The 288,358-nt window shown below is 40.9% G+C and overlaps 2 protein-coding genes and 1 pseudogene across 4 annotated transcripts in view; 2 read left to right on the top strand and 1 right to left on the bottom strand.

Annotated features, from left to right (window-relative positions):
• map3k20 (mitogen-activated protein kinase kinase kinase 20) overlaps positions 1-29,934 on the top strand; it is a 124,838-nt gene extending 94,904 nt beyond the window's left edge. For all 3 annotated transcript variants that reach the window (XM_033023937.1, XM_033023939.1, XM_033023938.1), the window contains 5 exons: positions 1,492-1,587; positions 17,509-17,625; positions 18,873-18,947; positions 21,542-21,686; positions 28,429-29,934. In XM_033023937.1, coding sequence (XP_032879828.1) covers positions 1,492-1,587; positions 17,509-17,625; positions 18,873-18,947; positions 21,542-21,686; positions 28,429-29,243 — 1,248 coding nt within the window. In that variant the 3' untranslated portion in view covers positions 29,244-29,934. The remainder of the gene's footprint in view (positions 1-1,491; positions 1,588-17,508; positions 17,626-18,872; positions 18,948-21,541; positions 21,687-28,428) is intronic.
• Positions 29,935-57,417: 27,483 nt separating this feature from the next.
• On the top strand, positions 57,418-79,014 carry cdca7 (cell division cycle associated 7). The gene is made up of 10 exons (XM_033023936.1): positions 57,418-57,574; positions 66,500-66,622; positions 66,722-66,847; positions 67,415-67,672; positions 70,614-70,691; positions 71,060-71,242; positions 74,613-74,753; positions 77,094-77,243; positions 77,683-77,819; positions 77,906-79,014. The coding sequence occupies exons 1-10, from the start codon at positions 57,554-57,556 to the stop codon at positions 77,934-77,936; spliced, it is 1,248 nt and encodes a 415-aa protein (XP_032879827.1). The 5' UTR covers positions 57,418-57,553; the 3' UTR covers positions 77,937-79,014.
• Positions 79,015-81,655: 2,641 nt separating this feature from the next.
• Positions 81,656-275,262, bottom strand: LOC116974878 (annotated as a pseudogene).
• Positions 275,263-288,358: the final 13,096 nt, after the last annotated feature.

The following is a 288,358-nucleotide window of genomic DNA, read 5'->3' as shown; positions in this document are numbered from 1 at the left end:
AACATGCCTAAGGGCCTGTCCCACGAGCATGCGACTCCATGTGGCAAGCGCGATCTAAAGGGCCAGTCCCACCAGCATGCGCCTGCATGTGGCAAGAGCGACCTAACGTGGTCGCTTGTGCCGTACGGCCTCGCGGGGCTGGTCCCACTTCGATCGCCGGAGCTGTATGGAGTTGTGCGGAGCTTGTCCCGACATCGCGCGGGGCTCCGAAAAACTGACCGTGTTTACAAATTCCGCCTGCCTGCCCGCAACCGCCTCGACGGGCATACACAGCTGCCTCGACGCTGTGTCACTCACTCAACCTCCGCGCGGCTCCCGCTTCTGGTTTGGTCGCGCATGCTGGTGGGACAGGCCCTTTAGGTCGCGCTTGCCGCATGCAGGTCGCATGCTCGTGGGACAGGCCCTTTAGTATCTGTGATGCACTGATGTTGGACAGTACTTGCAGCATGCTGCAAATTCTGACCCCTGAACAGGAGGGTTCAATGACTCCATTCAGTTCAGTCGTGAAGAAATCTCACTGAGGGGGAAAGACAAGTTTCAGCTAATTTATCCTGTTCTGGATTAGTTGAGTTAACATATACGTAATATTGATTTAAAAGCTATCAGCTTTGTATTTTTGGTGCTTAAATGATGTTTAATGGTGTTTAACATTTTATATGTTTTAATTGGTGTATTTTAGTTAAGACTGCCCATGAACATCAGAGATAATCAAAATATTTTGATAATATGGAATCTGGGTGGAAATGTCCAACACTAGAGGGCATTGCAATGAAGTGAGATGGAGCAAGTTGAATGGAGATGCGCAGGGCAAGTTTTTTACATAAAGAATCGTGGGGGCCTGGAACGCGTTGCCAGGGGTAATGGTGGAGGCAGATAAGATAGTGGTTAAGAGGCATCTAGATAGGCACATGATAGGCAGAGAATAGAGGTCTATGGATCATGTACAGGCAGATTAAATCAGATTAGCCTGGCATCATGTTCAGCATAAACATTGAGCCGAAGAGCCCATACCTGTGTTGTACTGTTCTATGTTCTAACCGCGCACATTACTCCAATTGTGGTCTCGTCAAGGACGTGTACAGCTGCATTATGATGTGCCAATGTTTGTACTACCTACCCTTCCCAATGAAGACAAGCATGCCAAACGCCTTCTTCAACACCCTGTCCACTTGGCTTGCCACTTTTAAGGAACCATGTACCTATACGCCCAGATCACTCTATTATGCAACATTCTCCAGGGCTCTATCATTTACTGTGTAAATCCTGCCCCGGTTTGGCATAACACAGAATTGTTATTGTTAAAACACCTCATAAATGGCAGGGTTAAATTCCATTTGCCATTCCTTGCCTCATCTTCCCAACTGTCCCAGACCTTGAAGTAAACATAGATAACCTTCTTTACTAATAACTATATCACTTATTTTTGTGTTATCTGCAAATGTACTTACAATATAAAAGCCAAATAGAAATCACTGAATGTTTTCTTTGAAGGGAGATGATTCCAAAGAAGAAGAGGAATTTGGAGAAAAGATACTGAATCTTGATCTGATTTTTGGTTATCATTTAAAGCCAGGGAAAGAATGTCAGGTAAATGGCCTCTGAATGCCTTTCCTTATCTGGGTGTTTTGGTATGTATAGTAGGACTGCACAATGCTGCTAGAAACATCTGCTAGAATTCCAATTTTACAAAATTTCCAGAGTGGGTTTAATCCCAACAAAAGGTTGGCAGTTGCTGGGATCACCAATACACTGAAGCCCACCAACATTTTATTCAGTGGCACTATTCCAGTTGAGAGATCTGTGCTGTTTTGCTGTGGGATATCCGACAGCAATGTAATAAGATGGCAAGGCTAATTCTCCACTCTCAGTTGAAAGGTGTGGTTATTTATGGTAATTTTGCACTATCAGCCTTTAAGAAAGAGTGAAAAATCTAGCAACCTCTAGAACAGTGATTCTTAACCTGGGGGTCGGGACCCCCATGGGGGGGGGGGGGTCACTTGGGGCTTTACCGGGGGACATGAAGGGGTCATAAATAACATTAATTTGTTGAGCCCATTTTTAGGAACCTAACAAAGGTACATACCACATACAGTATTTTGTTCCCGTATGCGCATACGTATGCCAAAAAGGTTAAGAACCACTGCTCTAGAAACTAATGAAATCTACACTCAAACATTGTCCCAATCGCAACCACGCCACATATGGCCCCTCTGATGTGCAGCTTGCAGCTCTTCAAGACCTTGAATTTCTGTATTAGAATATTAAATTATATTATGCTAGACTATACTAGAGTAATTATATTACACTTCTTACTATCTATCTATATACTTTAAAAACTGTGTGTGGGTGTGTGTGTGTCATTTTGCATGTGAAACGTATCTCCTCGAAAACCAGATGCCGAAACGGGAATATTTTTACATATTTCAGTCGAGATTTTCCTCGTGAATTTAGAAATCCACTCCTCTGTACATTTGGTACATTATTTTCCTGACTTTTTAATTAAAATTGTTGACCAATCTGATCTTTTTTTTTAATCTGACCGCTGCCCAGCTGCTGACGTTACAATAACATTAGTGTGTGTGTGGAGGTGGTTAGTGTGTGTGACGCCGCATGGCGCCCCGCCCCCCCTCCCCCCCCCCTGCAAACGCGCGTTGGGGGAACAGACCCAATGGGTCTGCACTTGGTCTAGTACATAACAAAAACTCTGATCTTGTGCTTTTCCGGTTTGTGTGTTTTTTCTATATGCGCCAAAAGGGTACACGATAGTGCTACCATTCTTCACCACCTTACTCACCATGTTCTTGTGCTCAAGTGCACCAAGTTTTTTTCCGATCCGTGGTATACTGTAAAAATTATTAATGTTTAAAAATCTTAAAAAACGCACATGCGCAGATTGCTCTCCTCTCCTGTCAGTGCCACGCAGATTGGTCTCCTCTCCTGTCAGTCACCCGGGACGGCTTCACCCAGGCCGGGATCACAATGTCCCTTCCGGCGCACCATCACCGCACTGATTGGCACTGAGAATAAATCTGAAGGAGCGGAGGAGCTGAGTTTGTGCCTCACCGCCAGGTGGAGTGCAGAGCAGCTGGAGTGTGGAGCGGCGCATAGCCTAGCCGACTGCTGCAACCTCGAGATCCTGGGGTGGTGAGGAGGGACAGTGGGGGGATTGAGGGGGCCGGACGCTGGTGAGGCCGAGGGACAGTGGGGGAGGAGGGGGAATAGAGGGATAGGAGGGGGGGAGTGGGGGAGGTAGGGAGGGGGGAATAGAGGAGAGCAGTGGGGGAGGTGAGGAGGGATAGTGGGGGGGAGGTGGGGGATGGAGGGATAGGAGGGGGTAGGGAGAGGAGAGAAGTTATGAAGGGAGGGAGGAAGTGACTGAGGGTAGGGAAAAGGAGAGGGAAGGAGAAGTGAGGGAGTTATTGGGGGTGGGGAGGAGGAGAGGGGAAATATGAGGGAGGGTGAAGAAGGGGGGGGGGGTGCTGGAGAAAGAGAAATGAGACACGCCTGCACTGTTGGGGCCTTTCGAGAATTTTCGTCATCTTTTTTTACCCCATCACAACGGCTCCATAGATAAGTTTACGTCTATTTTAATTTTTGCCCCGCCCCCCTCCAACAGCCCCCACTTCAAGCCTCCCCCCGACTCCAGGATGCTCGCCCCCCCCCCCCCCCCCCCCCCCCCACCAGCTGCAGCACGCTCGCCCCCCCCCCCCCCCCCCCCCGACAGCCCCCGTAGGAAGTGCTGGGGGATGAGGGGAAATGAGGTAATAAGTTAGCTAAATTTAGTTTTTATTGCATTTGAAAAAGTATTTCATGAACATTTGTCAGTTCTGCAGAATGCTGGAGGGCTGTCTAAATGGGGAAATGGTTTGAAGTTGTAACTTTTGTGATTTAGTGGCGAAAAGAGCGCATTCAACAGCTCAGTGGAGATTCCGTGGTCAGTAATTGTGGAGCTTGCTGGGTGTGGTGTGGTGGAGGAAGTATTCAGTGCTTCAGATGGGTAGAATTTTTGTTGTTTTAATTCACATTTATGCATTCACTATGATTAAGACGAGCTGTAACTACAAAATGTAGTGCTCTAACTTTACCATAGATCAACATTTCTATATATAAAACAAAACTGGAAATTTTTGAACACAAGAAAATAAGAGCAGAGTAAGCCACCAGGCCCCTCAAGCGTACCCTGCCATTTAATATGATCATGGCTGATCTGTGCAGGCCTCACTTCTTCTGTTCCACCTCCCCATAACCCTCTGATCTTTCTAATATCTATCTGTCTCCACCTTAAAAATATCTAATGATCTGACCACCAGACAATTCCAGAGATTCACTACCCTCGGAGAGAAGAAATTTATTTGCGCCTCAGTTTAAGTGACAAGCCCTTTATTTTGTATATTTGTTCCCTTGTTTGTGACTCTCCCACTCGTGAAAAACTTCCAGCCATGTTTGAATAAGGTCACTACTCATTATTTTAAACTCCAAGAATGTATAGACTGAAACTGCTTCTCTTGATGGGACAATTCTCTATATCTCAGGAATTAACATAGTAACTCTACTTTGGACTGCCTCCAATGCTGCAATATCCTTTTTAGGTAAGGGAACCAAACCTGTGCTCAGTATTCCAAGTGTGGCCTCACCAACATCGGTAACAAAACCTTCCGATTCTTAAACTCCAACCCTTCACAATAAAGGCCAAAGATTGCTTGCCATCTTAATTACACGTTGGATTTGCCTGCAAACATTTTGTGATTCATGCACTGGAACACCTAGATCTCTCTGGACTTCATTAATTGACTGTTTCTCTTCCTTTAAATTGTATTCACCTTTTAATAATCCATCACCACATTTCCTCACATTAAACTCGAAGGTGTTCAGGAGAATCTTCTACAGCAATATGCAGATGGGCCCACGCATAAAAGCGCTACACTTGATCTAGTCTTGAGAAATTGGGAAGAGCAAGTGAATGAAGCGTTCGAGGAGGAACCTTTTGCGACCAGTGATCAATGTTTGATTAGGTTTAAGATAGTTATGGATAGGGGCAAAGAGGGCCCACGTATTAAAATGCCAACTTTGTGGGTATGAGAGAAAGTCGCTCAAGTCTATTGCGGCAGTTTGTTTCAGGGGAAAGGAACATCAGCCAAGTGGGATGTTTTTAAAAGTGTGCCGACAAAAGCTCAGGAAATACACGTCCGTATTAGGCAAATGTAAGGAAGCTTGGCTGACGAGAGAAATTGAGGTCAAGAATAAGAAAGATGCAAGGTATAAGCAGCTGGGAACAAGTGTATCCCTGGAGGAGTTTTAGAACTAAGGAGCAAAGTAAAAAAGGAAATTAGAAGGCCAAAAAGGGGCCAGGAGATAGCTCTGGCAGATAACATTCATGGCATTGCCAAAAGATTTTATAAATACACTAGCCCCATTGGGTCTGCTCCCCCAACGCACCCGTCCCCTACCCATAGCCCCCACAGGAGGCATGGGGGGCAGAGAGGGAGCGGGAGGGGGGCAGAGAGGGAGCGGGGGGGCAGAGAGGGAGGGGGTAGAGTTTGAGGGGTGGGGGGGGGGGGGAGTCGTCACAGGGGAGGACTGGTTCCCGAATGCAATACTCCCTCGCTCCAGGCAGAGCCCGAGTACCGGGGGGCGTGGACGGGGGGGGGGGGGGGGGGGGGGGATGACGTCACTTGCTGCGCAAGGAAGAAGGCAGCCAGTTTATTTTCAAAGTTCAATGAGAGAGGGGGGGAGAGAGACTGAGAGAGGGGAGAGGAGGGGGGGGCAAGAGAAAAAAAGGGAGGGGGGGAAAGGCCGGGGGAGAGGAGGAGGAGGGGGAGAGGGATCCGACCGGAGACGGTTCCGACCTGAGACGGACGCGACCAGAGACGGACCCGAGAGCTCTAGTCGGGGCCCGACTTGCTTGTTCTTCAAAGCCCGGGGAGGAGAGAGAGGCCAGGAGGAGAGAGAGCCCGGGGTGGGGAAGAGAGCCCGGGGAGAGAGTGAGCCCAGGGTGGAGAGAACCGGGGGGGGAGAGAGCCCGGGGGGGAGAGAGCCCGGGGGGGAGAGAGCCCGGGGGGGAGAGAGCCCGGGGGCGAGAGGGAGGAGGCGACCGGGGAGCCGAGAGAAAGCCCCGAGAAAAAAAAATGCCCAAGCGTCTTTTGAATAACGGGGAGAGGGGGGGAGGAGACGTCACTCGCAGCGTGAGTAAGACACTCGCAGCGTGAGTAAGACACTCGCAGCGTGAGTAAGACACTCGCAGCGTGAGTAAAACGGCAGCAAGCAGATCCATTGTGATGTCATCAGCGAAGGAGTGGGTTTATTTTCAAAGTTATTCATGCATTCGTCTAGTGTGTCTGGAGCCATATATTGACAGTCTTGGGTATGTGATTTCAGATAGTCTCGTATTTGAAGATATCTAAAGTATTGGCTACCTTTCAGATGATATTTCGACTAATTTTTGAAATGAGAGGAGAGTCCCCATCTCATAAAGACCTCCCAGTTTTATAAAATTCCCAAGCTTTCCCATTGAATATAACGGCTTGTCTAATGTAGACGGCTTAAACGAGGGATTGTTGGTGATTAGTGGGAGAAGAGATACATTTCTCAATTTAAGGGTTGATTTCACTTGTTTCCAGATTCGTAAGGTGCTATGGATTATCGGATTTTTCTCATATAATGATTTCTTCAGATTTATTGGAGAGAGAAGGATCGCGCCTATATTAAAAGGCAAACAACCTTCTCTCTCCATTATTAACCATTATCGCACCTTTATAATACCTTCTTAAATATACAAACCCCATCGTCGGAAATAATTAGGCGAGCTTGGGAAGATGAATTGGGCCTAACAATTTAAAAAGATAGATGGGAGGAAAGCCTTCTATATATACACAACTGTTCTCTTATCGTTAGGCACTCGTTAATACAATTTAAAATACTGCATAGACTTTATTATTCAAAGTCTAAACTGAAGAAGATCTTCCCAAATGTTTCCCCTATTTGTGATAAATGTCTCCTTCAGGAAGCAACCATAACCCACTCTTTTGCCTCCTGTATAAAGTTACATAATTTCTGGAGGGGAATTTTGGAAAAAAAATTCTAAAATACTTAAAATAAAATTGGCCCCCGACACAGAATTGATGACTCTAGGTACTCTAGTCAGAAGCCTGTCTGAGCTAACATTAGTTCAAAGACGTTTCCTTAACTATGGCCTGATAACGGCGAAAAAACTAATACTTAAATTTTGGAAACACACATCAGTCCCTACTGTGAAGATGTGGATCACAAACATGTCCGAGACACTACATTTGGAAAATATTAGGCTTGTCTTTGCAGAAAAACCAGATCAATTTTTCAAAACATGGACACCCTTTACCGAATTCTTACAAGGATAGTATGGCGCAACACAAATTTGGATTTAAATCTGATTCTGGGTTGGGTGAGGTGGGCGGGGGACACACGAGGGGCAGGTATATCTCCACTTTTTTCTTTTTTCTTTTTCCTTTTCCTTTTTTAAAAAAAAACTTTTCTTCTCTCTTATATCTTTATTCACTCTTTGGCCACACTACTTTGGTAGTTTAGGGGTCTTATCTTTTCACTTTTCACTTTTTCCCCTCTCTTGTTCTTTCTCTCTTTTTTTCCCCTCATTTTCAGGTTAAAAAGTTAAAATTGAAGCTGTACAATAATTGTATAATTTTACATGCCGAATGTTTTATTCTTGTACAATTGCTTCTAATAAAAAATAATAGAAAAAAAGAAAAGAAATAAAAATTTTCAAAGTTATTTCAGATTTGTGAACATTTTCATAAATAACTCGAGAAATACTTTTTAACTCGAGAAATAACTCGAGAAATAAAGCATGAATCTTTCAGATGACGATTTTGGACTCAACGGGATAAAACTCTACAGGGATATGCGTTGTTTTTTCGAGCAGATGTGATTATATACACACGCACGTGCACACACACACAAACTTCCAGCTATTCCTGCTGGTCGCCGCAGAATCAGCCCGCAGGCTGCACACTCTCCATGAGCTGCTGACTCTCTGCGAGCTGCTAAACACACTGCGCCCCTTCAGCTTTTTATTCTCCTCGCCGCGTTATTGACAGCCGATTCCGGAAGGGGCAGTTTTTACGATTTTTAAACCTTCAGAACTTTTGTACTATTTCACCCATGGGACCAAAACTTATTTGACTTGCAGCAGAGGAGAATGGTGAGTAAGGTGGCGAGAAAACGTAGCGCTATGAGGGGTCACTTTTGCGCAAACATAAATACAACGCAGACCGGAAATGGTCAAGATGAGAGTTTTAGTAATAGTATAGATAAGATATATATATGGATATGTTAAGGGGGAAAAGGGTAACTAGAGAGAGAGTGGTACCCCTCAGGAATCAAAGCAGTCAACTCTGTGGAGCCACAGGAGATGGGTAAGATTCTCACAGAGGAATTTGGGGCAGTCAATGGAAGTGTCTTGAGAGCAGTCAGTGTTACGGTCGAAGAGGTGCTGAAGGTACTATCGTGTATGAAGAATAAATGAATTAATAAGTTTATTGGCCAAGTATGTACACATACAAGGAATTTGCCTTGGTGCCTGCTCGCAAGTAACACATGACATACACTAGACAATTAAGAATAGAACAGAAAACATTAAAACATTAAGAATAAGTCATTATAGTTTAAACATGTGAATGAAATAAAATACCAGAGCAAAATGAGGCTACAGACATTTGGTTATTGAGTGGAGCTACTGCTCGTGGGGAAAAAGCTGTTTTTATATTTGGCCATGGCAGCTTTGACAGTCCGGAGTCGCCTTCCAGAGGGAAGTACTTCAAAGAGTTTGTGGCCAGGGTCAGAGATGATCTTACCCGCTCGCTTCCTGACCCTTGCAGTGTACAGTTCATCATTGGGGGGAAGGTTGCAGCCAACAACCTTCTCAGCTGATCGAACGATTCGCTGTAGCCTCCGGATGTCGTGCTTGGTGGCTGAGCCAAACCAGACCATGATGGAGAAGGTGAGGACAGACTACGATGGCAGTTTAGAATTGGACCATCATTGCCTGTGGCAGATTGTGCTTCCTCAGCTGCCGCATGAAGTACATCCTCTGTTGGGCCTTTTTGACTGTGGAGTCGATGGTGCCCCCCCCTCCCCCCATTTGGAGATGATGGTAGACAAATCTCCAGGGCCTGATCAGATATCCTTCCACCAGATATATCCCAGGACATTGTGGGAAACCAGAGAGGAAATTGCGGGAGCCCAGGTTGAAATTTACGAATCGCCTTTAAATACAGGAGAGGTGCCGGAGGACCGAAGGGTGACAAATGTGCCTCTATTCAAGAAGGGCTGCAGGGAAAATGCTGGGAACTGGAGGCCAGTGAGCATAACATCTGTGGTTGGAAAGTTACTGGAGAGTATTCTGAGGGATAGGATATATAGGGATTCAGACGGACAAGGGCTGATTAGGGATAGTCAGCATGGGTTTGTATGTGGGAGGTCGTGTCTCACAAATCTGAGTTTTTTGAAGACGTGACCAAAAAGGTTGATGTTGTATACATGGACTTCAGCAAAGCATTTGACAAGGTTCCGCGTGGTAGGCTGCCCTAGAAGGTTAGATCGCATGATATCCAAGGAGAGATAGAAGAATGGATAGAAAATGGGCATCATGGAAGAAAGCTGATGGTGATGGTGGAAGGTTGCTTGTCAGACTGGAGGCCTGTGACTGGTAGTGTGCCTCAGGGTTCGGTGCTGGGTCCATACCTGTTTGTCATCTACATCAATGATTTGGATGAGAACGTACACGGCAAGATTAGCAAGTTCACAGATGATACAAAAGTGGATGTTTTGTAGATAGTGAAGATGGTTTCAAAAAATTGCAGCAGGATCATGATTGATTAGCCAGGTGGGCTGAGGAATGGTTGATGGTTACTGCATGACTTACATTTCTCCGGCCTGAAAAAGGACAAATTTATTCAATTTCTTAGATTTCTATGTGACAACTAGATTTCAATCCATGCTAACACAGTTCCTCCAATACATTGGGCAACTAATATATACATATATATCCTATGCGGCACCCTGTCGAATGTCTATCAAAAATCTAAATGCACTATATACTGGTACCACTCTATTAACTTTCCCTAGCGCATCCTCACAGAATTCTAGTAAATTTGTCAAACCATGTCTTTCATAAAACCATGTTGCCTAGAATTGTTTATGTTCAGCTTTCCTAAATGGCGCATTATTAGCTCTTTGATTACTGACTCCTAGCATCCTGCCAACAATAAATGTTAAATGCTAAATATATTACAGATACTGAAATTGCTAGTTCGACTGAGGAAGTAAATATTTTTCACATTTTCTCTTGCTTTTAAGCACCCATGACAATGTTGATTTCAAGTAAAAATGGTACAAATCCAGAGAAGAAATAATCATTACCAATTGAGTACTTAATGTTCTGAAACAACTATTTCTTGCAGCATGTTTGACTGATGTTCTAGATCTAGTTTTGAGAAATATTTTGTTTTTTATTCTTTGTTTGAATTCAACTCTGAGTAACTGCTCTGAAATTATTACGCAGTTTCCATTTCTGAACCCAACACTGACAATGACTACTTTCAATTAATTCACTGCCACAGCAAGACCTTGCAAACTAACATCCCTATTCTCCCTTAACTTCTCTAAATTGTTTCAAAATGTTTTAGCCTTCAAATTTCAGGCTGTTTTCAGCAAATCTGTGTTTGAATTCCTTCGTCCATGCATCCAATCCTGCCACTGTACTGAAGTGGCTCTGATCAAAGTCACCAGTTGAATCCAACTAGACTATGGTGCACTTCACCAAACCATCTATTACCTTCATCTTTTACCTACATCCAGCTGGTGGTTCAATTTTTAATCTAACCATTGAATTGCCAGACCCCTTTTCCTAGTTTACACTATTAACTCCAGCATTTCTCAACTCTCCCTGTGAGTGACTCACAGTTGCTTCAGTTTCTTTTGTATCCAAAAGATGTATTGGTAGGTAAATTAGTAACTGTAAATTGTTCCCAATGTGTAGATAACTGGTAGGGTATTATTATGGGATGAAGATTGCTGGATGATTTGATTGCTGGTTCAAAATTGACTTGTTTTATGTTGTAAGGAAATATGGAAACGCCTTAATATCACCTCTCTTGACTCCCCACTCTCCCAGTTTAATTTAGTTTAGTCATACAGCGTGGAAACAGGCCCTTCGGCCTACTGAGTCTGCGCTGACCAGTGATCACCCACATTTTAGTTCTATCCTTAATGAACTTAATAAGCCTACCTCCTTGGTAAGCTGCCTAAATACCTCCTTATGTGTTGCTCAGAATCAACTTTTGTTCAATAAATTTCCATGAAGTGCTTAGGGATATTTTTCATGCATTGAACACGACTTAAGTGAAAACTGCAGTTGTATTGAAATTGATACAAATTATTAGGCAAATGAATTACAGTATAGATTTTTGGTTTAGCTGCTGCTTATTTGTAAATTTTGCAAAACAGTGACTATTGAATAGAAGCCACTATTTAAGGTTTATGCGTAATTTGATTTCTGAGATAATAAACATTGTTCATGATTCGTGAAACATGAATCTTATTTTTCTGCCTCTACCTACATAAAGCTTGCTTTTTTTTAATGTGGTAGAATCTTGGTTAACAATTAATTGTCAATGCTGTTTTATTGATGTTTCTGGAAAGAACCTTGATTTTTTTAATATCATTGCAACCTAAGAATTTACAATATTACATTTCTTCATTAGCTTTATAAATGCCCATTTCATTTTTTAAAGTGTTCTCTATATTTGTATATTATAATATTCAATGCAATACCAAATTGCTTGCGCAAGTTACATTTATTTTCATGCTCTTTTTCTGTAAATGACTCATTTTGTGTTCTCTAAGGATCCTATATCACATAGGCAGGCTCCATTTAAAACTGCTCTTCTGAGGCTGGTTGAATATAATCAAAAATGCCCCATTTAGTCAGAAGTCATTTTCTTTTCAAAAGACAAATGTTATTTAATCTTTCAGCTGTTCATTGTGCCATCATAAATACTTTCTTCTTGCTGCAGTTGTGGGGCTGAAATGAGCCTACTAATTGCCTCCTATTTCCAATGACATGTGGTGGTTTAGTGGGAAGAAAACGCAGCAGGGAGGAGGAAATAGGAGGCTGAGAAAATGAGAGCTAATTATTTTCACTTGCTCATGTCAGGTTGGTGTCAGGCTTGTTTTTACAAACTAGAAGGTTTAGCACTAAATAAAACAAACTGGCATCATGTTTTTATATACTGGCAATGTCATGAAAGCAGCTGCACTGCAAATAATGCCTACAATTGCATGGACACCATCTGACTTCCACTGTGTGTCTGTGCTAATGAGTATATCACAGTGGTGCCAAGTGAAAGGTGCTGAATTATGTATGATTCTTCATTAGCGCAGTAATAGTTCTGTACATCATTATGGGACATTGTTTCTCATGAGGCGATTAAAAAAAATCCTCTGTTCAAGACCTAGTTGTAACCCCTACATGCTAGTGAGGTCTACTTGTGTAGTTCTATCTGAGCAGTTTCCTGTTGATTCATTTTTTATTTACAAATGTCCCATGGGATATTAGAACAGTCGGCAATGACATTGTAAACAGAATGGAGTAACACAGACTAACAGATACTTATCTGATCTCATGCCTCATTTCCACTTAAAACCCACAGCAATGACATTTGCTGATCCACAGACCAGGATAATGATGCAAACTAGCAATGCAACTACAACTTGAATGTCACTTAACACTGGTAATTCCCAAAGTTTACTGAACTTTCATCAGTCTATTATGATAAATAAAGCCCTTCCTGAACATCATTGTTAAAAAGTTTAGTTGGTAATTATGACCTCTTACAAGAATGCCTTGACTTTGATATCTACACAAAGATGTATTATATCTCAGTATATTTCTCAAAATATCAACTTTTTTGGGCAATCGTTTTGGATATGGATGTTATAGGTAACATCTGATATCTAGCATTTGATTTACAATGTGTATACATCTGAACTTTGATACACGTCTCTTTCTTCTTCATCCTGCATTGTCACCTACAGTAATTATGAAGCTGGGGATGAGACTTGTTTACATATCTATCTGTCTCCACCTTAAAATGATTATTGTTAGGAAGTAAAAAAGACAGCTGTGTGTGTGTGAAATAATTATATTGATTTTTAAATACCACATAAATTTACCAGAATGAAATTGGGATTTAAAGGAATAAATTCTTAAGATAGTTTTTACAAACTTGGGTTATATTCCATTGAGTTTAGATTGCTCAGCGATCTAATGAAAGAACTTTCGACAATTAAAGTATTCAATACAGTGGACAAAATGAAGTTTTTTCTTGCAGGGAAAATCCAGATCAAGAGGGAAATTCTTAAAACTTTAGCTGAACTAATTAGAATTGAAATCAGAAAGCTATTCTTCATCGGTTCCCATGAAAAAAAACTTGATTGGAGGAATTTAAAAAAATTAAAGACTGATAATTGGTAGATTTTTTTTATAGTAAGTGTATCAACAGAGTGGAATAAGTATGGTTAAATGAACTCGAGGAACATGTCAGCCGTAGTTTAATTCAGTATTGAAATATTCTCAAGGGATTGAATAGTGTACTCCTGTTTCTATGTTTCCCATTTATTTGGAAGTATTTGACTCTGAGCACAGTGACAAAAGAGGTCACTAGTGTTTGGATGATTGTTGAGGTGGGGGCAGAGAACTTAACTGCATGATGGGTTTTAAATCGTAGGTTATAAATCCACTGGTGCCAAATGTGATTTCTCCCACTTTTTGTTTTTCTCGTAACAGCTGAATTAACATCAGGAATTTACTTTGTAAGGAGTCCTGCAACTAAATATTATCCTCTGCAAACCTGATTTTTTTCATACAGTTTCTTGAATTCAATGTAAAGTCCACAGCATTTCAGCTAGCGCTTATGTAGAATGGCTGTCCCCATCAAGAATTAAAGTTGTCAGACAGATTGAAATAACTTTTCAGATGAGGGTCAAGGAGATCAAGAGTTCTACTTGCATAAGTGCACGCTCTGTTGCCAGTAGTGAACTAACAGAAATCATCGGGGACTAACAAAGGATATGTCACCTTGTCCCGCCTTTCCTTCAGCTTTGCATTTCAATGTCCATTGTGAATAAGAATTGAAAGTGCTCTTACTGAAAGCAAATGTATTTGTTACTACAGCAAGCAAAGACTGAACGTACTTCCATATACAGTGCCCTCCATAATGTTTGGGAGAAAGACCCATCATTTATTTATTTGCCTCTGTACTCCACAATTTGAGATCTGTAATAGGAAAAAAAATCACATATGGTTAAAGTACACATTGTCAGATTTTAATAAAGGCCATTTTTATACATTTTGGTTTCACCACGTAGAAATTCCAGCAGTGTTTATACATTTCAGGGCACAATAATGTCTGTGACACAGCAATGTCATGTAAATGAAAGTAGTCATGTTTAGTATTTTATTGCATATCCTTTACATGCAATGACTGCTTGAAGTCTGCGATTCATAGACATCACCAGTTGTTGGGTGTCTTCTCTGGTGATGCACTGCCCGGCCTGTATTGCAGCCATCTTTAGCTTATGCTTGTTTTGGGGGCTAGTCCCCTTCAGTTTTCCCTTCAGCATATAAAAGGCATGCTGAATTGGGTTCAGATCAGGTGATTGACTTGGCCACTCAAAATTGACAATTTTTTCGCTATGAAAACCTCCTTTGTTGCTTTAGCAGTATGTTTGGGATCATTGTCTTGCTGTAGAATGGACTGCCGGCCAATGAATTTTGAGGCATTTGTTTGCATTTGTGCAGATAGGATGTGTCTATACACTTCAGAATTCATTATGCTACTACCATCAGCAGTTGTATCATCAATGATGATAAGTGAGCCAGTATCTTCAGCAGCCATACATGCCCAGGCCATAACATCCCCCCCACTGTGTTTCACAGATGAGGTGGTATGCTTTGGATCTTGGGCAGTTCCTTCTCTCCTACATACTTTGCTCTTCCCATCACTCTGATATGTTAATCTTTGTCTCATCTGTCCACAAGACCTTTTTTTCAGAACTGTGGTTGCTCTTTTAAGTACTTCTTGGTAAACTGTAACCTGGCCATTTTTTGCGGCTAACCAGTGGTTTGCATCTTGCAGTGTAGCCTCAGTATTTCTGTTCATAAAGACGTCTGCGGACAGTGGTCATTGACAAATCCATACCTGACTCCTGAAGAGTGTTTCTGATCTGTCGGACAGGTGTTTGGCGGTTTTTCTTTATTATAGAGAGAATTCTACTGTCATCTGCTGTGGAGGTCTTCCTTGGCCTGACAGTCCCTTTGCGATTAGTAAGCTCACCAGTGCTCTCTTTCTTAATGATGTTCCAAACAGTTGATTTTGGTAAGCCTAAGGTTTGGCTGATGTCTCCAACAGTTTTATTCTTGTTTCTCAGTCTTATAATGGATTCTTCGACTTTCATTGGCACAACTTTGGTCCTCATGTTGATAAATAGTAATAAAAGTTTCCAAGGTGATGGAAAGACTGCAGGAAAGACGGTGCTGAGAGCTCTCTTATACCTGCATTAAGGAGGCATTTAAACACACCTGAGCAATTACAAACGCCTGTGAAGCCATGTGCCCCAAACATTATGGAGCCCTGAAATGGGGGACTATGTATAAACACAGTGGTAATTTCTATATGGTGAAACGAAAATGTATAAAAATGGCTTTTATTAAAATCTGACAATGTGCACTTTAACCACATGTGATTTTTTTCTATTACAAATCTCAAATTGTACAGTACAGAGGCAAATATATAATTGATGGGTCTTTGTCCCATACATTATGGAGGTCATTGTATGTTAAATTGTGACCATGTCAGGTCATGTAGATGATGTACAACTCTAATATTTAACAAAAAATGCAAACCTTCTATGATTTGGAAGAAGATAAAATTGATTAATATGCAAGTAAAACGAATTCGCAAGGTATATAAACTGATGTAAATTAAAGATGGGAACTTGTCAAGTTACTGTTTATTGTAGTTCTTAGAATTTATACATCATAAATTATTACATTCTTAATCCCGTCATACCTTATGGTTATTCTTTTATGGATATATTTGCCTTGCAAGGAATATCAAGACTGTATTGAAATCTGTTAATAATGTGTCTCATTTTAGCATTTTTAATGCCAAATAATATTGTATTGAATCTTACGAAATCAGTCATGATCCTTGTTCGGTACAGATTAGCTGATGCTAGGGTAGCATCCAGGTTTTATAGTTGACCTTGACATGCTCTGATTTCAGGAGGAAAATAATCAGCATTAGCTTTCCTCCCTAATTTGTGCTAGAAGGTCTGCAATGTGCTTGCCATGTGAAGGTTGGCCTGTGCTAGGTTGCACGACTTTACAGCCAAATAACTGCAAGTCGTGGATTCTGTACCTTTTAAGAGACCTTTGAAGTAACACTCATCGCAGCCCTCAAGGGCACATAAATTGTCCAAATAAATCTTGTAGGTTGCCACAAGTTTAGATTTTGGATATAATGTTGACTGAGCATTAAATATTTCTTCTGTTTCAGTTTGCTGATATATGATTCGTCATCATAGTGGAAAACCATTTTTTTTATTTAGTCTTTTAGGGTGAATACTCTATTCTTAGGAAACTCAGGAATAATTTACTGCATTACTTGCCCAATGGACTTCAGTAAGGTTGTTCGGTTTAGAAACTTTTAAATGGAATCTTATATTGCAAACAAATCTTTTGTTCATTTTTCAGCCTAATGAGGAATAATAATGTTTATTAATGGAAAATGTTTCGCAAGTATGGTGTATTGCTTTGTATCAAAGTGATCCCTGAAGCCTTATCTAATTTTTGAAGGTCCATACTTAAATGTGTGGCCTCTAGAGTGTGCTGTTGAATCAACTTTACCATGGTGAATAATGTTTTGTGGCTTTTGACTGATGCAAAATGTATTGCCATAGAGTATTTTTTAATAATTTCAAATAAGTATTGCTTCCAGATTTTAAAATAAGATTTAATTGAAAACATCAATTTTGTTAAATCACGCTTGTCATGCAGTAGTCTCACAGGTAAAAGATTTTTAATCATGTTTTCATAGTAAAGATTTCTAATCATCAACCTATTTGACCATATTTTTGGTAAATAATGTAATATGAATTCAGTTAACCACATTTCTGTTTGTAAATTATCTCAATATTAATTTGAATCACTCAAAAATATTTTTTTAAACTATGACAATTGGGAAGATTAAATGAATTGTTACAGTTTGAAAGTGAACGTTATGAGTGATGATCCTGATTAGTGTAACATCCTATTATCTGTTATCTGCTTTCAACTCTGTGCTTACTATTATGCTTTGTGAAAATAAAGACAGAATTGTAAATGTTAGTGAAATATTCTCTGATGGATTGCATACCCATGCAAACCCTATAACAATCTCTTCCTTTTTCAATCAGGATTCCAAATGGAAAATGTATGTAGAAGTGGATGGTGATGATGTTGCATTGACTTATATCAAGGATATAACCTTTAACACTAACAGGCAAGACACAGATGTAATTAAAATAACCAAGGTAAATTTGTTACTGCAGCAGATTCATATAATTTAGCGAGCCGTTGAATATTAAATTGAATTTGTTTTTGCATTGTTGTGTATTAAGACAAGTAACATTTGGTTATCATTTCGGGTTGCAAGCATTAGATTTTCTTCCAGATGTTTTGCCCGAAGTTCTTAATATTTCTATGTGCACAGCATTTTAGTGAATTCATAAATTATTACCAGAATAAAACTGTACGTAATTTCCTTTTGTGTTAAATAACTTCGCTTGTGGTAGTGTTTTGGAAGCCTGATTCATGTGCCTAACATTAGTCCACAAAATATTATTTTATACTATAACCTGGTGGATTAATTCAACTATTATATGTGATTCTAGGTCAGATGATAGTAGCACCAGACCCATTTCAGCACATCTATTATTCTCATCCACCCTGTTTGGATGAACTTAGACAATTTCATCCACTGTTTGATAAAGAACAGAGACGTTCTCCTGGCCTATATTTAGTCCTCTATAAGCACAAAAAAAATCAAAAGTCTTTTCATTGATGTCTATGAAATTTTAGACATCATATCTGCCTGTAAGTGGCAACAGCACCTTTTAGATAATTCATTGGTTGTGATGTAGTGACAGGTTCTTACAATATAATGTGGTGCAATTTGACTTCCGCATGGCAGAAATTGAGTAGTATTTGACAGCCAATATTGGTAATTTATCTCCGTGCAATCACAAGCCTTAATTCCATAACTCCACATCTCCCTTTCCGTAAACCACCTACCCTAACCTCTCCTTAAAAATTGACACGGTTTCTGTTTCAATCACTAACTGTAACCATTTAGACTTTGTGCAAGAAAAATGTTTCTTCTGCTCTCTTACATTTAATTTAAACCTACTTACATGACCTGTCAGCAACAGAAACTGGTCTATTTCTGAATTTTCTCTGTTTCATCCCATAATTTTAAATACGTATCAAATCAGGGTCACTGAGATATGCACGTATTGCAATTTGAAAAATGAAACCATTATTGAAAGATATTCACAGCACTCTTTAGTAGGAGATCACTCAAAGCTACTTGCCTTCTTGATGATTTAACTCCATATTATCCACATTATGACAATCAAGCTACCGTGATCAGACTAACACATGCAGCCTTTGTTTTAATGGAATGAGTGATCGAGTACTTCTCACTTCTTACATTCGGACAGAACATTAAATATGATTGTATTTTTAAATAACAGACTTTAATTTAATTGTATTTTTACAGCCTCCCTATCTAATGGAGAAGTGGATTGTGGGCATAAATGAGAACCAGACTGTGGAATGTATTGTTACCTATGAGGTTAGCCCTGAACACATTTTGAATATAATAATCATTCTATTTATTGGTATTTGGGAGGCTAAGACCCAGTCGTGGACAAATCGTTTGAGAAGCCCAACATGATCAATTCTACATGGCAAAAATCACATCCTTCCTCCCACCATCTTTTAAAAGGCTCTTAGATTTCTGGAACCCTACCCACTAATTCCATGCTATCTGTTTTCATTGGGGTAATGAACTGATATCAAGCATTTACAAATGCAGATGAGTTGAGTTGAGCTTTCCAATTACCTGTTTCTCCCAGATGTGAGCTCTATCTTGCATCAAGTAGCACACAAACTTGAGATTTAGATTAGAACTATATTGGAATGAAAGTACAGTAGCTAAATTATACAAAAACAATGAATTTATCTTTGTCTGAATTATGCATATCATTCTAAGCCCTAGACAATCATGTGCAGTTATTCGTACAGATTCAGTAAGAATCAGCAATGATATGTTGGTCTTTATCACAAGTGAACTTGATTGAATTTGATTCAACGTTATTGTCATTGTGCAAAGTACAAGTACAGAGACAACAAAATGCAGTTAGCATCTAATCAGGTGCAAAAACAGTGCATGTGGTGGAATAATAGCTAAGGAAGTGCAGTAGAGCAGCATAGATAAGGGTACACTATAGATGGGGAAATATATGTACAGTGGGACATTGTAGTTTGGACATTGCAGTATGGACAGAAGTATTAGTGCAGTAAGCATTAAGTACATTGTGCATGGATATATACAGTATAAACAGACTTGAGTATACAAATAAACAGTCCCACCAATCTGTGGGGCAACTTTTTCCACACAGAGAGTGGTGGGTATTGAACACACTGCCAGAGGAGGTAGTTGAGGCAGGTGCTATTACAACATTTAAAAACCATTTGGACAGGTACATGGATAGGAAAGGTTTAGAGAGATATGGGCCAAACTTGGGCAGGTAGGACTAGTGTGGATGGAGCATCTTGGTCAGCATGGGCAAGTTGAGCTGAAGGACTTGTTTCTATGCTGTACGACTAAAATTGCAGAACCTTAATAAAAATAATATTTACAAGCCTAGCCACCCTATCTAAGGAAAGATACACTTGTGATAAAGGGAGTGCTGCAAATGTTCACCAGTTAGATGCTAGGAGGGGGGGATTGTCCCATGAGAAAAGAATAGCAGACTGGGTTGATTCTCTCTTTGTTTTAGAAGCATCTAAAAGGTGATTTTAGTAAAATGTACAATTTGGTTGAGAGAGTAGATACAGAAGTCATCTTTCCCTTGACAGGTATAATTGGAAGCAGGAACCATAGTATAAAAATAAGGTGTCAGCCATTCAGGAAAGTGATGAGCATCATCACCCAGAAGATATTGAATCTGTGGAAGAGGGTTTGGAGGGATGGTCACTGAATATGTTCAAAAGAGGGTGGATATTAAATGAATCAAGGGAACTGAAGTTAATGCGGGAAGACGATGATAAGATGGTATATCAGCCATGGTCTTCTTGTAGCAGATGTAAGGGACTGTGCTTCTGTTTTTTTATGTTCCTGGTTTCAGCTCTTCTTTATTGTTGTGGGCAGATTCCAGCCATGTCCTAGTTTAAGTTATGAAGGGTAGATAAACAGTGATATTGTTATAGAATACTTGCAATTAATTGTGCTTCTCCACCTATAATTGCTACAATTGACATCTCTACCATTAAGCTACCTTGAACCTAAGCTATATGATCCCTCTGCCTCTCTTTCCTTTTAATACTTAAAATGGTCCTTAAAACCTACGAATTTGATAAAGTCTTGTCCTGATATGCTTTAAAAAAAATAGCAAGTACAGTACTCAGCTGTTTAGGCCGATGCTATCTTGGCATTTGAGCTTCCAAGATGTATTCCTTTAACATCAGCCAAGTTTTCTATCCCTTCAAACTGGCCCACTGTGTTTCTCATACTAATCACTACATTCCTCTTCTCCCCCACAGTTGTGATTGTCCTTGCCTTGTACTCAACCAGTCTCTGCTCTTTGTGGATACACTTTCACCATCCATGGCACATTCCACAATTTTCCCTGGCCTCAATGCCCCGGATTTCCTCGATTCCCTTATAATAAATAATTTTTGGTCCTTTCTGTTAGAAATGCAAATGTATGTCAAGATTGATAAAATCTAAAGGAAGTATACAATTGCTTAACCAAAAATATTAATGTTTCTTGACTGTACAGAGGGCCAGGGCACCATGTACATAACCCACAATAAAATCATAGAGATCAAGAAAATCCCAAACCATACCCTCAGCATATGGTTTAATAGATTACCTCAGACGACAAATGTACATAGTACAAGAATGGCATTATATTTTACCTCATTCCTTCCCTTTCTTGCCCTCCCACCTTCCCAAATGTCAGCAACTAATTTAAATTCAATTTCTTGCCTGTGTAGGTAGAATCTCCCCTAGACCACCAATATAACTAATTCAATATGAGGCACTATTGTTACAGGAAAAAATTAGTACTGGAAAGAAATCGCTTTGTGAAATTATCAGCGAATAAGTTTTTAAAATCATGCTTGTGATATCTAAAATATCTTTCGGAAATTATTCAACAGGCTGATGTCAAACTTCCCAAAACATCCAAGCACAACCACAGTATTGCACAGGATACTTTGAATACTGAAGTGAAGGAGGTGGTGCTAGTTATCCAGACTGTCTCAGCAAATACAGAAAGCAAGTTTCAGAGCAAGTGTCAGTTAAGTAAGTCATTTATTGAAACCATCGAACCATACTTTCTCAAAGTGGAAGACGTACAACTATATTGTAATGATTCATGGCTTGGACTATACAACACTGGAGTTTGGACCTTATTCAAATTCAGTCAATATGCCCTTCTCTTGATGTTGGCATTCACACCAACAATCACCTCATGGATTCTTCTTTTGGACCATTTGGCTGAAGTTAAGGCAAAAAGTTAAAAAATCCCCAGGAACTTCTCATAACTTGATGAAAGGAATGGCTATTTATATTAGTAGGAAATAAGTTGAAATATGAAAAACAGATTAATTTTGTATAGGTGTAAAATGTGCTTCCCTTATACCATGAAGTCCATAAAAAAATATGCATTTGCATTTTAAATGGTGACACTGCTGTTTGAACTTAAGAAATAATTAAATCTGACCAAAGGCTGATTGGCTTTTACTTTGATTTCAATTTGCTGTTTTTAATCACGTGTATTTTGTTGTTATTTAAATTTGCTGCTATAATTAATATGCATAAAATAACAAGAATGAACATAATTTATATAACACCTGGAACACATTGGTTTTTAACCAAGGTGTTTAACTGGTTCTTTAGCTAACAAAAATCTGACAAACTTGGAGAATGTTGGGAACAGCAAGCCAAATGCCTAATCAAAAAGGTAGGTTTTAAAGAGGTAAGGAGAGGCAGAAGGATTTCCATACCTTAGGGTTGGAATAGCTGAACGTAAGGCCATTATTAAGATCAACTAAAACTGAAGATGCACAAGAAACGAGAAATAAAGATTTAGAAAGCTCGGAGGACTGGAAAAAGGATGAGCATTTTTCATTTGAGTAAGAGTGAGAGCAGCAACTATATAGATCTGCATTCACAACCATGATGTGTGAATGAAACTGAGATGCAGGAAGCAAAATTTTGTCCAAGCACAAGATTGTATAGGAAATATGATGGTAATTATTCATGGAGTGGTTCTATCTGGAAACAGCAGTGCCATAAATGAAGATTTCACCAGCAAATGACCCGAGGTATAAGATAATCAACTCTGAAACAATGTGTGACAGATTGGCTCAATTCTCTCTCTTAATTCATGGTGCAGAATCAGCAATAGAAAAGTTGTACACACACAAAAATTACTCCATTTATCTCATTCCAGAAGATTGTATATTGTAGACTGAGATCATTTTAAGTAAAGACAGTTTGTGTTTTTGCCAACTATTCATTCTGTTGGTATTATTAGAAGGGACAATAGCATTATCAATGTAACAATTGTCTTAAATGCAATGCTGCATCTGAATAGGTTTGGGCAGGTTTAGGTTTATGATTGTCACATGTGTAGGTGCAGTGAAAAGCTTTGTTTTGCATGCTATCCTAACAGATCAGATATATCGTAGCTACTGGACTCAATCTTACTGGCTAATGCTGAATGAATTTAAACAGTGCAAGTACAATACAAACTTGTTGAGGGATACAGATCTCTCCAACCTACTTTACAGTTTCCCACCTGCTTCAAAATGGCACCAATAATATCAGTGCCCAAGAAGAGTAAGGTGATATGCCTCAATGACTACCAACCAGTAGCACTAACATGAGTGCTTTGAGCGGTTGGTTATCGCACATATCAACTTGTACCTCAGCAAGAACCTGGACCCACTACAATTTGCCTACCGCCACAACAAGAGGATGTGATCTCGCTTCCTCTCCACTGCACTGGACCACTTGGACAATAAAAGCACAAACGTCAGGCTGTTGTTCATACACTACAGATCGGCATTCAACGCCATGATCCGCTCCAAACTTGTTACCAAGCTTAGGGAACAGTTGCGATCTCTCTGCAACTGGATCCTCGACTTCCTTATCAACAGAACACAATCAGTACGAATTGGCAAATAAACTTCCTCCTTAATAACCACCTCAAGGCTGTGTGCTCAGTCCCCTGCTCTACTCACTCTATACCCTTGACTGTGTAGCCATACACAGTTCCAACTACTTCTTCAAATCCACTGACGACACCACCATTATTGAACAAATTATGGATCATGATTTGTCAAAGTTTAGGAGGGAGAAGGATTGTCTGATTGAATGATGCTGGAACAACAACCTTGGTCTCAAAGTCAGTAAAACCAAGGAACTGATTGTTGACATTAGAAGAGGAAGGCCGAGGGTTCACAAAGCTGCCTTCATCAACGCGTCGGTGATGAAGAAAGTCAACAACTTCAAATTCCTGGGTGTGCTTATTTCTGAAGATCTGACCCGGATCCAACACATTGAAGCAATCATAAGAAAAGCCTATCGATGCCTCGACTTCCTTAGAAGATTGAGGACCTTTGGTATGTTGATGAATATTCTCTTAAACTTCAACAAGTGAATGAATTAATTAATTAATAAGTTTATTGGCTTTGCCTTGGTGCTCCGCCCGCAAGTGACAACATTGCATACAGTGACAGTTAGGAATGATACATAAAACATTAAACATTAATAATAAAACATTATCGATTAAACATGTGAATTAAATAAAATACCAGAGCAAAAGGAGGCTACAGATTTTTGTTATTGAGTAGAGCTACTACTCGTGGAAAAAAGCTGTTTTTATGTCTGGCTGTGGCAGCTTTGACAGTCCGGAATCTCCTTCCAGAGGGAAGTGATTCAAAGCGTTTGTGGCCAGGGTGAGAGGGGTCAGAGATGATCTTACCCGCTCGCTTCCTGGCCCTTGCAGTGTGCAGTTTGTCAATGGAGGGAAGGTTGCAGCCAATAATGTTCTCAGCTGATCAGACGATTCGCTGCAGCCTCCGGATGTCATGCTTGGTGGCTGAGCCAAACCAGACCATGATGGAGAAGGTGAGGACAGACTCGACGATGGCTGTATAGAAATGGACCATCGTTGCCTGTTGCAGATTGTGCTTCCTCAGCTGCTGCAGGAAGTATATCCTCTGTTGTGCCTTTTTGACTGGAGTCGATGGTGCCCCCCCATTTAAGGTCCTTGGAGATGATGGTTCTCAGGAACTTAAAAGACTCCACAGATGTGACTGTGGTATTGTTGATGGTGAGACGGGGGAGCTCTCCTAAAATCTACAATCAATTCCACTGTCTTAAGAGCATTGAGCTCCAGGTTGTTACGAAGGCACCAGGACGCCAGCTGTGTCACTTCCTGTCTGTAGGCAGATTCCTCCCCATCCTGGATCAGACCAATTAGGGTTGTGTCGTCCGCGAACTTGAGAAGCTTGACAGAGGAGTCTGTGGAGGTGCAGTCATTGGTATAGAGAGAGTAGAGGAGAGGGGAGAGTGCGCAGCCTTGCGGTGCTCCTATGCTGAGGGTCTGTGGGTCTGAGATGTGCTTTCTCAGCCTCACATGCTGCTTCCTGTCTGTCAGCAAGCTGATGATCCACCGACAGAGGGTTTCAGGCACAGTCAACTTGGAAAGTTTGGAGTGTAGTTGTTCTGGCACAATGGTGTTGAATGCAGAGCTAAAATCAACAAACAAAATCCTCGCATATGGCGGTCTAGGTGCTGGAGGATGAAGTGCAGGCCCAGGTTGACTGCGCCATCCACAGATCTATCGGGCTGTGTACAGAAGAAAGCATATTGATTGATATCATGGCCTGGTTCGGCAACATGAATATTCAGGAAAGAAGAAGATCACAAAAAGATGTGAACTCTGCTTGTTCCATCACGGATATTGACATCCCCACCATCGAAGGGAACTACAGGAGGTGCTGAAAAGGCAGTCAGCATCATCAAGAAGCCACATCACTCCGGGTATGATCTCATTTCACTCCTGCCCGTGGAGAAGGTATAGGAGGCTGAAAACTGTAACGTACAGGCTCAGCATACTACCATCACCCCGAACACTCCCTCTTCTCCCCACTCCCATCAGGCAAGAGGTACAGACATTTGAAAACGCATACCTCCAGATTCAGGGAGTTTCTTCCCAGCTGTTAACAGGCAACTGAATGGTCCTCTCATTAGCTCGAGTGCAGTCCTGACCTTCCATCTACCTCATTGGAGACATTTAAACTATCTTTAATTGAACTTTATTTTGCACCAAAGGTGCACCCTTTTCTGTGTTCTGTGGTCAGCTTCATTGTATTCATATACGGTCTTTTCTTTGACTGGATAGCACACAAACAAAAGCTATTCTCTACCTCCGCACACGTGACAATAATAAACTAAACTAAACCAGACCATCAGGTTTTCAAACCATATAAACTCCAACTAAACTCCAAACTGGTCGCTTCAGGCTTTGTTTTTTTTCCGCACTATATTTGGTTTTTATTTTTTTAACTTTGTTTGTTTATTTTATTATCTATTGAGTACTGTATTTATAAACCTGTTAAGCTGATGCTGCATGTAAGAATTTCATTGTTTTGTTTCAGTACATATGACAATAAAATGGTGGCGCTGCCTTAGCAGCTGCGGCTCGCCTGCAGTCCATCTGGTTTTTTTTCTTTTTTGTGTTGTTCTTTTGTTATGTTTTAGTTCATTTTTGGTTTATTGTGTATGTGTGTAGGTGGAGGGGAGAAAACATGTTTTTGGTCTCTTATTTCGGGGGGATGCGACTTCTCTTGTCGTATCCTCCGTCTCCGCCTGCGCCGAGGCCTAATAGAGGAGCTGGCGGTCTCGGAGCTGGGGCAGCGGCGACCCGACCCCGGAGCGGGCAGCGGCAGTGGGGACCCGACCCCGGAGCGGGCAGCGGCAGCGGCGACCCGACCCCAGAGCGGGCAGCGGCAGTGGCGACCCGACCTCAGAGCGGGCAGCGGCAGTGGCGACCCGACCCCGGAGTGGGCAGCGGCAGCAGCAGCAGCCACCAGACCTCGGAGCGGGCAGAGGCAGCAGCAGCAGTGATCCGACCTCGTAGGATCGGCTGCAGGCCCGGTGGACGACATCATCGGGAGCTCGCAGGTCCCAGGTTGGTGACCTGTTCTCCAGAGCTCCCACGACAACAGCTGCGTCCTCTGGACTGGAGGGCCGCAGCTTCGGCGGCTTCGACCACCCCGGGCCGCGAGGTTGAACCGGCCCGTTCGCGGAGCTTGGATTCAGCCACGGGACTGACATTACTTACCATCACCCGGCGGGGTCACAACATCCGAAGCCTGGATCGCCTCGGCGCAGAGGGAGAATAAGAAGGGAAGAGACAAAGACTTAAGACTTTTGCCTTCCATCACAGTGAGGAGTATTCAACTCACTGTGGTGGATGTTAATTTGTGTTTTTTGTGTGTTTTTGTCATTTTTTTACTATATGTAGGACTGCAAGGCAACAAACTTTTCTTCAGACCGCAAGGTCTGACTGACAATAAAGGCTACTTTGACTTTGACTTTGACTAAAACACTCTTGACGCTTGAGATGGCTAAGTCCATTCAGGAGCAGACCCCACTCTTGTTGCAGTTCCTCAGCACTTACACTACGAATGTCTCCACACAGATCCTGTATCAGTTTAAAGCATGTTCATACTCCATCCTCATTGATTTCGATAGGAATTGTAAGCATGTAGATCAGAAATCAGAGAGAAGGCTGTTTTTTAGTTACTTTGAATTAGTTTAATGTTTATTTACAAGGTCTAACAACTTTTTTCAAAATATGCTTTTTTATATTTAATTTTAATTATTCAATACTTATCTATGGCATTTATAGATATAGAAAAACAATTTAAAAATTGCTTACAGCATTTTTTTACAGAAAATCCAGGAGAGCGCTTTGCCAGACTAAAACATTTTCAGGCAGTTTTAAGTGTGAGGCTTATATAAGAAGGAACTGCAGATGCTGGTTTAAACTGAAGATAGATACAAAAAGCTGGAGTAACTCAGTGGGACAGGTAGCATCTCTGGAGGGAAGGAATGAGTGACGTTTTGGGTCGAGACCCTAATTCAGACTGAGCGTGAGACTTTCTCACTACTGATCGGGCTGTGTTGCTGGGTTTCAGAATCCTCCAGGCCTATAAAATTGGCCTTTCAAATTTAGACTAATTAAATACAGGTTAAATACAGGTCAGGAAGATCGTGTTTGGGGTGTTGGTGAGTTATGGCAGTGACTGGGTGGTTTAGGTTACTTGGTCAGCTAGATCTGGCTCATAAATGTTGTTAGATCTAGACAATTGAAGCTTTCAGGAGAGTAAATTATTTTTATTTTTATGTTTATTGATTGTAAGTCTTTGGTGCAGAAAGCTTTGTATAGTTGTTCAAACTGCAATTTTCCTAAATCCAGAACACAGTTTACTAAAAATGTTGCTTAAAATTGATTTTTTTTTTTTCAGGTACAACCTTCGTTTAATCCTGTACTAGCAAACTATGTTTGTTGCAATTTATATATTATATATATTTATTTACTTTCTATGAAGTAGAAGTTGCAGATTCTTCACTGCAGTTCATAACTTATCTTCAGCCCATCCATTGATCAATTGATCGGGTGCATTTGATCACGTTGATGTTGACCATAGACCAAGTGAAAACAAAAACACAATTGTTTCTTGATCATCTCACCATCATTCTTAAAGACGAGTCTGATTTTATGCACAGGACTGCAAGATAAGACAGGTTTAGAGCGATCTAGACCAAGGGCAGGCAAGTGGGACTAGTGTAGATGGGACATGTTGGTCGGTGTGGACAAATTGGGCTGAAGGACCTGTTTCCATCTTTTATGATAATGATAAAATAAATTCTGAATAATGTATTTTTTTTCCTTTCCAACAACACAATTTAAAAAAATAGTTGAAATAAGCAATAACTGTTTAAACATTTTTATGTGTTCCAGATATTCGTCAACAATGGTTCAATGATTTAAAGTTGCGGAAAATATCTACAAGTGACTCTCCACAATATTCTGCCGCTTTACCTTCTAGCCACAGCAATTCCAGCTCTGTTGCATTACCTCAGTATTTCCTATTTGCAAACCAGGATTCCTATGCTGCAGCTGTAAGAAGAGTACAGAGCCCCAGCAGATATCACATGGCTGCTCCTTTGGCTCAATCCAGTCGAAGCTCCAGCCCATTATACAGTCGCCTTTCCACTGTACATCTGAGCTCTGTGGGAAGCAGTGTATCCAGTACAACGTCGAGCATCAATTTGGAAAGAGACCAGATTAGTGACAGACAGACCAGTGGCTATCATAGTAATGATTCGAATGGTAGCTTATTTAATAAAACAACCAGTTCTGAAGGATTAAATAACAATAATAGAAAAGAGGTTAGTCCAGTGTTTGTACTTGGTAGTGGAATCTGGAACAAGGAAAAGGGACCTGGAAGGGAAAGAACCAAAAGCGCACCTCCCAAATATAACACTGGGCATATGTCGTCAGAAAAGACTGTTCGTTCTCACCACGCTATGTCATGGGGGCCTGACAGATATTTGCAAATGCAAATCCAACAACGGATAGCTATGGACAAGGGTCCAATCCCTGAAGTATCAGCTGCTAACACCCCAAAAGAGTTGTGTCAGAATAGGCAATGCAAACCTAATGAAGGTGAGTGGATTAAAGTTGAACGCCACAAAAAACCCATAAGAAATGACAATTTAAAAGCACCTAAAGGTAAAGGAAGAGGAAGAGGAAGAGGAACACCTCGCAACTGATTGAGATGAAGAACTACCAAGTGTCTCTAAATGTCAACAAAAAATGCATTTCTATTCGGAACTTCAGCTAATAGATATATCTACTAATGGAGGGTACAAAAGATTTGAATCACGGACAAACCTTTCACTATATTAATTCGTATGATGTCTGAATTCAATGGTAACTCAATTATCTCAGTAAATTTATCAGATGCTATATACATATAGCTTCGTATCTATCCCACCTAAGGTTTCAGAGGAATATAAATCCACTGGTAATTTTAAAAGAAGCATAACTGAGATGGTGAGTGCAGAGACAGTCTGTGTTTTTAATTCATCAGACACTGCAAAAGTAATGACGATAATTCACAGATTAAACGATTTTTCGTTTCATCTGTGTATGTAAGTACTCAGTTAAAATGACATTAAAGTAAATACTGAATACTGAATGCTGCTTGACCCACTAAGTTCTCCAGCAGCGGATGATGTATTTGTGTGGATTCAATATCATGTCAAAGGGTATAAGGTTGTGTACATGGGATACTCTCATACATGTGAATACAAACTGCCCATACTCCATGAATCAGAATCTGTATATATTAGCCTTGAAATGATACAAGAAAATTTTCCTGTGAATAGAAAACCTGCATATGTTTTATATAATTACAATTACAGTGCCCTCCATAATGTTTGGGACAAAAGACCCATCATTTATTTATTTGCCTCTGTAATTGTAATAGAAAAAAAATCACATGTGGTTCAAGTGCACATTGTCAAATTTTAATAGCCATTTTTATACTTTTTGGTTTCACCATGTAGAAATTACAGCAGTGTTTATACATATCCCCCCCCCCCCCCCCCGGCCGCCATTTCAGGGCACAATAATATTTTTTGGGACACAGCAATGTCATGTAAATTAAAGTAGTCATGTTTAGTATTATATTGCCTATCCTTTGCATGCAATGACTGCTTGATGTCTGCGATTCATGGACATCACCAGCTGTTGGGTGTCTTCTCTGGTGATGCTCTGCCCGGCCTGTATTGCAGCCATCTTTAGCTTATGCTTGTTTTGGGGGCTAGTCCCCCTCAGTTTTCTCTTCAGCATATAAAAGGCATGCTGAATTGGGTTCAGATCGGGTGCTTGACTTGGCCACTTGTAGAAAGAACCGCCGGCCAATGAGTTTTGAGGCATTTGTTTGAACTTGAGCAGATAGGATGTGTCTATACACTACAGAATTCATTATGCTCCTTCCATCAGCAGTTGTATCATCAATGAAGATGTGAGCCAGTACCTTCAGCAGCTATACATGCACAGGCCACAACACCCCCACCACCGTGTTTCACAGATGAGGTGGTATGCTTTGGATCTTGGGCAATTTCTTCTCTCCCCCATACTTTGCTCTTGCCATCACTCTGATATAAGTTAATCTTTGTGTCATCTGTCCACAAGACCTTTTTTCCAGAACCATGGTTGCTCTTTTAAGTACTTCTTGGCAAACTGTAACCTGACCATCCTATTTTTATGGCTGACCAGTGGTTTGCATCTTGCAGTGTAGCCTCTGTATTTCTGTTCATTAACTCTTCTGCGGACAATGGTCATTGACAAGTCCACACCTGACTCCTGAAGAGTGTTTCTGATCTGTCAGACAGGTGTTTGGGGATTTTTCTTTATTATAGTGAGAATTCTTATGTCATCAGCTGTGGAGGTCTTCCTTGGCCTGACAGTCTCTTTGCGATTAGTAATAATAATAATACATTTTATTTTCGGGCGCCTTTCAAATCTCAAGGACACCTTACAAAGATTAACAGAAGAGAAAAAAATATATAGTCGGAGAAAAATAAATAATAAGGACATCATCAATACACAAATTAAAGATAGAAATCGCTCCAAAACACAAAATCAAAAAATCAAAAAACACAATGTGAAGAGAGAGCAGCGGCAGCTAAAGCGCGCCAGCGTCCACTCTCCCTTCCGACAGCCATCTTGGACACAGACTAACATAGTAGCTTACACACAGAAAAATCATCCCCCCACAGTGGATACCACTGTGGGGGAAGGCACAAAGTCCAGTCCCCATCCCCAGTTCTCCCAAAAGTCAGGCCTATTGAGGCCACCGCTATTGCCTCTACGGAGGCCCGATGTTCCTGGCCGTTCTGGCCGGGTGGTGTTGCCCCGGCGTCGGGAGAGTCCATTCAGCGGCTGGGCCACCTGGAACGGCCGCTTCCGAGCAGGGGATTGTCGGCTTCCGAAGCCGACAGGGCCGCACCGGGTTGGAGCTCCCAGGCTCCCGATGTTAAAGTCGGCGCCGCCCGCTCCGCAGACCCGCAGCCCTGAGGTGTTGATCTCGGCGGTCACAGTTCACCGGAGCTCCAACGCGTCGATCCAGCGCGGCGACCCAGGCAAGGCATCGCCCACTCCGCTCCACGATAGTGCTCCAGCGCTGTGCCGCCACCAAAGCCGAGGTGCTGGGCGGTCCCCGCCAGGAAACGGCGCTCCGCGCCCGCTGGTAGGCCACGAGGATAGGTTGACGGGCAGCCCGGAGAAAAAGCTGCCTCACCGACCAGATAGGGACCTAGAAGTATGATTACCTCCTTCCCACCACATTCAGAAGTCCATATCTCCAACAAACGAAGAACAAGGCTTACGAAAAACTGGAATAAAAATGAATTAAACGGACGGCTGCTAGTTTGCAGCCGTTCCCCAAGATGGCTCCTCCTCCTCCTCTAGTAAGATCACCAGTGCTCTCTTTCTTCTTAATGATGTTCCAAACAGTTGATTTTGGTAAGCCGAAAGTTTGGCTAATGTCTCTAACAGTTTTATTCTTGTTTCTCAGTCTCATAATGGCTTCTTTGACTTTCATTGGCACAACTTTGGTCCTCATGTTGATAAATAGTAAATAGCTCTCTTATACCTGCATTAAGGAGGCATTTCAACACACCTGAGCAATTACAAACACCTGTGAAGCCATGTGCCCCAAACATGGTGCCCTGAAATGGGGGGACTATGTATAAACACAACTAATTTCTACATGGTGAAAACAAAATGTATAAAAATGGCCTTTAATAAAATCTGACAAAATGCACTTTAACCACATGTGATTTTTTTCTATTACAAATCTCAAATCGTGGAGTACAGAGGCAAATACATAAATGATGGGTCTTTGTGCCAAACTGTAAGCTAAAATAATGGGTTTTATTTGTAAATTGATTATGATATTAGATCTTGGGCAGTGCTTTATTGTGACAGTACGGCAGATTGATACCTGTAAAATATTTGAACATCATTATTTCAATTTGTGACAACATGACATGTATGTTTATTAATCATGTGTTCCTACACCTCGGTCTATAAACATCACACTGCTCTTGGAGAATCTTCAAAGCATATATTACGGGTTAGATCTCTTGGAAGATGTAATGTAAGAATATTGCCTTGGCACTAAATCAAGTACTTTAGACTGCAGGAAATGATTGAAGCAAAAGCCATTTATACTCCAAAACAGCATTATACTTGCAATGTACTTCATGAGCAAAGATGATAAGAAGTTGTTTACAAACCAGCAGAATCTACACAAATCTGAAATGATTTTTTAATATAACACATCACACAGAAATAATTCGAAGTTCACCCATAGGGTCGTTTTTATTGATAAAAGTTTTCTAAATTGTTGCTTGGTTAGTTTAATTTGTTATGAAACAGATTCACCCTCAAAGTTGCAGACAATTTTGCTTTTAACATTTAGCAGATAACTCAGTAAACTGAGATACTGATCGAAGGTTCTTAATTTAAAATGTTAACTTTTATTCTTTCCACATATATTACCTAACATGCTAAGTATCTCCAACATTTTCTGTTTTTATTACATGAATTATTACATGAAACTGTGATCATGTCTGCTTCAGATGGTTTTAAATTATTCAAAGGCATTATTTAGAGAAAATTAGGAAGTTTCTATAGTGGTGTGACTGACATTCATCTAACAACCTTCCGAGATATAATCTGACATAATCTGATGATCACAGTACTGGACTAGCAAAAGATTGGATTAATGTTTTGACAATATGAGTTTCAAATCACACCATGGGAGATAGGGAATTTAAATCCAGTTCAGTCTTAAATCAATCTTGTAATTAATTGTAAAGCTGCCAATAGCAGCAAGAGCTTCAAACGGCCAGATTGTTGCAAATCACCTTTGACTCACCAGTTTCCTTCAAGGAAGGAAACCTCTAGCACTTACCTTCACCAGCCATTATATGACCTCAGACGGAACAATGCGGTTGACTGTTAACTCTCCTCCAAAATGTATTAGCAAGCCATTCAGTGCAGCTGGGAAAAGGCAAATGTCATCAATGAATTAGAAAAAATATTAATGCCACCAAAATGATTAATTGGTTATTTACCTCAGTCAACTCCATTTGTCCCCGAGGCATTGCTGCCATGTTTCCCTACACAACAGCAATGAAGGCACAGTGAAAATAATTCACTGACTATGAAACACTTTGGGCATGAAAAGTATCATATAAATGTATTCATTAAAAAAAAATCCTGATTCATTAACTAGTCTCTGGATAGGAAGCTGCAACATTTTCACCATGCCATCCAGACTGTATCCCTGAATCTACCAACATTACAGATGAACCGTAAGTTCTGATTGGCCTGCTGTTTGTCAAGTGTTCTATCTCAGTGTGAAGGGGAGGAAGAACTGACATTATGTAATTTACATCTCTTGGATCGTGCGACTACAATTCAAATGGATTGGCAATTATGTCAATTGTGTATTTAGGCCTAGCCTAGCTCGAGCTTTCCAACAAAGAATACATGTCTCAGTTGCAGTAATTAGCAGTCATTTCCTGTGCTGCCGAGTGTATGTTTTGAATAAATCCTCAATGCCAATACTTTTGGCATAATGTATAGAAATGTATGTGAGAGATATCTATTGAAAATATATTTATGAGGACCAATAAATAGCATTTAATTTAAAGGATAGTTAATTGATTAAGTAATTGTACATATATAGCTTGAAATTTTTTTGTAATTTCCATTTGTATTGAAAATGGCTTTTGCAGGCTTCAGTTAATTCTTTAAGGAATATAATTATTGTGGTGTGTGGGCCAAGAAACTAATAGGGCACAGGCTAATGGAAGAGGCACATTTGTGGTAGACATAATTCATTGCAGCAAAGTGTGAGTTCTATATTTTTTTATGAGTTTATACGTTTTGTAAGGAAGAAAGAGGCTGATAGTTTAATTCTAAAATATGTAGAAGAATAAGATAAATTTTTGAATGCATCAGAATAGATTAATAAAATTAATTTGAGAGTGTGGACTTTATATAGTAGTATCATAGAACTAGAATTGTAAAAGCTACACAAATGCACTGTGCCAGTTATTCTGGGGCTAGAGCTGAGGGTCTTTCTGACTCCCAGTGTGAAATACGTCATGTCTGTATGCAACATCTTAACTGTACCTTCAGTGTGGTTTTGCACTTTCGTAGCATGTTACTTCAAGAGTTGCCAAGAGAAAGCAACGTATCTGTCAAATCTCCTTGAAGACCTATAACTCGAACTTCTTCTGGAAGTAATGGAGCAGAATGTGATGAGCCATCACTAGAAGTGATTGAACAAACTTGGAAGCAAGCATCCCCATTTATTTAACCCAAAATCACATATAATTCTGAGGGCAAGGTAGACATCTGAGGCAAGGATTAAACTGGCCAGATGTCCAGGACCCTTCCTTCCAAGTACAGCAGCCCCCAAGCAGAAACGCATAACACAGAAAAAGTCAGCAATTCAGCACCACGTGTATTATGTAAACAGATATGCCAATCATATATGGGGACATTCAGTTGCATAGCACAAAAATAATGTACTATGTGACTGAATTTCTTTGTCACAGAGTACAAAATCTGGGAATGTAGAAACAAAGAACTGCAGATTCTAGTTTATACCAAAGATAGTCACAAAGTGCTGGAGTAACTCAGCGGGTCAGGTAGCATATGGAGAAAAAGGATGGATGACGTTTTGGGTCAGGACCTACTTCAGACTGGAATCTAGGAAGTATGCTAAACTACTTCAGCCCCAGCTGGGTTATTGTTTCCAACTCTGGCCACCACATTTTCAGAAGAGTTTTGAGAGGCTACGGAAAAGATTTAGTGGTATGTTTCCCTAGGTAAAAGAATCACCATTGCATGTAGGAGCTGGGATATTTCCCTTTGAGAGAGATAGTGGTGCGTGCCACAGATGTGACCCACAATCCACTCCTGCCTGAGGCAGAAGACATTGTCCATTTCATTTGTGGATCCAAAATTAATTGTTTATGCAGGAACTTAATGTACCTTTGCTTGTAAATGCATCAAGCTGTCCATAAATTCTGAATACGCAGATGTTCTACCTGATCCCATTATTACAAATCATTATCGGCGTTCACTCGAAACGAGTATGACTGTCGTCTCCATAGGATCATCTACTTGTGTGTCTGTAGAGGCCGATCCGCGGTCCACACACCTTGGTGCAACGTGGGCAGTAGAGACTGGCGGTGGTTGGTAGTCGTCGAGCCCCCTTCTCTCTCTCCTTACTGTGCTGTCGCTTTGTCTCTGCGACGCGGCGTAGTTCCATTTCATGACGTGCAGCTCCTTCCTGCATGGATTTCCTCCAGGAGCGCCTGTCCAGTGCAATGTGCCCCCAGTTGCTCGATGTGATGTGGAATTTCTTCAGACTGTTCTTGATGTTGTCCTTGAAGAGTTTCTTTGGCCCGCCGACCTTCCTTCAATTGAGAGTACAGGATTTGTTTAGGGAGACGTGTGTTGGACATGCGGATGACATGGCCAGTCCATCGAAGTTGGTGCTACATTATTGTGGTGGTGATGCTGGTCATGACTTCCTCCAAAACGCTGATGATGGTGCGTTTGTCCTCCCAGCTGATCCTCAGAAACTTTCGTAAGGATCTTTGATGGTATTGTTCCAGGACTCTCAGTTGCCTGCTGTAGGTGGTCCAAGACTCAGCTCCATATAACAGGGTGGAGAGGACAACGGCTCTGTAGACCAGCAGTTTTATTTGAGCCTTTAGGTCTCGGTCTTCAAAGACTCTTTTCCTGAGTCTGGTGTAGGCTCCGCTGGCACAACTTATGCGATGATTTTGAGGAAAGAATGCTGCCAAGGTAAGGGAAGTGGTCAACGTTTTCAAGAGTGGTGTCGTCCACTTTTATAGTGGGCTGGGTAGATGGCTGGTTGGGTGAAGATTGATGTAGGACCAGGGTCTTCTTGATATTTAAGGCTAAGCCCGTGGCTCTGTATGCCTTGGCAAAGGCATTCAGGATGCCGTGGAGGTCTTGGCCGTTCAGGATGCCGTGGATGACAATAAAGGGATTCAATTCTGCAGAATGTGCTGCAATGGTGCAATCGTCCGCATACTGAAGCTCCATGATGGCGGTGTTACTGACTTTGCTCTTGGCCTTCAACCTATTAAGGTTGAAGAGCCCACTGTCAGTTCTGTAGAGGATTGGGATCCCCTGTGGCAGCTCTTCACCAATGAGGTGAAGTATGGCAGCAATGAAAACGACAAAAGAATAGGCCGGGACTTAGGTTTGCAAAATGTTCCATTTATTTGTACTATCTGTCCTTTGTAGGAAAGTTTATGCAGTAAAGTCAATTAGGTAGTGATCTTCATGAAATACCCTTTAAAGCCTTGCAGAAGAAGGTGATCGTGGATTCTGCTGGATAATTACCTGAGCATATTAGCAAAGTAATTTCTCAGACAGCCTCATTGTCAGAACTCTTAAATAAGAACAACAATCTTGCCTGGTTGTAGAGGAAGAAAGCTGTCCCAATCCGATCTTTCAAGCGAAGGTGGAATTTCAATCCTGCTGCATGCTGCCTTCAGCTGTGTAGATGAGACTGACATCCATCTCCTTCTGGACAGTGCATTTGCCAAGTACTGTACCTCCAAAAAGGGATGCTGTGGTCTTTGTTGAGGTTCCTCCCCAGCAGCTGCGAAACACAAGACTGTACTCTATTCTCAGAGCTGCAAATCAACCACTGCTGGAAGACAGGTGGTGATTAGTGACAGGTGGATAACACCTTGGTGAATTACACTTTGGTCCATGCAAATCTTGTTTGGTTTCCAGTGCAAGGAATAGTGTAAACTGACACAATCAAAGATGCAGATTTTTGAGGGAAAGACTGATGTGTCACCGCAGTGGCTCTATGGGGAAAGGATACAATATAGAGTCCTCCCAGCACTGGACTGCTGTGGCTGGGTCTGCAGTAACCACTTAAGCAGACCTCTGATGGAATATCTGAGACTGAAAAAATGTATCATGTTAATGTAGTGTACAAAATAATGAGTGTAATTATATTTTTGATACAAAGAGGGAAAGACAATGCCATGTCCTGTATGTGAAACTATACTTCATGAATAAAGTATATTTTTGGAAAGAAAATATCCTGGAGTAGAGATGCTTAAAGTCATGAACAATATTAAAATAGAGAGAATAAAGAGAAACATTGTCCAGAGGCCCAAGAGTTTATATTGAGATGTAAGGTGATTGGCAGCAATGGCCATTTGTGTTATACAGCAAATAGCTATGATATGGTATACACTGCTGGTAGTTTGGTGGATACAGACATTAATAAACCTCTAGTGCAATTTGTTGACATACTTGGAAGTGAAAATATTGCCAGGATAGACAGAGTTGACGTGGATAAGCTTTTCCCACTGAGAGTAGGGAAGATTCAAACAAGAGGACATGACTTGAGAATTAAGGGACAGAAGTTTAGGGGTAACATGAGGGGGAACTTCTTTACTCAGAGAGTGGTGGCTGTGTGGAATGAGCTTCCAGTGAAGGTGGTGGAGGCAGGTTCGTTTTTATCATTTAAAAATAAATTGGATAGTTATATGGACGGGAAAGGAATGGAGGGTTATGGTCTGAGCGCAGGTATATGGGACTAGGGGAGAATACGTGTTCGGCACGGACTAGAAGGGTCGAGATGGCCTGTTTCTGTGCTGTAATTGTTATATGGTTATATTATATGGTTATTTGATGAAAGGTCAGAGAGTAGGGAGGATGGTTGCCTGGGTACTGGACTAAGTGGATTATATTTTGGAAAATAAATGTATACTTGATGAACCTGCAAAAGCTGGAAATCCAAATAAAATGTCTCCTGTTGTTTACAATTTAATGTCTATGAATTCCTTTTCAAATTGTGTTACGGGATTATCACTTTGTTGCAAACTCTTGCATCACTACGGCAGTAATGTTTACTTTTGTGGAAATTCTGTCTCACATTTCCGAATGTTACCTTTTAAACTGGTGAGTCTTGACACCATATATAAAAGCCTTTTTAATTTCTTATGAAAATTTTACTTTCTCAAACATTATTTGCTCCCACCATTTGCTCCCACCTTAGTCAGTAAATATAAATGGTTCAGTAAATATAATGGTTCTTTTATTTCTCACAGGTTCACATTTCTTCAAAACTTTGAAGTTTTAAGTCTTGATTTTGTTTTTCTTTATTTTACTCACCTTCCTGACTTATATTTCGATAGAATTAGTCCTTGCCTTTCGTGGTCTTTGGGGTTATTTGTGCTCTTTGTGTATCTGATTACAAAAAGCATGCAAAATGATGCCTTTCAACGAAAATTCATGGTAAGTGAAGGAACCACAAATGTCAGTAGTTATCATGGTAACTGTCTTATTCTTAGACCTATATATTGATAATATTAACAATTACAGATTTAGCTAGTTTACAGTGTAATACAATTTCAGGTACCAGCATTAAAATAGCAAGAAAATAGTGCAACTATTTTAATATTTATTTTATTCATTTAATATTTTTAAGACTCAACATTACAACATATTGAAAATGAACATGATTACATATCTGTAATCCCTCATCTGAGAAGCCTACATCTGGGGTAACCTCATTGAATCCAATTCATTGGAAAATGCTTCCTGGCAAATCCATGCTATATCCATTACATCTAATTAGGAAGATCCCTATCTAGAGACTTTAAGTTATTTTTTATTCCTAAGGCATAATCATATGATAAGAATACAGAGTGATGGTGAGAAGCAGAGACATGAATCATTACAGTTAGCCCAATGGTGCATGTTACAATCTCCATTGAAAAGTCTTGAAAATCTCACAATGTTATCCACATAAATCCATGGGATTTATAATCAAAAACCTACAAAAGCTGCAAATATCAAGTCAAGTCAAGTGAGTTTATTGTTATGTGTCCCTGATAGGACAATGAAATTCTTGCTTTGCTTCAGCACAACAGAACATAATAGGCATTGACTACAAAACAGATCAGTGTGTCCATACACCATTATATAAATACATACACACATGAATAAATAAACTGATAAAGTGCAAATAACAGATAATGGGTTATTTATGTTCAGAGTTTTGTCCGATCCAGGCTTAATAGCCTGATGGCTGTGGGGAAGTAGCTATTCCTGAACCTGGTCGTTGCAGTCTTCAGGCTCCTGTACCTTCTACCTGAAGGTAGCAGGGAGATGAGTGTGTGGCCAGGATGGTGTGGGTCTTTGATGATACTGCCAGCCTTTTTGATATGATATAAAGACAGCAAATGCTGGAAATGCTCACCACCTGCTTTTGCAATTCATGGGCAATTGATGCAGGTCGTGCCAGTAGCATTTACAAACAAATTTTTAAAACTACAGATTTGCCCAATTAATACGAGACTCTGCTTCATCAACGGAAAATTAATTCTATCCACATTTTCTCTATCCACAGATGCTGCCTGACCAGCAGCTTCTGGTTTATTTCAGTAGATTTTAAATATTGACAGTTCACATAGACATCGACTGGCAATGACTGAGATGATGCAACAGGAATAATGTTCTGGGTGGCAAAAGAGATGTGCAAGAATGATGGTATAGAGGTTGATAATATTAAATACCCCAAAATCATTTAGAATAATGTCAGAGTAAAGATTAATTTTTTATTTTTTTTACTGAGTTCAGGAAAGCTTTGGCCAATTGATTCTCATCCCAGCAGAAATGACATATTGCTGGATCTGGGGATTGAAGTATGCTAGGTTGAATCAGTATCTCAGAGAGAATGCTTACCCAAGAGTTATCACCATTCATTATCATCAATGTTTAGATTAATAATGGAGAAGGATAGGGAACAATCTAAAGTCAAACATCTAAATTGGAAAAGGACCAACTCCAATGGGATGAGAAGATGAAACCAAAATTTGCCAGAAGTAAGTACTATAGAACAATGAAAGAGCATTAAGCAGAAAATGGTTCAGTTACAGGTTAGGTACAATCCCACAAGAAGGAAAGATAGGGGAACCTCAATTAAGAATCCTTAAAGCAGGAGATAGAGAATATGATGAAATAGTAAAAGCAGTTCTTGATGTGTAAGAACTGGTTTGAATACAATAAATTAGAGGGTAAGTCAAAAGGAAAATAAGAGAGATGAGAAGAAAAAAGATTGGATTTAAAAACACATAATGATAAATAAATCTGCAGGCCCTACTCGCGTGTATTCTAGGACATAGTGGCAAGCTGCTGAAGAAATAAATTGTGGGTTCTGATAGATATATTTGTAGGTACACAAAAATGCTGGAGAAACTCAGCGGGTGCAGCAGCATCTATGGAGCGAAGGAAATAGGCGACGTTTCGGGCCGAAAAAGAAGGGTTTCGGCCCAAAACGTCGCCTATTTCCTTCGCTCCATAGATGCTGCTGCACCCGCTGCGTTTCTCCAGCATTTTTGTGTACCTTCGATCTTCCAGCATCTGCAGTTCCTTCTTGAACACAGATATATTTGTAGTATTGATAGCCACAGGTGAGGACCCAAAACATTGGGGATTGGCAATTGTGATGTCTCTATTTAAGAAAGGCTGCAAGGGAAAAACAGACGTGAAATATCACTTGTGGATGGTGAATCTGTGGAATTAATTGCCACAGAATGTTATGGAGGCCATGTCTTTGGGCATTTTTTAAAACTGAGATTGACAGGTTCTTGATTAATGATTAGTAATGGGCCTGTCCCACTTACGCAACTTTTTAGGTGACTACAGGAGACCATGAAGTCACCACATGTTCGCCGGAGGTTGCCGGAGTGTCGCCTGCATGGTGGTGAGTAGTTCCCACACTCTTGTAACTAGTCGTGGCTTCATTCTGGTCGCCGCTAATTTTTCAACATATTGACATAGGTGCAGTGGTAGTGGGTCGCCAGGAGGTTGTATGTTCTCATAGGTTGTCACCGGTGCTGACCAGTGAATTTCATTGGCTCATTGGGGAAAAAAAACGTAAACAGCAGTTTTCAGAACCAAGGATAACCGACCGGTAATGTTAATGTTGCCGAGCTTCACAGCCGTGTATCTCTGGCTTCTTAAAAGTTGTCTCCACTCCTTCTCCCCACCCAGTCACCCCCTGAAAAATCGCCTAAGTGGGACAGGCCCATTAGGGTGTCAATGATTACGGGGAGTAGGCAGGAGAATGCGGTTGAGAGGAAAAGATAGATCAGCCAGGATTGAATGGTGGAGTAGACTCAATATGCAGAATGACCTAATTCTGCTCGTATGACATGAACTTAGAGGATGCTATTCTTAGATTCAGAATCCAAATGCATTTGGCAAAGCAAGCAGTTATTAGAGATAGCATGGGTTTGTGTGTGGAAAATCTTGTCTTGTGAATTTGAAGATATAATACATTAACATATTGGGCTCCCTCTGCCATTCAATAATATTGTGGCTGATCCAATCATAGCCACAACTCCAGTTACCTGTGCATTCCCATACTCTTTGACATTCCTGTAGATCAAATATTCTTAAATCTTTCCCTTCAATAAATTCACAACATCTGAGAGAAAATCGCTCCTCAAATCTTCATGCTAAATAGATGATCTTGTATTCTGAGACTATGACCTTTGGTCTTAGACACCCCAGAAGGGGAAACACCCCTCAGAATCTTATAAGCTTAACTAAGATCTGCTCTCATTCTTCTAAATCTTAATAAAGGTATGCCAATTCCAGCATATGCAGTTCCTTGTGTCGATAAAACTGCAAGTTCTCTCTTTGACATTATCATGTCTGCACAAGCACAAACTTGGATCACATGCAAATGTTGTATTATTCTCAATATTCTTTTCATTCCTAGGACTGGTTATGTTCAACTACACTGCATTTTCTATCACTGTCTATACCTTTTCGCACCATTTCGGAACTAATCCATGCTGTTGCTGCTTCCAAATTCTTCATTAACATTTTTTATGTCACACAAGTTCCGTTGCCCAGAAACTGTCCTTACATTAAGATTCATTCTCCCGTCACACTGATACTTGCTGATCCCCATTGGTCTCTATCTTTGTGTTCAAGTCAATTTCCTGCTCTTTTTTTGCAAATCTTTAAACTCATTCCCCCCCTTCTTTGGCACAATTTTTATCTCTACTATCCTTTATTCGTTCCAATATCCTTTATTCCATCTTCTATTTTTCAAATTCTCCATTATTATCCCACAATGGGTGGCAAAATCTTTCTGTATATGCTTTTGAATTTGTCAAGTATTGTCGAATCTTTAGACTGAAAGTGTGTTAATAAAATCTAAGTATGCTCTACTGTCTAATAACATAATTCACCATTTTAAAAACTGAATCGGAAAAAAATATGCATAAAGGCCCATTTTCGCAGATTTGTAGCCTGGGTCTTTGCACTTGTGTTTTCTAACACTACTGAACATAATGGAAGTGCTAGCATGCCAGCATAAAAATAGGGATCCTGCAGGATGCATTTTTACTGCCTTCTCACGCTGTCATTTATCAATGGGAGCACGTGCAGTAACATATTTTAATTAGCATTTCTGAATGCACACCTGCTGATGCTAATTTCAAGCTTCTTGTAATGAGAAGACTGGTGATTTCTCATCTAAAGTCCAGAATTACACAAATTACTTATTGAAGCATTATCAGGTAATCTGCATGAAAAGTACAACATGTCCTTCCAGAATATCATCAAAATCCATAGGAAAATCAAATTGACTGGCTTTAATATTTGCAAAAGAAATATGCCGATGGGACTTTTTAAACAAAAATATGTCGCAGGGAATCTGTTCCAAAAATATACAATGAAAATGGAGAACGGTATTTTGACAAAAGTGTATTGGACTTTCAGTGTATTCAGTGACAGCATTGTAAAGAGCGACTAAATTAAATTGTTTCAGTGGCATCAGCATCAGACAACGACAAAAAACCTGGCAGACAAAGTATTACCTCAGAATACCCCAGTATTCTCTGCAAGTCCCGTTAACACTGGAAAAGGTCTAATGGGCCTGTCCCACAGGCGACTTTTTAGGCGACGGCAGGAGTCTATGCAGTCGCCAGATGGTCGCCACATGTTCATGGGTGGTTGCCGGGGAGTCGCCTTCATGGTTGTGAGGAGTTCTGGCATTCTGGGAACTAGCCGTGGCCTCATTATGGTCGCCGTGAATTTTTAAACATGTTGAAAAATTAGCGGCGACTAGAATGAAGCCGCCATGGAGTGTAGCGAGAATTCTCGTGCTGCAGGTGGGTCGCCAGGAGGTCCTAATGGGTTGCCAGGAGGTCAAAGTTTCTCGGAGGTTCTCGTAGGTTGTAGCCGGTGCTGACCGGTGAATTTCATTGGCTCATTGGGAAAAAAAGGTAAACAGTAGTTTTCAGAACCAAGGATAACCGACCGGTAATGTTAAATGTCTGCCGAGGTTCACAGCCGTGTATCTCTGGCTTCTTAAAAGTTGTCTCCACTCCTTCTCCCCCCTCTCCCCCCCATCTCCCCCCTTCTTTTAAAGGACTTACCATACACTGTGCTTAAGCCGTCTTTTTACAGCGCCAACCTTCCTGTTTATCATGGTGTGTGTCTGTTTCACCTTGGCTTTGCACCGTGAATTTTTTAGACAGTACTCCCCCCGCTTGCCCTGTCCCCCGCCTGCATTACGGGCTGGTGAAGGAAGCGATGTATGTGTGTGTGTTCCACTCTGACAGTCGCCGCTCCAGTTGCCAGTGTTTCAGGCGACTGCCGGCAACTTGACAGTCGCCGGCAGTCCGCTGAAAAATCGCCTAAGTGGGACAGGCCCATTAGACAGATCATGCATTGTTGCCTTGAGTAGTAATGATATGTCACACATGGGTTCCTTGAGGAAGAATTATGATTTATGAATTTATGAGACTTATGAAAAAAACATTTTGGAAAATCTCCAAAATCTTATTGTGTAACTAGATCATGTATTGTGATATGAGACTGGCTTAAATTAATTTGTTGCTATGAATCTTGCCGGTACCATGTTACAGAAAATTCAAATAAGAATTACTGAAATTACTCCAATGTGATTCAACCCAAAAATCGCTTAATCTCATGTTCTGGTATCTTCTCTGATTCCTTGCAAAAGCCTTACAAATTCAAGACTAAATAATATAACCTACAGAATAACGGTAGACAAAAATGCTGGAGAAACTCAGTGGGTGAGGCAGCATCTATGGAGTGAAGGAATAGGTGACATTTCGGGTCGAGACCCTTCTTCAGACTACAGAATAAAGAAGTGACATTGTAACATTTGTGGGCAGGCCTTGAAATTAACCCACTGAGTAGGAACTGGAAATAATAGAAATGCTGGAATGTTTGAGAAGCATTTTTACTAATTTCTTGATTATTTGTTATGTTATCTGTGTATTGCGTTTACAGGCCTGTTATGCTGCTGCAAATAAGAATTTTATTGTTCTGTTGTCAGCCCACATGACAATTAAACACTTTTGACTTTCACATGCAGGGCCGGCCTTAAGCCAATTGGACCAATTGCTCCCAATTGGGACCCCGCGCTAGAGTAATCTACTCTCGGCTCGGTAGATCTACCCCGGGTGGAGGTTGGAGAGAGGGGTGGAGAGAGAAGAGGGGTGGAAGTAGAAGAAAGGGGTAGACGGGGAGGGGTGTGTGAGGGGGAATGGAGAAATGGGAGAGGGGGAGGTGGGTCGTTCCCTCACGGTCCCGAGGCAGCGCGACCGCCCCTCCAGTCGCCGTGCTTCACGCACACAGCACCGACTCCACCCTTCTCTTTCCCCGGGGAGACGCAGTGAACAATACAGGGAGGGCCGGGCCGGGGGTTGGAGCAACGTTTACAAACATCGACCATGGCTCACACCCGTCCGCCCGGACCCCGGCTTCCGCTCCTGCCACCGGCCCTCTCCCTCCCTTCTCTCCTTTCTTCCCTCCCTCCTTCCTCTCTCTCTTTTCCCTTCCCTCCTTCCTCTCCTTCCCTCCCTCCCTTCTTTCTCTACTTCTCTCACTCCCCTCTCTTCTTCCTCCTGTCCCTCCCCACACACACACACACACCTCCCCCCTCCCCCAAATTATCATGACATGGCCATAGTATGGGTCGTTATTGCTATTGGTACAGAAACACTCTCGCTTCCCACTTAATTTATCCACTACAAAATATACAGGTTGCAAGGAATTTTCTAGAGGCATTTTATAATAATAGCTGACAAAACTGACTATACCCATCTGACAGGTTAAACATTACACTAACTAACAAGAGATGGCCAAAGGACATAAATGCAGCAAATGTTTGGTAATATATTTAAAGGTGTCAAGATGCCACATTACCAGACATTCAGATTAGATGTATGTGGCAATGAAGATACCCAGTTTGTAAGCACCATTTAAAAAAGAAATTGTTGATAAACGCTTTTTCCATCATTCCCACTTCAGAATTAACGTTAAAATTTCAATTGAAATATCTCCTGACCAAATTTGTGATGTATATGACCGACTGTAGAAGTAAAACCTGGATAAATCCAACGTATAGTTGTGAATGTTGCTCATTAAATAACTACAGTACTGATACTCCATATTAACATAATTGATTTGCCATTAAAATTAATTCTGTAATAACGTGTCAGTGACAATTGAACATTGCGGTTTTAATGTTTCACGTGTTCCAAATTTAATTAATCCATCTTTATGGATTAAAACAAATAATAACATTGGGAATTAAAACATATTTGATTGCATTCCATTATCAAACATAGTCAATGTTAGCTCTGAAGACATTTACAGCACAGTCGGGTCGGGGGGGGGGGGCTGTATGAATCAGTGCAGGATAGATAGATGGTGGGGGTGGGGGGGGGGGGGCTTGAGAAGGCAATCGGTGTGGATTAGATGAATTGAGGCAGGGGAATTGGTGAGTGTTGGTTGGAGTAGGTAAAATTATGAGGGGAGAGCGCGGGGGATGTCTGGGGTTGAATGGGGGGGGGGGGGATCTGTGCAGGATGGATGGGAGGAGCAGTGCAGGATGAAGGGGTGACAGTACAGAATGAATTGGGGGACCAGTGTAGGATTGATGGGGAGTGGCAGGAGAATCAATGCGAGGTGGCTAGGAAGATCAGTGCAGGATGAATAGATGGGGGGTGGGGGGGGGGGGGGGGTGTCAGTGAGGACTGAATAGAGACAGGAATGGGGATCAGTGCGTACAGTTTTGGTCTCCAAATCTGAGGAAGGACATTATTGCCATAGAGGGAGTGCAGAGAAGGTTCACCAGACTGATTGCTGGGATGTCAGGACTGTCTTATGAAGAAAGACTGGATAGACTTGGTTTATACTCTCTAGAATTTAGGAGATTGAGAGGGGATCTTATAGAAACTTACAAAATTCTTAAGGGGTTGGACAGGCTAGATGCAGGAAGATTGCTCCCGATGTTGGGGAAGTCCAGGACAAGGGGTCACAGCTTAAGGATAAGGGGGAAATCCTTTAAAACCGAGATGAGAAGAACTTTTTTCACACAGAGAGTGGTGAATCTCTGGAATTCTCTGCCACAGAGGGTAGTTGAGGCCAGTTCATTGGCTATATTTAAGAGGGAGTTAGATGTGGCCCTTGTGGCTAAAGGGATCAGGGGGTATGGAGAGAAGGCAGATACGGGATACTGAGTTGGATGATCAGCCATGATCATATTGAATGGCGGTACAGGCTCGAAGGGCCGAATGGCCTACTCTTGCACCTATTTTCTATGTTTCTATGAAGAGGAGGGCTTTCAGGATAAGGGGAGTGGAGGGGGGCGTATGAGAGAGAGAGAGAGAGAGAGAGAGGGGAAGGGGCAGAGGAGGTGGGAAGGAAGGCCAGCGCTCCTCGTACAACACCTGTCAGGCACAGAAATCGCAACCAAAATATAGAGGGGACCGCGGACAGAATATCTTGGCGGCCGCGCGCGCATGCGCACACTCACTCACTCACTCACACGCGCGCATGCGCACACGCACACACGCGCGCGCGCGCGAGGATTCGGAGGCTTCTGTCAACCAAACGGTAATTCCAGCTCAACTGCCTGTCCCGCCCACAGCCCCGGCTCAATCCACACTGCTGGTTCACCTGGCGGGACAGGCAGAGTGAGCTGGGTTTAGCGCTGGCCCACAGCCCCGGCTCAATCCACACAGGGGTTGGCTGCTGGTTCACCTGGCGGGACAGGCAGAGTGAGCTGGGTTTAGCGCTGGCTGGGGGCGCCTCTGGCCACCCCCGGGCGTGTGGGTGGGGGCTCTCGGGCGGGGACGGGGATGGTCCAGTGGCGGTTCGGCAGCGATTGCAGCGCCGGAGACCGGGATCGATCCTGGCTGCGGTGCAGGTCTGCCGAGAGTGTTTTGGCTCGTCTCCCTCAAAGATATTCCTCTAGTATTGGTCTCCCTCCTCCAATCACCCCCCTCCCCCCCCCCTAACTCTACTTCCGCCTCTGACCGACACCTCCCTCCTCGAAGGGTCTGTTTTGAAAGCGCCGTTGGCGGCATGGTTGGTTGGCAGAGTGGCAGCAGCTGCCGCTAACAGGCCGGGCCGGGCGGGGCGCGGCGGGAGGAGGAGATAGATCCGTCGGCGCCGCCGCTGCTGCTGCTGTTGTGCTGGGCCCGACATTCGCTCCGACCCTCCGTCACGCCACACTTAGCATCTTTCCCACAACCGTCGCCGACACAAAACGTCTGCCGGACCCGCGGAGTTACTCCAGTTTTTTGTGTCCATCTTCAGTATAACCAAGTTGCCAAGCGGCACTTTGAGTGATCATTGGCACCCGGGCAACCGTGAATTTCGAGCCCTGATTGTGTATTCCTATATGCTATATGTAGCAATGTTACAAAATTTTGAGATTTAAAAAATCAAGTCTGTAATTTATCCCATCAGATAAAGCATAAAAATAAGTTTAATTTGACACCTAATTCACTTTCATATCTCAAGTATTTAAAAAGTTATGGCCATTTTCATACTCGGAAATGAGCATCTTGTTCCCTATTGATTTTCTATGGACATAACAAAAAAGCTGTGATCGTGAACAGTCAAAAGCCCATAACTTTCTTAAAAATTAAGAGATCTGAATGAAATTTTCAGTTATCATAGATTAAAGCATTCTGAAACAAATATAAAATAATCTTACTTGGATGACCTGAAATTAAAGCATATAATTAGTTAGTTACCTAATTGTAGCTAATTTCAGACTTCAATTACTAGATCTAAACATCTATCCATTTCTTAATAAATGATTAACATTTTTAAATAGCCTAAATGTCCAAATAATATTCACAAATAATTCACAATAAAACATGATTTTTAAATCTCATTTACATTAATTTATAGATCAAATGGAAGGAATTTAGTGTTCAATTGCTGTAAATAAATGCCCATTTAAATCAGCTTTCCAGTGGGTCCCTGTGGAACGCGCTGGTTTAGAACGTTCACATTGCGGTAGATTTGTGCCCCAAATGCCGAGAAAAATACTGCGGGATATAATGGGCCCAAAATGAGCTACTCGCAATATTAAACTTTGTATAAAGGGATCTTTAGAAGCCCTTTTTAATGTAAAAATATGCAGCCTACCTTCTGCGGTTTGCTTTATGGGACCCTGCGGTTGCTGGCGGTCGCGGGTTTAGAGATTGGTTTTTAAACTACTATAACTATTATACGAGGCCTTTAAAACTAATAATAGCTTTTGCGACGGGGTCTTTCAGCGATTTTTCGTTAATAATTAACTAGGCTGAACAGCTTCGATTTGAACAGCCTAGAGAAAATCGCGTTTTAAACCCGCCCCCTCTAAACGGCGCCAAAATCGCGCACACCCACAGCGGCAGATTTTCAACGACGCTTCAGGTAGGCTTTGCAACATACCTATGGAACATGAGTTATTGAATATACAGTAATGATCAGATATTACATTAACACTATGGTGGGTTCACCAACAGTTTTAGAACTTGCTGATTAATAGCAGCAAACAATAGGTATAACGCCAAAAATCATCATAATTAGTCGCTGAAGATGCTGACAGCAGTCACAAGGTTAACAGATAAAATATGAAGACTTGTTTGTCAGGAAAGGTTGAAAACGCTGTGTGTATTTTCTCTTAAACTGAGAGGCGAGGCAACCAGATTTTCAGATTAAATGGGTGGCTGGATTAGAAAGCAGAAATATTGTTGTTAAAAAATATATATCATAAGATACATATTTTATATTCAGGAAGAAGTTCTTTACACAAAATGTGAAAAGAATGAGGATAAGTAATTGAAGTAAAAGCATAGGTGCATTTAAGGAAAAGCCTAAATGGATTCAGCATATCAGTAAGGACTGACTAGAAATAAAATAGACAGAGCTCTACATGCCAAGGTAAGAAGCAAAAAAAAGTTGATTCAGATATATAGTCATATACTAGACTGTGGGACCCGTTGGGTCCCAGCATCACAAGGTGATATTCCACCTCTCCACCAATTCCAATATTGCTCACCAGTGGGGTGGGGGCTTTCTGTTGTGCTAGTATGGGTGTTGTGGGCTGAAGGTACTGGTTTTCAGAGGGCTAGTATAGACATTGTGGGCCGAATGGATTTTTGGGCTGGCAGCCAACACAGCGAGGAAAACAATTGGGCTGCAGCCAACTGACAACCAAAATTAATTTTGTGTACACAAACTAAAAAAAAGGCGAGGCAAACAATTGGGCTGCAGCCACCTGACAACCAAAATTCATTTTGTGAACACAAACTTTTTTTAAAAAGGCGAGGCAAACAATTGGGCTGCAGCCACCTGACAACCAAAATTCATTTTGTGAACACAAACTTTTTAAAAAAGGCGAGGCAAACAATTGGGCTGCAGCCACTTTACAGCCGCATCGAGGGGATTCACCGTGGAGTAGACGTGCTTTCAGTGTTATTTGCAGCTCAGAGAGCCGTGACCCTCTCGCTTCCTGGGTCTGGCAGAGACTGAGTGAGGCACTACACTTCCGGTTTGTATAATCCCTCCCTCCTGCCGCCAGCAGAGAGAATTACCAAATTTGTTAAAAACATTAATATCTCTATGATTTTTCATCGATGGGAAAAATCCTCCGGTCACGGAAGGGGGAGGGGGGCTCTGAGCTAGGTGGCAAAAAATGACGGCCGTAGGTGGCGGCGTTCTCTCGGAAATCGCAGCACAGTGGGCCAAAAGCGGTCAAGATCTGACTTTTAGTAATATACTAGACCAAGTGCAGACCCGTTGGGTCTGTTCCCCCAACGTGCGGTTGTAGGAGAGGGGGGGGAGGAGAGGAGAGGGGGGGAGAGGAGAGGGGGAGAGGAGGGGGGGTGATGGGGAGAGGGGGGGGAGAGAGAGGAGGGGGGAGAGAAAGAGAGAGGGATAGGGAGAGAGAGAGGAGGGGAGAGATTGTGCCTTTTTACTTCAACCCAAACCCCCCAAACAACCATTTGCAGGCGGTGCTTTTTTCCCCTCAAACTAACCATATTTTCATTTTCAGGCCACATTATGGGTACTCACAGCTGTGGAGACATTTGTTCAGTGTCATTCAGAGCGCTGATTGAGGCACACCACTTGCAGAGACTGATTGAGGCACACCACTTGCAGAGACTGATTGAGGCACACCACTTCCTGGTTTTATAGTCCCTCCCCCTCCCTCCAGCAGGGGCAGCAGAGAGAATGGGGAATTTTGTAAAAACATTAATATCTCTGTCATTTTTCATCGACGGGAAAAATCCTCGACACACATGCGGCGGAGGGGGGCTCTGAGCGAGGTGGCCAAAAATTACGGCCGTAGGTGGCGGCGTTCTCTCGGATATCGCAGCAAAGATGTCCAAATCCGGTCAAGAACAGACTTTTAGTAATATAGAAGATAGATAGATAGATAAGATGAGCTTTCCAAAGAGAAAGCATGTATGAGGATGTCTCTCAAATGGATGTCAAAATGCTTACATTTTCAGAAAGAATTTTACAAAGTTCCATGCCAATGGGCATTCTAAATCCAGTTTGGAAGCAACTGGGAATTGATTGAAACAAGATGGATAGACAGGCTGGACAGGATGTAGTCAGGCAGAGGAAATATACTGAGTGTGGTTAGCAAAGAATTGTTTCAGGAGCCTCTATTGCTTCTGATACTTTAGATCTATATGTTTTAGGAAATGTAGTTAAATATGCAGAAAATCAAATAGAAGGAGGAAGAAATAAGTACAAAGGTTTACATAATCTGTTGAAGAATTGCAGAAAATCTAATCTAATTAATATTATTAATCTTCAGCGAGGTGCAGTTTATGCCCGACAGGTTAAGCAATGACAGTCCCCTGTTACTTTGTCAGCTATTACTATGATTATGTCGTTTTTAAGTGATGATCAGCCAAATATAACAATCAGATGGGTGGGGGGGGGGGGGGGGAACGACTTTATTTATCTTTATTTTACCACGTATTTTAACAATTTTATATTAAAACTAGTAGATGAAAGTTGATGTAGAATATGATAAAAGGAGTCCTGATTATATTATTTTACATTGAAGATTTATTTGGTCAGGCAGCATCTTTGGGGGGGAATGGACCAATGATGTTTCGGGTTTTGGGACCCTTCTTCAGACTGTAGGAGTGGGGGGGGGGGGAATCTGGAAGAGAGGTGGGGCCAGGGCAGAGCCAGATAATGACAGGTCGAAACAGGTGAATGGGGTTGATTGTCAGATGTTGGACTATTGATAAAGACGAGGTGAAAAGGAGATTACACGGTATCAGATAAGGAGAGCAGATGTGAAATGTAAAGCCAGAGGAAATGATATTGGCTGAAGGGGACTAAAAGAGAACTGTGAGACTCAGAGATAGGAAATGAGCCTATTTCCTATCTCTGAAATAGAGGAAAGGGGCAGGGTGACTGCAGTGATGGGAGATGCTCGGAGAAACAGATGAGGTTATTACTTGAAATCTGGAGATTCAATGTACATACCGTTCATTTGTAAACCACAGAAGAAGAATATGAGGTGCTGATCTTCCAGTTTGCAAGTGGCCTCACTCTGGCCATGGAGGAGGCGAAGCATAGAAAGGTTGGTATAGGAAAGGGAGTTAAATACGTTAGCAACCTGAAGTTCCAGCAGGCCATGGTATGCAGAGCACAAGTATTTGGCAAAAGGGTCACCAAGTGCACGCCTGGGCTTACCAATGTAAAGGGTTGCTGCAAACTCCAGCATCTGCTGTTCCTTGCGTCTTCACTTTATTTGATTAGTTAGTTTCCTGGTGATTATGGCATTTTGTCATACAACCTTTATTTCTTCCAAGTAAAAATTATCTTATATTCAAATAGCTCCAGCATCTATCTCTCAGCTCTTTCAGCCGTACCATGTCCCAAGATCTCTGAGTTCTTCCACTTCTTGCCAGGTCTCATCTCGGAATTTTGCAGTTAGTAAACGTTAATACATTATCAGTCTGAAGAAGGGTCCCGACCCAAAACGCTGTCTGTCTATTTCCTCCAGGGATGCTGCCTGACCTGCTGAGCTCCTCCAGCAATTTGTGTTTTGCTCAAGATTTTTCCAACCACAGGTTACAATAATATATCGTAGGCGAAACCACAAAATTGACCCTGATGTGTAATTTAGATTGGGAAGTGGACTTTCTTAGTCAATGACCTAGAAGTCATTTAGACGTGCAGGACTGATTAGGGATAGTTAGCATGGTTTTGTCTGTGGGAGGTCGTGTCTCACAAATCTGATTGAGTTTTTCGAAGACGTGACCAAAGAGGTCGATGAGGGCAGAGCTGTAGATGTTGTATACATGGATTTCAGTAAGGCATTTGACAATGTTCCGCATGGTAGGCTGCTCTGGAAAATTAGATCACATGGGATCCAAGGAGAAATAGCTGAATGGATAGAAAATTAATTCCATGGAAGGAAGCAAAGGGTAATGGTGGAAGGATGCTTCCCGGACTGGAGGCCTGTGACTAGTGGTGTGCCTCAGGGTTCGGTGCTGGGCCCGTTACTGTTACTACATCAATGATTTGGATGGGAACATACAGGGCAAGATTAGCAAGTTTGTTGATGATACAAAAGTGGGTGGTTTTGCAGATAGTGAAGATGGTTGTGAAAGATTGCAGCAGGATCTGGATCGATTGGCCAGGTGGGTGGAGGAATGGTTGATGGAATTTAATACAGAGAAGTGTGAGGTGTTGCATTTTGGGACGTCTAACAAGGGCAGGTCCTACATTGAATGGTAGGCCTCCAAGTGTAAGAACTCAGCCCCAGGGAAGGATGATATTTGTTACATAATGATAAAGCATCTAAGTGAGGAGGGACTCCAAAAGATACTTGCACTATATAACAAGGTGTGGGAAGAAGGGCGAGAGGTGGAAGGAAGCAATCATTGTGCCTATTAGAAAACCAGGGAAAGATGCAAGTAATCCAGTAAATTATAGACCTATAGCTTTAACAGCACACATGTGTAAACTGATGGAAAGAATGGTAAATGAAAGATTAATGCATCTAATGGAAGAAAAAGGTATAGTGGCTAATTATCAGAGTGGCTTTAGAAAAGGGAGAGGCACTAATGATCCAGTTCTGTGCTTGGAAGATGATATAAGGAAAGCACAAGTCAAAAAAGAATCTGTAGTTACCATATTTTATGATGTAGAGAAGGCTTACGATATGTTGTGGAGAGAAGGTCTTCTAATAAAGCTGCATTTAATGGGAGCAGGAGGAAATATTTTTAACTGGATAATGGATTTTCTCAACGGTAGAAGTATCCAAGTTAAAATAGGGTCAGACATCTCTAGTAAATGTGTAGTCGAGAATGGAACTCCCCAGGGAAGTGCGATAAGCCCGATCCTATTCTCAATCATGATCAATGATATATTTGCAAACATTCAACCAGAGATGGGGCGATCGCTCTTTGCAGATGATGGCAGCCTATGGAGAAGGGGGAGGAATATAGATTTTATCGTGGAAAAAGTACAGCAAGGGATAGCCCAGGTGGAAGAGTGGGGAGGGAAATGGGGTTTTAAATTCTCTATAGAGAAGACAAAGACAATGGTTTTCACAAGGAAAAAAATTAAAGAGGATGTCCAGTTAAAACTATACGGCAACAATTTTGAAAGAGTAAAAGATTTCCGTTTCCTGGGGGTTCATTTTGACTCCAGATTAACATGGAGGGTCCACATTACAAAAATAATTGAAAAATGCAAAAAAGCCATCAATGTAATGAGATGCTTGGCAGGTTTAGAGTGGGGAGCAGATGTATTATCTCTTAAACGTATTTATGTATCACTGATCAGATCCAGACTAGAGTATGGCAGTATAGCTTATGGGTCAGCATCTAAGTCAGTGTTGTCCGAGTTAGACAAAGTCCAAGCGGAAGCTCTAAGAGTCTGTATAGGAGGTGTGCGGACGTCACCTGTATGTGCACTACAGGTGGAAACTGGGGAGATGCCATTGAGACTGCGCCGCAGACAACTAATGGCTAATTACTGGCTAAGCCTTAAGGGTCATGGAGAGAATCACCCAACAAAAGAGGTAGTACAGGAATGCTGGGAGAGAGGGGTGGCTCAGTCTGGAAGCTTCGGCTGGGTTGGAGGAGTTGTGGCAAGGGACATGGGAGTAGAGGACAAAGCGTTCTGCCCTGCAGTATTGTGGCCATCTGTGCCAATATGGTTACTGAACATCCCAAAAGTTGATCTGGAGATATGGGAGGCAAAAAGGAGGAACAAAAATTCAGACCTAAAGACAGAATATTATAGCCATATAGATAATAGATACAGGGAACACCTCTTAATTTTCACAGATGGATCAAAGGACCCAGTAGCTGAAACAACAGGGGCGGCTGTGGTAGTCCAGGGGATGAATGTTGAGCTTTACAAAAGAACAAATAACTATTTGACAGTATATACAGTGGAACTGTACGCTATTTTGATGGCAGTTCGGTGGATGGAACAGGTGCAACCATGCAAAGTATTAATATGTAGCGACTCATTATCTGCAATCCAGAGTATTGGGTCTGGTGCATCCCATAGGCGGCCTGACTTAGTTTATGAAATCCTGCTACTATTAAGCCAAGTGACAAGGAGGGGCAGTGACGTGACTTTGTTGTGGGTCCCAGCACACATTGGTGTTCTAGGGAATGAAAATGTGGATAAATTAGCAAAGGAGGCTGTAAAAAAAAGAAACATAGAGGTAAACTTACAACTATCCAAATCTGAAGGAAAACACATAGTGTGGAAGAAAATAAATCAGGAATGGCAACAATACTGGGAACAGGAGACAAAGAGGAGACACCTCTATTCGCTACAAAACAGAGTGGGCATTACAGCAAGAAGAGGGAGGAACAGGTAGTATTAACAAGATTGAGGATAGGACACACTCACCTGAACAGCACATTAAAAATATTGGGAAAACACCCTACTGGGATGTGAGGAATGCCATCAGCCAGAAACAGTTCAGCATGCCCTAGTTGCATGTAGGAGATATGAGACAGAAAGAGGAGTTATGATCATTGAAATGAGGAAAATTGGATTGTCAGAAATATCAGTAAAGAACATTCTAGAGTGTGGAGGGAAAGGAAAAGGAATAAAGTTGTTGTTTGATTTCTTGAGGGCCTCTGGCCTTATAAAAAGGATATAATGTAAAGACATGAGTACTGTGGAATGAAGCCAGAAGGTGGCAGCAATGCAACATTGCGGATGGTGGCTGCCGTAAAACTCCAAAGAAGAAGAAGAAGTAGAAGAAGAAGAATGGTAGGCCTCTGGGGAGTGTTGTAGAGCAGAGGGATCGAGGAGTGTAGGTGCATGGTTCCTTGAAGGTCGAGTCGCAGGTAAAGTGGTCAAAAAGGCTTTTAGCACATTGGCCTTCGTCTGTCAGAGTATAGAGTATTAAAGTTGTGAGGTCATGTTGCAGTTGTATAAGACGTTGATGAGACTGCATTTATAATATTGTGTTCAGTTATGGGTACCATGCTATAGGAAAGATATTGTCAAGCTTGAAAGTGTTCAGAGAAGATTTACGAGGATGTTGCTAGGACTAGAGGGTCTGAGCTATAGGGAGAGGTTGAGTAGGCTGGGTCTCTATACCTTGGAGTGCAGGAGGATGAAGGGTGATCTTATAGAGATGTGCAAAATCATGAGAGGAATAGATCGGGTAGATGTACAGAGTCTCTTGCCCAGAGTAGGGGAATCGAGGACCAGAGGATATGGGTTCAAGGTGAAGGGAAAAAGACAATAGGAATCTGAGGGGTAACTTTTTAACACAAAGGGTGGTGGGTGTATGTAACAAGCTGCCAGAGAACAATAAACTCACTTGAACTTGAGGAGGTGGGACTAGTGTAGCTGGGACATTTTGGCCAGTGTAGGCAAGTTGGGTCGAAGGGCCTGTTTCAAAGCCTCTGCAACCAGGGGTGCTTATTCACTTTGAATCCAGAATTATATCTTTAGGCCTTAATCTCTGATATTCCCGCTGAGTATCTCGACATGTTTCCTTCGCTGATCCTGCTCAAAGCCTACTTTTGTGACCTAAGTTTCAGTTACTGTCATGACAAGCTCTTGGGTGACTTGATATGAAACTCCTGACGTGAAACCCCTTTGGATGTTGCACTGCAATGCTATTTAAATGCAAATTGTCATCAATTTCAGTGGTCATGCAAAGGGAAAAGGACACAATGGCGCTGAAGGAAATAACCATGTGGGTGACTAACTAAAAAACATGGAAAAGTAATGTATTTATTCGGTTGGTTGAGTTTTTGAATCGTATCCAAATGTGACAAGGTTGGTGGAATGCGTTTTAAAAACGTAAAATAAAAACTAAACTGCCGTGCTCTTTCAATGTAAAATAATTATTACAAAAAATAATTAATAAATGCGAAAGCTTCTGTCAGTTTGGTGCCTGGGGGTTGCAGGTTTTCTATGTTCATTGTTGCAGGACGTCCCACTTGCAGGAGCTGGGGGGTGGATCCGGTAGCGCGCGAAACTCTGCCCGGGCTCCGCCTCCTCAGCGGGAGATTCGCAGCCGGCGCGCCACTCACTTGCATCGCCCGCTCACTGACTGCATACTTTTTATCACTGCTTTTTTAATAACTTTTTGAACACTTCTACAAATAAAATGAAGAAACTTCGGGCGAAGGTAAGTGTACAAGTTTCGCACTTGCATATGAGCAAGTGGGTCGACTCGGAGAACTTTCACTGCACAGCGGATTCATTGGAAAGCTCAAATGCTCGTTTTGACAACATGAATTAAGATTATGCTTTAACATTATGCTTTGTTGGATTATGATAGTCAGGTTTTCAAATTTCTACGGTTCGAATTTTATTGTAAAATCTAATGTCTGGTAAATGTCAACGTAACCACGAGTTGCAGGACATTAAATATGTAATAGCTGCACCTTATCGTGCGCTATAAAATGGGTGGCTGTAAATTTAAAATGTAGCAAATCACACTTTAGGGTGAAATCTCTGCATTGAACTTTGGTTTCGGGATTTAAACTGGGCGCCTGGTCATGTGACAGCACTCGACGCGGGAAAAGGTCTGGGTGATTGGCAGGAGTCCCGGGGCGCGCGGCGGAGTCGGCAACCACTTGCCTTCGTGTTGTGTCCCACTGCAAAAACTTTGCCCTGCACAGTCTGCTGGACGCGAACTTGTTAAATGGCAAATGGTGCACTTCTACTCAATTGCAATTAGTCTTTTGTGGGTAACTTTAGACACCTATGGCCACTAATTGACCACAAAATCTGAGCTCATTTCGTACAAAGTTGAGTTGGGGAGCATGAATTGTTCCATCGCTGCAATAATTAACGAGTGCATGTGGTCTGCTGTGGGTAGACGTGTTGATTAAACTACTCTCGATAGCTGAACTCACGCAATCTTGGAAACGGATATAGTGTGGTCTGTGTTGTTCACTTAACATGTCATTCCATCCAGCTGAAAAGAGTTTCCGATCACAGAAATCGGATCTTTAAACACTTGGACTTGATTTCCAACCATCCTTTTTTAAAAACAGTTTTCTCGCGTGTGCAACTTGAAAATCGTTTATAAAGAACATGTGGATTCACAAATACGAAGTTCGCAATTTTAAACAGGAGTTCAGATTTATTTTTGATACTGTTTAATTTTGAATCTTTCTTTCAGACAAGTTTCATGCTTGTACTTTTTTAACCTCTACATACTGACTTGTGTTGATTCCCGGTTTAGCAACGGATTTTAAAATTGTCATCCCTTTTCATTCTCTTCTCCCCGCCCCCCCCCCCCCCCATCCCCCCATCATATCTGGGCCATTTTCTGTATTATAACTGCACCCTTGTATTTAAATTTAACCCTGATTACCTTAAACTAAATTGTAAAGAGGTGGCCTGTTTCCCATGTTTCACTTCCTTCCCGTTTCCTTCATCATTCCACTGCCACGTTGTAACTGCCTGGGCGTTAGAGGAAAGCTCCTGCGTAAATGCTGATACTTGTCCGTCCACTTAGTCCAGAATCCTTGATCTGTTTAAGATACGTTTGTCACAATAGTCTGTAATCCATAGGGTTAACACGGCACACATCGAGAGTGATCTCATTAAATTAATTGTTTACTCTTCTCGAGGCTTCTAAGATTTGTTGGCCCATCTCCTTCCCTCATGCTTCTTACATTTCCAGGTGAAAAGTCTGATTGACACTTGCCACAGCCCATTTTTCGAGCAATAAGCAAGTTCGGTATTCCGGCTGCGCATGCCCAGGTCATAGGTCACTCGAGAAAAACATTCTCAGCAGATGAGCTGCTGCGTGTATACAGACCTGCGTTTCATCCGTAGTCAGGATCAAACCGAGTCTCCGGCGCTGCAAACGCTGTTGAATTGTACTGGAGTTAGCAGCACTATTTCTCCCTTCTCCACTGGTCCATGCAGAAATCTCAGCAATCTAATAACATCTCTGGAGAAGGGTCTCGTCCCGAAACATCACCTATTCCTTTTCTCCAAAGATGCTGCCTGTCCCGCTGAGTTACTGCAGCATTTGTGTGTATCCCCGTTGATGACTGATGCTCGGCTTTTGCCAGCACCGAGGGGGTTAACCGACAGCCACTGGATAAGGTGAGAGGTGCAGCTGGTGGTCCCCGGCCCGTCGGGGAATGGGTTACTCGGGAGTTGAGCTGGAGTTAACGCTTCTTCTCCACGCTGGCTGTAATCCTGGGGCCGCCACTGCTCCGGGCCTGTGTCTCGTCAGTCCAGGGTCACCCCAGACATCCCTGGCTGCCCCCAGACAGGGATGGGACACTCAGGAGGGGACAATCCAGTAGTAATTCAACAGCGCTTGCAGCGTCGGAGGCCCGGGTTAGATCCTGACTACGGATGAAATGCAGGTCTGTACACACACAGTCTCTCCCCCTGTCTCTCACTCGCATCTGCGCTCTCTCTCTTGCTGCTACACCCTACTCTACCGCTACCTGGCACCCCAGTTCCTCAGATTAAATATATTTTTACACATAAATTATGAATAAAGATAAGAAAATGTTTCAAACACAAGTCGTATTTTCTTATTCCAAGCACATTAAGGATTAGTTGAAAATAATAAATTCTTTAACTTTTTGAATATCTCATAATTGCAGATTAATGAACTGATCTAGAACTGGGACTAAGTAGTGTGAACAGCAGAACAAGAAAGGAAGCTATTGAGTTGACAGAATTCTAGATGAATTCATTGGTAGAATAGTTAACAATTTATACACAGTTTGTACAGCCAGCGCTTCGTTCTCTTTTTCTTTATCAAATGACCTTTAGCAAATCCCATGATTCCTTGCATTTTTTGGAATACCGAACTCGCTTATTATAGGCACTTTTTTAATGAAGATTTCTTTACCCTCAATTCTCCATCTCCCAACTCCAATCCTGAATATTTATTAAATCACTGTCTCCTAGTCCTGAACTATGTACTTGGTGGAAATGGATTCTTCTAGTTTATCCTTTCTACACCCATCATGGTATTCCACAGTTCAATGAGGTTTAATTACTTTGGTCCATGGATAACATACCATATTTTTGTGCCTGACTAGAGCATCCTCACTAGATCTTTTGCAGCGGTTAAGGGTACCGTCTTGGTCAATTCTGGTCATTTTGTCATTGTGGGATCATGTATTCTTTGTATTATGCACCTATTTGTGTAGCTCAGGGTTCTGCATGCTATTGCAACTCCTGTCAATATTACTACCATTTTTATGGATTTGTGCATTTGCACACCGAGGTTGCTCTGTTCCTGCACATGTTTTGGAACACTCATTGGCTTTATATTAGCTGGTATTCTGTTGGATCTGGTCTGCTTGCCAGATCAGCTGCATGTGTCCCACTGCATGCTCCTCCTTGCCTGCACGAGGTTGGCAAGGCTCTCCATGCCCTTAAATGTAATTCAAATGGACACATCTGCAGACAGCTGCCAGGGTTTGCAGGGAGCTTGCTGGCTTTGAGGCATTTAATCTTTTTTTTTAAGTTTCTGACCTCCAAAGAAAATTAAAGGCCATAAACCCCAGTAGAAAAATAAAGATAGTAGTTTGAAATACCAATAAATAACAAAAAAAATTAAACCCAACCTTGATACAGGTGAAGAGAGTTTTATAAAATGCAGATGGTTGGATAAAATCTAGAGATGAAAAGATGGAGGCCGAAGGTTTGGTTGTTAGCCAAGAAAGATAGACTTGGCTATCCTTCAGTACAGCAACATCAAGAACGATGTTGCTGTACTGAGGGATAGGCAAGTCTATCCCTGATTGCTGACAGCTGATGGGATGCGGTTGTAAAGTGGGAAACGGCTGTAAAAGAACAGCGCCGCTGGGTGTGGGGGGGTGAGAAGAGTTCCTTTCACAGCGTGTGGGGAGTCTGGCCTGGGCTACACAAATTGGCTGGGCCACCAGGGGTAAAGTTGCAGGGAGGGCAGGAGCGTTGAGAAGGAGGGGGTCGGGGAGCATGCCAGCAACTCACTCACCAGTCCGGGCACGGAGCCACTGCATTGTGGCCGGGGAGGGAAGTAGCTTGGGTGGCTGCGAGCGGGCGCCGGGACCGGACAGTGGAACCGGCCGCCATCTCAGCACCTTCTGCCTGCCCGCCTACCAGCCAGCCGCGGTGTCCTTCAGCAAAGGTGCAACCGTTGGGCGGAAGGCTGGCTGCTCTATCCCGGGCTCGCTCGCTCTCTCTACTACTCCTGGGGCAGGCGACCTGGGCGCTACAGCCAGTCCCAGGGCAGGCGAACTGGGAACTGCAGCCAGTCCCGTGGCACGCAGGCGATGTTGCCGACCTCTGGACTATACTAAACATTTGATCCTGTCCCACCATCCTTTTTTCAAAATTTAGCAACTTAAATTGGGGGTGCCTCTTCGACGCAAGTGCGTCTTCATTGCCAGGAAATATGGTAATTTAAATAAAATCTGGACTTTTTGCAAAGGAAAAATAGGTCTCAGAAAAAGGGTTAAATTGTTGTAATTAAAGCCCATCTGATCTGCCTGTGCCCTATATTGAAGGGAATCTACTGTCCTCATCTGGTCTTGCCCATATGTCACTCCAGTCCCACCAACATGGCTGAAACTGAGTTGCCTCACAGGGACAGTTACCAATGTACAGTAAATGCTTGCACTGCCAGAAATATCCATTTTGCATAATCAAAAACTTAAGTAAAATTTATATATTTAGTGCTCAGAGATACAGCATAGAAACGGGCCAATTAGCCCACCGAGTCTACGCTGACCATCGATCACCCGTTCATACTATTTCTATATTGTCCCATTTGCTCATCCTTTCCCGACACATTAGGGCAATTTACAGAGGCCAGTTAGCCTACAAACCCGCATGTCTTTGGGATGTAGGTGGACACCAAAGCACCTGGAGGAACCCCACGTGGTCACAGAGAGAACATGCAGACTCCACACAGGCAGCACATGTATGTGTTTGTTTGAATCCAAATTTCTAAAGGACAGAATGAATAATTGCATATTTGGTTTCATTTAGAGTTATTAGTGGAGCATAAAATGAACAAGCTCACCATTGGCCAAATGATAAATAGTTTTGAACAACGTGGGTATTTTACAGCTCCCATTGTCGTCTGAAACATGTAGCGAGTGTGATGTCCTTTTTGAATTAATGTCAATTATTTTTATCCTGTTAGTGTAATAATGTTAGCAAAGGCCTTGATGTGGATCAGTCACAATTACAACCTACAGAAATACTGTAAATGGACACAAAATACTGGAGTAATTCAGCAGGACAGGCAGCATCTCTGGAAAGAAGGAATGGCTGACATTTCAGGTGACCCTTTAAATACTGTAATGTTTTCTAACAAACTAGTTGTAAACCATTAAAAAAAAAAAAGATATTTCAGATAATCTTGACATACTTTTCAATACAGGCAGCCCATTGAAGCATATGGCAAGTACTGTTTGTTACAAGACATTTTAAGACAGTAAAATGAAACCACATTGATGGAAAATGTCTTTAATTGGTGCACAATGAGGAGGAAGCTAACCACACAAAGTTAATGCTAAATGTACAGAAAACCTGACCCGCTTTGAACTCCCTCATAAACCCCAGTTTTGATCATTTTCAGCTTTTCATCCTTTTCATCATCTGTTGAATTTTGAGGATTAAGGCTAGTCCAATATGGTTTTAGGATGGTCTCCAAATTCCAGTGCATCATCCCAACATTAATAGCAAATGGAAAATAATATTGAATGGCTGCCTGCCACTTTCCCTGTCCCTTTCCCACTTTGACCGTTCTATATGGCCTCATGCGCCGTCACAATGAAGCCCAGTCTGAGTTGAAACCTCAGTTGGGGATATTGCAGTCTGCAAACCAGGTGTGGGCCTCTGCATTTTCACGTAGGAGGGATCTGGTCGTTTGTTCATTTGTCTGCAGGGCCTGAATGCAACAGAAAGTGTAACTAACTTGATGTTAACATTTAAATAACTCAGATTTTAGGGTGTTTTTTTTCTTCTCTCAGAACGTGTCTTTTTAATGGGAGTTTCAATTTCTGAGAGCTTAGTTTCGAAATACATTATTGAGGCTGGCCCTTCGGTATACCGAGCCTACACCGACAGTCGATCAACCGTTCACATTAGTTCTATATTGTCCCACTTTTGCATCCACTCCTTACACACTAGAGGCCAATTAATCTACAAACCCGCATGTCTTTGGGATGTGGGAGAAAACCGGAGCACCTGGAGGAAACCTAAGCAGTCTGTGTGGAGAATGTGCAAACTCCACACAGACTGCACCCAGGGTCAGGATCTAGCCCGGGTCTCTAGTGCTGTTAGGCAGTGGCTCTAAGCGGTGCCGCTGTGCTGCCCCAAAATATTAACTTGTCTCTAATTGCCACATTAGTTCAACCTGTCACAGGAATTCCTTTTGTTTCACCCACTGCCCTCCAGCATCACCCCTGGTTCCCAAACTGCCTTGGAAGAGGAAGGGCATGCTTGCCTGGTAGAGATTATCTAGAACAATGTCAAGGGTATTCAGATACAAGGAGAATGGGAGAGGCCTATTATGGAAATTGTGTTTAGAAAAAGTGGTGGGGACCTGCGACCTGCTGCCAGGATAGAGGTGGAGGCAGAGTCCTCATTTTGAACATAAGCATGAGCGCTGGGATTTGGGAATAACCTAAACAGCTGGGGGTTTTTGCGCGGTAAGGCTTGATGGGCTGAATGGCTTGCTCCAAACTTTTTATTTTCATTTTAATATTTTTTTTGGAAAGTTATGTGAATATTTATTTTAAAACTGGGTGGATGATAAGTTCAGTGTGGGGAACTGTCTGGAGGAATTAATGATCTTGACATTATTAGGAATTGAACTGTCATAGTCAATTACCCAGGGAAGCTTAAACCATTTCCCCTCATTTTAACTGCACGTTAATTCAGTTTCCTCGCATTACCGGGTTTATTAATATCTCATCAGTGCTTGCTGTTAAAGAGAAATAATCAACAGAAAAGGAGATTGATGGTCAGTTTTTAATGGTCAGTGAAAGTCATGGTCTGCTTAATAAAAGCTTGCAGTTTGTGCTGTTGTGTTTGTCCCACTACACCATAACTGCTCGCAACAAAAGATTCACTTTTCTAACTCCACGTGAGAGTCCTTAAACCAATGGTTTCAGTAGACTGGTTGTTTCAACATGAACTGCATTCTCGTGCCACGTGCTCCATTATTATCGGAAATGTTGAAAAACAAAAAAAAACAATATTCAGCGGGTTCGGCAGATCTATGGAGAGAGAAGCAGGATTAACATTTTCGTCATTGGTGTTTCATCAGAAATGAGGCAACATCGTTTGCAACTTCAAGCGTGTTTGACTTCTATTGGAAATCTTGGTATTTGATTTGTATTTGACTGCACGTTGAGCTTTGGGCAATTTTTCATGCCTCAACTAAGATGACGTGACTTTGGCCTTTACAACATTACCACACTCTGACGTGCCTCCACTCGTCTGGTGCTGATATTCGTCCATCTGATTGTTGTTCTAATGCACGGTAGATGGGCCATTACCCGGCCCCCTTTTCTTCCCTGCCTATTCACCCAGCATCTGCAACTCACTAAATGCACACTACTTCCTGGTTTCGATTCTTATCTTTGTTTTAAAATCTTTTCCTGGATTTGCCCTTCTTTAATCTCCTTTGGCACACAAAAATGTGTGGCCTCATCAGTTTTCCCAAATTAAAATGCTTCATCTGTGCCAATGGCTTCAAAAGCCTCAAAGTTGTGGTATTCCCTCCTCAAACTGCTCTATCTCTTTAAACCATAGCTTGCATTCGCCATCTGCCTTGATCTCTGCATGAAATTCAATATCAACATATTCACGTTTCTGTGAACCACCTTTTGGATTTTCTTACTGTGCAAGGGTCCTCTATAAGCATGGGCTATTGTGAAGATTTTTTTGATTTTTATTTATTTTTTTAAATTGAGTTTTTTTTTTAATGTAATTATTCTGCAAGAAAATTATGCAGAGCAAGCAGGTCCCAGTTAGTGGATCAAACATTTGCATCAAGTTAAAGCTGAAGTAACCCAGCAATGCCTTGCACAGAGTTTAATGCACAGTGTTGCCTTTTTTAATAGAAAAATGAGCTGTATCTTTAAATCTGAACTTGAGGCTTTATGTTGGAAGGGACGGGTTTCCTGTGTGGTGAAAGGAAGAGTGTTTCCAGGCTCGTGTGTTTTTCTGATGATGAAAACCCAGTAATGATCTAAGAGATCCAGCAGTATTACCATTTCAAATGTGAGAGCCCAGTGGGGCACCAAGCATGTTTTTTTTCTGTGTTGCTAGCAGAGATCCCTGAAAAGACTTGCCGGCTGTCTTGTCTGTTGGAAGCAGTGCAACAACCTTTGGGTCAGAGTATAAATACAGCCTGTCTGTGACCTATTTTCTTTAGTTTGTTCAATTCTCGCCATGGGACAGCTGTCGGTTACATTGATACGAGAGCGAAAATTGGGTGATTTGCAGCTTTTACATTTACGATTTTTTTATTTAATTGCATATCGTAGATGTGTCTGAAACTGGGAACTTTTATTCTGCCCACAAGTGTAAAACCCACATCTCCGTATTACAAGAAAGAAGAGTTCAAAATGTTTTATCTTTTTTAAAAATCTATACAATCCACTGGGAGCTTGTGTGTACAATGAGTTTTAATAAACAATTTTATTTCTGTGTGATTTGCAATGGTGGAGAAATAGAGTTTGAAGTTTCATTTGATTTGCATTCAGGCCATGTTGCTACTATCACAGATTAGCCGGGTTGTCAGTATTCCAGCTGGTATTGCAGATTTCTGTATGGAACAATAAAACTTTATCTGCTACTTTGGTTTCTCAAACTAACCAAAACATGCTGTATGAATATCGAATAAGCACAACTGATGATAAATATCTACAAATCTCAAAGCCAGTCTGCAAAGCTCAAATAAATTGGCTCCGCATTCCATTTACATAGTACAAAGCAGATTCAGAGTAGGACTGTGTGTTATGCTAAGTGAATTCCTTGCAATTCGTATCATTAAAACCTGACACTAAAAGAAATTATTTAAAAGGTATTCAAGATTGTATTTTTTTCTCTCTTGCAGCAGATAGACCTTTCTGGAAAGGAAGAATTTAAAGACTTCAGAAATGTAGCATTGGTTCCCATGGAAACGTCATCATCAGATGATAGCTGTGATAGTTTTGCTTCAGACAATTTTACGAACAGTGTAAGTGTAATTTAAGATTGTGAATGCAAAAGAAGTCGACTACAATTACCTGTAATATGATAGTTGCTATACTATAACAAGTTTTCTATTTCTTCTCAGAAATCTAAATTCAGAACAGAGATCCTGACAGATGAACTGGCTCGGATTTTTAATGAGGATTCTGACGATAATGAATCATTCGATGGGTTCCCTGAAAGTGACCTCAAAGATGTAATGGAAGCCATGGTATACTGAGCACTGAAACTTCTTCAGATAAACTGAACTTTATTTATCTTTAATCTTTTTGAAGTATGCTGATAACTTGGTCAAGTTTTCTAATAATTTGCCTGAAAGACATTATTCTGATTCAGTGGCTCAAATATTTTGCCAGAATCATACCTCCTTGCTGCTTTTAAAACTCTTTTATCACAGTATGTGTTATAAACAGTGTGACATGTGGAATGGTTTTTTTATGCTTTCTCCTTTGCCTTTTGTTAGGGTCGGAATAAACTTAGAGAGAAGGGTCCCTGGAGTTGTTTGTAATTTGCCTTTTCTGGTAGTCCACTCATTACAATAATCTGAAAGCAGTTTTTTTTGCCAGTAAAGTATAATTAAGGTTATGCTAATTTTACATCCTGCTTTTGAAGACTGGATTCTGAAATTATCTTTTGTTTGTGGCTTTTATGATATTCAAAGAAAACGAGTTGAAATGTGTCCATTATTTAGGCCTGCAGTTTTTTGGTATGTTCCGACCAAAACGTGAATACTGCTTTTTGTTAAGGAAATCTGATATATCATTTATTTGTTTTGTAGAGTGTTAAATCTGAATCGGAGGAGGAAATGAGTGATGAAGATATTGAAAAGATTCCCAGAACACGAAGCAGACGCTCTTTTCCATTGCGTGTGGCTTTCCGATTTCCATCTCGGAAAAACAAAAGCGTATCTATGCCAGTCTCCACTGTTGCCTTAAGCAACGACTCGGCTTCTGAATCTGATTCCGACCTTGATGAACCCCGAGGATCAAACTTTCTGGAGAAGAGAGCTCTAAACATCAAAGAAAACAAAGCTATGGTAAATGCTGCACTTTTTCTAATTTATTTGCTCACTGGCTCGAATAGATTATCTCTTCCCCCCCCCACCCCCCCCCCGAAACAACTGGCTTGTTGGGCCAGAGCATATATAGTTGAAGGTTATCCACATTGCTGCAAGTCTGTGGTCACATATTGCCAGAAGTAATAAAGTTCAACAAAGATGCATTTTTACTGCAGTTTCAGGGGCATTGTTTTATTGTATATCTACTGTATATCAGTTGCTTATTCATAGAAAATCCAGAGGACAATTCATGTAATGGTCAACTGGTGTGTAATGTTTATGTTGTATGAGAAAAAGCTGTGTAGGATGTTATCTTCTGTAGTTTTTTTTTAATGATATCTAAATCATTGGAAGTAGGAGGATAGATGATTGCTAATTGCCTGATATATGTGAATATTGTGAATGAGTTTACTATATTAGCTGGATGGAGATAATTTAACTGAAGTGACTTCTCATCTTGGGTGCTTCCTGGGCAGGAGGTGTTTGCTCTAGTTTGTGCCAAGTCTGAGGTATGACATATGAAGAACTAAGGGAGATGGATATAGTTCATCACAACCTTATACAGTCATCTTCGCCCCCCCCCCTTGTGATTTTAGAAAATGGTTCATATCGCATTCTTTTCTCATAACGCAAAGTCGTATCTGCCCACGCATTGAAAAACCATTGTTTTTAATGCGGAGGTTGCCGGTAGAGGTGCAAGGACCTGAGCAACTTGTTTCTGGATTGGAACCATTGGGCTTTTCTTTCTGTATTGAGAGTGCAAGGCATGATTTCTCTATTTGGCGATGATTCATAACTTGGGGGTACTGTGAACTGCAAAGAAAGTAGTAGTCGCTGCAGGTTCTAAAAGCAGGATCTATGATGGAATAGGAAGAAATGCAGCAGGTGCAATTCAATGTAGACAAACATGAGAAATGAGAGCCGTGTAGAATAACGAGTACTGTAAGAAAAGGAATGTAGGAACATGGGGTTGGGGCGTATGTGCACAAATCTTTGACACTGTCAGGGCAGTTTAAAACTGTGGTTAATAAGGCATGCACAATTCTAGCCTTTATCAATAGGACATTGAACTATATGCCACACTTGGCCTTTGTAAAATTGATCCATTCTCAACCAGAGGATGTGAAGGTATTAGCATCTAAAAGAGACTTAGGTGAATGTTTTTGAGGATGAGCAACTACCGTTATAAGGGCGGAACAAAGAGCACAGTACTCTTTGTTTTGAGAGAAGGCTGAGGGGATCTTTGCTATAATTATATAAAGTGCTGAGCAGCCGGGACAGGGATTAGTAAAGGCTTTTCCTGTTTGGAATGGTCAGGACGAGAGGACATGGGTATAAAGAAAAGGGGAAAAGACATTTGGACAGGTACATCATTAGGAAAGGTTTAGAGGAATAACGGCCAAATGCAGGCATATGGGGCTAGTATAGATGGGACATCTTGGTCGACGTGGACAAGTTGGGCTGAAGGGTGCTCTGACCATGAGAATTAAAAATGGTATGAGGAAAAACCTTTCTATGTGCGTGTGTTTGAAATATGGTAAACAGCCTGCAGGTGGGGATGGGGTGACCTTCCAAGAGGGAATTGGATACATTGATGATAAATTAAAAAATGAAGGGGTCAGTTGGTGGAACTAGAGAGAGTTCTTTACCAGAGCAAGACACAAGACACTGAATGGCCTCCAGTGCTGTAACCACTCGATGTTTCTAAGGTGCATTAGAATAATCTTGTTTTTCTTTTGAAGCCAAAAAAAGACTTGTTGCTGCAACGTTTATGTCTGTGTTGGACTATGGTGATGTTTTATATATGAATGCATCTTCAAAATGCCTACAGTCTTTGGACACTGTCTACCACGGAGCACTGAGATTTGTTACTAATTTTAAAACCCTCACGCACCACTGCTCTTTGTATGCTCAAGTTGGATGGTTTGCCCTGTCCACCCGCAGACTCCATCATTGGCATATCCTTATTTATAAGACTATCCTCGGTGTTCTTCCTTCATACCTGCAGAAGTATGTAATTCGAAAAAGCACAGGAACTTATCAGCTTATCCTCTGAGGATTTGTTCTTACTAACTGTACCTAAAGTCCATACTGAAGTCCATACTGAACTGGGGAAAAGGGCATTTAGTTATGCTGCTCCCTTCGCATGGAACCAGCTGCAGAATGAACTGAAACTTAAGGAGCTGGTTTCTATAAACAGATTTAAATCCCTTCTTAATGATGTTGAAGCGGGCTCTTCTGTCTGTACATGCTTTGTTTGATGATGTTCTGACTGACTCTATTTATATGTTCTCTGTTGTTTTTAAATTATTGTCTGTAACTGTGGAACTGTGCTGCTGCCTGTCTTGGCCAGGACTCTCTTGTAAAAGAGATTTTTAATCTCAATGAGACTTCTCCTGGTTAAATAAAGGTTAATAAAAAAAATAAATCTATCAAAGGAAGATGAGATCGGAGAAGAAAATTTGGAAAAGGTAACTAGATACAAATTCAACAAGGAGTTTGTGAGAAACTGCTACCCATGATGTAATTAGGATGTGGCATGCATAACCACGCAGAGCGGTTGTGGTGAAAACCAGATAATTTAAAAAGAAAATTAGTAAGTACATGAAGACAGTATTGATAAATAGTAAGGTGCCTTTGTGACACATTAAAACTAAGTGTGTGGGAAGGAACTGCAGATGCTGTTTTAAACTGAAGATAGGCTCAAAAAGTTGTAGTAACTCAATGGGACAGGCAGCACCTCTGGAGAGAAGGAGTGGGTGACGTTTCGGGTCGAGACCCTTCTTCAGACCTGGACTAGTTGGGCTGTATGTTATGTGTCTGGTGCAAATTCTATGACTTAAAGGTTTAAGGCAAAATCTTCTTTAAAAGTAATGAATACATTAATGTAAAATGTTATTTACATTTTATTTTATTAAAGCTGGCTAAACTGATAGCAGAGTTGAAAACTGTGCCAGGGCTCATTCCACGAAGACTTTCGGTTCAAGCGACTCCATCAGTAAGTGATGACTGGGCATGTTTGTGGTTTGTACTAAACAGTTCAGAAATGTTGTTGTAATTCTTGCAAGCAGTGCCCATTAAACCATTTTTACAATTTTGATATTGTATGCAACAGCCAGCACCCTGAACTGAAGTTGGAAGGACTGCAATTCAGATTAGTAGAGGTGTCTTTCTAAAAGATTATCGGATTAGTGTATAACAAACTTTTTTTAAAGTCTACAAATTGTGTATTACAAACAAATATTAAAATAAGGTCAAAATTACAGAATGTACATGGTTAACTTTAGCAGGATTTAAAAAAAATGTATTATTGCAATAATATTCTGGATGTTCTTTGCAAAATTAATTGTGTTTTGCCTTCTGTAGAAACCCAAACGCCAACCGAGAAATTCTTTCATTGAAGACGTTTCCAGACACAATCCTGAGCGCAGCGCTCGACCTCGCACTCGGTCAAGATCCTTGGTCGACGGTCCTTCACCATCATTTGAGCAAGAAGATAATGTCAGCTTTATGAGGAAAAGAAAGTTTCTAGATAATGACTTCTCTGAGGTAGAGCCATTAAGTCATTTGTGCTGCTATTAACAACACCTTTCATGGTGCACTGACTTTGCCAGCTTAATCTGCATTTCTGGTGGTCACTTGTAAAGTCTAATAACCTTTACAGTTAAAGACTTCATGTTCATAAAAATTATAAGAGATCTATTCCAGTGGTGTCTGCAGTGACTGCAATTAAGCACTTGGGAATAAATGCCTCATTAAGAAATACTGAAATATTGAAAGTCAATAAATTTTGTTTTGAAGCACTGTGTAGCACTTGAGGTTGCAGGTTAGCAGGCAATTTGAAAACGAGCATGTTGAAACAATTGTTCTTGAGTATTAGTTTATCCAATAAAAGCATGATATGATAGCTTTCACAATTTAAACAATAGTTTGCAGGGAAATGTTTTAGTTCATCCTTGTTTCACATTTATCAAGTCCTGGCAGGGCTAATTAAATTAATACATTAATTTTGCACAGACTGCTCATGTAAGCAATTTTGTGCCCTTTTCAACTGCATACTAATTTTGCAGCCCATAAGTCGCTTCATCAGAAATAACACCTGCTTCTACCTATTAACACGTCTTGCCCCTCATCCCGGCCTTTATTGCCTCCTTCTTGTATTATTCCACTGCCAGCTTTGCCAGCTTCCCATCGTCCAGAAACCTAAGCTCATCCAAAACTACTGTATCTGAAATGGCTGGCCATCTTTTATCCACCGTGGGAACTTCCAATCACACTTAGCTTTCATATAAATGAGGCTTTAAACAAGACTGTTAACCTCCATTGTTCGGCCTTCTGTACCCAATACTGTAGAAAGTCCTGATTTACCTTTTTTGTTACTTTTATTTTAATGCACTTTTTAAAAATGTTACTGACCAAACCATTATTTCTCATTTTCTACAGTGTCCTCTAAGTTTCATTTTATCTAGTTATGTATTTGTGGAGCTGATTGTTGGCATCACAAATGTCACATAAATTAAGTTGCCTTTTATGTATAAATGCACATAAATTAGCAGGAAAAGGCCACATTCTCTCAAGCCTGTTCGTTCTACCATTCAGTAAGATTATGTGATCCAGTTGTAACTTCAGCTCTGCATTTCTGCCTACTACCAGTAGTCTATCATTTATTAAGAATCTATCTATCTGCCTTCAGATTGTTATTATTCTCTCCCACCACCTTCTGAGGATGAGTATTGTGTCTTACGAGAAGGAAAAGTTCACGTCCTCATCCTTCCCTTAACCCCCCCTCCCTTTCTTTCTCCCTCTCTTGTAAATAGGGAGTTTCCTTATTTTACCTCTGTTAGTTCTCCCACAAGAGAAAACATATCTACGTCCACCAAATCAGGATTTTGTGATACGTTTTCATTGAGTATCCTCTCATTCGTCTAAACCCTACCAGATACAAACCTAGCCAGTCCAACCACTCCTCTTAAAGTAACCTATCTTTCCAGCTTTTGAACTTACAAACTGCTTCTTTGTAAGACTAACAAAATATACAGTACTTCAACTGTGATCTTGCAAATACCCTTCATAACAGAAGCATATCCTGACCTTTGCTTTCAATCTCATTGGGCAAAATCAATATCCCATTAAAATATCCATGGGAAATTTAATCCCGCTAGTTTTCCTAATTACTTGCTGTATTTGCAAATTGAGAATCATTCTCTTGCACCCAGATCTCTGCATTTCCAGCTCTTTCATCTCTTGGATAATGTTCTTTTACATTCTTACTGCCACAATTACACACTTTCCCATGTTTATACTCAATATGCCGGATCTTTGCCCACTCGTTTAATCTTATCTGTATTCCTTTTGTAATCTCCTAATGTCCTTTCTCCACTATAGCTGCTGCTTATCTTTACGTCATCAGTAAAATTAACAATTGTACCTTATTGTGCCTGCCTCTAAGTCGTTTATACACATTGTAAAAAGCTGAAAGTGTAGCACTGATCCCTGTAGAACACCTTGATAAATCTTGCCAACTTGAAAAAGACCCAGTTCTCCTGAGGTATCTTGCTCGCCTGCCAGGGGACTGAACCCAGCATAGAGTTTTTATTTCTTCAATCTCACTGCATCTAAAGTCACTTTTGTGAAATGTATTTAATACTTAAATTCTCACAATGCAGTTTTAAAAAATATGTTCTCGAGCTTTGTGAGGATAGGTTTTGTTTTTGTTGGAGCAGCATCGTGGTGCAGCTGTCTCCCAGTGCCAGAGACACGCTGGGTTTGATTCTGACTTTGGCTGCTGTCTGTGCGGAGTTTGCACATTCTCCATGTGACCGCCTGGATTTCCTCCATTTCCTCCTATATGTGAGTTGGTAGGTTAATTGGCCCCTATAAATTGCCCCTGGTACGAAGAGAGGGGATGGGAAAACGGGATAATATACAACTAGTTTTCCAGGTGAACAGGCAGAGGTGCAGCAGTAGAGTTGCTGCGTTACAGCACCAGACATCCTGACTCTGACTGCTGTCTTAGTGGAGTTTATATGTTTTTCTCTGGGTGCTCCAGTTTCCTCCCACACTCTAAAGATATACAGGTTTGGAGGTTAATTGGTTTAGATATAAAAATTGTAAATTGCCCATAGAGTGTAGGATAGTGCTAGTGTGGTCAGTGTGGTTGCTGGTCAGTATGGACTCGGTGGACCGTAGGGCCTGTTTCTGCGCTGTTTCTCTAAAGTCTAAAGCAGGTATGTTTCTGCTAGGTGCTTGGCTACCCTCCCATCTCCCAAAGACCCTTGTTTGTAGGTTAATTAACCACTGTTTTCCCACAACATGAGCATATGGCCAGGCTATGCGAGGAAGAATAATTTTCAGAGTTAGCTGGAAGTCAGAAATAGAAATGTTGGGATTATCATTAAGAGCTATACTTTATCAGCCTTGTTTTATGCCTTTTCTGATTGGCAGAGTGATATTTTGGGGCTGCACCGTAGACCATTGAAAAGTACATGAACAGGCCCTTCAGCCCACAGTGTCTGCATGATTACAAGATAAACAAAATTATTCTGATTTATACTTGCCTTGCATGTTTATTGAATGCTGAGGTATACAATCCGTCTGAAGAAGGGTCCCGACCCAAAATATCACCCAACCATGTTCTCCAGAGGTGCTGCCTGACCTGCTGAGTTACTCCAGCACTTTGTGTCTTTTTTTAACTATACAATCCTAAACTGCCTGTGGCTGAATGCCAATCACATCTGTGCATTTGCATACGTGAATGCTTTGTGCAGACAAAAGTGTAAACTTGGGACCATTTAATTAATTTTTCAGCGATTAGATTAGCAGTCTGAATAATTATTTAATGTTGTTTCAGGCAATCTGTAGATTGCTGAGAGGTTGGTGAACTGTGTAGTGATGCTCACTACTCTGTCTCTACACTCAGGTGGATGTACCTCTTCGCAGAAGAAGCCGACCCAGCATACTTGCCATCCCTCACGTGGTGCGACCAGTTGAAGACATCACTCAAGAAGAGTTGGAAAATATTTCTTTCTCGGCTAAAGAGAAGGTTTATAATCGAGCTATAGTAAGTTTTTGTTTCTCGTGGCATGGGTATAGAAACAAGAGGATATAGTGAGAGCAAAGGCAGTTTTAAAAGGAGATTTTTTGTTCTGCATGCTGTGGTTGCTATGTGGACCTTGCTGCCTGAGGTAGTAGTGTAGGCAGTACATGGGTAGGAAAGATTTAGAGGGAGATGGGCCAAATGCTGGCAAATGGGGCATCTTGGTTGGCATGGATGAGTTCATAAGTTCTAGGAGCAGAATTAGGCCATTGGGGCCAAGTCTGTTGTGCATGAGTCTGATTTGGTTGTGGTAAAATCAGATATTTACTGTGTTATAAGGGACATGGCCTTGAATAGGGAAGGCGAAGGATATGGACCTACTGGGGGCAAATGTGATTAGCATGGATGGCTGTAAGATCAGCATGCATGTGTTAGGGTGAAGCACCCATTCATGAGCTGTAAACTCTGACCGTTCCTGGAGCTTTCTGTAGCATTTCTAATTTTTGTTGGGTATTGATGGTTTTGTTGTTTTATGTGTTTATGGGACGTTATCACACTTGACAGGAATCCAAGAGATCCAATCCTTTAAATCGATAAAATATGATGTGTAGTGTTTGAGCTAGGAAATCGCTTTTTTTAAAATAAACTCGAGCATTATCACTGCTGGCCATTCAGTTTTGCTCTGTGATGTTCGTTGTTTCTCATCAACTATTGTGGGTTTGCTAAATAGCAGCTCATGTGGGGTATAAATCTGCAAAATGCTTTTCAATGTTTTCTTTCAGTAGTTAGCGTGGGCAGTGTGACCACCCTTAATAATGACAGTGCCTAATTAGTTCTTCCCAGGGTAAATGGCTAATACCATGATTTTCATCCAGTAAAGATGCAAATAATTGTAGTTGCAAGTAAGATTTATCACATAACATTTAGGTGAAACAGTTGCAACACTTAACCCCAGGCCCTTATGCCCAGCAGTCATGTCTTCCAATTTGAATGAGTAGGACTATTTATTTTATTAACACATTTTCAATTACCACACATCTATAAAATTTGCATTGAACACATTTTTTTCTGATTTAATTTTAAAACAAGGTTGCATTTGACTTTTATGCTAAAGTTGCAAGTCCTAGATTCAATTATGGTGTTAAAACCAAGTTGCAACGGTGGCTTTGTTTTTAAATGTGAGGAAAATCCTTTTGATTATTTTTAATTCATGTTGGTTTGAAAAGATCTCTTTGCTCCTGTCACTTCCTCTGAGTCCCCCTCCCCAATACTTGCACACTTTTCATTGTTGTTTTGGTGTTCTTTGCCGTACAGAAATTAAAAAAGCAATTTTGTTTTTTATCAGAAGAAACATATCTGTAAAATGTTGGAAAGCATTACCATCTACTGAACAGTAGTGAAATCAGCTGCATAAAAGTTGATTTAAACAAAAGTCTGGGGACAAGGGAGCAGGAAGGATTTCTCCAGTCTATACATTGCCTTTTCTTCAGGCATATCAGGGCGGCACAGTGGTAGAGCTGCTGCCTTACAGTGCCAGAAACCAGGGTTCGATCCTGACTACGGGTGCTGTGTGTATGGAGTTTGTACGTTCTCCCCATGACCTACGTGGTTTTTCCCCAAGATCTTCGGTTTCCTCCCACACTCCAAAAAGTACAGGTTTGTAGGTTAATTGACCAGGTGTAAATGTAAAAATTGTCCCAGTGTGTGTAGGATAGTGTTGGTGTGCGGCGATCGCGGACTTGGTGGGCCTGTCTCTCTAAACTGAACATAGTATCTTTGACGCTCACAGTCATTCAAGTCAGCATAATCGTTAAATTTATTTGTTAATTATAACATGTTATGGACGTGCAAAAATGAATACAACAACAAAAGGGACTAATTAACCTAATTGAGCTCAAAATTAAATGCAAACATTAAAAGCCTCACTTGAAGTTGTTTTTAATAAAATGCTGTTCTTTCCCCCAGCAGCAATTCTCTTGCATTCATTGTGGGCAGGTTTTACAGACTGATCTGTGAAATCTGAGAGAGTTGGGGCTGTCTGACACAGCCCAGTCCTGCGGGTGGTACTCTTTTGCTGTACTGCCTGTGGTTGGGAATAGCCCATTGTAGTTATCGGCTGCCAAATGCAGGTGGAGGTATTTACCCATTCAGTATTTTCTCTCCACTGTTTGGGTATTATCTCATTCTCCTGTCTGTGATGTGCTGTGACAAAACTAACAAAGCAACATTTGTGAACAATCGCTAAAACAATTTAACTGAATATATATACTAAAGGTGATGACTTGTCCCTTTCTCACGTAGCCAAAGTCAATCAATATTTCTGTGATGTGCATAATCTTGGTATGTATGTTTTCTCTCCTTCAGGGTTCAACTTGCCACCAATGCCGTCAGAAGACAATTGATACAAAAACAAATTGTCGCAACCCAGAATGTGTTGGTGTCCGGGGACAGTTTTGTGGCCCATGTCTTCGTAATCGCTATGGGGAACTCGTTAGGAATGCTTTATTAGATCCTGTGAGTATTGTTGCTCTATCAATGTGGCGGTTGTCAAGCTATTTGAGTATTATTAAAAGGTGATTTTCTTTTTATTATCATAGCTGTCAATTAAGATTGAAAATAAAATCATGGCTTTAATTGCTTGACCAAGAAGCCTCAATGCCTTTCCCCAAAAGGTGTTTCTCTGAAGTTTATTGTTTTAGAATAACAAAGTAACAAAAGGGCCTATTTTACTAAACAAATTTGGATTTATTAGTTGTGTAACTCATTCAGATTGTATTCTTCTAACGGTAAATAATGTGGCCTTTGTTAGTGATTTTATTGAATATAAACTGCATTGTTTGTTATTAGGGGGTTCATTTAAGATGGATCTCAGCAACAAAGTAAATAGTGGGACACTTGGGTGAAAAACTAGTGGAGGTTTCACACTTCTGCTTCTTTATTCTTCCTCCTCCAGAACTGGCAGTGCCCTCCTTGCAGAGGGATCTGCAATTGCAGTTTCTGCCGACATCGTGAAGGACGTTGTGCTACAGGTGTTCTTGTTTACCTGGCCAAGTATCATGGCTACGACAATGTCCACGCTTATTTGAAGAGGTGAGCTGAATGTTATCATTCTTTTTATCTTTTACAAATCTTTTTATATGCTATATTTTAACTCATGAAAGCATTTTTTTCCTCAGCCTGAAAAAAGAACTTCAATTAGAAGACTGAAGCAATTTATTGACAATGAAACATGTTGAATAGTTTTTTTACCTTTGATTCACACCATTTAATTTTTTGCTAACTGATACGAGCTCTCACAAATAACTACAGTTATAGTGAAATCCTTACATTTTTGTCTTTTGCAACATAATCAATGATCAAATGGATCTGGAGTGAGGGGTGAGGGTGTTAACAATTTTGCATGTAGTCTTAAAAAGTGTCCTTGCAGTTTAGTTTGATCTACCATTGGTGTTTCTTACTATTAACATCCTAATTATTTGCACAATGATATGCTGTTTGTTACAGCAGGTAAATCCTTCGTTCTACTCAATAATCTACTTAAATAAATCTTCTAAGCTACTCTGTTTTTAAATATCATGCTGCTCAGTTTGTAAGTTTCAAATAATCACTATTTCAGTCATAGACTAATTGCATCATTCTCTTAAATCACAACTGGCTGAAATGTAACTAGGATGACTAACGTTTTAAAAATACAGCTGCAATTTAGAAAAAAAAATCAATTTTGAAATAACATTTGAATGAACTATTCATGGCTTTATCAATTATCAGTCTAGCAATTGACCTTGACGGTATTCACACGCTTAGTTTTGCAGTGGAGCAGTTATTAAATTATATGCAGGAGGTGGGGAGGGGGTCATAGCCACTTCACTGCACAGGGTGGAAGTGGCAAGTGAAAAACAATTTTTTGCAATTCTGCCTTCTGCCTCCCCCATTATGCTTGCATTGTGTGTGAAGGATTTACATCACAAAATGCACTCTAGTTGAAGCCATACAAAATTTGAGATAATTTGCATCTAAAAGGTACTTGAATGCCTGGGAAGGAGGGAGAAGTACTGGTCTTTTGCATTTTAATGCTATGTTTTCCCACTTGCACCATGGTAGAAATCGTATTACGTGATCTAATGCTGGCTATTTGCACTCGAAAAGATGAATTTAAGCAGAAGCCATACGTTGTTGGATCAGTAAGCACTTGTTACCAGGATGGTGCCTTTTTGCTCGTGATGAATACAGTGAAATGGTCAAAATATATTTTAATAAAAAATGTTTTAAATTTCATATACTTGAACATAGTGATTACTTGTATTTTTTCTGCAATCTAACACGGTGACAGCGATGGAGAAAGAGGTGGGTGAATTGTTTCTGTGCACCTGAAAGGGATTGTTCTCCTTGATTGGATAGATTCCAGGTTCTTGGAGCAATTCTTCCTAACAATTTCAAGCAATGTGCTGTTTATTCTTAATCCTAGGCCTTCTGGGGGGAGCACAGATTGCAATGTACTGTTTCCTGGTATGATGGTATAGGCAAAAAATAGGGGGCAAGTGAGGAACTCAGCAAGTCAGGCAGCGTCTGTGGAGGAATATGGACAGTCGGCACTTTGGACGAATACCCTTCGTCTAGGCAGAGTGGAGGGGAAATGCACTATCACCCCACCCTTTCCTCTCCCCCATACAGAGCAACGGTAGAGTGCCTTAGTTGCCTTTTTACCCCACCAGCCTCTGCATCCAGCTCACCACTCTAACATTTCTGCCACGACAACATAACCCCCGCCACCTGTCTCATCTTCCACTCTCCTCATGACACCCTGGTTTACTCACCCTTGTTTAAACCCCAGGCACGTTCCCCTGCAACTGTAGGAGGTGTAACACCCATCCCAACGCCTCTTCCCTCCCCTCCATCCAGGGATCTAAACAGCCCTTCCAGGTGAGATGGATTCACTTGTACCTCCTCCAATCTTCTGCTTTGTTCACAATGGCCATCTGAATCTCCTGGTTGCCAGCCATTTTACTTCCCATTTCCGCACCAACTTGTCTGTTTTCATTCTTCTCCACTTCCAGGAAGCAGCAACTAAAGAAACAGCACCTTGTTCACATTGGTCGTCAACAACCCAACGGCATAAACATTAAATTCCCCAATTTCAGGTAACCCGCACCCTCTTCTGTCCCATTTACACTCCTACAATCTATCTTGGTCGTCCAACACCCACCCTATGGCTCTACTTTGTTCCCCTTTCGATTCCCCACTCCACTCCATCCAGACCATATAACAATTACAGCACGGAAATAGGCCATCTCGGCCCTTCTAATCCGTGCCGAACACTTATTCTCACCTAGTCCCATCTACCTGCACTCAGACCATAACCCTCCATTCCTTTCCCATCCATATACCTATCCAATTTATTTTTAAATGATAAAATCGAACCTACCTCCACCACTTCCACTGGAAGCTCATTCCAAGCAGCCACCACTCTCTGAGTAAAGAAGTTCCCCCTCATGTTACCCCCAATCTTTTGTCCCTTAATTCTCAAATCATGTCTTCTTGTTTGAAACTTCCCTACTCTCAATGGAAAAAGCTTATCCACGTCAACTCTGTCTATCCCTCTCATAATTTTAAAAACCTCTATCAAGTCCCCCCTTAACCTTCTGCGCTCCAAAGACCTATCTTGTTCAACCTTTCTCTGTAACTTAGGTGCTGAAACCCAGGCAACATTCTAGTAAATCTCCTCTGTACTCTCTATTTTGTTGACATCTTTCCTATAATTTGGCGACCAAAATTGTACACCATATTCCAGAATTGGCCTCACCAAAGCCTTGTACAATTTTAACATTACATCCCAACTTCTATACTCAATGCTCTGATTTATAAAGGCCAGCACACCAAAAGCTTTCTTTACCACCCTATCTACATGAGATTCCACCTTCAGGGAACTATGCACAGTTATTCCTAGATCCCTCTGTTCTACTGCATTCCTCAATTCGCTACCATTTACCATGTACGTCCTATTTTGATTTGTCCTGCCAAGATGTAGCACCTCCCACTTATCAGCATTAAACTCCATCTGCCATCTTTCAGCCCACTCTTCCAAATGGCCTAAATCTCTCTGTAGACTTTGAAAATCTACTTCATTATCCACAACATCACCTGCATACTTACTAATCCAATTTACCACACCATCATCCAGATCACTGATGTATATGACAAACAACAGTGGACCCAACACAGATCCCTGAGGCACCTCACTAGTCACCGGCCTCCAACCTGACAAACAGTTATCCACCATTACTCTCTGGTATCTCCCATTCAGCCACTGTTGAATCCATCTTGCTACTCCACTATTAATACCCAACAATTGAACCTTCTTAACCAACCTTCCATGTGGAACCTTGTCAAAGGCCTTACTGAAGTCCACATAGACAACATCCACCGCTTTACCCTCATCAATTTCCCTAGTAACCTCTTCAAAAAATTCAAGAAGATTAGTCAAACATGACCTTCCAGGCACAAATCCATGTTGACTGTTCCTAATCAGACCCTGTTTATCCAGATGATTATATATATTATCTCTAAGTATCCTTTCCATTAATTTGCTCACCACTGACGTCAAACTAGCAGGTCTATAATTGCTAGGTTTACACTTAGAACCCTTTTTAAACAATGGAACAACATGCGCAGTACGCCAATCCTCCGGCATCATTCTCGTTTCTAATGACATTTGAAATATTTTTGTCATAGCCCCTGCTATTTCTACACCAATTTCCCTCAATGTCCTAGGGAATATCCTGTCAGGACCTGGAGACTTATCCACTTTTACATTACATTAATCTTTAGTCTGATTGGCTAACATGCTATAGCCAATCTACATTTAGGTACTTTAAATTTGATTGAGAAACAAGGAACTAGATGCTGGCCTAAGGGTCCCGATCCAAACCTTCACCTATCCATGTTCTCCAGAGATGCTGCCTGACATTTCAGCATTGTGTCTTTTGCATTTGATCTACATATTTTTGTTTAATCATGGCTAGCAAACTACAGATTTATAATATGTTAACACGGTTAAAATGTTTCTCTAATACGACTGATTGTAATTCCAAATATACTGAAATATTGGAAATACCTGTAAGAAAGGATTGAAGAAATCCAGATAACAATGGAAGGGACAGGTCTTGGGTCCAAATGTCAAGTTCATGGCAACTCATTAGTAGATCACTGTACCTGCAGAGAATACAAAGGACAAGGAGCATGGATGCGTAAGCAAGATACATTACAGCGACCCTATGAATAATGATCGCACAAAGTTTAGGATTTATTAATATCAAAGCCTTTCAAATCAAAATAATGTTGAAATGCAGAATCTAGATTACATTTAAATATCTTGGTTGCAATTGTCTTACTTTTCATAGTTAATTAGAAATTCAGCATGGAAACAAGACCTTTGGCCCAAGTCCACACCTCTCATCAACCACTATTTAAAACAATCCTATGTTAATCCAATTTTTTTTCTATCCACGTTTAATCAACTCGAACACTTGATTATACATTGGGGACAATTTATACTGGCCAATTAACATACCTAATCCTGCGTCTTTGGTAGATGGAAGCACCGAGATGAAACACACACGGTTGCAGGGAGAACACGCAAACCTACACAGAGAATACCTGAAGTCAGGACTGAATTTATATGTCTTGTTTTAATTTCCTTGTTATCAATCCAATTCATCACAGGATTTTTCTTGTTATCACTGAAAATAAATGCTAATTATCTATGCATTTGCATTATTTCCAAAATGATGCTAATATAAGAAAAATGATAAATACCTAACCCTATTCATATTGCCTATCTTGCAGTTTTTTTTATATCGTACATATATATAACTCAGTTGTATTCTAATTAATTTATGCAACTTTAAAAAAAAATCTGAAACGCATCTGATAGTTGAAACCTTCGCCAAGATATCTAATCAGTGAGAATGTGAGGTTCCTTGTAGAATCCATGTTACACATTAAGATTCACATTCTGCATCATCAGCAAATGGCTAGTGGGCCTGATGGATAATGAATTCTCTGTGCCCTGATATAATCCAGTTATGAGGTAAAACCAACAAAACATAGGCCACGAGGTATCACCATGTAGACTATAAACTTGCAAGAAGCAACAACCTGCTATTTCCAAATGAACATTTTTCAATTATTGTTTTGGAAGTAGTGTTATGTCTTTTTCAAACGATTAATTATATTTATCGTGAACAGGACATGTAGAACAATAAAGCTCAGGAATCGGCTCTTCGGACCACGGTGCCTGCAGTGACCATGTCACCAATCCAAAAATTAATACCATCTCTCTGCACAAGGTCCACAATCCTATGTTCACTCGCTATTCACATTTGTCCAACTGCTTCCTAAATGTCACTGCCGCATCTGCTTCGATTACTTTCCCTGGCAGCATGTCCCTGGAACCTACCATCCTTTGTGCAAACTTGCCTCATGATTTTTTTTAAAATTTCCCCTCTCCCCATAATCCTGCACCCTCTAGTGACCTTTCTATCCTGGGAAAAAGACTCACCGTTAACCTAACCTATGCCGTTAGTTTTATATACCTCAGGTTGCCCCCCCCCCCCTTCAGCATCCAATGTGCCAGAGGAGAAAATCCAAGTTTGTCCAATCTTCCCTTGCAGCTAGAGGAACTGATAGGCTGGTACTTTTGGGAGCCAGTCAGGACCCAAGCAGAAGCAGAATGCGCAAACTCCACACAGACAGCACACAGTCAGGATTGAACCCGGGTGTCTAACGGTGTAAGGCAGCAACTACCACTCAGCCACCCAGATAATAATTTTATCTACATCACGCTAGTGAGCAGTGCTCCATTATGTGGTTAAGTATGCACACAAGCCCTGCCATTCCCGTTCAATAATGATAGATATAGCAAAAGAACAGCTGCTGTTAAAGATTCAATACCAGTGTGCCACCAGAGATCTAGCACTCCCGCTGTCGAGGTGGTTTGCTGGGTGCATTTACGGAAAAATTGCAGACACACCGGCTCTCAGAGTATCTTGTGAATTTCAACTTTTGAGTTAACTCGATGGCACTGGCTGATCTTGCCTCTGGTTCAGATCCACTTCTCATCAGCAGTCTGTGCCTTTGGTCAGCAAAAATCACCACTCTTGATGGGTTCATATTAACATTGCTGTCCAAGGAACCAAGTTCGTGTGAATTGAATTGCATTTTCTACATCAGGCACGGAACCATCCTATCAGCAACTAGAGAGCAGTCCTGAGCTATTATCTACCTCATTGGAGACCCTCAGACTCTTTAATCAAACTTTACCTTGTGCTATATGTTATTCCCTTTATCTGTACATTGTGGACAGCTCAATTGTAACCGTATAGTTTTCCTCTGATTAGATAGCACACAACAAAAAGCTTTTCATTGTGCCTCGGTACACATGACAATAAACTAAGCTAAAAATATTTTGGAATTATTAATATAAATCTTTAAACTATGTTACTGATCAGCGTAATGAGAATTTTATTCTGTTCATTATCATTCCTCAAGTATGCAAGCGCTTTGAAATTCACTTAAAATATTGTCTGCTACCAACCCCCATTCCTCTCCCCCTGCAACAACCTCCCCACCCCTCACAAATCCACTAGCTTAGGGTGCAAGTCGAGATCATCTTAGGAGACACTTTTCTTACATGGGTGTCATTTTATAAAATGAGAATTATGCAGACATAAATATCTGAATTATTTCTTCAAATATCACTGCTTACCACAGGTGTGCCACTAAACTTACCATCCATTTAATTACTTTCTTTCCCAATCAAACCCTTTTCTCTTGTTTATCATTGCCGGTGCAGAGATGTGGTTTCAAGCTGAATTACCTCTGATTTGCTACAATTTATCTGTCAGATCTTCAATGGCTTAACTATGTGTCCATTAGAAACTCATTGTTCACTCTTTAAATTAAGCACCTATACAGAGTTTACGATGTGTTCTCCAAAAACAGAGGGATTAATTTTATTCTCAGCATGTACATCAACTGCGTTTCATCTCCATATAATGTGACAACCTCTGTTTAGCAATGCAACATATCCACATCCATAATTAAATATTTGTGTCAGCATGTTAGTTTACTTGAAACAAAATGCATTTTTCCAGGTAAGAAATGAGGGGTTAAGAGTTAATATGTCCTAGCACATATGCAAGACCTCAAATTGAGGAAATCATTAAGGTTTATAGGATACCAGAGAGCACCATTTGTAGTTCTCTATTTCTCTTCTGAGTACTGACGTTTATACAGTTTTAAGAATATGCTACTTAAAGGTGTTGGGTAAGGGTAGGGGAAAGCATGATGCTACTCACACATGCTGCAGAGTCAAACAGTGCACCTTCGGACCAACTTACCCATGCCAACCAACATGCCTCATCGTCCCACCTGCCTGTGTTTGGCCCATATCCCTCAAAACCTATCCTATCCATGGTACCTGTCTAGATGTTTCTTAAACGTTGTGATGGTACCTGCCTCACCTAACTCCACCAGCAGCTCATTCCATACGCCAACCACTTTTGTATAAAAATGTTGCCGCTCAGGTTTCTATTAAATCTCCTATTAAATTTTAGGAGTATTAATTTTCCCAAGGCAATAACTAGTTGGGCCCAAACACAGATCTCTGTGGGACCCCATTGGTTATTAACTGCCAACCCAGAACAGATGCTTTTATTCCTACTTAGCTTCCCATATGTCAATCCATTACATTCCATACAAGTGTATTATCTTTGACTCCATGTTCTTCAATTTTGTACACTGGCCTTTTGTAATGGAATTTATTAAATGCCTTCTGAAACCACATTCACAAGTTCTTCATCTATTAGAATGATATAGCACAGAAACAGGCCCAGCTCGTCTATATACCAACTAAGATGCTCCACCTAAGCTAAGCTACATTTACCAGCAGTTGGCCCATATCCCTGCAAACCTGTCCAAATCCAGACCAACGTCTTTTAAATGTTGTTACTATACCTGCCTGAACTACTTCCCTTGGCAGCTCATTCCACATACCCACCATCCTCAATGTGAAAAAGTAGCACCTCAGGTTTCTATTAAATCTTTCTCCTCTCGCCTTAAACCTATAAATACATAACTGGTGAAAAATTCCTCAGTGATTCACAAATTTCTACTCTAGTGAGCAATGATGTGAGAATCGTGTCCACCAACGAACAAAGACCATCCTGGTCTGAATGTTTACAGCAATTCCTTTGTTGCTGCTTCAATCATTAGTGATCCAAAATCAACACAGGCGCACTGACAACAGTGGTGCAAGGAGACAAGCTTCCTTCATCTCAAGGCAACTAAGGATGGGTAATACCTACGATTGTTCTTTATATCTCGAGGAAGAAATTGAGGCAGATTAAATTATCAATGCCCAAACCATGTCCAATGTTTTTCCGCCAATTATTGTAGAGAAGTTTCTGAAACTTCTTTTACAAATGATACTGCTACATTGTTATTCAGAATCCAAGAATGCACAAGACTAGCTTGCAACTTGTATATTGAAAATGTTTGTCCCATTGCCACAATGAAATATAGATTAAAAAAAACACAATTCAATCACATTCACATAACAATCAGGTTTTTCTTTCTTGTTCACAACTAACAATGTCACCAGAAGACTGGATGGTATCATTACTTCAATGATGTAGAATGACTTGAGGATATAGCAAGTAATTTCACAAGGCAGCTTTCAATCTGCCATCAGTGCATGAAATGTGATTTGTAGAAGGCAGCTAGTTTCAGGGAAAGCTTAAGTATGCCTCATAACGTTTAAACATGATTGTTTTTCAATGTCGCTCTCCATTCTCTGGTTTGTACAGCATCACACTAAAACAGCTTCATGTACTGATGTTTTTAAAAGAATAATTATATTTGCAGATTATTTTGTCTTCTAAAGATTATAAACTGCATGTGCAGACCACTTGCAGTATCAGTTCTGTCTTGCAGAAGAAATGGCGTTAATGATAAGTGGGTCTATTTATAGTGTGAAATCTCAGACTGTGCTTAAAATGATTGAGCCCTGGCAGATCGCATGCTTGATATAATTGGCATACAACAGTGGCTAGTCTAAATTGCACTTGATTATTAATCAAAGTATCCTGAGAGAACCAGCTTTTATTATTGCATTGCTGATCTCTCAAACTATTGCCTTTCTTGATCTACAGTAATTTCTGACAAAGGAGACAAGATAAATGCAACATCTTTAGAAACATAAAACTGATGGTCAAGAATGAACTATATTTGTGTACAGAATCTGTCATTAGTTTTCAACTTCTACATCAGTCAATAGGTTGGTCACATTTGTATTCACAACCAATCTACCTTGAAAGTATAATTTACGATGCCTGTTATATTCTACTTAGCATGTTTGTTGCTCAGTTTTGTAAATGTTGAACATTCATGTTCTGCACAATATTTGCATAAAAATCAAAATTATTTTAAAATGGAACTTTGAATTTTTGCAATAATTTGCAAACATTTTATATTCAACACAGTCATTTGTTATAGGCTGATGAAAGCTAGAAGAGCTTTTGGTTTGTTAAGGGATGAATTTTATTACAATCTAAGTCAACAATTTGACCTGTAGCTGTGGAAATTCCATACAAAAAACAAAATCACGCAGAGTTAGTTTAGAACCCACCTCTGCAAAGAAAAATAGCAAATATACTCATGATGCCTATCATAAATTCTTCTTTGTCAAGGAAACTATTTATGTATCACATCATGTTTAGATGGATATGGGCCAAACATCCTCCACACTGGACCCCCATCAGTTTGCCTACCGGGCCAACAGGTCTACAGAGGACGCCATATCGGTGGCTCTACACTCTGACCCACCTGGACAACAACAACTCCTACATCAGGTTGCTGTTCATTGATTTCAGCTCTGCCTTTAACACTGTCATCCCCGCCAGCTTGATCACCAAACTCAGCGGACTTGGCATCTCCACCTCCCTCTGCAACTGGACACTGGATTTCCTCACCAACAGACCACAGTCTGTTAGGGTCAACAACCTCACCTCCTCCACTATAACACTGAACACCGGCGTGCCACAGGGCTGTGTGCTCAGCCCTCTCCTCTACTCCCTCTTCACCCACGACTGCATCCCTAAGTACGGATCCAACGCCATCATTAAGTTTGCTGACGACACCACGGTGGTAGGACTGATCAGTGACAATGATGAGTCAGCCTACAGAGAAGAGGTCCAGCACCTGACAACCTGGTGTGCCAACAATAACCTCATCCTCAACTCCAAGAAGACGAAGGAAATTATTGTCGACTTCAGGAAGGTCAGAGGAGGCAGTCATACCCCCATCCATATAAACGGGACTGAGGTGGAGCGCGTCTCCAGCTACAAATTCCTCGGGGTACATATCTCGGAGGATTTGTCCTGGTCCCTCAACACCTCCAAGCTGATCAAAAAGGCACAACAGCGCCTTTACTTCCTGAGGAGGCTCAAGAAAGCCCACCTGTCCCCCCATGATACTGACCAACCTTTACCGCTGTACCATCGAGAGCATCCTGACCACCTGCTTCACGGTATGGTACAGCAGTTGCACCGTAGCTGACAGGAAGGCACTACAACGGGTGGTGAAAACCACTCAGTACATCATCGGTGCCCCGCTCCCTGCCATGGATGCCCTCCACCGAAAACGGTGTCTGAGACGGGCTGGGAAGATCATTAAAGACCCCTCCCACCCCAACCATGGACTGTTTGCCCTCCTCCCATCAGGGAGACGGTACAGGAGCCTCAGGTCTCGTACCAGCAGGATGAGGAACAGCTTCTACAATTATACCATCACATTGCTGAACTCGGAGTCCCGCCGATAGATTCCTCCGATCCCTCCGTCCCCATTGTTTAATTATTCTGTATTTTTGATTATTCTGTATCTTTTTTTTTAATTTCTATATGCACTACTACTACGGACTGACGCAAAACTGCATTTCGTTGTACCCATACTCAGTATTTGTGCAATAACATTAAAGTTGAATTGAATTGAATTGAATAAGACCAGTATAGATGGAGCAACTTGGTCGGCATGGACAAATTGGGCCGAAGGGCCTGTTTCCATGCTCTGTGACTCCTTGACACTATCTCCTTATCATAATGAGGAGCTTCACAAGGAAAAAAACACTTATTAAACTGAATGGCCTGTTTCTGTACTGCAAGAAGAGACAATTACTTGTTCTCCACAAATTTTAAACTCTCCTTTTTCATGCATGCCCACCATCAGCCTGACAGGATATTACAAAACATAACAGGCAAACAGATTTATTTTGCTAGAAGAATGATAAAATATTGGTACAGAAATTAGCCAAAGGTTACACAGTATAATTTTCATAGTTATTATTTAGTGGAATAAATGTTGCTGTACTGCATGCTGTCATGCACATGAGCACACAAAGTCTTCATTTAGAGTGGATAAGACATTTTCTATTATGACTACTATTAAACATGATTCCTTGCTTGCATTTCTCATACCATACTGATCCCTAGAGACTCGTTACACATTATGCAAGTAGATACCGAATGGTTTGTGACTAACAGATCGCTGTGATGCATAATAGCTACATCAAAACACTGTTGTACGGTGAAGGGGGGGGGTGATAGAAATATAGCAAATATCCCAAGGAAAAGCAAAATCTGATTTCCATGCAAGAAATACTGAGCAATTCAAATGGCATCTTGACAGACAGAATGCCACGTATAAACTATTTGTATCTTGACATGTTACTTACCACTATGCTAGACTGTACATTGATGGATACGCCAGCATAGTCCATGTGTCAGGAACATTATCAAAGAAAAGTGCTGTCTGCAGTAGCTCCATCTCTGATGAAATTGCGAACTCGCCCTAACAAAAGCAAGGAGGAATGCAGTTTGTAGTTTAAAAATAATTATGATACACCGATGTGATGAATAGCTCCGCTATTAAATAGGCTTTTGCATCAACTACAAAACCTAAAAATCACATATTTTGTTCATGCACGAAAGTGCATTTCAGTCTAGTTCAAGATTGTCCAAAATAAGATCACAATTCTGTACTTCGATGACATTTTAACAAATTAAGACAGCAACTTGGTTTGCTTGCTTTGACAAGGAGTGGCATTAGATGCAAGAATGATCTACACATCCACTTTTTGGGGATTTCTTCAGAAACATAATAAATTGATGCAAACTAAAATGCCAGTGTATTATACCACCTTCAGTTGTGCTGTCTAATCTTTCTTGCTCTTCTTAAACTTATTTTATAAACATTAGCAAGTAGTAAAGAAAAACATTTGGCTTTTTTTTTAATCACGAATAACTCCTGTAAAGAGTTATACAATAAACTCAAAAAGCAAATATTTTGATCCTGATCAGATTTAGAGATGTGATGAAGGATTGACCATTGTTTTGTCTGTAACAGTGGGTACAAAAAGATTATTTGGGTAGTGCATTTGGCCATTGCTCTCACTTCACGTGAAAGTGCATAGACCAATCTTGCCACTGAAGGGAGGAATTAAGTTGCTTTGAGTGGATTAATCAAGGCACTACAAAACTGCTTGATTCCATTCCAAAAACCAGCCGAAACTGCTCGGGAGTTATCTAAGTGACAATTGTGGCCAACCACATGACTCTTTAAATGTTTGACAGACCTCACTGAAAGGCAGGTGATCTATTTTTAAAATTATGCTTATTTGAAACCAGGAAGAGCAGGTGTACCTCCTGGCTGTGCCACTATCTTGTAGGTAAGCGTAGCACTGGCTGCCAAATTTTGATAAGATTTGACACGAGTTGGACAGTCAGACACTGAATGTGACTTGCAGAGGTGCAAGCAGGAAGAGATGGTGACAGGCAGCGTTGAGAGAGAGCGTGGCCTTTGACTCCGTAAGCAGCAAACTAGTAAAACAAGTTAGCTTTGCCCAATGCCCAACTCCCAAGAATGAATTTGAAAATTATCTTTTATTGTGTGCAACCACATCAACAATTTTCTTAAAACGCCACGGCACTACACATCTACCATTTTATTTTCTAATAATGTACAAATCATTTATTTAGAAAAGTCTAGGCTAAACTGGTGAACTACAGGAAGTGAACACTTCTGCGGTATTTCATGAGAGAAATGCAACAATTTAATATTAGCTTTGTCAGAAAGAGTGTTTTAATATTTCTTCATTGCTGTGAGATATTGAAAATGTACCTTACTAAATATAACTTTGTAAAGTGCCTCAGATTAACAGGAAAATGTTGGTGAAATACAATAATGTTTTAATATTATACAGTGCTATATGTACAAGTTTACTCATGTCTTACTTTCAACCCCAGATCAAGTTCCTTTAATGAATGCCTCGTTTCTTGGATTAGGATATTAATTCTTTCGCATTCTTGGAAACAGACCAGAACATACGGGGTTCGCTCAGCAGGTTTAGAGGTTATATCAGCCATGTTGTATTCCTCTGGCAGTTTTTCTAAAATGTCATCCAGGATTATTTTTACCTTTAAAAGCAAATATTTATAAATTGAATATTAAAGCTGATTCCTATTTGTATTACATTTTCAGTACTAAATAACATTATTTTTCAATATGTGCTGATTTCTTTATTTTTGTTTTCTTCCTATAAAAATATCGATGATTACATTTAAATATTAAAATTAAGAACAATAGATTTCTGGATATTAAAGAAATGAGACAATGAGGACAGGGCTTGAAATGGTGTTGAGGCAGGGGATTATCTGTGATCTTGTTCAATGAATCTGATTTTACATGGATTATCTTTATAAGCAATATTGATGTCAATTGAGATGGGCAAATTTTGTTTTTATACTGAACAAGACACCAGTTGTGCAGGCAGAAACGATAGCGGCATTCAAAAGAGTTTTAGATAGTCATATGGTTATCCAGGGAATGGATGGATGTGGATCACGGCAGGCAGAGGAGATTAGTTTAACAGCATCATGTTCGGCATGGATATTATTGCCCAAACGGTCTGTTTCTGTGCTTTACTGTTCTATTATGCTTAATTCTGTAATTACTTCCAAATACTATCCAACTTAATTCCCAATACAGAATGCCCTTATTGCCAATGCAACAATAGCGATGTAAAATATTTGGCTACTTGTTCCCATCCTCAGATTTTGCACAATCGGCTAGAAATGTCATCTTGTGTTTCTCCCGATAAAAATGGAACATTTTAACAGTTTTATATTTCTGACCTTTTCTTCAACAGTTTGGATGACTCCTTCAGCAGTCATTGAATCTCTGGGCTGCATTTCCAGTAAGGTATGCAGAAGATTGTTCAAAGTCACAGTTAGGAATTCAATCCCCGCATTCGAGTGGAGACCATAATATGCAGGACTCTCAGGCGGTAACATTTCATCAATGTATCTATGATAACCATTGTAATCAAGATTCGATGGTGGTCCAAAACCAGGAGTTAAAGCTAGTTTACTTTCAAGCTGGAAAAAACAAGAAATAAGAGAGTGCGAAATAAATCAATAAGGTGCTTAGTTACGACCTAATTTATTTAAATATGATTAACATCTTATTTATTTACAGTCTGACCCTAGAGTCCTGGCAACATCCTTGTAAATCTTCTCATCCCCTTTCCAACCTGGCAACTTATTTATTTAATGATTCCATCAAAATGAGGCATATTATTAGCATGTAACATAAGGGTAACAAAATAATTCTCATAAAGTCGTACAACACGAAAACAGGCCCTCATGCAGACCAAGATGCCCCATCTACACTAGCCCCACATGCCCACATTTGGCCCATATACCTTGAAACCTTTCCTATCCATATAATTCTCTTCAAGAGTGGTGAAACTTTGGAATTGTTTACACTGTAGAGGTGTGGACATAATAATTGCTTGAATTCATAATTCTGATCGATGGATTCTGCGTATTAAAAGCATATTCAATATGAAGGCCGGGCTGCATAAATTATATTAAGGTAGTGGATCATTAATGTTCTATCGAATAGTTGAGCAGACTCCTGCAGAATTGCCTCCTCTTTCGTGTTTCTTATAACAAGAAATGTCACTCATGAATAAAAAATGAAAACATCACATGCTTACTTCTAATTAGGACAAATGTTCTGAACCTGCGGGATATCCATAATTTTGCAAGTGCACAATGAATGCGAAGCAAAAGTAACAACCTTTAAGACTTTCCAAAGTTTGGTTTCTTGTATTGCAAATGTTTACTGCCCTCTCATCCCATTCCTAAAGTGCCATCACCTTCCTTACTGAAACATTCAGAGTAATCCATGATTATTTTACTCCAAGAAAGGAGAGGGCATTATAAGATGAGCACAAAAGATGAAAATAAGCAAATCGAGCAGCAGGGGTGCGAAACCACAGGTGAAAAATGGAGAAATTGAAAAACAATAATTGAGGAGTAAGACTTGTTAATATTTTTCCACTGGCTTACACAGCTATTTAGATGCATCAGGAAGCCCAAACACACTGGGAGTTAATGGTCTGGTTTTGTGGAAAATATGTTGTTTATTTTGCACATGGACATTGATTTAAAATGGAATTGTTTGCATACTGAGCAAGAAAAAACAAAATATATTTCCAGTAGGGGGAGCCCCAACTCCAGTAACTTTAAAACTTCAGCAGCTCATGCCACTCAGAATACCGACCCGAAACGTTGCCTATCCACATTCTCCAGAGATGCTGCCTGACCTGCTGAGTTATTCCAGCACTTTGTGTCTTTTTTTATTGTAAACCAGCATCTGCATTTCCTTGTCTTCAGAATCATATTCACCACACAGTACCTGGTTATGTTGCATGTACTCTTCTAGATAAGTAAGGCACAGTCTTCTGTCCAAGTCAACAGTAATGTGACCACTGTACATCATTTCACCAAAGAGTCAATGCAGATCTTTCCATGGTACCTAAAACAGCAAGTAATGTGTTCAGTATTTAAGTGTTAAAAACGACTAAATAAATGATTTTTAAAGGTGTAATGCTTCACGACTATTAAACTATATAGACATAGACTTTATCAACGTGGTCTTAATAAATTTATCTTTGCCTTTTGCTGTAGTGAAGGGCAAGAAGATAATTATAGAAAAAGCACAATTTCCAGTTAAAACCAATCTGGCAGCTTTTATATCAAGAGATAACAAGGGATAAATATAATGGTTCACCACTAATCCTTGATGCTCTTTCACTCATAACTCAATTATTGGTCTTTCGCACGCCAAGAGTATTTCTAACTTCAAAACATCACTGACACAAAATCTTATAATTTTGCACCAAATTTATGAGGTTTGCTAATAATAAATGAATCTTTTTTGTTCAAAATATCCTTGCATCTATTCCTTCTGGAATACTCAGCTCAAATGGAAGAAATCCAACAACTCATGAATTCTCCAATGTCACCCAGTTTGAAATCCTAGTGTCCAGAATAAAATATATATATGCTTTTGCCGACTTAATGACCTCCTATCAATCTCCTAATTTTTTTAACTTCGCACCAAAACTTTGCATTATTGCAAACTACTAAAATATTCTTTGAAGATAAATAAAGGTCATCAGTTAGATGTCTTCTCTGCATATCTAGGTAGATGGCATCCAAAATGCTGAATTGTTCTCTATGCATCGTTCCAGCTTACGAATGTCAGGCTTACTGGAGAGAATGAAAATATCTCCTAGCACAACAGAATGAAATCCATCAGCTGAGACATAACTGCTGCAATCGAGAAATCAGGGAGGGCTGGCACTTCAATAATAGTCTTGGATCACTGTTGGAGAATAATGGTGACATGTCTGTACGTAGCATCAGCCCTGCCTGCTCTTCCATCCATATCTTAATGGTTTAATCATAATATTTGAGCCCTAGCCATTAGGTATAATGCACTATCAATGAAGTAAAGTTAATTCATGCACTGCTACATAGAGTTTATAAGGAATTTAATAAAAAAATGCTTATGGGGGAAATAAAGCATTGACCATTTCCTTGCATGCCAGTAGAATGTCAAATAAAAGATTTCCATCATTCTTCATAACGTAATGTGCAACAGGTGGAAGTTTAAGAAAATTGAAAAGCAAATAAAGTTTGGGAATGTGACACTGAACAAAATTTCGAAATGTTCAAACAATTGCTACATTTTATAGTCTCACAAATTCAATTATATTCCACAATATATACAGATCTCTTTTTTATTATTAATGAGAATCTTAAAAATATTTCAGTTTCTTGTTGTTATGGACTTACAATCAGAAGCAGGAAGAATTAGTGACATCCAAATAGGAGCACCACCATTTCATAATGTCACTATAGTGGTCAGCAACTATTCACCAGCAGTGTCCAAATCAGTCATGGGAAGCTGTAAATTGCTCAGCGGCATGGTGACGCAGTGGTAGACCTGCTGCCTTACAGCCGCAGACACCTGGGTTCGATACTGACTACACGTGCTGTCTGTACAGAGTTTGTACATTCTACCCGTGACTGCGTGGGTTTCCTCCGGGTGCTCCAGTTTCCTCCCACATTCCAAAGGCATACAGGTTTGTAGGTTAATTGGCTTTGGTAAAATTGTAACTTGTCCCGTGTGTAGGATGGTGCGAGTGTACGGGGATAGCAAGTTGGCACGGACTTGATGGGCATAAAGGGCCTGTTTCTGCACTGTTTCTAAACTAAATGCAGGCGTAATGTGGGAAAAAATGAATAAGAAGAAATAGAAGACACAAGGAACTGCAGATACTGGTTTACAAAAGGACACAATGTGCTGGAGTAACTCAGAAGTCAGACAGTATCTCTGGAGGGGATGGAACTCTTCTTCAGACCTGTGTCTGAAATAGTAGTTGAGAGGAAGGAGTGCCTGAGAGGGAGAGAGAGCCAGGAGAGTGAAATGAGGGTCAGTGTAGGCAACCAAGACAGTAGAGGCAGTATAAAGAAATGGCACGAGGTGGGGTGGGGGTGCAGAGTGTGCGCACGAGTGAGAGAAATTGACAGGTATATAGGTTTAGAGGGACATGGGACAAATGTGTGCAGGTGGGACTAGTTCAGCTGAGGCAGCTTGATCGGCATGGGCAAGTTGGGCCAAAGGGTCTGTTTTCGTGCTGCATGACTCTCTGCCTATTGATTCCCACATGGGGAACAATCTGTGCTGGGCCATGTTAAATTGCCGTTCTATTCTAAGAAACAATAGTTCAATACACATTGTGCTATTTCTTATTTTCCACATACTCTCCACACTACACAATAAAATCACAACACACTGATTTCTGTACAATTGGAATTTCACGCAAATCTGTAAATTACCTGAGTGTTGGTTTCCAAAGAATTGTATAACACATGGACTTAAATTGTCAAGTCTCCTGTATTGAAAGGATACTTTCGATTCCATCCTCGAGGTCCAGATATACGACATTCAGCCCACAGGCATGGAAGTAGCACAGTGAGAACAGTATAGTCTTGAACTCTTGTTCACGTGAACACTGATCCAGAATATCCTGTAAGGAAGGTATTGTAAGGAAGGTTTTAGTTCAGTTTTAGGCTTAGAATACAGTGCGGAAACATGCCCTTTGGTTCAGTCCACTCCGACCAACAATCACCTGTACACAAGTTCTATGTTATCACAGTTTTGCATCCTACACATTAGGGGCAATTTACAGAAGCCAATTAACCTACAAACCTGCATGTCTTTGGTGTGTGGGAGGAATCCAGAAAACCCACATGGCCACAGGGAGAACATACAAACTCCACACCGGCTTTACCACTGTGCCACTGTGCCACTGTGCCACCACAGTGTATAAGATAGTGTTCAGAGAGGGAATAAAAACAAGCTGATCCAAAAATATTTAGACAATTATTTTCATTACATTTGTTCAGAATAGCAAATTTAACCGGTCAAGTTGCCAGAGTTGTTATATTTATTTCATCAACAACTGAATATGCATCCAATGGTTTAGTTCATTTTTGGTGACAAAATATAAATGCACTATTTATTCTAAATTCCCCAATGCCTGTGGAGTTTTCAAGTTTTTTAATGTAGTTCTCATTGGTCTCTGGAGTTTTAATGGAGACTCTAGAGACTGTAGATGCTGGAATCTTGAGCAAAAAATGAATGGCTAGAGAAACTCACTGGGTCAGGCAGCATCTGTGGAGGGAAAGGGACTGGTGGTGTTTTGGGTTGAACCCTTCTTCAGACTCACTCTGTAACTTTAGTTCTTAATGCTGATACTTGTTGTCAATGGATGAAAAGAGCTACAGTATGTGCATATTGTGGCCCAGCTTCTGTTACGCTACATTATGGAGCTAGATCATCTTGCCTGACATTACCATTTTACAGTTAATCTACAAATAGAACACAGTAAAATAAATTACAAATAAGAAATTTTGGAAGATTCCTTTTGTGTAGACAAAAATTTGCACTTTTATAGATTACATTTTTAGATTGACCGTAGTGAGGCAAGTAGCTGACCTCAATTCCTTTTCCATTCATTCAGTCAGAAAGCATCTGGTTTCAACTCTGTGAATATCCACAAGGCAAGGATGGGATCAATAAAGTTGAGTTGTCTTAGACACAAATTCTCATTATATCTTTGACATTGGTCGAAAGGGTGGGGTTCCAAAACATGATGGTACATGCCGTCTTTAAACACCTGCAGAGCTGCAAATGTATACTAGTTTGAAAGAAGCAAAAGGTGCAGCCGGTAGAGCTATTGTCTCACAGTTTCTGTGATCTGGGTTAAATCCAGACTTCCAGGGCTGCCATAGCGGAATTTACACCTTCTACCTATGATCATGTGGGTTTCTTCTGAGTATTCCGGGTTCCTTTCACACGCTAAGAATGTGCAGATTTGTAGGCTAACAGGCCACTGTAAATTGTCCCTGGTATGTCAGTGAGTCTTGGATGGGGGGATGGGGTGGGGGAAGAACATGATTGCACAGAATAAAATGGGTTATGCTAGGAATAAAAATGGATGCTTAATGGTTGGTATGGAGTCAATGGGTCTGTTTCCATGATGTGTCTCTCCATGACTCTATGATACTAGGAATCACCTATATAGTTACATAGCAATGAAAAATAAGGTTTCACTTTAAAGATTAATGCAAATATAAAAAGCAAATGCATTCCCCTCCTCCACAAGCAAAGCTGAATGCCCTACACTTAAAAATCTTAAATCAAATATTTTAGCACAATTTTGTTTAAAAAAAAGTCAGTTCCAAATGTACAATTCTCATTTATGCCTGATGCACCGAATATTTCAGCTGCAAATCAATTTATATTCTCTGTCAAAATATTGAAGTGATATCAGCCATACCTGATCGAAATTATCCAAAGCTGTGTGGAGATTAGCTAACATACCAGTTGGTGGTTCATTGGTAATTTTGATCGAGTCCTCGAGGATTCCTTGCGGAATAATACGCTCTTGAAGAGTTGGAGCAGATTCGGCACTCATGAATGGACGATAGTCTGGGTGGGATCCTTCACTACACTTTTCCAAAAGTTGTTCTAAAATACTGAACCATTTAGCCACTAAATGAATGTTCTGCAGGCAATTTGAATAATTTTTTGATTTATCATTGAAGACTTTTTACATACCATCACAGTATGTACACATCTATTTAATTTTATGGATATTACTAATTAATCATAATTTTAAAACATTTCTTAAAAGTGAAACATTTGCAAAAAAGAAAAAAAGAACTGCTTTGATAGTCTAAGTCAGAGGTTACCAACCTGTTTCATCCCGTTTACTCCTGGCAACTTTAATAGCACATAACAATGTTATTTCACTTATTTATGAACAACTAATGATGAACAGATACCGGTATACCAGAACCAAACACAGTCAGTCAATGAGAAAAAATATGTACAAATCCAGAATCAACAAATTTACCCCTTGGGTAGATGAAATTTACCCCAGGTTGGGAACACTTGGTCTAAGTGTTAGGCGACTGGAACGGCGACTGGAACGGCAACTGGAACGGCAACTGGAACGGCGACTTTCAGAGTGGAACACACATACACATCGCTTCCTTCACCAGCCCGTTATGCAGGCGGGGGATAGGACAAGCGGGGAGAGCGCTGTCTGAGTGAAATTCACACGGTGCAAAGCCAAGGAGATACCGTGATGAACAGGAAGGTTGGCGCTATAATTAAGACGGCTAAAGCACAGTGTACGGTAAGTCCTTTAAAAGCGGAGAGGAGGGGGGGGGGGGGGGAGAGGGAGGAGAATGGGGGGAGAAGGAGTGGAGACAACTTTTAAGAAGCCAGAGATACACGGCTGTGAAGCTCGGCGGACATTAACATTACCAGTTATCTTTGGTTCATAAAACTACTGCTTACGTATTTCTTCCCAATGAGCCAATGAAATTCACCGGTCAGCACCGGCTACAACCTACAAGAACCTATGAGAAACTTCGACCTCCTGGAAATCCACTAGGACCTTCTGGCGACCCACCTACGGCACGGGAATTTCGTTACTCTCCATGGCGGTTTCATTCTAGTCGCCGCTAACATGTTGAAAAATGTTAACATGTCAACATCTTGAAAAATTTGCGGTGACCATAATGAGGCCGCGACTAGTTCCCAGAATGCGGGAACTCCTCACGACCACAAAGGCAACTCCCCGGCAACCACCCACGAACATATGGCGACTGCATAGTCTCCTGCAGTCACCTAAAAAGTTGCCTAAGTGGGACAGGCCCAATAGAGTCTTCTACAGATGGGGCAGGCAGTGGCTGGCAGGACAAGTGGTTGGTAAGTTAATGAGACATCTGTCCACCAGGACAGATCTTAGAATAGAGTATCCATTTTGGGGAGTCTACTGTTGAGTATGCAAATGACAAGGCTTGCCCAACTGAATATAACTAGGAATTCAATACTAGGGAGTTGGCCAGGGAGAGAACACCGACAATGATTCCCTGTGGGGCAGCGGTAGAGCTGCTGCCTCACAGCGCCACAAACCCCGGTTCAATTTGACTACGTGTTATCTGTGCAGAGTTTGCATGTTCGCCCTATGACCGCGTGGGTTTTCTCCGGTGCTCTGGTTTTCTCCCGCACTCCAAAGACATGCAGGTTTGCAGGTTAATCGGCCTCTGTAAATTGCCTCTAGTGTATAGGATAAGAAAGTGTCATAACATAGGAGTAGCTTACGTGTAATCAATGGCCGGCGTGGGCTGAAGGGCCTGTTTTCATGCTGTATCTCTAAACTAAACTAAACCAAATCTACCTATGCTGTAAATTTGGAGGATTTTGCAAAGGCAGCTTTTGTGACATTTCTCTAGTATCATTGTGTGGATAGTCCAGGTCTGAGGGATTGATTATCAAATATCCTTCCACTCAATTAGCCCAAGGCTATGCTGGTAAACCGGAGTATTTGATACATATCATCATCAATAAAAGGTGGTTCCCGAGCTATGGCAACTGGTCCATGTTTTCCACGATGTAACCGTGAATCTTTATTATCTGAGGGGAGCATGGTGCAACAGGATGAAATTAGTATAGGATCTTTGACCTGTGGATTTTGAGTAGAAGCGTCATCTGCCCATATAGGTCAGTGATAGTGTGGAGCTTCAGTGCATGAACAGCTTGACTACAGAGGTTTGGGGTAACCTTAGTTCTGGGATGTGGTCACCAAAGGTTGAAGAGTTTCCCATTAACAGAGTAGCTCCACTGCTACAGGTGGTTTGATGCAGCAAGGCAGATCAAGAAAAGTGTTGAAATAAAGGTGCCTCGACAACAGTCTCCACGGAAAATGGCTCGGTTGTAGAACCAGTGGTAAAGATTGTGGCTTGCATGGCATCAAAGAGTAAGTGAAAGATGGAAATGAATTTCTATGTGTCGATGAATTTTGAAATTGTGAACCGTTCTCACCAGGCCTCACTCACTGCCAACATGGGGTTTGCATGTTCTCCTTGTAAACGCCTGGGTTTCCTTCTCATGCTAAGATTTCCTCCAAATGTAGCGTAAATGGGTGGACAAGGTGGCTGAAGAACCCATTTCTCCGCTGCTTCTCTCGATGAATCCAATGTGTTTCCTTTTTATTTTTCTTGCCAAAGAGAGCAGTTTCACATTTTCCCCACACAACACTCCATTTGTCAGGCTTTTTCCACACTCATTTAACCTATCCATATAGACACAAAATGCTGGAGTTGGCAGCATCTCTGGAGAGAAGGAATTGGTGATGTTTCAGGTCAAGACCCTTCCTAAGACAGTCTCGACCCAAAATGTCACCCTTCCTTCTCCCCAGCGATGTCCCGCTGAGTTACTCCAGCATTTTGTGTCTATCTTCAGTTTAAACCAGCATCTGCAGTTCCTTCTTACACTAACCTATCTATATTCTTTGTACACTTATGTTTCGTAAGTTATTTTACTGTCTTTGTATCAACCTTCATACCTTCAGTTCATTCATCCAAGTCATTTAGACAATCTGTACGAATTGAAGCCCCAGCAATGATCTCTGTAACACATCACTCATTTGATCATCTCAAGCAGAAAAAGACCCATTATTGAAACCTTTCCATTTCCTGTTAGCCAGCCAATTTTCTATTCATGCCAATATGTTAGCTCCTACACCATGAGTTTTCATTTTCCATTACAATCTTTGATATGGTGCCTGTCAAATGTCTTCTAGAAATCGAACAATGCTACATCCTTTGGGTCTATTTTATCCACATTACTTTGTCAAAAAAATTCCATTTAATTTGTCATGAATTTTTTCCCTTTCACAAAACTGTACTTCATATTATGAAACAAACGCATTACAGTTGGACACTGTAAAGGAGTGATACCTGACACACTGTAACCTTTACTAAGTGTTTATTAAAGCACATGGCACACACGCCCCAGCACTGACTGCATCCAGCCTTCAGGCATACCGGGACCAAGTGGGAGGAAACAAAGGGAGGATATCAGTTATACTGATATGATGGGGCGTGGTTAATGGTGATGAGGTAGCTACATTATAGGTTGCATGCATAAACCATCTACAGACACAAAGTGCTGGAGTAACTCAGTGGGTCAGGAGGCATGTCTGGGAAACCTATCAATGTTCTCCAGAGATGCTGCCTCATCCACTGCATTACTCCAGCACTTTGTGTCTTATTTTGTAAACCAGCATCTGCAGTTCCTTCGTTTTACATTACAGTGCAGCGTAACTTGCCTGCAGGATAACCAGGTGTCCTTCTTTAGATGTTTAAACGAGAGCTTGTCCAGCAATTGCCTCTTACCCTTGCCCAAGGTATACATTGTGGTGTTTTCCAGGATCAATGGTGAACCCAATCTTTTTTCCTGCATGAAATATTAAACAGTAATATTTATGCAATGTTGAGTGCCACAGACAGCAGCATCTCATTTAACTTTGTGCTCATCACAGGAACCGTAAAGAATCCAAGTGTTGCAAAATTATATTATTCAATACAGAGTTCGAGGTAGCTGCATATTCATGTCAAGTATCACTACTGTAGTGGTTGAAGTGTCCAATGCAGCTTCATCACCAGAAGAAGTGCTCCGATCGCTGGCCCGCGGACTACCACATCCTGAAGCCACGGTCTGCGGAGCTTCTAGCTGCGGGCGCGGTGTGGGCTTTCCATCGCGGAGCCTGTGATCCTTTGCCGGGGATCGCTGGAGAAGAGCTCCAACCGCTGGCCTGTGGCCTATAACATCGTGAAGCCGGCAGGAAGCGGCCGATTCGGGACCTCCAAGCCGCGGCGTGCCCATCCTGACGAGAAGGCCTGTTCATCGGGCCATCCGTAGCGGCGACTGCGACCACGGATGAACAAAGGAGGAGGACTGACTGAAAGTTATTGCCTTCCACCACAGTGAAGAACGTTGATTTCACCGTGGCGGATGGTCATGTTGTATTCTATTGTGTATTGTGCTCTTTTGTTTGTATGGCTGCATGGTAAATCAAATTCCGCTGTACCTTCATTGGTGAATGTGGCAATAAATGTGAACTTGATACTTAAATACTATGAATATTTACATTTTACCTTGACAGTGACACACAAGGTGCAAATGACAAGATCAGCCTTACAGCGTTAGCAGCACCAGAGACCCGGGTTCGGTCCCAACTACGGGTGCTGTCTTTACGGAGTTTGTACGTTCTCCCCATGACCGCGTGAGTTTTCTCCAAGATCTTCGGTTTCCTCCCACACTTGAAAGACGTACAGGTTTGTAGGTAAATTGGCTTGGTATAAGTGAAAATTATCCCTTGTGTGTGTGGAATAGTGTTAATTTGAGGAGATCGCTAGTAGGTGGGGACTCGGTGGGCCGAAGGGTCTGTTTCCGCACTGTATCTCTAAACTAAACTGAAAAACTAGACTAATCTGTACCAGAGCGCAGAAAATAAATAGTTTTACCAAAATTATATGGCACCAAGTCTCTAATAAACCTCAATCAGTGCTTCACATATTTTTGTCTCAAGCTTTAAATCATGGCATTCTGCAAATTTCTATGAGTTCTTCCGTTTGCTTTAGAAATGAATGATTTATTGCCTTTGAAGTAGACTCAAGGTATTTGCTGTTGTGCTCGGACATATCATGGCATTCTAATCACAATGAACAGAAAATACAAATCGGTGGAAGCTTGTGCTTAATTAAGTGAGTAATCTTTTTTAAATAATAGGCTAAAAAACACCAGAAGGAGAGGATGTGGAATGTTATGCAATTGAGGTGCACATTTACACAGTGAATGAAGGAGCATGTGGATAGAAAAGGCAGACAAGGGTGGGATAAGAATGAAAAAAAAAATCATATTAAAAAATTGTACAAATGCCAGTCCCCCGATTTTGTTGCTAAATTGTTTTCATTTTTAGATCTAAGTTTCTAAATCTAATAAACACATGATCCATAACAGTGGCTATAATAAAAGGTTTGATTTAAAAAAAATAGAGCCTGAAGATTCTATTAGTTGGCACGATCTTTTTGTAGATTCGGTCAAAACATGAGCATACTAGGTACACTTGCACTGGTTGGAGGTGTGTCCAGCTGGTGTTTGGCACAATTTGTGCAAGAGTCTACTGGACACATTTGTGATCCAGTAGACTCTTGGCTGCAGTGCATGTTTTATACAAAACTGAAATGCACACTGCAAAGCAGGTCTGAACCAGATGGTTTAGGGCTGCTTGCTGTTAATGAAAGAGGTTTAATCTTATCAAATTTCATTTTGAGGAGTCCAAAAACTCATCATAAATTTCCAGGGAGGTCCTCTTTAAGTAGTTTTCTCAACCTTCACAACTAAATCACAGGCGATGCCCTCAAGAACTCCTAAGGCCTATTAAACCCAATCCCCATCCAATCACCTCTCTGTCTACCTCTCAGCCCTTATCCCTGATTACCCCTCTGCCTGAATTAGACCCCTAACTTCTGACGACCCCATTGTCCGACTCTTACCATAAACCATCGCAAAAATGCAGGACCAATCCAATCCAGTTAATTAACACAAATTCTCTTTGCAATCAGCAATACGATGGGAGGTGGTGTTGATAGTACACTGAAGCAGCACTTAATTAGCAATAACCTGCTTCCTGATGTTCCGTTTGGGTTTTGCCAGGATCACTTGACTAAAAGCATCTTGGGCCTCATGAGTGACTTATTTTTGCTGCAGGTGTCATATATAAAACCCAGCAAAGGCCACTACACAATGCTGCATTCACATAATGTTCTCAATACCGTGGAATCTCTAGCCTAGAACAAGTCAAAATTAAAAGGGGATGCAAGATATTTCAAATCTATGAAATAGTGGAAGAATTATAGTGAGATAATGGGCCAGATATGCAAATACATTTACTTTCAGTTGCAGTTAAAAATGTGCTGCTCACACTTCAGCTCATCACAGATTTCAGTGCCAGATGTGAAATGCATCTGTCCCTCAACTATACGCCAGGGACTGCTAGCATAAGGAGTACCACCCCAAATATTTAAATCGTATTGTTGATCTTTGGTTACAAGACATGTGCAGTTAACCATTTAATTGTTTAATTTTGTCTTAAGTTGTAATTGAATTTCTAAAACAGCGAGGTATTGATAGGGCGGGACAGTGGCACATCGGTAGAGTTGATGCCTTACAGTGCCAGAGACCCGGGTTCGATCCTGACTACGGTGCTGTCTGTACAGAGTTGGTACATTATCCCTGTGACCTGTGGTTTTTCTCCAAGTGCTCTGATTTCCTCCCACATTCCAAACACATGCAGGTTTGTAGGTTAATTGGGCTCAGTAAATTGTCTCTATAGTATAGGATAGAACTAGTGATTGTTAGTCGGACTTGGTGGGCTGAAGGGTCTGTTTCCACTCTAAGCTAAACTAAATTTATGTTTTTAATTTTGTGCGAAATTATCTACAAAGTAAATATGAAGTCTCTTTGAGCCAGTTTTAATTTCTCTATCAAAAATGTAAAATAACACTAGACCAAGTGGGACCCGTTCAAAATGCATCAGGAATCGAGTCTCGGCTGTTACGTGTGGCTTGCTCAGTACGACAAATCCTCAGCATTGATCAACTTATCATATGCACCCTGTTCCCCCACCTCCAACCCCCTCTCCCCTCCTCATCCAGACTCAGATAGAATGAGTAAGCAGACACGAAGCAGTAGACCTGATTTGGTCTACAGTTACTAAATAGTTAACTGGTCAATGTTTCCACACACTAGATGGTGTACAATAAAAAAGGCTAACAGAGGTGGTGGTTGAAGCAGGTACAATAACAACATTTAAAAGAGATGATGTAGAAACAAGGAACTGCTGGTTTACCAAGGAAAGACACAAAATGCTGGAGTAACTCAGTATGTCAGGACATGGATAGGTTACATTTATGTTTACACCCTTTCTTCAGACTAAATAGGTGGCCATTCAGATCGGGAACCTTCTTCAGACTGTTCTCTGTTCTGAGGCAGGGTTCCAACACGAAATATCACCTATCCATGTTCCCCAGGGATGCTGCCTGACCCACCGAGTTACTCCAGCACTTTGTGCCTTTGCAACATTTAAAATAAATGTTGCGAGGTACATGGATGGATAGGATAGAGTTAAAGAGATATGGCGCAAAAACATGAAAATGGGACTAAATGGGCATCTTGCTCAACATGAACGAGTTGGGCCGAAGGGGTTGTTTTCTTGCTGTGTGACTCTACCAACTGACAGAGACAATAATCACCTGAACAATACTGAAAGGCCTTTTTCCCCACAGAGGGTTATTCAACGATAATTTCTTTAATCACCCACTGCTGTCAAGACACCGGCAAACATTATTATTATTTTTATATGGACCTGAATAATTAATTGAAATAAATATACACCAACAAAGAGAAAAAAGAAAATGATATAAAATGATTGACCTAACTTGAATTAATTTAACTAGTTATGACAACATCCTTTGAATCTGGATAGATTGGCTTGGATAGAGTGGATTTGGGGAGGACTAGAGGTCATAGCAGAATTAAAGAACGTTCCTTTAGGAAGGAGATGAGGAGGAATTTCTTTGGTCAGAGGGTGGTGAATTTGTGGAATTCTTTGCCACAGAAGGCTGTGGAGGCCAAGTCAGTTGATAATTTTGAAGCAGAGATAGATAGATTCAAGATTAGATCGGGTGGGGAGAAGGCAGGGGAATGGGGTTAGGAAGGAGAGATAGATCAGCCATGACTGAATGGCAGAATAGACTTCATGAGATGAATGGCCTAATTCTCTTCCTATCACTTATGATCTTATGAATCACAAGGTCTACATACAAGACCTACAATTCCCAGCATTGATTTATTGAACGTACACACACTACACACTACATATTGATTATATTTTTGTGCCTGTTCCAGTAGCACACTTACCCAGGGTCTCTACATCCTTCAGTGGATCAACCCCAGAAGCGAGAATGTGATTGACTTGGCCACTCAAGAATTTACCATTTTTTAGCTTTGAAAAACTCATTTGTTGCTTTAGCAGTATGTTTGTGATCATTGTCTTGCTGGAGAATGAACTGCCGGCCAATGAGTTTTGAGGCATTTGTTTGAACTTGAGCAGGTAGGATGTGTCTATACACTTCAGAATTCATTATGCTACTACCATCAGCAGTTGTATCATCAATGAAGATAAGTGAGACAGTACATTCAGCAGCCATACATGCCCACGCCATAACACCCCAACCAGGTATCACAGATGAGGTGGTATGCTTTGGATCTTGGCCAGTTCCTTCTCTCCTCCATACTTTGCTCTTGCCATCACTCTGATATGTTAATCTTTGTCTCATCTGACCTTTTTCCAGAACTATGGTTGCTCTTTGAAGTATTTCTTGGCAAACTGTAACCTGGCCATTCTATTTCTGCGACTAATCAGTGGTTTGCATCTTGCAGTGTAACCTCTCTATTTCTGTTCATGAAGTCTTCTGCGGACAGTGGTCATTGACAAATCCACACCTGACTCCTGAAGAATGTTTCTGATCTGTCGGACAGTTGTTTTAGGATTTTTCTTTATTATAGAGAGAATTCTTCTGTCATCAGCTGTGGAGGTCTTTCTTGGCCTGCCAGTCCCTTAGCGATTGGTAAGCTCACCCGTGCTCTCTTTTTTCTTAATGATGATCCAAACAGTTAATTTTGGTAAGCCTCAGGTTTGGCTGATGTCTCTATCTGTTTTATTCTTGTTTCTCAGTCTCATAATGGCTTATTTGACTTTCATTGGCACAACTTTGGTCCACATGTTGATAAACAGCAATAAAAGTTTCCAAAGGTGATGAAAAGACTGGAGGAAAGACTAGGTGCTGAGAGCATTCTTATACCTGCAATTAAGGAGGCATTCAAACACATGGGAGCAAGTACAAACATCTGTGAAGCCATGTGTCCCAAACATTATGGTGCCCTGAAATGGATACATGAATGGTCATTCATGTCAGCTGTAATTTCTACATGGTGAAACCAAAATGTATAAAAAAATACCCTTAAATAAAATCTGACAAGGTGCACTTGAACCACATGTGATTTTTTTTCTATTACAAACCTTAAATTGTGGAGTACAGAGGCAAATAAATAAATGATGGGTCTTTGTCCCAAACATTATGGAGGGCACTGTAATTAGCTTGGAGGTATTTTATGGTTACTGAGATTCTAAAAGTGCTGCAACATATGTGATTCTAATTTACTGCACAATGATCAGAATACCTTATTGCATATGTCATGCGATCTGGACGCAAAGCACGCAACATTACAAGCTTCTGAAGAGAGCTTTTATTTTTCCATTCTTGAGGAAACTCCTCTATTTCTGGACATTCGCATTCAACAAATGTTCTCCAATGTTTGCCTGAACCTTCAATATCCCTATCCAGGCCACGAAATTCATCCACAAAACTCAGTGGACATAAAAACAAGCTGGAATTACATTTCTAATTTATTGATAGTTGTGTCGAAGAATGGAATTCCAACTGAAATAAAATAGAGAATGCTAATAATTCTCAGCAGTCCAATGTTGAGAAGACAGATTCACATTTTAGATCAATGACCTTTGACCAGAACCTTCCATATGTGTGTTTTTATAGAATCTTACACCATTTTTGAATATGTATTAAACGTAATAAATATCTGATAGAGAGGATTTAACAGGACTAATTACACATTCCTTTGCTCTCAGGTCGGAGTCCCACCTGGAGACAGAAAGGGCCTGGGCTCTGGAATAGAGGGTCTGGTGAAGGATCTTGACTAAATGTTGACTATCCCTTCCCCCCACAAGTGCTGCGTGACCTGTTAAATTACTCCAGCATTTTGTGTTTTGTTCTAGAAAATAATGTTGTCGTTCCTCTTTCAATCTGCACATCTGAACCTAGATGCAATGTTAGTACAGGGTTTCTCCATTGGTGTTTTGAATGCAAACCCACTGCCAGTTTGATTCTGTTAGCAGATTAGTGATTTTTACACTCAAATACTCACATGAAGATTGAATTTTACTTGATTACTCCAGTGTGGAACTGCTGGGATTTTCAAATTTGGATTATTAATTCACCATCGATCTAGAAATTTCTTATAGTGGTGTTTCAGGTGTGTGATGGATAGATTCATGACCATGACAGGAGAATGCAGGCCTCCTGCATGAACTGCATGTATCTGTGAGCTGAATGGTCATTCATGTCTGATTTACCTATCTGACCTGCCAGCAAACAGCCAGGCGCCAGTGCCCACTCTGTTCAGAGCAACCCAGTTTCTAGAATGCATTTTAAAATAAACACTTTGCTCCTGATTAGCCCATGCAAGTATATTAATGACGGTTTTAGGTGCCCAAAAAGAAATATGCGATTAGGCATATTTATGGAATATTGTGCATTCAGGACTGAGTCTTTTCCCTTATTAATGAGAAAAATGCATACCAAGATCAACTCCATTACCTTCAAAAAGGAAAAGATCATTTTATTACCGAGTACTACTGTTGAGTTATGGTTTATTGAATTGCTAATTATATTTTGACAAAAATATGCAAGATCTAAAGAGCAAATACATCGGCTGCTCGTGAACAACTTCCTTTAAAATCTTTATGACATTTGTTTCTACTATCCATCTGCAAGTAAATAAGAGTGCTAGATACAAGTATGTACCTTTATTGCACTCCATGCTGCGTTTGATAGGAAGTACACAGGACTGTTCTAATTATGGTCAATATTAAATCTGAGCAAGAAGTCGTTCATGAGCATCTATTTCCTTTTCCAAAAGTAAAATCTGTGCAAGGAAAATTGGACATCAATATTATTATTTTAACATGAATTGTTATTTAATATCTAATACTACAACAAAACTTATCAATGTAGTCAAAATATTACTTGCCTACTCATTAGGATATAAGAATATCAAAACTACAGATGTCAAAGTTAGCCATGAAGTGGCTATTACATTTGTGACATAAAAATATAAGCGTCAGTCAATGTTCAGTTAAACATCTTAAATGCATACCTGAAATAAATTCTGAGCTGTAAAGGTAAGTTTATCCCTTTCAAACAATCCACGGCTAACGTAGTTGAAGATTGAATATGTGATTGCATCAATCAGATTAGTCACCCTCACGTGCACATCAACAGACTTTTCAGCCTGTTGTACAGCTTTGTGAAACACAGCAGCAAATGCCTAAAAGGTAGATAAAACATTAGCTGTTTATTGCAATTGTTAAGTATAAAAAGTGCGCAAAAGTTAACATTGACCTTGGGTGAGAATCTGTACATAGGATTGATCATATTAAGGTCATTCATGATAAAGTAGTTTTTAGAGGCACTGGCAGCAGCAGGACAGTAGTGGTCACGAGCTTCATTGAGCTTTATTTCGTCAAATTTAGCTTCATGCACCTACACAGAAAATATAATAATTAAGGTGTGGCATCAATTATGTGTTTAAACAATTTTCAAACTCCCGATCTCTCCATCGATCTCTGTAACATTTGTCTCTATGCTGCTTCTACTGAAACCTCATTCAGGCCTTAGTTACTTCCAGATGTAAAATTTTCAGCCAAACACAAGGCGCTGGAGGAACTGAGCGGATCAGGCAGCATCTGGACAGCGAGTGGCCGTGCAATGTTTTGGGTTGGAACCCTTCTTTGTCACTTACTCCGCACATCTGCCAATCAACCCCCGCCCTCACCTGTATCACTTGCCAGGCTTTGCTTTGCCCTGCCCGCATTTCTCTTTTCCATCCTCCCTCCTTCTAGAATCAGTCTGAAGAAGGATATGGAGCTGAAACATCACCAATCCTTTCCCTCCACAGATGCTGCCTGACCTGCTGAGCTCCTCCAGAACATTGTGTTTTGCTCAAATTTCCAGCATTTCTTATGTCTCTGCCTTAACTTTTTCAATATTATCTTAGACAACTTTCTATTTGGCTTCCGTAAACTTTGGCTCATCAGGTGTATGCTCGTGTACACTTGCACCTTGCTCAAAAGGCTAACATTCACAGGTAATTCTTGACAGCAAACCCACATGTAGCACGTTACAGTCACCTCAGGTTCTGCTTTTGGTCTTAATCCACCTATATTAATTTCCAAATGTGGGCAGAGATTCAGGAGCAAGCACCCTGGTCAAATTTACTATTTAAAGTAAGGTTGTTGGAGCCAATAATGGTGGCGATTCAGAATAGAATAGATTTAAATCTGGTATCTTCCTAATCTGTGCAGGCAACTTGAAAACATAATTAAGACATGATTCCCTGATGATCTTAGACATTTCTGTACGGATTTGCTCAAAAATTATTTTAATTTTAAGTGAGACGCTGGGTCATTAAAATGTTCTTTCAAATGTATTTTTATGACACTTCATGCCACAACACACTTTGTTGTTTTGTTATCATGTTTTTACAGTGATGAACATTTTAGATTCCCATTAAATCAACGAAAAAACATTTGTCGAAAAACGTGTTGGGAGGATTGACAAATATGCTTCACCATAAGAGAATCCAAGGAAGAATTCACTAAAGGGTAGCAATGAAATTTTGGAGATGGAAGCTACATTCTCAACAATGAGAAAAAGGGAAAGTTGATGTGGTGTGACAGGGATCAGAAGGTTTGAAGGAGGAGGCTTGGTTGGAGATGGTTGCAGAGGTGGAAGGACCAAGTACATAATGGAATATAATAAAGTTGGTCAGAATGTTATATTTGATGCACTGGAGGATCCAAAGTTCTTGCAGGATAACAAGGATCAGAGTGATGGGTGAGCTTACTTGGCATAGAAAAGATATGGATAGCAGAGTTTGACTTGAGCCAACATTTATGGAAGGCAATCAGAACGTTGTCCAAGATAAGACACAGAGTACTGGAGTAACTAAATCAGCGTCTCTGGAGAACATGGCATCTCTGGAGAACATGGATAGGTGCAGTTTTAGGTCGGGACTGAAAAAAGGGTCTCGACCCAAAATGTCATTGATCCATGTTCTCCAGAGATACTGCCTGAGCCACTGAGTTACTCCAGCACTCTGTTGTTTTTTGCACACCAAGGGGGAGGGGGAGGGGGAGGGGGAGGGGGAGAGGGAGAGGGAGAGGGAGAGGGAGAGGGGGAGAGGGAGGGGGAGGGAGGGAGAGAGGGAGAGAGGGAGGGTAAGGGGGAGAGGGAGAGGGAGAGGGAGAGGGAGAGGGAGAGGGAGAGGGAGAGGGAGAGGGAGAGGGAGAGGGAGAGGGAGAGGGAGAGGGAGAGGGAGAGGGAGAGGGAGAGGGAGAGGGAGAGGGAGAGGGAGAGGGAGAGGGAGAGGGAGAGACAAAGAATATGCAGCACTGGAAACATTGCTGAGGATGACATGAAGTAACATTTTTGAACAGTGTGATTCCACATACACTGATGGAATTCACCGTTTTATTGTTTGTATAAATTGAAGGTAAACAAGCGTCTTCTTTTGTAAACTCTTTTGGGGCATCTTGTTCCGCATGGCCGGGTTGATCTGAAGGGCCTGTTTCTGTGCTATATTACACTGAATGGCAGCTGCATTTCCTAAAATAGGTGGATTCTTCACATTCCACAACTATGAAACAGTTAAGTGATAGATTTGCAAAGTAAATTGGGACAAACCTTTAGCAACATGCCATTAGTATTGTGTTCATTTGCTTTTCCATACCCCCCTTTCTATTTAAGCTGCTGTTTGCTTTGTGGTTTCAAGATTTTCTACCAGTAAAGTATCTCCCAGGAAATTGTAGTCTGCAGCTGAAAGTCACATCAATTGTTCATCCTCAAGTAACTTCAGTTCAATTTTAAAATGATTCTGTTGCTTGGTGAGATCAGACTAGGAAAGGAAATGATTTCTCTGATGCTGTTTCTAATAAACTGAGTTGCAACATAACCTTTTCATCTCAGCAGTAGGTTTATAAGTAATAGAAATGGTAGTCCAGCAGTTTCAGATTTATAGCACTGTCAATTATGACTTTTTGAGTGCTGAATCACTTTTATGGCTATAGTAATTTAATACAACATGAAAACCACACAGAAAAACTATTTAATTCAGATAGCAAGGAGTTTAAGTATACTGCAACTTTAAAAATGTGAAACTTTGGTTCCTATTATGGAACATAATAATTCCTCAATTGATATTAATTCAAAATCCTATTACTAATTTATAACATTAGACCAGAGAATAACATTTTTCTTAGATAGTCCTTCAGAATCAAGGATAACTTCTCTCCTCCCCTGTTTGTGGGCTCTGAGTTCTGAGATGATAGATGAGGCAGATGTGCAGATTCTTCCACCGATGGGACTGGAAGTGTCTTATTGGTTGGGCTAATAGTTTACACAATGGTGCATTGCTTCCACAATTTACTTGGGACATATGTGTGCTCCTGTTGCCTGGACTCGAGATTCTCAATGCTTTTCCACTTTGAGTGGCCAGAGATTCCAATACATCACAGGGGACCCATTCTTTCTCTCCAGAGATGCTGCCTGTACCGCTGAGTTATTCCAGCATTTTCTGTCTAACATCACTGGGGTTGTTGCATTTCTTTCCAAGGAAGCTTCAAGCATATCCTTGAAACTTTTCTCTAATTAATTATGCAACCCGGGGACGACACGATGGCTCAGCAGTAGAGTTGCTGCTTTACAGCACTTACAGCGCCGGAGACCCAGGTGCTGTCTGTACGGATTTGTACGTTCACGTGGATTTTCTCCGAGATCTTCGGTTTCCTCCCACAATCCAAAGACGTATAGGTATGTAGATTAATTGGCTTGGCATAAATGTAAATTGTCTTTAGTTTTTGTAGGATAGTGTTAATGTGGATTGCTGGTCAGTGTGGATCCGGTGGGTTGAAAGGGTCTCGATCCGAAATGGCACCCATTCCTTCTCTCCAGAGATGCTGCCTGTCCCGCTGAGTCACTCCAGCATTTTGTGTCTACCTTGGGAGGGTTGTAGGGCCAGTTGTCAATCTGTATCTCTAAACTAAACTAAACACTGTCTATCTTTCTGTGATAGATCAAAACGATGCAACACTTTCAGGAGTTGGTTAATGGGAGTATAAACAATATGCCTGGCCTGTACAACTTAGCTGGCCAAATATATAATGAGTGCCACTCTTTATTTCACCAAGACAATTTTTCATCCACACCCAGTATCCTATGTGATCTAAATTTCTAGACAGGTTTATCTTGTGGACCTTGTCAAAGGCCTTGCGAAAGTCCATGTAGCCCTGACCTCATTAATCTTCTTCATCACCGCTGCAAAAAGCTCAATCAAATTTGTGAGACACAATTTATCAAGTATAAAGCTATATTTACTATCCCTAATTAGTCCTTGCCTTTCCAAATGCAGGTGGATCCTGTCTCAAAATTCACTTCAGTCGCTTTCCTACCACTGCCATAAGGCTCATCATCAGTAATTCCCTGGCTTGTCCTTGGTGCCCTTCTTAAAGAAAGGCACAGCATTAGCCACCCACCAGTTGCCATTACCTCACCCATGGCTGAAAATAATGTAAACATCTATGTCAGTGCCCCTGTAATTATTTTCCTAGATTCCCAAACTTGTGCTAGGATGCACTTGATCAGTCTCTGTGGAATTATCCACCATAATATGTCTCAAGACTGCCAGCGCCTCATCTGATGTAATGCGGATAGGTCCCAATGCACCATTATTCATTTCCCTTAATTCCTTAGCATCCCTGACCACAAAAACTATTAGCGCGTCAACTTCGCAAATTGGGTGGGGGAAAAACAATATACAAAATTAGAACAGACAAGGGAGAAACATTGACACTGCCTAAAGATATTAATGATAGATTTCTACAATACTACCAAAAATTGTATTCATCTAAAATAACAGAACAATCAACGGGAATGGAAACATTTTTACAGAATTGTAAGCTTGCGGGTCTAGATCAGAAAGAGAGAGAATTGCTAGGGGCTGAAATTACGATAAAAGACATCGAAGAGTCAATCAAATCTTTAAAAAACGGAAAGTCTGCAGGCCCCGATGGTCTAAATTCTGAATTTTATTAAAAAAATTATGATTTGCTTTCCCCACGCCTACAGACAATGTACAAATACGCTTATACTCAACAGAAACTCCCAGAAACTCTAAATGAATCTACAATCATACTCATACCAAAAACAGACAAGGATCTTGAAGACCCAGGTTCATACAGAGCTATAGCCCTCTTAAATACTGATCAGAAAATATTAACAAAAATTCTAGCTAATAGATTGAGCTTAGTGATCAGCAAATTAATACATCCCGACCAAACAGGGTTTATCCCCAAACGGTATTCATTTTATAATCTGAGAAGATTATTTAATATTATATACTCCAATAGAATCCCTAATGCAGATCTAGCAATTATCTCGTTAGATGCTGAAAAAGCATTTGACCAGGTAGAATGGCCATATTTATTTTCGGTGATGGAAAATTTTCAACTAGGAGAGAAGTACTGTACATGGGTTAAATTGTTATATTCTAATCCAACAGCTAGAATATTAACAAACAAAATGTTATCAACTAAATGTAATCTCTCTAGAGGCTGTAGACAAGGATGTTCATTATCCCCACTATTATTTGCTCTTGCAATCGAACCCCTAGCAGAAAGCGTTAGAAACCATCCAAGAATATTTGGATACAATACTAGAGACACAAGGAATAAAATCTTCTTATATGCAGATGATTTATTAATATATATTACAAAGTTAGAAACGAGTATTCCAAACCTATTAAATCTAATAATTCAATTTGGTCAGTTTTTGGGATATAGAATTGGAATAAAAGCGAAATCATGCCAATAACAAAATTCAATTTACATACAATACAACAATCCCCTTTTAAAATAGTTAAAGATAAATTTAAATACTTAGGAATCTATGTAACTAAGACATATACCTCTTTATTTAAACTAAATTTCCCACCCTTACTGAATAAACTACATAAGAATATTCAATACTGGAAAACACTCCCCATTTCTATGCTTGGGAGAATTAATGCTATAAAAATGATTTTTTTACCGCAACTGCTGTACCTACTTCAATTAATTCCGATATATATCCCAAAAACTTTTTTCAAGAAAGTCGACTCCATTGTTACAAGTTTTGTCTGGGATTATAAGAATCATAGAATAAGTAAAAAACACTTATGTAAGTCAAAGATAAATGGAGGTTTGGCTTTGCCAAATTTCTTATTTTATTTTTGGGCAGTCCATATTAAAAACATGAATTTCTGACTGGAAGAAATGGATCAACAACCAGATTGGTTAATGATGGAAAAGGAAGACTGTCTACCTTTTGAAATTGGACCGATCATATTTGCCCCCACAAAACTGCACAAAAAAACCTATAAAGAAAACCCCATAATACATAGTGGAATACGAATTTGGAAACAAATAAAAAAAGATTTAAAATTGAATAATATACCACTCTGCCTTCCCATTGTAAATAATCCTTTATTCAAATCATCCTTTATGGACAAAGGTTTCACACAATGGAAAAATTATGGAATCAAAAATATAGGACATCTTTATGGGAAAGGTACTTTTCTTTCATTTCAAGAGTTACAACAGAATTATGGACTGCACTCAAATAATTTCTTCAGATATCTACAAATTAGAGATTATGTTAAATCTAATACACAAGTCTACAGGAATAGGGAATCAGAAATTCTTGATGAATGTTTGAACAAGCATCCTAATACTGAAAAACTAATAGCTTATATTTATAACACCCTACTAAACAACGAGGTACCACCGACCGAACCATATAGATACAAATGGGAAAATGAAATAGGTCACCCTATAACGAAAGATATGTGGGACGAAAGTTTACAACAAATACATCAATGTTCATTAAATGCCAGACATACTTTAATATAATTCAAGGTCTTACATAGACTACACTACTCTAAAATAAAACTAAATAGAATCTTCCCACAAATCTCTCCTATTTGTGATAAATGTCTACATCTAGAGGCTAATTTAACACATACGTTTGCAAACTGTATAAAACTTAAACATTTCCGGACTGATATTTTTGAAATAACTTCAGAAGTTATTAATACAAAACTGGATCCAGACACAAAATTAATAATACTTGGAATATCAGAACAAAGCTTAACACTCACAACAAACCAAAGAAATTTCCTCGACTACAGTATAATAACCGGGAAAAAATTAATATTAAAATTTTGGAAAGGCCCTACAACCCCCACAATTAAAATGTGGATTACGGAAATGTCGGAGACCCTATACTTAGAAAGAATTAGACTTGTCTTAATGGACAAACAAGATCTTTTCCATAAAATTTGGGCTCCATTCATTAACTATCTGAAGGGACAGATTGGCACAGCACGAGGACCCAACTGAAACTTGAACTCAGGACTGGATGAAAAGCTATACTTTATAACCTACGAACCTATCTCCATTGACGTATTACAGGTAACCCATTCCACCTCCCTTGTTTTTATGTTGTTGTTTTTTTTTTGTTTTTTTTTTGGTAACTTTCTACCCTCTCTTTCTATAAAAAATAAAAACACTAGAAGCAGAAGTAATTGATAATGGAAAATTTTAATAATGTATGACTGATGTATATGAAAAGTTTTTTTACCATAATATGTAACTAATAATATGTAACTTATAATATGTCTACTAATAAAAATATTTTTTTTTTAAAAATTAATAAATTCACCAGTCGCTTTCCTACCACTGCCATAAGGCTCATCATCAGTAATTCCCTGGCTTGTCCTTGGTGCCCTTCTTAAAGAAAGGCACAGCATTAGCCACCCACCAGTTTGCCATTACCTCACCCATGGCTGAAAATAATGTAAACATCTATGTCAGTGCCCCTGTAATTTTTTTCCTAGATTCCCAAACTTGTGCTAGGATGCACTTGATCAGTCTCTGTGGAATTATCCACCATAGTATGTCTCAAGACTGCTAGCGCCTCATCTGATGTGATGCGGATAGGTCCCAATTATTCATTTCCCTTAATTCCTTAGCATCCCTGACCTTCTCCATGTTAAATACAAATGAGAAATGTTCATTTCACAATCTATCTTCTATGGCTCCACACTTAGATGACCATTTTGAACTTTAAAAGGACCTATTATTTCCCTGGTTACCCTTTTGCTCTTAATATACATGCAGAATTTCTTCAGATTCTCGTTTACCCTATCTGCCAAAGTCATCTCATGTCCTCTATTTACCCTCCTGATTTCCCTCTTGTACAGTCCTACAAAATATATGCCCCTGAAGGGATTAACCTGATCTCAAATACCCGACATACACCTCATTCCTTTCCCTGACCAGTGCCACAATATCTCTTGTCAACCAGGCTTCCCAAATCCAACCAACCTTGCCCTTCACCAACAAGAATGCCATGCCTTTGAACTCTACCCAGCTTTCAGAATTCCCTTTACCCAGTAACATGAAAATCATTCTCAGCTCACTGAGATTTAGTGTGAAATAGGATTTTAGGTGACAATGCCTCATGTGAAATCAATTTTATGTAAGGTGGAAGGCAATTAGTTTTCAACATCTTTCTCTTTTTCACTCACATTGGCATCCAGCATTCCCCTAAATGCTTTTCGCTTTAACCATTCCCTGAACTTGCGAGTTCCACATATGCGCCAACTATTGCCTACAAGCCCCCAAGTATAGTACCATCTGCACGTTTAGAAATTGTATTCTTGACTCCAGACAATTTGTGAGTAGCAGTGGTCCCAGCTCTGAAACCTGTGGAACACTACTCCTCCCTTCTTCCAGTGGGTGACGATACTTAAATTAGCACTTGAAAAGTTATGTATTTCTGGCTAAAATTGCAATTTTTTAAAGCCTATGACAGCTTAGATTTTTAAAAGTATTTACCCAATATACTTCAACAAGCCTTTGCCAGGACCTAAGAATTCCCTATCTCATGGAGGAACCATTAACTGAACAATGCCATAAATGGAATCTAGCTTGTTAATATATATATTAAAAAAACTATGATTATAGTATTTAATCATCCTAACTGAATATTATAACTATTTTGCCATTTCTGCAGCTTTCCAGCATTGGTCTTGAACCTTTGGAGATTCATGCTCTACAATAACTAGGTGTTTTTGTGGCCCACAGCTTTAACTTAAGTTGGTATGGACATGTATGGCAGCAGTGTATCCCATCTATACATCGTTGGAAGTTATTTAAATTAAATGTCATCCATTGGACATGGACCCATTGGTCACCATAACCTTCTCAAGGGCAATTAGGGAAGGGTTGTAAACGATGGAATGATAGCGATACCTAGATCTGTAAAATAGGTAAAACAACTTGCATCTAGAATGAAACGTAATTTTCTCAAGATGCAAAGATTTTGAAATTAATAAAAATCTACATGTTATCTGCATAATGCAGACTACAGGTGCACAACCTTTTATCCGAAAGCCTTGGGACCAGACACTTTTCGTAATTCAGAATTTGTCGGTCTTCGGAATGGAAATTTTTTAGCGTAGATTTTAATGGCTGGCTCAGTGCTCGGCTCATATCCGCAAGGTCGCGAGTTTGCGCCTTGATCCCGGCAGTTACTCGATCGCGAGTTTGAGTCTTCAATGTCGTTTTTTCTTGCAGAATAAATGTTTGTATGAAATGCAGTGTAGGAGAAGTGTACTGACTGTGTGGGCAGAACTTTGGAAGTGATTGCCCACCAGTCTAAAAAGCCGCTGTGTCTCCCTGTCCCTGGGATAGCAGGGGGCGATCAAACAGCACAATACCCCCCTCCCCCTCCAACTCCAGAGGAATCCGCTCCCCGATGGGCCGCTACCAAAGATCATAGAGGAGCTCCTCTATGATCTTTGGCCGCTACAGCGACAAGTGGCAGTTTGCCCACAGCCCTAGCTGCGCCCCCTCATCCGCCACCCCAAGAACAAGACGTACCTTGCACACCATCAGCTTCTGCCCCTACGTGTTCCTCTGGAGTTGGAGCGGGGCTGGGCTGGAGTTGCTGCTGGCTGTGGGTCTCTGGGATCTCCGTGCTTGCAGTGGGCCTGGGGGTCGGTGGGTGGCGGTGGGAGCTGTGGACCTACGGACCTACCTCCGTGGAGCTAACCAGCTTCGGAGCGTGGAGAGCTGCGGGGGCGAGCTGCTGCGACCCGACTCCGGTGGATGGTGACACCGGGAGCTCGCGGGTCTCCGGTGGGAGACTGCTTTGCGGGGCACCGGCAACGGCGACTTCTCCCGCCCGAATTACGGGGTTGAGAGCAAACATCATAGAGGTTGAGAGTGACCTGGAGGGGGGCCTTACAACGCCCGGCGCGGCTGTAAATTGCCGCGGACTTGCTAGCGCCCGCCGGGGGCTCCAACATCAAGACCGGGGCAGGGCCCTACATCTCCCGGCGTGGCTTTGAGTGGCCGCTCCCCGATGGGCCCCTACGACGCCCCGAGCTGCGCCCCGTCATCCGCAACCCAGGTTCCTCTGTAGTTGGAGTGGGGCTGGGCTGGGCTGCTGTTGGCTGTGGGTCTCTGGGATCTCCGTGCTTGCAGTGGGCCTGGGGTCGGTGTCCCGTTGGTCCTGACACGGTCCTGCTGCAATCGCCGACGTGAAGACAGTGCAAAGCCCCCGCGCCGGTGCAATGGGCGGGGAGCTGGAGAGGGGAGGGAAGGGGTCACACACATGGCCGGGAAGCAGAGGGGTGTAGGTGGGGTGATACTGAAGCGAGCGACAATCTGCTGCTGCCTGCCCCGCTGAGTTAAAAAGTTCCCACGCAAGACTCACGAAACACTGTATATCGTGAGTCTACCGTGGGAACTTTTTAATTCAGCGGGCAGGCAGCAGCATATTGTCAATTATTAACCCTCCCGCGCAATATACCCTCACCTTCTCTTTTATGAATGGGGATTTAGTTCCCCTTTCTTCGAGGACCGACCGGAGGTTCCGCTGTCACCTCTGCGGGCCGCCCTCGGTGAACGTTTTCAAGGACCTTTCTTCAAGTACCGAAAAAATGTCCGCTATTCGGAGGTTTTCGTTATTTGGATCTTCGGATAAAAGGTTGTGCACCTATGGCAAATGTTCATTTGGGGGGCATTAATTTAACGAATAAATAGCGCATAAATGCTGGAAAACCAAAGTGAAAACAGAGAATACTAGAGTTAATATTTCAGGTCATTGACCTTCCATCAATTTTAACAAAAAGTGACCAAGCAATAGAACTCTGTTTCTCTCTCCACAGATGCAGCTTGCCCTGTGGAGGATCTCTTGAATTTTCCATTTTATTTAAGATGTAACAATATATTCATGAGAAAACCCAAACTAGGGGTTCTAAATATAAAAACTAATGAATGCATCCAGTTTGGAATTTAGATTTTTCTTAAAAATCCAGACACTGGTAAATCATGAAGGTGCCTATAATAGATAACTGCAAGTGTAAACTGCATAAAGGAATTTTAAACAGTTTAAAAAGTCTAAAGAAAGGATCCAAACCGAAACATCACCTATCCATGTTCTCCAGGGATGTTGCCTGGCTCACTGAGTTGGTCCATCGCTTTGTGTCATTTTGTGTAAACCAGCATCTGCAGTTCTTTGTATCTACTAGTTCAAATGGCTCATTGAGGGATGAAAGGTGATGCGTGCACAGCATAAACATTAGCACAGATGACTTGTTATTGTGCTGCAAGTCTTCACTATTCACTATTAAATAAAATGGTGGTGGAGGCAGATCTGATAGGGGTGATCGATAGGCCTATAAATAAGAATATGGATATATAGGGAATGGAAATATATGGATCATGTGTACATAGAACATTAGCTTATCTTAGCACCATGTGGGCACAGATGTGGGCTGAAGGGACAAGCTCCTGTTCTGTACTTTATGTTTAATGGTCAATACATCCACTGTGCAGTTTGGAAAATCTGCTATCAAGTTTATGCAAACACTTTCAAAATTCCAACTCACTCAGTTGACTTAATATCACTCACACAATCTTCTATCATCATATTAATTTGGATCCATTATGACACATTACATTCTACAACAGATTATGGTAAAATATTGTCCCTGGAAATACATCCACAATATAACCTGAAATTATAGTAATCTGTGATAATTCCTTCAAACGTGATATAATGCACTGCTTTGATACAATTTATCAAATTTTAATACATTGCTTTTTGATGTATTTATTTTGACAGAAATTTCTATTTATGTATGTGATGAAAAAGTCAAGATAGGAATGAAATCAACTGGAAAGCATAAACTCATTGGATTGTTTTTGATATTTGTTGCAAATTTAAAAATGAAAGTTATTCAAAAAAAGGGTTCCATTCATACTCTGTAACTATTAAAGAGAAAAATATTATCATTAACGATCCTTTCTAAACAGATGCTGCCTGACCGAAGCATCTTAAGCAACTCTATAATTACTTTGTTATTGGATGCACCAAGCAATTACCTTCAGTAGTTCCTGATCAGGCCTTTCAAAGTTGACCACATCTACAAGTATCTGGTCTTCTAATCCACCGCGGGTGACTGTGAAGTTAATCAGAGTGGTCTGTGCTTGTGTTTCAGGTTTATAATGGGGATTAGCCAATATGATGTATAGAATCAAATGGAAACTCGGATGGAATGGACATTCTTTATCTCCAATTCTAATGAACCTTTAAAAATAATTATCAGCTGAATTATGTTTCTGCTCTTGCATTTCATCTGAATATAAACTGTAGACACACTTATTAAAATGCATCGATTAAATCTAATGTTACCTCCCCCTCTTAATAGTGTGCCTTCCAAGTAAAGGATCCAGCATAGGATCAATAATTTAAACAGGAACAATATTAAAACATTGTCTCCCACACTGAGTGCTTGCTCTATAACATCAATGTACCTATTAAATGAAGCACACATTGTCAATGGTAGATATCTGCAGTAAGGGTAATGATATAAACCGCATGCTAACTACACATATGAACTAACAAGTGTTTGCTTGTTTTTAAACAAAGCCACAATAGAAAGTCACGGATTTTAGACTTTCAGACAAGAGGATGATTATTCACACATTTCAAGCATTCACAATATTGCCAGAAATAGGAGAATTAGGACTTTTATGTCAAGCAAGTGAGAATGAACGTCGGCACTCCCGGGATGTGCCGTGGAACCCAATGACCAGCGGCCCACTGAGAGCAAAGATAGACCTGGCAGAGAGCAGCCGAGATCTAAGGGGGACCGGGCGGGCTGTCTGCGACCACGTACGACAGCAGGCCTGGTCTGGCGCTGCAAGAAGATAAGACTGTACTAAGAACTTTTGAAACTTTGTTGGTGTCAGAAATGTGAAACTCTTTGTACACTGCCTAGGTAAAGTCTGCTGTATGATTTTACCGGATTGAATGCAATAATTTCACTGTACCTAGGTATACAGTATGTGACAATAAAGTATAATTGAATCAGTGAATTGAATCGTTGAAACTTCGCAGACTATTAGCTTGCTGCAAATCCCAACTCATTCCATGATGTTGTCAGCAAAGACGGCAATTGATGAACACATGTGCAGTGAGTCCTTGGGGTAATTCTGTTGTAGTCCAAACTGGTTAGACACAGCAAAGTTCAATGTTAAAATCTCCCATCATTTATCCCTATTGTACCCAAAATGTTAATCTCGTCATTCCTCAGAGACAAGTAACAAAGCCAATCACAATCATAATTGACTGTGATTTCTGAGCTATTTTTTAAAACAACTAGATAGAGAATGATATTACAGTATAAGCAGCTTCTCCATCTCTCTACATGAAAGGAATGACATAAAATGATCTTGCTTCAACTTGCAATGGCCCCAATTGGGTAACCATGGGATTATTGCTCACTATCCAGGCCAGGTGTGAGACTCTTGCTTGTTGGCACGAATCATCTTGAAATCAACCATTAGACGCTGAGCAACACTAGGACGTTGAATAATGCAATAGAAAACTATTGCCCTCAAAACTCCCCGTACCCAACTTTTCAGGCCATTCAATTGTTACAACAGAGAAGTAGCCATTCAACCCATCTAGCCTACGCCTGCTCCAAGTTGAACAGCCCTGTCCATTCCATTATCCAGCTTGTTCCACAAAGGCTTACAAATTATTAACACTATTCAATTCAGTTCTGAAGACACTGATCAACTTTGGTGCATAATACCTACTGGTATTGAATTTCAGATTACAAATATACTGAATAAAAATATTTTTCTTTGTTTCATCCATATGTCCTCTCCCCAATATGTTTAGTCTGTATTTTGCATCCTTGAATCATTAGCAAATAAGCACAGCCTCCCTAATATATCATGTATATCTTTATCAAATCTCCTCTCAACTTTCTTTGTTCAAGTAGAACCACCTCAGGCTCTCAATTCTCACCGTGTAGTTGAGATGCTTCATTCCTAGAATCAATCTTTCCTGCACGTTCTAAAACTTTCAGATCATTCCTGAAGTGCAGTGAACAGAATTGGATATACATCTTGTGTTGAAGAACAGACACTTCAACCTGCCTTTGCATTTCATGCCTCTAATTATGCATTGAAGATCCCATTCACTTTATCAATTTCTAGGACTTTCCAACGCTAAATACTTTGCCATTTAGTTTACATTGTCTCTCCAATTCTCTCTGGCAAATTGGATCATCTCACATGTTACTGTATTAGACAATAGACAATAGACAATAGGTGCAGGAGTAGGCCATTCGGCCTTTCGAGTCAGCACCGCCATTTAATGTGATCATGGCTGATCATCCCCAATCAGTTCCTGCCTTCTCCCCATATCCCCTGACTCCGTTATCTTTAAGAGCCCTATCTAGCTCTCTCTTGAAAGCATCCAGAGAACCTGCCTCCACCGTCCTCTGAGGCAGAGAATTCCACAGACTCACCACTCTCTGTGAGAAAAAGTGTTTCCTCGTCTGCGTTCTAAATGGCTGACTCCTTATTCTTAAACTGTGGACCCTGGTTCTGGACTCCCCCAACATCGGTAACATGTTTCCTGCCTCTAGCCTGTCCAAGTCCTTCATAATCTTATATGTTTCTTATATATTAAATAATCTTATAATCTTTTATATTAAATATCATCCACCATTCAACTGTCCATTCAACCAGCTCATGTTTTTTTGCAATCTTAATACTATCCTCCTTATTGGAACACGCTCACTGTACGTGGGGCACAGTACGTGGCGCACATTATGTGGTTCCCAGTACGTGGTGCACTATTACTGAGAATATACTGTACTACCTCGCCTATAAATAAGATAGCCCATACAAAACTATTTATCTCCATTAAATTATACCAGTTATTTACAGATAGGAATAAATGAACTTAACTATTTGCAGATATACATAGTTATAAATTTAAATCAGTCATGAACTCACTCAGGCGTTAGAAAGCTCAGGTTTCCCAAACGAGAAGCTAATTGCTTTCTGTCATGGTACTTTATTGTCACATGTACCTAGGTGCAGGGAAATTCCCCTTCTGCACAGTTCAAGAAACTGTCAGATCAAAATAGGTGATTTCTTATGCCAGTCAACCATCTGTAATATTGTTTTAGTTTTTCCTCTATCAGTGCAGCCTAACCAGTTGGGAAAGTTTAATCTCGCTATTTTTTGTAATATTTTACACCACTAGGTCTCTGTATTACCACCAACCAGTCATTAACCCATCACAATTCATTTCACACCCCTACCCATACTCTCTGCAAGTTAAACTTGCTTTTCCTTTTTTTTCCTAGTTCTGAAATGTCTTCAATGTTAAATGTAAACACAGAATCTCTTTCCGCGGATGCTGCCTGACCTGTTGAGTTTTTTCAGCATTTTCTGTTCTTATTTCAGACTTCCGGCATCTGCAGGTATTGATTTTCACCCCAACATTCTAAGCTTATTCAAGACCTAGGGATTCTAGTTTCTATTGGTAGCATTGAGGTAGCCAGCATCATCTTGTGAAAATGATCCTTAAACAATGTATTAACAGAGAACTACAGATGCTGGTTTATACCAAGGATAGACACAAAGTGCTGGAGTAACTCTGTGAATCAGGTAGCATCTCTGGAGAAAAAGGATGGGTGACGTTTCGGGATTGGGGTGAAGAGCTGGAGGCGAGAAAAGACCAGGACCAATCAAAGCCGGCCACAAATGACCTCAGGCAGGGCAGTGCCTTGCAAGCCCTTTGTTGGCTAGGAATGTGGGAGGAGAATGTAAGTGGAAGTTTTCTAATTCTCCAATTTTATGTAACTTCTACCTACACTCCCCTTCCCTCCACCTAGTACCTGCTTGAGGTCATTTGTGGCTGCCCTTATCTTTTTTTGTCTCCAGCTCCCCATCACCTCCACCCCCTACTTTCAGTCTGAAGAAGGGTCCCAACCTAGAATGTCACCCACACGTTTTCTGCAGCATTGCTGACTGACAGGCTGAGTTAGTCCAGCACTCTGCATCTATCCTTAAGCAATAGTCGACAACCACTGGCTCTCTATGACCTGTAAGCTTCAGCATTCCAAGCTTAATGTGGTAGTAAGCACCATCACCCAGAGAAGGCAGAACAATTAAGGGCCTGTCCCACGAGCATGCGACTGCATGCGGCAAGCACGACCTAACGTGGTCGCTTTAGCCGTACGGCCTCGCAGGGTCGGTCCCACTTTGATCGCCGGAGCTGTATGGAGTTGTGCGGAGCTGGTCCCGACATCGCTCCGAAAAACTGACACTGTCCACAAATTCCGCGTGGCAACGGCCTGCCGGCCCGCAGCCACATTGAGGACGTACGCACCGCCACGACGGGCGTGCACAGCGTCTCGACGCCATACGCAGCGTCTTGACGCCGTACACAGCGTCTTGACAGCGTACGCCTTTGCTCGAACTTCACGTCAACTCGTACGGGATCACTCGAGTGGGACAGGCCCTTTACTCTCCTTTCTCCTGAGATGCTGCCTGTCCCACTGAGTTACGCCAGCAATTGGTGTCTTTCTTAACTGAACAGACTACCTTGAAGGCAGTAATTTTCAAATTAAGCAGCAGTCACGAAAATAGCATTGTATTAAATTTATATCACGAGATACTTGAAAAAGGCACACCCATGTAGACCACAACTACTCTCTGCTTTCTGTTTATCAGCCAATTTTTCAACCATGGTACTGGTAACCAGGCCTTTGTGTGGAGGGACTTCAACAAATTCTTTATGAATTTCATTACACAAATTCTTCACTCTGAAGGTGAGGAATCTTTCTGTCAACTCAAGACTACAAAATTGTTTGGTCAGGGGCTTATTTCACTTCACCATCCTGAGCTGCCGCTACAAGGCCACAACAAGCAAAAGCCAAATTTCCCTCCATTGGCTCCTCTGCCTTCTGTTCCCTAGTCTCTCGGGACAATTTACACATACCAAGCCAATTGACCAGCGATGGGACACATTTTTGCCACTAATTTGTGGCACTAGAAGAGATGAAACAACTCAAGTATGGCAGCTAGATATAGAACACAGAACAGCAAAGGAACGGGCCGGGCCCACTGTGCCAAATATGAAGCCAAGATAAACCAATATTATCTACCTGCTCATGATCCATATCCTCCTATTCTCTCCATATCCACGTGCCAATCTAAAAACCTCTTGTTTGCCACAATATATCTGCCTCTACCACCCCTCCCCTCCCCCCAGCAGTGCATTCCAAGCACCCACCACCCTCTGTGTAAAAAACTGGTGGACAATGCCTGCACAGCTTCTTTAAACTTTGCCCCTCTCTTCTTAAAACTATGCCCATTAGTCTTTGACATTTCTTTTGACATTAAGGATTTATCTTCAGTATCCACCTATGTCATTGGGCTGTAATTATGTAATGCATGGCAGGGAGTGTACCACAGTGTGTCACTGAAATAGCCCTTCCACATCACTTAATAAGGAAGATGAAAGAATCAACATTTTCTGGTCTTTAGAGATTAATGCAACAGTTTAGCATTAGATCTTCAATAAAGGACCATTTAAATGAGGGAGCAACACCCTCATTAGAATGGTAAGTTTATTTTTATTTTATTTTAAATTCATGTCTTAGTTTGCACAGTCTGTTCCTTGGAAGATTGAGAAGATTCAGCATGTCGAAGAATACTCTCTTGAACTTCTACAGGTTTCAGATAGAAAGCATATTGACTGGTTGCACCAAGGCCTGGTTCGGCAACTTGAACGCACAAGAACAAAGGAGATTACAAAAAGTGATAAACACTGCCAGTCCATCACAGGTACTGCTTTCCTGCCATGGAAGGGATCAATAGGAAGCAATGCCTTAAAAAGGCTGCCAGTATCATCAAAGATGCACACCATCCTGGCCATGCTCTCATTTCACTCCTGCCCTCAGGAAGAGGGTATAGGATGCTGAAATCAGTAACCTCCAGGTTTAGGAATAGCCTCTTCCCACCAGCCACGGTGACGCAGCGGTAGGATTGCTGCCTTAAGCGCTTGCAGCGCCGGAGACCCGGGTTCGATCCTGACTACGGGAGATGTCTGTAGGGAGTTTGTACGTTCTCCCCGTGAACGCATGGTTTTTCTCCGAGATCTTCAGTTTCCTCCCACACTCCAAAGACGTACAGGCATGTAGGTTAATTGGCATGGAGAACGTGTAAATAGTGTGTGTAGGATAGTGTTAATGTGCGGGATCACTGGTCGGTGCGGTCTCGGTGGGCCGAAGGGCCTGTTTCTGCATTGTATCTCTAAACTAAATAAACTAAAACTAAATCAGGCTTTTGAACATGACAAACATCAACTTAACTATGAACTTTACTTCGGAGTCACGTGAGTGACTACGTGAAGAAGGGCCGTCCGTCTGCATGCGCGTCATTACGTCTGAACGCAACACGCACGACGGACTGGCAGGCACTGAGCCTCCCAGGCCGTCGGGATGAGCAGGTAAGGGAAGTTGAATCACTTACCTGCGTTCTTTCGGGCTTGAAGTTTTTTCTCAGAGCCCATGATGTCGAGGAGACGGCCCGCGGGGATGTCGGCTGCCGAAGATCGCAGCTTTCCAAATAGCGGGCGGCGGTCTTGTTCCCGACATTAGCGCCGACAGCAGAATCGGCAGGAGACTTTGCGCAGGAGCAGGAGCTCCGTGGTTGTCCTGCGGGACGTAATGCCACCCGCAAGTCTAAACAAACCCGTTGACTCAGATGAGTCCGGGGAAGAGGGATACCCTCCCTCAACAGAGAGGGTCTGAGGACGACTTCTCCCACATGGAGCAACTTATGGAGAAGTTGCTCCAACAATGATCTGCTCCAAGGAAGGAGCAGTATCAGCACGGCCTACAGCAGTGCCGGTGCCGGGAGCCTCGCACATGGGGCAGCCCAATGTCTTCCTCATTGGAGGGGGAACTACATGTGGAAGAAACCACTCTGAATCAGAGTACAAGAAGAGGGGGGGGGGAACCTTCCCAGGGACAAGCCGAAGAAAGGAAGTAAGTAAGTAAGTTTTACTTATATTGCACTAAGTCAACACCAAAATGCTTTACATAAAAGGAATAATAAGCTTCCATACAAACAAACAGAAAATAAGTGCTTCTGCAATCAACCAGGTTCCACTGGGTGCTTCCCTGGATGGAATCTAGCTCTTGACAGCCCGGGTATTATGGAGAACCCGCAGGCAGCAGCACCTGTTTTCAGGGCTGCACAAATGTCTCCTGCTCTAAGGAGAGGAGCATTCATGGTCCATTTCAGTCTGACCAAAGCTAGAATCTCATTTAGGTCCACTGGAAGGGCCATGTCGGCAATGGTATCCTCAGGGGCCTGCGGCAGCACCTGTTTTCAGGGCTCCTACGAACCTCACTCTCAGTGGAGGGGAGTGTGAATGATCAGTAGGTAACTGATCTCGAATTTAAAGTATGAACACGACGATAAGCAAATCATCAGTAGGCGACAACACACCCCACACCTCCATACGGGGTAAGCGGTTCACTGAATCCGGTGGTAGCTTGAAAGCTGGGCACGGAAATATGATCAGAGTCGTCTTTCAAGGCAGACTCAAAATAATGGCCAGAATTGTCCTACAAGGCAGGCTCAGTATGATGAGGTTTCAGACCAGACCCAAGCAGAGGTCGGGAGAAACATGGAATCCACACTCCTTACCAGTCCTACTCCCAATCAAGGAGAGAAAAGGAATCCGCATCAGGGGCCTTTGGGCTTACCACAAGACCACCGATAGCCATGGAGGTAGGTGGGGCTGGGTTTACAGAAACAAGGGATTGTGGAGCAGTTACATGTTGGTAATTTACTCTTGTGTTCTTGTTCAAAATGACAAGAACAAGAAATTTCAGAACGGGTTTTTTAAAAAACAGATAATAACGTGATAATTTTACTGCACAACATACACAGGTTCCAGGCAGACTTGGAACTCGGACTGGAATTGTCTTCGAGGCAGGCCCAGTATTTTGGGCAGGATTGCCATTCAGGACATGTGACAGATGGAGGATGTCACTTCATCCAGGTGTAACTCATTTGTGCAGTATAGACTTTTAGAAACAGTAATTTTGTTACCGTTTAACTACTGTTTTATAGGAGCTTCCTATAAAATGGTCACATGGCATGCATCGACCTCAAAGATGCATACTATTCGGTGTCTATTCACTAAGAACAGGAGATATTTGAAGTTTAACTGGATGGTATGGATCTGCCAAATGGGTTGACATCAGCTCCTAGGCTATTGACAAAACTAAGGAAACCAATTCTGGGTCTACAAAGGTCTCAGAACCACATAGTAATGGCATATTTGGACAATTTCATTTTGGAGTCACCAAGAATTGGCAGAAGCATCAGTCAAAGCAAACCAAAACCCTGTTTGATAGAATTGGTTACCTCATCCATCCAGTTAAATCAAAATTGACACCTACAAGGGTAATTGATTACCTAGAATTTACTATCAAAAACAGTAAATATGTTGGTGACTTTGCCTAGGGGCAAACGACTATATTAATCAAGCCTGCTATGACCTGATAGTCAAATACTAGCCATCTATCAGGCAAACAGCGAGTGTAATTGGCAAATAGTAGCCGCATTTCCAGCAGTACGTACGGGCCTTTGCATTACCAGAATTACAGCGAGCAAAGGAACGAACACTCAGATTCCATGCAGGCAAAATTGGCAAAACTATGGATTGCCAGCAGAGGCCTTTGTTGAATAACTACGGTGGATAACGAACGTGAGAAAGCTCAAAGTAAATTTGCTTGAAAGCCATCGAGGGTTCTTCAGACCTATGCTAGCGGCTAAGGATGGGGAGCCACTAACACAGTCTAGAGCTGTGGGGGCAGATGGAATGAGCAGGAGTCTGTAATTCCACAACACATGGAATCAATTACCCAGAATTGTTGGGGGCACAATTTGGACTCAAGGGGTTCTGTATTAATATGCAACCGGTGCTTGTTCAAATTCAGATTGATAACACCACTGCGGTGGCACATATCCACTAACAAGGGTGGTGTAAAATCTGTATCTTACGATAGATTGTCGAACCTCATTTGGCACTGGTGTATCAAGAGGAATATTTGGGAAATCTACGAGGTAGAAGATATAACACGGTGACAGATGCTGGATCACAGATGTTTAATAACAACACAGAATGGATGTTGAATCAGACAGTACTTAACGAAATAACTACACGATTTGGCATACCAGATTTTGATCTATTTGCATCTAGACTAAACCATCAGTTACCCAAATATGTGTCCTGCAAGCAGGATCCAGAAACAAAGGCAGTGGATGCTTTCTCCCTCAATTGGGGAGGATTGTTTATGCATGCTTTCCGCAAATTTGTCTCACAAACCGATGCTTGACCAAAATCAAGCAAGACTAAGCCACAGGCATATTGGTAGTGCCAGATTGGCCTACTCAAGCCTGGTCCCCAAAAATTTTGGGAACTATAGTCCAGCCAGTTATGGCTGTACCCAAGAGCAGGGACCTCCTAGTGAACCCAGTTACAGGGAGTAATCATCCACTACACGAACGTATTAACTTGTTGGTCTACAGATTCTAAGGAGGCCATTTCAAGGCATAGGACTGTCCGAACAAATACAACACAGTTCGGATAACAGATGTCTTGGAGTTTCCTATCAACTCTGTACTATAACTATAAACAAAGTTATAGTGCAATCAATAGTGCCAGAGGCGCACTTTCCTCCTATCTGATGCTGCAAGCAGGGCACGGGTCGATAGGAACGCACCCCTTTACAACAAAATTCATGAAGAGAATTTACAATCTAATACCTCTAAGACCAAGGTACACGGACACATGGGATGTGAGCGTGGTACTAACCCTACCTTGACAGTGGGGACCGCCTATAACTAACCCTGAAGGTAGTATGCTGACAAAGAGTCCAGACACTGCAAAAGCTACGGTTGGACCACATGACCACCAATATGAACAACATAACATTCGTAATCAGGAACCTGATATAAACATAGCAGGCCAGGAATGCCAGGGATGGAGATCCAGTTCTTGGCATATCCTACGGTTGTGTGTGTGGTAACATACTAACACCACTATCTGAGAGTTACGGAGAACCACAGAGGCTCAGAACAGACCAGAAGGTGTCAACATAAACCATCTCCAGATGGTCAAAGGGGGTAATGGCGGTAACAGAGTGAACGTTCATATGGTTAAATCTCACTCCACCAGGGCTGCATCTACGTCGGCAGCAAGAGCAATGGACGTGCCTCTTGACAACATCCTAGTGCCTGCACGAATGAAATAACGGTCCACCGGTTTTATAACAAACCTATTACCGGACTGGGGGTGTTTGCACGTACCATTTTAAGTTCTGTCCCTTAGTTTACCCCCAAGGTTGGGAGGGGAAACTAGTTTTTAAAAACTTTTCTTTCATTTAAAGCATCAGTGTCCTTACTTAACTACGTAATGTCTGAATGCTTTAATGATTACACGCATCCATGGTCAATCCATTCAGTGTGTGACGCCTGGATTCGTAACCGGCGTAATATCACAGAGCTTTGAAATCTTCACGTAGTCACTCACGTGACTCCGAAGTAAAATAGTAAGATTATATGAGAACTTACCAGTTTGAAGTTTGATCTTGATTTTATGAGGAGTAACGATGAGCGATTACGTGCCCACCGCTCCCACCCTCATACTATCAAGGTCACATGGAAGTTCTAGTTTCTTCAATCTTACTATTTTCAGGTCTTCTTTTTATCTGTGATTTAACACCGCTGCTTTGAAGATTGACGCGCACGCAGACGGACGGCCCTTCTTCACGTAATCGCTCATCGTAACTCCTCATAAAATCAAGATCAAACTTCAAACTGGTAAGTTCTCGTTTAATCTTACTATTAAAAACATTATTGGTTGCATTAAGGACTTCAGGTTTTTTTGTACTACTATTGTTTATTTTCAGTTTATTTACATTTTATGTTTATTATGTTATCTATGTGTATTGTGTTTACAGATCTGTAATGCTACTGCAAGTAAGAATTTCATGGTTCCATATTCAGTATATTAAACACTCTTGAGTGTTGTCTACTTACAGCCCATTACCTGCACTGCTCTGCAGAATCATCAGTTAGTGGACCTGGCTGTGCATATATAACGCACGCCCCCAGATTCAGGTACGGTTTCTTCCCATCTGTTATTAGGCAACTGCACCATCCTACCAACAACTAGAGAGCAGTCCTGATCTACGATGTATTTCATTGAAGATCCCCAGACTATCTTTGCTCGGACTTTACCTTGCACTAAACGTTATTCACATTATTCCCTTTATCATGAATCTGCACACTGTGGATGGCTCGATTGTGATCATGTATTGTCTTTCCACTGGCTGGTTAGCATACAACAAAAACTTTTCATTGGACCTCAGGACGCATGACAATACACTAAACTGGATTTTTTTTCAACCCAGAGAGTGATTGGAACCTGGAATGTACTGTCAGAAAGTCTGGTTATAATCGGTAATCTCTCAAAAGTTAAGCATCTGGATGAACATACATGATGAATCACCAAAGACAATTGGAATCGCTGCTGACCAAGTCCTGATAAATAGGATCAGTATAAATGGGTACTCGATGGTCAGCATTGAAGTGGTGTTCCATAGGCCTCTTTGATTCAGATTCAGTTGGTTGGTCCATAATCTCCATGTGTTCTGCCATTGACAATGGAAACAAGCAAATCCTACATACAACAGATTTGGAAATATTTTGGGCAAGGCCTGGTCCAATTACAGTGTCAACGCGGGAGTGCTGAGGATAAATGATGTAGAGCAAAAGGACATCAAGCTTGGTTAAACAAAAAGAACACCACTATCCTCTGAAGGTGCTGACCTTCCGCACCAAGAAAAGTGAAGGTAGCTAAATCTGAGAAGCAAAGAGCTGGGCACTGATCTGCAAAGGAAATAGCAGGCAAACTGTGATTCTTTAAGGAGCCAACACTCTGCCAGACTCGTCATCTGGACTAAAGACAAAAGCTGTTAAATGTTCCATCTAATTATAGTTATAGCAACAAATCTTTGAGTTTTGGTCTGATATGCTAGTCTATCAAATACGCTGTACTTATAATGCATCTGCTTATCTATAAGAAGGTTCATGTGAAGACTATGGTAAACACATCTTTGTGCTATGCGGGTGGTTAATTTTTCCTTTTCCTTTTGGTATTCTAACCAAGTCCTGAGGTAAACAGGAATTGTTACAAATCCATTTTGTCTGTCAAAGAAAGGAAACTATCACAAATTGCAAGCTGAAGACATTTTCCAAGTTGATTTTTTTCAAGTTAGGATGCATCTTGAGAAGTACATCCATATGCCACACCACCCAAAAAACACAATGAGACTACTTGAGGCAAAATATTATAAATTAAAAGATTGATTATTATTGTTGACAGATTGCTTAAAATACAATGATATTATAGTGTATGATTTCAAACATTTGCTTGGTATTTCACAACTATTCAAAAGGAATATGGCTATTTTTATTCAGGCCATAAGTTCACATAAGTTATCATCAATAAATTATGTTTCGACTTCCGTGGGAAAGTCAATCTGACCAAAAGTGTTTTTCTTTAATTAAATTGCATTAAAATAACTTTATACTTATAGTGCAAGAACATGATAAATATCAGTTCCAGGTACAATTATTTCATTAAAATTTTTCATAAATATTGCTGCAAGAAATGTTATAGTAAAATACATTATATCACTGGTTAAATTGTTTACCTTTTGCTTTCTCAGGTAAGGCATCCACATGTTTTGAACAAGTTCACAGCGATATCTTTTTGAGAAAGAGCCAGCATAGGAAATAAAAGCTGCTATTAAAAGAACATCTCCACAGAGGGTTTCCTTTTGTTCACAATACTGTGTAATAGACTGAGCCCAACGCACATTCTCTGACTTCCACATGAAATGAAAAAACAAAAAAAATAACAGTAATAAATATCCATTTAGCAGACTGGTACAGCTGGTGAATTATACTCCATCAAATAAAGCCTATGTGGAAACAACATAAACAAATACATCATGATATTTAAATGTTAAAAACTGTAACCCCAGTAATTAATAAGCTAGCAAATGTGTTTATTTTATTTAAAGCAGTTTTGTCATTTAACATTTTTGTAAACATTTGGGAAAAAGACCAAACACTGTAAAAGCAAAAGCAAAGTAAAAATATTAGTGCATCACAGTCACACCAAGTGGTTTTGTATGGCCTCACCTCTAGACCTCTCACTAATCTGTTAGCGAATTCAATCGTCTTATTGGTTCTATTCACTTCATCCTGACAACAAACTTTTTCAAATGTGGCTTTTTCAAACTCAGCCAAGCTTGCATCAAAATCCTTTCAAAAATATGAAATAGTTGGAATTTAAAAAAATATCTAGAAGATGCTCTATTTTATTAAGTCTGTATCGCCAGTCACAAGAGCTTAAAAAAAGTCCTTGAGCTTCTTTCAGACTTATCACCCACCACCATTTTCTTCACATGGTCAGATAGTCACAGCATTGTTGTTGGGCACAATGCAATGGTTACACATTGCCAACGCTGAGGGCATATTCAGTTTTCTGTTGTGCCCTTGCCATGATCAAAGTACAGGGCCAATTCAAACTACAAAAACTAGTGGCTTTTCTATGCATTAATCTAAAGATCTATCAAATTTCATGTCTTAAGCAGTCAGCCAAGTAGAATTCATTCAGAAAGCCAGCTACAATTTTCAATGGATAGTGCATAATTTGAGGTTTAAAAAAAAAACATGATTCTTGTGGATAATTAATTGCCTTATAGTTATTAGAGACAATATATGTCACATTATATGACTATGGTTATGAAGGCCTGGTAACTCACTCTGGCAGCCATTATGTCTTTGCTGACTTAAATAATCAGATAACTAAAGTAAAATAAACAGTTGTCCAATAAGTGAAGTATGTCATTGAGGGAAAAAGTATAAATATTATTTGTGGGGCAGCATAGTGACGCAGCAGTAGATTTACTGCCCTACAGCACCAGATACCTAGGATTGATCCGGACAATGGGTGCTGTCTGTACAGAGTTTGGATATTCTCCCTGTGAGCGCATTGGCTTTCTCCAGGTGCTCCAGTTTCATCCCACATTCCAAAGAGGTACAGGTTTGTAGGTCATCTGCAAATAGTAAACTGTCCCCAGTGTGTTGGATAGTGTTTGTGCACGTGGTGATCGCTCTTCGGCGCAGATGCAGTGCGCCAAAGGGCCTGTTTCCACACTGTATCTCTAAAGTCTAAAGTCTAACCTCTTTGCTAGCAGGATTGCAAAGAAAAAATTGTAGTGAAAAATTACGCATCAAAAAAATTACATAATAATTTTCTGAAAAGTTTAGAATTAGAATTCAAGTCAACAAATATGAGTGACAAAAAGGTGATGAGCTCTTCTGATTAACGTTTGTTGTCATGAATTGGTCTGCCAATTCATTTCCAATCCTCTATATCTTAAATTTAACAACTATTACCACGCATGCTTAGAAATATCTTACAGATTTAGCACATTACTTATGCGATAAATTTAAATTATACAGAACATAAATATTTTTCATGTTTTAAAATGTTCAAACAATTTTCATGGTTTAAAATGTATATTTTATAAAGAAAAAAAGAGGATTACATTAAATTATTAATGCATTTTACTATTTCAAATGTTTAATATAACAAAAGCATCTGTCATATCTATCCTCAGCATTAAAATTATTTTACATATTAAGCATACAGATTTTATAATGCATTTACAGGCATACAGTGGGAACAAATGATGCATATTGCGATGTTTGCAGATAATTTGAAAGTAGCTACGTTTTCTCTCTGAATCTCTTTGTATTTGAAGTGCTGCCCTTTTCAAAACAAGTGAAAGTTCAATCAAGTTTTGGTGCCATGATGATCAAACAGTGTCACATCACTATGGCAATGTCTGCCAGGACCACAAATGCAGATCAGCTTTAATTGTACTAGGCCTTATTGCTGGTGCATGTCAATCAGAACCTATGAATTGAAGAAAATTTGCTCTGTTCATTCTGTTAAATGATGTATCCAATTAAACCTGTTAGAATTCATGATCTTCAGTCAAGGTTAAATGAAAGTAGTTACTCCTGTCAGCTATGTGATTAAATGCTGCCTACATCAGGCACATTTATGTGCGAAATTAAAATTTTGTCTAAAGCATGAATCTTTATGCATGCCAGTTAATTATCTTGCAGTCCTTCTACACATTAAATGCCCAGTACATTTGTTCTTAATCATCAGGTGCAATTTAAAACACACTTCATTTTCAGCATTTAACTAGATTCCTCCATTTTAATGTATTCGGTTAGTGGAAAATGCTACACTTTTCATAGATTTTGCAACATTACTACAGATTATCAACATTCAAAAGGTATGGTAAGTAAAATGTTTGATTGTAGCGAAGTATTTAAATGGAGCATTGTTTTATACAACATAGATAACGATCCATTATCTATTATTCAACAGCATGACATTTTGCATTTTTGGTGTTCACTTTACGATATTCAAGATTCTATGAATACATACAATACAAAACATACCATGGAAATATTTCCAGCCTAAAACTCCCCACATCATGACTTTTGTGAAATGAAAGATTTTTTTAAAGTCTTTTTTAAAGATTTTTAAAGCTAAAAATAATCATTAAATTGTGACTGGGTTATGAAAATTGGAAGTGTCACAATTAAATATCTGGTTAGATATCCCTCAGCCTATCTGTATTTAATATAAATAATATATATTTGTTTTTCTTTTCTGTGATTCACATCAGACTGGGATGGAGAAACATTGATAATGGATAATTCTCCCAGTAGTTCTTCTGTACACATTTATTTATCAATTTTTAAGCTACTTTCAAATCAGAGTGACTTCCTAGAAATCAAATGAGGCCATTTTGTTATCACTTTTTCATCTTGATGGAGTCTCCAACAGAAACAAGATCTCAGCCAGAAAGCAGATTCAAATATGTAAATTAACCTTACATTAGAAGTTGGGCATGGGTTATTGGAATGCTGCTGGATGAGATGGAACAGCTGTCCTCACAAACCTGCCATGAGATTCCATTAACTTTACACAAGGTTTACATAATATCACAGCATCTGCAGTTCCTTGTGTCTACTCGCTATGAGATTCCATTGTAGATTAATCTGACATCATTTTATTCAGCCTTGGTAAATTCCAGAAATTTCAATTCATTTTCTTATCGTCTTCATGGTCAAGTTGAAAGATGTAGTAAAGATGTATGCAAGTTTAGGAGTTTTCTTGTTATGTTATTAAATTGACACACATTAAAAAACTAAAATGAAACTCCATTTTCAATTGAAGAAAAGTACTCACTTATCTTTTTCCATTCCCATTGTCCTGTGTCCTTTATATTTACCATTCTTTCATGCCATTGCTAACTTGTAACACCTTTTCTAATTTATCTTAAACTTTTATTTGTGCCACCTCAATACATTTTGGAACCAGGAAGCTCCACATATTTTGGTGTCAAGATAGATTAGGGTATTCAGTGAAATTAATATTTTCTGCTGCACCAGGAACAGACCAAATTCCAAATGAAATTGTACATGGTGCCGAAAACATATTACATTTAACAGACAAATGAATCTTAAGAAAAAGCATGTTAATACTATAATCTTGTTAAAGGGCCAGGGCAATTTTTACTATGTGTAGTTGGCAAAAACTTATTTCTTAGTTCAAGGGTCTTGCAATAGCACATTTAAATGGTCAATCAGCCAATGCTCACATGATGGGGAGGATAAATATACAGTCACAACACAGAGTGATTCCCATATTTCCATATCCAGAGGTTGTGCATTCAATTCTTCATGTGCCAACCGATCCACAATTGAAAAGTTGTAAGGCTATCCTTGACCGAGAAGAAGTGAACAAAATCAGCGAATTGTACACCTGTACATGGATTTATAAAGTTTCTTTAAAGACCAAGTTGAGCATTATTGTTTTAAAAGGGAAAAGGAAAGGGAAAATAAAAAAAACATATTTAAGAAGGTTGTAGGGACTGTTGTATAAAGGAGTTTTGAATGATAGTACTTTATTACGTTCAGACTTTCGTTTAGCATCCTTATGCACCAAACTCTATTTATCATTTCAACCCACATAATTCTGTTGTTCTAACATAGAAGGGTTTACAGTGAATGGATGATGAAAGGTGCCATCATGCCACTCCATAATTATAGCACAATTTATTCTGCCTTAAATACATTTTAAATTAATGAGAAAATGAAACATGCCGGATTCACTTCAGAAACATGTCATTTCATTCATCACATATAGTGATATTGAATATTGTAGATCTAAGTTATGGTATTACTAATACAATTTGCCTTTTTATTTTCTTAAAATATTTGATCATGGATTCAAGGTCCAGCTATGTGAAGCATCTGCTATACACAATTTTAAATCAAACAACCAAATAAAATGCTTTTATAAACAGACAATGTGTTCTCATTGCATTCAGTATGCTCTGTAGAATAAATGGTAACAAAGAATGTTATAGAAAAATTGAATATGCTACAAACAAATATATTTTTAATATTTATATTACATTCAGAAACAATTGAACAAACCATTTGATCTTGTTTTATAAATTTCCGGATTCATACCAATCCCCAAAACTGCACTTAAGTGCAAGCAAAGATGTAATTACTATTAGTAATCTTTAATTATATATAAAACACGGACTGACTACGCTCACATTTTGGGGAATTATCAAGGACCAATTCATTAGATTTTGTAGTCGCGTAATTAGTTTATGGTTCAGCTACAGCAATATCAGAGTCGCTACTTCAGAAGGACATGGTAATTAACGTAACTCCTGGCTTTGTATCATAGATTTCATATTATCTGCATCTAAGGAATATGAGAATTAAGGAACAAACATTATCAGAATTATTTAACATTTGATATTTTGATGAATTTGTCTCATTATAGCAATTGTTCTAACAAATTGACACTGGAATTAACAATCAATCGCATCATGTACATTAGTGCAAGAAGTTAGTTGTTAATGAATAGTCAAAATTGTAATTAAGAGTTTTCTTTTATAGACGCAAAATATTTTGCATGTGAAGGACAATGTTAGTACTTACAGCAAGTTTTTTTCTAATGATCTGAAGTTTCTCGGCTGCAGCAGCTAAATCAGAATTGCCTTGCAAAAGTGCTTTACGTTTGAATTCAACTTCACAATGAACCGATTAATGTACAAACATAACTAACATTGAAGTTATCCAATATATTTATAATAAGAGGTATGCTCAGCATATCAGAAATTTGAAGTATGCTTACTTGATATTTATTTGCAATCTTAAAACTCACAAGTGCTAACGATTCTATCTATGGTAGGTATATACCATTTTCTCTGGTTTCCTAATCTCTCTCATCTGTGCTGCCTTGCTCTTTTTCAAGCATGAAATATTCTAGTGTATGGATACAGCATGCCGGATACTGCCGATATTGCTGCTTTATTATGCTTGCCAATTAACCATTTCCCCACCCATCCCCAGTTGTTCTTCCCCTATGCTCTATCTGAAACATAATTCACCTTCACTTAGGTACAGATGCTATACTCCCATATGGTGAATGTGGTTCCCCATTTTATAATCTATATTCATATCTTTGTTGACACTTGGATTCCATATAATAATTATATCTGCAAACTTTTATGAACATGATAATAGATTCACACAAATGTACGCATATTTTAGTATGTTTAGTATGTTAGTGTCCATCAAGTTACAAATAAAATTAGTAACCTACTTCAAAGCGTTACCAACATAGACATCATTATTAAATACTGCATACATTATTCCATTAGAAAGGGTGAGAACACTGCAAGCTCTATGGGAAATGGATGTTAATAAAGTATTTTTTCTCCCCTAGCGGTGTTTTTTTAGAATAATGACACAAAAGAAATGACATGCTGAGTTTCTCCAGCAGTTTGTGTTTTGATGCGTTTTTAAAACATGCAAAAAAATAGTTATGGTACATGTTTGATCACAAATGTTGAATTGCTGTTATAATCAAGGTACACCCAACTGCAAGCAAATATTAAACTAGTTTAGTACTTTTACAAATATCTTTTGAAAATGACACCGTGACAAGCATGCAAAAGGAGAAAAGGTAACAGAAAATGTTGAAAATGTATCACAACAAACAATGAAAAATCATTCTGTGAAAAAAACATTAATTACACTGAAGAAAGATGAATTAGCCACTCATCATTAATGAGAACATACATTTTGTGTAGGTTTAGAGTCCATGTATGATAGATGTGCTATTACTGGTAAAATACATCATGATAACACTCAAGCCAGCAGTGAAAATGTTCAGTTGACATATGTTCCCTTGCAGAGCATTCAATCATGCTAAAACAAGTGCTTTTGATGGTTAAAAATATTACTGTAATGCACATGTGGTCTTTAAGTGAAAATGTTTACAAATCACTACAAATTGTTTTATTTCTACACTTTGATCTTCATCGACCACTAATTAAAGCTGTCAAAAGAACAAAGTGATAAAATAGTCCTGTTAACAGGATTATAAAATTATTTGTAAACACTTAGAAGTTTTGTGGACTTGCGTTCTGTTTAATTTGATGTGTGCATTGATTCCTTATTTGCATAACTGTGCTCGATCAGATAAGAAGTGATACCTTGCACATGTATGTTTGGAGGTAAATGGACTATTTAAGGTGAAAGATACTACAAACTGGGAATAAGATTATTTTTTGTCGCCCTACTTCTGTATCAAGTGTTTGCATGTCACATGTATTATTTGTATAAATGTTCCTTTAACTAACTACCAAAAACATTAATAGCAATTTTCTGGTGTCCACTACAAGCATCCTCACAGATACAGTATGTTGTTCATTTCTTTTCCACCAATATTTACTTGAATCAATTCTATCTCAATTTCACAGCTTAAGGATAGAGGGGAAATCCTTTAGGACCGAGATGAGAAAAACATTTTTCACACAGAGAGTGGTGAATCTCTGGAACTCACTGCCACAGAAGGTAGTTGAGGCCAATTAATTGGCTATATTTAAGAGGGAGTTAGATGTGGCCCTTGTGGCTAAAGGGATCAGAGGGTATTGAGAGAAGGCAGGCACGGGATACTGAGTTGGATGGTCAGCCATGATCATATTGAATGGCGGTGCAGGCTCGAAGGGCCGAATGGCCTACTCCTGCACCTATTTTCTATGTTTCTATGTTTCATTTAACTGCCTTTGAGTTATTCAAGCAACCCCCATATTACAGATGTCTCTTATGGGATTTGTCTAGGAAAATAAGTACATTTTATTTGCAATATTCATTGACGACCAGACTTCATGTTGTGGAAAACCAGGATATGGTTCGTTTTCTGGGAATAACACCATGCTCCCCCATTCCCATATAATGTGAGGGTCACCTGTAACCTTACTGTTACATTAAAAAAAAGATCTATCAAGCTTATCCAAAATTATCCATTGACACACGATCCATTAGATATTAGGGAAATAATCAAGACTCCCAATCTATGCAAAAAGAGCTCTGATTTCATTTCTATGGATTTCCCCACTAAGGAAGTTGTTTCTGATCAAATCCTTCAATCACTTGAATTAGTTCCACAAATCTTGGGGAATACAATACTAGTTTACCAATATGTTCTCAATTTAATTCTTAAAACCTAGGTATAACTTCTGGTTTGTCTTCATTGAACATACTCAAAGAGCATCTTCTCTCTGCGAGAGTACACAAAACTGAAGGTGATGAACATGAGTAGATACACATTGCAGTTCCTTCCTAGAAATCAAGGTTACATTCAACTTAAAAATAACATTCCTCCATTTGTATTTTGGATCCTGAAATAAATTTATTGATCCTGATAAATGTTAAATAATTTGCATTGCTGCCTTTGAGTGATGTGTAAACCAGACTAAGTACCCAAGCCATGATTACAAGCAAGGAAAATCGTTTGGAAGCATTCTGTTTTTAGATGTTGTGAACTGTTCGAGCCCCAAAATGACTCAGCATATGCACCTGGAGGTGAACTGTGCCTGGTGCCATACTAGTGAGGCAGGTGGTATCGTGGAGTGAGTAGCTACCAGAAATATCAGTATCATGACTTTAAACAGTGTAATTATGATCCAACGTCTATCGTGGCGTTCAACCTCCTAAAGGGCCTGTCCCACTGCGGGGACCTAATTTGTGCGTTTAGAAGAGTTTTCCCTCGACTCACTCGCAGCATGGTCGACACGTGGTCCTAGGAGTTCTATGTAACTCTCCTTCATGCTCGAGAGATGTTCCCGCATACTCGAGGCCTCAGTTTGGTTGAGGAGTATTTTTTACCACGCTGAAAATTGTTCACAAGTAAAAATTGGTTGGCATGGAAAAAATCAATATTTTCTTTCCTCATAGGTTTAGTCGAAGTAGGTCGTAGTAGGTCAGCATGTTATTCGAAGGTAATCTAAGGTAGTCGAAGGGAATCGAAGGTAATCAAAGGTAGTTGAAGGTGGTTGTCTTCACTCGAAGCTAGTCTTCAACATAGTCGAAGAAGGTTGAAGGAAATCGAAGTCGAAGGAGGTCTTCTTCATATTCGTAGGAGGTTCTCTACATAGTCGAAGGAGGACTCTACATAGACTCCTTTTTGTCTATTTCCCAACCTGTCTTCCAAACTCAAACATTTTCTACCTTTCTATGTTTACTGACAAACTTGTTTAAATTCTTCCCAGCAGCATTAACAAAGCTGCCCATAAACATATTGCATCTATACAAACAGGAGTACCGTGGCATCTCAGCAAGGATTGTCATTGCTACGGCGTAGCACACCTAACCTGTTCAATCCTATCTTCGGTAGATCCAGTGCCTTCCACGTGAAATCTATTAATGACAATACCCTTCTATTTATACGCTCACCAGCGTCCAGCACTGGGAGCTAACTACATCTCATTCTCTCTTGCTAGAGATGTAGGCAGAGAGCACAAAGGTTTTCAAGGTAAGCAGATGTAGGTTACTATTGCCTGCAAGTATATGTGTCAGAATTATTACTCCCTCAGTACCCATCCACTGTGCAAAGTATAATCAGTGAATCATACAAGCCAATGCACATTATACTGGTGGTTATGATGTCTTTATTCTATATAGACGGTATACAATTCATTGCACAGGTTGGGTATTGGACAATAAGGCCCTTCAGTTGTTACCTGGCTGATCTTTAATGCATAACCAGCTCATATATGCAGTATATACGTATAAATAAACTTACGGCAGCATGTTAAATGTGTCAATGAAATGTGGAGAGCAGCCATAGAGGTGACAACAGGATATAAAGATATATGGTTTAGTTTAAAGATGCAGGATAGAAACAGGCATTTTGGCCCACCGAGTCCACACTGACCATCAATCACCTATTCACACTAGTTCTATGTTATCCATTCATCCACTCCCTGCACACAAGGGGCAATTTACAGAGGCCATTAGCCTACAAAACCATACAACTTTGGGATGTGAGAGGAAACCAGAGCACTCAGAGAAAACCCATTTGGCCGTTATCCCTCTGAACCTTTCCTGTCAATGATCCTGTCCAAGTGTTTTAAGTGCTGTTATAATGCCTGTTGCTGACGCAGTAGAGAAGGCTACAGACGGTCTTGGAGATCGAGACAGAACACTCTACGGCTGAATGCTTACCTTTGGATAGCACCAACTTGCAATGCCCACTGAGCAACAATAATAGAGGCAGTGGTGAAGCAGTAGGTGTGTGGAGGACAAATTGTGCTTTTTTTGTAGCAGACTGCAATTTATAGAATTAATGTTACTGACTTCTCAGTATTCTATGTAGCAATATGATAATATGCAATGTGATTGTAGCAATAGGATTACCGGACAACATTGACAACTTGCAAACTCATTTATAACACCACCAACAAACATGGCAGGATCCGGATCTTGCCAGTAGTCTGTGGTGCTGCTGCATCGTGTACATTGGAGGTTGCTCTCCTATTGCACAGACTCTCTGTAATGTCAACATTCAGTTACTGCAGCATGGTAGAGTCCACAAATGTGTGAAAACATGGTCGATTACTTCTTCCATGCTGGAAAGGTCGGGCTGCAAACTCTGTCCAAAATTCTGTGACTAATTAATGTTGGATTTCTCCATGGTGCGCCACACTGAACAAAAGGCTTTCTGGCAAGCTTTCTATTGTACAAAACATTTCATTGTGTATACCAGACTAATTATGTGCTCTGTCCCATTGATGCCCACTACACTTCAACATAAGGTATCTTATTCTTGCATGTTTGCATAATTGCATTATCTTTGCAACTTGCCCTTTGTGTCAATGCTTATCAAAGAGAAGATTCTACCTCCAAGTCATTCTTTAAATGATATATTTGCCAGTATCTGATCTACCATCTGCTAGAGAGTATTCTGAGGAATAGGTTATACAGGCATTTGGATGGGCAAGGGCTGATTAGGGATAGTTAGCATGGTTTTGTACGTGGGAGGTCGTGTCTCACAAATCTGATTGAGGTTTTTGAAGACGTGACCAAAAAGGTCGATGAGGTCAGAACTATAGATGTTGTATACATGGATTTCAGTAAGGCATTTGACAAGGTTCCACATGGTAGGCTGCTCTGGAAAGTTAGATCACATGGGATCCATGGAGAGAGAGCTGAATGGATAGCAAATTGACTTCATGGAAGGATGTAGATGGTGATGGTGGAAGGTTGCTTCTCAGACTGGAGGCCTGTGGCTAGTGGTGTGCCTCAGGGTTCGGTGCTGGGCCCGTTACTGTTTGTCATCTACATCAATGATTTGGATGAGAACAAACAGAGCAAGATGATACAAAAATGGGTGGGTTTGCAGATAGTGAAGACGGTTGTGAAAGATTGCAGCAGGATCTTGATCGATTGGCCAGGTGAGCTGAGGAATGGTTGATGGAATTTAATACAGAGAAATATGAGGTGTTGCATTTTGGGACGTCCAACAAGGGCAGGACCTACACAGTGAATGGTGACCTCCAGTGAGTGTTGTAGAGCAGAGGGATCTAAGAGTACAGGTGCATGGTTCCTTGAAGGTTGAGTCGCAGATAAGGTGGTCAAAAAGGCTTTTGGCACTTTGGCCTTCATCAGCCAGAGTAATGAGTATAGAAGTTGGGAGGTCATGTTGCAGTTGTATAAGACGTTGGTGAGACTGCATTTAGAGTATTGTGTTCAGTTCTAGGCACCATGTTATAGGAAAGATATTGTCAAGCTTGAAAGGGTTCAAAGAAGATTTACGAGGATGTTGCCTGGACTAGAGGGTCGGAGCTGTAGGGAGAGGTTGAATAAGCTGGGTCTCTATTCCTTGGAGCACAGGAGAATGAGGCGTGATCTTATAGAAGTGTCTAAAATCATGAGGGGAATAAATCAGGTAGATGCACAGAATCTCTTGCCCAGAGTAGGAGAATCGAGGACCAGAGGACATAGGTTTAAGGTGAAGGGGAAAAGATTTAATAGGAATCTGAGGGGAAACCTTTTCACACAAAGTGTGGTGGGTGTATGGAACAAGCTGCCTGAGGAGGTAGTTGAGGCTGAAATAGTTAGACAGGTACATGGATAGGACAAGTTTGGGGGGATATAGACCAAACAGAGGAAGGTGGGACTATTGTAACTGAAACATGTTGGCCTGTGTGGGCAAGTTGGGCCAAAGGGCCTGTTTGCACACTGTATCACTCTATGACTCTATATACGTTGGGAATGACTATGCTGTATCTTGCTCTTGCTGGACGTTGCACATTTTGGATATCTGAATGTAGTAAAGCCCAAAGATCAAATTTGTGTTGAAGATAAGTGAAGTATGTAAAGCATGTATATTTACACAATAGATAACTTGCTAAAAAAAAAGGCAGGTGTGGATTCACGGGGAGATGCCTTGCAAGAATGCTGATTAGGTATGGGGACTCGGTGATCATTATTCTAGCCTCATCACTGGCCACAGTTTTCACTATATCACGGCACCAATGCCCAGTGCTGCCTTCACTGTAGGGGCTACATCTCCCTGTGTGTTCAAACACTCTGACAACAGGCCTTTGTAACTTTATGCCGCAGGCTGTACAACCTACTCCATCTCCGAAATCAATGTGCAGCTTTTAATATACAATATTCCCAGCATTTGTATGTTTATTTCAGATTTTCAGTATCTGCATTTCATTTTGGACTATTATCCAATATACTGTAGTTTCTCTTCCAGAAGCATCGATCTTAAAGAAAATGATTTCCTTCCTCTGACTTTTACCTCATTCACCCTGTGCTTTCTGTTTCCTTAAAGTCTTCCATTGGTGCTTAAGGATAATGATTACATCTTCAGTGGAGGATACATATTCAAAATGTACACATCATGTACTCAATGTGCCAACTTCAACACTCAACACCACCCCACCCCTTCCCTCCATTGTGCTTCAGTTAGGATTTTCAATCTGAGTAAATGAAAAGGCATGCTGTTACATTTTTCAGTTAAGAGGTTTCAGATTTCTTGCAGCGAATTAAGAATCAAAATTCCCTGATATTTTGTGAAAAAGTCTGAGCAAATATAAAAAAATAAAAATATCTTAAACTGTATTTTGTTGTCATTTTATAAAATCACAATTAATCCTTAAATTGGAAGGAGGTGACGAATGGGATCAATATTGGATAAAATTGACTTTGTTTCTATTTATATTTTTGCAGAATCTAAAACCATTTCTTTTTACACTTTAAGTCCCACAGTTAACAGAGGATTGAAAAACACAGATTTTAGTAAACAAGTAAAACCATAAATAATTATCAAGATCCTTACCTTGTGGAATTTAATGACATTTATAACCCAAGCACAGAATCCAGCAGCAACTGATGACTTTGTCCGAACAAACTCAGGGTTGAACTCAGGATACTTAAGAAACTCTTCCTTTATAGTTTTGATAGTAGCTTCTGGGATATGCTCCTTGTCAAAGTTAACAATAGCTTGCAGGAATTCATCTTTATTCATATACCTGATTTATATATGATTCATATACCTGACATTATTCATATACCTGAAAAAAGTAAAACTATCTTAACTATTTATTTCAGCCTCAGCCCTCAAATATATGTAAAAAGACAAAAGAAGTAAGTGGATGTTATATCAATTTTTTTAACATGAAGGACTTTGGAGGCTGCCTTCACTTTTGTAGATTTTCGACATCTTAATCCCTAGGCAGTCAGATTCATGGTAAATAAGCCAGCATTGCATTGGCACCTGTAAATGCACAGTGTTCATTAGAAAATTGCTTTATTCAAATCAGATATCTACGTCCAGAACAGTTTGAAACAAAAGTTGTGAAATCATTTTCAAAAACTTGTTTCTGGTGCAAAACCAAATTCTGCCCAGTCTACATTCCTCGAAGAGCCTAATGAACTTATAATTGGTCATTGTATTCGTAAAAGCAAACTGCTTCTTGTTGTCCTTGACAATTTTTATTTTAATTGTCCATCTCACAAATGAAACTTGGTAAATGTGGACAAAGCTGAACAGCAAGGAATCTTTTGTCCATGCTATTAATGGTGAATTGCAGGCTGGAGCGGGTCTTGGTTTTCAACCATACATCCAACTCTTGAGATTCTGGCCGAGGTTGATATCTGCAGTACAATTGTAACATTAGTTTGCTAGACAAAACCAATAAATTTTCCTTACTGAAATTTCTATTTTGATTTTATGATGTCTGTTTTTGTTTTGGTTTCTTTTAATTGTGGGGACATGAAACAAAGTCATGCTGAGTATTTCATTTTTTCAGGGCTTTAGTACTGATGTTTACTCTACCTAATAAGGTTGGATCAAAAATAATTATTGTTAATGATGGGAATGAGTAATTACAGTAAAAAGTGATTGCAGATGTGTTTCAAAATCTTGCTCCAGGGATAAGCATACAGAGCTACATTGTTAGATAGAAATGTAAATCAAATTGATTAAATGAAAATGCATTAAGGCAGCTATTTGTTAACCATATCAGCATTTTAGTAATAACCATTGCAAGTTTTACTTGCATCTGTGCTGATATTGCAAATGATGTTAAGTATTCTTCTTTTTAAACTTAAAATGCACATTTGACTAGAATGTTTTGAAAGCTACTGCTGATAGACACAAATGATAGTAAGACATTTGACCTTGCATATTAATTATGTTAGTGATGTCAAAATCTGTCACTTTTGCATGAAATGGAAAAATGCAGCTGCCATGAAATTTTTGGTGTCAACTCCAAATTAGTTGTAAACAAAATCTGCACAACTCAATATATATTGGAAATATATTCAGGATTGGAGTCCCAAATCTGAAATATACAAAACTGAACGTTTCAATGTACAGAGCCAATAATGGACTAAACACACAGACAATGACTGTATTGACACAGGCTGCTTTCTGCAAAATTAGGGTTTAGCAACATAATATTAAGACATTATCGGGCATATTTTTGAATTGGGCAAATGGGCATTTTGTAATGAACATGAACTTTTAAAGAGCCAGATTAAAATTCTAAACCATACAATGTTCAGAATGTATTTTGTATTAAGCAGTTATAGTTACAGTAATTCATCTTTCATAATACATAAATCAATATGCTAGTCATCTTATGCTGGATCAGTTATTAATATCCCTTCAGGGTGAAGGAAATCAATTATAAAAATCCGTGATTAAGACTGTACAGAATAATTTGTGTTAATGATTTTGTTTCCAGACCAAAGATTTTTCATGTGATATTTGGTAATTTTGTTTTACATGTTACCATTACAGGTCTTATCTGCAGGAAGAAAAATGTGCTGTTATTTTTATATATTATATGCATTCGGCAAATTCAGTGAATTTCTGCAGCACAAAAAATACAAAAGCACCCTTTTGATTTCTTTCTATGAAAAAGTGTAGAATTAGATGAAAAAGAAACGACAGGCAAAAATCTCAAAGGCGACATTTTATTTGCAATAGAGGTCTGTCTGAAAATGTCTAAAAGTCTGATTAGAAATGCAGCATGGCAGAAAATAATATAACACAAATACTTATACTGCTTTCCCATTACAAACCTTCTTTCTTACTGGAAACAGGTTTAATGGCATGGACTATAATATTATGTTACCTTGTTCATATATACTTTTGCAGTCTTCCAACTTCTATCTTTAGGATTTTTTTCCTTTGGAGCTAAAAGCACCTGCACTGCCACAGTGACATTGGTAACAATTGCAGGTGGATTTGGAAAGGTTCATAATTCTGTCCAGCTTGACTAAAATACAAAAAGAAGAAAGGAAATATTTATATAAATTTGTACGTGACAATGAATCATCAACTGCAGGTATTGTAGCCCATTCTTCATACCCTGTTTAATGTGTTTAAAGCAGCATTTGCAGCATCAGTGCAGGTTCAGCCTGAGCAAGGCCCTCTGCAGATTCTTGCTGTTGCTTTGACACTTCAGTTCGCACAGCAGTTACCTGCTACATCAATTTTACAGTGAAGGTGTTTGTGAGGGTTCACTGTAGTCATACATTTTGCTTGTTCAAAGCTTGATTTTTTTTACAAATCTTAAGTTACGATAGCCACTCATTTAATCATTAATACTCTTCCTTTAAAAAGTCTGAAATTACCATTAGACATTTTCATTTGCCAACTGGGTATTTTAGCTTTTAAATTAAAGATACTTTTGCATCACTGTCATCTATGTTGCTAAATATTACTCCAGCATTAAAGAACTGGGAAGGGCAGTAACAGATAAGAGATGAGTAATCACAGTGACTATACAAGATTCATAAAATGCTAATTAGTAAAACGTAGATATATTCCTGGTTCTCATTTCTATTACACTTTTGTCCAACATATCTAGCACTAAAACAACAATAACATCTGGTGGAACAGCTTTTATAATGTTGAACTTTGCACTGAACTTTCATATATTTATTTTGAAAGTGTTATCTGCACTGTCAACTTCTGATAACTCTTGTTCTTGCAGCCTTCTCTGGACACCAGCTCATCAGTCATGCATGTACCCTTTGCTCTTCAGCATCTGCAATAGTTCTCTCGTGATTCAACTTCTCAGTCTGCTGCCCCACTTTGATAATCAGTGTCTCAGCGTCTTTGTTCCTCTGGTCCAGTTCCATTTCTTGAGCGGCTAGTTTTGCTTTCAGATCTTCTACGTAGATAATTAAAGCAGAAACATGCACTGTTTAAATTATAAAAGCAGACTAATGTAACTATGTTTTTAATTTTATTATATAATAACACAATCCATTATCTTTGTGGTTAGAAAGTTAAAAGCAGTTGGTGTCTGGGGAACTGTAAAAGCATTCCTTTGAGCCTTGGTTAAAACAGTTTAATTATTTTCAGTCCTCCATGGGTACGTTCAAAGTTATAAATTTTCTCCATAAGCCCAACTGAGACAAATAAACATGAGGAAAACTACCAGTGATGAGCATTAGTGGATATTTGATTGAAAATTGACTTTTGGCTTCATTACCTAAGTCACTATATTAAAATTACTTGATCCTAGCTTAATTCTGTAAATACAAAGTGTACCTTTCCACATCTATTCTGTCGTAATTAGACTTGGAATACTCACTTGTGAAGCTGTAGTTTTTACTTTTTGGAGCACATTTTCTGGACACTTTTTTCTTTGCAATAGATCTTTTCTTAAGCAGGAGGTTTTGATACAATTTTGTAGTAGTGTAGTTATAGTGTTTCTCATTCTGTTGATATTTCACACTAATTTCATTCGCATATGTGCGTATGCTATAAACTGACATAGAGGATTTCACCAGGCTAGGAGAAAAAAATTATATCCAAAGTCATAAAATTATAATATAAAATAACATACTTAAAAAAGATATTCAGTACATTATTTGTACATTAGCATTTTCCAGTGCTTTAAATTAACATAGTTTTCTTCAATTTAATTGCAAAAAATAATTTTATATTATACAACCATCTTACTCGTATGCAGGATATAATATAGCCTGCATATTTTGATTTATATCCACTTACAAATTAGCCATTCCTTTATTTCTAACTTTGAAAGGGATTTTCTAAAATTGCTTAAAATGTTTTAATATTTATCTGATCCACAATTATGGGAACCCAGGAATGATTTAGCTGCTTGGCAAATTTACGATCCAAAAGCGTACCAAGTTTTTAAACTTTCCATATAAATATTATAATCTGATTATTCACTTCAGAAGTATAGGGCTTCAGCATAGATTGAATTTCTGATGTAAAACTTTGGTTGGAGGGCTTTAACGAGCTGAACTGCACTACCGTATAGCAGACATGAAAATTAACCTCTATCGATAACTGCAAAAAAACATTGCATCTTTCATCTACTTCAACATATATTCAATGTATTTTACTTTGCTATGTATCTAAAATGCATGCCATTACTTACATAACTATAATTGTTGGATAAAAAAAGCTTCACTTCAAAGATTTATTTGAAAAAAAAATCAAACAAACCCTTTGACGCATCATGTTGTTATACAAATACTTTTTACCCTATTCCTACTTTGCATGGAAAATGTATTTTCACAGTTGTCAGTATGATGGACGGGAAAAGAATGATCAGACAGTTGCTGTTTGCTTGTACCTTTGCACAATAGCTCAGTAAGAGTCATGGTGAGTTGGTGAGACTAACTGTGTCCCGTTTTTTAACATATTAAGTTTGTCTCCAGGACACACATGGCTTCACTAGGTTGCCTAACCTCATTCATAATAGATGCTAATCTTTTCAGGGTTGACTGATGACAGCACTTCCTGCCCTTCACGGATTTAGAGCTGGGTTTTATCAAAGGACTTGAACTGCCTGCTAATTAGAGTAATTTCCTTCATCATGAATTATTTATTTCCATTGGTAACTGATCAGTGCGTCATTAATGGGATATTCTAAACTCAGTTTTCACACTAATGCACACTGTATCATAAGTGCTTGAAAAACTCTTTAATACATGCCTCCCGGTCCAATATGTTTTGGAAAAAAAATGCTCCTGTTTTAGATAAATTGGCTGCCAGTCTTCTTGACTTATTAAAAAATATGGGGTCAATTTAAGCTTGACAAGCCATAAATTTAAATTACCTTATCTGAATACAAATAAAGTTAACAAACATGGAACTTCACTCAAGAAAAATAGCCTTTTAAGTTATTTTATGGAAAAAATATATAAATGCAGTACTGCATGAAAAGCTCTGCATGATGCACAATTAACATAAGAGAACATAAAAAAAGAACTCTCATTGCACAAATAGGTTTAAACGTTTGATAGAAAGACCATGATTTGGGATTTATTACAATGCATTTAAGACAAAAGACAACATCTTGAAAAGGTAAATGAGTTGTACGAGTGGAAAAGCTGCATTTTTAGTCAGCTTCTGAGACTAAACATACAATTATTTGTAAGTCAAATGAAGTCATACCGAGTTGATGCAGAGGCAAAAACTGCCAAAGATTTCCAATTAAATTATTATTTTCGTATTACTGTGCATTATAGACTGACCCGTAATTCCTACTATAACTGAAAAAAATCTGAAATAGAAAAGATAGGATGAATGCATGGAGTATTGAAATAGGATGAATGCACAGAGGCTTTTCACTCAGAGTAGAGGAATCAAGAACCAGAGAACATAGGCTTAAAGTACAAGGGGTAAGATTTAATAGGAACCTGAGAGGTAACATTTTTCATAGATGATTGAGGATGTATGGAATGAGCTGCCAGAGGAGGTAGTTAAGGCAGGTGCTATAACAGCATTTAAAACATTCTTGGAAAGGTACATAGATAGGAAAGGTTTAGAGAGATATGTGCCAAATAAGGGCAAATGGGACGAGCTTAGATGGGCATCTTTGTCAACATGGACGACTTAGATCGCAAAGCCTATTTCCTTATGGTGTGACTCAGTAAAACTCAATACAGTAAACCCATGTTATTATGGAGCTCTTTATAATGCATTTTGGTTATTGCAGACAATCCTTTTAAGAATACAGCATGCTACATACAGTGCGAAGGCTACTGAAATTGAACAAGGCATTGAAATTAACCGGCAATCAACTCTTAAACCGACACTTAACGCTATGAAAAAATGTCAAACAGCCTTTAGAAATCCCTTACCCGGTTATAGCAGACAATTGGCAATAACGGACATCATACCACTGCCCCCCCCCCCCTCCCCCTCCCCATGGTTTGATATAACAAGGCTTTACTGCACCATTTTAAAAAAGTGAATTACCAAAATAACAAAGTTTCTAACCAACAAGTGGCTTTCTGGTGAGGTAATGAGTTACTTAAAGATCGAGCAGAAAGTCCTAGTTCTCTTGTCCAAGCAGGACTCAATAGAGTCATAGATTTATACACATGGAGACAGGCACTTCAGTCCAACTTGCCCACCCCGACCAACATGCCTTGTCTGCAGTATAGTTCCATCTGACTGCATTTGGCCTATATCCTTCTAAATCTATCCTATCCATGCACCTGTCTAAATGTTTTTTAAACATTGTGATAGTACCTGCCTTAACCACCTGCTTGTTCCATACACCTACCACCCTTTGTGTAAAAAGGTTGACCCTCAGGATCCTATTAGATCTACCCCCTCACCTTAAACCTATGTCCTCTGGTTCTTGACTCTGTGCATTCATCTTATCTATTCCTCTCATGATCTTATACATTTCTATGATATCACCCCTCAGCCTCCTGCACTCCAAGGAATAAAGTCCTAGCCAGCTCAACCTCTCCCTATAGCTCAGGCCCTCGAGTCCTGGCAACATCCTCGTAAATCTTCTCTACAAGCCTGTTAGGCGCTAGCCTTTCCAGCTTAATGACATCATTCCTATAACAGGGTGACCAAAGCTGAACACAATACTATGGCCTAACCAGTGTCCTGTACAATGATATGGTCCAAAATAAGGAGTTGAGCGGTCCAAGGCCAGAATTAAAAATCAGAGCCACTAGAAACAGAAACATAGAAGATATGTGCAGGAGGAGGCCATTCGGCCCTTCGAGCCAGCACCGCCATTCATTGTGATCATGGCTGATCGTCCCCTATCAATAACCCATGCCTGCCTTCTCCCCATATCCCTTGATTCCACTAGCCCCTAGATCTCTATCTAACTCTCTCTTAAATCCATCCAGTGACTTGGCCTCCACTGCCCTCTGTGGCAGGGAATTCCCCAAACTCACAACTCTCTGGGTGAAAATGTTTTTTCTCACCTCAGTCTTAAAGGTAATAAACTCTGGATTACTACCCAAGATATGTGCAAATTGGCATAGAATTGAATACATGGATAAAAGATTGATGAGGGAGAAATTGGTTCTAATTCATGGAGCAATGGCAACAGTAATGAGGAAAGATGCACCGTTTTTACAGGACAAGCTTTGTTTGAATTGAGTTGGGAATGCCATAGCAAAATGAGAAAATAAGAATATTAATAAGGCTTTGAAATAAATAATATAGACACTCTGACAGTGAAGAGGAATCAAGAATGGCAAAGAGTAAGATCAAGGTGATAGTGCAGAGTATCAGTAATGAAATGTTTAAGTCTTTCGGGAATACACAGAACCAACAAAAATAACAGTTTATCTCTGTTTCCAATCAGGGGTGAGAAAAAGAGTAAAAGATAACGTTGAAGGCTCTTCAACTAAATACATGCAGCATTCATAACAAGATGCACAAATTAATGGTACGTATAAACAAATGGGTATGAGCTAACAGTATACAAGAATTTGCTGGCAAAGTGCCCGAGGTTGGAAAATAATATTCCTGTATACCTTTAGAAGTGATTGGGAAAGAAGGTTAAAAGCTTTATAAAAAAGAATGAGGTAAACACAGTAGAGCGAAAAACGTTTTGTTCAGTAAAATCAAGGTAACAGATACAGTCCGAGTGAATCAAAGAAACTGCAAGCCATTCGCTAAAGCCAACTAAAGAGATAATGCAAGTCATCATATTAATCAGACAATTAGAGGCATGAGTAAAAGGAACATTACAAGCACCACAGGGAACCAGAATCTACACATAGATTGGATAAACAAAATTAATATTAATAGTACGGAGGATGAATTAATGAAATGTATTGAGAGCTATTTTTCTCGATCAGTGTGTTACAGTCATTGAATAAAGAGGCTATTTTAATCCTATATTGTGCAAGGGGAAAAGATTGCACAATCTTGTAGGGAATGAGTCATAGGGAAGAGTAATCATAATATGAGAGGATCTTGTATAAAGATTTGAAGTAATTTAGTTTACCTTGAAGCTAAGGTCTGAAATCTAAATTGAGCAAACTATGAAGTATGAAGTGTCAAATGACTGCAGCTAATGATAAATTACATTAAAGTCTATGATGCAAATGAGCAGTGATGATTTAAAGAATACATAGTTTATAGCAAGTGGGTAGTGCTTTTAGGTAGGTATTGTAAGTGGTCCAGTTATGGCAAATACGTGAGCTTAACTCACAGAAAAAAGACTTGCATTGGGCAGCAATATATGTAAGTAAACTTAAGAATTTCAGACTTCAGCAAAAGAACAACAAATAGATAAGGAAAGAAAAGCAAAATACAATAATCGGGCAAGAAATATAAAAACAAATTGTAAAAGCTTCAATTGAAATGTAGAAAGATTACAGAAAAATAAGGTTGGTTCCTTACAGGCTGAGAGGAGAAATTATATTGGGGAATAAGGAAATGACAGTGAAATTAAATAAATATTTTATAAGCATTTTCACGGAAATAGCAGAGAACTAGAAGTCCAGAGTGAATGATCTGAAAGAAATTAGCTCCAGTTAACAAAAAAAGGACTTAAAAGTCAGAAATCCAAAGACCCAATGAGCTACATCCCAACATTGGAAAAAAAGGTGGTTATAGAGATGATGAATACTTTCATCAACCTCTTCCAAAACTCCATACATTCCAGAACAGCTCCCACAGATCGGAAGAGAGGAAACATAACCCCAATATTTCACAAAAGAGTAAAAAAGTAAACAGTGATACTGACATTAGTAGAGAAATTGCTCAACGCAGGTAAGGAAGTAAGGAAGCAGCAGCAAGGCGCTCAGAATATAACACGGAAAATGTATCTTATTTAAATATTTTTCAGCTGTAAACAGATCCTATTCAACTAAGTAATTATTTAATTATGGAGAGGGTCAGAACCGGACCTAGGGTTGTGATTTTTGATTGGAGAAAGGCTAACTTTGAGGAGATGCGAAAGGATTTAAAAGGAGTAAATTGGGACATTTTGTTTTATGGGAAAGATGTGGAAGAGAAATGGAGTACATTTAAAGGTGAAATTTTAAGTACAGAATCTTTATGTCCCTGTTCGGTTGAAAGGAAATAGTAAAAATCGGAAAGAGCCATGGTTTTCAAGGGAAATTGAACACTTGGTTCGGAAAAAGAGGGAGATCTACAATAATTATAGGCAGCATGGAGTAAATGAGGTGCTTGAGGAGTATAAAGAATGTAAAAAGAATCTTAAGAAAGAAATTAGAAAAGCTAAAAGAAGATATGAGGTTGCTTTGGCAAGTAAGGTGAAAGTAAACCCAAAGGGTTTCTACAGCTATATTAATAGCAAAAGGATAACGAGGGATAAAATTGGTCCATTAGAGAGTCAGAATGGACAGCTATCTGCAGAGCCAAAAGAGATGGGGGAGATATTGAACAATTTATTTTCTTCGGTATTCACCAAGGAGAAGGATATTGAATTATGTGAGGTAAGGGAAACAAGTAGAGTAGCTATGGAAACTATGAGATTCAAAGAAGAGGAAGTACTGACACTTTTGAGAAATATAAAAGTGGATAAGTCTCCAGGTCCGGACAGGATATTCCCTAGGACATTGAGGGAAGTTAGTGTAGAAATAGCAGGGGCTATGACAGAAATATTTCAAATGTCATTAGAAACGGGAATAGTGCCGGAGGATTGGCGTACTGCGCATGTTGTTCCATTGTTTAAAAAGGGGTCTAAGAGTAAACCTAGCAATTATAGACCTGTTAGTTTGACGTCAGTGGTGGGTAAATTAATGGAAAGGATACTTAGAGATAATATATATAAGCATCTGGATAAACAGGGTCTGATTAGGAACAGTCAACATGGATTTGTGCCTGGAAGGTCATGTTTGACTAATCTTCTTGAATTTTTTGAAGAGGTTACTCGGGAAATTGATGAGGGCAAAGCAGTGGATGTTGTATATATGGACTTCAGTAAGGCCTTTGACAAGGTTCCTCATGGAAGGTTGGTTAAGAAGGTTCAACGGTTGGGTATTAATGGTGGAGTAGCAAGATGGATTCAACAGTGCCTGTATGGGTGATGCCAGAGAGTAATGGTGGATGGTTGTTTGTCAGGTTGGAGGCCAGTGACTAGTGGGGTGCCACAGGGATCTGTGTTGGGTCCACTGTTGTTTGTCATGTACATCAATGATCTGGATGATGGTGTGGTAAATTGGATTAGTAAGTATGCATATGATACTAAGATACGTGGGGTTGTGGATAATGAAGTAGATTTCAAAGTCTACAGAGAGATTTATGCCAGTTGGAAGAGTGGACTGAAAGATGGCAGATGGAGTTTAATGCTGATAAGTGTGAGGTGCTACATCTTGGCAGGACAAATCAAAATAGGATGTACATGGTAAATGGTAGGGAATTGAAGAATGCAGGTGAACAGAGGGATCTGGGAATAACTGTGCACAGTTCCCTGAAAGTGGAATCTCATGTAGATAGGGTGGTAAAGAAAGCTTTTGGTGTGCTGGCCTTTATAAATCAGAGCATTGAGTATAGAAGTTGGGATGTAATGTTAAAATTGTACAAGGCATTGGTGAGGCCAATTCTGGAGTATGGGGTACAATTTTGGTCGCCTAATTATAGGAAGGATGTCAACAAAATAGAGAGAGTACAGAGGAGATTTACTAGAATGTTGCCTGGGTTTCAGCAACTAAGTTACAGAGAAAGGTTGAACAAGTTAGGGCTTTATTCTTTGGAGCGCAGAAGGTTAAGGGGGGGACTTGATAGAGGTCTTTAAAATGATGAGAGGGATAGACAGAGTTGACGTGGATATGCTTTTCCCACTGAGAGTAGGGAAGATTCAAACAAGGGGACATGACTTGAGAATTAAGGGACAGAAGTTTAGGGGTAACATGAGGGGGAACTTCTTTACTCAGAGAGTGGTGGCTATGTGGAATGAGCTTCCAGGGAAGGTGGTGGAGGCAGGTTCGATTTTATCATTTAAAAATAAATTGGATAGTTATATGGACGGGAAAGGAATGGAGGGTTATGGTCTGAGTGCAGGTATATGGGACTAGGGGAGAATACGTGTTCGGCACGGACTAGAAGGGTCGAGATGGCCTGTTTCTGTGCTGTAATTGTTATATGGTTATATGGTTAACTACTGAGCTGGCAACAGAATAAAGTCAAGGAATATATGAACGACAAATTTCAGAAATATAGCTTATTAAAAGTAATTCATTAATGGTGTACTTTAACTTTCTCTTCCTTTATCCCATTGTAAATTCATAAAACATTTGCTTTTTCTATGTTTGACAAATGATTTGACATTTTTTTTTTTTTTTTAAATATTTTTTATTGGAGATAGGTACATAACCTATTACATCATTACAGTCTTACATTTTTAAATTGATAATATTGTCAATTATTATTACATTGTCTCCAATACCTTTTGCCTTTTTTTTTTTTTTAAACTAGATAGAACTAAAGAGATAGGTGAAGTAAAGAAAGAAAAGAAAGAGAAGACATTTGACAATGATTTGACATTTTTGATGTACAAACTTAAAAATTATTAATTAATTCAAAGATTGGCAATGATTTCTGAGCCATTTCTTTCCAGCAATGCAAAGTCTCAACTCGATCTGGAGTTATCTCATAGGTGGTAAGCTTGAAGCAACATTTTGCATACAAGCAGCATTACATTTACCTGCAGTCCATGGATTTTTTCAATGAAACTATGGCTGACAGATTCCAGAACTGCCTGGGACCATGCATGAAACCAGACAATGGCTGTGCAGTTCATGTAGCTGGGAACGTCCTTGCTCTTGTCCGAAGAGCAAAGCCCACGGGAGAAAAGCAGAGTACAACCTGAAAAATACATGCTTCCTGTCAATATTATTAGACAAAAAAGCAAATTAATAATTTTTTGAATCTATCATCAGACATCACCAATCACAAGGTCAACCTGGAGAATTTAATTTTAATGTTTTGTTTATGGGATGTAGATTTTGCTAACAATGCTAACATTTATTGTGCACCGTCAATGGTTCATAGTGAGAAGGTAAGTCTAGAATAACATGTAGGTAGACCAGTTAAAGCGAGCAGTTTCTTTCCCCAAGTAACAAAGGTGAACTAGATGGGATTTTAAGGCAATACAGTAGTTTTATGATCATCAGTTTTGAATTTTTAAAAATATATTCCAGATTTATTTAATTACTTCCAGTTCCCCAGCTGCCACAGTGAGATTCAAACACATGCCTCTAGATCAATGGTCCAGAACTAGCTCCCAGCCCAGTAATTTAACCATCATGCTATCTTGCATGGCAAAAAACATTTAAAGGAAATATGCAATGAGGAGAGATAAATGTTGATAAATATGTCAATGATAATGATACAGGACTGAAAACAGCTCAAGTAGTATCCTATACAAAATAAATATTAATTAGGCAGCTTGATAAGCCAGCTTTCCAGAAAATGTGGATGAATGTTCACAGGTTCCCCACATTGTCCAGGAAACCTTGGGGAAGAGTTATAGACACCCACCATAAATGGTTTAAATGTCATTTATACCATTTTACTGGGGATGCAAAGGTCTTCCAACAAAGTTAATGGACAAACAGAAGGCCCCCTGCAGAACCAACCACTTTTTAAAATGGAAAAAGTTTAATAAAGATTCAAAAAACTTTAAGTAGCTTCGAATTAAATTGTATTTTGATAATAAAGCTGTCACTCACAGGCATGCATTTTAGAGAAGATTATAATGTAAAACATCTGGGTTTCAAATTTTCAAAGATGCCATACTGTCCTTCTTAAGGTCATTCAAAGCATTGAAGCAAACCTTTTGTTTGATTTTCTTTAATTACACATTGCCCTACATCATCTAAAACAATGCTCAATTCAAAATTATACTCCAAAAGTTGCTGGGAATAAATTAATATATTTAACGAGTGATAAAGTACACATATGTCTTTACACATGTGTGTGGTAAATTTATTTTGAAACATATTTTGCTGGTTATTGGCTGAATTTGTACTTTGATTTTATTCCACAGATTATTTACGCTTTATATTATCTGCTTGCAATAAGAAAGTACAAACATAAAAAAATATCAACATTAATTTGATTGATAAACAAGGCTTTGGAACAATGTAATTTCTCTAAGTCAGTACCAACCTTGTGGATTTTGCACAGGCCTTGATGACTATAACATTTGATATTTAATACTGACATTAACTTGAACATTTATTTTTTGTTTAATTAACTGATGAAGTCCAGAAAATTGAATCCACAGTTCCTAATGTCTACACTATTACATTACAAAACTATAATACAGTACACAACCAGAATGTTAACTTATTCTCTGGCAAACATCAAAATCTTACTGAAATGTACAAATTGAAAACTGAAGATTGCCAGAATAGGACCATTTCCAATGGGAATTTGCACTGTAATTAAAACTTTAAAAAGTGGGACTTTGAAACGCAGGTGGAAGAATACATGATCTTGAATTAATTATTAACACAAAGTTTTGTTAAAGCAAAAGTGTGTGTGTGTTTTGAAGATGGAAAACAAGTAAATGTACTTCAAATGAAATGAAATGCATTTGACCTTTAATTGGTGTCGAATTCAATTGATAAAGAATTGCCAGCAGCTCTCTCTGGTGTCTAACAATGTTAAACCTTGTAATTCCATCCTAATAGTTGAAATAATGTTGTCCATTTCTTCTTCACTAAACAAATCTGGAATATCCCCTGAAACACAGTGGTGGATTTCTGCATTAATAGCTGACTACAAAATTCTCTTGCATAAATAATACTTACAGCGACTGAAATTCAATAGTATACAAACACTGTAAAACTGTCAAAGAATGACCTGGACTTTGAACACTATTTTGCTACACAAATGCCACCACATCTAGGATTCCCGTGTACATGCACATCCTAAACGTGCTGGTTTCCCAATAATGTTTAGGGTCACAGGGGAAACACTGTTAGAAACATACAAACATAGAAAATAGGTGCAGGAGTAGGCCATTCGGCCCTTCGAGCCTGCACCGCCAGTCAATATGATCATGGCTGATCATCCAACTCAGTATCCTGTACCTGCCTTCTCTCCATACCCCCTGATCCCTTTAGCCACAAGGGCCACATCTAACTCCCTCTTAAATATAGCCAATGAACTGGCCTCAACTACATTCTGTGGCAGAGAATTCCAGAGATTCAGCACTCTCTGTGTAAAAAATATTTTTATCATCTAAAAGATTTCCCCTTTATCCTTAAATTGTGACCCCTTGTTCTGGACTTCCCCAACATCGGGAACAATCTTCCTGCTTCTAGCCTGTCCAACCCCTTAAGAATTTTGTAAGTTTGTAGTAATATGACTTCATAGTAATATGACTGTTGTTCATATTACTATGAAGGATGTTTGTTGGGGAAAACATACAAGCAAGAAGGGTTTCGGCCCGAAACGTCGCCTATTTCCTTCGCTCCATAGATGCTGCTGCACCCGCTGAGTTCCTCCAGCAATTTTGTGTACCCAAGCAATTTACAAATCTCTTTTTGAATTGCTTAATTGTTTACAACTTTTCAAGCATTAAGGTGATTTTATACGTTTCATTTTTTGTTTTTAATTGTTAACAAATATTTTGTGATCTATATTCTCAAAGTATTTAAATAGTCTCCAACAAAGATTATTAAATTTGCAAGATCCAATGGACCTTCTGAAAACTCTTTAGCAAACAGTTTGGCAGTGCACTAGTTATACTGTATGCAGTGTTTATGACTGAACCATTCATCAGATCTCACATTATCTACAATCTAGTCGGATGAGAGATCAGCTATGGAATTATACAACTTTTTATCGAGTCAAGTGACAAGTACTATAAGTAAGGTGAAAGCAGTTGCCCTCTATATCATGGAATTCTACAGGAATAAGTTTTACATTTGTTGGCAGTAATTTTACAGCAGCAACAATTCATCCTTGAACCCAAAGGTACTGCGTCTGGAGAACGAGCAAACGTATTGGTCAGCTATGTAAGCGCATTTTAAAATGTTTTAATAAAGAATTTAGAATATGCTTAAAATATGCATTTGAAATGGATTTAAAAGTTTCATGTATTGAAGACAATTGTAACAGCTTTTTATTTCACTTCAAAGAATGACATTGTACTTTTTTTGTGTTATGAATAAATTTCCATAGTGAAGGAGAGCGAATGCCACTATTTAAAAACAGCTAATTTGCAATGAATATAACAACAATTAATATAAATTAAAGAATGAGGTAATGACAGAAAACTTGTATAGAGGTAAAGACCTCAATAATTCAGTATGGACACAGACCATCCCAGATATAGAAACCCAATTTATGGACTTGTACATACAAAAAGCTCCCGTAATATTATCAAATTCAAAAATCGAATGCACGTTCACAGAATATTTTCCTTTCTCCCCATTTTGAATAATTGTTCTTTCTTATCAGTCTTCTGCTTTTGATGCCATTCAGTGCATTACGGTGGCAGGACAGTTACAATATTGAATGATCTTTGGGCATTTTTTGACGAGCACAAAATCGACAGATGGACATCAGATAAAAATGGAACCTGTTCACTATCTAAGGTCGGCATAGAGTATTTAATATAAAAAAACATAAACTTTTTTTATTTTTAGGAATGCTATTCCTACAATTATGAAGACTCAAATTTTGACACAGAAAATAAACTTGCAAAATGAACTCTCCAAAATCTTTGAATATGATTTTCACATTAGCCATGCTAAATATTGTAAAGGTCTTTTCTAAATGCATTCAGCATTTATTGATTGCAACAAATTATGTTTGGCTTACATGCTCTACAAGAGGTGCGGTAATGGATGTTGTATAACTAATCTTTATGGTTGACCCTTCACCTCTACTGATGAGCCCTATTCAGTAATTCAATGACCTCTGTTCATTTTAAATATCATATGTCTGAACTGTTCCAAGAATGAATATTCCTGTCAAACACTTTATGCAGAAATTTGTGGTGCTATTACCAGAAAGTATCAAACTGAATTACTTACATTTGAATTAAAATGATCTATTACCTGAAGCCAACATGTCATTAATTAAAACTAGGAATCGTTCATCTGGTATTTGAGCATCTGTATCAAGGAACCCTGTGCCGATATTCTTCACTCCAACTTTAATATACAAAGCAGCAATATCGGCCTGAGAAATCATTAAGATAAAAAAAAATGTAAGAAGCTATTAAATCAAGAAAATAGTTTGTCTTGTTTAACAATCAGAATCCTTACCTTGAGGTCAGTAATTCTGTGTATTTTGCGTAGTGTAATCTGGAACACCTCTAGTGAGCTGAGAAAAGCTACCTAACAACAGCTTGAGCTGCCAAAAGCTGCCAAAGTTTGTCATTCCTTCTAACGCCAACTAAAAATGCATTGCCTCATGGAACCTGCAAAATAAGATGGTGAAACGTTTTATTCAGATGCTACTCATGTGTCAACAATATAGTATGCACTGATAATCAGCGGAAGTTAATTTTTCCCTTTTTACAGTGCATTCAGAAAGTATTCAGACCCTTTGCTATGACACTCAAAATTGAGCTTAGGTTCATCCTGTTTCCTTTGATCATCCTTGAAATGTTTCTACAACTTGGAGTCCACCAGTGGTAAATTAAATTGATTGGACATGATTTGGAAAGGCACACACCTGTCTATACAAGGTCCCACAGTTGACAGTGCATGACAGAGCAAAAACCAAGTCATGAAGACCAATAAATTGTCAGTAGACCGCTGAGACAGGATTGTGTCGAGACACAGATCTGGGGAAGGGTATAAAGCAATTTCTGCAGCATTGCAGGTCCCGAAGAGCAAAGAGGCCTCCGTCATTCTTAAATGGAAGAACTTTGGAACCACCAGGACTCTTCATAGAGCTGGCAGCCCGGCAAAACTGAGCAATCGGGGGAGAAGGGCCTTGGTCAGGGAGGTGACCAAGAACCCGATGGTCACTCTGACAGAGTTCCACAGTTCCTCTGTGGAGATGGGAGAACCTTCCAGAAGGACAACTGCAGCACTCCACCAATCAGGCCTTTTTGGAAGAGTGGCCAGACAGAAGCCACTCGTCAGTAAAAGACACATGACAGCCCGCTTGGAGTTTGCCAAAAGGCACCTGAAGGACTCTCAGACCATGAGAAACAAGATTGTCTGGTCTGATGAAACCAAGATTGAACTCTTTGGCCTGAATGTCTAGCGTCACATCTGGAGGAAACCAGGCACCGCTCATCACCTGGCCAATACCATGTCTACGGTGAAGCATGGTGGTGGCAGCATCATGCTGTGGGGATGTTTTTCAGCGGCAGGAACTGGGAGACTAGTCAGGATTGAGGGAAAGATGAACGGAGCAAAGTACAGAGAGATCCTTGATGAAAACCTGCTCCAGAACGTTCTGGACCTCAGACTGGGGCGGAGGTTCACCTTCCAACAGGACAACGACCCTAACCACACAGCCAAGAAGACAACGCAGGAGTGGCCTCATGACAAGTCTGTGAATGTTCTTGAGTGGCCCAGCCAGAGCCTGGACTTGAACCCGATCGAACATCTCTGGAGGGACCTGAAAATAGCTGTGCATCGACGCTCCCCATCCAACCTGACAGAGCTTGAGAGGATCTGCAGAGAAGAATGGGAGAAGTTACCCAAATACAGGTGTGTCAAGCTTGTAGCATCGTACCCAAGAAGACTTGAGGCTCTAATCGCTGCCAAAGGTGCCTCAACAAAGTACTGAGTAAAGGATCTGAATACTTATGTAACTATGAAATTTCAGTTATTTATTTTTAATTACTTTGCAAAAATTTCTAAACACCTGTTTTCTCTTTTTTATTATGGGGTAGTGTGCGTAGATTGATGCTAAAAAAAAAGAATTTAATCCATTTTAGAATAAAGCTGTGACGTAACAAAATGTGGAAAAAGTGAAGGGGTCTGAATACTTTCTGAATGCACTGTAGGTATGGCAAGGCCAGGATTTGGATACAAACCACCTTTTCTCAAAAAGGTGGTAATGAACCATTTTCTTGAACCCTCATTTTTGGTGTGATTAAGGTCTCCTACTGTGAGCTAAATAAATAAATTATTGTCTAGGAAGGAAATTATGCAACACACTTCCCTCGTCTAGCTGATCCACAACTTGGAAGTGAGTACATAGGCTATTTTAGTCTTATGCAAGGCTGCCCTTGCAACGTTTAAGCACTAAATATGATGGGTTTGGGAACAACAACCTTGGAGCCGAATATAGTTGGAATGTACACTAACTTATGGATTGTATGCATATACTGTATGTATGTTGGACGTTTGATCCTGAATAGATAAATCAATTCTAAGGTAAATATGTCCTGGAAATATTATTTATTAAATCTATGTTCGGGAATATCCAGCACATGCTAGCTTCCCATAAGAAATTCATTGGTAATTGTAAATCTAATTATTGACCATTGTCTGATATATTTTTGGTGCATTCGCACAGATAAATAGAATTTAACACCTTAAGATTGGACAAGTGTGGCATGATTTGCTTCTCAATAGCTATTACGGACCATATAAGTTTTTAAGTAAGAAAGGCATAAAATGCTGGAGTAACTCAGTGAGTCAGGCAGCATCTTTGGAGAAAAGGAATAGGTGACGTTTCGGGTCGGAACCCTTCTTCAGACTGTAAGCTAAAGAAAGCCAGAACAAAACTGGGCCGGTAACACATGACCTCAGGAATATTCCATAATGGTCCATTGTTGGCTGCGGAAGATGTGCTAACGACAGGGATATGAGATGCGAACAATGGAACTAGTAGAAAAGACTAGGATGGGAGAGGAAGGGGGGGGGGGGGGTTAAGAGACGTAGGAGTTACTAGAAACTAGAGAAATCAACGTTCATATCGCTGGGTTGTAAGCTGCCAAAGCAAAGTATGAGGTGCTGTTTCTCCAATTTGCGTATGGCTTCACTCTGACAGTGGAGGAGGCCCAGGACAAAAATATCAATATGGGAAAGGGAAGGTGCATATCAGATGCATTTCATAAAGGACCCAATGACCCAAAGGACAGAAACGTAAATATTTTCATCTCAGAGTTTCATCTTCATCTCCAACTCAACATCAGTATTGCATTAACGGTAAGAACGCAGAGTCTCTTGCCCAGAGGAGGGGAATCACGAACCAGAGGACATAGGTTTAAGGTGATGGGGGAAATATTTAATAGGAGCCTGAGGGGTAACTTTTTCACACTAAGGGTGGTGGGTGTGTGGAACGACCTGCCAGAGGCAGGTACTATTGCAATGTTTAAGAAATATTCAGACAGGTACATGGATAGGACAAGTTTAGAGGGATATGGGCCAAATGCAGGCAGGTGGGACTACTGCAGATGGGACATGTATATGTATATTCAGCAGAAGGCAGGAAAATGTGGTTGAGAGGGAAAAATAGACCAGCCATGATCATATGGTGGAGTGCCTCGGGGGGCCAAATAGCTTAATTCTGCTCCTATGTTTGAAGAGCATATTAGGGATGGAACTAGAGATTCACCCCATGTTGTTGTGGTTACTCTCTGGTATATGTACAACATTTAAATACTGAACCATTGTATGTAAAGTAACACGTTACCATGTATAATAATAGCAGCGAACTCACACTGTTGTTATAACAAATTGGAGGTTTCACTGGTGTGTAAGGACAGGAATATTAAACAATACCATGAAGATACATTATTATTTATTTTAAAGTATTCTCTATTGCAGGCCTTCACTTCACACCTTTTAAAGGAAATTACATCAATCTAGGCCAACACTGATTGGCCTAAGTTTATACAACTTTTAGTCAACTGACTAGATCCATCTATAAATATGTTTCCAATCAAATCAATTTGAAGCCCATGAATGTTTGAGCTAGTTTTGTGGTCCCTCGCTCTCTGCTAAAGCTCCAAACTATGACCGCTATCCACATTAATCAGAGCAATCCACTCCTCTCACACAGATTGTTAGCTCTAGGTTTTGTTAACATACATAAATTAGTAGAATTCTACAATCCACTGCACTGCATCGGCCCAATCTGAGCAATCTCACATTCAGCTTGATAGACTTGCATTCACCGAAACGTTGCCTATTTCCTTCGCTCCATAGATGCTGTTGCACCCGCTGAGTTTCTCCAGCATTTTTGTGTACCTTGCATTCATTCAAGATCTGGCCAAACCCATTTGGAGATAGTTCTGGTCCTTCCCAAACCACATGGAATTCTTTATCTATAAAATTATAAATATACATTTCCACGGCTGATTAAGATACATTAATAAATAAGTTCTTCATCATCAAGTAGACGGGACTTTCAAGTTAAGTGTCTTGTATTGCGACAGCGACAATGGATTAATTACTTCAAAAGAAGCTATTTTATTTCAGCCAATCAATATTAAATGACTCATTTTGAAAACAGGAACAGAATTTTCCACCTTGAGGTTAACTGTTGTTATGATTGCCTTTGTGTTTGAGATAGATTATGAAACCAAGGGCAATTAGTGCCACAGCATTAGCCAGTACCTTGAAGTATATCTTTGCAGTATCAAAAAGCACTTTGTAAAAGAGTTCAACATCTATCTCTTCCATTAGTTTGTCAGCATATACTCTGGATGATTCATGAAGCCATAAAGAAATGAAGTCTCTTGGCAGCCGTACACAATCTGGAGTAACAAACAGAATCTCCTAGCAACAGGAACAAAAACATGCCAATGAATGAATGAACAAAAACATTTGGTAAATTACAAGAATAATTCCTCAAGTTATGAACATTTATTAGCAGGTCCATTGTGTTGCTCAAGTTACATTATACTTGTTTGACAAGAAGAACATTTTAAACCATATAATGCAATATATCAATGTTACTGCAGAAAAACTGTTCATGAGTTTAATCGTTTCAGTGCAGAATATGTATTTGCCATTAGTACATCCAAGAATATGTAGTCTAATTTAGAGACGCATAATGACTTCCTGAAGTTGAAATGGACCATTTCAAAATGTTATGTCCTTATTAAATAGTGGGGGGGAGGGATTGACAAATTGGGAGTATAAAGATGGAGTTAAATCGTAAAGCGAGTACTGGAAAAGATACAAAAGACTCCCGAATTAATGGGAAGGAAAGTTCAAGAAGGGATATGAGAATGTCAGGGCCTATAGTGACCGGAGTGAGAAGCAGGGCTGCCAACATTGGGTGGGAGTTGATATTAAGAAATTGCGAGGCAGTGCAGCGACCAAGCCCGAGTGAGCGTAGCGACCGAGGGGGGAGGGTGTGGGAGGGGTTGTTCCCCCTCCTACGGTAGGGAGCTTTTGCATTTTTCAGCTTGAAATTGTGCAATCTGGTGCATACTGTAGCGAGTCTTTTAGCTTACATTTGAATGCAACATTTATGGTTTAAATTGGATTAGGTATAAGGCTAGGCTAAATTACATTCCTAATTACATTCCATAGTAGAGCCAGGCTCTGATCAACAGGTGCAGCATGTGAATGACCTTAGTATATTCATGTATGGAAATCAGATTATAATTCATGCTGTTATGCATATATATAGAGAAAAAACAAAACATATAAACAAGGCAAGAGGAGTCGGACTTCCATCACTGTTCTGCACAAATAAATTAATCAACCTTACCCTTTGACTATAGAAACAAGACGGAAATAATGCCACATATTCAACCAAGTATATGGTTCGCAGGAGATGTCACCAAATGGAAAGCGGAGAATCTGATCCTGGAGGAGAACATCCAGTGACCAGCGCCCGCTGTGAGTCCCCATTGCGCCACCAGCTCCAGTCCCTTCCCCTCTGGTCCCCCTTGCTGGCTCAGTATGAAGATGTAGAACTAAGGAATTGTAAGGATAAAAATACCCTAATGGGACATCTACAGGCCCCCAAACAGTAGCCTGGATATAGGGTGCAAGTTGAATCAAGAGTTAAAATTGGCATGTAGTAAAGATATTGCTACGGTTGTTATGGGAGATTCAACATGCAGGCAGACTGGGAAAATCAGGTTGGCACTGGAACACAAGAAATAAAGGTCGGTGGGGGTGCTGCAGGACGGCTGCCCTGTCAGCAGCGAGTTGGTAATTTCTACTTTTTTTGTTTTTTTTAGTAGGTTCAAATGTTTGTTTTAGTGTCTCTCGGTGTGTCTTGTGTGAGGGGTGGTGATGGGGGGGCAAGGGGGAAACCGCTTTCGGTCGCCTCCTCCACGGAGAGGCGACTTTTTCCATGTCGCGTCCCTCGCGGCCTAACACCAAGGATTGGTGCGGCCTTTCCCGGAGTCGGGCCCGAAGCTTCAGCAGCGGGCGCAGCATGGACTTTTTCCGATCGCTGGCCCGCGGACTGTTCAGCCTGAAGCCAGGGTCTGCGGAACTTCTAGCCGCGGGTGCGGTTTCCGGAGCCTGGGATCCCTCATTGAGGATCCCCGGAGAAGAGCTCCGGCCCGCTACCTACAACTTCTTGAAGCTGTGGACTGTGGAGTTTCTAGCCGCGGGCGTGGCATCCAGAGCCTGGGATCCCTCATTGGGATCCCCGGAGAAGAGCTCCAACTCGCCGGCCTGCGGCCTACAACATGAAGTCGCGGTCTGCGGAGCTTCTAGCCAAGGGCGTAGTGTGGACTTACCATCCGGAGCGGGATCCCTCGCCGGGGACCCCTGGAGAAGAGCTCCGAAAACTGGCCTGCGGTCTACATCATCTTGAAGCCGCGGTCTCCGGTAGGGAAGCACCGATTCGGGACTTACCTTCCTGGTCTTGATCCCTCCTCTCTCATTAACTACCACCCAATCTCAAACCTCCCCTTTCTTTCAAAAACCCTGGAGCGTATCGTTGCATCGCAACTTCATTCCCACCTCCTTGCGTATAACCTACTTGAACCCCTCCAATCTGGCTTTCGCCCCCTCCATAGCACAGAAACTGCTCTCCTCGAAGTCCTCAACGACCTCCTCACCTCTGCTGACACTGGTTCCCTCAACATCCTCATCCTCCTCGACCTGAGCGCAGCCTTCGATACAGTGAACCATAACATCCTGCTCACCAGACTCAAAGACCTCGGCATTGAAGGCTCTGCACTCAGCTGGCTCCGTTCCTACCTTTCCAACAGATCCCACTTCATCTCTCTCCACAACCACACCTCTGCTACAGCCGCAGTCACTCAAGGCGTTCCCCAAGGCTCCGTACTCGGCCCCCTCCTCTTCATCATCTACATCCTCCCCCTTGGTCAGATACTCCGCCACTTCAATCTGGACTTCCACTGTTACGCTGATGACACCCAGATTTACCTTGGCACCAAATCCCCCCACAACCCCCCCCCCCCCCCCCCCCCCCCCCCCCCCCCTCTCCCATATCAACTCCTGTTTGTCAGCTATAAAAACCTGGATGCAACATAATTTCCTGAAACTAAACAGCGATAAGACAGAATTCCTCCTCATAGGCTCCAAAGCCACACTCAGCAAAATCAATAACCCCACTCCCACCATCGACGGCACCACTGTCTCCCCATCTCCCCAGGCCCGTAACCTTGGCGTGATCTTTGATTCCACCCTCTCCCTTGAGCCTCACATCCGCCATGTCATTAAAACGTCCTTCTTTCATCTCCGCAACATCACCAAACTCAGACCCTCTCTCACACCGCCCGCTGCTGAAAGACTCATCCATGCCTTCATCTCCTCCCGACTGGACTATTGCAACTCACTTCTCCTTGGCATCAGCTCCACCTACATCAACCGACTCCAACTGGTCCAGAACGCAGCCACCCGACTCATCACCCATACCAAATCCTGGCATCACATCACTCCAGTCCTCAAACAACTTCACTGGCTTCCCATCTCCCACCGGATCACCTACAAAATCCTGATCCTCACCTACAAAGCCCTCCACCATCTGGCCCCTCCATATCTCATTGACCTCCTCTCCCCCTACCAACCCTCACGGTCCCTCAGATCCACATCAGCCAGTCTCCTCTCCATCCACAAGTCCAACCTCCGCAGTTTTGGGGACAGAGCCTTCTCCAGGGCAGCTCCCAGGCTCTGGAACTCCCTCCCCCAACTGATCCGCAATTCCGTGTCCCTCACCATCTTCCACTCCCGCCTCAAGACCCATCTCTTCACCTCTGCCTATCCTTAGCCCCACGTCCCCCTCCCTTTTCATCTGTGCATTAATTGCCTCATATTGTGTTTTGAATTGAATTCTGTCTTTACTTTGTGTACTAGTCATGTCTCTACTATTTATTTCATTCCCCTTACATGTTTTTCCTCTACCTGCTAAATTTTTGTAAGGTGTCCTTGAGACTCTTGAAAGGCGCCCATAAATAAAATTTATTATTATTATTATTAAGGGAGGGCCTGTACATCTGGCCGCCCGCAGTGGCGACTGCGGAGGTTTATGGCCCCAACCACGGGGGAACAATGGAGGAGGACTGACTGTACTTTGTGCCTTCCACCACAGTGAAGAATGCTGTGGTGGATGTTTGTGTTACATTTTATTGTGTATTGTGTGTTCTTTTTTATTGTACCACTGCTGGCAAATTAATTTCACTGCACTTGATTGTGTATGTGATGAATAAATCTGATTGATTGATTGTTGAATGCGAAGTGCCTCCGTAATGGATTCTTAGAGCAGTTTGTACTGGAGCCTACTGGAGGGAGAAGGCAATTTTGGATTTAGTGTTGTGGAATGAACCGGATTTGATAAGGGAACTCGAGGTAAAGGAGCCATTAGGAGGTAGTGACCATAATATGATAAGTTGTAATCTACAATTGGAGAGGGAGAAGGGTAAATCGGAGGTGTCAGTGTTACAGTTGAACAAAGGGGACTGTTGACTGGAAAGATACACTAGCAGGGATGACAGTGGAACAACAATGGCAGGTATTTCTGGGAATAATACAGAAGGTGCAGGATCAGTTCATTCCAAAGAGGAAAAAAGATTCCAAGGGGTGAACGTGGCTGACAAGGGAAGTCAGGGACAGTATAAAAAGTATAGCATAGCAAAGTCGACAAAAATGCTGGAGAAACTCAGCGGGTAAGGCAGCATCTATGGAGCGAAGGAATAGGTGACGTTTCGGGTCGAGACCCTTCTTCAGACTGATGTGGAGGTGGGGGGGGGGCGGGAAGAAGAAAGGAAGAGGTGGAGACAGTAGGCTGTGGGAGAGCTGGGAAGGGGAGGGGAAGGAGGGAGAAAGCAAGGACTACCTGAAATTGGAGAAGTCAATGTTCATACCGCTGGGGTGTAAACTGCCCAAGCGAAATATGAGGTGCTGCTCCTCCAATTTCAGGTAGTCCCTGCTTTCTCCCTCCTTCCCCTCCCCTTCCCAGCTCTCCCAATGAGAAAGTGTGAACATTGGATTAGGTTGTAGCAGCATTTTGGTAACTCACACCATTCTCCATATGGCCCCACATTCTCGCATACCTCTTACAACAAAAAGTACTTTTCTGAAAGGTATATTGCGAAGTCGGTTAGTCAAGAGTGTCATATTAATCCAGGACTTTCTATTTTACCTCAATTTAAATTCAATGGAAATGCACTTTTGAATTGAAATCAGGGATAGAAAATAAAGCATGGTATTGGGAACTGAAATAAGGTATGTCCAATGCAGGAGTAGTTTTTTTTTGCTTCAGATTCTAGCACCTGCAGTCTTGTGTCTCCACTTTTAATTAATAGTTCATCACGTTGTGGTTATAGAATAGAAAGATATAGACAGAGATACTGTTTTGGACACAAATGGTAATTATGGTGGCAATATTGTTCTTGAGTTGCTTTCCCACCCCTGTCTCCCACACAAACCTCAATTCAGATCCACATATCCATTGCTGAATGCAAAAGTACTTCCAGCAGGAGCTCAATCAGGCATTGTCTGAGGAGAATTTTTTCAGAATTTAATTTTTGGAAATGTTTTTTACATTGAAGTAATAAATGCGCTGATACAAACATGATAATTAGGTTCAGATTAGTACAGTGAAAATTACTTTATTAACAAAATAAATATTGGTATCAGTATTTAGCCCACCATCTGTGAATAACCAAAACTTAATTATGAAAATTACCTTGAAGCACACACATGCAGAACGATCAACAAAGGGATCTTCAGGAAGTGCTGCCTCAAAAAGGCAGCTAATATCATCAAACACCCACACCACCTTGACCATGGTTTTAGTTTGTTACCACCATCAGGCCAAAAATACAGGAGCCTGAAAACCGTGACCTCCGGGTTCAACAAACAGCATCTTTCCAGCATCATCAGACTCTTGAACACTACACAACACCAACCACAACCCTACCTCAGCACTATGATCTTCTAGCAACTTTGTTTTGGTTACGGACATCAGTTTCTGCACTCTTATAGCTTAGTCACCTGGAATTACTGATTATTAATTTATCGTATTGTATATATTTTTGTGTGTTATTATGTTAATGGGCCTGTTAAGATGCAGCAAAAAATAATTTAATTGTACCATTGCCTTCTCTGAATTGAATGAATATCTTTCTTTAAATAAGACCAACAATATACACAGTAGTCCAGATAGGATCTCACCAATGCCTTATATAATTGACAAAGTACCTCTCTAATTGTGCATTCAATTTCCCACACCATAAATAATAACATTCTGTTAGCTTTCCTAATTACTTGCACTGCTTGGATTTTAGCCCTTTGCAAATCAGGCAGCGGCACATTGAGATCCCTTTGCAATCCCTCTCAATATTGGGTATATAATAAGGCACCACACTAGAAATCGGATTGGATAATGAGCCTTGCTTAGTGATCGAAGTTTCACTAGGGCAGCATTTTGGGAACATGATCATAATTCCCCACGTTTTAAGATAGTTGTGGGTAATGATAAAGCTGGTGCTTGAGTGAAATGAGGAGAAATGAGGAGGTGCCTGGGAGAAAGCTAATTACAATAGTATTAGACAGGAACTGGGGAAGTAGTAGATTGGGAGAGGCTGATTGAGAGTACATTGACATATGGCTGTCTTTTAAAGGCAAGCTTAACAGTTCAGGATCAGCATTTTACTGTGAGGATGAAAGACAAGGATGGCAAGGTTTGTGTGTTGTCTGATTCTATGTGCCTATGATCTTCATTGTACCTTATCGTATGACAATAGTTGGAGATATAGGTATGACATATGACAAAATAGGTATGACATATGCCAAAAATACATATTTGTTGTTCAGTACAAGCTGTGTATTATAACCTAAATGGTAATCTTCATTATTTTCAATTTAAAAACTGTCTTGGAGGGGCGAAGTGGGGTTAATAACATTAAAAGAACCACTGGAAATTTAAAATACATTAAGAACTTCACACGATCAACCTTGTAAGCAAATAACAATATATTTAGAAATAACATTTTAACATATATTTTCCTCATTAAAGATTTTAATAGGAAGATGTGTTAAAATGTGATTTCTAAAAGTATTGTTATGGTATCTAGTTTCATGCATCAACATAAATAAGTAGTATTTAACAAGCAAACATACCTGGAAGGTGTTAGACAGGTCTCGTAAATTAAAAATATAATGGAACTTGATAGTTGTAGAAGAAGATTTGGCTCAATTTTTGATGAAGACAAATGGAACCCCGAACAACAGTAGGAACAATTTTAATTACACTGTAACTGAAAATGTTCTCTTGAAAGTAAGCACTAAGGATACTGCTGTATATTGTAGCCAAAGAATCTACTGCTGGTAAATTTACTGCAAAAACAGAGAAGTGCCTTTGTAAACCAGGAAAAATATGAAATCAAAATCAGGATTATTGAACCTCTGCAGCACAAAATGAAAACAGATAGCTAGAGGGGAATGTTGTTGTTGTTGTCAATTTAAAGTTCTCACAAAACACATGGCTGGCTTGTATTGCATGAGAACTTTAACATTGTGCCTGTACTGGGCAATTCAGAAGGCAAGCATGAATAAGTAACAAGGGCAACTGGAGTTTCATGGTGAGGACAAGGAATTCAGTTTTAGAATTTTCCACAACAGTAATGCATTATTGTAGAAACAAAGAACTGCAGATGCTGGTTAATACACAGGACACAAAGCGCTGGAGTAACTCAGCGGGTCAGGCAGCATCTCTGGAAAACATTAATAGGTAACATTTCGACCCGAAACGTCACCTATCCATGTTCTCCATAGATGATGCCTGACCTGCTGAGTTACTCCAGCACTTTGTGTACCGTTGAGTAATACATTATTGTTTTGTGTGTGGTGTTTAATAAAAGCACTCTTAATTAGTGGAATTCCATTTGGAGAGATTTCAAGAGACTTTAAAGAATCCAATATCATTTCTTTATCTTCAATGAGCTATTACCATTTTCCAATTGAAAGGTGGTTATAGTACACCTCTTATAGTAGGCTGTATTTCTTTGTGTTGCTGCAAGTGAAGGCGATTCAACAATAGAACTATAAATAGAATACCCTTTAAGACAATGAAATCAAGTATCAATCATAACACATGATGCAACCATTTCTTAAAGGTGCCATACACATACTTCCATATTTACAAGAAACTGCATTGTTCAATTAAATCACCCAATGAATAAAACCATTTCCACACAAAAATATATAAATCTTTAACTATTCACATTAATATACCGTTCCAAGTTCAAATTCATTCAATTACTCAGCCCCCTCTTCACTGCAGGCTGCACTTAACATCTCTGAAGGACACCAAGTGCTTGAGCAATTCAGCGGATCAGGCAGCATCTCTGGAGAACATGGATAGGTTATGTTTCGGGTAGAGGCACTTCTTCAAACTGACTTAACATTTCTGAAGATGTTACTAGCCGTCTACATAGCCCTTACCACCATATAATAATTTAAATTAAAACACACAACAGGGTCGGGAGTAGGGTCTCGACCCACCTCCGGAGATGCTGCCTGTCCTGCTGAGTTACTCCAGCATTTTGTGTCTATCTTCAGTGTAAACCAACATCTGCAGTTCCTTCCTATACAGATACAATTGTACAATGTGTCTATGTACCAAAGCGTATACCATGAAGGGTCTCTACCATCATCTTGCTTTTAGATATACACAAAATGCTGGAATAACTCAACAGGGCTGACAGCATCTCTGGAGAGAAGGAATAGGTGACTATTTGGGTCAGAATCTTTCTTCAGACTGATTGTAAGGGGGGGGGGGAGAAAGCTGGAATAGAGGAGGGGCAGGACAAAGCATAGCAGGTGAACAGAGGAGGGCGTGAGGGGGCGCGGGCGGTTCATAGGCAGATGGTTGGACAAAGACCAGAGATGAACAAAAAGGTAGACAAAAATGTTGGAGAAACTCAGCGATTGAGGCAGCATCTATGGAGCGAAGTAAATAGGCAACGTTTCGGGTCGAGACCCTTCTTCAGAACAAAAAGGTGTGAGACAAAATGATTGAAGAGTTGTAGATTGTGAAGCCAGGATGTGGGTGCGAGGGGAGAAATGGTTGTGATATCTCATCTCTGGCCTATTCTCTCTTCCAGCTTTCTTTCAACCTCGTTCCCCCCGCCCCCCCCTTCCCCTCCCCACAATCAGTCTGAAGTAGGGTCATGATATCATGATTTTTGTAATCAATAATTTGCTAGTGAGACAAATGATCTTTGAACACAACACAATAACCTAGATTTATGTAAGACTTTAAAAAAAGTAAAATATCCTAAGGCATTTTATTGGTGTATTATTACACATAATGACCAAAAGTATAGTTCAACCGATACGTTTTAAAGAATGCCCTAAAGGAAGAAAGAGGTTGAGTGACAGAGAGTTAAGGATAGAATTTCAAGGAAACGATCCTTGACAGGTAAAGGCTAGGGATGGTTAAGAGGCAGAAAGATTACAGATGTCATGTAAAGTTGCAGGGCTGCAAAGGGTTATAGGTGTGAAGACAAGAGAAAGCTAAAAATGAAGAAAACTTTAAAATCATTCCAATTATTTTCAAGGAAACATTTGTAAATTAGTCAGAAAGCAAAGTAAAATAGGACCTGTGGAGAAGTAGGATACAAACTCAAGGTTTTGCATGTTAATATTGAGTAGAAATGTGAAGCCAGCTAAGTGTGCTGGAAACATAAGAGGATTAGAAAATAATAAAGGCATTGATTCAGGTTTAAACAAATGTTGGATCCAGAGCAGTAAACCAGGAGCTGCTGTGGAAGTGGGAATAGATGCTTTTTAATGCAATAGATTATTCAACCATGCATCCAATATGACATCAACAATGTGATTTAGGTTTAGATTTAGGTTTATTATTGTCAGGTGTACCAAGATACAGTGAAAAGTTTTGTTTTACATGCTATGCGATCAAATGAGATAACACTATTCATAAATACAATCAAGTCAATTCTCAGGTACAATAGGTAGAGCAAAGGAGAAGAATGCAGAATACAGGTCTCAGCATTGGTTTTTTTTTTGGTTTTTTTTAATTTGTTTATTTCATTAGAAGTTAATACAGTACAAAACAATACAGTGGCACCCAATCTTAGGTGCCAACTATGTCATACCGTAATCCATTCTATGTACAACCTCTAGTTTTATGTTATGAGAAGGAAGTAAACAAGACAAGAAAAAGAAAACAATAGAAAGGGGAAAAAGTGGAAAAATAGATGGTAGAGAGTAGAAAAACATGAAGTGTGTGTATATAAAAAATAAAAAAATAAAAGAAAAAAGAAAAAGTGGAAAGTAGAAATAGAAGAGAAGGCCCCTTAAAAGAGAATTTTTCAAATCTATATTCGGAGATGTAGATCTATCCACGTCATGAACTGAAATCAGCAATCCTTATGGTACCGCTGCATCACATGATTCCAAAAAGTCGATGAAAGGAGACCAACTCCTTAAGAATTGGTCATATTTATCTATTAGTCAGAGTCTCATTTCTTCAAGGCGTGCTATGTCCATCATATTCCTAATCCACATTTTAACAGTTGGTATGGTTGTATTTTTCCAAAATTTAAGTATCAATTTCTTTCCAATTATTAACCCATAATTAAAAAAAACATTTTGGTCTTTATTTAAATTGGTATCTTCTCCTATTATTCCAAATATAATCCATTCCATTTTGGGTTCTATTCTTGACTTGAAGAGCTTTGTAAATATATCAAATATATCACTCCAAAATGTATTCAACTTTGTACATCCTACAAATGAATGTGTTATATTAGCGTTTTGAAACAAACATTTATCGCATCTGGGAGAGACGTTTGGATAAAATTTATTCAACCTCGTTTTTGAATAATATAGTCTATGTAATAATTTGAATTGAATTAAATTATGTCTTGCATTAATAGAACAGTTATGTGTATTCATCAAATACTTTTCCCATCTATCCTTCGAGATCTTTATCATTAGTTCATGTTCCCAATCTTCCCTTAGTGCTTCTGTTGAGGGTGATTCTCTATATAATATATTATTATAAAAGTATGATATTAATTTTTGTGAATCAGCCTTAATATTCATTGCTTCTTCTAAAGGGTCTAAAAATATAGTTTGAAATCTATGTGTATATTTCTTCATAAAGTCACATACCTGTATATATTGAAAATATTGATTATCCTTCAATTTAAATTATAATTTTAATTGTTGAAATGATAACAGTTTGCCCAATTCATACATATCCCCTACTTTCCTAATCCCCAGTCTATCCCATTGTTGATATGTGTTGTCGATGAGAGAAGGTTTGAATGCGGGGTTGTTCAATAGTGGGGTTAGTACTGATAAATTATTTAATTTCAAGGATACTTTTATTTGTTTCCAAATTCTTATTATATTGTGAATAATTGGGTTCTTCTTATATATTATACTATTCAATTTTATCGGTGAGAGCAGGATCGTTCCTATATCGTGCGGATAGCACTCCTCTTTCTCCATTCTTATCCACTCCAACTGCTGAGTGGAACTATCCAGCCAGTACATTATGTTCTTAATATGCACTGCCCAGTAGTAATACATAAAGTTAGGTAATGATAAACCCCCAACTTCTTTAGATTTGCACAAATGCTATCGTTGAATTCTATGTGTTCTGTAATCCCATATAAAATTAGTGATAGTGGAATCTAGTTTTTTGAAAAAATATTTTGGAATATATATTGGGATCACTTGAAACAAATATATTAATTGTGGTAAGAAAGTCATTTTTATAGCGTAATTCTACCTATCAATGAGAGCGGAAGCGTTTTCCAAAATTTAATCATATCATTCAGTTTATTTAATAGTGGTATAAAATTGGCACTAAATAATGATTTGTGTCTTCTCGTAATTTGAATACCCAGATACTTGAATTTTTCTGTTGCAATTTTGAAGGGGAATTTTAGTAAGTGTCTCGAATCCTGTGGTTTTAAAGACATAATTTCGCTTTTATTCCAATTTATTCTATATCCTGAAAAAGAGCCGAATTCCTCAATTAGTGTTAATAAGGTGGGTATACTCGTTTGTGTATTAGTAATATATAAAAGGATATCATCAGCATATAGTGAAATTTTATTCTTTGAGTCCTTAGTGTTATATCCGTGAATATTCGGGTGATTTCTAATCCTTTCGGCCAACGGTTCTATCATAAGGGCAAATAGCAATGGTGATAAGGCACACCCTTGCCTATTACCCCTTGATAAGTAAAATTTTGGAGATAGCGTATTGTTAGTTAGTATTCTTGCCGTAGGTCTATCGTAAAGTAGTTTAACCCATCCAATAAAATTCTCTCCCATATTGAATTTTTGGAGTACCTTGTATAAATACTGCCATTCTACTTGATCAAATGCCTTCTCTGCATCCAGCGTGACAACTGAAATATCTTCATTGTCCTCATTATGAGAGTACATTATATTGAAAAGCCTTCTCAAATTATTAAATGATTGTCTTTTGGGTATAAATCCCGTTTGATCCGTATTTATTAAATTGTTAATATAATTATTTAGCCTTCTAGCTAGAATCTTTGCTAAAATTTTCTGATCCGTATTTAGTAGTGAAATAGCTCTATAAGAACCCGGTTCATCTAAATCTTTATCTTTTTTTGGTATAAGTGTTATTGTTGCTTCTGCTAGGGTTTCTGGTAGTTTATTTTCAGTATAAGCCTGCGTGTATAAATTGAATAATCTTGGTACAATTGACTCCTGAAATCATTTATAAAATTCATTACTAAAACCGTCTGGTCCTGGGGTCTTCCCATTTTTCAGTGAGTTCATTATTTGTTTTATTTCTTCATTAGTAATCCGTGCTCCTAATTGCTCTTGTTCTAAACTGTCCAATTTTGGGAGCTTGCAATTATCTATAAAATTTGTAATTTTACTTACATCTGTATTTATTTTAGATGTATATAAATTGTGATAAAATTGGGCAAACCTCTTATTAATATCCTTAGGCAGTGTTAAAAACTTACCCTTATCCGATTTAATTTTAGTAATGGTTTTTTCCTTTTCTCGTTGCTTCAGTTGCCTCGCAAGTAGTTTATGTGGCTTATCCCCAAATTCGAAGTGTGCTTGTTTTGTAATTTGGAATAATCTTATTACTCTAGCCGATAGTATTCTATTGACTTTATATTTCAATAAAATTATCTTATTATGTTTATTTATGGTTGGGTCAGTTGCATTGTCCAGTTCTAGTAGTTTTATTTTCTGTTCTATCCGCTGAAGTTCTCTTTTATTTTCCTTATTTTGAAAACTTTGGTAAGAAATTATGACACCGCGAATATATGCCTTGAAGGTTTCCCATAATAGCGGTGCAGAAATACCCAGCGTGTCATTTATTTCGAAAAAAAGTTTTATTTGTTCTTTTATATACTCATAACCCTGCGGGTTATTTAATATATGTACATTGAATCTCCAAAAAGGTTTTATACTCGGCATTCCCTCAATTTTAAGTATAAAAGTCAATGGTGAATGATCAGAAATAATACTATTATGATATGATGGTTTATTCGTATACGGGATTAATTTTGTGCCCAATAAAAAATAATCAATTCGCGAATAAGTTTTGTGAACTGATGAATAAAATGAGTATTCCCTACCACTTGGATTTGCTATTCTCCAAGTATCAGCTATGTTATTATTTTTTATATAAGTATTTAAAAATTCACAGGTCTTAGTTTTAACAAGACGCTTCCCTAGCTTTATTGATTTATCTAAGTATGGATCTATAACACAGTTAAAATCTCCCCCCATTATTATATTTTGATAATTATGCTCTGCGATTAAATCTATTATTTTCCTAAAAAATTGTGGATTATCAAAATTAGGCGCGTAAATATTTATCATAGTTAATGGTGTATTGTAAATTTCTCCCGTGACTATAACATATCTTCCCTCTTTATCAGATATAGATTTCTTTAATTTAAAAGGTATACCCTTCCGAATTATAATAGCCGTGCCTCTTGCTTTAGAGGTGAATGAGGAGTAATAGGTTTGACCTATCCAATTTGCCCTTAATCTGATCTGAGTTGGTTGTTTCAGATGTGTCTCTTGTAGGAAAGCAATATCCATATTTAATGATTTTAATTGTGCCATAATTTTACCCCTCTTAATTGGCTCATTCGCACCTCTGATGTTCCAACTACAGAAGGTGAGACCTCCGATATTTATTCGACTATTATCTTGCATTGGCTATTATTACCAGACTGTATGATTCATGTGATGCAGCCAAGTACCTCGGAATCCCGAATCCAGAGTTGTCCTTCATAATTTCTACAGTAGTTTTACATCTCCTGACACTATTAAACATAATTAAGGGAAAGAGAAAAACATAAAATAAAGTGTACATAAAAATTGTTAAGTCATACAACACATAATTGTGAATAAACAAAAAAAGTGAATGTAATTTATCAAAAAAGCGATAAATTACAAAAAAGCCACCTAAGGTAGCTAGGTTTGTTTTTAAATTGACCTCCGTCGATGAGATTATGCACTGGGCCTTATCCCCCTATTAGAATTTGACCCAACGTTAGTCGGTTCCCTCTAATTGTTACCAAAATTATCATATCAGGTCAATTAATCGCTGAACAGTTTAAAATAGAATAAAATAAAAGGGAAGGTAGAAGATTTAAGAAGAAGGTCTCAGCATTGTAACGCCTCATATTCCAGATAAAAAGGCCAATTTCTGCAATGGAGTAAAGATGAATAAGATAATATCCTAATATTAAGTATCTGACAATTTCCAGTAAGAGGGTTGGAGATGGCTGTTGGAAGGGGTATTATCTCCATGCTTCTTAATAATTAGTTGGAGGAAATTTCTGTTTATCCATTACTGGCAGTCTGACAATTTAACCAGTGATTAGGTTGAGTGAGGTGGTGGGGAACCACAGCTGGGCACAATTGGTACATTTACAGAAAATGTTACGTTTTCAGTTGATGCTTTCAGGGGGAATAGGTAGATGAGAAATAGGAGAGGATCAGGTTTACATGCACAGGAATGTGGAAGTAAATGGTGCAAGTACTATTGAAAATATTCTCGGGCTGTGACTGGATAAATCAGAATGGAACTAAATGGTATTCCTGCTCAGATGGATGGCCAAGGAGAAGCATTGTGCAGTGTACACTGTGATCAACCACATTTAATATTGCAGATTGGGCAGGTTGTGTGACAGTTAAATAGCACACCATTTATAACTTTGATTGAATTGTCAATGATGTGCCTGGAGCAAAATCATGATTCTAGGAATTTGACACTTGACATTTTTGAAATGTTGGGCACAGATTTGCAAGAGTCAAACTGTCCAACATCTTCAATTTATGGTGCAATGGATGACATTGTTTAATGCTATATTTTGTTTCAAGTGAGTGCAATTTGATGCATGGTGTCCAACTTCTATTTGGTCTGATATGTATGATTGGCTATTTGGTTAGCTGATCAGTTATATTGTGGATAGACAATAAACATTCATGGAACTTTGGAATTCATGGGGCATCTTGGTTAGCATGGAAATGTTCGGCTGAAGGGTCTGGTTTCTGCTGTGCAACTCCATTATTGGCAGAAAATCCATGGACTATTGGGGAAACATCACAGCAAACAAAGTTATAGACTTTTGGACCCCCAAGAGTGAGAGAGCTATGGCCACGTCAGTGCAATGTTTTGCAAGAGGAAAGCTTTTAGTTATGGCATTCATATTCAATCACACAAAGATTTGCTGCAAATGTGAGATACTCACTAGGTGTCATATATTATTAGAATGGTATAACTTAATTTAATTTAAGTTGTTGCCAGTAAAAAATACGTCTACACAGCAAATACGCAAGTAATTATTGTATGACCCTGAATTGGTGTGGAATAAAGCATAATTTTAAACATCAGTATAGTATAGTATATTGGAACAGCAAGATAGATTACAAATTCACTCAGGTTTTACTACAGATTACATTTATGTAGAGTTTTAATTACTACAGCAGAAAAAGGAAGATGCATATCATGCATAGCAAAGACTTGAGACTTAAATGATATAAAGTGGAGGAAGTCTCTCTAGAATTTAGGAGATTGAGAGGGGATCTTATAGAAACTTATAAAATTCTTAAGGGGTTGGACAGGCTAGATGCAGGAAGATTGCTCCCGATGTTGGGGAAGTCCAGGACAAGGGGTCACAGCTTAAGGATAAGGGGGAAATCCTTTAAAACCGAGATGAGAAGAACATTTTTCACACAGAGAGTGATGAATCTCTGGAACTCTCTGCCACAGAGGGTAGTCGAGGCCAGTTCATTGGCTATATTTAAGAGGGAGTTAGATGTGGCCCTTGTGGCTAAGGGGATCAGAGGGTATGGAGAGAAGGCAGGTACGGGATACTGAGTTGGATGATCAGCCATGATCATATTGAATGGCGGTGCAGGCTCGAAGGGCCGAATGGCCTATTCCTGCACCTAATTTCTATGTTTCTATGTTTCTAAGTTGCACCGAAGAACATACATTTGAATTGTGAAATTGCAACTAATACAGAGATTAAAATTAATTTATTTACCCATATTTGGAACCAGCTGATAAACACAGTACACTAATTGTGGGATTGTTGGCTGATTTTCTCAGAATATTGGAAGATTGGGGTCACAAAGTCAATGTCTTTAGTCAGAGGGTGGTGAATCCGTGGAATTCTTTGCCACAGAAGGCTTTAGAGGCCAAGTCAGTGGATATTTTTAAGGCAGAGATAGATAGATTTTTGATTAGTACGGATGTCAGAGGTTATGGGGAGAAGGCAGGAGAATGGGGTTAGGAAGGAGAGATAGGTCAGCCATGATTGAATTGCGGAGTAGACTTGATGATTCGAATGTCCTAAATCGATTCCTATCACTTCTGACCTGATGACAAAGTACCGGTGACAATCCTGTCTCCTTTATTTTTCTTATGCATGCAGAATTATCCTTAAAACCACTACCTTTAGCAGAAGAGAGCCCTACCTGAAGAAGCATATTTTACAGAGAAGCTGCCAGCTGCACGATTCATGCAAGTGATGTATTGGCAATTATGAATTTCTTTCAGAACTAACTTCTGTCTGTCATACCTAATGACAAAAAGAGGTAGGAGTTAGCCAACTATTTGGTATTTTACTTATTACCCACTTTATTTTTCCTGCATTGATTAGTACTGCAAGATTGTAATTTTCTAGGTCCATTCGATTTTCTGATGATGCCATTTATTACAGTAAGTATTATTTGTCCACATTTTACAGAAATGAGTAAATTGCTGTGCTTCTATTAAAATTCATACCTTATTATAGCCAAGATGTTGTTCAATTGTTTAAAACCTTGAAAAGTCAAAAATTAGCTTACTTATGCACCCAGGATGTTTACTGTTATCAACCCACATCATAGTTATCTGTAAGCTTATTTTACCACTTGAAGTCTGTCAATGTTGATGGCTAAACATCAAGAGAAACATATTTTGACCCTAAGGAATGAACCTATTTATTGATAACAGTTATGAGAATTCTGAAAGTATCATCTGTCCTACTTTGAAGTGACTACTTTTCCCTGGTAGTTCCTCAAGATTGCAAAAGCTTCCATTTCAGTTCAATGGGTTTTGATGAGGCCAGCAGACTTGACCACAGACTTGACAAACATGAGCTAAGACAGGCAAGCAGGTGGGTACTGTGGGAGATGGTATGTTCCTTCTGCACTCAAAAGCACTCAAAATTCTCAACACCATCCTGAGTACTCCTTTTCTATTTTGAGGCCAGGAATTCACAAAAGTGGGTGCAAGCCTTGAGAACACCCTCGACTCATTTCCTCTGTACACCTTGTGATCTCTTCTACTGAGAGAATTCATGCCTGGTTTGGGAGTCTCATGTTAGGTGGAGGAGTTAAGTGGCCAGCCTATTGTAGCCTATTGTAGCCAACTGATTAGAATTACAATCTTACAGTGAGGGGAATTAGACTGGGTGAGGATGCTATATTTGGTTAGACAGACCAACCAACGCAATGTTATCAGTGGTATTTGTGTTTCATATGTCCTGCATGCAATACGAGCAGCTAAAAATAATCTGCAAAATCTGGGTTAATAACAGAAAGTGTTGGAAATACTTAACAGATTAGGTAGAAGCAATCAAGAAACTATAGAAAAGGTGGATTAATTGAATAGATCGAAAAGATTCAAAATGGAAACAGCGGCCTTCGCCCCACCAAGCCTATGCCGACCACTGATCACCCGTTCACACTAGTTCTGTGCCCCACTTGCACATACACTTCCTACACACTAGAGACCAATTAACCTACAAACCCACACATCTTTGGGATGCGAGAGGAAACCGGAGCACCCTAAGGAAATCCATGCAGTCACAGGGAGAATGTGCAAACTCCACACAGGCAGCAGTTGAGGTCAGGATCGAACTTGGGTCTCTGGCGCTACATAGCAGCACTTCTGCCAGCTGTGTCACTGTGCCATCCAAATTAAATGATGCAATCGCAATGTTTTGAGATGCATAGAAACATGGAAGTGCAGCATCTTGCACTAAATGTTGTATCCTTCATCCTTTGACTGTACACTGTGGATGTCTTGATTGCATTCATGTATAGATTTTCTCTGCACACAAACAAAAGCTTTTCACTGTATCTCGGCACATGTGACATTAATAAACGAAACTAATCTAAGATCTGTGAAGGAACGAGTTGCAGGAGAAATTATCCGACAAGGAGAGATAATAATACAAGGTGAAAGAAGATGGTAATTGTACAAGAAACAAAATAACAGCCTGAAAATAGCACAGATGGAAGCAGGGAAAGTAAATGTTAGCCGAGATTAGTAAAGATACTGTAATGCTTATTATTAGCAGTTGCTAAGTCCAGAACATTACAATATGCCATGTCTAAAGTTTAAGAGGGGGGGGGAGCAGTTGTTAATGTTTAATTCACTGGATCAGGATACAGGTATAAGGTCAGAGCCAACATGGGATGGAGAATTCAAGTGACGGGGGAAATTGGAGTCATGTTCAATGATCAATGAACAAAATCTGTTAAGAAAATGAAATAATTGACTTTTACAGGAAGCTGGATGGGGAAAGTATATTCAAGGTAGACACAAAGTCAAGTCAAGTCACTTTTATTTCTATAGCACATTTAAAAAACAACTCTTGTTGACCAAAGTGCTTCACATTGGTGGAGGTACTAACGTTATACAACATTGGTTCATAGATTAAGTACATACATAAATACATACATATAGCCCTCACTCAGAGGACGTCAAGAAGGGCTTGAGAGTAAAGATGAGTTTTAAGTCTCGACTTAAAAGAGTCAATGGAGGAGGCAGTTCTGATAGGAAGAGGGATGCTGTTCCACAGCCTAGGAGCTGCATCCGCAACGGCGCGGTCGTCCCTGAGCTTATGCCTAGAACGCGGGATGTTCAGTGACCCCAAGTCGGCCGACCTGAGGGACCTGGAGGTGGTGTGGTGGGTAAGCAGACTTTTGATGTAGGTGGGAGCAAGCCCGTTAAGGGCTTTGTAAACATAACGAAGGATCTTGAAATTTATTTGGAACCGCACAGGGAGCCAGTGGAGAGAGGCCAGAACCGGGGTGATGTGGTCCCTTTTTCGGGTGCCCGTCAGGAGACTAGCTGCGGCGTTTCGGGCCAGTTGCAGGCGGGACAGGAAAGATTGACTGATGCCAGTGTAAAGGGAGTTGCAGTAATCTAGGCGGGAGGAGATTAATGCGTGGATCATCTTTTCAAGATCATCAAACTGGAGGAATTGTTTTATTTTAGCTATTGTCCGAAGTGGGAAGAAGCTAGCTTTTACCACGGCATTGACTTGTTTGTCAAATTTCAATGTTGAGTCAAATATCACGCTAAGGTTTTTGACGTGAGGTTTGAGTAATGGGGTAAGGCTTCCAAGGCTGCCGTCTATCATGCTGAAGTAACTCAGTGGGACAGGCAGCATTACTGGATAGAAGGAATGGGTGACGTTTCGGGTCGATATAAAATCTTCACACAATGAAACATCAACCATTCCTTCTCTTGAAAGATGCTGCCTTTCCCACTGAGTTACTCTAGCATTTTATGTCTATCTTCAATTTAAACTAGCATCTGCAGTTCCTTCCTACCCAAAGTACATTCAAGATAGCTATGGGAATTTGTAGGTTTATAGTTGAACACTAGCCAATCCTCTTAAAATAAAGATTTAGAAAAGTCAAGGCAGGAAATGGAAGAGACGGTCCGTATAAAGGTGAAGGAAGAATGGAAATTTATAGAAGAATTTATGAAATTGTGTAGATCATACAGAGATTTAGAATGTAAATAGTGATAATAGAAAAAAACATGAATAGAGTGAAACAAAGAACGTTCTACATACCCCACAATGATGCAGACATTTCTTGGACTAGTACAGGTGTTCATAGCGACACAGTTTATCTCAAGGAAGTGCATGCAATCAAAGGTGAGCCCATTTAATGCAATAATATAGAGCAATGGAGAAGAGTAATAGTCGGAAGGGTATGTGGACCTCCGTTTGAGGAAGGTAATTTTATTGAAAGATGTCCTTTTTCAATTACCAACTTTAAAAAAAGTAAAACTATGATTGTTCCTTTACACAGCTATCAGCTTCATGAAAAAAAATATACGTATATTGACAGACAAAACGTACCAGTGGTTATAATCTAGATGTTGCCGGATTAGAGTATGCAGTTGGACCGTACCATAGGCATCCACTTCAGGCATATTAAGATCATCAATAAAATAAATCAGCCTATTTGTTCCTTCTGGAACATAATTTCTTCCAGTCTTCTTTTCCGGAGATTTCTCAAGATCCTGTGTCAATGAAAATAATGCATGACACTGATTTCTTTAGAGTGAGTAAACTTGGGGAACTTTGTTTAATGTATTTGTGTTTTTTGACTTGGCAGATCAATTTCCCACCTGGGATAAATAAAGGTCTATCGTATCATATTGTATCAAACTTTTCAGCGTACACAACATAATAAGGATCATTATAAAAACAATGCAATTATGGAAACATTTTTTTAGCATTTATCAAATGCACATTTTTCTGATATCTTTATATGTTGAATAATTAAAATTTTCAATTAGCCTTTGAAGATTATATACAGATGCAGTCTGCTACGAATCCCAGTCTCTGCTGGGATTTGTGTGCAAGCTTCTTCCAGTAAGTGAGCTGTGTATGTCACAATAACTCTTCGTTACAGCCACGGTCAAACGATTAGAACTGAGCCAAATCAAAAGGAATAAAGGACTGTACGTGCAATCACTATATACCATAAGTAAAAACAGGAGTTTAATTACTTTTTCCATGAATCAGACAATGGCACCTCGTCCTTTTTATTGTAAAGACAATCGTGTCTAAAGGCATGTGTTAACATTCATGTGTTACCATTCCCAATATGAAGCAGTAGGATTGGTAGTTTAGAGAATGTAATAGCAGTTTACAAATATTTTTCTACCAAAGTAATACATGTACCACATTCATCAAATTACATTACCATTCAAAGGACAGCACTGTACTTATGAATGAGAATTTCATGTTGGCATATACAAACATAAAATACATAGAATCAAGATTAGTTCTTCGAGTTCTAAAATCTGTAATGATTACAGTCCGTTTGTACCTCAAATGGGGGTATATGTAACTGTTGGTCAATTACACTTATGACTGAAATGTGTAGAAGAGGCAAGTCATTTAATAGCTGACTGCTGCATTCAATTTTCAAAGCTTCTGGGAGCTTAAAGCATGGTGGGATAAAAATCCTTGATATTTGATCCATGATGGAATCCTTGATGATGAAGACGTGGGTCAGACCTACATACAACAGTTAGACAAATGCCAATTTGTATAACGCCTCATAACAATTGATTTGCATCTTTTTGTTGATGTTGAAAGTGAAGTTAAGGTAAAATAGTATCAGCTCAAGAGTTCGGCTCAAGCAGATTAGAGATAATGCTCTTTAAAGGTAGACTACGACTCTAGTCATCAATTAACTGGAGATTTGATTGGCAAATTGAAGATTATCAGACTTAGACGTAATAAAAATTAACAGATGCCTTATTTTACAATGAACATTGTAGATTTACAATCTACCATGGTATTTACATCAAAAATCAATATATTTAATTATTTTGAACTATTTTTCAAAACTAGAATCATATGTGTGATTCATTGACTACTATCTATCCAACATATCGAATCAAACTCATCTTCTCTGCTTGAAGAATGATAGAGGCAGGCAGGCAAGCAAACCAATGTGACACTACATCTGGGGAAAAAAACCCCACCCTGGCCACAATTGTCAATCAAGAGAACTACAAAGCAGCTTTGTTAGAACCCTACTTACAAGTCTGACCCACATTTTCACTACAAATGCAACTGCCAATCAAAAATTACTCCCCTACGAAGTTTCCATGCAGAATAAGATGGGCAGTTGCAGTGACCTGTCCCAAATACACTGAATAAACTGGCAGATGGACACCTATTCACACAGATTCGCTGGAATCAATCATGCATATCAGAAATGACAAAACTGCATATGCCTCCATATGCTACCCAGGAATGCAAATTTTAGCCAGAAAGTAAGAGTTTAATTTTAGAAATTTCAGGAAAAGCTAGTATTAACTGATCTTAACTCTGTGTGTTTTGTTACAATTAAATAACTTAAATCGATAGTTGAACAGAAACAGAGATTAAATTTTATAATATTAATTAATTTGTAGAATTAACATTGAACCAACGAGGAAGTTCTTATGCTGGAGCATGGCTGATGTTAAAAGGACCTTTAATTACGATATAGTTTTCAGTTAGTTTTGAAAGTTCCTTTGACACGAGAATATTCTTTCCTATGCCTGCATTCCCAACCAACATCACTGCTTTTCCTTTCTCCACAAGTAAATCAATGAGATATTTCAGACCAACAGTTTCTTGAGGATGGACGAGTACATCGTATTTATATAAAAATAAAAAATCACATCCGAAATGCAATAGTGATGATCTTGTCATAAAGAACAAATGGTTAAAATAGTTCTTACAACTGTATATGTTCCCTGCTTACTCGGAAATAATCTATAAAACATGTTTCTTACTTTCAGGCTGTACCAGTGCTACTTTTGATTTGAAGATCTTTGTTACAAGCAGTCCAATCAAAATGCAAAAAATAAAGCAAATTAATTAGATACCCCAGATATTTTAATTGATTAGTGTTGTTGATGGATACTGGGAAAATTCTCTAATTTTTATTAGAATTGGGAGGTATTAGATCTTATGTGCACCTGGAACGAGCTGACAAGGTCTCAATTTAATGCCCTTCACAAAAGACAGCACATCGTACAACACAGTCTTTCTTCAATACTCAAATAGATTGTCTGCCGAGGTTATGTGCAAACCTTCAATGTATCTTCAATGCACAAACCTATAGGCAAGAATTGCCAGATCTATTTATCCATTATAAATTACATTTTTGGTGAAATTTAGGATAAAATAACCAGTTTTTTAAAAAGTATTACAACAGTACACTCCAAGAAACATGAACAGGAATTTGTAAGAGGGTCTTTTATTAGTACTTTTCTAAACAAAAACTTTGAAAAAGATATACATAATACCAAAAGAATATCAGAAAACTTTCTAAGCACTACTGCTGTTGATTTTACTGAATTCAGACACACATTTTAAATGCATGAGTAAGTTGCAATGCTTTTGTTAGGAATCAAAATGGTATTAAATATCAATCAATTAACATTTTCTATATAATGGAGATGGGTAGCCTTGATCTTAAATTGTGCAGAATATCATTTGAAAATTGTCTTCAAATTACATTTTACGCAAGAAAGTTCTATGTAGTAAATTTGAAAATAAGTAGAATTCACAAAACAAAAAGACAAAATTGTGAAAAATTGTGTTCAGTGATGCTTCTGTCAATAATACCAGGGCTGATTAGGCAAAAAATATAGCTTTCTGCAAAGTTTATCTAATAATTTACATCCGTCATAAGCTAGTTTAAAGCTGCTGCAAATTACATTATTTATCTTTGTTTGGCTACAGTACCGTCAAAGTTATTGGATAGATCCTACCACTAACATTGTCCTTTCTACATTCCTTGTCATCACTGTAATTATAATTATGAAGGTTAGTAGAAGCAACAATAGTTTCTGTAATGTTCAAAAAATAAAACTAATTTTTAGTGCAATGCATATGGGCATACTGAAGGCAGTACTTAAGACAGCAAATCCTCCAAAGCAAAAACTGCTATTTTACATTATATGTTTCAAAGTTTTTTTTTAAATTACCATCTTTTATTTATTCTAATGAAGAGCATTAGCAATGAAGTCTTGCACAGAGGTAAGCATTGATCACATCATTAATCACACATCATGGACAGTCACAAATCAAGTTCTAACAGCAAGCAGTGAATCAGAGGCAATGAAGCATAAACTCCTTCACAATTTATGATCTCTCAAATTGCATCTTTTCAACCATTAAATTGCAAGATACCATAAATTTTTATCTTCTTCACTTCAGTCACATTATTGATTCTGCCTGGTGGAATATAGAAAAGCACTAAATCTACAGTGTTGAATTAAATTCGAGTCCTTTCTCAGAAAAGTAACTAAAGAGAAAGATCAAGGCTGTTAATTCACACTTACGAACCAACGATGGAAGCATTAAAATTTAAATATACAACAGGGATTTGAAAGAGCCATATCAATGCCAGTTCTAGTCACTATCAACCTTGAATTTTTAAACTATCTGCACTTTGTTCTACTGAATTCTGAATCCAAACACATTAAAGCAATGTCTAATTTGATGACATTTGGGTTGGATGAAAGATGGTTATGTACCACTTATTTCTTGTTTGAAATAATAAGTAATTCTATTATGTATGAATGTATTTTGGTTTCTAAGGATGCTATTAAACCTGTTCTGAGTTATCCTACCTGTAGAGGGGCATCTGGTTCCATTTCAAAACTTGGTACCTGTTCGGTCCATGGAGTGAATCTTTTGGCATCTTATCTTCTTACGCCCCCTTCGGTTGTGGCTGACCATGGGTGTCTCCAGGGTGCTAACCCCTATATGGAGGACGCCTGTGCGTGACTTTATTTAACGTGGGGAGACTGGTGCACAGACAGCCACCCCACGGTCCTTGACAGATCTGGGTCAGGATCCAGTGGCATGGAGTCCAAGACGACCGGAGACCCTTTTCTGCTGCAGCCTTCATCCGCTCCACTAAGGTCAGCCATCATCCTCTGCCTGTTCCACCATTGAGGCCTTGGTTGGAATGCTCTTTGTCAGAGACCTCCCCCTCGAGCTTACCGCCATTGGTGGCCCTACCAGGAGCACAGCTACAGATGGCATCGCTCTCAGGATCTCAGGTCCACGCAAGCTTCTCCACCATGACGAGGTGACAATCCACGGCATCAGAGTCAATATAATAATCAAAGACTGTCCCTTGTGATGGGAATTTAACGGTTCTCATCTCTTTGGTCCACCATCTACTAAATTTGACTCCATAATCAATTGGCTAGTAAAAGAAAAGCTACAATTCATCTTTCTATATTACATTATTGGAAGGTTATTAAATTCAAAAGATTAAATCAAAATAAGAACCTAGAATAGGAAAAGTGGGCCACCAAGTCTTCCAAGACTGCGGATTGGGAAGGAGGCTGGAGAAAGTGGACAGGTAATGTTTCGTGTCAGGACCCTTCTTCCTGACCCACAACATCACCTATCCATGATTTCCAGAGATGCTGCATGACCCGCTGAGTTACTCTAGCACTTTGTGACGTTTCTGAAGTATACCATACTAATCACCATGAAGAGACTCTGTGCTGTATATTGATTTTAGAATATGTATCGCTATGATTTTTGGCCATCTTACTCACAGTCCTCCTCCATAAATAAAAGAGTTATGAATGTTTAAAAAATCTTGAGTCAGCTGATTGGTCCTCTTGCCTGTCAGTCACCATGATGAAGGTAACACCCCTTCCGGGGATGGCAAGACTATAAAACCCCGGATGCCTGGACGCGAGTCAGTCATTCTGGAAGATTGTTTGGCCTGCCCTGTGCTTGAAACTGAAATGGCACTGGAAATGAAATGAAAATGAGATGAGTTGTTTGGCCTGCCCTGTGCTTGAAACTATAATGGCAATGGAAATGAAATGAAATGAAAATGAGATGAGTTGTTTGGCCTGCCCTGTGCTTGAAGCTGTAATGGCGAATGAAATGAAATGAAAATGAGATGAGTTGTTTGGCCTGCCCGGCACTTGAAACTGAAATGGCAATGGAAATGAAATGAAAATGAGATGTTGTTTGGCCTGCCCTGTGCTTGAAACTGAAATGGGATTGAAAATGAAATGAAAATGAGATTAGTTGTTTGGACTGCCCTGTGCTTAAAACTAAAATGGCAATGGAAATGAAATGAAATGAAATGAGATGAGTTGTTTGGCCTGCCCCGTGCTTGAAACTGAAATGGCAATGGCAATGGAAATGAAATGCAATGAAATGAAATGAGTTGTTTGGCCTGTCCTGTGCTTGACATTTGAAATGGAAATGAAACGAAATGAGTTGTTTGGTCTGCCTGAAACCACTCATTTTGGCCCACAAGGCCCCTCTTATCTGAGAAACCAGTCCCTTTTGCCCAAAATGCCCGTATCAGCCCAGGAAGAGCATTTTGGCCCAAAAGACCCGTGCCAGGCCAGGAAAAGTCCAGAAAAAGTGCCTTTCACTGAGATTTCACTCAGATTTTTTTTTAAAGAACCTTCAACCCATCAGGCCCAGGAGGAGTCCCTTCGGTCCATCAGGAAGTATTCCTCCTGCAAGTATTAAACCTCAACCCAGTATTTTTCTCCCTCCCTTCATTGGCTCCCTGTGACATCCAGGCCAGGATAGACTTTCCTCCTTCATTGCTGTGATCTGCAGAAATAGATAAAAAATGTCTAAAATTTATTCTCCCCCCCCCCCCCCCTCTCCCCCTTCTCTCTCTCTGACAGTCTCTCACCTATTTTGGGCAGAATTTCTGTCAGTTTCTGAGCTGCCAGCCCACCAGCCCTGAGTGACTGAGCTGCCAGCCCACCAGGCCTGAGTGACTGAGCTGCCAGCCTACCAGGCCTGAGCGACCGAGCTGCCAGCCCACCAGGTCTGAGTGACTGAGCTGCCAGCCAAATAATCCATTCGGCCCACAATGTCCATACTAGCCCTCTGGAAACTAGTCCCTTTGGCCCACAACACCCATACTAGCAATCCAGAAAGCCCCCGCTCCCCACTGGCCACCAATATTGGAATTGGTGGAGAAGTGGTATATTGCGTTGGGGGACCAGCCCTCCCGTGTGAACATGGGACCCAACGGGTCTCACTTAGTCTAGTATGACAATAGAACACTCTTGACTCTTAACCCATGTTCCCATAATGCGAAGTGAACATAATGCAATTGATTTATTCCATAATGCAAAGTAAAATGTAATAATTGAAATATCACATATACATAAGTATTCAGTCCTTTACTCAGTACTTTGTTGAGGCACCTTTGGCAATAATTACAGCATCAAGTCTTCTTGGGTATGACGCTACAAGCTTGGCACACCTGTATTTGGGTAATTTCTCCCATTCTTCTCTGCAGATCCTCTTGAGCTCTGTCAGGTTGGATGGCGAGCGTCGATGCACAGCTATTTTCAAGGCCCTCCAGAGATGTTCGATCGGGTTCCAGTCCGGGCTCCGGCTGGGCCACTCAAGGACATTCACAAATTTGTCATGAAGCCACTCCTGTGTTGGCTTGGCTGTGTGCTTACGGTCGTTGTCCTGTTGGAAGGTGAACCTCCGCCCCAGTCTGAGGTCCAGAACGCTTTGGAGCAGGTTTTCATCAAGGATCTCTCTGTACTTTGCTCCATTCATCTTTCCCTAAATCCTGACTCGTCTCCCAGTTCCTGCCGCTGAAAAACATCCCCACAGCATGATGCTGCCACCACCATGCTTCACCGTAGGTATGGTATTGGCCAGGTGTTGAGCGGTGCCTGGTTTCCTCCAGACATGGCGCTTGGCATTCAGGCCAAAGAGTTCAATCTTGGTTTCATCAGACCAGACAATCTTGTTTCTCATGGTCTGAGAGTCCTTTAAGTGCCTTTTGGCAAACTCCAAATGAGCTGTCATGTGCCTTTTACTGAGGAGTGGCTTCCGTCAGGCCACTCTACCATAAAGGCTTGATTGGTGAAGTGCTGCAGATATAGTTCTCCTTCTGGAAGGTTCACCCATCTCTACAGTCTTCGGCGGGGAGGCTGAGGAGAGGAGGCTACGCAAAACACTGGAGAGGGAGAGACGAAAGAAGGAGATGTCAGGCATGCTGATTCAGTGTGATGCTTGCAGTATGTGGGAGGTCAAGGACACTGCTGGTGCCTCTGGCTGCTACAAATTTGAGAAGTGCATCCAGGTACAGCTCCTGAAGGACCGTGTTGGGGAACTGGAGAAGCAAGTGGATGACCATATATAACCATATAACCATATAACAATTACAGCACGGAAACAGGCCATCTCGACCCTTCTAGTCCGTGCCGAACACATAATCTCCCCTAGTCCCATATACCTGCGCTCAGACCATAACCCTCCATTCCTTTCCCATCCATATAACTATCCAATTTATTTTTAAATGATAAAAACGAACCTGCCTCCACCACCTTCACTGGAAGCTCATTCCACACAGCTACCACTCTCTGAGTAAAGAAGTTCCCCCTCATGTTACCCCTAAACTTCAGTCCCTTAATTCTCAAGTCATGTCCCCTTGTTTGAATCTTCCCTACTCTCAGTGGGAAAAGCTTTTCCACGTCAACTCTGTCTATCCCTCTCATCATTTTGAAAACCTCTATCAAGTCCCCCCTTAACCTTCTGCGCTCCAAAGAATAAAGCCCTAACTTGTTCAACCTTTCTCTGTAACTTAGTTGCTGAAACCCAGGCAACATTCTAGTAAATCTCCTCTGTACTCTCTCTATTTTGTTGACATCCTTCCTATAATTAGGCGACCAAAATTGTACACCATACTCCAGAATTGGCCTCACCAATGCCTTGTACAATTTTAACATTACATCCCAACTTCTATACTCAATGCTCTGATTTATAAAGGCCAGCACACCAAAAGCTTTCTTTACCACCCTATCTACATGAGATTCCACTTTCAGGGAACTGTGCACAGTTATTCCCAGATCCCTCTGTTCACCTACATTCTTCAATTCCCTACCATTTACCATGTACGTCCTATTTTGATTTGTCCTGCCAAGATGTAGCACCTCACACTTATCAGCATTAAACTCCATCTGCCATCTTTCAGCCCACTCTTCCAACTGGCATAAATCTCTCTGTAGACTTTGAAACTCTACTTCATTACCCGCAACCCCACCTATCTTAGTATCATCTGCATACTTACTAATCCAATTTACCACACCATCGTCCAGATCATTGATGTACATGACAAACAACAGTGGACCCAACACAGATCCCTGTGGCACCCCACTCGTCACTGGCCTCCAACCTGACAAACAACCATCCACCATTACTCTCTGGCATCTCCCATTCAGCCACTGTTGAATCCATCTTGCTACTCCACCATTAATACCCAACCATTGAACCTTCTTAATCAACCTTCCATGAGGAACCTTGTCAAAGGCCTTACTGAAGTCCATATACACAACATCCACTGCTTTACCATCATCAATTTCCCGAGTAACATCTTCAAAAAATTCAAGAAGATTAGTTAAACATGACCTTCCAGGCACAAATCCATGTTGACTGTTCCTAATCAGACCCTGTTTATCCAGATGCTTATATATATTATCTCTAAGTATTCTTTCCATTAATTTGCCCACCACTGACGTCAAACTAACAGGTCTGTAATTGCTAGGTTTACTCTTAGACCCCTTTTTAAACAATGGAACAACATGCGCAGTACGCCAATCCTCCGGCACTATTCCCGTTTCTAATGACATTTGAAATATTTCTGCCATAGCCCCTGCTATTTCTACACTAACTTCCCTCAATGTCCTAGGGAATATCCTGTCCGGACCTGGAGACTTATCCACTTTTATATTTCTCAAAAGTGTCAGTACTTCCTCTTCTTTGATCCTCATAGTTTCCATAGCTACTCTACTTGTTTCCCTTACCTCACATAATTCAATATCCTTCTCCTTGGTAAATACCGAAGAAAAGAAACTGTTCAATATCTCCCCCATCTCTTTTGGCTCTGCAGATAGTTGGCCACTCTGACTCTCTAATGGACCAATTTTATCCCTCGTTATCCTTTTGCTATTAATATAGCGGTAGAAACCCTTCGGATTTACTTTTACCTTACTTGCCAAAGCAACCTCATATCTTCTTTTAGCTTTTCTAATTTCTTTCTTAAGATTCTTTTTACATTCTTTATACTCCTCAAGCACCTAATTTACTCCATGCTGCCTATAACTATTGTAGATCTCCCTCTTTTTCCGAACTAAGTGTCCAATTTCCCTTGAAAACCATGGCTCTTTACAATTTTTACGATTTCCTTTCAACCGAACAGGGACATAAAGATTCTGTACTCTTAAAATTTCACCTTTAAATGTACTCCATTTCTCTTCCACATCTTTCCCATAAAACAAACTGTCCCAATTTACTCCTTTTAAATCCTTTCGCATCTCCTCAAAGTTAGCCTCAGGTTCGTCCGAGGAACTGAGTCGTTCCTCGACAAGTCCTACAGTAAGATTGTTACACCTAAGGTACTGGAAGAGAGAAGGTGGGTGACGGTGAGAAATGGAGGGAAGCATGGAATGCAAACGTCCCCGGGTGTTGTACCTCTTGTGAACAGGTTCACCCACTTAGAAGCTGTCGGGACAGAAGACGTTATTACACTGAGCGGCGGACTGGCTTGTGATGCGAATAGGGCTGTTGAGCCAAAACCAAAGAGGCCAACGTCAGGCAACGCCATTGTAGTGGGAGACTCCATTGTGAGAGGTACGGACAGGGGTTTCTGCAGCAACAGACGGGATTCGAGGATGGTGTGCTGCCTTCCTGGTGCCAGGATCCAGGATGTCACGGACAGAGTACAGAAAATCCTCAAGGGCAAAGGTGAACAGCCGGAAGTGGTAGTGCATGACGGCACAAACGATGTCGGAAAGAAGGGGATGAATATTCTGCAGCGTGACTCTAGAGAGCTCGGAAAAATGCTGAAAAGCAGGACCTCCAGGGTTGTTATCTCCAGTTTGATTCCAGTTCCTCGTGCTGGCGAGAGCAGGAACAGGGAGATATGGGACCTGAATGTGTGGCTGAGGAAATGGTACACGGGGCAGGGATTTAGATTCTTAGATCACTGGGATCTGTTTTGGAGTAAGGGGGAACTGTACAAAAGGGACGGATTGCATCTTAACAGGTGGGGGACCAACATACAGATTGGGTTAATCAAATTGGCAAGGGTGCTGAGGAAGAGGATTTCTTGGAATGTATGCGGGATAGTTTTCTAAACCAACATGTAGAGGAACCAACGAGAGAGCAGGCTATTCTAGTTGGGTATTGAGTAATGAGGAAGGATTAGTTAGCAGTCTTGTTGTGCGTGGCCCCTTGGGCAAGCGTGACCATAATATGGTTGAGTTCTTCATTAGGATGGAGAGTGACATTGTTAATTCAGAAACAAGGGTCCTGAACTTAAAGAAAGGTAACTTTGAGGGTATGAGACGTGAATTGGCCAAGATAGACTGGCAATTGATTCTTAAAGGGTTGATGGTGGATATGCAATGGAAGGCATTTAAAGACTGCATGGATGAACTACAACAATTGTTCATCCCAGTTTGGCAAAAAAATAAATCAGGGAAGGTATGCATCCGTGGATAACAAGGGAAATCAGGGATAGTATCAAAACAAAAGATGAAGCATACAAATTAGCCAGAAAAAGCAGCCTACCAGAGGACTGGGAGAAATTCAGAGTCCAGCAGAGGAGGACAAAGGGCTTAATTAGGAAAGGGAAAATAGGTTATGAAAGAAAACTGGCAGGGAACATAAATACTGACTGCAAAAGTTTTTATAGATATGTGAAGAGAAAAAGATTAGTTAAAACAAATGTAGGTCCCTTGCAGTCAGAGACAGGCGAATTGATCATGGGGAACAAAGACATGGCAGACCAATTGAATAACTACTTTGGTTCTGTCTTCACTAAGGAAGACATAAATAATCTGCCGGAAATAGCACGGGACCGGGGGTCAAATGAGATGGAGGAACTGAGTGAAATCCAGGTTAGCCGGGAAGTGGTGTTAGGTAAATTGAATGGATTAAAGGCCGATAAATCCCGAGGGCCAGATAGGCTGCATCCCAGAGTACTTAAGGAAGTAGCCGCAGAAATAGTGGATCCATTAGTGATAATTTTTCAAAACTCTTTAGATTACATAGAAACATAGAAACATAGAAAATAGGTGCAGGAGTAGGCCATTCGGCCCTTCGAGCCTGCACCGCCATTCGATATGATCATGGCTGATCATCCAACTCAGTATCCTGTACCTGCCTTCTCTCCATACCCCCTGATCCCTTTAGCCACAAGGGCCACATCTAACTCCCTCTTAAATATAGCCAATGAACTGACCTCCTGCGGCAGAGAATTCCAGAGATTCACCACTCTCTGTGTGAAAAACGTTTTCCTCATCTCGGTCCTAAAAGATTTCCCCCTTATCCTTAAACTGTGACCCCTTGTTCTGGACTTCCCCAACAATCTTCCTGCATCTAGCCTGTCCAACCCCTTAAGAATTTTGTAAGTTTCTATAAGATCCCCCCTCAATCTTCTAAATTCTAGCGAGTACAAACCGAGTCTATCCAGTCTTTCCTGGAGTAGTTCCTGAGGATTGGAGGGTAGTTAATGTAGATTGGAGGGTAGTTAATGTAACCCCACTTTTTAAAAAGGGAGGGAGAGAGAAAACGGGGAATTACAGACCAGTTAGTCCAACATCGGTAGTGGGGAAACTGCTAGTCAGTTATTAAAGATGGGATAGCAGCACATTTGGAAAGTGGTGAAATCATTGGGCAAAGTCAGCATGGATTTTTGAAAGGTAAATCATGTCTGACTAATCTTATAGAATTTTTCGAGGATGTAACTAGTAGAGTGGATAAGGGAGAACCAGTGGATGTGTTATATCTGGACTTTCAGAAGGCTTTTGACAAGGTCCCACATAAGAGATTAGTATACAAACTTAAAGCACACGGTATTGGGGGTTCAGTATTGATGTGGATAGAGAACTGGTTGGCAGATAGGAAGCAAAGAGTAGGAGTAAACGGGTCCTTTTCACAATGGCAGGCAGTGACTAGTGGGGTACCGCAAGGCTCAGTGCTGGGACCCCAGCTATTTACAAAATATATTAATGATTTGGATGAGTGAATTGAATGCAACATCTCCAAGTTTGCGGATGACACGAAGCTGGGGGGCAGTGTTAGCTGTGAGGAGGATGCTAGGAGGCTGCAAGGTGACTTGGATAGGCTGGGTGAGTGGGCAAATGCATGGCAGATGCAGTATAATGTGGATAAATGTGAGGTTATCCACTTTGGTGGCAAAAACAGGAAAGTAGACTATTATCTGAATGGTGGCCGATTAGGAAAAGGGGAGATGCAACGAGACCTGGGTGTCATGGTACACCAGTCATTGAAAGTAGGCATGCAGGTGCAGCTGGCAGTGAAGAAAGCGAATGGTATGTTAGCATTCATAGCAAAGGAATTTGAGTATAGGAGCAGGGAGGTTCTACTGCAGTTGTACAGGGTCTTGGTGAGACCACACCTGGAGTATTGCGTACAGTTTTGGTCTCCTAATCTGAGAAAAGACATTCTTGCCATAGAAGGAGTACAGAGAAGGTTCACCAGACTGATTCCTGGGATGTCAGGACTTTCATATGAAGAAAGACTGGATAGACTTGGCTTGTACTCGCTAGAATTTAGAAGATTGAGGGGGGATCTTATAGAAACTTACAAAATTCTTAAGGGATTGGACAGGCTAGATGCAGGAAGATTGTTCCCGATGTTGGGGAAGTCCAGAACAAGGGGTCACAGTTTAAGGATAAGGGGGAAATCTTTTAGGACCGAGATGAGAAAAATATTTTTCACACAGAGAGTGGTGAATCTGTGGAATTCTCTGCCACAGAAGGTAGTTGAGGCCAGTTCATTGGCTATATTTAAGAGGGAATTAGATGTGGCCCTTGTGGCTAAAGGGATCAGGGGGTATGGAGAGAAGGCAGGTACAGGATACTGAGTTGGATGATCAGCCATGATCATATTGAATGGCGGTGCAGGCTCAAAGGGCCGAATGGCCTACTCCTGCACCTAATTTCTATGTTTCTATGTTTCTATGTTACAGAGGAACTCTGGAGCTCTGTCAAAGTAACCATCGGGTTCTTTGTCACCTCTCTGTCCAAGGCCCTTCTCCCCTGATTGCTCAGTTTGGCCAGGCGGCCAGTTCTATGGTTCCAAAGTTCTTCCATTTAAAAATGACGGAGGCCACAGTGCTCTTCGGGACCTGCGATGCTGCAGAAATTGTTTTATGCCCTTCCCCAGATCTGTGTCTCGACACAATCCTGTCTCGGAGGTCTACGGCCAATTTCTAGTATCATAGCAAAGGTTCTGAATACTTATGTAAATGTTATTTTAGTTATTTCTTTTTAAGTACTTTGCAAAAATTTCGAAACAGTTGTTTTCGCTTCTTCATTCTGGGGTATTGTGTGTAGATTGATGATAAAAAAAAATGAATTTAATGCATTTAAAAATAAGGCTGTAATGTAAAAAATGTGGAAAAAGTGAAGGGGTCTGAATACTTTCTGAATGCACTGGATATTTGAAAATCCTGTGGAAAAATGAGTGTAATTGATAGTCTGAAACTCTGTAGCTCCTAACTCCCTTTGCCCTATTGACTGATTTAATAACACAATTTTCTATAAAACATTGTTTCTTACAATGTTTCTATGATAGCAGAGCTATCTATACAGGTGACCCCTACATTATAGGGGTAAGAGGGGTGGAGGGTTTATACAGGCCATTTTTCATAATGCAATGCCTTATCATGTGCACAGGTGTCAAGAAACACCATTGGAAAAAAAATTGTATTGACTTATTTATTGTCTTTTCATTTAAATTTAGTGAGAATTAATTTGATTCCGTTTCAAAATTTTTGGATATTGATTTGTGAATCATGTAAGGGCAAAAAATAATTTGAATGGTTGTAATGCTGTTGACATCTGTCTGGGTTTTTCAAAGTAAGACAGCTGCAGTGCTTCAGAGTAAACCAACATTTTATCAAACTGCCCATAGTGGAAATATGCAATAAAGCAGAAAATGCTGTAAGCATCAGGTAGCATTTGTGTGAAATCAAAGAGTGAACATTTCAGATTAAAGTCATGCCATAGAAATTTTAACCTGGAACATTAATTCCATTTCTCTTTCCACCATAAATGCTGTTTGACCTGCAGAATATTTCCAGAACTTTTAGTTTTTAATTCAGAATAAAGTCCATCCTAAATCCTGTGGATTGACAAATATTATGCAAGCCCTGTACACTGTGGTAAGAGTGGCAGCGTGTAGCTGACTGATTTCAAATAACAACTGCAAGGAGGAAGTCAAAGCTAGCTAAAGTCAGTACCTAGAGACAGAGAAAAAATATATTTTGACTACCTATATAATAGCAGACATGAGGAGCACAGAATGAGCCTTCTCCCGTACTTGGTCTAGGAGAATGTATAACAAGTAAACGAGCCGGTCTTAACGGCAGAGTAAGAAAAAAGAGCAAAGATTTGTCAATGCTGGGAGTTCTGACAGGCAACCATAAATCAATTTAAAGAGAGACAGAGCCCGTGATTTTCAGGCGATGGTAACATTCTGTGGTCTCTAAGACAGATGTTTGCAGCTTTTACTTTCAGTGAAAGTACATTAATTTTCCCCCTTTTGCCCAATATCTGGGTAATACTCCAATTTTCTTTCATGAGGGATGCACTGAAACATTTATCCCATTCCTAGCCATTCTTGACAGACAAATGGATTACTTGATTTTTTTTCCGCAGCATAAGTAAATGCATATTTTTGAAAGGTTTGAATTCATTTGGCCCATAATTAAAATCATATATACCTGAAATAACTTTAACATTTCTCCTTCATAAACAGGTCTGCCTAGCTAATACCACCCAAATAGTGGACTTCTTCAAACGAAAAAAGGAAAAACTGTCAAAATGTTAAGGGATATTAAAAAAACATATTTAAAGAATGACGATTGAAAATGTTCTAGATTCACAGTCTAATACCTGGAAATAAAATTAAAAGTTCTTTCCAGGAACCTGAATCCTTTCATCAGCTTTTATGACAAATTCTCAACTATTGCATCCATAATTTATAACAGGACAGCGGGCGGTGGAGCTTACTCGTGTGTCAGCGCAAGTAACCTCAATTGATCCCTTGATCTCGCTGACGCAGGAGTAAGCTCCACTGCCCGCTGTCCTGTTATCCATCGCCCGCTGACCCACTCCGCTTTATGATCTTTGCTCTTGAGCTGGTCCCCTCACTATCCAGTCTACAGTGAAAGACACGAATCGGGCAATGAACCCCATGCAGTGTCACCCAGCGCAGCAAGTGAGGCCATGTCCTGCTCCCGGCGGCAGTTGGAATTTAAGGAATGGCAGCCGCTCGCAGCCACCCAAGCTATTTCCCACCTCGGCCACAATGCAGTGGCTCCATACCCGGAGCACCTCAGCAGCGGTGAGTGAGTTGCTGGCATGATCCGCGACCCCCTCCTTCTCAACGCTCCTGCCCGTGCTGACCCGGGCCAGACTCCCTACACGCTGTGAAAGGAACTCTCCCCCTAATTGGTCCCTTGAACTAGTATTGTCATTCAATAAGATCACAACTGATTCAACTTGTCCCGGTGTGCTCCCGTTTTTCCGGCCATCTCTCCACCTGCCGTCAGCCTCCACCCCCCACCCATTCAGTCATTCAGAATGGAGGACATCTGGAAGCTTTGGACAAATTGAATTGTTACTTTCTTTATTTTTATTTTTTATTTTATATTTTTTTGAGGGTGAGAAATTCTATGTCCCGCCAGCCTTTTAAAAAATTTAGCAACTCAAAATGGGGGTGCGTTTTCATTGCAGTGAAATACGGTATCTTTAATCGGACCTTATTGGATTTCAATGTTATATCTTTGCACTAAATGTTGTAGCCTTTATCTGTGCACTGTGAACAGCTTGATTGCATTCATGTAAAGTATTTTCTTTGACTGGATCGCATGCAAACAGAAGCTTTTCACTGTACCTCGGTACACGTGGCAATAACAACCTAAACTAATTTAACTGCTATTTCTTGGAGGAATAATACAATACTGCGGTTAAAAGATTGGGGGGAGGGGAATATAATGTGAAAGTAACTGTCCAGAATTTGCTCCTCGGTGCTATAACAAACTATAAAAGTGTTAAGACAAGGACTTTTAAACAATGCAACCGCATGTAAACACTAAACTTGTTACCATCCATAACTGTATTGAGTGATTCTATCCACTTGGGGTCAATATCTCCATCTAAAACTATCCATTTAGGACCTCCGTGAACAACACAGGAAAGTTCCCTCATGGTCATTGAAAACAAACCTGTTGAGAAAAGAAACAAAGATTTTATCTCCAATTTACAGCTGATAAACAAAACCATGGCAACAAATATATGCTCCTTTCAGAATCAAATATTCATCATGCATAACAGACGACCTGCAAACGTGGTTGGAGCAAGGTTTAAAGATGATGTGTGAAGCTTTGAATATTGGAATGCACTGCTACTGCCAGGGGTGTTAGTGGAGGCAGAAATAATGGTAGTCTGTAAGAGGCTTTGAGATAGGCACATGGATATACAGGGAATAGAGGGAAATGGATCATGTGCAGGCAAATGAGATTAGTTTAATTTGACATTATGTTCGGCGCGGGCATGGTGGGTTGAAGGGCTGTACTGTTTAATGTTGCCTCTCACTACCTCAAAAGTTCAATATTCACCAAAAAACACTTCAACAGGGCTGAACTTGACAAAAGCTAAATCTACCACATCAAACTGAACATCAAAATAAGTTCTTTAAAAAAAAAAAATTACTATATTAAAGGTTATTAATAATAATAATAAACTTTATTACAGACTCAAGGTCCAGACAAGGGACAACATTACATTAAAAATGCATTGCATATCAAATATCATAAATATATATAAAATCATGGTATATCACATAAAAACATCATAATTTATATATTTTTTAAACCCACAATACTTAAGTTAAAAATCCAGATTAAAAGATGATCAATGTCCTACAACGAGACAACGATATCAGTGTCTCCACAGCTGGGATTCGTAGCGTGTAGTGTTAACCCTTATGTTTGTCAAGGCCACAATAAGCACATTTTTAGAGTCATTTATCCTGCAAATGAATTTATACATGTGGTGTCTTAGGATAGCTTCTAAAGTACTGACTCCTGCAGCCACAAAAATATTACTGGCACTACACCATCTAGGTTGCCTTAGCAGTGTTCTCATGGCATCGTTATATGCCACCTTTAGTCTCTGCATACTTGTCTTTAAATAGTTCGACCACAGGTGCGCAGTGTAGAGGGGTGTGCAGTATGCTCTAAATAGCGACATCTTCACCACATCTGCACACGCACCAAATTTACGCAAGAGGATATTCGCCTGTACATACAGCATGCGTCGTTGCCTATAAATATCCTCATCATCTGTCATTTGTTCTGTAATAATATGCCCTAGATATTTTATCTTATTACAGACACTAAGATTGTTGTCAGACAATTTAAAATCAGGATATTTTATTATTTATTAAAACATTAAAACAAGTCAATCATTTCAGCAAAATGCAAAATATGTTCTCCATATCAGGTTCTCCAAATCCATTCTCTTATCATGTATCTGTACACTGTGAATGGCACAATAATCATGTATTGTCTTTCTGCTGACTGGTTAGCACGCAGCAAAAGCTTTTCACTGTACCTCGGAACATGTGACAATAAACTAAACTGAAACTAGGTGCTGTTTTGGTTAGGATTCTTCTTCAGACTGCTTGGGGGGGGGGGGGTAGGGGAGAAAGCTGGACGAGATGTGAGGGCAGGACACAGCTTGGCAAGGAATACAGATGAGGAGGGTATTTGCTAGGAAGATGGTTGGGCAAAGGGCAGAGATGAAAAGACAAAAAGTGTGGGAAAAGGGTAGAAGATGTGTGAATTGTGAAATCAGAGGAAGGAATATAGATGGGCGGGGATAACTGGGTGTAAGTCCAGGTGGGGCACATGAAAAAGAGGGGGAAAGAAATAAATAAAAAATATTAAAAATGGGGGGGGGGGGGGGGGGGGGGTTGTTTACTGTGTCTTATTTCTTGAGAATATTTTTTTTAATTACATATTTGAGGCAAATATATAATATGATCCTAATTATAACACATCTATATTAATTGGAAAGAAATCACCAATTTAATCCTGCAACCAACATATTTATCAATCTTAGTACTTTCTAGACATTGATGCAGGAAGGGTCAGACAAGACATTGTTCACACCAGCAAACAACCACCTTATCTCGGAAAAGCAGCTGTAATTCATCATTAAGAGAAGTAAGCTATTTGTAGGACAATGGCTGTGCATGCTCAAAAAGTTCATTTGCAGCCGTATTAAATGATTCAATATTATGAATTAGCAGCATTTTTATGAGGTGCTTTTTTAAGATTAAAGAAAACTACTTTGAAGCAATGGAAACTATCTTAAAAAAAAACACCCACAAATCTGGAAGTCAAACAGGATGAATCAGTTGAGGACTTTAAAATTGGGGGGACTGTGCGTGGTAGGATTGGGCCAGCTGGTTCACCTTCTAACTTTATTCTCTCAGCAAGATAATTAGAAGTAAATGACTCCTGGTGTCTTAACAAGGATTTTACTGAGGTCTCAACTATTCACTACTTCATGAATGAGTTAGACTGCACTGCCCAAATCTGCTGATATTGTTATGCTCAGTGTGGACAAGAGAATAGAAGGTGATATTGATTTGTAAAGCACATGGACAAAACTGTGGTAGATGGATTTCAAACCATGAAAAATGGGAGGGGGAGGGGGAGGGGCGGCAGCTCGCAGGGGCCCGATCTGAGGACAGTGAAAAGCAGCGGGGGACCAGCCGATCGTGGCTTCCGCTAAGGGAAGCACATCCACCAGCGTGACAGAGCCGGGCCGGCGGGGGGGGTGGGGGGGCAGACGATTGGGCCTCCCCGGAGTGGAGGTCGTCCCCTGTGATGTGTAGAGAGGAGAACGGAGAGAGGGAGGGAGGAGAGGGGAGGAGGTGAGAAGAGATGGGGAGGGGGGGGGGGGGTGGAGGGGAGCCGGGCGAGTGAGTGGGCTGCCAAATACGGGGAGACAGAAGCAGCCTCTGACTCTCTGGAAACCCACAGCTGGAATGAGCGCGCAGGGGATAGGAGGGGCGGGGCTTCAAGAGCTGCGCGGAGAAGTTTCAGCACGTGAGGCGCCGCTGACCCCGTAGGTGAGCGAACGTACCTCGTGGAAAACTGTGCATGCGCGTTGACAGCAGCTGCATTAATCCACAGTGGTGGGTGGGTGGGGCCAGGGGGCAGGTGGGCCTCGATTGGTGGGCATGTGTGCATTGTGATGTCAGCAGCTGGCAAGCGGCGATTATTTTTTTTAAAGTGAGTTTTGTGAACAACTTTATTCAATATCTGGGGAAATAATTTAGCAAAATTAGAGAGGAGTGGATTTCTGAAATCATAAGTTAAATCCCTACCGAAATATGTAAACATCTCCACATTTTTGCGTCTGGTTTTCGAGGAGATATGTTTCAAAGGCAAAATGACACACACACACAGAGTTTTAAAAGTATATAGATATGATATATGATAGATGTACCTGTAATTACACGGACTGCCTTACTGCCTGAAGCCTACCTTCATTATATTATATAGGCCAGTTTCATATTGTTTGCAAGACCTCAAATTGACTTAAAAAAAGAGTACAAAATGTCAGAGTAACTCAGTGGTGAGGCAGCATCACAGGAGAGCATGGATGGGGAATATTTTGGATCAAAACCCTTCTTCAGACTTTATGTAAATAAATTCTAATTATTGATTAACTCATCAAAACTCAGTATCTTAGACTTTTTGATCTTATCAACTGCAGACATTATAACATAATCTTCAAGGATTAATCAGAATCAATCTATGAAAACATGACTTAAATTAGATTTGGGTCATGGTTTGATTGGTACATTCCATGGATAATTAACCTTTCATACAATGCAAGGAGATAAAAAAATTACTATGAGCTTTATAAATATTCAAAACCTTAACTTATAAGTAACTTTATACTGATCATCCTTCCATTCACGTGTAGCAGGATTCAAAAATTCAAACAGCTCATCTGTGGTCACAGTCTTGTGGTTTATATCACACCATACTGCCTTTAACTTCATGTTGACATAAGTCCCGTGTAGGGTTCTTAATATCTGTTGGTATGAAAGAGGTACATTTATATTTCTGCTGCCACAGAATGCATTACTGTTTTCTCTGAGAACCCCCCTCCCCATTCTACTCTTCCAATAAACCCACTGACTTCCACACCCACAGTGCCCTCCATAATGCTTGGGACAAAGACCAATCATTTAGTTATTTACCTCTGTACTCCACAATTTGAGATTTGTAATAGAAAAAAAATATCCCATGTTTTTAAAGTGCACATTGTCAGATTTTAATAAAGGCCATTTTTATACATTTTGGGTTCACCATGTAGAAATTACAGCAGTATTTATACATAGTCTCCCCATTTCAGAGCACCATAATGTTTGTGACACAGCAATGTCATGTAAATGAAAGTAGTCATGTTTAGTATTTTGTTGCATATCCTTTGCATGCAATGACTGCTTGAAGTCTGCGATTCACCATGTGGCGCCATCAGCGATGGCAGCCTCCCCAACAGTCTGTCTGTTTTTTTGTCTTTTTTGTTATTTTTAGTGTGTTTTAAAAGTATGTATTAAATGTTCTTTGATTTGCTTTATGTGGGGGGGAGGGGGGAGGGGGAGGGGGAAGGGGAGGGGTGGGGGGGAGGGGGAAGGAAAACATTTTTTCAATCTGTTACCTTACCGGAGATGCAATTGTTTTTCGGATCGTATCTCTGGTCCCTCCACGGCCTAACATCATGGAGCTGGAGCCTGCGATCGCTTGCCTGGGATGGACGCTCCAACTGCGGCCTGCAGATTTCAACATCGAGGAGCTCGCAGTCTCGGGTAGAGTCTGATTTCGGGAAGCTCCAATCGCAGAAAGTTTCGAACAGCCCCGACCCGGGGTTGATCACCCGGCACGGGGGAGCTGAGATACCCACCCCCCGCCCCCCGATGCAGGAGCTTGATCACCCTGACACGGAGAGCCTGCCGCCGGATACGGGAGTCAAGATCGTCCCGTCAATGGAAGGCCCGAGGCCCCAGACTGCGGGAGAACAAAGAAGGGAAGAGATTGAACTTTTTCGCCTTCCATCACAGTGAGGATGGTGGAGGAGTTATTGTGGTGGATGTTTATGTTAAAATGTATTTTGTGTGCTTTGTTGCTTTTTATTGGTATGACTGTACAGCAAATCAAAATCCTTGTAGGAATTGTAAGGGTAAAAATACCCTAATGGGACTTATCTACAGGCCCCCAAACAGTAGCCTGGATATAGGGTGCAAGTTGAATCAGGAATTAAAATTGGCATGTAGTAAAGGTAATGCTACGGTTGTTATGGGAGATTTCAACATGCAGGTAGACTGGGAAATCAGGTTGGTACTGGACCCCAAGAAAGGAAGTTTGTAGAGTGCCTCCATGATGGATTCTTAGAGCAGCTTGTATTGGAGCCTACCAGGGAGAAGGCAATTCTGGATTTAGTGGTGTGTAATGAACAGGATTTGATAAATTAAGGAGCCATTATGAGGTAGTGACCATAATATGGTCAAGTTTAATCTACAATTGGAGAGGGAGAAGGGTAAATCGGAGGTGTCAGTGTTACAGTTGAACAAAGGGGACCATGGAGCCATGAGGGAGAAGCTGGCCAAAGTTGACTGGAAAGATAACCTAGCAGGGATGACAGTGGAACAATAATGGCAGGTATTTCTGAGAATAATACAGAAGGTGCAGGATCAGTTCATTCCAAAGAGGAAAATAGATTCCAAGGGGAGTAAGGGGCGACCATGGCTGACAAGGGACGTCAGGGACAGTATTAAAAAAAAACGTAGCAGAGAGGAGCGTGAAGCAAGAGGATTGGGTAATGTTTAAAGAGCAACAGAAGATAACTAAAAAGGCAATACGGGGAGAAAAAATGAGGTGTGAAGGTAAACGTGCCAAGAATATAAAGGAGGATAGTAAAAGCTTCTTTAGGTATGTGAAGAGGAAAAAATAAGTTAAGACCAAAGTTGGTCTGAAAAAGGTGAATTTGTTATGGGGAACAAGGAAATGGCAGATGAGTTGAACAGGTACTTTGGATCCGTCTTCACTAAGGAAGACACAAACAATCTTCCTGATATAGTAGTGGCCAGGGGATCTGGGGTTTCGGAGGAACTGAAGGAAATCCACATTAGGCAGGAAATGATGTTGGGTAAACTGATGGGACAGAAAGCTGATAAATCCCTGGGGCCTGATGGTCTGCATCCCAGGGTACTTAAGGAAATGGCTCTAGAAATTGTGGATGCATTGGTGATAATTTTCCAATGTTCTATAGATTCAGGATCAGTTCCTGTGGATTGGAGGGTGGCTAATGTTATCTCACTTTTTAAGAAAGGTGGGAGAGAGAAAACAGAGAATTATAGACCAGTTAGACATCGGTGGGGAAGATGCTGGAGTCAATTATAAAAGATGAAATAGTGGCACATTTGGATAGCAGTAACAGGATCGGTCCGAGTCAGCATGGATTTACGAAGGGGAAATCATGCTTGACTAATCTTCTGGAATATTTTGCGGATGTAACTAGGAAAATGTACAAGGGAGAGCCAGTGGATGTAGTGTACCTGGACTTTCAGAAAACATTTGATAAGGTCCCACATAGGTGATTAGTGGGCAAAATTAGGGCACGGTATTGGGGGTAGAGTGCTGGCATGGATAGAAAATTGGTTGGCAGACAGGAAACAAAGAATAGGAATTAACAGGTCCCATTCAGAATGGCAGGCAGTGACTAGTGGGGTATTGCAAGGCTCGGTGCTGGGTGCTGTATATTTACAATATACATAAATGATTTAGATGAAGGGATTCAAAGTAACATTAGCAAATTTGCAGATGACACTACGCTGGGTGGCAGTGTGAACTATGAGGAGGATGCTCTGAAAATGCAAGGTGACTTGGACAGGTTGGGTGAGTGGGCAGATGCATGGCAGATGCAGTTTAATGTGGATAAATGTGAGGTTATCCACTTTGGTAGCAAAAACAGGAAGGCAGATCACTATCTAAATGGTGTCAAATTGGGAAAAGGGGTAGTACATCGGGATCTGGGGGGTCCTTGTTCATCAGTCAATGAAAGTAAGCATGCAGGTACAGCAGGCAGTGAAGAAAGTGAATGGCATGTTGGCCTTTATAACAAGAGGAGCTGAGTATAGGAGCAAAGAGGTCCTTCTGCAGTTGTATAGTGACCTAGTGAGACCACACCTGGAGTATTGTGTGCAGTTTTGGTCCCCTAATTTGAGGAAGGACATTCTTGCTATTGAGGGAGTGCAACGTAGGTTTACAAGGTTAATTCCCAGGATTGTGGGACTGTCATATGCTGAGAGGATGGAGTGGCTGGGCTTGTATACTCTGGAGTTTAGAAGGATGAGAAGGTATCTTATTGAAACATATATTATTAAGAGTTTGGACACGCTAGAGGCAGGAAACATGTTCCCGATGTTGGGGGAGTCCAGAACCAGGGGCCACAGTTTAAGAATAAGAGGTAAGCCATTTAGAACGGAGACCAGGAAACACTTTTTCTCACAGAGAGTTGTGAGTGTGGAATTCTCTGTCTCAGAAGGCAGTGGAGGCCGATTCTCTGGATACTTTCAAGAGATTTTAAAGATAGCGGAGTCAGGGGATATGGAGAGAAGGCAGCAACGGGGTACTGATTGGGGATGATCAGCCATGATCACATTAAATGGCGGTGCTGGCTCGAAGGGCCGAATGGCCTACTCTTGCACCTATTGTCTATTGTTGCAAAACATACGGCGAATAAAGTAATTCTGATTATGATTATTATAGACATCACCAGTTGCTGGGTGTCTTCTCTGGTGATGCTCTGCCAGGCCTGTATTGCAGCCATCTTTAGCTTATGCTTGTTTTGGGGGCTAGTACCCTTCAGTTTTCTCTTCAGCATATAAAAGGCATGCTCAATTGGGTTCAAATTGGGTGATTGACTTGGCCACTCAAGAATAACCATGTTTTAGGTTTGAAAAGCTCCTTTGTTGCTTTTGCAGTCTGTTTGTGATCATTGTCTTGCTGTAGAATGAACCACTGGCCAATGAGTTTTGAGGCATTTGTTTGAACTTGAGCAGATAGGATGTGTCTATACACTTCAGAATTCATTCTCGTACTATCATCAGTAGGTGTATCATCAATGAAGATAAGTGAGTCAGTACCTTCAGCAGCCATAAATGCTCAGGCCATAACATCCCCACCATCATGTTTCACAGATGAGGTGGTATGCTTTGGATCTTGGGCAGTTCCTTCTCTCCACCATATTTTGCTCTTGCCATAACTCTAATATAAGTTCATCTTCGTCTCATCTGTCCACAAGACCTTTTACCAGAACTGTGGTTGCTCTTCTTGGCAAACTGCACCTGGCCATCCAACCTGGACACACTGCAGCAGAGCCACTGTCGTGCTGCTGCCGATTGGAACGCCTGTTGATGTTTAGTAGAGAGTAGAGTGTTTAATTTGTTCATGATATATGTATTTTTATTTCTATTTATTTTTTACTGCACACTGAATGGACACTGGTTGAGCAATGTTTTTTTGTTTCCTCTGGGTATGTGAGTACTCAGGAAAACGACAATAAAGATATACTATGCTATACTATACTATTATGCGGCTAACCAGTGGTTTGCATCTTGCAGTGTAACCTCGGTATTTCTGTTCATGAAGTCTTCTGCGGACAGTGGTCATTGACAAATCCACACCTGACTCCTGAAGAGTGTTTCTGATCTGTCGCACAGGTGTTTGGGGATTTTTCTTTATTACAGAGAGAATTCTTCTGTCGTCAACTGTGGAGGTCTTCCTTGGTCTGCCAGTCCCTTTGCGATTAATAAGCTCACCAGTGCTCTCTTTCTTCTTAATGATGTTCCAAACAGTTGATTTTGGTAAGCCTAAGCTTTGGCTGATGTCTCTAACAGTTTTATTCTTGTTTCTCAGTCTCATAATGGCTTCTTTGACTTTCATTGGCACAACTTTGGTCCTCATGTTGATAAACAACAATAAAAGTTTCCAAAGGTGATGGAAAGACTGGAGGAAAGACTAGGTGCTGAGAGCTCTCTTATACCTGCATTAAGGAGGCATTTAAACACACCAGAGCAATTACAAATGCCTGTGAAGACATGTGTCCCAAACATTATGGTGCCCTGAAATGGGGGGAACTATGTTTTAACACAGCTATAATTTCTACATGGTGAAACCAAAATGTATAAAAATGGCCTTTAATAAAATCTGACAATGTGCACTTTAACCACATTATTTTTTCTATTCCAAATCTCAAATTGTGGAGTACAGAGGCAAATAAATAAATGATGGCTCTTTGTCCCAAACATAATGGATGGTACTGTATCTCTACTTCTTCCAAACCTGTGCCTCCCATGCTGCTGCAAGTATTTATCTCATTGTACTTGTGCATATGGAAATAAATTCAACCTGACTTGCTGAAGCCCCAGACAAACTATGTCAGTATTCATAACACCTATTTTTGTGTCATCGGCAAACCTACTGATCATGCCTCCTATGTTCACAACAAACCCGTAGTATATTTCACAAGTGACAAGGGTCCCAGCACCTAAAATACCTGCAATGAACCACTGGTCACAGAATCCTTCCACCTCTACCCTCTGTCTCCTATCTTTAGACTTTAGTGATACAATGTGGAAACAGGCCCACCAAGTTCACACCAACCAGCAATACATTAGCACTATCCTACACATTAGGGACAATTTACAATTAGCTGAAGCCAATTACCTACAAACCTGTACGTCTTTGGAGTGTGGGAGGAAACCAGAGCACACGGAGAAAACCCACACAGTCACAGTGAGAGCATACAAACTCCATATAGACCGCAACCTCAGTCAGGATCGAACCCGAGTCTCTGGCGCTGTAAGGCTGCAAATCTATGGCTGCACCACTGTGCTATCATACGTGTAAAATGTTGTAATAATTATAATATTGACTTTTTATACACAGGTCAGAGACAGCTGAACAGCTCTATGAACGAAGACTCCGAAGGGAATCTCGGGGAAAAATCCTGCAATCAATGGAATCGTACTTTGCCCAATGGAAGTCAGTAGAGCTACAACCTCACAGCTCCAAGTAATTCAAGTTCAATTTTAATCTCTGGTGTTGCCCTTCTATAGTCTAATTCTCCCCATTTCTGTATAGTTTTCCTCTGGATATTCGTTTGCTCCCACATCCCAAACATGTGCGAGGATTGGTAAATTATTTGGTCACTGTAAATTACCTCTAGTGTGTAGAAGAGTGGTAGAAATTTGGAGGTAGTTGACAGGGTTGTAGGGAGAATAAATGGTGTTGGGGTCAAATTTGTGTAAATGGATGCTTAATAGTCTGGACTGAAATGTAGAAATAAGGAATTGCAGATTCTGGTTTACACATAAGTGCTGGAGTAACTCAGCGGACCAGGCAATATCTCTGGAGAACATGGATAGGTGAATTTACGGGTGGGGGCCCTTTCTCCAGACTGGAGATGAGTCTTTGTGTCCTGCTGTCTGAAACACGCCTTTTGTATAATATTTAAATATCGAGTTCATTCGTTAAGAAATCCGAGTATTACCATCTTTGTAGTGTCTTCACTTACATGGTTCTTGACTGGTCCCGCAATACCCACAATGAAAACTGAATGTCTCACTGCCTACAGCTCTTTCAGCTGCGTTACCTATGTAAACAATAGTGTCAGAAATCTGACTTTGGTATTCTGCTATCTGATCAAATTTACCGACTCTACAATCTTTTCTAAATTTTAAGGTAGTATTTTTTCACTGCTTTTCAAACTTTACTTCTGTGGCTTCATAAAGACCTGGTGGATGTTAGCATGTCAAAAAAACACCTCAACCATTTCAAAAAGCAGTGCAGTTGCGGATGCCAATTGTACTATTAATCTATGGCAAACGCAGCCGTTACAAAATGGAAGATTTATAATCAGACAGCACAAATTATGCAATTAGTTTTTCAAACAAAGATTACAAATCTTCTCTATATAAAGGTATTCAAAGTTCATTTTGTTTGGCCTTTAAGAAACCAAATTTACAGAAAACGAAGAGGGTAGGAAATGCATATTATCACAGTGATTACTTAATGAAAGCAGCAAAAGGAAAACCTCCATAATGCACTTGCCAAATTCAGCCACAAAGGTTTTCTGTTGGTGCAATAACTCTTCCTATATTTTGCACCCCATAAGTAATCAGCAGAAGCAAGAAATAGAAAACATCAAAAGGAATCACTAGCACAATATGAAATATTCCAGATTGCAATTATGTCCCCTGCAAAGAGAGAGATTCCTAAGATCAACTCCAGGGAAAAACACCAGGGAATCACGAATCCAGGGGGAAGAAAAAGAGGTCATGATAGATTGGCAGCCAAATGAAAAGCACAGAGGTTGACAATCAGAAAACACAGAGATTTAGCAAAAACCAGCAATTACAAGAATACAAATATTTTACACAATAGAAAACATTTTAGCTAATTTTGGTTTAATTTTAAAAGTATTAAAAGCTTGAGGTTATTCATCCTGTACAATTAATTTAAGATGATTAGAAATATCTTAATGAAGACATTCATTACATAAACCCTACAACTAAAAATGTTTCATTCTACTGCTTAGAAATATCAGATGTTGTTTTTACAAGGTAAATGTTAATCTGCCGTTAGAAATGTTTTGCAACAGTGAAAAATACAACTTACAACCATTTATTTAGATTTATGATAAATTAAACATAAATTATTATTTTCACCTTTAATATGAAGTTATCTTCTGGCTGCTGAGGATAGTTCTGAAATAGAATGGTGCATCATCTCTTCCAAATCTGCATCTATTTTACGTGGTACGTCAAACAATGGAAAAGGGTCACCAATGAGACCCAGAAAGATGGGATCATCATTGGTACCAATTTTTGGAAGATTGAAGTCTCTTAAAGCACGCATTAGGACCTGGAAAACAGAAACACATGAAATAGCTGAGGAAACATTATAATAAAAGGCATTTTATTCACAAATATAATAAATGATTGCATACTTAAACAATTAGTGAATGTAATATTTTAAACTTTACCCATCATTGCTAATTACATTATTGGTCTGAATATAAATGTCTCAAAAATCAAACCAAAATCTTTACAATATCGGATATTAAATACAAATAAGTGGGGTGTGAGTGATTTATCCTAAAATATGATGTCTGCAGTATTTCTACTCCTAACAAGGGTGGACATTAACTTTCATAGAGTAGAAGACATGCCAACCCTCCTTATAGCTGAGTCTCACGTTGCGAGTTGACACAAGAGGTACCCCGAGTTAAAACTCATGGTAATAACGTATGATTAACGTACGGAACTCGTGGACGCAACTTAGAGACTCGTGGCGCTAACGGCAGGTAATCGTGTAACTTGTCAACTCTTGAAAAAAATCAAACATGTTTAAAGTTTTCCACGAGTCAAATTTACTCTTGTGGTTAAGAATTGAAACATTTTAACTCGTTGTAAGAACGCAATGGCCCGTGCGTTTACCTTAGTGTCTCGTGAGTCTACCGTGGGAACTCTTTAACTCAGCGGGCAGGCAGCATCTCTGGAGAGAAGGAATGGGTGACGGGATGACATTTCTATTGAACCTCGCAATGAAAGGACAATGGATTTCATATATTGGAGTTACCCTTGTACTTCAGCGTACTTGCTCAAAAGTTTATGGCCGAACTGAACTCAAAATATGGTTTGTATATCAAACATGCATGTTACAAGCACTAACCAACCATTGACAGATGACAGATACATGCAGCTCCTGGAAAGCGAGCGTTAATTAGTTCCGGGTGAAGCTCTTACCGATAGTAATAATTTTATTCGGAATAGTTTAAATCTACCGTGTAGCATTTTAGTTTACACCCACCGCCTCCATACTAATACACGTGTATCCACATGTTGTTTCCTCCATATACCACCGGTTGTATCGTTATTTAGGTGTTTTTGCCATCCTTAGTCTGAACGGCGCTGTAATACAGAGCAAGTTTTTATTTCTATTTCCCTTTGTGAGAATGTTTATTTCCCTGATCACCTTCAGTAAATAGACATGCGGGTGGCTCTAATAATGTTCACATGTTGCCTAATCGCTTTCCAAATATTGGAACGTGAAATTATATTTTATCTACCGTGCAAAGCTTCATTTCAGATTTTCACAATGCCAACCGCATTGAAACCTTTTGCTGCTTGGACGCAGGCGGTTCACTGCAGAAAATGACTATTTGTTTCCCAGATAAGGACGAGATGCAGAATGAGTTAGAAAACACAGTGGGATATTGCTTAAACTTGTATATGTGTGTTGGTGGAGCGAGATCTGGGTGCCCCGAAACTCCATTGGTTTGTTCCGCGAGAAGCCGATTGTACCGCCTTCACCGTTTGTAACACCTTTTCCCACGGACACCTTTCAGAACAAGCTCAGAAACGGAGGTACACTAAAATGCTGGAGAAACTCAGCGGGTGCAACAGCATCTATGGAGCGAAGGAAATAGGTAAAGTTTCGGGCCGAAACCCTTCTCCAGCATTTTTGTGTACCTTCGATTTTCCAGCATCTGCAGTTCCTTCTTGAAAGCTCAGAAACGGCTTCTCTTTTGTCCGTTTTCAGGTGAGCCGACAGTGTTGAGAGGTAGGGTTACGCGACTTTTGGCTGTAATGAATATTTGTCACCGAAGCAGCCGAATTCCTGGAGACCAAACACCACTTATATAGCTCGTTCTACCTGTTTAGCTTAAAAATGAACCCACCTCCCCTCCCCCCCCGCACTGAATCTATCTTTAATAAGTCTCATAATCAGGCAGCCATGAACTAGAGACAGACAAAATGCTGGAGTGACAATGGGTCAGGCAGCATCTCTGAGGAATAGGTAATATTTCGGGTCAAGACCATTCTTCAGACGGGTCTCGACACGAAACGTCACCAATTCCTTTACTCCAGAGATGCTGCCTGACCCGCCGAGTTTCTCCAGCTTTTTGTACACTTGTTCAGACTTTCGGTTATTGATCTACAAAGTTTCTGTGCTTGCTATCTCTCTTGCTCTGCTTGCTATCTCTCTTCATTTCTTTTGATTTTTCTGATGCCCTATTCACACCCTGTTCCAATCTGATTCGTTCTGGATCTGATCTCACACACTGTTCATACCTCCAAGTTTATGCCATATCAATCACCACAAATTTTGGACTGGTTCATCTTTCTTCGCAATCTTTTTAAACAGCAAACGGGCAACTGATTGAATAATTACTGCATTGAAAAGCTACTTTAAAGATTCTGCACAGTGTCTCAATTGTGCAGCAGCTCCACAAATAAGAACAGAATAATTTATCACAGTTAACATCTTTAACACTGTTGCTTATCAAAACAGACCTTCATTCACGGAGGCTCAAGAGTAACTCGGGAGACGAACTTGGAACATCGCAGAAAACGGCAAACTTGTCATACCCGTGGGAACTCGGTTAAACTCTTGATCATACACTTGGGATCTTGTACACAACCACGAGTCTTTCACTCGGGGTACGCCTTGTGTCAACTCGCAACGTGAGACTCAGCTTTTAGTTTTCCCAGGAAGAATAGGCATTGCTGTGCCATTTTGCCTCTGGTGGTTGGTCCGGGACAAATTGTTGGAGATATTTACACCTAAGAACTTGAAGCTCTCGACCATCTCTACATTGGCATAATCGATGCTGATTAGTTCAAGTTCAAGTTCAAGTGAGTTTATTGTCTGATGCTGATTATAGCATGTACTTGCTTCCAGACGTATTCACCAAAAAATGGAGACACTTACAATAGTGAAGTTTCACCAGATTGATTCCATGGATGGTGGCTCTTTCATATGATGAGTTGTTAAGGAGTTTAGGCCTTTTCTCTAGAGTTTAGAAGCTTTGGTGATGAGTTAAGTGGTGACTTCATAGAAACGTACAGAATTCTTAAAGACAGCCCAACAGGGAAGCTCAGGGAAGGTCGATTCCCCAGGCTGGGGAATCTAGGTCACAATCTAAAAATAAGGATTGAAATGAATCTTTCAAAATCTGAAGCCTGGAGGGCTGTGGACATTGAGACATTGATTGCATGGACTGAAAATGTCTGGTTATAAATTAATCCAGGGATACATGGATGGGGCAGGGAAATAGGTGTTTGAAATAAAGGACTAGCCCCAATCTTGTGGAATGCCAGAACCTGCTAGAGGGGCAAAAATACAACTTTTTCTCCTACTTTATCTATCTATCTATCTATCTATCTATCTATCTATCTATCTATCTATCTATCTATCTATCTATCTATCTATCTATCTATCTATCTATCTATGTATCTATGTATCTTTGATCTTCTATCTATCTATCTAATAACAAATACTGATCTTGTTATCTTCTGGTTTGCGCAGTTTTTCTATTTGCGCAAAAACGGTTCACGATAGCGCTGTGATTTTTCGTCAGCTCACTCACCGTTCTCCTATGCTGCGAGTGCAACAAGTTTCGTTCTGATCGGTAGTATATTGTAAAAGTTAGTGAGGTTTAAAAATCGTAAAAATCGCACGTGCACAGATCGATCTCCTCTCCTGCCAGTCAGAGCCGCGCGGATTGGTCTCTTCTCCTGTCACTCCCAGGGACAGTCCGCCCCTTTCTGCGCCATTGCGTCTTTACTGGAACTGAGTGACGCTGTGGGTGGCCAGCGGAGGTCTCGAACCGGACACAATTTTCGGAGGGACCGGAAGCTGCGCGGAAGAGTCTGATCCTGGCGGAGGAGAGCATCCAGCGCCCACTGTGAGTCCCAAACGCACTGCCATCGCAACGTCCCGCAGCTCCAGCCCTTTCCCCTCTGGTTCCCCTCGCTGGCTCCTGCCCCCCTCCCCCGTAATACCCCCTCCCTCTCCCCTATGGCTCTTCTCCCGTCTTTTCTCCAAGCTCTCCACACACCCCCCCTGCCCACACGCCGGCGCAGCCGTAGTTGCTGGTGTTTCCGGGCCGAGCCGAGGATCCGCGCCGATGGCTGTTGCTCCTCTGGAGCACGCAAGAAGGGAGAGGAGCGGCAACCTCAAGATCCTGGTAGGTGAGGAGGGAGTATGGGGGAGGAGATGGGATAGAGGAGGGGAGTAGGGAAGGGAGAGGAGTTATGGAGGGAGCGAGGGAGTGACCGAAGGTAGGGGAAAGGAGAGGTGAGGGAGGGATTGGGGGAGGGTAGAAGGAAAGGGAAAATAAGAGGGAGGAGGTGAGGAGGGAGTGGGGGAGATAAGGGAATAGAGGGAGAGGAGGGGGGGGGGGAGTAGAGGAGGAGGGGAGTGGGGAATAGAGGAAATGAGGGCAGTGGGGGAAGTGAGGAGGGATAGTGGGGGGGGAATAGAGGTTTGTGAGGAGGGGAGGGAGGGAGGGAGGGAGGGAGGGAGGGAGGGAGGGAGGGAGGGAGGGAGGGAGGGAGGGAGGGAGGCAGGCTAGGGGAAAGGAGAGGGAGAGAGAGGTGAGGGTAGGATTGGGAAAGGGGAGGATGAGAGGGGAAAGAAGAGGGAGGATGAAGAGGAGGGGGTGAGAGTGCTAGGGATGAGGAGAAATGAGCTGCACCTGTGCAGTTGGGGGCTATGTGTGAGTGGAGGTATACTGCGTTGGGGGAATCAAGCCTCCTGTGTGACAGGAACCCAACGGGTCCCACTTAGTCTTGTATGTTCCTATAAGCTAAGGAGATAGAGTAGCAAGTCATGTGGACTGAAACACAGCTGTTTAGGATGAACCATGCATTCTTATACAATAGGTGCAGGGGTAGGCCATTCGGCCCTTCGAACCAGCACCGCCATTCACAGTGATCATGGCTGATCATCCACGATCAGTACCCCGATCCTGCCTTCTCCCCATATCCCCTGACTCCGCTTTCTATAAGAGCTCTATCTAACTCTCTTGAAAGCATCCAGAGAATTGGCCTCCACTGCCTTCTGAAGCAGAGAATTCCACAGATTCACAACCCTCTGTGTGAAAAAGTTTTTCCTCATCTCCGTTATTTTTAAACTGTGCCCCCTGGATCTGGATTCCCAAACATTGGGAACATGTTTCCTGCCTCTAGCATGTCCAAACCCTTAATAATCTTATATGTCTCAATAAGATACCCTCTCATCCTTCTAAATTCCAGAGTATACAAGTCCAGCCGCTCCATTCTATCAATATATGACAGTCTTGCCATCCCGGTAATTATCCTTGTAAACCTACGCTGCACTCCCTCAATAGCAAGAATGTCCTTTCTCAAATATTGAGACCAAAACTGCACACAATACTCCAGGTGTGGTCTCACTAGGGCCCTGTACAACTACAGAAGGCCAACATGCCATTCGCTTTCTTCACTGCCTGCTGTAGCTGCGTGCTTAAAAGTATATTGCAATGAAATATCAGTGAGTCTGGTCTTTTGCCTGTCAATGTAAGCCTCAGCATTGAGCTACCTTTACACACTTTCCGACAAATGCCCTTCCAATTTGGAGTTTGAGGGCACATGTACTATGTGGAACAGTCCAAACGTGAGGAATTGACTTAAGTGGCACCATATGATGTACAGAACATCTGATGTATGCATATGTGAACATCACATGAGATGTACAATACTGACTCGTGACCTGAGCTACATAATCAACCTTCTGAAGTAGCATGATTTGACCCAGAAAAGGTCACAATCATGTACCATTTCAAATCAATTTTGAGATGCAGTGCACTGAAAAAGAGTGCTAATTATCTGAATTTCCAGGCCAGAGGCTTTTAAAAAAACAGGTTTCCATCACAGCACAAGTTGTGCATAAAAAAAGCGATTACTGGAATTTGAAAGGCTACAGAGCATGCATTAAATATTGCATAAGGCTTCTGTTTTGTGAAAAGCAACACTAGGGAGTAACAATGAATTGCGTAAATACGGGGACTTCATCAATGTTTGGCAATCTGCTTAAGCAAATAAATGCTCAAAACATCGGAAAGCATTGTATTGAGCAGCAAGCAGGCCAAACGAAAACAAATTGTATTAGTTTATTACTGTCACATGTGAAGAAATACAGTGAAATTTAGGCAAATCATCCAATGCATGGGGACCTCAGGTAGCGCAAAAGAGAAATTAACAATAGATTTAAGAGAAGATTGTTTGTTAAAGTGACAATTGCAGAATTGAGATTTAAAAGTAGAATGATTGTAACAGATGTGACTAGATATACTGGGGCAGCACTTAGAGTCTCTACGTTTCAATGCCGCTTTATCCTGAAGATCCTGAGGTCACATATCAATAGGGCATGCAGGCCAAGGTTTAATTGTAAAAATGCATTCTTTTGATGAGAGGACATTGACAGCAATTGCAGTTGTAAATTTCCTTGGCGATGTTTCATTGTACCTTTGAAAAAGGTTCTGACAGGTATTTAAAATCCCCCAAGACAATGGATAAATATATTTTTAAATGGTACCTAGCAAGAAAAAGAAGTCATTTCCAGACATGAAATGCTGTCCTGGTAAGTTGGTGTACATTTGCACCTGATTATAACATATGATGAGCATTTGAGGGCACTGGGACTATACTCGCTGGAGTTTAGAAGAATGAGGGGGGGATCTCATTGAAATGTACAGAGAAAGGTTTGGATAGAGTGGATGTGGAGAGGATGTTTCCACTAATGGGAGAGTCAGGACTAAAGGTCATAGCCTCAGAATTAAATGACGCTCTTTTAGGAAGGAGATGGAGGAATTTCTTTAGTCAGAGGGTGGTGAATCTGTGGAAATCTTTGCCACAGAAGCTTGTGGAGGCAAAGTCAGTGGACGTATTTAAGGCAGAGATAGATAGATTCTCGATTAGTACGGGTGTGAGAGGTAATGGGGAGAATGCGGGAGAATGGGGCTAGGAGGGAGAGATAGATCAGCCATGATTGAATGGCGGAGTAGACTTGAAGGGTTGAATGGGCTAATTCTGCTCCTATCACTTATGACCTTATGATCTTCCAGAGTTTCAACACGGTTCACATCAGACTTGAGCAATGGAGTTTCAGTGCTGTGGACAAAATACAAAATAGTTTCATACAAAAGCTCCATTGCACTCCATATTTGACCAATCTCCCCCAGCACCGTTTCTATTGCCATTGATAAGGGATGTATGCATTGAATTTCTTCCAAACCTACAGAGCATGACTATTGCAACTCACTTCTCCTTGGCATCAGCTCCACCTACATCAACCGACTCCAACTGGTCCAGAACGCAGCCGCCCGACTCATCACCCACACCAAATCCTGGCATCACACCACTCCAGTCCTCAAACAACTTCACTGGCTTCCCATCTCCCACCGGATCACCTACAAAATCCTGGTCCTCACCTACAAAGCCCTCCACCATCTGGCCCCCCCATATCTCACTGACCTCCTCTCCCCCTACCAACCCTCACGGTCCCTCAGATCCACATCAGCCGGTCTCCTCTCCATCCACAAGTCCAACCTCCGCAGTTTTGGGGACAGAGCCTTGTCCAGGGCAGCTCCCAGGCTCTGGAACTCCCTCCCCCAACTGATCCGCAATTCCGTGTCCCTCACCATCTTCCAGTCCCGCCTCAAGACCCATCTCTTCACCTCTGCCTATCCTTAGCCCCACGTCCCCCTCCCTTTTCATCTGTGCATTAATTGCCTCATATTGTGTTTTGAATTGAATTCGGTCTTTAATTTGTGTACTAGTCATGTCTCTACTATTTATTTCATTCCCCTTCATGTTTTTCCTCTACTTGCTAAATTTTTGTAAGGTGTCCTATAAACTCTTGAAAGGCGCCCATAAATAAAATGTATTATTATTATTATTATTAGATCATCCGTGTAATGTTCTTGGGCCTGCATCTTGGAAACTCAGTTGGGCCAGGGAATGGTCAGGATTTTATTTGACTGCAATTTCCCATCAAAACTGGTCAACTCTGAACTGCTCTACGATATTGCAGACTTATTATCAATCCAAACTGCATGGACATTCGCATCTTAGGATGACAATTCATTCCCACCTTCTCCGAGCACGAAGAGCAGTTTTCACCTGTAAATTATATGCTCAGTAACTAGTTCACAAGTCATACACTTAAGCAAGCTTTCATGGTGTACGAATATAGATCATGACTGTTACTAATTATGAGTAGTAAATTGAAGTTTTGGTCAACTGTAATAATTGTTGGGACATAACTGTTGTCCAAGTTCAAGAGAGGTGCAGGCGAGGAGGGGGAGGGCCGAGGGTGGATGGATTTGAATGCAGTTACATTTTTTTAACTGGGCAGCACGGTGGCGCAGTGGTAGAGTTGCTGCCTTACAGCGTTTGCAGCGCCGGAGACCCGTGTTCGATCCCGACTATGGGTGCTGTCTGTACTCAGTTTGTACGTTCTTCCCGTGGGTTTTCTCCGAGATCTTCGGTTTCCTCCCACACTCCAAAAACGTACAGGTATGTACAGTAGGTTAATTGGCTTGGTGTACGAGTAAAAATTGTCCCTAGTGTGTAGGGTAGTGTTAATGTGCGGGGATCGCTGGTCGGCACGGACTCGGTGGGCCAAAGGGCCTGTTTCCAAGCTGTGTCTCTAAAACTAAAACTAATTGAATTATACTCTACAACAATTCATCCAGTGCTTTGAAATGATCAGCCAAATTCCAATCATGCACAACCTCCCTCCATTCATAAGTGCAGCTCAAGTATCTCTCACTTTCTCCCATCCTTTATGCCCACGTCCCCCATTTCACTGCTATTTCATCGTCATGTCTGCCTCGGATTAAAATGGAATCCAGATCTACATTCTGCAACATCAAAACCATAGAATTACCTGTTAGGCCTATTTCGATCGTCTCTCCTCAGCGATCCAGCAACCACCAGGACATATTTTATAGCTCTTAGGCCCCAGTCATAGTGGTCCCAAAAGATAAGAACTTACAATTGACATAAATCAAATTAACCAAAGTAAAATTGTCTGATAAGCAATTTTGTTCAACATGTACTTTAACTGCATTGACAACAGCTCACGACAAAGTGTGTAGTGACATAAACTTTCTGGCAAGCATCCGAGCATCAATAAATCCCTCTGCCAACAACATTATTTCACATATCAGCTCAAAATCTGGGATTACCATTGCACAAGGTCTGAAAAAGTGAAATTGAAAATATTTTAAAATGATGAAATTAATTATTTTTTCACACATTTCCATTTGCTCGAACCTAGCCATCTAATTAACCAATATAATTATTCTTTAAATCTGTCTTTTTGATGCTTTTATCTCCTGGATCATCTCATAATTATAGATTTTTTTCTCTTCACTTTTGGAATGATAGGTAACCTAAAATAAAAACAGCTCAAATGTTATTGTTTTTTAATAGAATCAGTTTTGATGGACTGTCGGGAGGGTTCCAACTCCTTACCACTTGACAAAGTATATCTATGTGGTCCCATTTTTCAGCATTTCTACCATCCACATTGCCACAATGCATTTACACTCTCATTGCATTCATACATTTGGACTTATCTGCTCTGAATAATTGTAATCTCCATCTAAACTTTCCATTATTCAACCCCTCACGTCTGAGGTTCCCACCTGCTTTAAAAGAGCATCAATTATACCGGTGCCCAAGAAGAGCAAGGTGATGTGCCTCAACGACTATCGACCAGTGGCACTAACGTCAGTGGTGATGAAGTGCTTTGAAAGGTTGATCATGGCGCAAATCAACTCCTACCTCGACAAAAACCTGGACCCACTGCAGTTTGCCTACAGCCACAACAGATCAACGGTGGATGCGATCTCGCTGGCTCTCCACTCCGCTCTGGACCACTTGGACAACAAAAACTCATATGTCAGGCTGTTATTCATTGATTACAGCTCAGCATTTAATACAATCATCCCCTCCAAGCTGGTTACCAATCTCTCGGATCTGGGTCTCTGCACATCCCTCTGCAAATTAATCCTCGACTTCCTCATTCACAGACCACAGACTGTTCGTATTGATGGAAATGTGTCAGCCTCGATAACAATCAGCACAGGAGCACCTCAAGGCTTTGTGATCAGCCCCCTGCTGTACTCACTCTATACTCATGACTGCGTAGCCGGTCATAGTGCCAACTCCATCATCAAGTTCGCTGACGACACCACTGTTGTGGGACGTATCACTGATGGGGATGAGTCAGAGTATAGAAGAGAGATCGACCGACTGACCAAATGGTGCCAGCATAATAACCTGACCCTCAACACCACCAAAACCAAGGAACTGATTGTGGACTTTGGAAGGGGTAGGATGGGGACCCACAGCCCCATTTATATCAACGGGTCGATGGTAGAGAGGGTCAAGAGCTTCAAATTCCTGGGCATGCATATTTCTGAAGATCTCTCCTGGTCCGAGAACACTAATGCAATTATAAAGAAAGCACATCAGCGCCTCTACTTCCTGAGAAGATTACGGAGAGTCAGTATGTCAAGGAGGACTCTCTCTAACTTCTACAGGTGCACAGTAGAGAGCATGCTGAGCATGGTTGCATCGTGGCTTGGTTCGGCAACTTTAGCGCCCAGGAGCGGAAAAGACTACAAAAAGCAGCAAACACTGCCCAGTCCATCATCGGCTCTGACCTCCCTTCCATCGAGGAGATCTATCGCAGTCGCTGCCTCAAAAAGGCTGGCAGCATCATCAAGGACCCACACCATCCTGGCCACACACTCATCTCCCCGCTACCTTCAGGTAGAAGGTACAGGAGCCTGAAGACTGCTGCGTCCAGGTTCAGGAATAGCTGCTTCCCCACAGCCATCAGGCTTTTAAACTCAAATGAAACAAAACTCTGAACATTAATAGACCATTATCTGTTTATTTGCACCTTTTCTGTTTATTTATTCATGTGTGTATCTTCTATATTACTAAAAGTCTGATCTTGACCGCTTTTGGCCCACTGTGCTGCGATTTCCAAGAGAACGCCACCACCCACGGACGTCATTTTTGGCCACCTCGCTCAGAGCCCCCCTCCACCTTCCGGGACCAGAGGATTTTTCCCATCAATTAAAAATGAGAGAGATATTAATGTTTTTTTTAAATGTGCCATTCTCTCTGCTGCCCCTGCTGGAGGGAGAGGGAGGGACTATAAAACCAGAAAGTGGTGTGCCTCACTCAGTCTCTGCAAGATGGAGGAAGCCATCTCTCTGAGCTCTGAATAACACTGAAAACATGTCTACTCAACTGTGAATGCCCTTAATGTGGTTTGAAAATGAAAATATGGTTGGTTTGAAATAAAAAGGCACTGCCTGCAAATGGTTGTTTGGGGGGTTTGGGTTGAAGTAAAAAGGCACTGCCTGCAAATGGTTGTTTGGGGGGTTTGGGTTGAAGTAAAAAGGCACTGCCTGCAAATGGTTGTTTGTCTAAGCTTGACAACTTCCTGTTTGCACTATATTGATTTTAGATAAAATGCTACCACTTATGGTTGTGATTTTTGGCCATCTTACTCAGTTCCCCTCCTCTCATCAGGTGCAGAGGATTCTTCCCATCAATGAAAAACAAAAGTGTTATTAGTGTTTAAAAAATGTTGAGAATCTCTCTCCTGTCAATCACGCCATGAAGGCCACACCTTTTCCGGTGGGAGGGGGAGGGATTATAAAACCCGGAAGTGTGGGTGTGGCTCAGTCTCTGCATGATGGGGGAGGGAGAGGTCACGACTCTGTCTGAGCTGTGAATCAACTGAACACACTGAATGTCTACTGTGTGGTTTTATGGTGGTTTTTATGGTGGTTTCACCCTGCTTGAAATAGTATGAAACTGCATTTGAATGTGGTGGCCTTGCACGAAATGGTATGAAACTGCATTTGAATGTGGTGTCGTTGCACCCTGCATGAAATGGTATGAAACTGCATTTGAATTTGGTGGCCTTGCACCATCCTTGAAATGGTATGAAACTGCACTTGAATTTGGTGGCCTTGCACCCTGCTTGAAGTGGTATGAAACTGCACTTGAATTTGGTGGCCTTGCACCCTGCTTGAAGTGGTATGAAACTGCACTTGAATTTTGTGGCCTTGCACCCTGCTCGAAGAGGTAAGAAACTGCACTTGAATTTGGTGGCCTTGCACCCTGCTTGAAATGATAGGAAATGGATTTGAATTTGGTGGCCTAGCACTCTGCTTGAAATGGAATTTCAAAGAATAGCCATGAGTCAACAGCCAGCCCACCAGCCGTGAGTGAGCTGCCAGCACATCAGGCTTGAGAGACTGAGCTGCCACCCCAAGAATCCATTTGGTCCACAATGTTCACACTAGCCCTCTGGAGACCAGTAGTCACTGCAGCCAACAACACCCATATCAGCGCTCCAGAAAGCCCCCCCCCACTGGCCACCAATATTGGAATTGGTGGAGAGGTGGAATATTGCGTCAGGGGACCAGCCCTCCTGTGTGAACATGGGACCCAACGGGTCCCACTTAGTCTAGTATATTTATATAATGGTATATGGACACACTGATCTGTTCTGTATTCATGCCTACTATATTCTGTTGTGCTGAAGCAAAGTAAGAATTTCATTGTCCTATCTAGGACACATGACAATAAAATCTCTTGAATCTTGAATCATTCCCATTACAAGGTGTAACATCCTTCTGCTCTACAACGCCTCTCTTTGAAAGTTTCAGCAGTTGTCCACATCAAGTTTCTTTGAATTAATTTACAGGATGTAAATGCCGATGAAAGGGCCAGCATTTATTAACCATCCCTAGCTATTCATGAGAAGATGATAATGAGCCACCTTAAGAGTGTGTAATTGTCATATATACGGACAACAAATAATGAAATTCTAATTTACAGCAGCTTCAAAGGGCTCTAAGCACAAAACAGTTAGATAATATAATTAACAAAAAAAAGTAATAACCAAAGTACTAGTGCAAAACAAAACCCCAAAGTCGTTAGTGCAATCAAAGACAGTCTGTATAAGTTCATCATTGAGGTTAGTGCTGTGTAGTCTTCAAGAACTAGATGGTTGTTGGGAAGAAGCGATTTCTGAACCTAATGGTAACAATTTTCAGCACCTGAAGAACCTGGTGCTCTGTCGGCTTGTACACGCTAGAATTCAGAAGATTGAGGGGGGATCTTATAGAAACTTACAAAATTCTTAAGGGATTGGACAGGCTAGATGCAGGAAGATTATTCCCGATGTTGGGGAAGTCCAGAACTAGGGGTCACAGTTTAAGGATAGGAGGGAAGTCTTTTAGGACCGAGATGAGAAAATCATTTTTTACACAGAGAGTGGTGAATCTGTGGAATTCTCTGCCACAGAAGGTAGTTGAGACCAGTTCAATGGCTATATTTAAGAGGGAGTTAGATGTGGCCCTTGTGGCTAAAGGGATCAGGGGGTATGGAGAGAAGGCAGGGATGGGATACTGAGTTGGATGATCAGCCATGATCGTATCGAATGGCGGTGCAGGCTCGAAGGGCCGAATGGCCTACTCCTGCACCTATTTTCTATGTTTCTATTATGGATAGTCTTACAGATATTAAGAAGCCAATTTCAGCATATAGACTAACAATGAAGGAAAAGGAAAATGCATGCCATATATTTGATTTGTTTTGGTATGGTTAGCATAGATATGATGGGCTCAAGGGCCTATTCCACGTTCCATATGAATCTATGACATTGACAAGTGGTAGTGAAGTCAACAGTAAATGAAAGTCAGGTAAAAAATGCAGACTCTGCCTTAAACCTGATATGGTTCCTCTACTACGAATGCTGCCTGAAATGACAATTGCTGCCAGCATATTTTGTTTTGTTTTTTCACATTTCCAGCATTGGCAGGTTTGTTTTGATTTGTTACATTTGTCCACCGTAGAGCTCACCCACTAGATAAGTATAACCAATACCGGCATAAAGAGGGTATTTGTAGGTTTAGTTTAGTTTAGTTTATTATTGTCATATGTACTGATGTACAGTAAAAATATTTTGTAGCATTCTATCCAGTCAAAGAAAATTTATACACAAATACAATCAAGCCATCCATAGTGTACAGATAAAGGATGAAGGGTACAACATTCAGTGCAAGATGCTCCGCATCTTAAAACCTTGCGACTGCATAATTTAATGTGTGTGGTGCAGTGGCGCCGCTAGTAGAGCTGCTATCTTGCAGTGCTATCCAGTCAGAGCAAAGACGAGACGTGATTACAATCAAGCCGTCCACAGTGTAATGATAAAGGGTACAATATTCAGTGCAAGATAAAGTCTGATTATAGATAGTTTGTAGGTTTATTACCTTCGGTAAAGATTGTAAATTGTCCCTAGTGTGCAAGATTGTTGGGGTGTATATGGATCGCTGGTTGGCACGGACTTGGTGGGCCGAAGGCCCTGTTTCCGCGCTGTATCTCTAAACTAAACTAAAAAAAAGTTCATAGGTCTCCAATGATGTAGATGGGAGGTCAGTACCGTACCCGAGTTGGTAAGAGGACGGTTCAGCTGCCCATTGGACAGTGGGCCAAAGCCTTATCAGTCACTGTTTTATTGTCTAGTTGCAACTGACATAATTTCAGAAATGAAGCAAAGCTTAGCAAAACAATATACATCATAGTTTGATAATATCTACATACCTAAAGAGGGCTTTAAGATTTTCAGGACGTTCTGCTCTTCCTGCATATCCTGGATTTAGGGTAATAAATATCCCAACAGAGGATTTCAGTTCAATAAGTTCTCCAAGAAAATAAAATCTGTTGATTCAACAAGATATGTTAATAAAAAATTGACAAGAATGGATCAACTATTTAAGAGATTAGCCACATAGTACTGACCCATACCATTTTTCTTGTTTCTAATTGCATCTTGAATGGTTTTGACTTGCACACTGAGAAAACATCCACCGGAACACGATTAAATTCATCAAAGCATCCCCATGCTCCTCTTCGTGCAAAGCCTTTATATATATTTCCTATGGACTGATATTACATATATGTGTTAAGAGTTTATCAGGAACAATCATTCTCAAAGAAAGAATTAACTAGCAGAATAAAAGAAGCATCAAGAAAAGTATCTTGAGACCTACATATTAAAAGCTGTCGATTCAGATGACTCAGGCAAAACACTTGTAAATACATCGAGTATATTGGATATCTTAAAATATCTTTAAGTTGCCCAATCATACTGCTTCACAGTAGATTGTACATTTGTGATGAGCAAAATATTATCGCAAAAATTTTAATATTAATCTAAACATTCCAATTTCAACTGCATTTTGGGTGCAACTTCCTAATTACATCCAAAGCAGAAATTCCAACCCACTGCTTTACAATTTAGATTTAAATTCTTATGATAGATAACATGTCCAAAAGCATTAATTAAAATTAATTGCTCACTTATTTTACCTTCCCTGCAATGAAAGAACCAAACTCAAACCAAGGCTGGAAAATTTAAGAATTATTGACAAACACAATACACTAAATTTTGAGTGTTTTTAGTCTTGGGTTGGGAGTAAGATCGTGGAGTTAGTGGATTTAAAATGTAATGGAATATATGGGGCATGGACCTTGTACACAATCATATTCTTTTCCAAAGGTATAAAAAGATTCACATAAAATTAAAAATGGTAAGAATTGTATTCAGAATTAAAGCTGTCTTTTCATTTATACATTTTTACCCTCTACAAATCAGATTCTTGGATGCTTTTTGAATAAATTCCACTGTTTAATTATCAAGTTCATAACAGTTTCGAGATTTACCAATCAAATTATATTTGCATTGTTGCAATTTATTTTTACCTTATAACCCATCTGCTCAGTTGAGAGCAGTTGAAAACATACACCATAATGCCCAGTGAACGTCCCAGATCCTTGGTAGTCTCTGTTTGGCCCATCCCAGTAGGTCCTGATGGAGCGCCACTCATTGTCAAATGTAAAGACAGAATCAAAGTAATATAACACCTGTAGAATCATTGAAAATAAACTCCGAAAGTAAACACAAAGTTGAACTGTAGGAGTACACAAATCAGAGGATGCTGTGCAATATTCTGCTCACAATACTAGGATTTTAGTTGCATTTGGAATAATATATGCAGTTCTGGTCGCACATTACAGGAAGGATGTGGAGGCTTTGGAGTAGGTACAGAAGTTTAACAAAATGCTGTCCAGATTAAAGGGCATTAGCTATAAAGAGAAGTTGGACGAATTTAGATTGTTTTTATTGGAGCGTCAGAAGAAACTCAATAGAAGAACATAATATTATGAGAGGTGTGGATAGGGTAAATAGTCAGAACCTTCCCCCCCCCCCCCCCCCAAGGTGGAAATGACAAAAACTAGAGAACTTAGCTTTAAGGTGAAAGGGGAAAAGTTTGAAGGGGATGCATGTGGCAAGTTTTTTTCCATTAGAGAGGGTAGGAGCCTGGAATGTGCTGCCAGAAGTGGGGGTGGAAGGAGATACGATAGTGGCATTTCAGAGGATTTTAGATAAGCACTTGGATATGCAGGGACTGGAGGAGTATGGATCACGTGCAGACAGAGGTGATTTGTTTAACTTGGCACAGACATTGTGGGCTGAAGGGCCTGCTCCTGTGCTCTAGTGTTCTATTTTCTGTGTTCACTGTGCTATGCTCAATATTGAAATGCAGGAGAGACTCTCAAACTTTGAAGGTGCTCAGAAAAGAAACACATTTCCAAACTGCAAGTACAGAAGACTCAGTTGAGAGAAAAATGTGAATTAGCATTCAAGTCAAATCAATGTATATTTTATGTAAACCTTCCACTGATATATGCAAGTATTTTGTTCAATGCCATTTACTAAATGCTCTGCAGTTTGTTTAAATAACTATTTATTTGCAGTTATAAGAGTTGCTGTAAGTATCAGCTTTTATTAATGATAATTTCAAAAAAAATTAAGATGAGGACAAAAAAATGTTGCAAGAATATTGGGTCAACATTGACTCCTTATCTATTTTTGTGTTAGCAAGTCTTGTTTAAATGCTCCAGAAAATGTTGATTATATTTAACAAGATGCATATTAAAAACAGGAATTGGACTGGCCTACTATCAGGAAAAACACAAAATTGCTTCCACTTCGCTGCTGTCACCCAATATTAATACTGTAAAAAATGTGTTTTCATGTTTGAGTGTGCTTTCAGCAAAATTAAGGCAGAAATGCATTAGCAATTTAAAGGAAGCTTTGATCTAGTGAAAAAATACATGAGAAAATTTGCAAATCTACTCAACAGCTATGTAAGAATGAAATCCAAACAAAATTACTTTTATCCAATAGAAATTTAAATATATATTATGGTATGACGAAGCAATCACGATATCTATCTTCTAAGTGTAACATTTAAGAAGGAACTGCAGATGCGGGAAAATCGAAGGTAAACAAAAATGCAGGAGAGTCTGAAGAAGGGTTTCGGCCCGAAACTTTGCCTATTTCCTTCGCTCCATAGATGCTGCTGCACCCGCTGAGTTTCTCCAGCATTTTTGTGTACCTTCTAAATGTAGCATGCTGTTCCTGGGGTGGGGCCAAGTAACCTTTTGAAAGAATATAGCCTTATAATGTTCCTATCCTATTTAAATTACTGGCGGATTGTAATATCCAAAAAGGTGTCAGACAATTTAGATAGAATTAGAAAAAATGCATAAAGAGCTTTTGATATTGCTGAATGGACGGATCTTCAAGAAAATTAACAAATTCTCATATTAAAGCAATGGTATTATTCATATGTAGACAGATACAAGTGACTGAACTATAACGGTAAACATGGGCAGACTAGATACCAACTCTAAAAAAAATCTGATTGGGAATGACAAACAAATCAAGGATTTTCTTTTTTATGCTTTGCTTTTGGAAATGTTTGCAAGTCACACTAAAATGCACACCAAAGCAGTCTTTGACAAATAAAATAAAATTAATACACTAAATTAATTTGTTTTGGTTTCTTGTTTGGCTTTGACTAAAGTAGCATTGAACAAAATTCTGCCATCAGATCGTAAAATAAATAAATGGAATCTAAAACTCACCTGTCAGTGAGCAATTACCAGTTGTGATGCATTACCAAGATACAGGTACTCATATGAATATTGAAATTGAGCATCACAGTAGGTATGTTGCAAAGCCTACCTGAAGCGTCGTTGAAAATCTGCCCCAGCCCTTGTGCGCGATTTTGGCGCCGTTTAGAGGGGGCGGGTTTAAAACGCGATTTTCTCTAAGCTGTTCCAATCGAAAATGTTCAGCCTAGTTAATTATTAACGAAAAATCGCTGGAAGACCCCGTCGCAAAAGCTATTATTAGGTTTAAAGGCCTTGAATAATAGTTATAGTAGTTTAAAAATCAATCTCTAAACCCGCGTCCGCCAGCAACCGCAGGGTCTCATAAAGCAAATATCTGAAGGTAAGCTGTATATTTTTACATTAAAAAGGGCTTCTAAAGAACCCGTTATACAAAGTTTAATATTGCGAGTAGCTCAATTTGGGCCCATTATATCCCGCAGTATTTTTCTCGGCATTTGGGGCACAAATCTACCGCAATGTGAACGCTCTAAACCAGCGCGTTCCACAGGGACCCACTAGAAAGCTGATTTAAATGGGCATTTATTTACAGCAATTAAACACTAAATTCATTCCATTTGGCCTATAAATTAATGTAAATGAGATTTTAAAATCATGTTTTATTGTGAATTATTTGTGAATATTATTTGGACATTTAGGCTATTTAAAAATGTTAATCATTTATTAAGAAATGGATAGATGTTTAGATCTAGTAATTGAAGTCTGAAATTAGCTACAATTAGGTAACTAACTAATGATATGCTTTAATTTCAGGTCATCCAAGTAAGATTATTTTATATTTGTTTCAGAATGCTTCAATCTATGATAACTGAAAATTTCATTCAGTTCTCTTAATTTTTAAGAAAGTTATGGGCTTTTGACTGTTCACGATCACAGCTTTTTTGTTATGTCCATAGAAAATCAGTAGGGAACAAGATGCTCATTTCCCAGTATGAAAATGGCCATAACTTTTTAAATACTTGAGATATGAAAGTGAATTAGGTGTCAAATTAAACTTATTTTTATGCTTTATCTGATGGGATAAATTACAGACTTGATTTTTTAAATCTCAAAATTTTGTAACATTGCTAATCACAGATATCAACAAAGCAGTGTTTTGATGATCATCCCATCTGTGCCGCAGTTGAGAGAGCCAAGTAAAAGCCTAACTATTAATGTCCTAACAAAAGATTAACAATGCTTAGCTAGAGTTATCATAAGAATTTTTAAATTATCAATTTTGAACTACAATCGTTACTTAGAAAAGTAAATATATACATCTTGCACAGTGGCACATCGGTAGAGTTGCTGCCTTGCAGCGCCAGAGACCCAGACTTGACCCTGACTATGGGTGCTGTCTGTACGGAGTTTGTACATTCTCCCTGTGACCATGTGGGTTTTCTCTGCATGCTCTGGTTTCCTCCCACACTCTAAAGATATGCAGGTTTGAAGGTTATTGAAGTGGGCGCATGTGCGCATGTGCGGAGCTCTTCTAGAGTGTGCGCATGTGCAGGACATTTCTAGAGTGCGCATGCGCAGGACATTTCCGGAGTGTGCGCATGTGCAAAGTATTTCGGGCGGGAAAAGCCTGCAGAATCAGCCATGTTTGCCAGACGTTTCTGAGTTTATGTGTTAAAGAAATAAGTTGCTTAAAGCTTAAATAAAGTTAAGTTAATTACGAGTAGTGAAAGTTTCATTTATCTCACAACAATTTAAGCAACTTATTTCTTTAATACATAAACTCAGAAACGTCTGGCAAACATGGCTGATGCAATTATTGAAGCAGTGAGGAGATTGAGTCATTTCCTTGCACGCCAGCACTTCACTTTGATAACAGATCAGCGTTCAGTAGCTTTTATGCTGGATAATCGGAAACGAACGAAGATTAAAAATAGTAAAATTCATGAATGGAGGATTGAATTATCCGCATATAGTTATTCAATTGAGTACCGCCCTGGTAAGGATAATGTTGCTCCGGCCACATTAACTCGAGCATTTTGTGCCTCTGTTCATTCTTCTGCACTCACTGATCTTCACAATGGGCTGCGTAATCCTGGAGTCACTCGTTTGTTACACTATGTTCGTTCCAAAAATTTACCTTTCTCTACAGAAGATGTGAAGATGACGTGTGCTTCGTGTAGAATCTGTGCTGAATTAAAACCAAGGTTCTTCCGTCCTGAAGAAGGAAGATTGATCAAAGCTACTCAACCTATGGAACGTTTGAGTATTGACTTCAAAGGGCCTTTACCATCCTCCCCTCGAAATGTTTATATACTTACCTTAGTTGACGAATATTCGAGGTTTCCATTTGCCTTTCCTTGTCCAAATATTTCAGCTGCTAAGGTTATCAAATGTTTAGATCAACTGTTTTCATTCTGTGGATTTCCAAGTTACATACATTCTGATAGGGGCACCTCATTCATGTCAAAAGATTTAAAGGACTACCTTTCTAAGAGAGGAATTGCAACAAGTAAAACAACACCATATCATCCTATTGGAAATGGTCAGGTTAAGAGGTATAACGGAATCATTTGGAAAGCAGTGAAACTGGCTTTAAAGTCAAATGATATACCAGATCAGCAGTGGGAATGTGTTCTACCAGATGCATTACACTCCATCAGATCTCTACTGTCAACTGCTACCAATACTACTCCACATGAGTGGTTCTTTAACTTCAAACGGCGTTCTTCTAGTGGTACTTCTCTGCCATCATGGTTGACGAGCCCTGGGCCTGTGTTGCTTCGTCATTATGTCCGATTAAATAAGAATGAACCTTTTGTTGATGAAGTTGAACTGACTGATGTCAACCCTTCTTATGCAACTATCAAGTATCGGGATGGACGTCAGTCAACTGTCTCACTTCGTGACCTTGCACCATGTCCATCTTCTCCATCAGCTCCGTCACTTCCTGATAACACTAATCGAGAACTTCCTCCGTCAGCTCCGTCAGCTCCGTCAGCTCCGTCAGCTCCGTCGCTTCTTGATAACACTAATCGGGAACTTCCTCCAACACTTCCAGCATCCTCTATGGAAACTTCTACAAGAAATTCTAAAATTGAAAATCTAAATAACAACATGAGTGAAGTTGATGACCAAGCAATATATCTACCCCCAGCTATTGAAACACCGGTATCTCCTGAGACTCCAGTGCTGCGACGGTCATCAAGACGTATTAAACCTCCTGACCGTCTCAACTTATAAATAGGAGGGGAGAATGAAATGGGCGCATGTGCGCATGTGCGGAGCTCTTCTAGAGTGTGCGCATGCGCAGGACATTTCTAGAGTGCGCATGCGCAGGACATTTCCGGAGTGTGCGCATGTGCGAAGTATTTCGGGCGGGAAAAGCCTGCGGAATCAGCCATGTTTGCCAGACGTTTCTGAGTTTATGTATTAAAGAAATAAGTTGCTTAAAGCTTAAATAAAGTTAAGTTAATTACGAGTAGTGAAAGTTTCATTTATCTCACAACAGTTATTTAGCTTCTGTAAAATTGTAAATTGTCCCTAGGGTGTATGTTAGTGTATGGGGTGATCGCTGGTTGGCGCAGACTCGGTGGGCCAAAGGACCTGTTTCTACACTATCTAAAAGGCTAAAGAATCCTGAATGGTAGCTCGCGGTGATGTGGGCAGGTTCTGCTGGAGCATTGGCGGAAAACCCTGGGGGGAGGCAGTGTGGACGTGTCCCCTCCATGTTTTCAGAGGTGGGGGACGGACCCCTCACGTTACAAGCTTTAAATCTGTGGTACAGATCTGCAGTAATTGACTCATTCCAACGGTAACGGTCCCGTAGTGGAAGCATCCACGTCGCGAGGCTGGAAACTGGAAGAATCCCGAGCTAATTAGCCGTGCGCCCTAATTCAGGGCGCAAGGCTAAAGCTTCCGATGCCTCGTGTGTGTGTGTGTGTGCGCGCGGCCGCCAAGAAATTGGGTCCCCCCTGACCCTTGGTCCCCTACATGTTTTGAAAGCGGTTTCCGTCTCTGCGAGAGTCCAGCAGCAGAGTGAGTTTGAGATTTCTTCTTTCCCGTGGTGTCTCAAACATTATCTGCTTATGCTGGGAAATGCCAGCAGTTCCATATAGATATGTCAACATTTTCCAGCAAAATCCATAATTTAAATAGCAAAATTCCCCCTACTTCACAATGTGACATATAACTACTGCACAGACTTCTGCCCCATACTGACACCCTATATTATTATTTTTTTATACTTAGAGTTTTGAATATGTTAACTTTTGCACTCACTTAGGTCCATAATATTTTCAATACTTTTAATATTTTGTTCAGAAGACAATTCTATGATACAGTAAATTGTAAGAAATGTAATAAAAAAAAGAACTGCAGGTCAGGCCGCCTCCCTGGAGAAAATGGATAGGTGGCATTGTGGGTCGGGATCCTTCTTCAGACTAAATTGTAAGCTTCAGTTTATTTATCTAAAGCAACATCATAGCTCAGCCCAAACCTGCACTCAATGGATATCATACCCAAGGTATGCACAATAAAAACATTTACATTTTTTCTCGACTATTTCCAGTTGTAAGAAAATCTAGGGTTAGAGGGCGCAACCTCAGAAGAAAAGAATGTACAAATAAGTAGATCATAAGGTCTTGTGATAGGAGTAGAATTAGGCCATTCGGCCCATCAAGTCTACTCCGCCATTTAATCATGCCTGATCTATCTCTCCCTCCTTAATCCATTCGCCTGTCTTTTCCCCATAACCCCTGACACCCATACTAATCAATAATCTATTTATCTCTGCCTTAAAAATATCCATTGACCTGGCCTCCACAGCCTTCTGTGGCAAAGAATTCCATAGATTAATCACCTTCTGCCTAAAGAAATTCTTCCTCACCTCCTTCCTAAAGGAACATCCTTTTATTCTGAGTCTATGACCTCTAGTCTTAGACTCTCCCACAAGTGGAAAGATCCTCTCCACATCCACTCTATCCAAGCCTTTCACTATTCGGTAAGTTTCAATGAGGTCCCCCTCATCCTTCTAAACTCCAGCAAGTACAGGCCCAGTGCTGTCAAATTCTCATCATATGTTAACCCACTCATTGCTGGGATTATTGTTGTAAACCTCCTCTGGACCCTCTCAGAGCCAGCACATCCTTCCTCAGATATGGTGCCCAAAATTGCTCACTGTACTCCCACAATTGCTCAGAACAATCTGGTTCAAACTCAAATAATGGCCAAGTGGGAGAAGAGGATCAGTGGCGTGGGTATGTTTGTAAAAGATGTTGAGTATCATGCTTTGGCTTCAAAATATTTAGCCAGAAGGAACTGAACTCATCTGTGAGATAACTCTCAGTGGTTTTCTTCCTCTGAGCATCGAATATCTCATTCAGTGAAGCTTATCATCAAATCTTCTGCAAGAATATTAAAATGTATAATATGTTTTGATAATCGGCCTTTCTCAATCTCATTTTGTCCCTCATCCAAAGTGTTGTTACTTTTGAAATAATGGGCCAATCAATTTGCACATAGCAACAGCTGGGAAATAAATAATAAAACAATCAGCTTTTCATTCATGAAAATGAATGAAAGATAAGCACTGGTCGGGATATCAAAGACTCCCTTCTTATTAAGTAGTGCCAAATGGGGGTGTTGACCCAGATTACAGCTCTCCAGATGAGACTTGTACCCATAACTTTCAAATTTATGCAAGAATGCTACCAATGAGCCAGCCCGACATTAAGTATTTTTCAAAAGACCCATGGCAAAACAAGTAACGCTACAAGAGTCTTTATTGTTCCCTGAGAAACAGCTTAAATTTACCCACTCAGCCATTCAATATTTGGCTATGGAGAATTTGGTAATATGGCAACATAGGCTCAAACTGTAATGTTCATGAAATGAAAATATATTTAAAAAAAACAGTAAAGCACTTAATAGCAACAGTGAAAGGGCTAAGCAAAATATATAATTCACGAATGCATGAATGACCATGAGATATTATGTTTATTCTTCTACATAATATTTTACATTTTGAAGTCATTTCAACCCTTCAAAATTGAACAGAACTTATTAAAAACTCTGCACTGACAAATGAAGCAGTTGTCAGATTAAGAATTTGGAAAATGAATCAATTGCCTTGTGAGTTAACCTACGACAATGGAACCCTTCGAAGAGTGAAGTTAAAGTGTACTATTACTAACATCACCCTCCCATGCAAAAAATTAATCAGATTTAAATATCTTGAAGAAATATGATAACAGATATATAGCTCCAAAACAGCAATTTCATTTTCACTTCATTGCTTCTGTTAGTATAATCAAAAGTTATATTTTTCTTGTAATGTCTTATCATCTACAATGATAATTGTATGAAAAAACACATTTTCAATTGATCATCACAATCCATAGTGTTTTTAAGGAATCCCACTCGATACATTGGTGCAGCATGTTTTCTGTCTAACATCAATGCAAAAACATGTTTGTTTTTTTAAATGTATGGAATACAACTTGTCCTTAATGCTTTTCCTACCACACAATGCATACACTATTGGCTTTGAACAATCTATTATTCTGTTGGTCCGCATGTGGCAATTGGCACTAATCAGAGAGCTACTGGACGGATGCAGCCCAGGATAGGAGACCAGTCAGCTAGTAAGGGAGCTGTACAACAGCACCCAGATAGACACCTCCTCCTGAAACTTTGCAAATTAATTCCTTTTTAACTACCTATGCACAGTGCTTTTTTTTGTAGACAACAAGGTGCCAGTGCGCATATCAATTAAAAAAAAATCATACTACATTTATCAACCTTTTTTTCTATCAATATACCCCAATATCTATTTTGATTTTGTGAACAATCAACTTTTAATTTCATAAACTAAGAACTGAAAATTTGAAAAACTAGTTTTTAACGTTTTGAGGATGCCAGTATGTCCGTCTGTCCATCCATCCATCTATCTATCTATACATCTATCTATCTATCTATACATCTATCTATCTATACATAACTAAAACTCGGATCTTGTGCTCTTCCAGTTTGTGCGGTCTTTCTATTTGCACAAAAACGGTTTTAGTGTTAATCTCACCTGGATTATTTCCTGCAATCAATTTTACTTAATAATAGATTGAAAACAGTTAACAACATTTTTGAACAAGTGAATAGATGGGCAAATTCAGGGATGTGAGCCAAATGTGGGCAAATGGAACTGTCTTAGATGAACCATGTTTCTGTGCTGTGTGAATCTTTAACTCTGGTTAAAATGCATTTTGATTACACATAACATTAGGATCATGTTATTACATTTCTAGCATTGTGATAGGAGAGATTGAGATTCATTAAACACAAATAAATTATTCAGAGTACACATCAGCTTAATGAGTTGTGTACAACAGAGTCAATTCAGTTATGTAGCAGATGCCAAGAAAATATAAAGCATACATATGAAACCTGCATTTGCACTAGATAACAATGTAGAATTAATACAGCAAAGTCAATCTTGGACTTTAGCTGGGAAATACAATAAGCAAGATATCCATAGAAAAGGCACATCTGACAGAATCAAAATAATGTCATTTCTTTTCAGAAGCAACAGAACAACCAAGGAAATTATGTTTATTTTATGCTTTTAAGAATGCATTAGGATAATTGCTAAAACAAATTACCTTCTGTGTTATGAGCTTTGCTACAACATCCCTGGCATGCACATCAATTGTACAGATTGCCATAATCTTCTGACAATCACCATGGGTGAGCTCTCCAAGTAGCATGTTTATTAGCACATTCAGCTGAGCAATCTGCAATAAAATTAATTATATTTGACTACTCAAAAAGATAGGATACAATACACTGCATGTCATATTAGTTATTCCATAAAGTGCCTTACTTGTAAGATAACTCCCATTTATCAAAATACAGAAATACTATTGAGCAGGCAAAGAAAAAGTAATAAATGGATGGGAGATAGTATAACCTTGTACTACAAACATGATGGATATTATTATACTAGAATAATACTCAAAAATAGATGGATGTCATTTTTATTTTACAGAAGACATTAAATTCTCAACAAATATGTGTTCAAAGATAACAACTACATGTGTTTCTCATTGGTCAGCCTCTTTTACAATTGCAGAATGTGTAACAATGATGAGAAACATAGACCCATCGAGATCGGTAAAATTGTTCAAAATGTAGAAATAAGGAACTGAAGATACTGGTTCACACAAAAGGACACAAAGTGCAGGAGTAACTCAGGTCAGACAGCATCTCTGGAGAACATGGATAGGTGATGTTTCGGGTCCGGACCATTCTTCAGACTGATTCCCCAGAGATGCTGCCTGACCCTGAGTTATTCTAAATGGAATTTAAACTGGAGATGATGGAGGGCCCATCACCAAACTGCATTTAACAGTTGACTATAATAATAGAGCTATAGCGTTTGGAATTCAAATTTTGGGGAATAAATTGGATAGCACTGGTAGAAAACCATGGGTGCCTCAATTCCCAATTAATCTGCACCCAATTGATCAGATGCGTTCAGCACACAATCGTGTTAATGAACAGACAGAACAAAGCGTTTATGTTTGATCAGTTGTAATCACACCGGCAAATTGGCCAGCAGCTCAGCAGAGAGGCCTGATTTAGAGTGTGACTAGCAACAGAAAAAATCAGTCCGAAGAAGTGTCCCGACCCGAAACGGCACTTAGCCATGTCCTCCAGAGATGCTGCCTGGCCTGCTGAGTGACTCCAGTATTTTGTGTTCTGCACAACATTGCAGCATCTGCAGTTTCAGATTCAGATTCAGATTCAGATTCAATTTTAATTGTCATTGCCAGTGTACAGTACAGAGACAACGAAATGCATTTAGCATCTCCCTGGAAGAGCGACATAGCAAATGATTTAAATAAATAATAATAAGTGATAATAAGTGTCCGGGGGGTGGGGGGGTGATTGGCAGTCACCGAGGTACGTTGTTGAGTAGAGTGACAGCCGCCGGGAAGAAGCTGTTCCTGGACCTGCTGGTTCGGCAACGGAGAGACCTGTAGCGCCTCCCGGATGGTAGGAGGGTAAACAGTCCATGGTTGGGGTGAGAGCAGTCCTTGGCGATGCTGAGCGCCCTCCGCAGATAACGCTTGCTTTGGACAGACTCAATGGAGGGGAGCGAGGAACCGGTGATGCGTTGGGCAATTTTCACCACCCTCTGCAATGCCTTCCGGTCGGAGACAGAGCAGTTGCCATACCATACTGTGATGCAGTTGGTAAGGATGCTCTCGATGGTGCAGCGGTAGAAGTTCACCAGGATCTGAGGAGACAGATGGACCTTCTTCAGTCTCCTCAGGAAGAAGAGACGCTGGTGAGCCTTCTTGATCAGAGTTGAGGTATTGTGGGTCCAAGAGAGGTCATCGGAGATGTTGACTCCCAGGAACCTGAAGCTAGAAACACGTTCCACCTCCGTCCCGTTAATGTGGATGGGGGTGTGCGTGCCGCCCCTGGACTTCCTGAAGTCTACAATGAGCTCCTTGGTCTTCTTGGAGTTAAGGGCCAGGTTGTTGTCAGCGCACCATGCTGCTAAGTGCTGGACCTCCTCCCTGTAGGCCGACTCATCGTTGTTGCTGATGAGGCCAATCACCGTTGTATCATCTGCATACTTGATGATGGTGTTAGTACCATGTACAGGTGTGCAGTCATAGGTGAAGAGGGAGTAGAGGAGGGGGCTCAGCACACAGCCCTGTGGAACGCCGGTGTTCAGGGTGAGGGTTGAAGAGGTGTGCTTGTCTAACTTAACAGACTGGGGTCTGTTGGTTAGAAAGTCCAGTATCCAGTTGCAGAGGGAGGGGTCGATGCCCAGGTTACCGAGTTTGGTGATCAGTTTTGATGGTATAATGGTGTTGAATGCTGAGCTGTAATCGATGAACAGCATTCTTACGTAAGTGTCTCTGTTGTCGAGGTGGGAGAGGGCGGAGTGAAGTGCCGTTGAGATGGCATCCTCCGTACTCCTGTTTATTGTGCCCACTGTAATTAAAATTAGCCTACAAGTTTCAAAAGAGCGGAAGGTCATTGTGTCTTAAGCACAGCTGTCAGTGAGCAGAGCTGAAGCATTGAAAGTAAGGTGGAAAAGGGATAGTATGAGAGAATAGCACCGTGCTCTTGTAAAGCTGTATTTCAGTCTGTGTTTAGTATAGTTTAGAGATATAGTGCAGAAACAGGCCCTTCAGCACACTGAGGCCGTGCCGACCAGCGATCAATGTACACTAACACCATCCCACTTACACCAGGGAGAATTTACATTTTTACCAAGCCAATTAGCCTACAATCCTGTTCATCTTTGGAGTGTGCGAGGAAACCGGAGCACCTGGAGAAAACCCACACAGGTCATGGGGAAAACATACAAACTCCGTACAGACAGCACCCATAGTCATAATCAAACCTGGGTCCCTGGCTCTTTAAGGCAGCAACATTAACACTGCGCCACCGTGCTGCCCTGTGGTAGGGGTGACAAGGGTAGAGGTATTGGGGATGGGCTAGAAACCCCCTAGATACCTACTACAATGGCAGGTGCAGGACATAAAGTTCCAGAAAGGAATGCTATACAAAACAGCACCAAAGACTTGGATGTGGTCCAACAAATGACCTTGCACAAGAGGTTAAAGTCAGCTGAAGCATCTTCAAATACCAAATCAGAACAGCTGCACTTCATCACGCCCACTTACCAACCATCAGTCAGGGCTCTTCTTATCATTCATTTGCTCCACTTCATTCTCATATATTTAGCACTGCTGCATGCCATACACAACCTCTTAGCTTCTACGTAAATTTGGCATGTCTACACCACTCTTACAGATGCACCATAGAAACCATACTGTCAGATTGCATCACAGCTTGGTTTGGGAACAACTTTGCCCAAGACCACGAGAAATTACAAAGAGTTGTAGATATAGCCCTGTCCATCACGCAGATCAGACTTCCTACAATTCACTCCATCTACATTTTATGCTGCCTCAAAAAAGCAGCCAACATAATCAAAGATTTGTCCCACCTTGGTCATTCCTTCTTCTCCTTGCTCCAGTCTGGCAGAAGATACAAAAGCTTGAAAGTGCACACCACCAGACTCAGTAACAGTTTCATTCCCTCTGTTAACAGGCTTCTGAGCGGTCCTTCCATAAGCTAGGGTATGTCATTTCACCTCCATCCCATTGTGAACATTGGTGTTTATCTATGGAACTGACGCGCTACAATGCTAAAAACTATATTCTGTACTCTGTATCTTCCCCTTTGCTCTACCTATTGTACTTGAGTTTGAATTGATTGTATCTATGCATGATATATCTGATCTGTTTCGATAGCATGCAAAACGAAGATTTTCTCAGTACCTCAGGACACATGACAATAATAAACCTAAACCAATCATGTATTGAATCATGTGTTCAAGAAGGAACTGCAGATGCTGGAAGATCGAAGGTACACAAAAATGCTGGAGAAACTCAGCGGGTGCAGCAGCATCTATGGAGCGAAGGAAATAGGCGACGTTTCGGGCCGAAGCCCTTCTTCAGACTGATGGGGGGTGGGGGGGAGAAGGAAGGAAAAAGGGAGGAGGAGTTGCCCGAGGGCGGGGGGATGGGAGGAGACAGCTCGAGGGTTAAGGAAGGGGAGGAGACAGCAAGGGCTAGCAAAATTGGGAGAATTCAATGTTCATGCCATCCGGACGCTAGCAACCCAGGCGGAATATGAGGTGCTGTTCCTCCAATTTCCGGTGTTGCTCACTCTGGCAATGGAGGAGACCCAGAACAGAGAGTTCCGATTGGGAATGGGAGGGGCATAACTGACACACGCAACACATTTTATGCTCTCTTGATTGGAAAGTTGCCACATGTTCACCCATTGTTGGCCAGTAGCAGGTAACCAACATTAATCCACTATGTCTGCTGTTCTGACTTGACAAATAATGTAAATATCTTGGCCGTGGCAATACTCTTCACTCAGCATTACCATATCCTGTGGCTTTATTTCAAGTAGCTAAGACAGTCCATCTGGCCAGAAAGCAAAGACTCCTGTCAAATGGTCACCAAAATTGACTCAGACATTAACATCAAGGGTCAGTAGAAGGGTTTCGATCAGAAATGTCACCCAACCTTTTTATCCAGAGATGCTGCCTGACCCAATGAGTTACTCCAGCACTTTGTGTCAATCTTCAGTATAAACCAGCATCTGCAGTTCCCTTCTACACACTTCTCAACATTTAGAAGTTAGCTCACAGGGGAGGAACATGGTGAGTGACTGATAGCAATGGTACGTGCGGGGCTGAGCAGAGTCACATATATGTGTGCGATCTGGATAGAAAGATCATTGACATTCTACTGCAGGAGGCTCAGGTAAGGATTGGTAGGTCACACTACGTGAGCAAGTCAATTAAATGTTTTGTTTCACTTGCAGGGAAGCTTGAAAGCAAGCAGTAACTTGAAATAAGAAGCAGCCTTTCCAGCAAGAAAGTGGTAACTCCAATAATACACATGCAGAGTTAACCTCGGTACTGCAACTTACATTAGAACTCAAGCTGAAGCCATGCACTGTTGCTATTACAGCTCTGGTTATCTCTGCTCTGAGAGACTTGCAGAGCAACACAGCAGTGTAGTACTCCACCAAAAGCTTACAAGGTTTCCTGAAGTATCCAGCTTTTCCCTTTGAGAATAGGGAAGATTCAAACAAGAGGACATGACTTCAGAATTAAGGGACAGAAGTTTAGGGGTAACATGAGGGGGATCTTCTTTACTCAGAGAGTGGTAGCGGTGTGGAATGAGCTTCCAGTGGAAGTGGTGGAGGCAGGTTCGTTGGTATCATTTAAAAATAAATTGGATAGGCATATGGATGAGAAAGGAATGGAGGGTTATGGTATGAGTGCAGGCAGGTGGGTCTAAGGGGAAAAAGTTGTTCGGCACGGACTTGTAGGGCCGAGATGGCCTGTTTCCGTGCTGTAATTGTTATATGGTTATATGGTTATAGGTATCACCTCAAAGGAAAGGCAGTGGCTCAAGGTCAATATTTCTACTCTATGATCTTTCATTAGTTCTGATGAAATGCCAACTGTTTCTCTCCTTGGAGATGGTGCCTAAGCTGTTAAATGTCTCCAAATACTTATTTTATTGCAAATTAATTGGTAACAATTACTGCCCAATAAAGCTGCATGTTCTGAGAATATCCAATGGACAATAGCATTGCAAGTCTTAATACCCCTCCCAACATGGTAGTAAGTATGAACAGTCAGCAAACAATTGTAGACTTAATTTATCAACAATAGTACCAAAACAGCCAAATTTATTCACCCGGTATTTACAAATGCGACCAAGAATCTTCTAAACAAAGGAAACTCACTTGTTTTTTGTAATAATCTTTTAAAGCTATTTCAAAACCTTTATCAAGGTGGTCAAAAGCGATTCTAACATCTGTGGTCCACCAAATCTGAGTGCTAGTCAAAGCCATTTGTGCTGGATAGTTAAATAGCCATTGATCTCTTGGTTTCTCTTCATAGGCTATTACTGCTGTCATGATCACTTGTTTATCCACAATTTGCATTGCTTGCTCAAGTTGATGCAACCAACGTTCAACCTAGTAACAAAACAAAATTAAGAGCATGCCTTTTCTTGGAAATGTAAACATAAAATGTGGATTGCAGGGAAGGCCATCAAACCTATTTCCTTCTATCTTGAATCTGTCCTTTCACTCTATGTTTACTCACTTCCTACTTACATCCAGTACACTTCAAATGCTCTCCATCACTTTGATTGTAGTCAGTTTCCTGCTCCCAACTAGTTCATCTTTACTCTTTGAATCAAGGACCAAACAGTTCTTCCCCAATAAAACATTCATTTGCTTGGCTGAACTCATCCTCACATTGAAAAACGTCTTAATTCCACGCACTCTCTCCAGAACATAGGTACAGCTGTGGGAACTCACATGGGTCCAAGCAATGCTTATCTTTTTTGTGGGATGTGTGGAACAGTTTTTATAATAACCATATAACAATTACAGCACGGAAACAGGCCATCTCGACCCCTCTAGTCCGTGCCGAACACATAGTCTCCCCTAGTCCCATATACCTGCGCTCAGACCATAAATTTTTCATTCCAGTTGCGTCCCCTTCCTCAATTACTTTCCAGTACATCAATGATTCCACAGGTGGAGCTTCCTGCACCCATGTAGCACTCAAACATATAATTACACTTGCTGCCAATTTCTATAGTGTCCACGTATGATTCCGCTTTTTCTGAGTCTCCATACTTACCTATGGAAGTAAGTTAGACACAAAGCACCAATCCTGCAGCATCCCGTGACTAACTGAACTATACCTCATCTCACCCTCTCCCCTACAACAACTTCATTCAATTTTTCCAATTCCTCCAACATATTTGCTCTAATGATTAGAACTTCCACAATGGTTCTTTGAAATGTCTCCCTTAATCCTGAACAGTGGCTTCAGATTCAGATTCAAACTTTATTGTCATTGTGCAGTGTACAGTACAGAGACAAAGAAATGCAGTTAGCATCTCCCTAGAAGAGCGACATAGAATATGAGCAATAAATAAATATATTTACGTGCATACAGTCATAGTAGTGCAAATTTTTTTTTTCTTCTGGTGGAAACACTACTGGGGTGGGAGCAGTCCTTGACGATGCTGCGCGCCCTTCGCAGACATCGCTTGCTCTGGACAGACTCAATGGAGGGGAGAGAGGAACCGGTGATGCGTTGAGCAATTTTCACCACCCTGTGCAGTGCTTTCCGGTCGGAGACAGAGCAGTTGCCATACCATACTGTGAAACAGTTGGTAAGGATTCTCTCGATGGTGCAGCGGTAGAAGTTCACCAGAATCTGAGGAGACAGATGGACCTTCTTTAGTCTCCTCACGAAGAAGAGACGCTGGTGAGCCTTCTTGACCAGAGTTGAGGTATTGTGGGTCCAAGAGAGGTCATCGGAGATGTTGACCCCCAGAAACCTGAAGCTGGAAATGCGTTCTGCCTCTGCCATAAAGAATATGATCGTATTCAATCTTAAATGTAACATCTCCGTTTGTGGATTTAAAAGTAACATCTCCGAGTTTACGAATGACACAAAGCTGGGTGGCAGTGTGAGCTGCGAGGAGGATGCTATTAGGCTGCAAGGTGGCTTGGATAGGTTGGGTGAGTGGGCAGATGCATGGCAGATGCAGTATAATTTCGGTAAATGTGAGGTTATCCACTTTGGTGGCAAAAACAAGAAGGCAGATTATTATCTGAATGGTGTCAGATTAGGAAAAAGGGGAGGTGCAACGAGACCAGGGTGTCCTTATACATCAATCACTTAAAGTAAGCATGCAGGTACAACAGGCAGTGAAGAAAGCAAATGGCATGTTGCCCTTCATAGCAAAAGGATTAGAGTATAGGAGCAAGGAGGTCCTACTTCAGTAGCACAGGGCCCTGGTGAAACCACACCTGGGGTATCATGTGCAGCTTTGGTCTCCTAATTTGAGGAAGGACATTCTTGCTATTATGGGAGTGCAGCGTAGGTTCACCAGGTTAATTCCCGGGAATGCAGGACTGACATATGATGAAAGAATGGATTGACTGAGCTTATATTCCCGACGTTGGGGGAGTCCAGAACCCAGGGTTACAGTTTAAGAATAAGGTGTAGGCCATTTAGGACTGACATGAAGAAAAACGTTTTCACCCAGAGAGTTGTGAATCTGTGAAGGCAGTGAAGGCCAATTCACTGGATGTTTTCAAGAGATAGATATAGCTCTTAGGGCTAACGGAATCAAGAGACATGGGGAGAAAGCAGGAGTAGGATATTAATTTTGGATGATCAGGCATGATCATATTGTATGGCTTGAAGGGCCAAATGGCCTACTCCTGCACCTATTTTCTATTTTTCTAATTCCTGTATCCCTTCTCACCACCTTTCCCCTTGGAAGTGCAAGGCATAGATTTGCACTGAGCTGCACTTTTCATCCCTCCAGCCTCCACATTCAATGGATTATCGTTTGCAATTTCTGATAGCAAAATCTATCAAGATTCCATCACTAGACATATCCTCCCTTCCCCTCTAATGAATCAATATAGACCCAGAAAATATTCCATTCAATCCTTTGAGGAAGAACATAGTAAGAAGTTCAGTGAAGATTTTCAAGAAAATTCCATACATTTAATCATTTTGTCTCTAGCACATGAATTAGAAGCTAGTTGAGGAACCAAATAGCAATGCAAATTAGGAAGCTATGATGAAGGCAGGGAATAACACATTCAAAAATGACCTAGATGAGCACTTGACTAACATAACCAACCAGATAACATAGATGAGATAGCAAGAAGTAAGAATGGTTAATCTAAATAACACCTTTATATCAAGTGTGGACACAAAGAGCAGAATGACCTCCTTCTGTGCTACCTTAAAAAAAATTAGACCTCATAGATTCTCATAAAGTTATATATAGTTTCTTCTTTCTTTCTTTTTAAATCTTTTTATTAATTTTTTTTCAAAAGCAAAAACAGAACAAAAAAAATGATAAACATAACAGTGATATTGATACACAGGGATCAGGATTACATTAATAACAAGTATAACCTGAGTATGAGTCCAGTGACAAAATACACATTAAGCAAAAAGATAAAAAGAAAAAAGAGAAAAAAAAGAGAAAAACAAAACCCCCTAAACTAAAAAAAGCAAAATAAAATCGTGTTTATATCGTGTGAAAATGTTGAATAAAGCTTCCCCAAGTCCTATCAAATTTAACCAAGGGTTCAACAATGTCACTCCTAATTTTTTCTAAATTTAAACATGATATCGTTTCAGAGTACCAATGGAGTGTGGTAGGAGGATTAAAGTCTTTCCATTTGAATAAAATAGATCTTCTGGCAATTAATGTAGTAAAAGCAATCAGCCGATGGGCGGAACAGGACAGATGAGTAGAATCTAACATTGGTAGCCCAAAAATTGCAGTAATAGGATGAGGTTGTAAATCAATACCTAAAACTAGTTTATTGTCACGTGTACCGAGGTACAGTGAAAATCTTTTTGTTGCGTGCTAACTAGTCAGCAGAAAGATAATACATGATTACAATCAACCCATTTACAGTGTATAGATCCATGATAAGGGAATAATGTTCAGTGCAAGATAAAGCCAGCAAAGTACGGTCAAGGATAGTCCGATGGACATCAAGGAGGTAGACAGTAGTTCAGCACCGCTTACAGCACTAATCTTACAGGGCACTCGAACAGTGGCCACATCAGTCCAACAAGGTTCAAAAGATTTACTGAGTTACATTAAACATTGCATTGACTAAAATAATTAGTTTTGCACCTGAAACACGTCTATTTTCCCGAGACAGTCTGGTACAACAAAGTTCTTTATTTTTTAATGAAAATAAAGTGATTGCCCAAATCGATATAGACAGCCAAAATAAATGATGCTCACTCCAACCGCGTAGAGCTCAAATGAATGGTTTTACAGAAAACCCGAGAAAAAGCTCCCCCGCTCATGTCACCGCGTTAGCCAATAGCGAGGGTTCGACATTACCAGGGCCACCACTAGGTGCCGCTACAGGACCCCCCCCAGAACCCGAGGTACGGAACCGAACAGGAGGCTGGACACGGCGACCGCAACGCTTGGTAACAACAGACGGGGCGGGCAATACAGGTGGGGCTGGCAGAACAGAGCCAGGGTACCGTAATAATAATAATAATGGATGGGATTTATATAGCACCTTTCTAGAATACTCAAGGCGCTTTACATCGCATTATTCATTCACTCCTCAGTCACACTCGGTGGTGGTAAGCTACTTCTGTAGCCACAGCTGCCCTGGGGCAGACTGACGGAAGCGTGGCTGCTAATCTGTGCCTACGGCCCCTCCGACCACCACCAATCACTCACACACATTCACACACAGGCAAAGGTGGGTGACAGGTGCCAGGCTGCCCACTCTCTCCCAGAGGCTCTCCAGAACCACAGGGGCACCTCGAGCCGCAGGGAGGAAATCCCCGGGCACCCACAAAGTTGAGCCATACTCCAACTCGGCAGACAATGTATCTATTTAGGGGCCGTGCGGATGCCTAACAGCACCCAAGGCAACTGGTCGACCCAGTCCGGAACCGTGAGCCGTGCCTTCAGTGCCGGTTTCAGGTGGCGGTGGAATCATTCCACTAGCCCATTGGCCTGGGGGTGATAGGTGGTGGTGTGGTGCAGCTGCACCCCGTATAATTTCGCCAGCGAAGCCCACAATGAGAACGTTATCAGAGCCCCCCCGGTTGGTGGAAATGTCTGCCAGAACCCCGAACCGAGCAATCCAGTGAGCCACAAGAGCTTGGGAACAAGACGCGCGGAGGTGTCCGACAGCAATATAGCCTCCGATACCTCGTAAACCAATCCACAACTGTGAGGAGATGCATGGCACCGCGTGACGGCGGCAACAGACCCACTAAATCCACATGGATGTGTCGTAAACGGCCCAAGGAAACCGCAAAGTCTTGCACTGGGGCCCATACATGACGCTGAACCTTGGATGTCTGGCAGGGGATGCAGGCTCTAGCCCGAGTCACGACCTGCTTGTGGAGGCCCTGCCAGACAAATTTGTCCACCACCAGCGCAGAGGTTGCCCGAATTGAAGGGTGGGCCAAGCCATGGATGGCGCCGAAAATCCGGCGGCGCCATCCCACGGGAACAATGGGGCGTGGGCGCCCGGTGGAAAATTTGCACAGTACCAACGCTCCCGTGGAACTGAACGGAACGTTAGCCAAACGCAACCCTGAAGCAGCCGTCCTGTAGCCATCCATCCCGTCGACCGAGCGCTGTGCTACAGAAAACTCCACGTAATCCACACCATGGTCCACGGCCGCCACAGCCGGGAGGGGCAGGCGGGACAGGGCATCGACGACAGTGTTGAACTTCCCGGCCACGTGCTCTACGTCCATCGTGAACTCTGACACGAATGCCAGGTGTCGTTGCTGTCGAGCGGACCTGGGAACTTGGCCAAGGCAAATGTTAAGGGCTTCTGGTCAGAAAAGGCCATGAACGGCCTGCCCTCCAGGAAGTATCTAAAGTGACGGATGGCCAGGTACAGGGCGAGGAGCTCCCGGTCGAACGCTCTGTAGTTGCGCTCTTTGGGGCCTCAGCTGAAGGCTAAAAAAGGCTAGCGGCTGCCAGCGGCCGTCAATGAGCTGCTCCAACGGCCCCACCCACGGCCGTATCGGAGGCGTCTACCATGAGAGCAGTCGGGGCTGTGGCCCGCGGGTGGCTTTGGCCAGCATCTCTTTCGCGCCGTCGAACGCGGCCTTAGCCTCGGTGGACCACACGAGGTCCTGTGGCTTACCAGCGAGGCACTGCATTTCGTTGTTACTGCATTTTGTTGTCTCTGTACTGTACACTGCACAATGACAATAAAGTTTGAATCTGAATCTGAATCTGAAAGAGGGGCCGCATGATCCTGGCAGCTGCCGGCACGAAACGATGGTAGAAGTTAACCATGCCAACAAACTCCTGCAGCCCTTTGACAGTGAGCGGCCGGGGGAACTGCTGGATGGCCTCTACCTTAGTGGGTAATGGGGTAGCGCCCTGTGAGGTAACGTGATGCCCCAGTAATGAAATAGTGCGGAGGCAGAACTGGCATTTGGCGGGACTATGAGTCCAAGGTCCTGGAGCCGCTGGAACTGCGTCCGCAGGTGCGTGAGGTGTTCCTGTTGGGAGCAGCTCACAACCAGGATGTCATCTGAATCAAGTACACAGGACAAGATGTGAAGAAGTCCCTTGTGCCAATAGGTGGGGAGCATTTCACGACATTCGTTGATTGTTGAGAGTGGTAGACGCTCAACATTGGTGGGGGGCGGGGGGGGATACGTATATCTTGGCCTGGGTAACCTTCAGGACAGTTGGGCACAGGACACATCATCAGTAGTGTACCCTTGCATCACTGGGTGTTTCGGCCTTTTAACACTATACACCCTCCACAAGGGCGGCCCGCTGCAGGATGATCAGCCCTCAGCGCGTGTCCCGTGTCAAGCCGTCCCAAAGATTCACCCTGACGTACTTGGGGCCCAGCATGGGTCTTTCCGCTTGAGCCAAATCCACCGGCTGCTTCTTTCAGCCGCCTCTGAGAGTGATCTTATGGTCTTCCGCAGAGCCTGACCGTGGATTCCAAGCTCCTTCAGCAGTCTGATGGTAGATGACGCAACAAATCCTCTGCATCCCACTTCAACTGGATAGACTTTGGTGTTCCAGCCACGCTGCGTTGCCTCTGCTGCAAGCTCTGCGTAGCGCAGCTTCTTACGCTCATAGGCCTCCTCAACAGAGTTCTCCCATGGAACTGTGAGCTCTATGATTTAAGCAGTCTTCTGTGAAGGGGACCAGAACACCAAGTCTGGCCTGAGGTTGGTGGAAGCAATTTCAGGTGGAAAAATTAGTTGTCGGCCGATGTCCGCCAGCATCCTCCAGTCACGGGCCCTGCATAGGTTCCCTTCTTCTGATCTGGTGGAAGGATGTTTAGATGTTTTCTGTCCTTCTCGGACAAAGGTTGTTGCCCTTAGGGGGGGGGGGGGGCGTTGCTTGCTCTCGGAGGCAAGGAGTTGGTCGCACACCGCCTGTTCTCAAGGGCTGATGCCAGGCTTTTTAGTCCCTGATTATGCCGCCACGTGTATCTCCCTTGCGTGAGGCTGGTCTTGTAGCCTACCATGATGTGTTTGAAGGTCGCTGGAGTTGGGCAGAGGGCACAGGTTGGATCCTCGCCGTACCACTGATGGAGGTTCTTTGGTGATGGAAGCACGTCATAAGTCGCTCTGATGATGAAGCTGATCTTGCTTGCTTCCATTTCCCATAGTTCTTTCCAGCTGATCTTCCTCCGCTCCACACCTTCCCACTGCATCCATTGCCCGTTTGGCAAGAGAGACCGCCTTTGCACTTCTTGCGGCCTCCTCCTGTCGCCGCACCTCCTCGACCACCAATGTCCTCCGCTCTGATGTTGTGGCCTTTCGCCAAGTTGGTTTACTTGTCGTAAGGCCAAAGCCTCCTCTTCCCTGCTGGACTTGCCCCACGATGTCTTTGTGCCTCAGGACTGATGAAGCTTGCTGTACTGCATCAGATGGTGTCCACTTCCGGCCAGTTACTAGGGGCGGCACAACAGCACTGATGGTCTTGTCTCTAGAGTCCCTCAGTGTCATCTGGAGTCTTACTTTAGAACACTTGTATTCCTCTGTTAGACTAGTGAGAGGTAGTTCCAGGACCCCTTTGCCATATAGGCCGATGTTAGTTAGACATCGTGGGACCCCGAGCCATTTCTTCGCGTATGAAGTTATGGTTCGCTCCATCTTCTCCACAGTTGTTATTGGGGCTTCATAAACGGTCAGTGGCCACATTGTCCGAGGAAGGAGACCAAACTGTAGGCACCAGAGCTTCAGTTTCCCTGGCAGTAGGGTCTGATTGATGTTCTCCAGGCCGTTGACAATTTCTTGCCTTAGTTGTTGCACCTGCTCTTTGTCCTTGAGACTTGCGTTGTACCATCTGCCCAGGCTTTGAACTGGCTGCTCAGACACTGTTGGTATCGGGTCGTCACCGATGCAGAACCTTGTGTCTCTAAGCACCCCCTTGACTATGAAGATGCTTCGAGATTTACTTGGTTTGATTTTCATTCGGGCCCACTTGATGTTCTCCTGCAGCTTTCCAAGTAGCCGCTTGGTGCATGCTGCAGTAGTGGTTAGTGTTGTCATGTCGTCCATGTATGCCCTGATGGGTGGCAGACGGAGCCCAGCCCTGGTTCGTTCACCGCCCACCGCCCATTTTGAGGCCCTGATGATGACTTCCATGGCCATTGTAAAGGCCAAGGGTGAGACAGTGCAGCCTGCCATGATGCCTACTTCCAAGCGCTGCCATGTTGTACTGAAGTCAGCTGTTGTGAAGCACAGCTGCAGGTCTTGGAAATAGCTCTTGACCAGTGTGGTGATTGAGCTCTGGTACATGGAAAAAGGCAAAAGATTCCCAAAGGAGTTCATGGGGAACTGAACCAAATGCATTGGCCAGATCGAGGAAGATCACATGTAGGTCTCTCTTCTCCTTCTTAGCTGCTTGGATCTGGTGCCAGATCATGCTTGTATGCTCCAAGCAGCCCGAAAATCCTGGAATTCCTGCTTTCTGTACAGATGTATCAATGTACTTGTTTGTTACCAGATAGGTGGACAGCCTTTGTGATACAATGCTGAAAAAGATTTTTCCCTCGACATTGAGGAGACATTTTGGCCGGAATTGGCTGATGTCTGACGCATCCTTTTCTTTAGGTATTAGCACGCCGCCAGCACTTCGCCACGCCTTAGGTATTGTTTGCTTCTTCCACACCACCCTCATGAGCTTCCATAGAAAGCGTAACACATCCGGTGCGTTCTTGTAGAGCTTGTATGGTACTCTGTTTGGCCCCGGAGCTGATGCTGCTCTTGCTCGCCGGACAGTGTTCTCTACCTCTTTCCATCTCGGAGGGCTGGTGTCCAGGTTGAATTCAGGTGGTTGAATAGGCGGGATGTCATGTGGGATGACTAACTGCTCATGCCTTTTCGTGTCTTGGTGGGCCTTTTCCAGGTGTTCCTCCAATTCCCGTTTTGATGTTTTCAAAGTTCCACTTTTTTCCTTTGCGAAGAGGTCTTTGATGAACTTGAAAGGGTCTTTGTAGAACCGTGTTCTTGTGTGTTCTTTCTTCTTGCAAAGTTTCCTCAAGTTCTCTGCTTTTCGCAAGGTTGCCAATCGGCTCTTGATGTCCTCTTGGAGTAGCACGAGACCTTCTCGCTCTGCGTCAGGTGCTTTTTTCCATTGCTTTTTCAACTGTCTCCTCTCTCTGATTAGCCTCCTGGACTGCTAAATCAAATCAAATCAAATCAACCTTTATTGTCATCTTGCAAGCAACAGTTGTACAGTGCAAAATGAAAAGACGTTTCCCAGGGAATAGCGGAGCATCGCACATGAAATTTAAAACGTCTCACACATAACACTAAAAACAATCCAGTCCCTGATGGAACAGTATAAATAAATAGTTAAAAGCAGGTAAAACACAACGTTAAAATACAATAAACCAATCATAAAAATGTCCGGGGCAGCTGATTTGAGTGGCCAGTGCCAGTTATTAAAGTGGCCAGTGCCAGTTATTAAAGTGTCCGTGCCAGCCGCAGAATCAAGTGACTGAGTACAGAGTGACTGTTTAGCAGCCTCACAGCCTGTGGTAGGAAGCTGTTTAGCAGTCTTGTAGTCCGGGCTTTGATGCTTCGATATCTCTTGCCTGATGGCAGGAGATCCAGGTGTATGTGGAGGGGGTGCTGTTTGTCCTTAGCAATTCTCTGAGCTTTTTTCAGACAGCGGCTCTGGAACAGTTCTTGTACCGAGGGTAGGGAGACGCCAATTATCCTCTCTGCTCCCCTCACTACCCTCTGCAGAGCCTTCCTGTCCGAGCAGTTGCAGGTGGAGTAGCACGTATTTATGCAGTATGTGAGTACAGACTCCACCGTACCCCTGTAGAAAGTCCTGAGGATGTTGGTGGGGAGTGAGGCCTGTTTTAGTTTCCTCAGGAAGTGCAGTCGCTGATGGGCCCGTTTGACGGTCCCAGTGGTGTTCCTGGACCAGGTGAGGCTGTCTGTAATTTGCACACCGAGGAACTTTATGCTCTCCACTCTCTCCACTGTGGTGCCACTGATGTTGAGGGGTGTATGCTTTGGCTGCGCCCTCCTGAAGTCGACAACCATCTCCTTCGTTTTGTCGACATTTAATTCTAGATTATTTTTGCCGCACCAGTCCACTAGTTGTTCCACTTCCTCCCTGTACATTGACTCGTCATATCCGCTGATGAGTCCCACCACTGTTGTGTCATCCGCGAATTTTATGATCCTATTGTCCCTGAATCTGGCAGCACAGTCATGTGTGAGCAATGTGAACAACAGCGGGCTGAGCACACAGCCTTGAGGGGAGCCGGTGCTCAGCGTGATCGAGCCTGAAGTGTTCTTGCCAACACGGACTGACTGCGGTCTCTCTGTCAGAAAGTCCAAGATCCAGTGACACAGGGTGGTGTTGAGGCCCAGCAGGGTTAGTTTCTCCACAAGTCTCTGTGGGATGATGGTGTTAAACGCTGAGCTGAAGTCAATGTACAGGATTCTGGCGTATATGTTATTGTTTTCCAGATGCGTGAGTACTGTGTGCAGCGTGGTAGAGATGGCATCCTCTGTAGAACGGTTGGGCCGATAGGCAAACTGGAGGGGGTCTAACGATGAGGGGAGGCTGGCAGTAATGTGGGGTTTCACCAGGCGTTCAAAACACTTCATTATTATTGGGGCGGTAGTCATTTAGGCAGGCAACCACTGGTTTCTTCGCTATGGGGATTATCGTGGAAGTTTTGAGGCATGTGGGGACAATGGCTTGACTAAGGGAGATGTTAAAGATGTCTGTTAGCACATCTGCTAACTCCTCAGCACATTCCTTGAGCACACGTCCTGGGATGTTGTCGGGTCCGACTGCTTTCCACGGGTTGACCTTAGACAGGATTCTCCGTGTGTCCATTGAGTCTATGGTCAGGACTGGCTGGTCGGTTTGTAAGCAGGGGCTGGCTCTCCCCTTGGGTGTGGTGTTTGCTGCATCAAAACGTGCAAAGAAGTTGTTCAGTTCATCTGGGAGAGAAGTGTCGGTGTCAGTTACCTGCTGCCTTGCCTTGTACCCCGTCAGTGTTTGGATTCCCTTCCACATCCTCCTGGTGTCTCCTGTGTCACAGAGGTGTATCTGGATTTTCCCCGCGTAGGCACGTTTCGCTGCCCTGATTCCTTTTTCCAGTGCAGTCCTGGTGGATCGAAGAGCGGCTGTGTTACCGGCTCTGTAGGCTGCATCACGAGCCCTCAGCAGCGAGCGAACCTCTGCTGTCATCCATGGCTTTTAGTTTCCACGTGCAGTGAAGGTTTTCATGATAGTGACATCCTCGGTGCACTTGGCAATTTAGCTGGTTACAGTCTCTGCGTACTCCTCGATGTTGATGAGGTCATCATAGGATGCTGCTGTCCTGAACACATCCCAGTCAGTGTGCAGGAAGCAATCCTGCAGTGCTGAGGCTGCTCCCTCTGGCCAGACCCTGGTGTGTTTTTTCTCCGCTCTGACTTGTTTTTGCAGAGGTCTATAGGCTGGTGTTAAAAACACTGAAATGTGGTCCGAGTGGCCCAGGTGAGGGCGTGGGGCTGCCTAGTAAGCCTCTGGGGTGTTGGTGTAAACCAAGTCCAAGATGTTCTCTCCCCTGGTCTCAAAATCCACATATTGCTTGAATTTTGGGAGCACAGTCTTAAGGCTGGTGTGATTAAAATCCCCGGCCACCACAATGAAGCTATCAGGATATTTGGTCTGGAACTCACTGATGACGTCATGCAGAGCTCCCAGTGCTTCGTTGGCCTTAGAATTTACATTAGCACTTGGAGCAACATATACAGCCACAACAAAAACAACGGAGAATTCCCTCGGCAGATAGAAAGGCCGACATTTCACGATGAGGAATTCTATCAGCGGAGAGCAGTGTTTCCCGGCTATCGTAGCGTTCACACGCCAGTCCTTGTTTATGTACAAGCACAGGCATCCACCTCGGCTCTTACCAGAGCTAGCTGCCTCTCTGTCCGCACGGAACGATGTCATTCCCTCCAGCTGTATTGCCGTGTCCGGGATATTACCGTGGAGCCATGATTCCGTGAAAACAAACACACAGCAGTCTCTTATATCCCTGTATGAGAGTTGATTGGTGTTGGTAATTTCTTTCCACCTCTCCCTTTACTCACCCCAAACCATTCTTCTCCGTAGCTGTAGATTGTGTTGCCCATCCTTTCAAGCTTTTCCACTGCTGTGCCCGCTTGTTGCTCCAAGATATGTATAAGGTCACTGTTGACCGTCTCCCACTCTTTCTTTTCAACAGCTTTGGGCCATTTCACTCCAGGTTTGTGCCCTTTGATTTTTCCCTCCAATGGAGGTCTTTGTAGTTGTTGCGTGGGCTTCTCCATCGGCATTTCTGTGCTTGTATCACCCTCTTCAGTGACATGGGTGCTGATGCTCTGCGAACTTTGGTTTGAGTCCCGTCGCTGTGCTTCACTCGACTGATTTGACCAACAGGGGGCGCTGACCTGTGCGCGGCTGCCCAGCCTGCAGCTGTCTGTCTTTTCATCTTTTTTTTATTTTTAGTTAGTTAAAGTGTTTTTGTTTCTGGAGTTCTAGACTTTTTTATGTGGGGGGTGGGGGGGGGGGAAGGGGGAAACTACCTTTCAGGGTCCCTACCTGGTCGGAGAGGAAGCTTTTCTCCGGGCTGCAGCTTCGACCCGTCCTCGCGGCCTACCAGCGGGCCTGAAGCGGCGTTTCCTGTCGGGCACTGCCCAGAACCACGGCTTCGGCAGCGGCACAGCGCTGGAGCGCTATCGTGGAGCGGACGATGCCTTGCCTGGGTCGCCGCGCTGGAGCTCCGGTGAGCTGAAGTCCGCCGAGTACAACATCGCGGAGCTGTGGGTTTGAGGAGCGGCCAGCTGCGGGTGGCGGCGCCGAACTGTACACCGGGAGCCTGGGATCTCTAGATGAGATCGCCAGTTGTGGAGCTCCAACCGGCGCGGCCTTGTTGGCTTCGGAAGCCGCGGCCTCCAGTACGGAAGCGGCCGTTCCAGGGTTCCCAGGCCGCTGCGAGGATTCTCCCGACGCCGGAGCAACATCACCCGGCGAGAACGGCCTGGAACATCGGGCCTCCGTAGAGGCAACTGTGGAGGCCTCAATGGGCCCGACTATGGGTGAACTGGGGTTGGGGACTGGACTTTGTGCCTTCCCTCATGGTGGGAGCCATTGTGGGGGGATGTTCTTTATGTTTAATCTCTTATTAATGTTATGTCTGTATTCTTTCTTTATGGCAAGAAGCATTTCACTACACCTAGGTGTATGTGACTAATAAATAACCTTTGAACCTTTGAACCTTTGGTTGCTTCGTAAGAAGTACTGGTCAATGCGAGGCCCATGTCTCTGCTCTCTCAAGCACTTTTTCTTCCCTTGGTGGATCTTCAAGCCCTTCACTGATGTTATTTTCTCCCAACCACAAATGCACACCTGAGTAGATGAAAACAAAGTTCAATCCACTACCCACCATGTCCATCAGTCTCTGGAACGTCTGCGCGGCGTTTTTTTAAGCTGAAAGGCATACGGAGCCACTCAAACGGGGTGATGGTGGTGGTCTTTGGGACATCGTCTGGGTGAACAAGGATCTGATGATAACCGCGGACCTGGTCCACCTTTGGAAAAAAAGGTAGCTCCTTCCAGATGCGCTGAGAAGTCCTGGATGTGTGGGACAGGGTAGCAGTCCGCGGTCGAACGGCGTTCAGGCGCCTATAATCCCCGCATGGTCTCCACCCCCCAGATGTTTTAGGGACCATGTGTAATGGGGATGCCCATGGGCTATCCGAGTGCCATATGATCCCCATGTCCTCCATCAGTTTGAACTCTTCCTTGGCGATGCGCAGCTTGTCGGGCGGGAGCCGGCGCGCCCAAGCATGTAATGGTGGTCCCGTGGTGGGGATATGATGCACTACCCCGTGCTTGTGGGTCGCCGCGCGGGAACGGGGGGGTGAGTAGCTCTGGGAACTCCGCGAGCAGGGAGGCATACGAGCCCTCAACCTGAGCCACCACGTTCAGCTGCGGGCTGGGGGGTTCCGCCGGTCGCGGGACTGGGGCCCGCCGGTAGAACGAGGCGCATGCCTCGTACGTCCGCCAGGAGTGAAAAAGACCGAAGGAAGTCGGCGCCCAGCAGCAGCTGGGCCACATCCGCAACAGTAAAGGTCCAGTCGTATGGGCGGGAATCGAAGTTGAGGGATAGGGTCCGCGTGCCATAGGTGCGGATAGTACCACGGTTGGCGGCAGTCAGGACAGGGCCTCGCTTGCCAGCACGGGTGTTCAACCCACTCGGGAGGAGGATGCTGACAATGGCCCTGGAGTCGACCAGGAAGCAAAGTCCTGAATGGCGGTCTCGCACGTAGAGGCGGTTGTTTTGGTCGATCGCAACAGCCCCTACTGACAATCGGCCGAGACGTTTCCCGCAAACGTGCAAGGGGGCGGCATCGGCGGGCACCACTGGAGCTTACCCTGGTCCCTGGCGGGCTGCTGCGGCGCGGCGTAGGTAGCAGAGGTTTGGGCATCTCTGCGGGGCTGCTGGCGTACAGGCTCGGACACCCAGTTGATGGACCCGCCATCCTGCTGTTTTGCAAGCCACAATTCGTCGGCCCACTCGGCAAACTGCATAGGGTCTATGAAGACCGACCCGGCGAGCAGCAGGCGGATGTCGCGGGGCATTCGCTCCAGAAACGCCTGCTCGAAAAGCAGGCAGGGTCGATGGCCGTCCATCAACGCGAGCATCTCACTCATCAAGGCGGACGGTTTCCGATTGCGTAGGCCGTTCATGTGCAGCAGGAGGGCGGCGCGATCTTGACGGCTGAGCCCGAAGGTACAGAGCAGTAGGGCCTTGAGGTCCTCGTACTTGCCGGCGGGTCTTGTAGGTCGGGCAGCAACCGCGTGACCGTCTCTAGGCTGAGCGCCCCGACCACGTAGAAAAATGAGGAGGAGGAGGAGCCATCTTGCCGTCCGTTTTAATTCGCTTTTTTAAAAGTTTTTAGTGGGTCCTGTTTTTTGTCCGTTGGAGATATGGACTTTTTAATGTGGGGGGTAGGGGTTAATTTTACTTCTAGGTCCCTACCTGGTCGGTGAGGCAGCTTTTTCTCCAGGGCTGCCCGTCGACCCGTCCTCGTGGCCTACCAGCGGGCTTGGAGCGCCGTTTCCTGGCGGGGACCGCCCAGCACCTCGGCCTCGGTGGCGGCACAGCGCTGGAGCGCTATCGCGGAGCGGAGCGGGCGATGCATTGCCTGGGTCGCCGCGCTGGATCGACGCGCTGGAGCTCTGGTGAGCTGAGACCGCCGTGTTCAACACCTCCGGGCTGCGGGTCTGCGGAGCGGAGTGGGCGGCGCCGATTTCAACATCGGGAGCCTGGGAGCTCCAAACCGGCGCGGCCTTGTCGGCTTCGGAAGCCGCGGTCTCCAGCTAGATAGCGGCCGTTCCAGGTGGCCCAGCCGCTGAGAGGACTCTCCCGACGCCGGGGCAAGACCACCCGGTGAGAACGGCCAGGAACATCGGGCCTCCGTAGAGGCAATTGGCCTGACTTTGGGGTGAACTTGGGGTAGGGACTGGACATTGTGCCTTCCCCCACAGTGGTGTACATTGTGGGGGGATGATTTTTTGTCTGTAAGGTAATCCTGTTAGTCTTTGTCCAAGATGGCTGCCGTGAAGGGAGAGTGGACGCTGGCGCGCTTTAGCTGCCGCTGCTCTCTCTTCACATTGTGTTTTTGATTTTTGTTTTTGGACTGAATTCTGTTTTTAATTTGTGTTTCTGTGATGTCTTTATTATTTATTTTATTCTGATTATATGTTTATATTCCTGTTAACCTATGTAAGGTGTCCTTGAGATGTCTGAAAGGCGACCAATAAATAAAATTTATTACTATTATTATTATTAAATATCTAGTGTCGTCGGCAACGATATTTCGAAGGTGGAACTGGGCCTCTATGTGGGCGAACCACACTTGAGGCTGCTCTGCCCAGAAAACGGGCAGTTCCAGGCCCACGGCATTTTGGTGGGGGAGCTGGGTGTCGGGGATGGCGGCGGCTTGCATGTTGAGAGTCCGAGTACTGATCGGACTAACGGGGTCACCAGTTTGGCAAGTAGAGACAGTTGGGTATAACAAAATTCTTTATTTTTAGACAAAAATAAAATGATTACCCAAGTCGATATTGACAGCCAAAATAAACAATGCTCACTCCAACCGCGTGGAGTTCGAATGAATGGTTTTACAGAAAACCCGCGAAAAAGCTCCCCCGCTCACATGACCGCGCTAGCCGATAGCGAGGGTTCGACATTACCAGGGCCACCACTAGGTGCCGCTACACTATAACATTTCATCACCAAACAAAACATGAGCCATACACAATTAAGATATGACATGTAGACTCAGACTTGAGAGCAGATTTTTGCTTTTCTACTTCCTTTTCTAGTTGTCTTTTCCACAGTTTAGATCAAATGTAATTATAAAGTCAAGAAACTGAGTTATTTTACTTGAAACTTTACAGGGCTTGTTATTAATTAAAATTAGTAAATGCAATGAAGGAATAAAATCATCAGTAATAGTTTTAAGACTAAAATGTTCTTATGAGCAGTATGAGCAATCTATGGTTGCTTGTGGATTATAAAAACAGAAATTAGTTTGCAAAAGGATTCCCAAAACAATGTTCCTGTTCAGTACTTCGTGAAATAGTAATATTTCCCATTATTATTCACGTCTGATTCAGAAATCCCATTCTCTTAGTATTTAGATTTCAAAAAAAAAATAAATATTGCTAGCATACAAGTTGTTCTTTTATAAATATTTGCAGCATAATATTGGTTGCATATTTAGTCTGCAGCAAAACTAAATAGAAAAAAGTCATGTTCTACTGCAAAGCAAGTCAATAAAGAATGGCTATATGGTCTGCAACCAATTACCAAGAAAGATTCATAGCTACCGGATTACGAATAATTCACATTGAAAGGGGAGGAAGAACTACTCCCTTTTTATAAATCGAGATTTACATTATCAGATCCATTCGGAATTTATAACCGTCAAACACATAATTGTTATCTCTGGACATCACCGTTTCATAGAGTTTACAATTTCTTGGTTCACTGGAGCTTACCTCTAGCTTGTTAACAGAACAAAAATTGTGAAATCATTTGGTTCAAAGCACTGAGCTAAAGCTGATCTCACCTCAAACTGTACACATTTCCTTCTGATAACAGATACTTCATTGGACTGCAAAGGTGCCACTTCATGCTTTGTAGTTAAAGCAATCTTTTTAAGTCTCTTCCACTTTTCTGGCAGCTCCTGAAGTATTTTAGATGAAAATATGCATAAAGTATTAGTCAAGCATACAAAATTATAACGTGTAAACATTTTAGTTACACACTGTGTTGCGATGGGTTAGGCAAGAAATAATTTTCATCTGATTAATTTATTTTGTACCTACTGTACATATATTAAATTTATTTCCAAAGAAAAATCTGTGACAAAAGTGTGGAAATATTTTTTGATGTACACAAAATATGTAGCTGGTCAGAGTGACACAGCATGAAAACAAGCCTTCGGCCCGAATCATCCATGCTGACCAAGTTTTATAACCATTTGTTTGCAATAGGCCCAGATCCCTCTAAACATTTCCTATTCATGTACTTGTCTAAATGTCTTTTAATTGCACTATCATACCGACCTCCACAGCTTCCTCTGCCAGCTCATTCCATATATGTACTACCCGCTGCATGAAAAAAAATTACCTCTCGGCTTTCTTTTAAATCTTTCCTCTCTCACCTTAATCCCATGGTTTCTAGTTCTGAACACCTCCATCTGGGAAAAGGACTGTGCCCATACACCTTACCTATGCCTCTCATGATTTTGTATTCCTGTATAAGGTCACCCCTCAAGCCTCCTATGCTCCAGGGGAAAGAGTCCCAGCCTGTCCATTCTCTCCTTACAGTATAACTCAAGCCCTCAGGTCTCAGTAATACCCTTGTGAATCTTTTCTACATCCTTTCCAGCTTAATGATATCTTTCCAATAGCAGGGCAACCAGAACAGCAGGCAATATCCGAATGTGGTCTCACTAACATCTTATGCAGCTGTAAAATGACGTCACAATATCCTCACCAATGAAGGCTAGCAAGTCTTTAGAAAGACACAAAGTTTGGAGTAACTCTGCGAGTCAGGCAGCATCCCTGGGGAACAGGGATACGTGACATTTTGGATTGGGACCCTTCTTCAGACTGCCGAACACTGCCCCACCTACCTGTGTCACCATTTTCAAAAAACGATGTACCTTTACTTTCCAGTCTCTCTGCTCTACCACACTCTCCAGAGGCCCTACCATTTACTTGCAAGTTGGTTTATCTTTTACATGCAAGTCCACCCTGGTTTGACTTACAAATATGTATCATCCCACATTTCTCCAAATTTAATTTCATCTGCCATTCCTTGCCACACTTCCTAGTAAACTAAGATAGTCTTTGTCACTGTCCACTATAATCACCAATTTTGACATCAACCACAAATTTACTAACTACACTAACCATAGACACAAGGAACTGCAGATGCTGGTTTACAAAAAAAGACAGAAAGTGCTAGAGTATAGCAGGTCAGGCAGCATCTCTGGAGACCACAGATTTGCACAGTTGTCAAAGGTCTTGTTAAAGTAATTACAGCTGACATCTATTGCCCTGCCTTCATCAACTCTCTTAGAGACCTCTTCAAAAGATTCAAATTTGTAGGGCATGTCTTCCCATGCACAAAGATGGGCTGACTATCCCATGTTATCAGTTCTTGCCTCTCCAAATGCTGGTAGATCCTTTCCGTCAGAATCCCCTTCAGTAACTTACCACCACTGACGTCAGCCTGTAGTTCCCTGGCTTGTCCTTACAGCCCTGCTCCACATTAGCAACTTCCCAGTCTTCCGATTCCTTCCTCGTGGCTAATGATGATACAAATATCTCTACTGGGGACCCAGAAATATCTTCCCTAGTTTCCCACAGTGTCCGAGGAATCAATTGGTCAAGCTCTGGGGATTTATCCACCTTAATAATCATTAAGGCTGTTAGCATCTCATATTTTCTAATTCAGACAGGGTCCAACACATCACTAGTCAATTCCCTTTATTGCTTTGCCTCCATGATCTTCTCCATAGTAAATACTGATTCATACCTGACTTTTCTCCTGTGGTTCAATACAAAGACAACCATGTTATAGAAACATAGAAACATAGAAAATAGGTGCAGGAGGAGGCCATTCGGACCTTCGAGCCAGCACCGCCATTCATTGTGATCATGGCTGATCATGCCTGCCTTCTCCCCATATCCCTTGACTCCACTAGCCCCTAGAGCTCTATCTAACTCTCTCTTAAATCCATCCAGTGACTTGGCCTCCACTGCCCTCTGTGGCAGGGAATTCCATAAATTCACAACTCTCTGGGTGAAAAAGTTTTTTCTCACCTCAGTCTTAAATGACCTCCCCTTTATTCTAACACTGTGGCCCCTGGTTCGGGACTCGCCCAACATTGGGACATTTTTTCCTGCATCTAGCTTGTCCAGTCCTTTTATAATTTTATATGTTTCTATAAGAACCCCCCTCATCCTTCTAAACTCCAGTGAATACAAGCCTAGTATTTTCAATCTTTCCTCATATGACAGTCCCGCCATCCCATGTTGATACTTAAGGGGGACTATTCCCTCCTTTGTTACCCTTTTACTTTTAATATACCTGTAAAATTTCTTAGGACTTTCCTTGTCTGGCAGAGCTAGCTGATGTCCTCTTTTTATCCTCTTGATTTCTCTCATGTCTATTGTTATAATTATTATACTATAGAGTCATACAACATGCAAACAGTATGACTGTATTAGTTCGACCCAACTCATCATTCCCGACCAAAATACCCCATGCCATTTGTCCATATTTGTTGCATATCCCTCTAAGCCTCTCCTATACGTATACCTGTCCAAATGTCTTAAATGTTGTCATTGTACCTGCCTCAACACTTCCTCTGGCAGGCAGCAGATCCCATGTATATACCACCACCCTCTGTGTGAAAAAGCTGCCCCTCAGGTTATTTTTAAATCTTTCCCATCTCACCTTAAATCTATGAGCTCTAGTTCTCGAGTCTTAAAGCCTGGAAAAAGATTGTGTACATTCACCTTATCTCTGCCCTTTGTGATTTTATATACCTTTAAGATTATCCTTCAGTGTCTTATGCTGCCAGGAATGAAGCCTTAACATGCCCAATTTCTCCTTTTAATTTAGTCCCTCAACATCCTCATAAATCATAAATCAGGGTTACCAAAACTAAACTCCAATACTCTTCACCAATGTCTTGTACAACTGCAACACATCCTCCCAACCTCTAAACTCAATGCCCTTACTGATGATTGCCAGTATGCCAAAATCCTTCTTCACCACCCTGTGCATCCATGATGTCAATTTCATGGAATGATGTACTTGTACTCCTGTTGGTGTAGGGAATGTTCTACAACATTCCTTGCACCGTTCATTGTCCTACCGAAAAAAATTCAACACTTTAGACTTTACACAGAGATACAGTGTGGAAACATACCCTTAAGCCCACCGAGTCCACACTTATCAGCGATCCACATACACTAGCACCATCCTACACACTAGGGACAATTTACAATTTTTACCAAAGCCAATTAACCTACAAATCTGTACGTCTTTGGACTGTGAGAGGAAACCGGAACACCTGGAGAAAACTCACATGGTCATGGCAAGGACATACAAACTCTGTACAGACTGCACCTGTAGTCTGGATCGCACCCAGATCTCTGGAGCTGTGCCACTGTGATGCATCTTGCACTCAACCATTCTTAACTGTAATTATTTTGATTAAAAGCTATAGTGTATGGATTAAAACCTTCAAGAACCAAGTTAAAATAATTATGGACTGAAGATTTAAAGCAAAACAAATACACAACTTAAATAGATTTTAACTGACACAAGTTCTTGTTTATTTACCACAAGATCTGCATAAATGCATTCAGGGAGCTGCTGTCCATAGGTTTTCAGCAACTCTGTCGCTTCTATTTAAACGTTTGGTCTGCAGACGACTCCCAATCCCGGACTGCCATAGGTGTGCCATGACTTGAACAAGTCCAATGTTATCCCCATCTTTCACCTTTTTTGTAGCCACTTCTCTGTTACACCAATACAACTCACCAATTGATTTACACTGAAAAATAAAGCAAAGATAATCATCAAACATATTACATTTGCAGGGTAGAGCTAATGTTCATTGAAATATTATCTGGAGAACTCTAAATCAAATTTCAACACATTAATTCGTGATGTGCTTCATTACACAAAGAAGGGCCTCATGTATCTGGGAGGCTATGTATTAGCATGGATTGATTCAAGGGCAAAAAAGAGAGACCAAGTATAAATTTTCTGGTTGGTAGACTGGATAATGGGGTTGCACAAAGAATGAAAGAAAATGTAGTCATCTGGAGCAAATTTGAGAGTGCCTCACAAGCTGAGCACACAATGGAAAATATGCCTCGCTATCTCTAAGCACCCAAATGCTCACCAATTTTACAGAGGCAAGTTGCAGATAGTGGCATTTAAGCAGCTTTTAGATTGGCACATGGATTTGCATGGAATGAAGGAATGTGGATCACGTGCAAGAAGAGATTATCTTGGCATTAGGTTCGACACAGACATTTCTATGTATGATCATACATCTATGGTTATTAATGCACACGAGGAATATTATAAAACTTCAGATAACACGGTTTAGTTTAGGTTGGAGATACAGCACGGAAACAGGCCCTTCTACCCACCAAAACCATGCCAACCAGTGATCCCTGTACTATCCTACATACTAGAGACAATTTACAATTTTTACCTAAACCAATTAACCGATAAAACTGTAGATCTTTGGAGAGTGAGAGGGAACCGGAGTACTCGGACAAAACCAACATGCTCATGGGAAAAACAAAAAACTCCACACAGAATCAAATAGGGAGGATCGAACCCAGGTCTACCGCTGCGATCATTAGCATCATTACTACAAGATAGCCAGTATGAGGCATAACAAAGGAAAGGAAGAGAGATTTGAAGTAGTATATCTTTATTGTCATTTTCCTGAGTACTCACATACCCAGAGGAAACAAAAAAACATTGCTCAACCAGTGTCCATTCAGTGTGCAGTAAAAAATAAATAGAAATAAAAATACTGTAGCATGACGGTACAGCAGGCAGTGAAGAAAGCTAATGTCATGTTGACCTTCATAACGAGAGGAATTGAGTATCGGAGCAAAGAGGTACTTTGGGCCCTGGTGAGCCCACACCTGGAGTATTGTGTGCTCTTTTTGTCTCCTAATTTGAGGAAGGATATTCTTGCTTTTGAGGGAGTGCAGAGTAGGTTCACCAGGTTAATTCCCAGGATGGCGGGACTGTCATATGATGAAAGAATGGAGCGACTGGGCTTGTATTCACTGGAATTTAGAAGGATGAGAGGCAATCCTATCGGAATATATAAAATTATTAAGGGATTGGACACGCTAGATGCAGGAAACATGTTCCCGATGTTGGGGGAGTCCAGAACCAGGGGCCACAGTTTAAGAATAAGGGGTAGGCCATTTAAAACTGAGATGAGGCAAATCTTTTTCACACAGAGAACTGTGATTTTGAGGAAATCTCTGCCTCAGAAGGCAGTGGAGGCCGATTGACTGGATGCATTCAAAAGAGAGTTAGATAAAGCTCTTGGGGCTAGCGGAATCAAGGGACTTGGGGAGAAGGCAGGAACGGGGTAATGCCTGACATCGGTGGTGGGGAAGATGCTGGAATCAATTATAAAAGACGAAATAGCGGAGCATTTGGATAGCAGTAACAGGATCGGTCCGAGTCAGCATGGATTTACGAAGGGGAAATCATGCTTGACTAATCTTCTGGAATTTTTTGAAGATGTAACTAGGAAAATGGACAAGGGAGAGCCAGTGGATGTCGTGTACCTGGACTTTCAGAAGGCATTTGATAAGGTCCCACATAGGAGATTAGTGGGCAAAATTAGGGCACATGGTATTGGGGGTAGTGCTGACATGGATAGAAAACAGGAAACAAAGAGTAGGGATTAACGGGTCCATTTCAGAATGGCAGGCAGTGACTAGTGGGGTACCGCAAGGCTCAGTGCTGGGATCGCAGCTATTTACAATATACATCAATGATTTGGATGAAGGGATTAAAAGTAACATTAGCAAATTTGCAGATGACACTAAGCTGGGTGGCAGTGGGAACTGTGAGGAGGATGCTATGAGAATGCAGGGTGACTTGGACAGGTTGGGGGAGTGGGCAGATGTATGGCAGATGGAGTTTAATGTGGATAAATGTGAGGTTATCCACTTTGGTATCAAAAACAGGAAGGCAGATTACTATCTAAATGGCATCAAGTTGGGAAAAGGGGAAGTACAACGGGATCTAGGGGTCCTTGTTCATCGGTCTATGAAAGTAAGCATGCAGGTACAGCAGACAGTGAAGAAAATGAATGGCATGTTGTCCTTTATAACAAGAGTCGTCGAGTATAGGAGCAAAGAGGTCCTTCTGCAGTTGTACAGGGCCCTAGTGAGACCACACCTGGAGTATTGTGTGTAGTTTTGGTCCCCTAATTTGAGGAAAGACATTCTTGATAATGTGGGAGTGCAGCGTAGGTTTACAAGGTTAATTCCCAGGATGGCGGGACTGTCATATGCTGAGAGAATGGAGCGGCTGGGCTTGTACACTCTGGAGTTTAGAAGGATGAGAGGGATTCTTATTGAAACATATAAGATTGTTAAGGGTTTGGACACGATGTTGGGGGAGTCCAGAACCAGAGGCCACAGTTTAAGAATAAGGGGTAAACCATTTAGAACGGAGATGAGAAAACACTTTTCTCACAGAGAGTTGTGAGTCTGTGGAATTCTCTGCCTCAGAGGGTGGTGGAGGCCGGTTCTCTGGATACTTTCAAGAGAGAGCTAGATAGGGCTCTTAAATATAGCGGAGTCAGGGGATATGCGGAGAAGGCAGGAACGGGATACTGATTGGGGATGATCAGCCATTATCACATTGAATGGCGGTGCTGGCTCGAAGGGCCGAATGGCCTACTCCTGCACCTATTGTCTATGTATCTATGTAACTTTAAGGTCACCATCCTGGTCAATGGAAATGATTAGAGATGCAGCTTGTCATATTTGAAGACTGTGAAGGGGAAGGAAAAGATGTGGCAACAGTTCACCCATCTCCACTTGATAAGGAACAAGGACTGTCTTAACATTTACAGATCAAATTTTGAAATGGGCAGATACAATGCATGTGATGCTACAATGATCAGTGTTTCATGGACAATGCTGTAATGCTATAAATTGCAAATATTGGTTAACAAGCCTGGAAATGTATTGGCAAATCTACTACTCAAGATGGAGCACTGCTCAGATTATCATACAAATCCATTGTGAAATTTCAATTTCATTTTGTCTGCAGGTTTTCCTGTTAACAGACACCAACACAGCTTAGGAAATGTGGCACCTTTCCCAGCACAGCAGGGCATAGCTCAAGCACATGTCTTTTAGTTCATTTTTAATATAGTTTAGAGATACAGCATGGAATCAGGCCCTTCAACCCACCGAGTCTACACCGACCAGCAATCCCCGTACACTAACATTATTCTGTACCAGAGTCAATTTACAATCTTTACTGAAGCCAATTAACCTACAAACCTGTACATCTTTGGAGTGTGGGAAGAAACCTGAGCACCCAGAGAAAACCCACGCAGTCCCGGGCAGAGTGTAAAACTCCGTACAGACAGCACCTGTAGTCAGGATCGAACCCGAGTCTCTGACACTGTAAGGCAGCAACCCCACCATTGTGCTACTTTCAGCAAACAATTTGCTAAATTAGCTAACAATGTGCTAAATTGCGCCACTTTTAGCAAATAATGTGCCACCATGCCACAGATTACATTCCTGTGTGTTCAGACTGATGGACTAAGAGTGGTATAATAAATCTGTATTCTGTAGGGCCACATTAAGTTATCAGTATCAGTACAGGGTTTCTTCCTCCATACCTCCCTACTTCTGATGGGACTGTGGCGTAAAAAAATCTTGAAGAAACAGGTGTTTCGAGGTTATTCTAGCTTCACAATGAATCACTGGCTAACTTCCTGATTAAATACCATACAACTCCACACTCCACTACTTGTTTTACTCCGGTGAAGCTGTTAATGAATTGTCATTTCTATACACATTTGAGCTTGTTACAGCCTAACGGAGCGAGGAGAGAGCAGTAATTGAGGCAAAATGCAACATTTCAAGCAAAAGAACGGCAATTATGACTTTCTGAGAGAGTTAGTTTCATCAGGCCAATGAGCAGTGGGACCTTGGTGAACTTATCTAAACCTGAAGCCCAAGAAGATATTTAATTTGTACCATAAAAATGCAACATTTCAAGCAAAAGAACGGCAATTATGACTTTCTGAGAGAGTTAGTTTCATCAGGGCCAATGAGCAGTGGGACCTTGGTGAACTTATCTAAACCTGAAGCCCAAGAAGATATTTAATTTGTACCATAAATCATGTCAGAAATGTTCATGCACATCAAATTATAGCAAAAAATATACCTGTTGATACTGAAGTAATTCATGATGATAAATCTATTCCTGACATTAACACAGAGTCAACTACTGTTAAGAGTCCCAATAGCAGTGAGTCAAGTCAAGAAGTTTCCGTTTTCTCAGTAATGGAACAAATACAATGTCAGAAACAAGGACACAACTGAGAAGGGTCAAGCTTATTACCGGAGCCTGTAAACAGACGGAATCTGTAATGGCAGTGTAAGCTGTGAAAAGTGTTTTCACATGTTTTCTTCAGAGGGTAAACAGTTGAGTGTTTTTTTGCATATAATTATGTAAAAGGGTCATGTTGTCAGGGAACAGCGATTTCCTTTCATGTGTAACTTATATGCGATACAAGTACAATGTGCATTGATCCTTTGCTATTTGAGTTAGAATAGACATCCTAGTTTGACATTGGTGTTCTGTAACTGTTATTGTGAATCGCAAGTGTACAAAGGAACTGCAGATGCTGGTTTAAACTAAAGATAGATACTAAAAGCTGGAGTAACTCAACGGGTCAGGCAGCATCTCAGTAGAAAAGGAATAGCTGACGTTTCAGGTTGAGACCTTCTTCAGACCCGAATAGCAGTTACTTACATGTCAGCAATATCCTAAGTTTACCATAGACTATGGAAAGACACAATATGCTGGAGTAACTCAGCGGGTCAGGCAGCATCCCCGGGGAACATGGATAGGTCATGTTTCTGGAGGAGATACAAGGACAGGTGTTGCAACTCCTGCGTTGTAGGGGCAAGTACCTGGGGAGGGGGTGGTTTGAGTGGGAAGGGATGAGTGAACCAAGGAATTGCAGAGGGAGCGGTCTCTGCAGAAAGCAGAAAGGGGTGGAGAAGGAAAGATGTGATTAGTGGTGGGATCACCCCCTCCCACCTCCCCACAAACACAAGAAGAACAGAGATCCCCCAGTCTTTACCTTTCACCCCATCAGCCTTCGCATCCAACATGTAATCCTCTGATATTCGCGTCACTTCCAACTTGATAACTCCTCCCTCGTTTTCATCTAGGGACCCCGACAGTCCTCTCAGGTGAGACAGAGGTTCACATGAATCTCCTCTAACCTCATTGATTGCATCCGGTGTTCTCTATAAGGATCCCTCTACATCAGCGAGACCAAGCGTAGACTTGGTGACCGTATCACTGAACACCTACACTCAGTCCACTGATAGCCTACGGAATTTCCTGGTCGCTAACCATTTTAACTCCGCAATCCATTCCCATACTGACTTTTCTGTCCTGGGCCGCTTCCACGCCAAAGTGATTCAATTTATACAATTGAGAATTGTATGATATTTCCTTACCTATTGATTAAATGGTTTAAAAGATGTTCCTTAAACATCCAGGTCAACCTTTTTATTGTGCTTAACAAAGACGAAGGGTTTAATGCACACTTGAAACCACCCAAGGCTATGGATATCTTCAAATGCGTTAACTTGGACACATATTGCTTAATAAATGTTGATCTAGAAGAAACAATTTCAAAATATTGTGGTGTCAGCTGATAGTCAGACCACTTACGGTTGGACCCTTGTCAGTGGTTACGAGGGCTGTCACGTGACGTCATGGGTTAAGGGGAGTGTCCAGCTACATAAGCAGAACTCACCTGGAGATCATCAGTGTACGGGTAGCTGAGCTCGAGGCAACACCCTCACTCAGCAGCAGCAGCAGCAGCAATGACTTAGAATGTTAGAGGACCAAACTTGCATGTACACCAACCATGTAACATCAGAATAAATCAACTGTTTGTTCACCACGTTTGGTGCCGCTAGATTGGTGACCCGCGATGATCCAAATTGGAATTTTGGATTTCTCCCGACACACGCAGCCTCGGGAGACCTGATGTCTGCAGCCGACAGCTCAGCCCTGCTGAACGATGCTGCCGCCAACCCGGCCCTATCGTAATGTATGCCACCGACGACCTCCTCCTGTGACTGGTCTCAGCAGCCGCAGGCTGCCCGGGTCAATGGGCACTGTCCGGGCCTTGTTTGACGGCCGCCAATCTCTCCCGCATGACCCGCTCGGAGCTGAGAGGCCGCAGCTAATGCCGCTCCCCCACCAGCGGCGGCTCCCCCACCATTTGCTGCAGGAGCTGCGGGTTTAGCAGCACCCGCCCCCAGAATCGCCGCTGCCCGCTGGCTGCTGCTCAAGGCCTAACTTCCCGATCCAACGGGCCTACCTGGGGTGGCTGCCCAAAGACGTCCTTCTGCTCCTCGCCGGCGCGGGTTTCGACGATCCATGGGCGCTGGCTGCCTGTCCGGTCGGGCTGTAGTCGGCCCAGCAGCGGGGTGAAGCCTCAGCCGTTCATGACTCAACGGTCCCTCGACGGATTCCCCGGCAGCTTCCAGTCTCCGCCAAGGGCACGGCAGCGCAGCCGGTCTCTGATGACACCGGCGATGGTGGGTGGTCCCTACCTGCAGCAGTGGGGCGAGGCCCGGTCGATGCCGGCCACCCCGCACGCATCCAGTAATTGCCTCAGTTGGCCGCCAGCGAAGGCCGTCTCAGTCGGCAGCCAAAATGGATGCCGCGGCTAGCCAGAAGCGACGCTCGACCTGCTCTGACCGTCGTCAACAGCGCCACCTCAGGTCGGATGCCGTCTCTGCAGTCTGTCTGCCGTCAATAGCGCCACCTCAGGTCGGATGGTGTCTCTGCAGCCTGACCGCCAGCAACAGCGCCACTTCAGGTCGGATGGTGTCACTGCAACTTCCAGCTTCCAGCTCAGCTTCACATCAGACACTTTGAACTTAGTTTCCTACCACTTTGTACATGTTTGCTCACTGTAGTTTGGTTTGTTTCTTTTCGGTTTTTTTACACTGTAATGTCCTCGCCGGGTTTAGCTATTAGTTTATTCTTTGTTCTTTGGTTTGCATTGTTACCGACGTTTCCCAGCCGTTACTGGGTGCCGTATTTCTCGGGACGCGATCCCGTGCTGGTCGATGAGATGCGACTGTGTCTCGTCCATCCTGCGGCTCTTGCACCCCTCAGCATATGGCCGGGATGGCCCACAGCCGGAGCGTCAACTGCGCCCGCGGGCCCCACCATCCCGACCCCCCGACCCACAGCAGTCAGTGGTTACGAGGGCTGTCACGTGACGTCATGGGTTAAGGGGAGTGTCCGGCTACATAAGCAGATCTCACCTGGAGATCATGAGTGTACAGGTAGCTGAGCTCAAGGCAACACCCTCACTCAGCAGCAGCAGCAATGACTTAGTATGTTAGTGGACCAAACTTGCATGTACACCAACCATGTAACTTCTGAATACAGCAACTGTTTGTTCACCACGTTTGGTCCCGCTACAATATATTCATTACGGATTTCCAGTTTTTTGCAGCAATTTCCTTTGTTTACATCTTTTTCCTGGTGCGTGTACCTCCATTTTTTTGTTCAACTGTTTCAGGCACAAGTAATGTTTTTAAATGGCGGCAACCACCGATTGACTTTGGTTAATAATCATAAAGTTTGACCACTATCATAAGATTATGACTTTGCCTGAGATTCTTAATCTGGTACAGATAATTATTTTGTAGCAAAAACATTCATTTTGTTTCATTTAGACATGTCAGTCAAAATGTAACTGTATGATAATCTCTTAGAATTTATACTGGATGTGTCTTTCATATGTTCCCATCTTTTAAAATTTGAATGCTAAAATATATTTTTCAACACTGATATACTCTAAAAATATAATTTACTCAAATTAAATGATTAAAAATTTACACTGTAATAATACAAAATAATCATATACTAGACCAAATCAATAGAACAATATTGTCGGCATGAAAGGTTAAGAAACACAAAGGGGAGCAGAAAGGGAAGGTGTAAAACAGGTTGGAAGCCTAGAGAGATTCAATACAAAGGGGATGATTACACAAGGTGGAATGATTTCTGAAATTACCACAGGAAAATATGACTGCCTGGAAATTCTGATGCCCTGAAATTGTTGAATTCAGGTGATTAGTCTGTAAGGCTGTAACATGTTAATCAAAAAGCAAAGTACTGTTTCTTCGGCTTACATCGACTTCACTGAAACAGAGTAAAAGGTGAAGGACATGGAGATCAGAGAAGAAGTGGAATGGTAAATTGATGTATCAGGGGACCAAAAGTTCATGCTTGTGGACTTAATGGAGGTGTTCCACAAAACAAATCCCATTGAATCGATGTTTGTTTTCCCCATTGTATAGGAAGTCACACAATGAGCACGACACTACATCAAACTAAGGACTAGCTAGTCTATCATATGGGAAGTGTACTAAGGCCAATGGTAATGCGGCAGAAACAGGGAAAAAGACAAGGGTTGCATCTGGAAAGGCTAGTCCATTAATGTTTTAGTCACATTTAATTTGAAAATGGCAAAACATTAAAAAGGTTCAAACGTCATTGAAAAGTCAGGACCAAAATAACTTCCACCAGTTTTAAATAAATGTCAGGAGTAACCAATTGCATTTTTCAAGACTGCAGGGTTATAGATTGCCTCACATATTCAACAATGCGGGTGAATTTTACAATGATCGTACATGTGACGGCACAGTGACGCAGTGGCACAGCTGCTGCCTCCCAGTGCCAGAGACCCGGGTTCGATCCCGACCACTGTATGGAGTTTGCTTGTTCTCCCTATGACCGCATGGGTTCTCTCCGGGTGCTCCAGTTTTCTTCCACAATCCAAAGATGTGTAGGTTTGTATATTAATTGGCTTCTGTAAGTTGTCCCTAGTGTGCTAGATGGTGTGTTCATTAGTCGATACAGACTCGGTGGGACGAGGGGCCCGTTTCCACGCCGTGTCTCTAAACTAAAACTAAACTAAATGAAGAAAGCAACCAGGACATAGGTTGAAGAGCAGCACAGTTCAGTACACAAACTCAAGCACATTTAAAAGATGGCTGACTAAATTGGAAGCGAAAGTGCAGCATCACAGCAGAGCCTGATACTTTCCTGAATACTTACTTCTGCTACCTGCAGACTCCTGCACTATCAATTTGCAGCCTCAACAATCTCAAGAAGAATATTGAAAATATAGGTCACTAGTCTAACAATGAACTATTTTCATTTTCAGCTGCACATCAGAAAATTGTGCTTTTAATACAAAAATCATTAATGCTTCTAGTTGGCTTAATGGAGGCAAATATTTTGCATTCATCTCCGCAGCAACTGATCTCTATGAGTATAATGGATCAACGATAAAGAACTGTTACTTTCATCAACTTTAATTATGTACTATTCTTTATGCTTTAGCCTCCCTTCCAAGATTCATTAATTTCATTTTGGATTCCTTGTTGCACTATACCATGCTACATCTGACAGAATTTACATATCAGTTCTCCATAGTTTTTTTTGTTGTTGTTTTTTTTTTGTTTTTGTTTTTGTTTTGTTTTTTTTATTTTTAAATTTTTACCTTTTCTTATATATTTAAAATTGCTCTTGTGAATCGCACCGTGGGATTGACTTTTAAATTTTGTTGTACCATGTGCAATGACAATAAAGAGATTCATTCATTCATTCATATCTGAGATTTGGCATTCATAGCTATTTCCTTTCTTGGATTCCTTCATTTACTTTGCTTATTTATCTTACCTGGTCTCTATACTTCTTCAGCTGTGGTGGACATTTTTTATCTCCATAATCTAATGGAATCTCCCTTTCCTCTGAAGAAAGAGGGTGATCAAAGCGACTTTATCTTTCACCCATAAATAACTGTATCGGTTAAATGAAGATTGATAGTTTTTTGATTTGTCTTTTGACGCATCTCATTCAGATCACTCATTTTGTCCACTTCTTGCTGCAAATGGAAATTAAATATAATCAAACTTGTGCTGAAATGGGAACAAACGTGCATTTTCGTTTATGCATTTCATCTAAAAGTAGAGTTTGCTAATCAATCGTGCCTCAGAAAATGCGTTAAATATCATACCAATGCAACCAAATATTGAACAACCCATGAAGAAAGTACATGCGATGTGCAGTTTCCTTTGATTAGTTATCAATAAAAAATTGTATTCAAGGCCATTGAGAAAAGGCTTGTGCTAAAATCTTCCCTTGATTTTGAAACTCAATGCCTTGTGGTAACATCTTCACTTGTTTTTGGACATTAATAAGTATGAGTTTATATGATAGAAGTACTCCTTTCATAGTTTCATTTATGGTGCTTAACAAATTGCCATGGGATTTGAACCAGTAACCCTGAGGTGACAGGTACTGCATCATGATATTGTTTCTCTTAGTTTCACTTTAACATTTGTAAACACTCACGGCTCATAACTACTCCAGTGTTCACTCCATTTTAGTCACCATGGTGCAGTAATGCACCAGGTGCAGTTCAATCATCAATGAGGGAGCAACAGTTAAATCTCCAGGGATCTGAATGTAACTGATTTGAAAATGTAACCCAGAATCATCTTTGTTTTGTAGAAACAAAGATCTGCAGATGCTGGCAAATACACAAAAGGATGTGTCCTAGTGCTGGAGTAACTCAGCAAGTAAGGGAGCATCTCTGGAGAGCATGGATATGTCACGTTTCAGGTCAAGACACTTCTTCACACTTTGTTTTGTTGACCTCAAATGTCCTTTGGTTATTATTATCGATTAACTTGCAGCCATCTTTCAAACATATTTTCTCGAGGCTTACGAGTAAACGTGACTAATTGTCTTACATTAAAGAGTTGTCTTAAATTTTTAGATAATTAATTTAATTTATTTGACCGCTGTGACAAGATTCAGAACTTATTGAGAAATAGGCTGGCTCCATTGAACTACACTAACTTGGCACCATCGAAAAATGTAACATCCTTAAAATTCAATCTTTATATCTATCCGATACAACCCACAATATCTGCAGGCTTCTTTAAAGTTGCACTGGAGGATTAACACAAGAGCCATGCATATTGTCACAAAGTTGTCACATTATTCATTCTTTTTCTAATACATAAATCTTTAAAACTGCCAAAGTTGAAAATCTAAAACAAAAATAAAAAATGCAAGAAACACTCAGCTGGTCAGGCAGCAAAGGTGAAAAAAGAAATAGTCTTAATGTTTCAGGTCAAGGACCTTGATCACAACTCTTTTAAATGAATTTGGTCAACAGGATGAACTTTCACTGAATGGCAAGATTTTTCTAAGAGTAAGATGCAGCTAACACTTACATCACCATCCATGTACCTTTGAAAAACATTTCTCTTTAACAGATTATTGTCTTACTTATTCAGAGTTGAGCGAGCAATCTTTAAGAGCATGTTAGTGCATCCTCTGGTCATAAATATATTAGATGCAATATTCCTTTTTAAGTTGAAATTAATAAAGATACATAATTACCTGATAGATCTCAATTATCAGATGTTGTGCAACTCTTTTTATTCCAGAGGTCATTTTCTAAGCATAATTGATTAATTCTTCCATAAAATCAAATAAATTATTATTGATTTCCTGTTCCAGAGAAGGGCTAAATGATAATTCACAGCCATTAAGGACCAGCTGCACTTCAAATTGAGGTGATGATTTTAGAGAACTTTCTGTACGTTCAATTAAATATTGGAGGAAGGATTTAATGATGAAATGGGATCCATCCAAGATGATGTGGTCAATGTACTCAGGGTACACCTTCCATTCATTAGCTTGCTGATCTGCATAGAATAAATCAGGATTTTCCTATGAGCAAGAAAAGTAAAAACAAATATTTATTAGAACATGTAATAATTAACTAGAGGTAATTTAAGATGAACATTTATAAATAATATGGTATTTTTGCAACTGACAAAATAGAGATCACTACCAATATTTGGACTAGTCTTAAAAGTCACATTGATTGGAATCTTTCAATAGTTGAATACTAGCTAAGTATAAATATGCAGGCTAAGACAGATTGCACTTTGGGACAATACTTCAATTAAATCACAAAATGACGAGAATGGTTAATACCTTTGGTATAAATACCAGATAATTTTCAATTGGAAAAGATTTTGCAGTTACGAGTAGGATCATAATAAGTGCATCACTACAGGATGTTAAACAACTTAAGCAAGCACAAAGAAATCTCCAATCTCTCAACAGTGGCAAATAAGGCATGATTCATAAAGAGATAGTCATGGAGCATTTCAGTGCTTGGTATTGCACAGTGTAATGTATTGTCTATGTTGTGAGCCGTCATCCTGTTCACATCAGTATTTAACAGCATTAAATTGGAAACATTCGGCATTAAAGAATACCTTATAAAATAACATTTTATGTAGATTTCTGAATTATTTGTGATATGGGGGGCAACTAGTTGTTCTGTAAAGACATAGGAGCAGAATTCGTCCATTCGGCCCTTCGATTAAAAACCAATGAGACAATGAAGCAATAAAACTTCTTTACAGGGTGGGCAGTGAGAATTTTGCCTCTGTCTGCTTGTCAATCGAAAAGCAAGTCACCTAAGCCACAAGGCATCATGCATCCCAATCTTTCCTCAAATAACATCAAAATGCACATTTACAAATATGATGCAAAACAATTCTAACCTTAACTAATTGGTGAATGGTTCCCTCCAATTAATTTATAGTATTTTACCATCATTTTCCTTTCATCAAGGTACAGCAAAGATATTTCACTTTTTTTTCCAAAGCTGACAGTATTTCAGTCCAGTTTTGCACTATTGTGTGTATTGACCACGTTATATTTGATTTTCTGCATTCTGCCTCTCACATCTTGGATCAGATCTTTTGTTTGCTGAATATATCCCCATGAATCCTCAGTCTGCCACGTTAGGGATTCTGTGGCTGGTTTCAGCTGCTGATTTACTCTCTCAAGCACACCTTCAACAAGTGGATATTCTACTTCTCGTATTGTCGTATGTAGATTGTTGTACAGGTCAGTAATAAGCTCCCACTTTCTTAAGAACTACCGAAGAGAAGCACAGAAAAATCAAAAAACAAAATCTGCAGATATTAGAAATCTGAAACAGGAACTGGAAATAGCATGCAATGTTAACAGTTTCTCTTTACACGCATTCCTGATCTGCTGACTATTTCCAGCATTTTATGTTCTTATTTATAAAAAAATCCTTGCCAGTTTGTCAAATAAACAAAAATTCACGTTTAAAAAAATCTTATTTTATGATTAAATGTGATTTCACCTTTGTAACATTTTAAATCTAACACAGAACAAATTCATACCAGGGGTACCATTGAAGCTGGTTTTATCGTTAATCTAGAAATACATTTCTAGCAATAAATATTTATTTTTAGTATCATATAGAATCTATAATTTTTATTTGCACCATTCCATTAAATAAATTGTTACGTTATGTAGAGCCAGGATGTTTAGGCACTAAAAAACTCAAAAAAGGCAGGCAAAAAGGCAAAATAAAATTACAAAAAGGCACGAAAAAGGCATATATTGATTAAAAAAAGGTATAAAGCATTTATTTCCACCACCAAAATATGGTTAAAAATAATAATATAAAGGGCCTGTCCCACTAACGCGACTTTTTTGGCGACACCGGCACCCATCATAGGTCGTTACAGGTCACCGAAAATTTTCAATATGTTGAAAATCCAGCGGCAACAGAACTCTTTGGGCCACTACTCACGACCATACAGATTTCACCCCGCCACATGTCGCCAGGGTGTCGCCTATATGGTTGTGAGTAGTCTCCTCAGTCACCCAAAGAGTCGTAGCGTCTTTTGGGTCGCCGCGGAATTTTTAACATGTTGCATATTTTCGCTGACCTGCAATGACCTATGACGGGTGCCGGCAGTCGCCAAAAAAGTTACGTAAGTGGGACAGGCCCTTAAAGGTATACTACATTAAATGACCAAAGTTGCCTGGTTGCACATAATTACTAGCATTTTTTTCAAATTATCTGGTGGTAAACTATGCCGTCTGTCAGACAGAATATGCTTCAGTTGTGAAAAACTTCTTTGTGCCCCAGCTGAGGTCACTGGTGCATACCCGAAACAAGCTACAGACTCTATATATATCTTGCCATTACAACCACCTTTGAGAACTTTAGCTATGTTTTGTATTTCTTCAAGATCTTTGTCAGCAAAAATCACTCTCTCACATTTTCCTTGCATGTCTTTACGTTCATCGCCAAGAACTTTACGAATGTCGTCAGTTACTTTGTTACGTTTCTCAAGGGAAGTGATAGCTTGTGGGAAGTTTGCAAAATTGGAAGCAATAAACACAAGATCGCGGTGGAGGGACTTTTTCTGCATGATTTCACTGACGATCCTGACTGCAGCAGAATCCTCTTCTTCAAAACAGTTGACGATTTATTTTATCTTTTCAAAATTTGCAGCATTGTAGAGTACAGCAGAGAGCCGTGTACCCCACCTAGTCAAAACGGGCTGAGGAGGTAGTGGAATCTCAGGTGCTATTTCCTTGAACAACTGCACACGTGACGGTACTTTGAGGAAGATTTTCTTGACATTGCCTTGGCGATCGACATTTGGAAACAAGCTACGTCTGTGCTTGGCAATTCTATGAAGTCCTTGAACTAAGCATGTCAAATGCAACATTTTGGGGAATAAAACTTTAAGTCACAAACAGAAGTACATTCTCGTGTTTTATATCTTCTGGCCAAAGTACAACAAGTGAAGATGTGAACAATTGAGCAATAGTTGAGCTGTTTGACTTCTCCAATACTTCCGATGTCAACAAATACTCCGTTGATGGTTGACCTGCCACCAGTGTACAGATGACCACATATCTCCCCACAGCATCGGTTGTCTCGCCTATTGGGATCCATATTTTGTTGCATGCAACTTTATCTCTAACTTTCTGCACCACAATGTTGAAGTTGCTGTCAACATAATTTTCCCATAATGACTCACTTGGTATATGTTCCTCTGTGTATGTCACTTAAAAAACCTCTGAGATTTGTTTTCCAATTATCCACAGTGGAATTCCAGCATCAATGAATGCCTTGCACAAATCACTCAAACTCAGATTTGCGACTGGAGCCAGCAGTAAATGTAGTGAGGAGACAAACCTGGGTACTTCGCTTGGGTAGGCTGCACCCCAGTGGTATCAACATTGACTTCTCTAATTTTAGATAACCCTTGTCTTCTCCCTCCTCCCCCTCCCCTTCCCAGCTCTTGTTCTTGTCCTACTGTCTCCACCTCTTCCTTTCTTTTTCCTGCCCCCCCCCCCCCCCTCCCCAAATCAGTCTGAAAATTCAAAACCGATGCTAGGGATGAGTGAGCGGGTGTAGGGAAGGGTAGTGGGATATATCTCCGCTTTTTTTTCACTTCTTCGTTAGTTCAGGGGTTTTTCTTCTTTCTTTTTCGCATCTTTTTCGAAATTCTTTCTTTTCTTATTTCTTTTTTCTTTCTTCTTCCTTCTTTCTTATGAGACCCAAAACGTCACCCATTCCTTCTCTCCAGAGATGCTGCCTCACCCGCTGAGTTACTCCAGAATTTTGTGTCTACCTTCGATTTAACCCAGCATCTGCAGTTCTTTCTTACACAGTCAAATAGAGGCCCTTTGTTAAATTTGGACAATCCCACATTGATCTCATGTGCCCATTTTTTTTTTAACACACAATAGCTTAATTTTCTGGATTTGCTTTCCCATGAGGTTTATTATTTCAGAACCCTCTGAGATATCTGATCTTAAATTTAAATTACAAAAAATGACACACGAACACAAGAATAAAACAAAATACTTATCTGGTACTTTTTTTTAATGCATTGAGGAATTCTGCTCCCATCACCCTTGCTGACAGATCTCCACTAATGTGAGTTAACCTATTAATTTAAATTTAATTTTAATAATTTATAATTTAATTTTATTTTATAATTTACAATAGGTGCGGTAGGCCATTCAGCCCTTAGAACTAGCACCGCCATTCACTGTGATCATGGCTGATCATCCACAATCAGTACCCCGTTCTCCCCATATCCCTTGACTCCGCTATTTTTAAGAGCTCTATCTAACTCTCTCCTGAAAGCATCCAGAGAATTCGCCTCCACTGCCTTCTGAGGCAGAGAATTCCACAGACTCACAACTTTCTGTGTGAAAGTTATTCTTAAACTGTGGCCCCTGGTTCTGGACTCCCCCAACATCGGTCTATCTCTAGCGCGTCCAAATCCTTAATAATCTTATATGTTTCAATTAGATTCCCTCTCATCCTTATGAATTCCAGAGTATACAAGCCCAGCCGCTCCATTCTATCAACATATGACAGTCCCGCCATTCTTTTTCTTCAACTCCCCTCCAATCTTTCTACTAATTCCATTCACTCTACCTCTCCAGGCTTATGATCTTTCCCCCAAGGGAAATATGTTGTTCTCATTGATCATATCCATGACCCTCATAATTCTGCATTTATTTAAATTTCAACCAAAGTTCTCTGCCCAAAGGAAACAACATACTATTATAACCAATATTTGTCAATTATGGAAATAACTTAATAGAACACCTCTCTGCAACAATCCCCTTCTTTCTATAATGATGTAACTGAACCTGGCATTTCAAGCATTCCCAACTTGACCAACTCAAGCTATTTTACCATGTATCAGTCTTTATAATCTCCTTAAATTAATAACCTTTATATATTTTTTAAAAAGGTTACTGTCTAAATTATCCCCGTTTCTTTTCCCAGAATGAGTCGCCCACATTTACCTGGATCAAACTCCATTGACGTTTTTCTACCTTCCTGACTAATCTTCCTGTAATATTAAGCCTGCAGTCCTATCGGCCAAACAGACTTTCTATTTATCTTTCAAGTTCAAAGTCAAAAGTTTCTGTGTTAATACATTTTTGCCACTGATGCCAGGGATGAAGGTCTAATGATCAATCCTTGAATACTCTGTAGGCTGCAATGTATGACTTCACCTATTCTTTTTCTCCATTGATGCTGCCTGACCCAATGCATAAATCCTATTCTTCTGAAGAGCATCTATGACTGCCCAAATGCGGCTAAATGTTGCAATCTGTGAAACATTGTAGATATATAGTCGTCCCTAGCAGTGACTGAGGTATAATTATAGTGTAATTGGAGCATTGCATGGTTTACGCACTATTTCTACCATTGTATTTAATGAATTCAGCATTTTATTTGAATTAAATATGTAACACAAACATGCGAGAAAAGAGCTATGAAATCTGACCGCCTGGTGCCAGATGTCTGAATATAATGGTGAC

The sequence above is a fragment of the Amblyraja radiata genome, chromosome 7 (genome assembly GCF_010909765.2).
Source record: "Amblyraja radiata isolate CabotCenter1 chromosome 7, sAmbRad1.1.pri, whole genome shotgun sequence".
Classification (NCBI taxonomy): Eukaryota; Metazoa; Chordata; class Chondrichthyes; order Rajiformes; family Rajidae; genus Amblyraja; species Amblyraja radiata.
Note: the sequence above shows the minus strand (reverse complement) of the source record. Positions and strands in the feature narration are given on the sequence as shown.

Excerpts from the sequence above, each read along its gene's own strand:
- cdca7 (XM_033023936.1), top strand. The coding sequence starts at position 57,554 with ATGAAGAAACTTCGGGCGAAG. Across the intron at positions 67,673-70,613 it reads TCAAAGAAAACAAAGCTATG|CTGGCTAAACTGATAGCAGA; the intron begins GTAAATGCTGCA and ends ATTTTATTAAAG. Across the intron at positions 74,754-77,093 it reads AGGTTTATAATCGAGCTATA|GGTTCAACTTGCCACCAATG; the intron begins GTAAGTTTTTGT and ends TCTCTCCTTCAG.